The sequence below is a fragment of the Protopterus annectens genome, chromosome 8.part1, assembly GCF_019279795.1.
Source record: "Protopterus annectens isolate FY-2018-M chromosome 8.part1, PAN1.0, whole genome shotgun sequence".
NCBI lineage: Eukaryota > Metazoa > Chordata > Ceratodontiformes > Protopteridae > Protopterus > Protopterus annectens.
Genome location: NC_056742.1, coordinates 88,191,860 through 88,480,217, shown reverse-complemented (window position 1 = coordinate 88,480,217; position 288,358 = coordinate 88,191,860).

Sequence of the window (288,358 nt, the reverse complement as noted above, 5' to 3'; positions counted from 1 at the left end):
AGCCATTTTGATAATTTGTGTTTTAGGCATAGGGGCCTCTGCACATGGCCCAAGCATCGTTTTTTTTTTTTTTTACATAGAAGTTGATTTTGGCCTAGATTTTGAAGATGGCGTTGGTTTAAGATACAAATCTTTAGGCCTGAAAACACCCTCAGAAGCCAGTGCCTGCTCAGCGGCTCCGGACCCATCTAAGGTAGAGACATCCGCGGGTTCAATACTTAAAGTATCTCGCTGCATACCGGACTCCGAATGGGTCTGAGTAGAGGCCTGTGAATCAAAAGTAGCGGGTATCAGGGGCTGCAAAAGCACCTCACTGAGTACCAGCGAACCGGCAACTGGCTTAGGAGAAGCTTCGTCGTAGGTTTTGGACCTCGACGGTCTGTCTCTGTCTTTTTCTTTGCGTTTTTTGTGTATTCCGGTAGTTGGATTGCTAACTGACGACATTTCCAGATAATTAAATCTTGAGCCAAAATATTTTGAAGCAAAAATATACCGACATTTAATAGTGCGTTGATTAAATTTAGCTCAAAACCGACAGCAAGGCACATTGTGGTCAGGGCCTAGGCAAGGAATACAGTACAAATGAAAATCCTTATGAAGTATTTGCTTCCCACAAGTAATGCAATTATTAACTTATACTGACATCGATAAGGAGCAAGAAAATGTTTCCCCAACGGGGTACTTAGCTTTAGGTTGAAGACTTCGGTTCTGAAACTCGAAAACAAATATTTCAGGAGTCGTCCGACTGGCACTTGCGAACTGCTTCTGCTTCGGGCACCGCGCGGCAAGAAAGACTGATGAAAATAGCGTCGGCTGCATGTTTCATACCCCTGACGTCATGGAAGAAGGGACAGCAACAGACGCAGGACACAAGACTTTGTTAATCAGGCCGAATGAGGGCAACCTGCCAGCAGATTACCCTAATGTAATGACTGCAACAGTGAAACACGAAGAACATCGGGGCAGTAATCACTTAGCGAGATAGGAAAAACAAAGATGCTGGAGCCAATATTTGTAATAATGAGAGCTATACTAGTATGCGTTTTCTAACAGCTGGTTTGGTCTGGTAGGATTGTTTGCTACCCGTTCAAGGTTACTTAGGAATAGATTTTTTCTTCAGTTGGGTAGATTCTGTACCTGTTGTATTTACACTGAAATCACCTAACATAATAATATTGTTAGGGTAGTAATTTGGGGAGACATTCAGAGTATATTTTATAATTTTTTTTACTGAAGATGGTGGAGGAATGTTTATTGCAGAAACAATGAGGTTATGTACAATTTCCTATGGTGAGGTTAACTGTTGTACAGTTAGGAGCTCTATTGTTACTATTCTGAAATGGTGAAATTAAGAAAGCATAACGAAGACTTATTTTTCATAAGAAGCACAACACTCCCTCCTGATCTAGTATCAGGTCTACTGTTGCACAGAATATTATAGTTAGACTGCATGAATGGAACCACACTGTGCTGTACAGGTATATAACTCTGACTACAGAACAGCTAACTTAGGTTTGATTAACGGCTCATATGAGTGACAGAGCAGGACAGGAAAGGAGGGGTGGGAGTTCCCATCCTGCGAAGGGTGGTCTTTAACGGTTCTCCCCATGATTCCAGGTGGAGGCCAGGGATATGTGAGAACAGGGGCATTGTCCAACAGATGGATTTGGATGGGGTCCTTGAATGAGCTGCTGAGTAAATGGAGTGATATAGCTGCACATCATTTGGACATTACCAAGAAACTGCAGATGAGGTGGGAAACTAGGTAGGGCATAACTGAAACAATCCCACACTGCTGATTGTGAGATGGCCAGGTCCCAACCCTGGATACCTTAGGTTCTGCATTAGCTACAGCCCCTATGGAGTAAGTCTGAGAGTACTGCTGAAGGCTGGTAGACCCATCAATGAATGTGGGGCACTGGTTTGGTGTAGGGCACTATAAAATGATGTAAAGGGGAAACAAAAGAAAAAAAAAGTCAAATACAACAGAAGCAATCCCAAGGCTCAAGACAAAGATCTCGCTCAACACAAAAATAAATCCAGTAAAAAGAAAAAGGGTGAGAGCAAACAATGGCTCCAGGTTCCAGTTAAAATCCAAGAATCTTTATTGCAATACACAAGCACAGGAAATTATGTTAGAGATATTTAAATGGTGGTTTTCTAATACTGTTTTAATGTCTGAGGAAGCTGTTGTTCTTAACTGTGAAAGCGCTTACTTGGATTTTAACTGGAACCTGGAGCCATTGCTTGCTCTCACTCTTTCTTTTTACTTAAAAAAAAAAAAAAGGTTATATGACAGGGAAGGGCAGATATGGTCTTTAAGCCAGGTTTCAGTGAGTTAAAAAATTAGTGCGTTTTCAGTAAAAATCCAGTATTCCAACATAGGCCATTTGTGGTTAATGCGTACAATTTTTAGACCTCTTTTGTTTACATAGTGGTTGCATTAGTGATGGTAAAATAAATGCAAGCTGCAGTGGTTGTGGAAGGGTTGCAGTCTGCAGTGTGTGTGTGTGTGTGTGTGTGTGTGTGTGTGTGTGTGTGTGTGTATTTGTCGGAAGAAGTGGGCGGGGGTTTCAATGTATGTCACTTGATTTAAGAAGTTTGTGCCTCAGATAGTAAAGAATGTCTTAGACAGTAGAGGAAGAAAGCCAGTGCTTTCTAAACTGTTTGAAGTAGGTTGGCAGACTGGAGCAAATAAAGTTGTATTAAGTACTGATTCCTAGAAATACAGCTAAGAATCTCCTTGTAGTACTGCAGGCTACATTTTATTTCTAATATTACACGAGTCTGCTAGGTGTATGCAACTAAATCACTGACATACACAAACTAGCTACACAAAGATTGAGAAAGAAATGCTATCCACAGTGTTCATATATCGGAAATTATATGATTAAATATATGGGACACACATTAAAGTGGAGAGAGAGACCATAAACAGTTACAAACTTTCTTCAGAAAGTCATTAATGAAAGCACCTGCAAGACTGCAAAGAATGTTCTGACCAAGTACAACACAGTGAGACAATGCATTTCACTTACATGTTAACTACAGCAAGCGAGGACTGCAACACAAACTCGTATCAAATTCTGAAAACAACATTAAGGACAGCTATCAAAGATAAAGAAATGGAGTTAAGAGAAGCCAGAATGACTTGATGGCCAAATAGTGTGAAGCATTTGTATCCACTTATACAGCCCATTACTATATTTTCAGAGAAATGCTGCTGTGCATTCAAGGTCTATTGCTCAAAGGTGTTAAAGTTGTAATTTGATCATAACTGAGAAATCAAATGCTGCACAACACCTACGAGTCTCATGTGAAACCATTTAAGTATAAAGAATGTGTAAGTAATGCATTAATCTAATATGACAGTACAAACGGAGCAAATGCTACAAAAACTGTTCAATATGCAGCACACACAGAAATTACAACCAAAAAGAGGAATTGAAACCTTTGGAAATTCCAGTATAATCTTGGATAAAAAGTATAACTTATTTCAACGTAACAATCTCAATTTTGTTGTCCGTGTGCTTCAATTTAAAGTATCCAGAAGCAGTCCAACTGAAAACACAGTCTTGCACTCTAATAAATATACTTAAATCAACCTTTCCTAGACACTGAATACTTAAGCATGTAACAGACAACGACTACAAGAAGTCAAGCATTTCTCTAAAATGTAAAGGTTTCAGCATACTACTTCAAATCCAAGATATCCACTAAGTCACAATTCAAATGCATGGTCAAAAACAGTGAAAAACATTTTAATTAAAATGTTTTACATTAGAATCCTTCTCTGTTGTACAATTTTCCCTGTACTCTCCTCAATCCATGCAATCTCTGATTTTAAATGTCATGTTACTATAAATTCTACTATTCTAGTCTTGTGTGTTATGTGTCTTTTTTAAAATAAAAGCAATAAAAATATTCTGGAAAAAACAGAGAAAAGCATGACAAAGACGTGTGGCATGTCTGATCAAATGAACATTCATTTGCACTGCTGGACTACAGAAATGCACAGTTACATACTGCAGCTCTGTCATTTTCACTGTTAATGATGTTATAAGCTATGTACTCAACATAACTTGGCATCTGTGTTGTCCATTTTCATTCCTCCTCACTAATGGGTTAAGATCTGACCCGGCTGCATACACTAAACTTCGGATCCAGCTCTTGAGCTACTTTTTCTACCCATAATGCCTTATTCCATCCCCATTACCACAGATTGAGTTTGCTGCTTAATCTTCTAATTGTTTAAGAAGATAGAAACAGAAGAAAACACAGGGTTCAAATCTGGAATAGTATGGTTCCAAACCAGTCTAACAGGAACATCCAGGAGCAAAAGGGATAGGGGATGAATGGAAGGGAAGGTGAGGAAAAATGAAAATGGATAACACAAATTCCAAGTTGTGGTCAGTACATAACATAGAGATCTGATGTTGTCCTTTTCATTCTTCCTCACAGTCCCCAGCTATGTAGCCCTCAGTAGGACCTCATGGAAGGCCATACCGGAGCACTGTTGAACCAAAAGAAGCTCTGCTTCTGGAGATGATGTCCAGCTTATAATGCATAACAAAAGTATGAGTCTTTGAGGAAGCAGCTGCAGCACAAATGTCAATAGAGGTCCTTGACCAAAATGCTGTTGAAGGAGCCATGGACCGAACTGAACGAGCTTGAGGAGGTCTAGGCGAATTTAGTCCTTTTTTTGAGTAAACCAATTAAATGCAATCAGTAATCCATTTGGCTAGAGTAACTTCAGATACTGTCTGTCCTAAGGAATTGAGGGGGGAAAGGATATGAAAAGCTGATGTGACTTTCTGAATTGTTTTGTTCTGTGAAGATAAAAACGTAGTTGTCTGTGTACATTGAGGAGATGAAGCATGCATTCTCCTTTATTAGCAAACTGTGGGGAAAAAAAAACAGTAACTGAATAGACTGATTAATGTTATTTTCAGATACCACTTTAGGAAGAAAGGAGTTAGTCCATACAGAAACCCTATCTTTGTGAAAAACAATGCAAGGAAAATTATCTGAAAGAGCTTGGAGTTCAGAAATCCTTTTCGCTGAAGTTACAGCTACCAAAAAGGCCAATTTCCATGAAAGAAATTTCAAATCACCTTTATCAGATGGTTCAAAGGGCTTCTGAGTTGATCCTTGAAGAACTACAGCAAGGTCCCAAAGGAGGGGAAGGGTGTTTTATCAGGGGTCTGAGAAGAAAAATGCACTTTGTGAATGCTTTACACAATCAGGAAGAGGCCAGAGAAGTAGATTTATTTCCTGAATGAAAATTCAAAATCGTGCCAACTGAAGTTTAATTGTTGAAAAACTTGCCCCTTCTTTAAAAAGAGATGCTAGAACGAGAAGAATGGCTGAAATTGGGATTGATATTCTGGCTAGAAATTCAAACAGAAAATCTTTTCCATTTGCTTCTGCAGACTTTTTTGACAGAAGCTTTCTGGAAGGCCAAAATAATATTGCGAACTGGGGAAGAAAGCCTGGACTGCAACTATTACTGGAAGTGGAAACAGCATGCGTGGTTACTTTGAGGTCACGGAGATTGGGATGTTTGATTCCTGATGGACGATACAGGAGATCCTGAGTAGGCTTCAGTATCCACGGCAGACATCGCAAGTGAGACTGTAGGAAGGGGAACCAAACAGAGGCCAGAAGGGGGCAATGAGGATGACCATGCTCTTCAGCCTGTTTGCTTTCTGTAAGCATTGTGAAATCAATGAAAGAGGAAGATACGCCTAAAAAGAGACCCGGGGACCAATTGTGAATCTGGGCATCTCTCAGTGACTCCCACTAAGGGGGGGGTCAAGGCGAAGTACTTGCTGCACTTGTTGCGGTGGGGGGGGGGTTGCTGCAAGGTTGGCCCCAATGCCTGAAAATCATATTCGCTAATGACTGATTGAGAGACCACTAGGCATCAGAATGGATCTGCTAGCCTGTCTGCTAGTACAGTGGTTTTCCCCAGGATGTGCACTGCAATAAGAAAGCGGTCTGATGAAATTGACAATTCCCAAACCCTCATGGCCTCTCTGCACAGGAGTTAAGATCAGGTTCCTCCTTGCTTGATGACACAGACTACTGGCATGTTGTCCGTTTGAACTGCAACAGTCCCCAGAGGGACAGCATCTTGAAAGGTCTACAATGCTACAAGAACTGCTCTCATCTCTAGAACACTGATATGCAAATTGGTCTCTACAGGGGACAACATTCCTTGGACTGTCCTTCCCAAGAAATGTCCCCATCCCATTCTATTTGGGAGGTGTCTGTTGTCACTGTGGCAACTAGGGGTGAAAGAACAAAGGGTCTGCCCCTAACCAGATCATCAGATTGAATTCACCAACAAATGTGTCATTTGCAAATTGGGGTGAGCTTCATAGGAAAGGGTAGGGGTTGACAAAGAATGGACCATTTATTTCGAGAATTTGCTTAAAGAGGCATGCTAGTGAAACCAGCAGTATGGCCGCTGCCACTGACCCAAGAGCTCACAGCACTAATCTTGCTGTAGGAGAAGGTTGTGAAAGTATAGTCCAAACTTGAAGTCTCAAAGATATAACAGGGTGGCATGGTGAAGTTACCCAAGTTGTACTATTCAAGAGAGTCCCTATGGACACCAGGCTCTATACTGTGACTAATTTAGATTTGGTAAGATTTATCGAGACACCCAAGATGTTGCAAATCTAGAGGAAATAGTCCCTGGCTTGTACAATTTGATACTTGGATCGGGAGTTGAGAAGCCAATCAACTAGATATGGAAACAACTGGAAACTGGTGAGCCTCAAGTGAGATGCTACTACTGCTGCCATGCATTTGGTAAACACCCTGGGGGTTGTGGTGAGTCCAAAGGGCAGAGCTCTAAATTGATAATAACTGGATCCCAGTTGAAAGCGTAGGTATCTTCCTGGATTATCTGTCTATATTTATGTGACAGTACACATATTGGAGATCTATGAAGCACATCCGATCGTCCTTGTGCAGAAAGGGCAGGATGAACTGGACCATGACCATTCAAACTTCGCCTTCTTTACATACTGGTTCAAAGTGTTTAGATCCGAAATGGGTCTGAGTTCTCCTGTTTTGTTTGGCATTAAAAGAAGCACAAGTAAGTTCTGAATCCTATCTGGTCAGGTGGGACCTTTCGGATGACTTTTCTCTAGCAGCTTTTGTATTTCTTGTACTGCATCCTTCCTCTGACTGGGTGGAACGTTTGGAAGTTTCTTCCTTTGAGGAGGAGGGGAGGATCAAGGGAAAATGGTAAGTAGTAACCTCTGGATATTTTTCTTAGCACCCAAGAATCTTCTCTGATATCTGTCCAGGGGTCTAGATGCAAAGAGAATCAATCCCAAACTGCCTCCAGATTTGAACAGTTGGGCAGTGTTTCGGGAGTGTTGATGGGACCGGTCAGAAAAGCCTTGGTTCTGTGGAACCCGCTGCCTCTAGGACGGTGTCTACTGTTAAAGTTTCCTCCCCTGCCTCTGGAGGAATGGTCCCTGAGCGAATCCTAGAAAGATCCCAGAGACTTATGGAACCACTTCTTACTACCTTGCTGGTTTCTACAGAAAGTCCGTTGAGGGGTAGAAATCTTTATTCCCACAGCAGACAGTGTCTTTCCTTCTTGGTCACTGCAGGTAAGCGTGTCCTTGACTGATGGCCCAAATAAGGTAGTGCCATCAAATAGGGCATTAAAAAAGGATGTCTTATAAGGCTTGGTAAATTCACAGAGTCACATCCAGCCAGGTCTCTCTAAGGCTATCCCTGAACCGGCTGCTTGTGAGGTACCTTCTGCCGTATGGGAGAAAAAGCTCATCGAAGTATTTGAAATGAACAGCAGAGTGGCACGCTGACAGAAAGTCTTTCTGAACTCCTCAGCAGACATGGACTCTGAAAGAGTATTTGATAACTCCTTCATCAAATCTCAATGTAGCCTAATAAAATGTGCCAGATAATTTAGAGACCTCAGAGCTGAGGTGAAAACTCGCTTTCCATATCTGTCCAACACACTGGACTCTCTGTTCAGTGGATGGACAGAACAGCTCTGTCCTGCCAGCTCTTTCTTGGTGGCTGCCATCACCAACATAGCATCAACCGGGACACCTTTGCTCCAGTGAGGTATATCAGAAGGGGGTGGATGGGGCAAAAATTAGTCCAAGTGCTTGGGGTTGGGTTCAACAGTGTCCAGTTCCTTACATGCCCGATGGGAAAGCAAGTCAATCAGTGCATCCGCCAGGGTGGTGGTGGTGGGGGGGGGGGGTGGGTCACACAAGATGTAGACTCTTCAGGGGAAGGAGATTGGGAAGACCAACCACCTTTCCCTTTGAGGAACTTGATATAATCTCCAAAGGCGATGTCATCAGGTGGCGATCTGGAGGATCCCTCTCCCTCATCAAAGTCAATGTCTTCCTTGAGAGACTTTAATGGGGAGTCAATGAGTCTCCTCTTACACGTCCTCTTCCGAGAGACCTCCTCCAAGGCATGTTCAAGGGAGTTGTCGGAAATCAGGGGAAATTCCTCTGGGGAACAGACTGGAGACATCCTGGAACCAGCTGTTCCTATGGAATAGGTTTGACGGGCTCAGAGGTTAGAACCAAAGAGAGAAGAATGGTAGGATTAGAGACAAGAGATGAAGGCTCTCTGTGCAGAGAAAAGCCCTTTCTACCACCAGAAAAGCAGATGGACCACTGGAAGCCCTTTCCTCTTGCCCTCGGAGCCGATACCTCTGAATAAGGTAGTTCGGGGCCCCGCAGGATCAGAGTCTCAAGAGGAGAATCTGATCAGAGCTGTCCAGGGCCTAAGATCTGAAAGGGAGGGATGGATCTGACAAAACTGGAGCCAAGCCCAACCCCTCAGATCCAGCATCGACACCTCGGTTCCTAGACCCACTCTGATCCGAGGGTACTGCAACAAAACCAGTCAAGGAAACTGTTGGAATCAAGGAAGAAACTTTCCTAGGATCAAAAACCGAACCTCTCCGAGATCTTGGATCCTGGGACCCCAAAACCAAGGGTTGGATCGGACAGGAAGACAGTATGGACTTTGTAGGTGCACTCTCAGATCCAGGAGGGGATGGAGCTGGTAGGACCCCCATCTGGATATCAGCCCTGAGAAATGTCATCATCCTATCCAAATCCTCCTCTGACAAACTCCTGGCAGATGCTGTGGAAGAGTGCCTGGAATGTTTCTTTGGTGTTTGGAAAAGCTGATCTGGCAAGGAGGGAGATGCAGGCTTTACTGTATATTCTGGGGTATATCTCGAGAGAATAACTCACTCTCGGAGATGAGAACTTGGGATCTTATTAGGAAGTACACAGGGGTGCAGAGATCATGATCAGAGCTGAAGCTGTCAGATCAAAGTACTGTATGGGATTTGTAGGCAAACTTCCAGACTTAAGATTTGAGGAAGTCAGATACAAAATCTTTCTTAACATCAAAAGCAGCTCCAAGGAAGCCCTAGAGGACTTTGGAGGACTTTTTTTGTTTCTGAAGAAACTCACTTAGCTGACTTACAGGGGGGTTGAGCCCCAGAAGAAGCTGGTGGTAGTCCTTTAAGAATAAGTTTGTTTCGCCTGACAGCTAAAAGGTCAAGCATACTGCACAGACTGTATTCAAATCGCCTGGTCCTAAGCAGTAAACGCACTACTTGTGGGCAACCAAATTCTGGATCTAATGTCAATAAGACGTGCATTTTTTAAACCCTATGAGTTTCTCCAACATAGCAAAAAAACAAAGTCTACAAAACCAAGGAAAAACAAATCCAAGAGATAGACTTTAAGGGTACCAGAAATAAAGGAGAATACAAACAATGGCATTAAAAATTTACCTAAAAGGATAAAGAAATTTGCCAACAATTTTAGAGAGGAAAGAAAGTACAGTTGTGTACACGTACCATAAATGTAGATGTTCGAGTGTATTCACTGTTGCAGTCATCACACTTAGGTTATCTGCCTGTAGGTAGCCCTCAGTCGGCCCGAATACAAGAGTCTTGGGATTTCTGCATCGGATGCTGTCGCCTCATCCATGACGTCAGGTCGTCAGGGGTATAAAACATGCAGCCGACACCATTACATCAGTTTTTCTTGCCCCAGATGTCAGGAGCCCCCAAAATAAGAAGCAATCAAATGGTGTAGAACACCTCCAGTAAAAAGTAAATACCATTTCCATAAGATATGGGCAAAAAGGAGGATAGGTAGAAGAGTATAGAAAGAGAGGGGGCTGGAGGGAGGGTGACCAGGACTGCAACAGTGAATACACTCGAACATCTACATTTATGGTAAGTGTACACAACTGTACTATGTTCTTCGTGTTTCAATGTTGCAGTCATCATATTTGGGTGATTCCCAAAGCTGAGGAAGGGTGGAGGCAGTCAAGGAGGAGTAGGGCTGGCTAGCAGGCCTTGTAAGACTGCTGGGCAGATCCAGCTCTGGATTTAGAAAAGATAGGCAAGTGGTAATGCTTGGTGAAGGTGTGTACAGAACACTCCAGGTTGTAGCTTCCAGAATGTCTTTGGTAGGGACTCCCCTGAGAATGCTGTAGAGGTTCAGGTAGCCCTAGTGGAATGAGGCCCGATTCCCTGTGGGGTAGGTTTTCCATGGTGTTTGTAGCAGAAATGGATGCAGTGTACTACCCATTTAGAAATGGTTCGTTTCAAAATGGCCTTGCCGTCTGCCCCTGTAGCAAAGCTGACTAGCAGCTGGTCAGATTTTCTGAAAGGTTTAATCCTGTCAAAGTAGAACCTGAGCTGTCTGTTGCAAGCCCAAAGTGTGTAGGATCCTTTCCCCTTTATTCTGAGGATTAGGAAAAAAGGTTGGCAAATGGATGGATTGGTTTAAAGCCACACTGGATACCACCTTGGGCATAAACGATGGGTTAGTCCTGAGGGAAACCCTGTCCGCATTGAAGATAATGAAGGGTTCCACAGCCATAACGGCCTATAACTCAGGCACTCTTCTTGCTGAAGTGATGGCTAGCAGTAAGGCTGTTTTCCGAGAGGAATTTTAACTCTGCTGTAGCAGCAGGCTCAAAAGGGGGAAGCTTGAGCATGTCTAGTACAAAGTTAAGGTCCCAGGCAGGAGTGGGAATTCTCTTTGGGGGTCTTAAATTGTTAGTTCCTCTTAGGAACTGTTTGATCAGAGGATGAGAGAAGAGGGTTGGCTTAGTATTGTAAAGAGCTGAGATGGCAGAGGCATGAAAATTAATTGATGAGAAGGATAGGCCTTTGTGGAGCAGCTCTGCTAGGTAATCTAGGATTTGAGGCAAGGTGGGCACGGCTGTGTCCTTCCCTTGAGACTGGCTCCAAGAACGGTATCTATTCCACTTTTCTGAATAGGATTTCCTAGTACTGGGCCTCCTGGCCTCAAGTATAACATCCAGCACCTGGTTGCTGCGGGTTGCTGGTGACGTATTCAGGGAATAAGCCAGGCTGCCAGGTTCAGGGTTTGCAGCTGAGGATGCAAAATCTGTCCCTCCTGCTGGGACAGCAGAGAGGGGGGTCTGATGTAGGTACCAGGGTGGCACTGCTGTCAGACTGTGTAGGAGTGGGTACCGGTGCTGGTGTGGCCAGTCTCGTGCAATAAGGATTGTCTTTGGCCTGTCCTGTTTGATCATGAGGAGTACTTTTGGTAGGAGGGGCAGAGGGGGAAAGGCATAGATTGAGAGGTTTTCCTATGTGAAGGACAGGGCATCCACTTTCCAAGCTTGGCTGTGGGGAATTCTGGTGCAAAATTTGTTGAGTTGATGGTTTTGGGGGGACGCAAATAGGTCCACCTCTGGTGTCCCCCACCTGTGTATTAGAAGTTTGAATGAGTTTGGTTCCCTGTTTCCACTCGTGTGGGTCCATTAGATTTCTGCTTAAGTCGTCTGCCAGTGAATTTTGTTTGCCTGGCAGGAACTGAGCTTGCAGGTGCACTTGGTTGCTTAAGGCTGTGTTCCAGAGAGCCATGGCTATCCTGCAGAGTGGGTAGGAGTGAGTTCCCCCCTGCTTCTTTATGAACCACAAACTGTGGTGCTGTCTGTCTATCAGGAGTTGTCCTGGCAGGATAAGGTATTTGAAGGCTGTCAGTGCATTCTGTACAGCTAACATTTCTTTTTGATTGATATGCAGGTGACTTTTTCCTGGGCTCCATTTGCCTTGAATGCATCTGCCATGTGAGCCCCCCCATGCATAGTCTGATGCGTCTGTTGTCAGAGATTGGACGGGGGGGAGGTTGTGAGAAAGTGAGTCCCTTGTTGTGGTTGCAAGCCTCTGCCCACCAAAGGAACTCTGTCCTTAGGCAAGGAATAATAGGAATCACTGTTTCCAGGTCCTGGGAATGTTGACACCAGAGACTTTTTAAGTACCAATGAAGTTTCCTTATATGCAGTCATGCATATGGAATCAGTAGAATACATGAGGCCATGAACCCTATGCAAATGAAATAGCCCAAAAACAAATAAATAAATAAAACAATGGCAGGAGGAACCAAACTGAAATAAGTTAGAATCCAAACAAATAGCGTACAAGACTTTTAATCACCGCTTTCATCAACAGACTTCCTCAGAATACATTCATTCAAAAAAACAACGCCCTTAAATACAAGTTAAAAACCAATTTACAAAACGTTAACAAGTTAATTACTAATTAAAAAGGTAATGAAATCAATTTATCTAAAAAAGAAAGACAAATCATGATGTTTGTTTATAGATAGTTTACGGTGTTTTAAAAAACATTTTACATTTATTGTTTCGTTCAAACCCGGAGGTTTATCTGATGCTAACTTGATCTGCCATAAAGTCTCTCTCTGTTCCAGATAGTTTTTACTTTTTAATTAGTAATTAACTTGTTAACGTTTTGTAAACTGGTTTTTAACTTGTATTTAAGGGCGTTTTTTTTTTGACTGAATGTATTCTGAGGAAGTTTGTTGATGAAAGCGGTGATTAAAAGTCTTGTACGCTATTTGTTTGGATTCTAACTTATTTCAGTTTGGTTCCTCCTGCCATTGTTTTATCCATGAACCCTATGGCTTGCAGTATTTTTCTTGCAGATAGCTGGGTTTGGGTGACCAGTAGTTTGAAATAAGTTGTCAAATAAACCTGCTTTTCTGGAGTGAGGAATGCCATCTGGGAAGTTGTGTTCAAGCTTGGTCCCAGGAATACAATCTTTTGGCTGGGTAACAGATGTGATTTCTTTTCATTGATGGTATACCCCAGAGAAGTTAGGAGTCTCTTTACAAACGTCAGGTGCTTAAGTAGCAATTACTGACTGTCCGCTTGAATCAGGCAATCGTCCAAGTATGGGGAAATTTGAATATTTCTCTGCCTGCAGTAATCAATGGCTGGAACCAGGCACTTTGTGAATACCCTGGTCATTGTAGATAAGCCAAAGAGAAGTGCAGAGAACTGATAGCGCATACAGCCTGCCCTGAAAAATAGATATTTCCTGCAAGATTCCCTTATGGGGATGTGCAGATAAGCTTCTTTTAAGTCTAGGGTGACTAGCCAGGAGTCCTTGGCTAGCATAGGAAGGAGCTGCTGGGGTGTAAGCATTTTTAATTTTGGTACCACCAGGAAGGTGTTTAGGGATGACAGATCTAGAATAGGGTGCCAAGAGTTCTCTTTCATGGGCACCAGGAACAGCCTGGAGTAGAAGCCCTGTCCCCTTTGTTCTGTTGGCACAGGTTGAATAGCCCTGATATTGAGAAGAGAAAGTACTTGCTTTTGGGCCTCTGTCCACTGGTTTGCAGGAAAGTCTGGCAATCCGCTTGGGGTTAGCAGAGAGTGGAAATAGAATCTGTATCCCTGGGATACAATGTTTAAGACCCATCGGTCCTGGGTAATATACTCCCATTTTTTTGCATGCAGGGCAAGTTTTCCTCCTAGGGGTGCAAGTACTTGGGCATGGCTGGGAAGGATTAAGGACAAGTCATTGTGAACTTTTTCCATAGGGGGTGGCTTACCACTCCCAGTTTCTGAAGAGGGAGCACTCCATTGTTTAGATCTGTGCACAACCTGAGACTGTAGTCTTTGTGGTCTGTTGCCCCTGGGTTTGGGCTGAGAAGGTCTGGAGGGGACTGGAAAGGACCAGTTTTTTGAAGGCTAATTGCCTACTGAATCTAGGTGGCTGTACCTGTAAGAAATCTTTTGGAAAGGACCATTTTTTTGAAGGCCAATGCCTACTGAATCTAGGCGGCTGTACCTGTAAGAAATTTTTAACAGTTTGCATGTATTTAGCTTTTTCCTCCATCTTTTTAAGAACTACTTCTGCTTTAGAGCCAAACAAACATTCTTGGTTTACTGGAGCATCAAGTAATTTTGCCTTGACATAGTCTGGCAAGATTTGTTCCTTCAGCCAAGCATGCCTTCTCAGAACAGACCCAGTGACAGCAGCCCTGCAAGATGTTTCTAAGGCATCAAAACCACAATGCAAAGTATGTTTACCAACTTGGTTTGCAGAATGCATTGTCTTGTAAGTCCTTATTTTCTGCACAATCAGGAATCAACAACATTTTTTTGTTTAATTAGATCAATAATATGTTGATGGTACTTCAGTATGTGAAACTGGCAATTTAAAGCCCTGAGTTGCAGCGGTATAAAACATCTTACCCCATCTGTCTAGAGCCCTAGAATCCCTGTCCAAAGAAGTAGGGTTTTTTGGCTGTAGAAGCCTTAATACCTTTAGGTCCCTGGGAAATGGTCTCTGGATCCGCAGTGGGATTTTAATAAAGAAATTTGTGAGAGTCAGGTACTCTGTAGTATCTGTCAGGCTTTCTAACAGCAGGTGGTAAACTATCAGGGGTAAGGCTGGATTCCATGAAGACATCATCTACAATATCCAGGACAGGGGAAACAGCTAGAGGCCTATGCTGAGGCAAGTCCAAAAATTCCCCGAGTCTCTTTTTGGACTGTGGGTAGTCCTGGCATTCCCAGCGGAAATGCTCTCTTAGGGTATGCAAGGTTTCACCTAAAGAAAGGTCCTCGGGAGGGGTGGGGGGAGGCTAAGGGAATTGAATCCTCTGCATCGGAGTCCTCATAGGTAGATAAAGTTATGCCCTGGTAATCACAGGGGTCACAGTCATCAGACTCATGGTCTGAAGAATCAGAAGGAAAATCAATTCTTGGTCTTTTAGAGGGGGGAAGGGCTGGCTTCCCCGAATTAAAGTAATAAGGTCATCAGCCATTCTAAGCATTTGTTTCTGTGGCATGGGAGCTTGAGAATGCACTTTAGATGTTGGTTTCCTAGGCGTAGTGAGAACTCTGGGCTTGAGAATTTCAGTAGTTTTAGTCATTTAATGAGGTAGTCTGTTTAATACGAACATCAGAAGGTCTGAATACACCCTCAGAAGCCAGTGCCTGCACAGCGGCTCCGGACCCATCCAAGGTAGAGACATCTGCAGGTTCCATAGTTGAAGAATCATCTCGCGGCATACCGGACTCTGAATGGATCTCAGTAGAGGCCTGCGAATCTGTAGAAGCGGGTAACAGGGGCTGCAAAAGCGCCTCACTGAGTACTAGAAGACTGGCGACTAGCTTAACGGATGTGTCGTCAGCAGTTCTGGACCTATGTGGTCTGTGTCTGTCTTTACCTTTGCGTTTTTTCCGAAGATCGGTAGTCGGATGGCTTACCAAAGCCATTTCAGAATACTGAGAACGAGAGCAAAAGAATTGAGACAAAAATATCCCGACGATGAATAGTTTGGGCGTTGAACAAGGCACAAAACTGACAGTGAGGGACATCGTGGGCTGGGTCTAAACAGGTGACAAAGTAAGAATGAAAATCTCTATGAGGTATTTTCTTTCTACAGGCAAGACAATTGTTAACTTTTTCTGACATCGGTTAGAAAAAGAAAAAAGGATCTTCAATGGGGTATTTAGCATTAGAAGACTTCGGGTTTGAAACTCAAAAAATTAAAATTTGAGGTAGCTGACGACCGGCACTTGCGAACTGCTTCTGCCTCAGGCTCCCGCACGGCAAGAAAAGCTGATGAAATAGTGTTGGCTGCATGTTTTATCCCTGACGACCTGACTTCATGGATGAGGCGGACAGCATCCGACGCAGAAATCCCAAGACTCTGGTATTCGGGCCGACTGAGGGCTATCTGCAGGCAGATAACCCAAGTGTGATGACTGCAACAGTGAAACACGAAGAACATCTACAGAAGTAGGAAAGAAGAGGCAATAGTACAGAAGAAAAAAATACTAGTGCCTAACGCCCAGTGAAAAACTAAGAGGGAGTAAAGAAATTACAAAAGCAGGATGTTTAATGAATCAGATTCAGATCCAAGAATTGTATCCAAACCCATTTGAAAGGAAGGATGAAAAAGACAAAGTATTATTGTGTAAGAACTTACCATAACCTTAGATGTCCTTCTCTTCTATATGCTGCTGTATTCATGACATCAGGGAGTTTGGTCTGGTGAACTTTCGAATGTCCGGCCATTATACAAAAGTTAAATGCTACTACTAGGGTGCCCACGATGTCCTGCACCTCTTCATGACATCGGCTGTAAATGGACGTCAGAAAGTACAGCTGTGTACACTTACCATAAATGTAGATGTTTGTGTGTATTCACTATTGCAGTCATTACATTTGGGGTAATCTGCTTGCAGGTTGCTCTCAGTCGGCCTGATTAACAAAGTCTTGGGTCCTGCGTCAGTTGCTGTCCCTTCTTCCATGATGTCAGGTCGTCAGGGGGTAATAAACCTGCAGCCAACGCCATTATATCAGTTTTTCTTGCTCCAGATGTCAGGTGCCCCCCTAAAGGGGAGCAATTAAACATAAAAAACACAAAAGTATACCTCCAACAAAAAAGCAAATACACCAAAAAGGCTTTTAAGCATAGTAAATGAAAGTAGAGGTATAGCCAAAAGACATTAGGGGGAAGGAGGGGGTAACCAGGATTGCAACAGTGAATACACTCAAACAACTACGGTAAGTGTACACAACTGTAGTATCTTCTTCATGTTTCACTGTTGCAATCATTACATTTGGGTAGATTCCCAAAGCTACGGTTGGGAGGAGGAGTTTAGATAGCATTAGGAGCAGCTGTAAGGCCCTGCAAGATTGCAGTGGTAAAGCCAGCTCTGGATTTAGAGATTGGCAAATGGTAATGCTTGGTGAAAGTATGTACAGAACTCCAGGTAGCAGCTTCTAGGATGTCCCTGGTAGGAACGCCTCTGAGAAAGGCTGCAGAAGTAGATGCAGCCCTGGTGGAGTGAGGTCTGATCCCCTGGGGGATAGGTTTTTCCATGGTGCTTATAGCAGAAATGGATGCAATGGCTTAGAAATGGTTTGTTTTGAAATAGTCTTCCCCTCTGCCCCTGCAGCAAATGATACCAGCAGTTGTTCAGATTTTCTTTGAGGCTTAGTCCTGTCCAAGTAGAATCTAAGTTGTCTGTGCACATCCAAGAAATGCAGAATCCACTCCCCTTTGTTCTGTGGGTTGGGAAAGAAGGTTGGCAAATGAATGGACTGATTTAGAGCCACACTGGATACCACCTTGGGCATGAAGGATGGATTGGTCCTGAGTGCTACCATGTCTGCATGAAAGATGATGAAAGGCTCCACTGCCATAAGGGCCAGTAATTCAGATAACCTTCTAGCTAAAGTGATTGCTAAAAGGAATGCTGTTTTCCAAGAAAGAATTTTTAAGTCTGCAGTAGCAGCTGGCTCGAAAGGAGGAAGAGTGAGTTTCTCCAATACAAAGTTAAGGTCCCAGGTTGGGGTTGGAGCTCTCCTGGGTGGTCTCAAATTTTTGGCCCCTCTGAGGTACTGCTTGAGCAGTAGATGAGAGAAGAGGGGAGGTTCTGTGGTATAATGAGCTGAAATGGCAGAGGCGTGGATTTTAATGGAGGAAAAAGACAGGCCCTTGTGAAGCATCTCAGTTAAGTATTGTAAAATCTGAGGTAAATTAGGCGTTGCTATGCTCATCCCTTGAGATAGGTTCCAGGCACAGAATCTTTTCCATTTTTCAGCATAAGATTTTCTAGTACTAGGCCGCCTTGCCTCTAAGATGACATCCATCACAGGTTTGCTGAGGGATATTAAGGGAATCTAAGTAATTAGCCAGGCTGCAAGGTTCAGTGTTTGAAGCTGAGGGTGCAGAATCTGGTTCTCCTGCTGAGACAGAAGGGAAGGAGTCTGAGGCAGGTGCCATGGAGATGACCATGACACAGTGCGCAGGAAGGGGTACCAGTGTTGGAGCAGCCAGTCTGGAGCAATCAAAATCATCTTTGGTTTGTCCTGTTTGACTTTTAGTAGTACTTTGGAGAGCAGAGGCAGCGGGGTGAAGGCATAGACTGATAGGTTTTTCCATCTGAAGGACAGAGCATCCACTTTCCAGGCTCGTTTGTAGGGAGTCCTTGTGCAAAATATGTCCAATTGGTAGTTCTGCGGGGAGGCAAACAGGTCTATATCCAGCCCCCCCCCCCCATTCGCTTGTCAACATGTTGAAAATCCTTTGTTCCAGTTTCCATTTGTGTGGGTCCATAAGGTTTCTGCTTAGTCCATCTGCCAGTGTATTTAACTTTTCTGGCAGGAATGGAGCTTGTAAGTGCACTTGGTAGCTCAAGGCTGTGTTCCACAATGCCATGGCTAGTCTGCAGAGGGGTTAAGAGTGTGTACCCCCCTGTTTGTTTATGTACCACATAACTGTGGTGTTGTCCATCTTTACCATTACTTGTCCTGGAAGAATGTAGTCCTTGAAGGCTGTCAGAGCATTCTGTACAGCTAACATTTCTTTTTGATTGATATGCAGGTGCATTTGACTTGGGTTCCATTTGCCCTGAATGCACTTCCCTGCCAGGTGAGCCCCCCCATGCATATTCTGATGCATCTGTTGTTAGGGTTTGGGCACCAAGGGGTGGTGTGAAAGGTAGTCCCTTGTTTTGGTGGCAGGCTTCTGCCCACCAAAGGAACTCTATGCGTAGACAAGGTAAGACAGGAATCATTATTTCTAGGCTGTGAGAATGTTGACTCCATAGGCTTTTTAGATACCACTGTAGTTTCCTCACATGCAGTCTTGCATATGGAATTAGAAGAATGCAGGAGGCCATGAACCCCAAGGCTTGCAGTATTTGTCTTGCAGACAGCAGGGTTTTTGTGGCCACTTGTTTGAAGTAGGTTGTCAAATGAGTTTGCTTTTCTGGCATGAGGTAAGCCATCTGGGAAGTTGTATTCAAGCTTGCTCCCAGGAATGTAACTTGTTGACAGGGTACCAGTTGTGATTTCTTTTCATTTATGGTATACCCCAGACAAGTTAGAACCCTTTTTACAAATGCCAGATGATTCAAAAGTATGTCCTGGCTTTCTGCCTGAATTAAACAATCGTTCAGATATGGGTATATTTGAATACTTCTTTGCCTGCAAAATGCAATCACTGGAGCTAGGCACTTTGTGAATACCCTGGGCGCAGTAGAGAAGCCAAAGGGCAGTGCAGAGAACTGGTAGTGCAAGCAGCCTGCTTCGAAGCGTAGGTATTTTCTGCAAGATTCCCTGATTGGGATGTGCAGGTATGCTTCTTTTATATCTAGTGTTGCCAACCATGTGTCTGCCTAGCATAGGAAGTAACTGGTGAAGAGTCAACATCTTGAATCTTGGAATGTCCAGAAAGGTGTTTAGAGTAGACAGGTCCAGGATAGGATGCCATGAATTGTCTTTTCTGGGTATCAGGAAAAGTCTCGAGTAGAAACCTTGTCCCTTTTCCTCTTTTGGTACCAGATGAATAGCCCCCATGCTTAAGAGAGAAAGTACTTGTTTTTGGGCCTCTGCCTACTGATTCTGGGGTAGGTCGGGCCACTTGCTTGGAGTTGGCAACATGTGGAAGTGAAATCTGTATCCCCGAAACAGTATATTTAAAACCCATTTGTCCTGGGTAATGAGTTCCCAATTCTTTGCATGAAGACCAATCTTTCCCCCCAAAAGGGCAGTCAGTTGATGAGTGCTTGGAAATATTAAAAGGAAGTCATTGAGACAGTTTACCATAGGGGGAGTCTTATTATTCCCAGATTTGGAAGTGGAGGCCCACCACTGCTTAGTTGTGTGTGTCCCCTGGGACTGAAACCTGGGGGTTTTGCTCTGTTTGGCTTGAGAAGACCTAGAAGGGACTGGAAAGGACCAATTCTTAGAAGGCCAGTGTCTGCTAAATCTAGGAGGCTAAACTTGTAAAAAATATTTAGCAGTTTGCATAGATTTAGCTTCATCTTCCATCTTTTTAAGAACTTCTTCAGTCTTGTTGCCAAACAGGCAGTCCTGATTTAAAGGAGCATCCAACAATTTAGCTTTAACATGGTCAGGCAAAGATTGCTCCTTAAGCCAAGCATGCCTTCTAAGCACAGACCCAGTAACAGCAGCCCTGCAAGAGGCCTCTAAGGAATCAAAACCACATTGCAAAGTATGTTTTCCAACTTGTTAAGCAGAATGCATTAAATCCTGCAAGTCTTTATTTTCCACACAGTCGGGAATCAACATAATTTTCTGTTCAAGTAGTCCAATAACATGTTGCTGATATTTTAACATATGAAATTGGCAGTTTAAAGCTCTAATTGCCAAGGTTGCTGAAGTATAAACCTTTTTACCCCATCTACCCAGTGCCCTGGAGTCGCTATCAGAAGGGGTAGGATTTTTAGCAATAGAAGCCTTAATGCCCTTGGGGCCCCTGTGAAATAGTCTCTGGAGCTGCAATAGGATTTTTGAAAAGGAACTTATAGGACTCGGGGACCCTGTAGCATCTTTCAGGTTTACTGGGAGCAGGAGGCAGGGAATCAGGGGCCAAACTGGACTCCGTGAAGGCATCATCAACAATGTCTAGTACAGGAGGAATAACCAAAGGCCTATGGTGAGGTAGGAGAAGGAAATCCCTAAGCCTCTTTTTTGAATCAGAAAATTCCTGGCTTTCCCAGTGAAAATGCTCCCTCAGAGTATGTAAGGTTTCCCCAAAAGAAAAAATCCTTAGGAGGGGAAGCAGAGGGAATAGAGTCCTCTGCATCAGAATCCTCATAAGTAGGTAAGGACAAATCCAGGTCATCAGAAGAATCAGAAAAAACAGAATCCTGATCAGAAGATTCATAATCCAGCTCAGGCCTAGGCCTCTTGGGGGGGGGGGGGGGGGTTGACTACCCCCTGATAAGAGTTATTAGATCTTCAGCCATTTTATCATTTTTTGTTTAGGCATAGAGGCCCGAGCGTCGGTTTTTTTAGACATGTTCGAGATTTAGGCCTTATTAATGAAGGAGGCGTCGATTTAATATGCAAGTCCAAAGGCCTGAATACACCCTCAGAAGCCAGTGCCTGCACAGCGGCTCTGGACCCATCCAAGGTAGAGACATCCGTGGGTTCCATAAAGTACAGTTTTGTACCTACCATAAATGTAGATGTTCGAGGATCCACATTGCTGCAGTCATAACCTGCGGGTAGTCCGCTGTCCTCGGTCGGCCCGAATACCAAAGAGTTAGGCTGGCGTCGGTCATTGTCGCCCAGAGCTGACGTCAGTACGTAGTAGTACTTAAGCGCATGACCGACGCCATATCCTCAGTCTTTCTTGCCCCAGATGTCAGAAGGCCTAAAAAAGAAAGGCCAGAGCCAAAATAGTAAATACCCAACAACCACCAGTGAGGAAGTAATAAGTATCCCAAAAGGAAACACAGCAACCCCAAACTATAGAGGGGAAGGAGGGAGGGAAAATAGGACTGCAGCAATGTGGATCCTCGAACATCTACATTTATGGTAGGTACAAAACTGTACTATGTTCTTCGTCTCACATTGCTGCAGTCATAACCTGTGGGTAGAATCCCAAAGCAAAGGAAAAGGGAGGCTGGCAAACTAAAAAGCATTAGGAGCTGCTAACATGCCCTGTAAAACTGCAGTGGCAAACCCAGCCCTGGACTTGGAATAAAGAGGGAGATGGTAATGCTTAGTAAAAGTGTGTACTGAACTCCAAGTAGCTGCCTCCAAAATATCCTTAGTAGCTACCCCTCAAAAGGCAGTAGATGTGGCAGTAGCCCTAGTGGAATGAGGTCTGATCCCAGCAGGAACATTCTTCCCATGATGAGAATAACAAAAAGCAATACAATGACCAATCCACTTAGAAATAGTTTGCTTTGAAACAGCTTTCCCTTGTGAACCCAAAGCAAAAGAAATAAATAACTGTTGAGTCTGCCTGAACTCTTTAGTTCTGCTCAAATAATAGCGTAGCTGCCTGTGGATGTCCAAAGAATGCAAGACTTTTTCCCCCTTATTTTGGGGATCAGCATAAAAAGTAGGCAAATGAATAGACTGGTTCAAGGCCACATTAGAAATCACTTTAGGCATAAAAGTAGGGTTAGTACGCAAAGACACTCTATCCTTATGGAATATCAGAAAGGGTTCAACTGCCATGAGTGCCTGCAATTCAGATACCCTCCTAGCAGAAGTAATGGCCAACAAAAAAGCAGTCTTCCAAGACAAAAACTTCAACTCAGACGTAGCTGCAGGTTCAAAAGGAGGTAAAGTAAGCTTCTCCAACACAAAATTGAGATCCCAGGAAGGAGTAGGAGCTCTACGTGGGGGTCTTATATTTTTTGCCCCCCTAAGAAATTGTTTAAACAAAGGGTGAGAAAATAAAGGAGGGTCACGATCATAGTGAGCAGAAATGGCTGCAGCATGAACCTTCACAGAGGAAAATGACAAACCCTTGTCTAGTAATTCAGTAAGGTACTGTAGTGCAAAACTCAAATTAGGTACTGAGACATCAAAGCCCTTTGCTGTGCTCCAAAGAAAAAATCTCCTCCATTTATCAGCATAAACTTTCCGAGTACTAGGCCGCCTGGCTTCCAAAATGACATCTAAAACCTGTTGAGGAAGCTGAGACCCCACCGGCTCTAAAACAGAATACGCCAGGCTGTTAGATGCAGGGACTGCACCCTGACATTGAGAAAATGATTGCTTGACTGGGATAACAAGTGAGGAATCTGTGGCAAAGGCCAAGGAGGCTCCTGAATTAAACTCCTCAGCAGAGGATACCAATGCTGATGTGGCCAATCTGGTGCTATTAGAATCATGCAAGGCTTGTCCCGCCTGACTTTCAAGAGTACCTTGGGAAGAAGAGGCAGAGGGGGGAAAGCATAGATGTGAAGGTTGTTCCAACTGAAAGATAGAGCATCCACTTTCCAAGCTTTGGGTGAAACATCTTTGTGCAAAATTTTGGCAGTTGGAAATTCAGTGGAGAAGCGAACAGATCTATGTCTGGAGTTCCCCAAGCCACGGTCAACTGTTTGAATACCTGAGGATCCAATTTCCACTCGTGGGGATCCACAACTTATCTGCTCAATACATCTGCTAGGGAGTTCTGTCCTCCTGGCAGAAACCGTGCTTGAAGATTGATGTGCAAACTCTGAGCAGTCTCCCACAATATCATTGCTTGTCTGTAAAGTGGGTAAGAATGGGTTCCCCCCTGCTTGTTGATGTACCACATGACTGTTGTGTTGTCTGTTCGAATCAACACCTGTCCTGGCTGAAGTAGGTCCTTGAAGGCCATCAAGGCAAATTGGACTGCTAACATCTCCTTCATGTTGATATGCAAATGTAGTAGTTTGGGAGGCCACGTGTCTTGTATCCATTTCCCATTGAAGTGTGCTCCCCAAGCCAAGTCCGAGGCATCCGTCGTTATGATCTGACTCGCCTCTGGTCGGGTCACAGAGAGTCCCCTGTTTAGGTGACATTCCTGAGCCCACCACAAGAATTCCTTCTGGATGCAAGGTATTATCCGAATGACAGTGTCCAAACCGTGGCAGTGTTGAGTCCATACACTTTTGAGATACCATTGTAGCTTCCTCATATGCAGTTTGGCATTGGGAAGTACTAGAATGCAAGATGCCATGAACCCCAAGGCTTGAAGGACTGTCCTTGCAGTCAGCCTGGACATTACTGATAACTGCTGGAAGTATAGATGAAGAGTTCTTTGTTTGTCCGGGGTCAGAAATGCCATCTGAGAAGCTGTATTCAGTCTCACACCCAGAAAGCACATGTCCTGAGAGGGCACTAGACTGGACTTTATTTCGTTCACAGAATACCCTAGGCACCTTAAAACTGCCATTACATACTGTAGATGCTGTAGTAACTTGTCTTTGTCTTGAGCAAGAATCAGGCAATCGTCCAGATAAGGATAAATTTGTATTCCCCTCTGTCTGAAGAAAGCAATTACAGGAGCCAGAACTTTTGTGAACACCCTGGGCGCAGTAGATAAACCAAAGGGCAATGCAGAGAACTGATAATGAGAAGTACCAGCCCGAAATCTCAGGAATCTCCTGCAGCTGGGCCTGATAGGAATGTGAAGATAGGCCTCTTTGAGATCCAGGGTTACCATCCAGTGATCTTTGCCTAGCATAGGCAGAAGTTGTTGTAATGTTAACATCTTGAACTTTGGAATGTCTAGGTAGGTATTGAGAATGGACAAATCCAGAACTGGCCTCCAAGTGTTTCCTTTCTTTGGCACTAGGAATAGACGGGAATAAAATCCTAGGCCTACGTCTGACGGAGGGACCACCTGGATTGCCCCCATCTGCAAAAGCAAAGAAATTTGCTCCTGAGCCTCCAGCCTTTGCTGAGGAGGCACATCCGGCATGCCTTTGAAAGGAGGAAAAGTGTGAAAATAAAACTTGTAACCTTGATTTATTATTTCCAACACCCATTTGTCCTGGGTGACCAAATGCCAGTTTTGTTTGAAAAGTCCCAACTTTCCTCCTAGTGGAGCTGCCAGAAAAGAAGGGTCTGGCTGCTGAAGATACAGGTCATTGGGTCTGTTTACGAAAAGGCTGACCCCTGCCCTCACCAGAAGACTGTGCAGGAGAACTCCAAATCCTAGGTCTGAAAGAACCCTGAGCGTGAGCCCTGCCTCTACCACGTCTAGACCTGCCCTTAGACTGATAATCCGAAGAAGGGTAGGACCATCCTCTAGCAGGCCAATTCCTACTAAACTTAGGGGGCTGCACCTGCAAAAAATCCTTCACCGACTGCATAGACTTAGCCTGATCTTCCATCTTTTTCAAAACTGACTCCACAGGAGAACCAAAAAGAACTTCAGACTGAAGAGGAGCATCCAAAATCCGAGCTTTAACATGCTCTGACAAATTTTGATCCTTAAGCCAGGCATGTCTACGAATAACTGAACCTGTAGCAGCCACCCTGGATGAAGCCTGAAGAGCATCGAAACCACACTGCAAAGAATGTTTGCCAACTTGATCTGATGCATGAACCAACTCCTGCAACTCCTTACACTCTATACCCTCAGATAAAGCATCCACCTTAGATTTCAATTGGCCTAACAAAAAGTTCTGATAATTCAGCATATGAAACTGGCAATTTAAAGCCCTCATAGCTAACGTAGAGGAGGTGTACACTTTTTTCCCCCACCTATCTAACGCTCTAGAATCTTTATCCAAAGGAACTGGATTCTTAACCACAGAAGCCCTGACACCCTTCGGACCTTGAATAACAGTTTCCGGATCAGCTCTCGGACTCTTGTACAAATATTTATGTGCTTCTGGAACACTGTAATATCTGTCTGGCTTGACAGGGGCAGGGGACAAAGAATCAGGATTAAGGGAAGCTTCAGAAAAAACATCATGAACAACATCTAAGATGGGGAATAGCCAAGGGCCTATGTTGTGGCAAAAACAAAAATTCTCTAAGCCTTTTTCGAGAATCTGAAAAATCCTGACCTTCCCATTGAAATTTTCCCTCATGGAATGAAAAGTTTCAGAAAAGGAAAAATCCGCTGGAGGAGAAGCAGAAGGACAGGAATCCTCTGCATCCGAATCTGAATAGGGAGGGAAATCCTGAATTTCTTCAGCTGAGGACTCAGAGTAGTCTGAAGAATGCTCCATTCCCTCTAAATCTGCCTCCACCCTAGGCCTCTTCTCTGGGGGGGGGGGCATAGAACCCCAGATCAAGGTAATCAAGTCCTCTGCCATTTTCAACATATGTTTTTTAGGAACAGGGACTGGAGAGCTAGAACTATGGCCAGGGCCAGCAAGACAAGGTTTAGCCTTAGCATGGCCTTTAGCCACTGAAGTAGAAGGCCTAATAACCTTTTGTAAGGATGGAACTACAGATACCTGAGAAGCACCCTCAGCCTGGCCTAACTCCTGAGAGGCCAACTCCTGCAAAAGTAAAGGTTCCCCCTGGGATTCAGCCGAACCCTCAGCCGGATCCACAGTTTCAACCGGAGGTTCCATAGAACCGGCATCCGCAACGGACGACTCATCCGGTTTAGACCTCAAAGATTTATCTTTACGCTTTTTATCGGTAGAGGGCGTCGGAGGATCCGACGGCATGTTATAGTTACACCGTTTACCGAAAACAAGCCTGGCACAGTCTAATCTTCTTTTAATGGTGCGCTTATTAAATCTAGCACAAAAGCGACACCCGACTACGTCGTGTTCAGGCCCCAAGCAAGGAATACAGAGAGAATGATAGTCCCTATGAGGTATCTGTTTCCCACAAGAAATACAATTATTAACTTTTTCTGACATCCGGATAACTGAGGCAAGAAAAGACAAAAATTTCCCCAATGGGGTACTTAGCCCAACTTGGTCTTCGGTCTGAAACTCGAAAAATGAAAATTTCAGAACGCCGAACGGCACTTGCAAATGCTGCTTCTGCTTCGGACCACGCGGCAAGAAAGACTGAGGATATGGCGTCGGTCATGCGCTTAAGTACTACTACGTACTGACGTCAGCTCTGGGCGACAATGACCGACGCCAGCCTAACTCTTTGGTATTCGGGCAGACCGAGGACAGCGGACTACCCGCAGGTTATGACTGCAGCAATGTGAGACAAAGAACATCTGAAGTATCTTGCGGCATACCAGACTACGAATGGGTCTCAGTAGAGGCCTGTGAATCAGAAGTAGCAGATATCAGGGGCTGCAAAAGCATCTCACTGAGTACCGGCAAACTGGCGACTGGCTTAGGAGAAGCGTCGTCAGCAGTTTTGGACCTCGGTGGCCTGTCTCTGTCTATACCTTTGTGTTTTTTTTCAGAATTTCGGTAGTCTGATGGCTAATCGACGACATTTCTGGATAATTAAACAGAGAACCAAAATATTTAGAGGCAAAAATATACCGATGCCGAATAGTGCGCTGATTAAATAAAGCATAAAACCGACACTAGGTATGTCGTGGTCAGGGCCTAGGCAAGGAATACAGTACGAATGAAAATCTTTATCAGGTATTTGCTTTCCACAAGTAATGCAATTATTAACTTTTACTGACATCGGGAAGGAACAAGAAAAAGTTTCCCTAACGGGGTACTTAGCTTTTAGTTGAAGACTTTGGTTCTGAAACTCGAAAACGAAAATTTCAGGAGTCGGCCGACCGGCACTTGCGAACTGCTTTTGCTTCGGGCACCGCATGGCAAGAAAGACTGATGTAATGGCGTCGGCTACATGTTTTATACCCCTAACAACCTGACGTCATGGAAGAAGGGACAGCAACTGACGCAGGACCCAAGACTTTGTTAATCAGGCCGACTGAGGGCAACCTGCAAGCAGATACCCCAAATGTAATGACTGCAACAGTGAAACACGAAGAAAGTACAGTTTTGTACCTACCATAAATGTAGATGTCCGATAGGAATGCATCTGCAGTCCTTACAAATGGGTTGTCCTGTCGTCAGGCAGCCCTTCGGTCGGCCGGATTCCAAAGTCTGGGTCTGGCTTCGGCTGGTGTCGCACTTCACCCGACGTCATTGCGGCAGCTCTTCGGGTATAAAGGCATCAGCCGACGCCATTTTCCTCAGTGTTTCTTGCCCCAGATGCCAGGTGCCCTCTTGGATGGCTAAATTTGGATAAATGCCAAAGTTTCCAAATAGTAGAGAGCAAACACATAAAATAAAAATGTATGTACATATATACAAACAAATACACCATAATAGATCCTCCCCAAGCTAGCTGAAGGTTGGCAACTACCCTAGGAGTACCTCAAAGGGGAAGGTGGGTGGGTAATCCTGACTGCAGATGCATTGCTATCGGACATCTACATTTATGGTAGGTACAAAACTGTACTATGTCCTTCAAGGATGCATCTGCAGTCCTTACAAATGGGTAGAATACCATAGCTAAACTAGGGGAGGAGGAAATGAGTAGAGATTATGGTGTAGTTAGGATCCCTTGCAAAACAGCAGTGGCAAAACCTGCTCGGGATCTAGAGTATAGAGGTAAATTGTAATGCTTGGCAAATGTATGCACGGAGGTCCAAGTAGCAGCCTCTATAATGTCCTTGGTAGCCACTCCTCGTAAGAAAGCTGTGGTAGTGGCTGTAGCCCTTGTAGAGTGAGGCCTGATGTTCTCTGGAGTTTTCTTTCCATGGTAGGAGTAACAAAATCTAATGTAATTTCCTATCCATTTGGAGATTGTCTGCTTTGAAATTGGTTTTCCTTCCTTTCCTGTTGCATATGCTACCAGAAGCTGGTCAGTTTTTCTATTGGTTTTTGTCCTGTCCAGGTAGTAGCGTAATTGTCTATGTACATCCAAGGTATGCAAGAGTCTTTCTCCCCTGTTCTGTGGGTTGGGGAAGAATGTAGGTAGGTGGATAGCCTGATTTAAAGAGACTCTGGATACCACCTTAGGCATAAATGTAGGATTTGTTCTCATGGACACTCTATCTTGATGGAAGATCAGGAAGGGTTGCACTGCCATTAATGCCTGTAGTTCAGAGACCCTTCTTGCTGAAGTTATTGCCAGCAGGAAAGCAGTCTTCCAGGATAAGTATTGTAATTCTGCTGTTGCTGCTGGTTCAAAAGGGGGAAGTGTCAATTTTTCTAGCACAAAGTTCAAGTCCCATGCTGGCAATGGAGGTTTCCTGGGAGGTTTCACATTTTTAATTCCTCTCAGAAACTGTCTGAGCAGAGGATGAGAGAAGACAGGAGGATCCAAGCTGTATTCTGCTGAAATAGCTGATGCATGTATCTTGATGGAAGAATAGGACAGGCCTGTATGGAAGAGCTCTGCCAAGTACTCCAGGATGTTGGCTATGTTCACCAGTGTCACATCTTGCCCTTTGCAGTACTCCAAATGAGATATCTTTTCCATTTTGCTGCATAATTCTTTCTTGTTGAAGGTCTACGAGCCTCCAGGATTATGTCTTTAACCCTTTGGGATAAATTTGGGTTAATTGCCGTTATGTAATGTTCCAGGCAGTTAGCTGCAGAGTCTTCAGGTTTGGATGCAGGATGTTGTAGTTGTTCTGTGTTAACAGCAATGGGATCAGGGGGAGTGTCCATATTTGTTCCCGAGACATGCTCCTCAGCAATGGATACCAATGTTGTCTTGGCCAGTCTGGAGCTATCAGAATGATCCTCGGACGTTCCTCTTTGATCTTCAGAAGCACCTTGTGCATCAAAGGAAGTGGTGGGAATGCGATGCTGTCAGGTTTTCCAACTGAAAGATAGGGAGTCCACCTTCCAAGCAAGTGGGTGGTACGTCCTTGTGCAGAATTTCTTTAGCTGGTGATTGAGTGGGGATGCAAACAAGTCTATTTGTAGTAATCCCCATTCTCTTGTGATGGCTTTGAAGATGTCCGGATGCAGCATCCATTCGTGGGCATCTGTGGTAGTTCTGCTTAGTATGTCTGCTAGAATGTTTTCCTTCCCCGGTACAAAAATTGCTTGTAACTGAATGTTGTAGCTCAGAGCCACATCCCATAGGTCCAGTGCCAGCCGGCATAGAGGATATGAATGTGTGCCTCCCTGTTTGTTGATGTACCACATAACTGTGGTGTTGTCTATCCTTATCATCAACTGACCTTCTTGGAGAAAAGGTCTGAATGACTGGATTGCCAATTTTACTGCCATAATTTCCTTTAGATTTATGTGCAGGTGCAGCTGGTCTTGAGTCCATAGGCCTTGAATGCACTTGCCCAGCATGTGTGCCCCCCAACCGAGGTCTGAGGCATCTGTCGTGATGGTTTGTCTTGGTTGACTGTTGCAGAAGGGCAATCCTGTGTTTGATTGACAGGCCTGAGCCCACCATAGGAACTCTTGCTTCAGGCATGGGATTATTGGAATTTTGGTTTCTAGGCTGTGCTTGTGTTGGGACCACAAATTCTTTAGGTACCACTGTAGCTTTCTCATATGCAGTCTGGCATGAGGGACCAGTATTATGCAGGATGCCATGAAGCCTAGAGCTTGTAGCACTTTTCTTGCAGTTAGATGGTTCTGCTTTGTTAATGCCAAGAAAGAGAGGTAGTTGCTCTTTCTTTTCTGCAGTTAGGAATGCCATTTGTTTTGATGTGTCCAGTTCTGCACCCAGAAAGGTTATTCTTTGGGATGGAATCAGCCTTGACTTTTTCATATTGACTGTATATCCCAGGGCTTGCAGCAGGTAAATGACTCTTTGTAAGTCTTCTGTTAGCTTGCTTTTGTTGTCCGCTTGTATCAGGCAGTCGTCCAGGTAGGGATAAATTTGAATCCCCTGAAGTCTGCAATGAGCGATTACTGATGCCAGGCATTTTGTGAACACTCTGGGCGCAGTAGATAAGCCAAAGGGCAATGCTGAGAATTGATAATGCTCTGATCCTGCAAGAAATCTGAGGTATCTTCTGCAAATTGGTCGTATGGGGACGTGCAGGTATGCCTCCTTGAGATCTAGAGTTACCAGCCAAGACTCCTTGCCCAGCATGGGAAGAAGCTACTGTAGGGTCAGCATTTTGAATTTTGGAACAATGAAGAATGTGTTTAAAGCGGACAGGTCTAGAATAGGCCTCCATTTGTTTTCTTTTCTTGGTACCAGGAAGAGACTGGAGTAAAATCCCTTTCCTTGCTCCATAGATGGTACCTTTTCCACAGCTCTCATTCTTAATAATTGAGATATTTGTTTTAGAGCTTCTGTCCTTTGAGTAGGTGGTAGGTTTGGCATTCCTCTCTTTCCTGGTAGAGTATGGAAATGTAACCTGTAACCTTGGTCTATAGTTTGCAAAATCCATTTTTCTCTTGTGATGCAATGCCAGTTCTTTGAAAATAAGGTTAGCTTTCCGCCTAAGGGTGCTTCTAGTTGATCCCTGGTAGGCGGTGCCACCGCCAAGTCACTGTGATTGAGTTGTTGTAGTGGTGGTGGCTGCATCCGTGCCTCGCTGGTTGTTACCTTGCCACTGGCATCCCCTGTAGGCACCCCTGGATTGGTTTCTGCCTCTAGAGCGCCTATTCCTGCCTCTTTGTGTCTTAGAGGAGTCCGGAAAGGACCAATTCTTGGAGGGCCAGTTCCTGCTAAAACGTGGAGGTTGAACCTGTAAGAAATCTTTCACTGTTTGTACAGATTTTGCCTTCTCTTCCATCTTTTTTAGTACCTGCTGTGCAGGGGAACCAAATAAATTGACCTTGTCCATGGGTGCATCCAAAAGCTTTGATTTGACATGGTCTGGTAATGCCTGTTCTTTCAACCATGCATGCCTCCTGATAACTGTGCCAGTCATGGCTGATCTAAAGGAAGCCTCCAGTGCATCATAGCCACATTTTAAAGAATGGTTACTAACCTGCTGTATGTTATGTACCATTTCTTGAACATACTTTTTATCTAAAGATTCTTCAGAGGACAGCTTTTTAGTTAACTGGTCAAGCATAAACTCTTGATATTGAATCATATGAAATTGGCAGTTCAAAGCCCTAGCTGACAAAGTAGCAGAGGTGTAAACTTTTTTACCCCATCTCTAAGGACCTGGATTCCCTTTCAGAGGGAGGGGTTTTAGTAGAAGTAGCTGCTACAGCTTTAGGGCCCTGGGAGATAGTCTCTGGATCTGCAAAAGGAGCCTTGTATAAATGGTGATGAGTGTCCAGGACCCTGTAGAACCTATCGGGCTTAGCAGGAGCTGGAGGTAATGAATCAGGAGCAGTGCAAGCATCATTAAATGCATCATCTACAACAGAAAGAACTGGAGGTATAGCTAAAGGCCTATGTTGTGGCAAATGTAGAAAGGTCCTAAGCCTTTTTCTGGAGTCTGAGAAATATTGGCTCTGCCACTGAAATTGTTCCCTCATAGCATGCAAGGTTTCCCCAAAGGAAAATTCCTCAGGCGGAGAGGCTGAAGGGATGGACTCTTCAGCATCAGAGTCTTCATAAGGAGAATAAGGAGCCTCAGGAGGGTCTGTATGTTCTGAGTCATCAGAGGAATCATCTGTGGATACTGGCTCAGGGGGCTCTGCTCTACGCCTCTTTTCTGGAGGAGGGAGAGAGGCCCTGTCTGGATGAGGCTGGGATCCACGAATTAAAGAGATGAGATCCTCAGCCAAAGAAAGCATATGGGAGCTGGTGCTGGGCCTGTGAGAGGGTGGTTTGGCAGGCACCGTTTTTGATGCTTTGGCTGCTTTAGCCCTGGCAAAGGCCTTAATAGACATTGCTGCAGGAGGCCTAGCAGCTCCACGTGCAGGGGTTGAAATATCCAGGGGAATGGTGTCTGATAATTCCTGTGAAACCGCAACAGAAGGTTGGATTTCAGAAGCCGATTCTACCAGGTTAGAAGAGGCCTCGGTAGAAGGCATGGTTTCGGCTGAAGAAAGAACCGCTTGCTCGGTTTCGGCCAAAACCGAGACACTCGCGGTTTGCTTAACCGCGGTTTCGGCCGAAACCGCGGACCGCGAGTGTCGGTCCTTTTCTTTGCGTTTTTTGGTAATTTGCGTTGTCGGAGGATCCGACGGCATAATATAGGCAAAATCGGAGCCGAAAATCTGTTCAGCAAACTCCGACCGACGTCTAAGGGTCCGTCGGTTAAAAGAAGCACAGGCTAGACAAGCTGCTACGTCAATGTATGCAGTAGGAGTGGAAATCTTTATGAGGTATTTGTTTCCCACGAGATAAACAGTTATTCACTTTCTCTGACATCGGCTGAGGCAAGAAAGAGTCCCCAACGGGGTACTTAGCTTTTTAGAAGTCTTCGAAGTAATATTCGGTAGTAGTAATCTCTGGATCTGACCGACCGGCACTTGCGAACAGCTTCTGCTTCGGGCGCCACGCGGCAAGAAAGACTGAGGAAAATGGCGTCGGCTGATGCCTTTATACCCGAAGAACTGCCGCAATGACGTCGGGTGAAGTGCGACACCAGCCGAAGCCAGACCCAGACTTTGGAATCCGGCCGACCGAAGGGCTGCCTGACGACAGGACAACCCATTTGTAAGGACTGCAGATGCATCCTTGAAGGACATCATCACATCCACCTCAGAACTGAATGCCGCAAAAGTTGGCGACTCAGGAGTGAGTGTTCCAGAAGTCAGGAATCAGGCAAGTGTGAGGGGAAAGGTTGGTTGGGAAACTATACAGCAGCATATAGAAGAGAAGGACATCCAAGGTTATGGTAAGTTCCTACACAACAATAGTATGTCCTTCTATTCATATGCTGCTGTATTCATGACATCAGGAAAAGCGCAAAAGCTCCCGTCCTATGAAAAGGGAGGTGGACCAGAAGCACTTTCCACAAACACATGGAGGATGGCTCTGGCAAATCCTGCCCTGGCTCCAGAGACCAAGTCCAGCTTGCAGTGTGTTTTGAAAGTGTGAACACAGGACCATGTAGCTGCTTCAACGATAGCAGCAGTGTCTAATCCTTTACGGAATGCCCAAGAGGAGAACACTGCCTTGGTAGAGTAAGCCCTAACTGGGGCTGGGAGAGACTTACAATGAGTAGTGTAACAGCAAGAAATAGTTTTAGATATCCAAGAGTATATGGTTTGCTTGGAAACAGGTTGACCCAGGGCTCTTGGGTGGTAAGAGACAAAGAGCCTGTAAGATATGTGCAGGAATTTGGTTTTGGCCAAGTAAACCTGAGCTGTCTGTGAACGTCTAAAGAATGAAGTATCCTCTCTGCCTTGTTTTGTGGAGAGGGGAAAAAAATTGGCGATTTATACATGGGCATGAAAGAGGGGTTAGTGTGCAAGCATACCCTGTCCTTGTGGACGACAGTGAAGGGGGGACTGCCATAAGGACCTGGAGTTCCGAGACTCTTCTGGCTGATGTGACCGCCAACAATCCCAAAGAAAGCCTCTGCAAGTAAGGCGTCTGCAGGGTCCTAAAACACAATGTAAAACAAATATATGACCAGCAGACTGTGGAGACCAAAATAAAAATAATTAAAGTGCATCAAACAGACTGGTTTCGGCTTGTATATTACAAAGCCTTTATCAATGTGATATCAGTGTTGGCGGGAGCAGTCTTTGGCTGGTTCGAATGGTGGGAGCGTCAATTTCTCCAGGACAAAGTTGAGGGAGGGATGGATTTCCTTGGGGGTCTGAGATGAAGTGCTCCTTTCAGAAAGAGTTTGACTTCTAACCTGGAAGCTAGAGAAGGTACTAAAGGCAGACATGCAGAGATGGCAGACAAATGTATTTTAATGGAGGAAAAAGATAATCCAGATTTAATAAGGTCACGCAGATAAGACAAGACCACTGGCAGCTCTACTGTAACTGGTTGCAGATTATATTTTAGACACTACAATGAAAATCTCTTCCATTTTGACAGGCAGGATTTACTAGTAGTCAGATTTCTGGCCTCCTGGAGAACCTGGATCACGACCTGAGTACAGGTGTCTGAAGGGAATCGGCACCCTAAGTTTAGAGTGGACAGTCCTGTGTGTGTAGGTCCATCTGGTGGGGTAACTTGTGGTGATTTCCCTTGGCTAGGTGAAATAGAAGGGGGAACCAGTGCTGCCGTGGCCAATAGGGAGTCAACAGCAAGATTCAAGGCTGTTCATGCTGAATTTTCAGCAGGACTCTTTGTATGAGAGAGAAAGGGAGGAATGCATAGGCATACATAGGTTCATAGGTTCATAGGTTAGTACTAAGCTAACTGCCCTTGCGAGCCATTTCAAGCCTAGTCAATTATCCCTTGTGAGACTCAAACCCTGTACCTTGTGTCTGTAAGGCAAACACTTTAACCATTAGGCCACCCTCCCAACCCAAATAAATTCCCACTGTCAGTCTCGAACCCAGGACCTTGGTAACATTAGTCTGTATGACCTACCACTAAGCCATGCCTCCTTCCAAGAAATCGATAGAGCATCCACCTTCCATGCCTCTGGGTGAGGTACCCTGGAACAGAAAGTCGAGAACTGTCTGTTCATGGGGGAGGTGAAGAGATCCACATCTGGGATATGCCATTGATGGAGCTGGTCCAGAAACACGTCCCTGTTCAACATCCATTCGTGAGACAGGATCATGGTTCTGCTCAATGAATCTGTCGTCACATTTTCTGCCAAAGGGATATACACTGCTTGGAGAATTATTGGTTTCCTCAGTGTGATTCCCCAAGCCTGCAGTGCGAGTCTGCACAGGAGGTAGGACTCTGCCCCCCCCCCCACACCCACACTTGTTGATGTTCCACAGCACAATGGTATTGGTCTGTGCACCACCACACAACGCCTGGTAGAAAGTGGTCCTGGAAAATTTCTATGGCCAGTATAGGCGGCTCTCATTTCCTAGACATTGATGTGCTCCTTCTGTTGGGTGTGGGTCCATGTGTTCCCCATTCTCCAGTTTCCTAGGGTTGCACTCCAGCCTGTGTCTGAGGCATCCGTGAAGAGATCCTGGTTGGGAGTTATGGGCAGTAGGGGTTGGCCTGGATTCTTCTGAATCTGGGAGATCCACCATTTGAGTTCTCTGTTCAGGCATGGTAGCATGGGAATCATGAATTCCAGTGAGTGCAAGTGTTGTTTCCAGACTGAACTGAGATAACCAATGGAACTTCCTCATATGGAGCCTTGCCAGGGGGACCATGGGGATAGCTGAGGCCATAAACCCTAGGATTCTGAGGTATTCCCTGGCTGAGATGGTTTTGAGGGGGAAGAAAGAACAGTTGTGTACCTACCATAAATGTAGATGTTCGAGTGTATTCACTGTTGCAGTCATTACACTTGGGTTATCCTGCTGGCAGGCGACCCGAGTTCCAAAGTCTTGGTCCGGCGTCAGTTGCTGTCGCCTCTTCCCTGACGTCAGTGTGCCAGGGGTATAAAAGTTGCAACCAACGCCATTTTCTTCAGTTTTTCTTGCCCCAGATGTCAGGTGCCCCCAGATATGAAGGCTGAAAAGATAAAAATATGCCAAACAACCATGCATATAGTACTATGAACATTTCCTTCATCTAAAAGTAAATACACCACATAGGTTGTATAGAGTTGAGAAGTACAAAATAGTCCCAGCAAAGAGGGGGATGGTGGGTGGGTAACCAGGACTGCAACAGTGAATACACTTGAACATCTACATTTATGGTAGGTACACAACTGTACTATGTTCATCGTGTTTCACTGTTGCAGTCATTACACTTGGGTAGAATCCCAAAGCTGAGGTTGGGAGTCTAGGTCTAGATTGGATTTGGTGAGGCTAACAAGCTCTGCAGAACTGCAGTGGCAAAGCCTGCTCTGGATTTGGAGTAGAGAGGTAGGTGGTAGTGCTTGGTAAAAGTGTGCACTGAGCTCCAGGTTGCAGCTTCTAAAATGTCTTTGGTTGGTACCTCTCTGAGGAAAGCTGCTGAAGTGGCTGCTGCTCTGGTAGAATGAGGCCTAATGCCCTTAGGCACAGATTTGCCATGTTGTGCATAACAGAAGCGGATGCAGTGTCCTATCCATTTGGAGATTGTCTGCTTTGTAATAAGTTTTCCTTGTGATCCTGCAGCATATGCTACAAACAGTTGCTCAGTTTTTCTAAAAGCTTTTGTTTTGTCCAAGTAAAATCGTAGCTGCCTGTGTATATCCAAAGCGTGCAGAAGTCTTTCCCCTTTATTCTGGGGATTTGGGTAGAAAGTAGACAAATGAATGGTTTGGTTTAAGGCCACACTGGAGACCACTTTTGGCATGAATGTTGGGTTCGTCCTTAGAGAAACCCTGTCCTGGTGAAAAATGAGGAAAGGTTCCACAGCCATCAATGCCTGTAACTCTAAGACTCTTCTTGCTGAAGTTATTGATAGGAGCAGAGCAGTTTTCCATGACAATAATTTTAGATCAGCTCTGCTGGCTGGTTCAAATGGAGGCAGTGTTAGTTTTTCTAAAACAAAGTTGAGGTCCCAAGTAGGTACTGGTGCTCTCCTAAGGGGTCTTATATTCTTTGCTCCTCTGAGGTACTGTCGTAGTAGAGGATGTGAAAAAATAGGAGGATCCATATTGTAATGAGCTGAAATGGCAGATGCATGGACTTTAATAAATGAAAAAAATAGGCTTTTGTCCAACATCTCAGTCAGGTATTGCACAATCTGAGGCATATTAGGGACCAGTGGGTCAAGCCCTTGTGTCTGGTTCCAAGCACAGAATCTCTTCCATTTTTCCGCATAAGATTTCCTAGTGCTGGGTCTCCTGGCTTCCAAAATTACATCCATAACAGCTTTAGAGAGAGGTGCAGTCTGAGTGGCTACATTATCTGCCATGCTGCCAGGTTTAAGGTTCTGAGTTGACTGTGCAGAATCTGATTGTTTTGCTGTGTCAGAAGATGAGGGATTTGAGGTAGAGGCCAAGGCGGGCCTTGGGACAAACTCTTTAGGATTGGGTACCAGTGCTGGTGTGACCAGTCTGGTGCAATCAGGATCATTTTTGGCCTCTCTTGTCTGACTTTTAGAAGTACCTAGGTGAGAAGAGGCATTGGAGGGAAGGCATAGATTGTCAGGTTTTTCCAGCTGAAAGATAGAGCATCCACTTTCCATGCTTGAGAGTGATAAGTCCTTGTGCAAAATTTCTGTATTTGGCAATTGTGAGGGGAGGCAAAAAGATCTATGTCTGGGCGTCCCCATTCCCTTGTTATGTTGAACACTTGTGGATTTAGCTTCCATTCGTGAGGATCCGTGAGATTTCTGCTTAGTTCATCTGCCAGTGTATTTTTTGTTCCTGGCAGGAATTGTGCTTGCAGATGTACCTGGTAGGTCAGTGCTGTGTTCCACAAAGTCATGGCTTGTCTGTATAGAGGTAGGAATATGTGCCCCTTTGCTTATGTACCACATAACTGTGGTATTGTCCGTCTTTATTAATAACTGTCCTGGATGTATTAGGTCCTTGAAGGCTGTCAGAGCATTCTGTGCAGCTAGCATCTCTTTTTGATTGATGTGAAGATGCATTTGTTCCTTGGGCCACGTGCCCGTAATGCATTTTCCTGCCATATGTGCTCCCCAGGCATAATCCGATGCATCTGTTGTTATTGTCTGCCTGGCTGTAGGTAAGGTGAAAGGCTGTCCCTTGTTGTGGTGACAGGCCTGGGACCACCATCAAATCTCCTGTTGTAGGCAGGGAATCAAGGTTATGATTGTCTCTAGGCTGTGACAATGCTGAGTCCAAACACTCTTTAGATACCATTCAGGAGCGGCCTTAGGTCAACTGATGCCCTAGGCAAAAGGGCTCCACAGCGCCCCCACCACACCATCTGGTGCCCCCATCCGAGTCTACCTACACCAAATAAATACTGGAAAAGCTCCCCTACTAGAGTGGCGCCCTAGACGGCCGACTAGTTGGCCTATGCCTAAGGCCAGCCATGATACCATTGTAGTTTCCTCATATGCAGTTTGGCATATGGAATTAGTAGAATGCAAGATGCCATGAAACCCAGGGCCTGCAGAATTTTTCTTGCAGGGAGCTGGGTCTTTGTTGCCATAATTTGAAAGTAATGAGTCAGTTGCCTTTGTTTGTCTGGCGTGAGATAAGCCATCTGGGCAGTTGTATTTAAGCTTGCACCCAGGAATATTATCTATTGAGTGGGCACTAGTTTTGATTTCTTTTCATTTACTGTGTACCCTAGGCAAATTAGCAATCTTTTTACAAACGCCAGGTGTTTTAGAAGAATGTCCTTGCTCTCTGCTTGAATAAGGCAGTCTTCCAAGTAGGGATATATCTGAATTCCTTTTTCTCTGCAATATGCAATTACTGGTGCCAGGCATTTTGTGAAGACCCTGGGCGCAGTAGATAAGCCAAAGGGCAGTGCAGGGAATTGGTAATGCATTGAGCCCGCTACAAATCTGAGGTATCTTCTGCACGATTGTCTGATTAGGACATGCAGGTATGCCTCCTTGAGATCCAAAGTAACTAGCCAAGCCTCCTTGCCCAGCAAGGGCAGAAATTGTTGTAGTGTTAACATTTTGAATTTTGGAACATCCAGGGAAGTATTTAGGATTGACAGGTCCAGTATTGGTCTCCAGGCTTTGTCTTTTCTGGGTACTAAGAAAAGTCGTGAGTAAAATCCTTGGCCCTGTTCTTCTTGTGGAACTTTTTGAATAGCTCCCATATCCATAAGAGCAGCAATCTGTTTTTCAGCATCTGCCCATTGGTTTTGTGGCAGGTTTGGCATACCTTTTGGTTTTGAAAGCGTGTGGAAGTGGAACCTGTACCCTTGAGAAACTATATTCAACACCCATTGGTCTTGGGTGATCATGTGCCAATTTTTTGAAAAAAGTGCTAGCTTTCCCCCTAGGGGTGCTGTCAACTGGTAAGAGCTTGGCATTTGCAGAGGGAAGTCATTGTGACTGTTTCCTATAAGGTTGTGATTTGTCTTCTCCTCCTTTGGGGGCAGAAGCACCCCATTGTTTATGTCTGTAGGAGCCTTGGGGCTGAGATCTGCCTCTTGGGCGTCTTTATCTGCCACTTTGTGGCCTGTCTGACACTGGAAAGGACCAATTTTTAGAAGGCCAGTTTCTGCTAAATCTAGGTATTTGAACCTGTAAGAAATCTTTCACAGTTTGCATTGACTTTGCTTTATCCTCCATTTTCTTTAACACTTCTTCTACCTTAACACCAAACAAAGTATCATGCTGTAGTGGAGCATCCAATAATTTTACTTTAACATGGTCAGGTAAACTTTGTTCTTTCAACCAAGCATGTCTTCGAATAACTGAGCCTGTAACTGCGGCTCTACAAGAAGCCTCTAATGAATCAAAACCACATTGTAGAGTATGCTTTCCAACTTGTTCAACTGCATGCAATAAATCCTGCATTTCCTTACTGTCAGAACTTTCTATGTTTGTAACCATTTTCTGCTTTAACAATGACATGAGATACTGTTGATATTTAAGCATGTGAAACTGACAGTTTAAAGCTCTTACAGCTAAAGTAGCAGAAGTTTAAACTTTTTTCCCCCCATCTGTCCAGAGCTCTGGAATCTCTATCTGAGGGGACAGGATTTTTGGCAGTGGAAGCTTTAACCCCCTTAAGACCCTGAGAAATTGTTTCTGGGTCTGCAGCGGGGTTTTTGTAAAGAAATTCATGAGAGTCAGGGAACCCTGTAGTACCTGTCTGGCTTTACTGGTGCAGGGGGTAAAGAATCTGGAGACAGACTGGATTCAGAAAAAACATCATCTACAATATCAAGCACAGGGGGGATAGCTAGGGGCCTGTGCTGAGGCAATAAAAGGAAATCTCTGAGCCTTTTCTTGCATTCTGAGTAATCCTGGCTCTCCCAATGGAAATGCTCCCTCATGGTGTGCAGGGTTTCCCCAAAAGAGTAATCCTCAGGCGGTGAGGCTAAAGGAATGGACTCCTCAGCATCAGAGTCCTCACAGGGAGGGAGAGAATAGCCCTGGTCAGAAGAAGAATCAGAGGAAATGGAAACCTGATCAGAGGAATCATAATCAGTGTCTTGCCTAGGCCTTTTGTCAGGAGGGGGAAGGGAGCCCCTGATTAAAGTACTAAGGTCTTCGGCCATTTTAAGCATCTGTTTCTTTGGCATGGATGACTGTTCTGGAGAATGCTGCACTTGTTTCTTTGTCTTTAATGGTGTTTTTGACATTGCCTTTGCTGCTGTAGTAGCTTTAATTGTAAGCTGTGAAGGTCTGAAAACACCCTCAGAAGCTGGTGCCTGCTCAGCGGCTCCAGACCCATCTGAGGGTATAGTTTCCGTAGGCCCAATACCTTGAGTTTCCAAAGGTCTCGGTGTCTCCACGTGGCTGTCGGTTATGGCCTGTGGTTCTGAGGTAGCGGATGTCACGGGCTGCGAAAGCGCCTCACTGAGAACCGGCGACTGGCCTAGAAGAGGCTTCGTCATCGGTTTTGGACCTCGGATGCCTGTCTTGTTCTTTGTCTTTGCATTTTTTATACATTCCGGTCATTGGTTGTTGCGACGGCATTATGTAATTAAACCTTCATCCAAAATAATGTAAAGCAAAATCAAACCGACGGTTAATAGTGCATTTATTGAATCTAGCACAAAACCAACAACTAGTAACGTCATGGTCAGGGCCTAGGCAAGGAATGCAGTAAGAGTGAAAGTCCTTATGCGGTATTTGCTTCCCACAAGAAATACAATTATTAACTTTTACTGACATCGGTCTGGAGCAAGAAAAAGTTTCCCCAACAGGGTACTTAGCTTTATTGAAGACTTCGGTTCTGAAATTCAATTTTGAAAATCTCAGGAGTCGGTCGACCGGCACTTGCGAACTGCTTTTGCTTCGTTCACCGCGCGGCAAGAAAGACTGAAGAAAATGGCATCGGTTGCAACTTTTATATCCCTGGCGCACTGATGTCAGGGAAGAGACGACAGCAACCGACGCCGGACCAAGACTTTGGAACTCGGGCTGACTGCGGGTCGCCTGCCAGCAGGATAACCCAAGTGTAATGACTGCAACAGTGAAACACGATGAACATCTCCCTTGAAATAAGATGCAAGTATCACAATCTTGTTTGGAAGTAGGCAAGCCATAATTTCCCTTGTCAGAATACGACACACTAAAGAACACCTGATCTTGGGAGGGTGTCAGGGAGAATTTGCTGAGGTTTATGGTAAATCCTAGATCTGATAGCAGGGAGATGGTGAAGCTCAGGTGTTGTAGGGCTGTGGAACTTGAGGGAGCCTGGATCAGGATGTCGTCTAAGTAAAGGAAAAGCTGTATTTCTTTTTTCTGGCAAATGCCACGACTGGGGCCAAACATTTTGTAAATACCCTTGATGCTGTAGAAAGATCAAAGGGTAAGGCACAGAACTGAAAGTGTGCAGAATCCACTGGGAAGTGGAGGTACCTCCTGAAAAGTGGGTGAATGGGGATGTGTAAGTAGGCATCTTTTATGTCCAAGGACAATAGGAAACCTGAGGAAGGATCAGTGGTAGGAGAGTAAGGGGAGAGATCATTCTGAAAGAGGGGACTTTGAGGAAGGTGTTGAGGTGAGATAAATCCAGGATAGGCCTCCAGGGGCCTTCCTTTCTGGAGACCAGAAAGAGTCTTGAATAAAATCCTCTTACTTTTGCCAAGGTGGGTACCTTTTGAATGGTTCCTTGAGCAAGGAGTTCTTGCAGGATTGGGAAGAGAGGTATTTGGTCTCAGGGTGGGGTCTGGCCTCCCAGGACATGAAGTATCCATGTTTTATGATTGAATGGACCCAAGATCTTGGGTAACCTGCTTCCAATCGGGAAGGCAGAGGGAGAGGTGCATAGATAGAGGGGTGTCTGAGGGAGGAGCCTGGTAGTCACAGACTACCAGGTTTTCCCTGAAAGGGCTGTTTAGATGGAGGGGTGATAGAAGCAGACCTGAGTGGGGCCTGTTTCCTGTGTTCTTTTATGGGTTTTGTCTGAGGTCTCTTGCCAGAAGTTCTCACAAATTAAGTTTTAGTTGGGTAATTCCTTTGAAAATGAGGTACTGGAGAGACAAAGATATGTCTGAGTTCCTGCAGTTCCTTCCCTTTGGTTTGGAGGGCTTTGAAGAGATAAGCAGCTGCTGCGTCAAACAGGTGACTGTTGGCCGGAGGCGCATCTAAGAGTTTGGATTTAATGTCATCAGGGAGAGGTTGCAGTCTCAGCCTTGTGTACCTCCTGATGACGGAGCAGCTCTAGCACAGGCTTCTACACCATCATAGCTGCACTTGATAGAATGTTTTGTGACCTGGGAGCAAGAGCCCAGGAGGGAAGAGATCTTTGCCTTAGCCGGGGAATCTGTTAGTTCTTCCAACTGTTTTGTTATATCTGCCATGAGAACCAAGGCATATTTAGCCATAAAAGTGTCTGATAGTTGATGGCTCTTACAGCCAGGGTGGCAGAAGTGTAAACCTTCTTTTAAAGGTGTTCCATCATCCTCCTCTCTTTATCAGAGGGCAGAAGAGAAGTGCAGGGAGGCAACTTGGAAGTTTTGTCCTTGGTCACAGAAATGACTGCCGGATCTGCATCAGGAGCCTTGTAGAGAAAAGCTTGCTGCCTCAGGCATTTTGCAGAATCTGGATGCTTGGGGGCTGGGGGCAATGAATCAGACTTTTTAGAAGCAGCCATGAATGGATTCAGAAAAGCAGGGTATACAGGGGGCACAGCAGAAGGGCTAGGAGACTCCAATTGGAGTAACGCATATCTTTTTTGAGTCTCAGTGACTTGGCTGCTACCCCATTTAAAGAAATCTTGCATCTTCGTGACAGTCTCACCAAAAGTGAAATCTTCGCCTGGCGAATCTGTGCCATTGGACTCCTCCTCTGGGGAGGCATATCCCAGGGGAGAAGCCATTTGTGAGGAGTAGGTGAGGGATTCATCATCATCCTCTGAAGAATCCTCTTTCGCAGAGGGATTGCTCCCTTAGGGCTAGGGGCCAGAGTAGGGATTGGGCCCCTGACGTAAGGCCAGGAAACTGTGGAGCAGGCCTTGGGTAACAGCCTGCAAATCCAGGGGCTGTTCAATGCTTGGAAAAGACAGAGGTTGGGAAATATGCTTAGTCTTCTGTTTTCTCCTTCTATGAGAATCTGGTGGAGACAGTTGAGAAAAACGGTGGAGGATAGGAGGCCCTGACACCGGGCTGCACTCCACGACATCAGATTCTCTCTCTTTGTGAACTATACTCTGAGAAACCCCACAGGGTCCCTTGGAAATAACAGGCCTAGGTTCCCCCTCGGCGACCAACTCTGAGGCCCAAGTTTCCCTCCGGGACGTGACCTGGGCAATGTAATGGATTCCTCCTGGCCTTTCGCTGAAGGAAGCTCTGAGGACACCGTTTCAGACTCTGGGCCTTCACTGGCCTCAAGAGGTATGGCTGGAGTGGAGGGCACAACAGTCAGTTCACGTCTGCTCTTTTTGGCCTTCTTGACTGGGGGCTCTACTGAGGGCTCCGAAGGCGGGTCTATTTGTGTGGTTAGACATTTAAGCCTTTGGTTCTCAAGGTACAAATTAAAGGCTGCTAGACAACTTCTACTGCTTAAGCCTTTGGTTCTCAAGGTACAAATTCAAGGCTGCTAGACAACTTCTAAGGGTTTTGGGGACAGAGGTCTGACAAATACTACATGTGGTATGGCCGTGTTCTCGGCCTAGACAGAATAAGCAGAGCTCATGTGAATCCTTATGTGGAATTTGCCTTCCACACCTACACTTGCCCTTCTTACCCAACATGAAACCCAAAGCAGTAGTAAGAAGAGATTACAAAACCCCTATGGGGTACTTATCTGGAGTTGGAGTAGAAAAACGCTTCTTCCAATAACGTGATGGCAGGAGCTGGTAGTCACACCAGAGGTAGAAAAGTTCTGAGGTGGATGCGTGCTGATGTCCGCTTTACACCCGACATCCATTTACAGCAGTCAGAGAAGAGGCGTATGACTTGGTGCACACCCTAGCTGTAGCATTTAACTTTTGTACAACAGACAGATGTTCGAGAGTTTACCAGATCAAACTCTCTGATGTCATGAATACAGCAGCATATAAATAGAAGGACATCACTGGATTCTCTGTTTACTTGTAGCACAATGCAGAATCCAAGCTTTGCAGTTACTCAGGAAAAGGCAGATGGAAACCTAGCAATATTATGACACAGGTACCAGTAAAGTCATTATAACTACAGGAAGGGGAGAGTCAGAATAACAGACAATTTGAGGCACAACTCTTGCATAGAAACAAGTGCATTAGGTCATCACTAGAATCTGTTCAAGGAAGGAACATGCAGTTGTATAGAAAAAAATAAATAAAATTACAAAGATTTGTGGAAATCATCATATCAGTTATTTGTGCCAGACAATCCAATACCATAGATGTTCAAGATGTCAGTGTTTCTCAGAAAAGACTTAATGAACTGTCATGAGTTCTGTAAGTGAAGCTGCTGTCCATATCTGCCGTTGTGATAATTCCTTTTCACCAAGGCTTACTTTAATAGACACACTAGTCAAACAGATGCCCCAATTCAACGAATGCACATTATGTTGTGGACTGCTGTATGACTCACTCGCATAGTATAAAGTTAACAATCAATCAACCGTAGAAAGTGTAAAACAAATGAGCGATCCACAACAAAATAAAAATAACTAAAAAAAAAAAAAATATATATATATATATATATATATATATATATATATAAATAAATATATATATATATATATATATATATATATATATATATATATATATATATGTATATATCTATGACAGACTGTAGTACTTTTCTACGGATATATACCAACTCTGAGATCGCAATGGCAAATTCCCATTCCCTGCTATACAGTGACCTCCAGCAAGTGATTATTCAATCACTTCTTCAGGCAAAAAAAGTTCAATATTATGAACATTTGACTAAATACAGCAATAAGTATAGCTGGGTAAGCTGCACTTACCATAACAGTAGAAGTTCGAATTCCTCACTGCTGCAGTAGCCTTTGGCTACTTGAGTTTTATCCTGCCTAGGATAAAACAGTCTTCAAAAAGCTCTGGATCCCTCTCACACCTACACTATGACTGCTGATTGGCTAGCCTCTTGGTGGGAAATCAGCAGTCGAAGTGTAAATCACTTCAATACTTTCTTGCTGAACATAAAGTAAACACTTAATTGTCCTGATACTCCACAAAGTTATAAACATGTAACTTTTAATCCAACAAATAACTATATATAGTGGGGGGTGGGGTGGGGGTGGAGGGTGAGTGCTGCCACTGCAGCAGAGAGGAATTTGACCACCACCAGTTATGGTAAGTTTAACTTACACAACTGTACTATGTTCTTCATTTTCACTGCTGCAGTAGCCTTTTGCTATTTGGGTTAATTACCAAAGCTTATCCAAGCCAGAAAGAGGAAGGATCAGATCCGAAGCCCCTGGAGAATGGTTTTAGCTTGGATAAGCTTTGGTAATTAACCCAAATAGCAAAAGGCTACTGCATTACTGGACCTGGAAAAGAAATACAGTCTGTAATGCTTTGTAAAAGTATGTACAGAGGGCCATGCGTTGCCTCCAGAATGCTTCTAAAGACCCACTTCCAATATACCATCAAAGAAAACAAGATTCTGTTAGAATGTGCCTTAATCCTACCTGGAAATGTTTTACCATGGTGGGAATAACAAGAAAATATAAAAAGGAAGAACGAACTGGAATTTTCTGAATTGACACAGGCCGTCATTTTCCAGTCCCACAATAGGAATGCCGCAGCTGTATAGTTTTCCTAAATGACTTGGCATCGACAAGATAATACCAGAGTTGCAAAAGCATAACCAGAGTATATCGAATCTATTCGCCCTGTCATTCAAATTCTGAAAGAAATGAGGGGAGACAGATTATAGGTACACTCCGAAAGCAGTAAAAGCATAAATTATCTGGGAGATACCTCTCGGAGGGACTGGGGAAAGAGATGGCTCGCCTGGGATGAAGTGCCATCTCTCAGGTGGGTTCATTACAGGGAAGTCCCTATAGAAAATAAATAAAAGGCTAGACATGTTTCATCAAAAAAACATTGGTATATTCGTAACGATGATTTTTCTACCCTGGCCAGACATTTATTGCAGGCTTTCTAACCTGGACAACAGAAATAATTCCTGCGGAAAACGTCAGAACATTCTGATACTGACACACACAAAGATACAGCTTTTTCTTTGATTCTTAAGCCCAAGAGGCTGATCCATATGAACACTCCCTAGTTAATGGTGGCTGAAGGAACTACACGAGAGGGACGTACAGCAGTGTCTATTTAACCATAAATGTAGATGTTCAAGTGTCTTCACTGTTACAGTACTAACAATGTGGGCTAGCCTTGTTGTGGTAGCCCTTGGCCGGCCTGAATACCAGAGACTTTTAAACCCTCCTCCTGGGCTGGCAGCTGCCCTGCTCATGATGTCAGCACATCTGGGTATAAGGTTCAACAGCCAACACCATATTACAGGTCTTTCTTGTCCACAAAGGAGCCCCAAGTTAGAGACCCAGGCCAGATGCACAAGGCACCCAAAAAGATACCAATACACTGATGAAGAACCAGTAGCCTATAGATCTGAAAAGGAAGGTGAATTGGGAAGGGAGAAGGGAAGACAGGAAAAGGGTGCCACAAGGGATTACACAGGGGAAGGAGGGAGGGAAGACCTACTGCAACAGTGAAGACACTCAAACATCTGCATTTACAATAAGTAGACAAGTGCACTATGTTCATTGTGCTTCACTGTTGCAATAGTAACAAAGTGGGAAGATTCCCAAAGTTATAAAAAGAGGAGGTTGGACAGCAATTTAGGCTGAGGTTAAAATGCCCAACAGAACTGCAGAGGTAAAGCCAGCTCTAGTTCTAGAAAAGACAGGTAAATCGTAACATTTAGTAAAGATGTAGACAGAGGACAACACAGCAGCCTTCAAAACTTCCCTGGTGGGAATGCCTCTCAAGAAAGCATTAGCAGTAGCTGCAGTTCTGGTAGAATGAATTCTAATGTTACCTGGAGCACGTTTTCTATAATGACGGCAAAAGGCAACACAGCCAGAAATTTATTTATAAATTCTCTGTATGCTGACAGAACTTCCCAACTTCTTGTTCGCAAAAACTACTAAAAGTTGACTGACAAGACTAAGAGCTTTAGGAAAACCAAAGTAGTATGTGAGCTGCCTTTGAACATCCAATGAATGAAGGATATATTCTCCTCTCGTTTACAGCTGAGTAAAGAAGCCAGAAGAATTTACAGACTGGTTTAAAGGAAACTTCAGAGACCACCTTGGGCAAGAAAGAGGGATTAGCCCTAACAGTAACTCTGTCTTTGTGGAAGATCAGAAAGGGCTCAGTACACATGAACGCTTGCAGTTCTGAGACCTACCTATTAGAAGCAATAGCAACTAGAAACATTATTGTCCATGACAGAAATTTTATGTCAGCTTAGGCCAGAGGCTCCAAAGGAGGCAGAATAAGTTTTTTTGAAGTCCCAGGGTGGTGAGGGAGCTCTTCTATACAGTTTAAGGTGAATAATACCTTTTAAAAACTGTTTAACAAGAGGTTGGGAAATAGGAAGGCAGGCAGAAATGCATCAAGTGTGGAGCTTAATGGAAGAATAACATAAACCAGACTTAAATAAGTTGGTAAAGCAGGTACGTACCTGGGTGATCTTTGCAGACCTAGGAAATTATGCTCTTTTTGTTGTCACCACACAGAAAATATTTCCCACTTTGATATAAAACATTTTCTAGTGTTTGGTTTCCCAGCTTCGTTTAAGACATCTAGCTAAGCACATCCCTGTCCAAAGAAATTCCTTGAGGGGCAGTTACTATAGGTGGTGAGACTGTGGTGTAAGATGGTTCTCTTGCTCTGAGTTAACAGGTCCATCATTTGATGTAGCAAACAAGGCTTTTCCTTGCTCCATCTCTCATCCCCTAGAGTTTTTCCTTCATCTGGTCCACCACAGTTTATTGGAAGTTAACCATATGAGACTGGCAACAGAGAGCTCTCACGGCCAGGGTGGCAGAAGTATATACTTTATTGCAAATCTATCAAGGGTCCATCCCCCTTTGTCATTTGACAAGAGGTTTATAGAAGTGCTGCCCTTAGTTCCCTTGGGACCCTCAGTCACTATTTCGTGGTCAGCAACAGGATCCTAAATAGATTTCTGTGGGAATTCAGGACCCTATAAAAATTATCTGATTTCCTAGGAGAAGGTGGTTGGGAGTCCAGCTACATGGAAGAGTCAGTCCTAATGTCTTCCACAACTTCTAGCATTGGATGGAAGGCCAAAAGTATATGACTCATGGAGTTTTAGAAATGAGGAAAGTCCCATGTCTCCCAATAGAAAAACTTCCTCATTTTACAGACATTTTTCCCAAAGGTGAAACCTTCAGCTGGTGATGCTGAAGAAACATTATTGTCAGACTCAGAATCAGCATAAGAAGTCAGCTAAAATTTGGTCTACATATGCCAATTAATTCCAACCAGAGTCAAAAGAATCAGTGTTTTTTTTTTTTTTTTTTTTACGGTGGGGGTGGGGGTGGGGTGGGGGGGTTCCGAGTGGGAAAAAATTTAGTAGGACTGTGCTGTCTGCAACTCACAAGCTGAATGAGATCCTCAGCCAGTCTAAGTAGGTACTGCCGGTAGGTCTGTTGGGGATAGGAGCCAGAATGCCTATGCCAAGGCAAGCCAGAACAAGTCTTTTTTTGTTTTGGGCATGGGCTTAGCCGTGGCATCGGAAGAACTGGGACCAGGATGCAGGCAGGTGGCTGCAGCCTGTGAAGAGTCAACTGAATGACCCCTCAGTAGATTTAGGGATTTTGCCCCCCTATCCAAAGACCTAGCATGGGAGTTACAAGCCAGTGCCTGTGAAGTGGCCACTGACCCAACTGACAACTCATGTCGTTTGACTAGGGTGGGCATGCAGGGGAGAGAAGGCATACTGGATGCCAAAGGATACTCAGAGGCCTCTGACACACCCTTGGTCATAGCAAGGGACTGCAAGAGCACCTTCTTTCCTTTAACAATCACAAGTCTGAGTACACCGACTGATGACAAAGCTGTGTCATCTGCCACCCTGGCATGTTTTGGACACTTCTCTCTACTCTTGTGGGAGGAGCTGAAGTCAGAGGAACTGGACAATGCCATAGTGCTTGAAAATACCTGACATGCTTTTTCTTTTTTAAAGGCTGAGCTAAGGATTTGGCCACTGTTGGATGGTATGCGTATTAAAATGAGTACCGTGGGGACAGTCAAGTACATTATGCTCCAGGCCTAGGCAAAACAAGCAAAGAGAATGAAAGTCCTGATGTGGAAACTATTTTCCACAGTCAAGAAACACGATAAACTTAGTACTCATCTAACAGCAAACCAATTATAAATGACAATGAAAGGTTCTGGACAGACTGACATAGTCTACAGAAGTGGATGCCTTGAGCTCTGACAGCAAGAAAGAGATGTAACAAGGCACTGTCTGATAACCACTGTACCCAGACATCAGTAGCAGAGCATCCACCAGCCCAGCAGGAGGGTCTAAAAGTCTATGGTAATTGGGCCAGCAATGGGCTACTATACCACACATTGTTAGTATTACAACAGTGAAACACCAAGAACATCCTGGAGAAACCATTGAGTGGTCTGAGGAACAACAAATGGCTACTGCAGAGTCAACCACCAGCAGCTGAGGCACTGTGAGCCCATGGTGTAGGCAAGGGCTCCTATGACGTGTTCGTTTTTTTTTTTTTTTTTTTTTTTTAAGTAAAGTGGGAGAAGAAACAGCAGGACCCATGTAATAATCCACACTAGCTGAAGAATATGACTAACTGCTGGTAAGCATCACTGGGAAGAGTTGGTTGGAAGGTAAAATGTCAGACAAGCATTCACAAGCAGTGCACACAGACACACCTCCTGACAAAGTCCCTCAAAATTCTAAATTAGAAGCACAACTCTTAAGTCCCTTTCACAGAAAGTGCACTGAAAGAAAAAAAAAATGAAGGTAATTTGCCATGAAGTGTACACAAGCACGCTTAAATATAACACCTTCAAGCAACATATATATATATATATATATATATATATATATATATATATATATATATATATATATATACACACATACATATGTGTATATATATATATATATATATATATATATATATATATATATACATATATATACACACATATACATATACATGTGTATACAAATACATATACAATATGTAAATATAGATACAGATATATATATATATATATATATATATATATACACACACACATATACACACACACACACACACACACACACACACACACACACATGTGTATACACATCATCTTCTTCTTTCGGCTGCTCCCGTCAGGGGTCGCCACAGCAGATCAACTGTTTCCATTTCCTCCTGTCCTCTGCATCTTGCTCTGTCACACCAACCACCTGCATATCCTCTCTCATCACATCCATAAACCTTATCTTAGGCCTTCCTCATTTCCTGTTACCTGGCAGCTTCATCCTTAGCATCTTTTTCCCAATATACTCTGCATCCCTCCTCAGCACATGTCCAAACCAACGTAATCTTACCTCTCTGGCTTTGTCTCCAAACTTTCCAACCTGGGCTGACCCTCTAATATACTTATTCCTAATCCTGTCCATCCTCGTCACACCCAGTGCAAATCTTAACATCTTCAACTCTGCCACATCAAGCTCCGACTCCTGCCTTATTGTCAATGCCACTGTCTCCAAACCGTATAACATAGCTGGTCTCACTACCCTCTTGTAGACCTTCCCTTTCACTCTTACTGGTACTCGTCTGTCACAAATTACTCCTGACACTCTTCTCCATCCACTCCATCCTGCCTGTGCTCTCTTCTTCACCTCTCTTCCACACTCACCATTACTCTGAACTGTTGATCTCAAGCACTTAAACTCATTCACCTTTGCCACCTCTACTCCCTGCATCCTCACCATTCCTCTATCCTTCCTCTCATTCACACACATATATTCTGTCTTAGTCCTGCTGACCTTCATTCCTCTTCTCTCCAGAGCATATCTCCACCTCTCCAGGGTCTCTTCCACCTGTTCCCTACTCTCACTACAGATCACAATGTCATCTGCAAACATCATAGTCCACGGGGACTGTCTGATCTCGTCTGTCAACCTGTCCATCACCACTGCAAATAAGAAAGGGCTGAGAGCTGATCCTTGATGTAATCCCACCTCCACCGTAAACGCATCTGTCACTCCCACCGCAGACCTCACCGCTGTCACACTACCCTCGTACATATCTTGTACCACTCTTACATACTTCTCTGACACTCCCGACTTCCTCATACAATACCACAACTCCTCTCTAGGCACCCTGTCATATGCTTTCTCTAAATCCACAAAGACACAATGCAACTCCTTCTGACCTTCACTGTACTTCTCCATCAACACTCTCAGAGCAAACATCGCATCTGTAGTGCTCTTTCCTGGCATGAAACCATACTACTGATCACTAATCTTCACCTCCCTTCTTAACCTAGCTTCCACTACTCATTCCCATAACTTCATGATATGTGTATACACATACATACACAATATGTAAGTATAGATATACATATATATATATATATATATATATATATATATATATATACATATACAGACATATATATATATATATATATATATATATATATATATATATATATATATATATATATATATATATATATATATATATATATATATAGATACACTATTTTTTTAAACATGTTGACTTAAGCTATTACATTTTTCATCTAAAACATGGGAGTACAAACACTGGCAAAAAAGAAAACAATCACAAGATTTTTTTATGCAAGACTTTATAGCTAAAAATATTGTCATATCAAAATGTTGACATTTATAACAGCGGCATCCAAAATACAAAACTCAATACCTAAACTTAACCACAACAGAAAACACTATTTTTGTGACCAGTGCACAGTCAAAACAACGTAAAATAAAACAAAGAAAAAAAAATCCAAAGCCCTAACCATGCCAAAAGCCATGGTTTGTCTGAAGAGTGGCAGTATTAATGAAAGGGTTTTTCTAAGGAAAGGTACAGCATTATGGTTCTCATGCATCAAAAACCCTAAAAGACTAATCACTAGGTGGGTACTTCAAAGATTTATGCTGGGACCACTACTATATGGCACCTACTTCTTGGAGACCAAGGCTAATGTCAAGGGCCTTTGGCTGACAAGTTCGCAGATGACTGCAAACTGGAGGTATTATAGATTCCCCTATGACACAAACATCTTGCAAGTGGGTCTAAAACAGACAAATAACTGTTGGCAAAGTTACTGTTTAAAATTCAATGCCAACAAATGCAATACAGTACCTTTTGGAAAAACCACTACCTAAGCTAATTATTCCATCAATAAGACAACCATAACAGTTGACCTGGTAGTCGGGGATCTGAAAACAAATGTAGACAGTAATCTTGCTTTTGACCAACACGTGGCCAAGGCAGTAAGAAAATCATTCTATGTCACCCAACTTGTTAGTAAGAGCATGGCATCCAGGTCCAGGGTAAGTCATAGTGCTACTTTATTTGGCCTTTATCAACACTCACCATTGAATATAATGCCCCCTTCAGCATATACCTGACCAAGCATATGCAACAGCTAGAAAGACCACAAAGGTTCCTTAACCGAAATCAAGGTATAAAGCACACTGTCCTACACGGATCACCTTAAAACTTTGTGTGTCTATACTCTGCCAGGTTACAGACAGGTGATCTATGACTGGCATACAAGGCATCAGAACTACTACATCTAAGGATTTAAATTTTTACGACATAAGTAAGACATGTTGGTGAGACAGAGGATCCCCATGCTCTGGAACAGGCTACCCACCATATGAAACAGTCAATCCATAACCCAATTTAAGCGTAACCATGATCAATGGATGGGAAATCGGAAATTCACCTCAGGTCTGTACCCCATGTCTCTGACAGACAAAGGTAGAGTCATGCCCAAATTAACATACCACCCCCTACATAACCTCTAGAAATTTCCTAACCCTGCCCATAAATGTCCATGATACCTACGGACACAATTGGGTTGGATTGCACTGCTAGGTTTATAAAGGCTTTGGTGGTTGTTGACCTCGTATATACCTATGAACTTGTTAGTAATGTGGTACAGGAGGGCACGTTACCTTAGAAAAACCTTTTTCACAACACTTTCACTACAAAGGACAGGGTCAGACATAGACGCACAATACACACGCACAACACTAAAAGCTATACCCTTACCTAACCATAACCCACAAGCACTTGCATGAAAACATCCCCCAACCCCACTCTAACACCAACACACTTATCTGTGTCTAGACAATGAATTGCTGACATTCTGAACTGTAGGTTAAAAAAAAATAATGAAGTTACCACTGTCAACATTCTGATATATGCGTTTGTGTGTATACACAAACGCAGGAAATTGCTTGAACACACATTTGTCCAACACATAAGTCACTTAAACTTACCTAAAACACAAATGCTCGATGGCACATTTTTTGTGAAAATATTTGCTCTAAACACAATATAGCTAAAAAGTAACAACACAATAATCAAGGAGAATTGTTCAGTTTGTGAATTTGTGAAAAAAGCTAACTTCAAGTGTTTTTTTTTCTTGCAGGGGGGCAAGCCCACCCACACTCCCCAAAATTATATAAAATCAACTCTACAGTCACACCAATTCTAAGATGGGAGAAATCACTCAAAACCTGGAAAACACACTGCCAATGCACACTGAAACATTGTACCAGCAATGACTTACAATGAAAAAAATAACTTCTCTGTGTTATGTGCTGGGCAGACGTCTCTCTAGGTTGCACTACATAAAGTACTCCATTGGTGGACACACAGCATATTTCCTGACTGTATCTACCATTATCTGGCATCTGCCGTTTAAATGTGATGACACCAAATCATCATCAGCCCCCCTTTTCCCATTTTCTACATCGAAACAGGGTGTTGTGTTAATTGTTGCCATTTCTCTTGATTCAGTGCCACACTCCTGTCTGACTGTTGCAGTTCTTCTTTCACACAATCCATCCACCTTTTTGCTGGACATGCAAATCATCTCTACCAGACTGTCTTCTGCTTTCCTGCACATGTCCGACCACTGCACTCTGTTCCCTTTTATCTTTTCTGCAATTGGAGCTACTTTGGCTTCTGCTCTTATGTCCTCATTTCTTCATCTGTCCCACAGTGTGCATCTTACCACCCTTCTCAGGCACTTCTTTCCATCACCTCTAACTTCTTCACCTGCTATGTCATTACTACCCAGGTGTCTGTACCATACAGTAGTATTGGTTGCACCACTGTTTTGTACAGCTTACGTTTCAGCTTCTTTGGCATTCTTCTGTCATAGACTACACCAGACACTCTATGCCAGGTGGCTGCAGCCCCTCTGATTCTAGTTTTGACCTCTTCATTCAGACTTTCCTTCTCCTCAACAACACCTCCCAGATACTTGAAGCTATTCACCTGTTCCACTAGCTTCTCTTCCATCTCAATTCTCAGCTTCTTCTGATTTCCCCCAATTTGCTGCCATTACCACTGTCTTACCTGTGCTTAGATTCAGCCTATGTGCCTTCAGTTTTGCATTCCATTCCCCTATCCTTTGCTGAAGTTCTTGCTCATTCTCTGCATGTAATACCACATTGTCTGTGTACAGTAACTTTGTTGATCTGTTTCCTCCAACCTGTTTGCTAATGTAGTCCATTCACCTGTATGAACAACTTGGAACTCCTCTGTGAGAACGAACACTTTTCGTACTTGAGTCATTGGGTCCTTATATACAGCCTGTACTAATTCTACCAATGTTTCTGGGGCTTCGTACCACCAAAGTACTGCCCAAATCAGCTTTCTTGGGATCTTGCCATATGATTTCTCCACGTCTGGGAATGCCCAGTTGGATTCTTTCCTCATCTCTAGCTTCTTAACTATCTGCATCACTGCAAATCAGACAAATACTCTCATACAAATGTGTTTCTGGCCACTTCCATTTTAGGTCATTGTGCACGTGCGCACAGACACACACACACTGGATATAAAAAGTGTACACACCCCTGTTAAAATGTCAGGTTTTTGTGATATAAAAAATATGACCACAATAAATCATTTCAAAATTTTTTCACCTTTAATGTGACCTATAACCTGTACAATTCAATTGAAAAACAAACAAATCTGTTAGGGGAAAAATATAAAAAATAAAAAACGTAAAATACGCTGGAAGCATAAGTGTCCATATCCTTAAACTAATACTTTGTTGAAGCACCTTTTGATTTAATTACAGCATTCAGTCTTCTTGGGTAGTGGTCTATCAGCATGGCACATCTTGACTTGACAATATCTGCCCACTCTTCCTTGCAAAAGCACTCCAAATCTGTCAGATTGCGAGAGCATCGCTTGTGCACAACCCTCTTCAGGTCATCCCAAAGATTTTCTATTGGATTTAGTTTGGGCTCTGGCTGGGCCATTCCAAAACTTTAATTTTCTTCTGGTAAAGCCATTCTTTTGTTGATTTGGATGTATACTTGGGGTCATTACCGTGTTGAAAGGGGAAATTCCTGTTTTTCTTCAGCTTTCTAGCAGACACCTGAAGGTTTTGGGCCAAAAGTGACTGGTATTTGGAACTGTTCATAATTCCCTCCACCTTGACTGAAGTCCCAGTTCCAGCTGAAGAAAAGCAACCCCAAAGCATGATACTGCCACCACCATGCTTCACTGTGGGGATGGTGTTCTTTTGGTGATGCAAAGTGTTGTTTTTGTGCCAAACATACCTTTAGGGATTGTGGCCAAAAAGTTCAGCCTTGGTCTCATCAGACCATAACACATTTTCCCACATGCTTTTGAAAGACTTAATGCATTGTTTTGCAAATTTTAGCTGGGACTTGATGTTTTTCTGTATAAGAAAAGGCTTCCGTCTTGCAGCCCTATCCCATAATCAAAACATATGGAGAATATGGGAGATTGTTGTCACATTAACCAGTACTTGCCGAAATTTCTGCAGCTCCTTCAGTGTTGCTGTAGGTCTCTTGGCAGCCTCCCTGACCAGTTTTCATCTTGTCTTTTCATCAATTTTGGAGGGACATCCAGTTCTTTGCAGCGCCACTGTTATCCCATATTTTCTCCACTTTCTGATGACTGTCTTCACTGTGTTCCATGGTATATCCAATGCTGTGGACATTTTTTTGTACCCTTCTCCTGACTCATACCTTTCAACAATGAGATACATTTGATACTTTGTAAGCTGTCTGTGAACCATGGCTTTTGCTGTAGCAGGCAACTGAGTAAATGTCAGGAAAATTCTACTAGGACAGCTGAACTTTATTTGGGGTTAAATCAGAGTCTGTTTAATTGATGGCAGGTGTGTACCCAAGAAGACTGAATACTGTAATTAAATCTAAAGGTGCTTCAAAGTATTAGTTTAAGAGTGTGCGCACACAACAAAGTATTAGTTTAATGGCGTGCACAATTATACCACCAGCATATTGTACGTTTTTTATTCTTCATATTTTTCCCCCAACAGATTTGTTTTTCAATTGAATTGCATGGGTTACAGGTCACATTAAAGGTGGGAAAAGTTTTGAAATGATTTATTGTGGTCTCATTTTAAATATCACAAAAACCTGGCATTTTAACAGGGGTGTGTACACTTTTTATATCCACTGTATAAGATATATATATATATATATATATATATATATATATATATATATATATATATACACACACACATTTATATACATTTATATACATATATATATATATATATATATATATATATATATATACATTATATAAGCCGTGGTGGTACAGCGGTAGCATTGTTGCCTCACAGCAAGAGGTTCTCCTGTTCGATGTACGGCTGGAGAGCCTTCTGAGGAGTCTGCATGTCCTCTCCGCAGTCGAGTGACCTCCGAAAGACATGTGTAAATGGGTGTGCCTTCGCTGAAGGTTGGGTGACGGGCTGGCAACTCCGCACCATAAAAATCTATTACCAATCATTAGCGGACCGGAGTTCTGCTGTGGCGACCCCTAACCGGGAAAAGCCGAAAAGACAAACATATATATATATATATATACACACACACACACACACACACATATACATATATATATATATATATATATATATATATATATACATATATATATATCTACATATATATATACACACACACACACACATACACACACACACATATACATACAGCAATGTATGCAAAAACACTTGTTGCTGGTTTATTCCATGTTGGGGTAATCCCTGGAGCATGAGCAAAATGTGCAGATATTTGTGAATTTGAGGTTGTAACATCCATCCCAAGAGTGTCGGCATGGTGTACATTTGATGGGGTGCCAGACACCTATATATTACAAACACATATAAAACTGCGTACTACATACTGGTATGCAGCATTTGTTTTCATAACAAGGGTATGTAGTATGCCTTTAAGAAGGGGTTATAAGTGAGGACATGAATCATGAAACCAAAGGGTTCTGGACATTTGTAAGTAAACTGCTGAGCTCAAAGAATGTCTTTCTCATGAATCTTCACTGCTAAACATTAGAATTTGAGTCTTGTTTGGCATCTATTTCTCTGAAACCAAGACCAATGTTAAGACCCTCTGACTTGGCAAGTTTGAAAATGACTGCAAGCAGGGAGCACTCACAGAACCCTCTCTCAAAGACTCTAACATTTTGTAGGAAGGTCTAAAAGACAAAGGATTGGTACCAAAGCCACGGCTTAAAAGTCAATGACGAGAAATGCACAATGGTACATTTTGGGAAGTCTACTACCCCAGGCAGCTACCAAATCAATAAAACACCCCCTAAAAACAGACATAGTAGTCATGATTTAGGGGCTCAAGCAGATAGCAAACTTGACATTTGGCCAACAAGCAACTAAGATAGCAATAAAATCATTCTATGTCACTCAACTTGCAAGGGCATGGGCATCTAGGTCTTGGGAATTCATCATGCCATTATACTCAGCCCTCATCAGGCCAGAGTATAACGCTCCCTTTAGTATGCACTTGACCAGGAACATGCAACAAATGGAAAGATTACATGTCAAAAACGTAATGCCTTATCCCTATACCCAGTTTCCTACAAACTGCTGAGAAGCAATTTATGCAAGGTATCCTTGGATCCCAACCTAGTGGACCTTTGTAAATCTGCAAGACAAACAGTATCAAAACTACTAGATCCAAGGATATAAACTTTGCTTGTGATTTAAATGGGAGATGGAGGAAGGGGTATATATTTCAGAGAATTCCCACGCTCTGGAATATGCTTTCCATCCATGTGAGGCAGAGCCCTTCCCTAACCCTAGTAGCGCAGTAAGGTGGGGCAAAGGGGGCACATTTCCTGGGAGCTTGGGGGGGGGGGGATCAGCCATCTGATCCATTCTCGTAACTCTAAGTGTATAAGCTTTTACAAGTTGGTACTGTATTTGTGGTCAGTCCTGAGCACTGTAGTGCTCTGTGTGTGATATAAATAGTAACAACTGCTTGCTACATTTGTAGCAAGCAGTTTGCTACAATTTAAAAGTAAAAGAAATGTTGGTTTCTTTTTTTTTTTTTTTTTTTTACTTTGTTTTCCAACTAGCTCTGTATGTGGTACAAACTGTAGTGAGCAGTTTTCTACTACAGATTAAAAGAAAAAAAAAATAAACTAAAATCTGAGGAAGGGGGTCTGGGGCAAGGTGAGGAAACAGAACCGGACTGACTCCTGCATTTAAGGTTTATTTAAGAATGTATTTGATTACAGACTTTTTTTTTGCTCATCCACTGAAGAGCTGGAGAAGCAGGTTGTCATACAGAGTAGCCCCAGCCAGCTAAGCCTCTGCCTAAACCTATTCAAGTGTAACCTGGGCCAGTGGATCAGAAACTGGAAATTCACCCCTGGTCTGACACCCATCTCTGATGGACAGAAGCAGCCATTAAATCAGTAACATATACCCCTTAAAATAATCTCCAAGGCAAAACAGCCTGTGGAATACATTTGGGTTGCATAGCTAGGCTTATAAAGGCCCAGTGGTTATTAGCGTGGTATATACCTATGAATCTATGGAAGACCCTACAAACATCAATGCGCTACCGCTGCTTATGGACAATTGCATGTCATGTCTTCGTACCTTCAGACATGTGCAGAATCCAGTTAGCAAAGGAATAATTAACTACCTTCCATAATTCTTCAGATTTCTTCCACTAGTACTTAACATCTTATGAGGAAAAGGTATTGAAATTACAGACCCACCTACACAGAACTTCACAAACCTGAGAGTTTCTCTCCAAAGGAAGGATCATCCGTTGAAGGCAGCCAATGCGGACTGGATGTCTGATTTGCCTGATCTATTAATGAAGCATGATCCACAGTGCCTTTTGAAACAGGCCATAAAAACGGTTTCCACAACTGATCTACACGACATGTTTGAGGAAGGGGATATAAACTGCACAACAAAGTTCCATATCATGCAAAAATAGACAATGCCCATGGAAGTAATTTCTCACTGCTTTTGACAGACTAAGGCCAAAACTAGATGAAGAGTTGATGCACAAGCTGGTCAATGTCTTTTGAATTTCTTTCTGCAAAAACCTCTAGCTGCAAAGCATGCTTTTGGGGTTATCCTCTCTTTTGGAGTTTCTTTGAAGAAGCATACACTCCTAGCAGAGAAGCATTTTAGCGAACATTAACTTCCTCAAAAACAATTTTTATCTTTCCAGCTCCATATCTCATTATGTTTTGCTGACTCAAATTGTAGGGCATCAGCCAGTAGTATATTATGCACTGTATAGGAGACAGAGGTACAGTTTCTGGTTCAGTGTGAATGCCTCCTACACCTGACTTGTCAAGACACACTTCTTTGCTTGCAATAACAGCTGGATGCAAAAAAAATCAAATTATACTAATTTTTGTGGCATCCTACAGCACTGTGTTTTTCTATGCTCAGAATGGTTTCAGCGCTTTTTTAAGGAAATTTTACTCGCAAAAATTATCTCAATTGGAACTACTTCCATTTCAACACTGTCCTTAAGTTCTGCTACTTTTGCTGACATTTTTAATCTATGGGTAGAAGACACTACTTTTTCACCTCGAAACCTAAAAGTTCTACTACTAGGTGCACCATTTTCAGTATCTCATTTTGATTCAGTCTATATTTTTCTCCACAAACAGCACATGTGCATGCAGTCAATCAGCTGATCGAACAGTCTCTTGGGGGTGGGAGGGAGGTGAAACAATTTTTCCATTAAACCATTTTCACTGAAACCATTCAGAATGGAGAGATAACGCAGCAAGCAAAGGAGAGTAGTACTGCTGGAACTGAATTAATCCTCAAGTCTTTGAGAGTACCTTCATGAGGTTGACCCCGTTTTTCACAAAATCTCACCAAGAAAACGCTGATATATATACATATATATATATATATATATATATATATATATATATATATAGACAGTATTTTATACAGTAAACATCATGGACAGAAGTAGGTTAAAAAATAAACGAGAGCTGGGTGCGCAAGACCAAGGATAAAAAAAATGCCCAATCCTGGTACGCGCACTGATGCCAGGAGTGGAAAGAATAACACTGTAGAATGCTCACAACACAAAAATAATTCCTAAAATGAGGCTAGTCCAGGCTCACGGGGAGGATGAATCCCTGTTGTAGAAGGAAGTAGTAGTCCACAAAAACTGATGAGCCAAAAAAGAGGCATACAGATGATAGAGTAAACTACTGAGGATAAGAAAGAAAATACGTACTGCTACTATTATGCAAGAATCCCAGCATTTCCAGACAGATTATACAAAAAAATTGAGAGAAATTAGAGGAAAGTAAAATACCTGCACAAGAAAAACTGTCAGAAGCTTCAAATAAAAATTTGTTTTCATTAATACAACAGATTTATGAAAAACATTACAAAGACCAAGAAACCTTGGGCCATTTGGAAAAAAGTGACCGAGGAAGTGTGAAAACACAAAGAAGAAAATCTAGAGATTTTTGAAAGGTATAAAAAAGAAATATGGACATGGGTAAGAAAGAGATCAGATATGGTGTAATATTTATACAAAGGAGAAAGCAAAGTTAATCGATGCAAAAAAAAAGCAGCCCCAAGATATTCAAAGGGAAATACGGGAAAAGGCATCTAGACAGAATATTTCACAACACAAAAAATAAATAAAAACAGGAAAAGTAGAAAAGAGGATCATTAATGTAGAAGTTAAAGAAATAGAAACTGAGGTTATGGATTACCACTGAAGTGAAGGATTTGGTGTAGAAAATCTAACTCTGACAACATCACAGCAGGATAGAGCAAAGAATCTCCAAATTAAGGAGAAACCAATGGAGAAGGAAGCACCTGATCAGTTGTCATATGAAGATGCTTTGGAGCCTTCCACAGGAAACCAGTACAAAAGTTCAGTTGGAGTGGAACAGCAAGGGAAGGAACAGAAAACTGACAACTCTGATGCAGTCAATGTTGTAGAATACACATGATGAAACTGAAGAGAATGTGCCACTGGAAGATGCATTGGAACTTTCTGTAGAATGCCCACAGGAAATGGAGAACAAAGAATGTGTCCTCAGTTTTGAAGAAAATAATCTAAGAGAAGAGTTGCTTCAATTAATAGAGATGGACAGACATATTAAGATCAATGAAAGAAAGAGACTACAGAAAGTCAATAAAACCCTAGAAGTTTGACAAAACAAATGAACACAATAATTAGGTCTGTTCATAGACATTCACGTGATAAAAGAGAAGTAAATAGGCTATATTAGTGTGCAGCTAAATTAATAACAGATACAGTCTTACCACAAAAACACAGGCAATAAGGAAAAGGAAGGGGAGAAATCAAATGCCATCATGGAATTATCGAATACAGTAATGGAATTATCGAATACAGTAAACTATAAAGCAATTAAGACAAGAAGTGTCACTGTTAGAAGAGTATAGAAGAGGGAAGAGATCAACAAAAACACTCAAAGATAGATAAGATAAAAGGAATGTGCAGTATCAGAACAGATCATACTCAGAAAGACAGACATGATAAAAGGAATGTGCAGTATCAGAACAGATCATACTCAGAAAGACAGATATGATAAAAGGAATCCGCAGTATCAGAACAGATCACGATCTATTGTGCAGTATCGCAAATAATAAACTAAAAATATCAGCCCAGGCAGAAAAACTGAGAAGATATAAAGAAAAAGCACAAAATAAACAATTTATTGATGACTCAAAAAAGTTTTATAGAGAATTGGGAAACAAGGCAAAAAGAATTGAAACATTACCAAAAAAAGAAGAACTAGATATATTTTAGAGAAATATCTATGAAGATCTTCTGGAACATAAAGATCCTGAATGCACAGAAATAGTAAAAGAAAGAATAACAGGTTCAAAGGTACAGGATATGAAATGGGATGAAGTAACGGCCAGAGAGATTGAAACAAAGTTAAGAAAAGCTCCTAAATGGAAAACCCCAGGGTCAGACGCAGTACCTAACTTTTGGCTAAAAGTATTAACGTCCTAACATGAAGACTTAGCCAGGAGTAAGAACTATTTATATGCCCACCCCAAACAAACACCAATCTGATTAACAGGAAAAACAATACTCCTACCCAAGAGAGAACCTGCAAGCTATCCAAAAAATTACAGATCAATAACTTGCCTTCCAGCGAAGTATAAACTATACATTGTAAATGATGCTGACAGAGTTTATAGTCATTTAGAAGAATACCCAACCATGGCAAGAGAACAAAAGGGTAGCAAAACAAGTCATATGGAACAAAGGATCATGTGTTGTTAAAGTCATAATGGAGAACTGTAAAAAGGGGAAGAATCTAAATATGGCATTGACAGACTACAAAAAAGTATGTGACCGTATTCTACATTCAATGATAAGAGTGCTTAAAAATGTACAAGATAATCTCTACACTGATCAATTACATTACAGCGACCACGAAACAGTGGTAAACCACTATGCAGTTAAGCCACGATAAGGACAAATAATTATTCTAGGGATAAAAATTCAAAGAGGGATCCAAGGTGACTCTCACCGCTGCTCTTTTGTCTTGCCCTTAACCCATTAAGCGGTCTACTTAACAGATTAGGTCATAGCTACAATTTGGCTCCCAGAAAACAAAGTGTAAAGACTTATCTTCTTTTAGTGGACGATTTAAAATTGTATAGTTTATCAGATGAGGAACTGAAAGCACAACTGCAAGTGGTCAAAACTTTTTCAGATGATACAAGAATGTCATTTGGTCGTGATAAATGTACAAAAGCAACCTTTAAAGCAGGAAAGTTGTAGCACCAAGAAAACATCAGCCTGGGAAAGTAATGTGATATAAAAGATCCTGAACAAGAGGGAGTGTTATAAATATCTGAGAATCGATGAAGGATCAACAATAAAACATGAACAAATATGATAAAAACTTAGTAAGGAATACTTTGGAAAACTAAAATTAATAATGAAAACAGTATTGACATCTAGGAACAAAGTTCCAAGCTAAAAACCAGTTTGCTCTTCCTGTCCTAACATGCAGTTTTGGAGTAACTGGCTATCCCCAAAAGGTGCTAGATTGGTTGAATAGGAAACAAGAAGAATGCTTCATGCTTATCAAATGATTTATAAAAATCAGTGTATAAAAAGACTATATATTCCCTGTTCTGAAGGAGGTATGGGCCTACTTGATATTGATTACATGTACAGATCTGCAATCGTAGGACTACATACATTTCTGCTGACCTCACAAGACCCAAATGTACTGAAAGTTTTAAAACATGAGGAGAACGTCTAAGATGACTTCCCTGCCTAGTTTAGCAGAAGCATATTGGTGTGAAGCAAGAATGGAAATCAAACCAGAAGTAGATAAAAATCAGGCAGCAACTAAATGTGCCAAAAAAAACCCCAAAAGAAATAATATAATATAAGGCAAAGGATTAGATGAGAAGACAATAAATGTAGAAAATGCATAATTATACAGTGGATATAAAAAGTGTACACATCCCGGTTAAAATGCCAGGTTTTTGTGATATAAAAAAATGAGACCACACTAAATCATTTCAAAATTTTTTCCACTTTTAATGTGACCTATTATAACCTGTACAATTCAATTGTAAAACAAACAAATCTGTTTGGGGAAAAAATATTAAAAAAAAAAGTACAATAACTGGTTGCACAAGTGTGCATACCCTTAAACTAATACTTTGCTGAAGCACCTTTTCATAGGTAGGTACTAGGCTATCTGCCTTAGGGCCTATACAAGCCTAGTCAAAAAGGTACCCTAGCTTTTGCCACCCAAGAAAATTATTTTTCTGTGTCCCTGTCGAGCAGAGCCACAGAGGTGATCCCCATGGTGAATTTCCTATTTTACATACAATCATCAAGATTTTTCTTGAAGAATGCTAATGAGAAGCTTTGTTTGATATAGATAGGCAGTTTGTTCCAAGGTATGGAAAGTCTCTGGGACAGGAATCTATCCCTCCAGCATATTCTGTTTATTGTGGTGACAAGATTTAGGTCCCTAGAGTGTGTAGCTCGGAGGGATTAGGATTTCTTTAAGTGGAGCATGTCCAACAGCTCTGGGTTTGACATAGCTTTGTATGTTAGGCAGAGATCGCCTCGAAGTAGGCGATATGCAACGGAGTAAAGCTGGAGTTTTTTGAGACGGTCTGCATAGGGCATCTGTTTGAGGCTGGTAATCCTCTTTGTGAGGTATTTCTGTGGCCTTTCCAGTTGTTGTAGATGTCTTGTGAGGTACATATCAAAAGGGGCGTTGTACTCTATAATGGGTCTAATAAGTGATGTGTAGAGGGAAGCAATTACCTCTTTTTTCCAGTATGAGAAACCTTTTGTGATGAGGTGTGCCACATACAAGGATTTCCTGACTACTGTGGTGATGTGATTATCAAAGGAGAGTCTACTGTCCACCTGTGTCCCAAGGTCTCTTCTCACACTTTCGGTGTTAAGTAGACTACCACCTATGTGGCAGCTCATGGGTATAGAGTTTTTAACAAAGGGGATGACAATGCATTTTTTGGCATTGAGCTTGAGGCCATGCCTTTGACACCAGGCATCTGTCTCAGTGAGGCCCTTCTGTAGGATGTCCACATCTTTAGGAGTTTAACAACAACAAATAAGAGAGTCCAAACTTGGCCAATAAAGAATAATAATTTAATGGTAAAAGGTTAGTGCTTTTGGGTGAATACCCATCCCCAGACAGCAAACTCTAAAATAGTTTATATACATTTATAAAATCAACAAAACAATTAACATTTACATTTAACCCGCCTTTTTTTCAAGGCTGGTTTTAAAGGAACTCAGTTATTGAATACTGGTGCTGCATCAGCAGCTAAATTTAAAATCCATTTAAGCTCTGCATACTCAGTTGTATTTACAATATCACCCCCCCTTCTTCCCCTATGCATTATTTGCATTACCAAAAAGAAAAACTGTGATCTGGAACATATTTAATATGTTGGTATAATGCATTTATTTCATCTTTAAGTCTAATGGAAGACAGATGGTTTAAAATTCTAGTTTTCAATTTGCAATTTGCTTTCCTGGCAGGAATTGAGATTGAAGATGTATTTAGTAAGTCAAGGCTGTGTTTCACAAGGCCAAGGCTAGTCTGCAAAGGGGGTAGGAATGCTTGTTTATGTACCACATAACTGCGGTGTTGTCCGTCTTTATCAGTAGTTGTCCTGGATGAAGTTAAGTCCTTGAAGGCTGTCAGAGCATTCTGAACAGCTAGCATTTCTTTCTGGTTGATATGCAGATGCATTTGGTTTGGGCTCCATTTGCCCTGAATGCATCTCCCTGCCAGGTGGGCCCCCCAAGCATAGTCTGATGCATCTGTAGTTAGGGTTTGGGTGGCAGGGGGTAGAGTGAATGACAGTCCCTTGTTTTGGTGACATTTCTCTGCCCAACAAAGAAACTCCTGTTGTAGGCAGGGAATGAGAGGAATCATTGTTTCCAGGCTTTGACAATGCTGATTCCATAAACTTTTTAGGTACCATTGAATTATCCTCATATGCAGTCTCGCATATGGAATTAGTAGAATGCAGGATGCCATAAACCCCAAAGCCTGCAGAATTTGTCTTGCAGATAACTGGGATTTTGTAGCCATTTGTTTGAAGTATGTTGTCAATTGCCTTTGTTTGTCTGGTGTGAGGTAAGCCATCTGGGCAGTTGTATTAAAGCTTGCACCTAGGAATGTAATTATTTGAGAGGGTACCAGTTGTGATTTCTTTTCGTTTATGGTGTACCCTAGGCATGCTAGAAGCCTTTTTACAAACACCAGATGTTGAAGAAGAGTGTCCTTGTCCTCTGCTTGAATGAGACAATTGTCCAGATAAGGATACATTTTAATGTTTCTTTGTCTGCAGAATGCAATTACTGGTGCCAGGCACTTTATAAAGACCTTGGGCAAAGGAGATAAGCCAAAGGGCAGTGCAGAGAGTTGGTAATATAAAAAAACCTGCTCTGAAGCGGAGGTATCTTCTGCATGATTCCCTTATTGGGATATGTATCTTCTGCATGATTCCCTTATTGGGATATGCAGGTATGCCTCTTAAGTCTAGAGTTACTAACCAAGCATTCTTGCCTAGCATAGGCAGCAGCTGTTGTAAAGTCAGCATTTTGAATTTTGGAATGTCCAGGAATGTGTTCAGAATCGATAAGTCCAGTACTGGACGTCATGAATTGTCTTTTCTGGGTACCAAAAAATGTCTTGAATAAAATCCTTGTCCTTTTTCCTTTTCTGGTACCAAATGAATAGCCCCCATATCCATGAGGGACATGACTTGTTTCTGGGCGTCTGCCCACTGGTTTTGTGGCAGATCCGGCCATCCGTTTGGAATTGGCAAAGTATGGAAATGAAATCTGTACCCCTGGGATACTATGTTTAATACCCAGTTGTCCCGGGTAATTAACTGCCAGTTTTGAGCATGAAGTGCTAGTTTTCCCCCCAAGGAGGCTGCCAAAAGATAAGTGCTTGGAGATGGCAGAGGAAAGTCATTGAGACTGCTTACTGTAGAGTTGTGCTTTGTTTCCTCCAGATTTGGAGGTGGAGGCACCCCATTGCTTTGACCTGTAAGAACCCTGTGATTGATATCTGGAGCCTTTTGAGAGCATGGGTTTGCCCTGAGTGGCTCTGTTGGACACAGGAAAGGACCAGTTTTTAGTAGGCCAGTACCTACTGAACCTGGGTGGCTGCACTTGCAAGAAATCTTTTACAGTTTGCATAGATTTAGCTTTGTCTTCCATTCTCTTTAAAACCTCTTCTGCGTTATTACCTAACAGTATCATGCTGTAAAGGGGCTTCCAACAATTTAGCTTTAACATGATCTGGCAGATTTCGCTCCTTGAGCCAGGCATGCCTTCTAATCACAGATCCAGTAACGGCAGCCCTACAAGAGGCCTCCAAGGAATCAAAACCACACTGCAAAGTATGCTTTCCAACCTGTTCTGCTGAATGCAATAAATCATGTAACTTTATTTTCCACACAATCAGAAATCAACATAATTTTCTGTTTCAGTAAGCCCATAACATGCTGTTGATATTTAAGCATATGAAACTGGCAGTTTAAAACTCTGATTGCCAAGGTTGCAGACGTATAAACCTTCTTACCCCATCTATCCAGCACCCTGGAATCTCTATCAGAAGGGGTAGGATTTTTGGCTGTAGAAGCCTTAACACCCTTGGGACCCTGAGAAATAGTCTCAGGATCAGCAGCAGGATTTTTGAAAATAAATTTGTGGGAGTCAGGAATTCTGTAATATCTGTCTGGCTTACTAGGAGCCGGAGGCAGGGAATCAGGAGCCATGCTTGATTCCGAGAACACATCATCAACAATGTCTAATACAGGAGGTATTGCCAAAGGCCTATGCTGAGGAAGAAGGAGGAAATCCCTAAGCCTCTTTTTTGATTCAGAGAAGTCCTGACTCTCCCAGTGAAAATGTTCCCTTAAAGTATGCAAAGTCTCTCAAAAACAGTAATCCTCAGGAGGAGATGCAGATGGGATGGATTCCTCTGCATCAGAATACTCATAGGGTGGAACAGAAAATTCCTGATCAGAAGAGGAATCAGAAGAAATGAAAACCTGATCTGAAGATTCATAATCAGTGACTTGCCTAGGGCTCTTATCAGGGGGGTTGCGAACCCCTGATCAAGGTATTTAAATCCTCAGCCATTTTGATCATCTGTTTTTTAGGCATAGGGGCCTGAGCACATAGCTCATGCGTTGTTTTTTTTAGACATAGTAGTTGTTTTTGACCTTGGTTTTGTTGCTGGCGTTGGTTTAATATAAAAATGTTGAGGCCTGAAAACACCCTCAGAAGCCGGTGCTTGCTCAGCGGCTCCGCTCCCATCCAAAGGGGAGACATCCGCGGGTTCAATACTTTGCGAATCTCGCGGCATACTGGACTCCGAATGGGTTTCGGTAGAGGCCTGCGACTCAAAAGTAGCGGGTATCAGGGGCTGCGAAAGCACCTCATTAAGTACCAGCGAACGGCTTAGGAGAAGCTTCGTCGTCGGTTTTGGACCTCGACGGTCTGTCTCTGTCTTTTTCCTTGCATTTTTTGTGAACTCCGGTAGTTGGATTGCTAACCGACGACATTTAAGGGTAGTTAAATCTTGAACCAAAATATTTAGAAGCAAAAATATACCGACGCTTAATTGGTTGGTTAAATTTAGCACAAAACCGACAGCAAGGCACGTTGTGATTAGGGCCTAGGCAAGGAATACAGTACAAATGAAAATCCTTATGAGGTATTTGCTTCCCACAAGTAATACAATTATTAACTTTTACTGACATCGGTAAAGAGCAAGAAAAAGTTTCCCCAACGGGGTACTTAGCTTTAGTTTGAAGACTTCAGTTCTGAAACTTGAATACGAAAATTTCAGGAGTAGGCCGACCGGCACTTCCGAACTGCTGCTGCTTCGGGCACCGCGCTGCAAGAAAGACTGATTAAAATGGTGTCGGCTGCATGTTTTATACCCCTGACTACCTGACGTCATGGAAGAGGAGACAGCAACCGACGCAGGACCCAAGACTTTGTTATTCAGGCCGACTGAGTGCAGCCTGCCAGCAGATTACCCAAATGTAATGACTGCAACAGTGAAACACGAAGAACATCTTTCCATTCTTCCAGTATAGAGATGCGCCCTTTAGGGGGTGGGGGTTAAAGTTAGCACTGAACCTATCTGCCAGGATGTTCTTCCAGTCATGGGATTTTACTCTTTTTTGCAACAGTTTCTTTCTTCTGTTGTTGAGTTTATGGCAGGGGACCACCAGATTGGCTTCCTTTTCTTCTAGGATAGCATCTTGGTTCTATTAGGATAGCACGATCCATGCACTCATGTAAGTGCTTATAAAGTCCATTTGTGTAGGATTCAGCAGTCGTACCTCTACTGTCCGTCTGCATGGGTGTTGTGAAGTTTGGCACTTCTGTCTTAAGAAGCATGAAGTTGGCTTTGGAGAAATTTTTAACGGTGGTTTCCCTAATGGGGGGCGGGATGTGGATGTCTAGGCTAATTAGCTTATGGTTGGATCTGACCAACGAGGAATTGACCTCTGGTGTGGAACACCGGTCACCCATGTTGGTAATGACCAGGTCTAGGATATTGCTGCCCCTGGTGGGAGTGTGGATAAGTTGATCCAAGGCATTGGAACCAGAAAACGCTGAGCAAAATAGTTGGTACATGAGTAGTTAATGGTGGGATAGTTGAAATCGCCCCTTATTAGGGTGGTGGGTTGTACCCTAATATTTTCCAGTGTATCAAGAAATGGAGTGGAAATCCTGGGGCATGGTGGGGGATCTGTAGCAAGTTACAATTTGGATTGCGGTCTTGTCCAGAGTCAATCGCACTTGGACAATCTTGGATGCATTATGCTGAGCAACTAGCCTGGAGGTGTGGATATCCGTAATGAATATGGACACGCCTCCACCTTTAATGTTTCGGCCCATGTTAGGTGGTCAAAAGGCGTGGTATGAATAAAAGCCTGGTAATGCAGGGGTGCTCTCTGGAGCCTTGAACCATGTCTCTGTCACTGCACAGATGTTGATGTTCTCCATTTTAAGGAGTGCCTCGAGTGAATGCATTTTGAGGTTTAAGACTTCTAACACTGAGTAGCATTACACTCAGATTTTGCTTGCTTGTACCTGTTACAGTGGTGAATTTGCCATTTGAACCTTGCCTAAAAAAGGCGCTATAGGGGTGGCAAGAGCCTTAGCCAGTATCCAGAATCCCAAGGGTGACAGGTGCAGGCCATCTCTGGCAGAGCATCATGGTCTGTCAATCATGTCCATCCCAGGCAGGCAGATACTGGATCCCTTTAGAATAACAACAGAAGCTTAGCCAATTGTTGAAGTCAATCATTTTGCCCTTGTACTGTGGTATCATTCTGCATGATGGCAGGCTGCTACTCAGGGCTAGGGTCATACCTGCTTGGGCTACAAGATCAGAGAGCTCCTCCATGTCTCTTTTCATGTAGTCCAGGGAGGTACGTCTCAGGTCATTCACACCAACATGGACAATGACAGAGATTTGGATTTAGGTGTGAGCTCTGGCTGGGCCGTTCCCAAACTTTAATTTTCCTCTGGTGAAGCCATCTTTTGGTGATTTGGTTGTATGCTTGGGGTTATTGTTGAAAGGTGAAATTCCTCTTTATCTTCACCTTTCTAGCAGATGCCTGAAGGTTTTGGGCCAAAAGTGACTGGTATATGGAACTGCTCATAATTCCCCCCACCATGACTGATGCCCCACTTCCAGCTGAAGAAAAGCAACCCCAAAGCATGATACTGCCACCACCTCAACCTTGCTCTCATCAGACCATAACACATTTTCTCACATGCTTTTGAGAGGCTTAATGTATTGTTTTGCAAATTTTAGCCAGGCCTAGATGTTTTTCTGTGTAAGAAAAGGCTTTCATCTTGCAGCCCTACCCCATAATCCAGACATATGGAGAATACAAAAGATTGTTGTCACATGTAGTACACAACCAGTACAGTACAGTTGTGTACCTACCATAAATGTAGATGTTCGAGTGTATTCACTGTTGCAGTCATTACACTTGGGTTATCCTGCTGGCAGACGACCCGTAGTCGGCCCGAGTTCCAAAGTCTTGGTCCGGGATCGGTTGCTGTCACCTCTTCCCTGACGTCAGTGCATCAGGGGTATAAAAGTTGCAACCAACGCCATTTTCTTCAGTTTTTCTAGCCCCAGATGTCAGGTGTCCCCAGATATGAAGGCTGTAAAGATAAAAATATGCCAAACAACCATGCATATATCACTAAAACAATTTCTTCTTCTAAAAGCAAATACATCACATAGGTTGTATAGAGTTGAGAAGTACAGAATAGTCCCAGCAAAGAGGGGGATGGTGGGTGGGTAACCAGGACTGCAACAGTGAATACACTCAAACATCTACATTTATGGTAGGTACACAACTGTACTATGTTCATCGTGTTTCACTGTTGCAGTCATTAAACTTGGGTAGAATCCCAAAGCCTAGGTAGGGTGGCTGGGTCTAGATTGGATTTGGTGAGGCTAACAAGCCCTGCATAACTGCAGTGGCAAAGCCTGCTCTAGATTTGGAGTAGAGAGGTAGGTAGTAGCGCTTGGTAAAAGGGTGCACTGAGCTCCAGGTTGCAGCTTCTAATATGTCTTTGGTTGGTACTCCTCTGAGGAAAGCTGCTGAAGTGGCTGCTGCTCTGGTGGAGTGAGGCCTAATGCCCTTAGGCACAGATTTGCCACGTTGTGCATAACAGAAGTGGATGCAGTGTCCTATCCATTTGGAGATTGTTTGCTTTGTAATAGGTTTTCCTTGTGATCCTGCAGCATATGCTACAAACAGTTGCTCAGTTTTTCTGAAAGCATTTGTTTTGCCCAAGTAAAATCGTAGTTGCCTGTGTATATCCAAAGAGTGCAGAAGTCTTTCTCCTTTATTCTGGGGATTTGGGTAGAAAGTAGGCAAATGAATAGTTTGGTTTAAGGCCACATTGGAGACCACTTTTGGCATGAATGTTGGGTTCGTCCTTAGAGAAACCCTGTCCTGGTGAAAAATGAGGAAAGGTTCCACAGCCATCAATGCCTGTAACTCTGAAACTCTTCTTGCTGAGGTTATTGCTAGGAGCAGAGCAGTTTTCCATGACAAGAAGTTTAGATCAGCTGTGCTGGCTGGTTCAAAAGGAGGCAGTGTTACTTTTTCTAAAACAAAATTGAGGTCCCATGTAGGTACTGGTGCTCTCCTAGGTCTTATATTCTTTGCCCCTCTGAGGTACTGTCGTAGTAGAGGATCCATATTGTAATGAGCTGAAATGGCAGAGGCACGGATTTTAATAGAAGAAAAAGATAGGCCTTTGTCCAACAACTCAGTCAGGTATTGTAAAATCTGAGACATATTAGGGACCAGTGGGTCAAGCCCTTGTGCCTGGTTCCAAGCACAGAATCTATTCCATTTTTTCCGCATAAGATTTCCTAGTGCTGAGTCTCCTGGCTTCCAAAATTACACCCATAACAGCTTTAGAGAGAGGTGCAGTCTGAGTGGCTACATTATCTGGCATACTGCCAGGTTTAAGGTTCCGAGTTGACTGTGCAGAATCTGATTGTTTTGCTGTGTCAGAAGATGATGTATTTCAGGTAGAGGCCAAGGCGGGCCTTGGGACAAAATCTTTAGGATTGGGTACCAGTGCTGGCGTGGCCAGTCTGGTGCAATCAGGATCACTTTTGGCCTCTCTTGTCTGACTTTTAGAAGCACCTTGGTGAGAAGAGGCATTGGAGGGAAGGCACACACTGTCAGGTTTTTCCAGTTGAAAGATAGAGCATCCACTTTCCATGCTTGAGTGTGATAAGTCCTTGCGCAAAATTTCTGTAATTGGCAATTGTGAGGGGGGGCAAACAGATCTATGTCTGGGCGTCCCCATTCCCTTGTTATCATGTTGAACACTTGTGGATTTAGCTTCCATTCATGAGGATTCATGAGATTTCTGCTTAGTTCATCTGCCAATGTAGTTTTTGTTCCTTGCAGGAATTGTACTTGCAGATGTACCTGGTAAGTCACTGCTGTGTTCCACAAAGTCATGGCTTGTCTGCATAGGGGGTAGGAATGTGTGCTCCCTTGCTTGTTTATGTACCACATAACTGTGGTATTGTCCGTTTTTATTAATAATTGTCCTGGATGTATTAGGCCCTTGATGGCTGTCAGGGCATTCTGTACAGCTAGCATCTCTTTTTGATTGATGTGAAGATGCATTTGTTCCTTGGGCCACGTGCCCTGAATACATTTTCCTGCCATATGTGCTCCTCAGGCATAATCCGATGCAACCGTTATTGTCTGCCTGGCTGTAGGTGAGGTGAAAGGCTGTCCCTTGTTGTGGTGACAGGCCTAGGACCACCATCGAAACTCCTGTTGTAGGCAGGGAATCAAGGTTATGATTGTCTCTAGGCTGTAACAATGGCAGGGAATCAAGGTTATGATTGTCTCTAGGCTGTAACAATGCTGAGTCCAAACACTTTTTAGATACCATTGTAGTTTCCTCATATGGAGTTTGGCATATGGAATTAGTAGAATGCAAGATGCCATGAAACCCAGGGCCTGCAGAATTTTTCTTGCAGGGAGCTGGGTCTTTGTTGCCATCATTTGAAAGTAATGAGTCAGTTGCCTTTGTTTGTCTGGCATGAGATAAGCCATCTGGGTAGTTGTATTCAAGCTTGCACCCAGGAATATTATCTCTTGAGTGGGCACTAGTTTTGATTTCTTTTCGTTTACTGTGTACCCTAGGCAAATTAGTAATCTTTTTACAAACTCCAAGTGCTTTACAAGAATGTCCTTGCTCTCTGCTTGAATAAGGCAGTCGTCCAAGTAGGGATATATTTGAATTCCTTTTGGTCTTCAAAATGCAATTACTGGTACCAGGCATTTTGTGAGGACCCTGGGCACAGTAGATAAGCCAAAGGGCAGTGCAGAGAATTGATAATGCATTGAGCCTGCTATAAATCTGAGTTATCTTCTGCATGACTGTCTGACTGGGACGTGCAGGTATGCCTCCTTGAGATCCAAAGTAACTAGCCAAGCCTCTTTGCCCAGCATGGGCAAGAGTTGTTGTACTGTTAACAATTTGAATTTTGGAACATCCAGGAAAGTATTTAGGATTGACAGGTCCAGTATTGGTCTCCATTCTTTGTCCTTTCTGGGTACTAGGAAAAGTCGTGAGTAAAATCCTTGGCCCTGTTCTTCTTGTGGAACATTTTGAATAGCTCCCATATCCATAACAGCTGCAATCTGTTTTTGTGCTTCTGCCCATTGGTTTTGTGGCAGGTTTGGCATACCTTTTGGTTTTGGAAGCGTGTGAAAGTGGAACCTGTACCCTTGAGAAAATATATTCAACACCCATTGGTCTTGGGTGATCATGTGCCAATTTTTTTGAGAAAAGTGCTAGCTTTCCCCCTAGGGGTGCTGTCAACTGGTAAGAGCTTGGCATTTGCAGAGGGAAGTCATTGTGACGGTTTCCTATAAGGTTGTGATATGTCTTCTCCTCCTTTGGTCTGTAGGAGCCTTGGAGCTGAGATCTGCCTCTTGGGAGTCTGTATCTGCCTCTTTGTGGCCTGTCTGACACTGGAAAGGACCAATTTTTTGAAGGCCAGTTCCTGCTAAATCTAGGTGGCTGAACCTGTAAGAAATCTTTCACAGTTTGCACTGACTTTGCTTTATCCTCCATTTTCTTTAAAACCTCTTCTGCCTTAACACCAAACAATGTATCATGCTGCAGTGGAGCATCCAATAATTTCATTTTAACATGGTCAGGTAAACTTTGTTCTTTCAACCAAGCATGTCTTCGAATAACTGAGCCTGTAACTGCAGCTCTACAAGAAGCTTCTAATGAATCAAAACCACATTGCAGAGTATGCTTTCCCACTTGTTCAACTGCATGCAATAAATCCTGCATTTCTTTATAGTCAGGACCTTCTATATTTGTAACCATTTTTTGCTTTAACAATGACATGAGATACTGCTGATATTTAAGCATGTGAAACTGACAGTTTAAAGCTCTTATAGCTGAAGTAGCAGAAGTGTAAACGTTTTTCCCCCATCGGTCCAGAGCTCTGGAATCACTATCTGAGGGGGCAGGATTTTTGGCAGTGGAAGCTTTAACCCCTTTTGGACCCTGAGAAATAGTTTCTGGGTCCGCAGCGGGGTTTTTGTAAAGAAATTCATGAGAGTCAGGGACCCTGTAGTACCTGTCTGGCTTTACTGGTGTAGGGGGTAAAGAATCTGGAGACAGACTAGATTCAAAAAAAACATCAACAACAATATCAAGCACTGGGGGGATAGCCAACGGCCTGTGCTGAGGCAATAGAAGGAAATCTCTGAGTAATCCTGGCTCTCCCAATGGAAATGCTCCCTCATGGAGTGCAGGGTTTCCCCAAAAGAGTAATCCTCAGGCGGCGAGGCTGAAGGAATGGACTCTTCAGCATCAGAGTCCTCATAGGGAGGGAGAGAATAGCCCTGTTCAGAAGAAGAATCAGAAGAAATGGAAACCTGATCAGAGGAATCATAATCAGTGTCTTGCCTAGGCCTTTTGTCAGGTGGGGGATGGGAGCCCCTGATTAAAGTAATAAGGTCTTCGGCCATTTTAAGCATCTGTTTCTTAGGCATGGATGACTGTTCTGGAGAATGCTGCACTTGTTTCTTTGTCTTTAATGGTGTTTTTTTACTTTGCCTTTGCTGCTGTAGTAGTTTTAATTGTAAGCTGTGAAGGTCTGAAAACACTCTCTGAAGTCGGTGCCTGCTCAGCGGCTCCAGACCCATCTGAGTGAATATTTTCCATAGGCCCAATACCTTGAGTTTCCACAGGCCTTGGTGTATCCACGTGGCTGTCGGTTGCAGTCTGTGGCTCTGAGGTAGCGGGTGTCAGGGGCTGCGAAAGCGCCTTACTGAGAACCGGCGACTGGCCTAGAAGAGGCTTCGTCTTCGGTTTTGGACCTCGGATGCCTGTCTTTTTCTTTGTCTTTGCGTTTTTTGTACATTCCGGTCGTCGGTTGTTCCGACGGCATTATGTAATTAAATCTTCATCCAAAATAATGTAAAGCAAAATCAAACCGACGTTTAATAGTGCGTTTATTAAATCTAGCACAAAACCGACAACTAGTGACATCATGGTCAGGGCCTAGGCAAGGAATGCAGTAAGAGAGGAAGTCCTTATGAGGTATTTGCTTCCCACAAGAAATACAATTATTAACTTTTACTGACATTGGTCTGGAGCAAGAAAAAGTTTCCCCAACGGGGTACTTAGCTTTATTGAAGACTTCGGTTCTGAAATTCAATTTTACAAATCTCAGGAGACGGCCGATCGGCACTTGCGAACTGCTTATGCTTCGGGCACCGTGCAGCAAGAAAGACTGAAGAAAATGGCGTCAGTTGCAACTTTTCTACCCCTGACTCACTGACGTCAGGGAAGAGGTGACAGAAACCGACGCCGGACCAAGAGTTTGGAACTCGGGTCGCCTGCCAGCAGGATAAACCCAAGTGTAATGACTGCAACAGTGAAACACGAACATCTGCCAGAAATTCCTGCAGCTCCTTTAGTGTTGCTGTATGTCTCTTGGCAGCCTCCTTGACCAGTTTTCGTCTTGTCATCAATTTTGGAGTGATGTCCAGTTCTTGGCAACGTCATTGTTGCCCCATATTTTCTCCACTTTTTGATGACTGTCTTCACTGTGTTCCATGCTATATGTAATGCTGTGGAAATTTTTTGTACCCTTTTCCTGACTGATACCTTTCAACAATGAGATTCCTTTGATGCTTTGTAAGCTCTCTGCGAACCATGGCTTTTGCTGTAGCAGGCAACTGAGTAAATGTCAGGAAAATCCTACTAGGACAGCTGAACTTTATTTGGGGTTAATCAGAGTCTTTAACTGATGGCAGGTGTGTACCCAAGAAGACTGAATGTTGTAATTAAATCAAAAGGTGCTGCAACAAAGTATTAGTTTAAGGGTGTGCACGCTTATGCAACCATCTTTTGTATGTTTTTTATTTTTTTATGTTTCTTCCCCTAACATTTGTTTTTTAATTGAATTGTACAGGTTTATAGGTCACACTAAAGGTGGCAAAAGTTTTGAAATGATTTATTGTGGTCTAATTTTTTTTATCTCACAAAAAACAGGCATTTTAACAGGGGTGTGGTACACTTTTTATATCCACTGTATTTGCAAGTAATAGAAAACTACTGGAACAACCTCATGCTGATCAGGATCCAATGCAGGAATGGTTAAGGAGAGGTGAATATAAACCAAAAAACGAAAGGTTAAAATTGGCAGCCCAAGATAGTGGACTATGTACACGCTGGTTTACAAAATATACTGAATGTGTAGGGAGGAAAAAGACAAATGTAGGTTTTGTAAAACAGAACTGGAAACAGCCACACATCGTATTGCTGGTTGTGATGTACTAATGGCAGGACTGTATATGGAAAGGCATTAATAATGTGACAAGACTGTTGCACTGGGGATTGTGCAAACATTATAATACTGAAGCAGCTGAAAAACACTGGAAACATGAGCCACAAAGCATTACAGAAAAAAAAAAGGTTTATATCACATGGGATCTCCTCTTATCAACAGTTCAAAAAAAAGAAGTGAGAAAACCAAATATAGTAGTCCATGAAAAGAAGACAAAAGCAGCCCTGGATCACTGAAATTGCTACATCCAGTGATTACAGCGTCTTACATACACTGGACACAAAGTCATAAAATACTAGGATTTGCAGGCAGAAACAAGGGCAAAGTGGAAGGAGGATACCCAGACAGTTCCAATAGTAGTAGGGACAACGGGTCCTATAAAAGAGCATTTACAATTGTACTTAGGTTACCGATACATGTAAAGTACAGTTATGTACACTTACCATACATGTAGATGTTCGAGTGTATTCACTGTTGCAGTCATTACATTTGGGTTATCTGCCTGCAGGTAGCCCTCAGCCGGCCAGAATATCAAAGTCTTGGATTCCTGTGTCAGATGCTGTCTCTTCTTCCATGACGTCAGGTCGTCAGGTGTATAAAACATGCAGCCGAAGCCATTACATCAGTTTTTCTTGCCCCAGATGTCAGGTGTCCACATAATGGAAACAATTATATGTTAGGTTACACCTCCAACAAAAAGCAAATACACCAGAAAGCTTAAATATACCAAACAAGAAGGAAGGCAAAGCCAAGAGAAGTCAGGGGGCTGGAGGGAGGGTAACCAGGACTGCAACAGTGAATACACTCGAACATCTACATTTATGGTAAGTGTACACAATTGTAATATATTCTTCGTGTTTCACTATTGCAGTCATTACATTTGGGTTGATTCCCAAAGCTAAGGAAGGGAGGAGGAATTTAGAGAGCATTAGGGCCAGCTATTAAGCCCTGCAAGACTGCAGTGGCAAAACCAGCTCTGGATTTAGAAAAAATAGGCATGTGGTAATGCTTGGTGAAGGTATGTAGAGAACTCCAGGTAACAGCTTCTAGGATGTCCCTGGTAGGGACTCCTCTGAGGAAGGCTGTAGAGATAGATGCAGCCTGGTGGAATGTGATCTTATCCCCTTGTGGGGTAGTTTTTCCATGGTGCTTAGAGCAGAAATTAATGCAATGGGCTATCCATTTAGAAATGGTTTGCTTTGAAATGGCCTTCCCTCTGCCCCTGCAGCAAAGCCAACTAGCAGCTGTTCAGATTTTCTGAGAGGCTTAGTCCTGTCCAAATAAAATCTAAGTTGTCTGTGCACGTCCAAGGTAGGCAAATGAAAGGACTGATTTAGGGCCACACTAGACACCACCTTGGGCATAAAGGAAGGACTGGTCCTGAAAGAAACCCTGTCTGCATGGAAGATAATGAAGGGCTCCACTGCCATAAGGGCCTGTAATTCCGACACTCTTCTAGCTGAAGTGATGGCTAGAAGGACGGCTGTTTTCCAAGAAAGGAATTTCAACTCTGCAGTTGCAGCTAGTTCAAAAGGAGGGAGAGTGAGCTTTTCCAATACAAAGTTAAGATCCCAGGCTGGAGTAGGGGCTCGCCTGGGGGGGGGGGGGTCTTACATTTTATGCCCCTCTGAGGAACTGCTTTAAAAGTGGGTGAGAGAAGAGGGGTGGTTCAGTATAATAATGTGCTGAAATGGCAGAGGCATGAATTTTGATAGACGAAAAGGATAGGCCCTTGTGGAGCATTTCTGTTAAATACTGAAGGATATGAGGCAAGGTGGGCACCATAGTGCCCATCCCGAGTCTGTATCCAGGAACAGTATCTTTTCCACTTTTCAACATAGGATTTTCTAGTACTAGGTCTCCTTGCTTCCAGAATGACATCTAGCACCTGCTTACTGAGGGATGCTAATGGAGAGCTCAAGGAATTATCCAGGCTGCAAGGTTCAGGGTTTGAAGCTGAGGGTGCAGAATACAGCCCACCTGCTGGGACATCAGGGAAGCTGTCTGAGGTAGGTGCCATGGATCCAGCAGTATCATGCTGCACAAGAGAGGGTACCAGTGCTGGCGAGGCCAGTCTGGTGCAATCAGTATTGTCCTTGGTTTGTCCTGTTTGATCTTTAGCAGAACCTTCAAGAGGAGAGGCAGAGGGGGAAAGGCATAAACTGAAAGGCTTTCCCACGTAAAGGACAGGGCATCCACTTTCCAAGCTTGACTGTGGGGAGTCCTTGTGCAGAATTTGTCCAATTGGTAGTTCTGAGGGGAGGCAAACAGGTCTATATCTGGAGTCGCCCATTTTTTTAAGAGGTTGAATATCCTTTCCATTCGTGTAGGTCCATGAGATTTCTGCTTAGGTCGTCTGCTAGTGAATTTAGCTTGCCTGGCAGGAATTGAGCTTGTAGGTGCACTTTGTAGCTCAGGGCTGTGTTCCGCAGAGCCATGGCTAGTCTGCAGAAAGGGTACGAGTGGATTCCCCCCTGCTTGTTTATGTACCACATAACTGTGGTGTTGTCTGTCTTTACCAATAATAGTCCTGGAAGGATATGGTCTTTGAAGGCTGTCAGGGAAATCTGTACAGCTGACATTTATTTTTGGTTGATATGCAGATGCATCTGACTCGGGTTCCATTTGCCCTTAATGCACCAACCTGCCAAATGAGCCCCCCCATGCATAGTCTGATGCATCTGTAGTCAGGGTTTGGCCGGCAGTGGGTAGATTGAAAGGGAGCCCCTTGTTTAGGTGCAGGCCTCTGTCCACCAAAGGAACTCTGTCTTTATACAAGGAATGATAGGAATCATTGTCTCCAGGTCCTGAGAATATTGACACCATAGGCTTTTTAGATACCATTGTAGTTTCCTCATATGCAGTCTTGCATATGGAATTAGTAGAATGCAAGAGGCCATGAACTCCAGGGCTTGCAGGATTTTCCTTGCAGATAGCTGGGTCTTTGTGGCCAGTAGTCTGAAATAAGCTGTCAAATACACTTGTTTGTCTGGCGTGAGGTAAGTCATCTGCGAAGTTGTGTTCAAGCTTGCTCCCAGGAATACAATTTGTTGGCAGGGTACTAAATGAGATTTCTTTTCGTTTATGGTGTACCCCAGCTAGGTTAGATGTTTCTTTACAAATGCCAGATGTTTTAATAGCATGTTCTGACTTTCTGCCTGAATTAGACAATCGTCCAGGTATGGATATATTTGAATATTTCTCTGCCTGCAAAATGCAATGGCCAGAGCTAGACACTTTGTGAATACCCTGGGCGCAGTAGATAAGCCAAAGGGAAGTGCAGAGAACTGACAGTGCATGGAGCCTGCTCTGAAGCGTAGGTATTTTCTGCAAGATTGCCTTACTGGAATGTGCAGGTAAGCTTCCTTTAAGTCTAAGGTTGCCAACCAGGCATCTTTGCCTAGCATAGGAAACAGCTGTTTAAGTGTTAGCATTTTGAATTTTGTGATAACCAAAAAGGTGTTTAGAATAGAGAGGTCAAGGATGGGACGCCAGGAGCTGTCTTTTCTGGGTACCAGGAAGAGTCCTGAGTAAAAACCTTGTCCCCTTTCTTCTGCTGGGACAGGCTGAATAGCCCTGATAATTAGAAGAGAGAACCTGCTGTTGAGCCTCTGCCCACTGATTTGAGGGTAGGTCTGGCCAACTGTTTGCGGTTGTTAAGGTGTGGAAGTGGAATCTGTAGCCTTGGAAGATTATACTTAAAACCCAAGTTGTCGTGGGTAATGAGTTCCCAGTTTTTTGCATGCAGAGCAATCTTTCCCCTAAGGGAGCAGGCAGTTGAGCAGGGCTTGAAAGGTTTAAGGCTAAGTCATTGTGACATTTGTCCAAAGGGGGTGTCTTACTACTTCCTGCTTTGGAAGTGGGAGCCCCCCACTGCTTAGGCCTGTGTGTGCCTTGAGACTGTAACCTAGGTGGTCTGCTGTTCCTGGGTTTTGACTGGGAAGGCCTGGAAGAGACTGGAAAGGACCAATTCTTAGAAGATCAATGCCTACTAAATCTGGGAGGCAGTGCTTGCAGGAAATCTTTAAACGTCTGCATAAATTTAGCCTTTTCCTCCATCTTTTTAGGACCTCTTCTGCTTTGTTGCCAAACAGGCGGTCTTGGTTTATGGGAGCATCCAGTAATTTAGCTTTAACATGATCTGGCAAGCTTTGCTCCTTAAGCCAAGCATGCCTTCTAAGTACAGACCCAGTCCAGTGACAGCAGCCTTGCAAGATGCTTCTAGAGAGTCAAAACCACATTGCAAAGTATGTTTACCAATTTGTTCAGCAGAATGCATTAAATCCTGTAATTCTTTATGTTCAGCACAGTCAGGAATCAAAATCATTTTCTGTTTAAGGAGTTCCATAATATGCTGCTGATACTTTAACATATAAAACTGGCAGTTTAAGGCCCTAATGGCCAAAGTAGCAGAAGTGTATACTTTCTTACCCCATCTGTCCAAGGCCCTGGAATCTCTATGAGAGGGGGTAGGGATTTTGGCAGTAGTAGCCTTAATTCCTTTAGGTCCTTGGGAAAATGGTCTCTAGGTCCGCAGAAGGATTCTTGAAGAGGAACTTGTGAGAGTCAGGTGCTCTGTAATACCTGTCAGGTTTTCTGGGAGATGGAGGTAAAGTGTCTGGGGCCAGGCTGGATTCCAAGAAGGCATCATCTACAATGTCCAGAACAGGAGGGATAGCTAAAAGGCCTGTGTTGAGGGAGGAGTAAGAATTCCCTATGCTTCTTTTTGGAGTCAGAGTAATCCTGGCTTTCCCAGCGGAAATGCTCCCTAGAGTGTGCAAGGTTTCACCAAAAGGAAAATCTTCTGGGGGGGAAGCAGAGGGAATGGAATCCTCTGCATCAGAATCCTCATAGGTAGATAAGGGCAAATTCTGGTAATCAGAAGAAACAGAAATTTCAGAATCTTGATCAGAAGAATCGGAAGGAAAATCAGTTCTAGGTCTCTTAGAGGGGGAAGGCTGGCTTCCCCTAATTAAAGTAACAAGGTCTTCAGCCATTTCTTATCATTTGTTTTTTAGGCATATGGGCCTGACCATGCGGTATGGACGTCAGTTTTCTAGGCATGGGTCGAGTTTTAGGCCTTGAAGAAGATGGCGTCGGTTTGAAATACAAGTTTGTAGGCCTGAATACACCCTCAGAAGTCAGTGCCTGCACCGTGGCTCCGGACCCATCCAAGGTAGAGACATCCGCAGGTTCCAGAGTCAAAGAAGCATCTCGCAGCATACTGGACTCCAAATGGGTCTCAGCAAGGCCTGCAAATCTGAAGTAGAGGGTATTAGAGGCTGCGTAAGCGCCTCACTGAGTACCGGCGAACTGCCAACTAGCTTAGCGGAAGCGTCGTCGGCAGTTTTGGACCTATGCGGTCTGGCTCTGTCTTTATCTTTACGTTTTTCGGAATATCGGTAGTCGGATGGCTTACCGACGACATTTCTGGATAGTTAAACTGAGCACCAAAATAATTTGCTGCAAAAATAGACAACGAGTAATTCGGGGGTTGAATAAAGCATAAAACCAACAGAGAGGGACATCGTGGTCTGAGCCTAACACAAACTAGGTAAACCACAAAACGACACCAGTAAACAAGCGAAATGACACTATGAGAGCCGACAACTTAAACTTCTTTTCTATTTCTCTCTTGACATATTTAATTAATTTAATCAGTTTAGTAGTGACTCATATTAATTATTTTTATTAGTCTGTATGTCTAGTGGTTGTCTTAGTAGGAATGTATTGTCACAAGTTTTAATCAGACTGGTAGTTTTTGTGTTATTTAACTAACACATCTTTTTAAGGTTGCCATGGAAAACTGTAGCTCAAATGCACATTTATTTGATTGGTTATTTGATTGCTACTAAACATTTATAAATGTTTTTGGGATTAATTACTCTTGTTTGTCTGAAGAAGGCGGAGTATTATCTTCGCTGAAAGCGCTAACTTTCATTAAATACTTTTTGTTATTTTAAGTTGTCGGCTCTCATAGTGTCATTTCGCTTGTTTACTGGTGGTCGGAGCCTAAGCAAGGAATGCAGTACAAACGAAAATCTTTATGAGGTATTTGCTTTCCACAGGTAAGACAATCGTTAACTTTTATGGGTTAAGAGCAAGAAAAAGGATCCCCAGCAGGGTACTTAGCTTTTTTGAAGACTTCAGTTCTGAAACTCGAAAACGAAAATTTCAGGAGTCAGCCGACCGGCACTTGCAAACTGCTTCGGGCACCTTGTGGCAAGAAAGACTGATGTAATGGCGTCGGCTGCATGTTTTATACCCCTGATGTCATGGAAGAAGAGACAGCATCCGACGCAGGAATCCAAGACTTTGATATTCAGGCCGGCTGAGGGCTACCTGCAGGCAAATAATCCAAATGTAATGACTGCAACAGTGAAACACGAAGAACATCTCCATATGAATTACAGGAGGATTCAATACTGGTTACTGATGCATGTAACTCCATATGAATTACAGGAGGATTCAATACTGGGTACACTGTGGGTGCTGCAAAAAGCACTTCTGGTGAACATAAAAGACTAAAACAATACTAATTTCATCAACTTTAATCATACATTGGCTTAGGAATAGGGTCTATTCCCATCATGGTATTAGAAACCCAAAAGACTTGAGAAATTAAAAAGCAACAAACCATTATCAGAAAAAAAAACAACAATGAAAGCCACTTTCATTGAAAAAAAAAAAGAAGGATTTTGAAAGGGAGAGTAAACATCCTTGCACTCACCTTATTCAAGTCTACTGACTCCATGATTGGACAACTGTGAGAAAAGGGTAAACACCCAGCAAAAAAATAAATAAAATAAAAATCTTCTTGTACCACATTTGCAGCACTCTGCTGTAACAAAAAATAATTACATTCTAAACTAACTGAAGCACAAGAACAGAGATTCAAGCTCAAAATCAAACAGAACAAAGTCCAGAAAAGAAATGGAAGAGCAGGATTTATTTTTATGCCATGTCTTTTAGTGATGCTGGTTTTAATGAAACTAACTTCAGTGAGATGAGACGATTCCTTTCAGTCCATTTTTATCTTTTACCATCTTCCTCCTGGCTTTTCTTTCCTTGTATTGTAAGCCAACACCGAAGGTCTGTTTCTTGTATTTGGGTTTCCCTTTGGTCTTCTTCCAGTGATCCATGTGATATTTTTCCTTACTTCTTTTCTTTCATGTGAGCCACCATGTCTGTCCTGATCCTCTCTCTATAAATGCTATATTCTCCCTATCCTTCTTCCCTGCCATTCTCCCTTTTCCACTCTTGAAGCTGCTATTAATTGACATTTGTTGACAGGGAAAGTCCACTGGGTCATTAACCCATTTTCAGTGGAGGCCAACTGCCAACATGCCATCTCTTTCACTCCCCTTCCCATCATCTAAATTTCATTAACTTGATTTTCTGTTAAGTATTATAACCTCTACAGATTAAGTTTACTAATTTGCAATTCTCTATTATTATATAATAAAATATACAAGTATTATTCCTGTCTGGGAACAATGTAGCTGATAATCCACCTACACAGTAGCAACAAATATCTATCCTTCTCTGGTTCTTACACCTGCTTCCCTCAAGCCTCTGTTCTTTCTACTTCAATCAAGAGCAACCTCTATCTACCTCCCCCCTTTTTCATTATCATGACTCCTTTTCCCTACCTAGACCCCTTTTTATTAAATCCTACTTTTTTTATTTCACTCAGTTCGCCCCTGCCCTGTTCATGCATTTACTTTCCCCTCAGCTTTCTAATTTCCTTGTCTAGTGTATTCAAGTTTTCTAAATGTGTAACATCTCACCCCACCCTGAGCCATGCCACTGTCCCTCACCAAATATCCCTGACCACTTTTTCTCAACCTCCTCAGGTCTCCAGCTCTTCCTGCTGTTCAGAGTCTCCAGACTTGATTCACCACCCCCACTTCAACACTACTGTAGTTTCCTCCCTTTATACTTGCATGCCCACTTGCCTTCCCGTTTCATCCCATTTATTACTTTCATGCTATGACCTTTGAGTGATTAAAGCTATTTTTACTACACAGCTTTATCTCAGTTAATCTTTCATTTTTTACCATTCACCTACTGTAATGCTATAATTTTTAATGGAGTAATTTCTACTCTGTCATGCTTTGACAAAATGTTTTCCTTAAATCAAACTTTATGCATGCTGAAATATGTCCTTTTTTAATACTCGTTCACTCGTGAAAGTGCTAAGTGTTTTTATCTGTACAACTGCTTGGTTCAATAAAAGCGTTTTTACAGTCGTGGTGCTGGTTGGTTTGTTGGATTACTAGTCTAGTTGTGTGTGTATTCAACTTATGTTTACTTGTTGCGACTGACCGAAACTGCGACTGTTTTTGCACTTTCTTTTGGCCAAGAGATATGGAGCGGCTTATGATTGAATATTTAGAAACACAACATCTTTTGCATTGTATCCAGCAGAGCGCTTCCAACGATGGGTTTAGTAATGTTACCCTGACCAATTCACAAGAGGAGTTACTTATACTACACACACCTCCTGGAACCAACAATAGAAGGATGTCAGTCAGTCATTATTCGAACAATGGCACTGACACGAATGCCACTACTGGGAATGGCTATAGTTCGGGGAACGGCCTTGGTACGAACACCGGGGACATCAATCCAACAGAATTAACCAATCGTAGGCACGATAATTTTGAACAGTTACTTGCACTGCCTACATTTAGGAACAGACTGGCTCCTTTGAACAACGGAGGGGCTGGTTCACTAAATACACAGTTGCACGATTTGGATAAATTGTTTAAACAGTTCAAATCTTTACAAATGGATAACGCCTTCCTGGAGAGATCACTAGAGCTTAACCAAGTCCCTAAGGGCCTGCGGGTGTTCAAACTTCCTATGGGCATTGAGGAAAGGTCACAAGCTTATGCTGAACTAATAGCGTTATTCGATAGAGCAGGTATGGACCTTTTACGTATTATCATTAGAAACAATGTTACCACACTAGCCACATTAAAAGAACAAATTGCTACACTCAACAGTAGTATTAACAATGACTTACTATCTGATTTCAACAAAGCACGCTATGAAAAAATTCTGCATGATATGGATATTTTTGTTAGAACTGGGTTGGGGTACAGTAACAATTACGCCAACAATTCAGTTTATGCACATTTTAAAGTGAACAAGAGGGGAAACTTTAGACAAAACAGTAGGAGGGAAGAGCCAGATATTGACAATACCCACACGGCTACTAAGAGTCAGCATAGAGAGAGTGTCATGGAGATGGGTAGCAATAGTGAAAACAGAGAAGGTTTTTTAGACCAACAACCTCTGAGAAGGTCGGACCGAATACACGAGGGAAACCAAGCCCAACAACTGCAGGGCAATTACGAGGGAAGGGGGAGAGGTCAGACTTTTTATGCCAACCAAAGGTGGCAACAGGGATACAACCGGTTTCAGTAACTGAATTTTTGGACTGTAATACAGCACCATTGCACGATTTTAAGTTAAACGATCAAACAAGGGATGACCAGGTTTTTGATGATTTTTGTACTGTACTCAATGGGTATGTTTATGATGAGAATGAAGTGCCAAATGATGTATGTTTTAACAGTGAAGTTGATACTGACCACCAGAGTTTTGCTGATGACACTGGATATGTAAATGCAAACAATAACAATGGACCCCAATATTTGGGTCTAAATGGTGAATTTATTTGCAATTTAATTAAAGATGGCAGTTTTTGTATATACAATTTTGCTACACTACAATTATCAGGTAACCATTGTGAACTTTTTAAAAAAGGTTTTTCTTTTGTGCCAAGTTTTAACTATGAGATTGGAAAGATTTTGATTAATTTGAAACTTTATAGCAGACAGCTGAATAATTTTTTTTTCAACAACACTAGTCCATTATCCAACAACAAGTTCTTACTAAAAAGATCCAGTACTTTTATTCCCCCCAATAACCCTATGGTAAGTGTTTTCGAACAATTATGTGAGGCTCAGTTATGTAGATGTCTAAAAACAAAACAAGTTTTTAAAGACAATTTGACAGTAGCTGAAAGATTTTGCTTAAAAGAATTAATATCCACCAACACATACCGGGTTATGAAACCTGATAAAGGTGGGAGTTAGTTATAATGACTAACACTGACTACTCTAAAAATGGGTGACATACTAAGTGACAACACTACTTATGTTAGGGTTTCCAAATTTGAGGTATACAGAGCCTACACGAAAAAAGATTGGCAACTTTATGATTTACTGATGGAAACTTTATGATTTACTGATGGAGGGACTGATTGAGAAGATTGATTACGACTGAGGCACCTATCATTCCCTCCCTCCATCTTTTTTCCAAAAATCCACAAGAATACGAATGATCCACCTTTTCGCCCTATAGTTTCTGCAAAGGGCTCAAAGACAGAAGCTGTGGCATCATTTGTGGATTTTCATTACAAACACAAATTAAAACAGTTACCTCATGTTCTAAGGGACTCCTGGCACTGTTTGGATGCCATAAAAGATACCTTGATAGGTGATGAATATTTAATGATAACTACAGATGTTATCAATTTATTTTCTATTATCCCACATCAGGAAGGTCCGAGTATGTTTGAGAATTGTCTCATGAAATATGGTGGGATGCACACGGTCAGATGCAAACTGATGGTGGAATTAATGGAAATAGTTTTATTAAACAATTTCATCACGTTTGAAGGGGAGTTTTTTAAACAGTGCACCGGAGTGGCCATGGGGGCTAGATGTGCTCCCATTTATGCCAACCTAGTGTTGGCTGAATGGGAAACACAAACAGTGTTTAAATCCCAGTACAAGTCCAACATTGCCCTATAATTGCACTTTTTGGATGACATTCTAATTTTTTGGAAAGGGCCAGAAGTAGTTAAGAATTTTGTTGAGTACATCGAATCAACAACTTCATTTTTGAAGTTTACTAGTAAAATTTACAAAGACAAATGTGAATATTTGGACATTTTATTGTACAAGGAAAATTACACCTTGCAGTCCAACATTCACTGTAAAAAGACTTTTTCCAATTCTTTTTTTACATTTTAACAGTTGCCATCCATACTTTCAGAAGAAAAATATTATGAAAGGGCAGATGGTTAGACTCTCAAGACTAATTAGTGACTATTCTATGTACAATGTAGAAATCAAAAAAATTATTGAAATGTTTTTTGAAAGAGGATACCCTCTAGATATCCTATTGAAAATAGGTAAGGAAGTGGGGGGGAGAAACACAGTGTTTAAACCCATTTTAAAAGGAGGTCTCCCAAGAGACATTAAAGATGGTACCGATGATGGTACAACAGACAAAGCAAGGGCCATGATACTCCCCTACAATGACATGATGGGTAAAATTAAGATTATTTTAAAAGAGACTTGGCTTTGTATTTTTACAACTGAATTAAAAGGAATTATAGGTAATGAACCTGATTTTATACACAGTAGGGGAAAGAACTTGAAGGAAATATTGGAAATGGACATGGATTTGAATACATATAAGAGGTCTAGGATGAGCAACTGTGGCCTGTGTAGCATATGTAAATACATTAATGACGGACCTTATGTTACTGTACAAAGCTATGGAAGAACTATTACATGTCCAGGTTATTGCAATTGCAATACCAAAATGGTCATATACATTGCTACCTGTCTAAGCTGCTCAACATACTATATTGGTAAAACCATCAGGAAGTTAAGATCTAGGATACTTGAGCATGTTAGGGACATTAGAAAAAAAACTGTTAATGCACTTTATTCACACAGTTTGAAATTTAGAGACTTTAAAAGGTTTTTATTTTTTGTTATTGATCGTGTCCCACATAATGACAAGGGAGGGGATGACAAGACCTTACTGGAGGTTAAGGAATGTATGTGGCAGCTTAGACTGGATGCATCCAAGCCACCTGGTATAAATGAACATATTTCTATTTCCAGCATTCTAAAATATAAATCACATTTTATATGAATTTTTATTATGTAGGAATGTTCACATATTTTATACACATTTCATACAAACACTGCAATATTTATATATTTTATATTATACATTACATATAGATTATATTAAGAAGTTATGTACCTACCATAACGTTCCATGTTAGTTGTCTTCTCTCACCTTCTTTCTTGCTTGATGGGTTCGGAGCCGATCCTCGGCTCCGACTCGGCACTTGCTAAGCTCGAGAGTCACTTTTACCAGCTCGAGGCAGCCCCATATCCCATGATGCAAGGCGGTAAGTACCCAGATCTCGTTTGATGACAAAGGGCAATAGCACCAAGCATAAAAACTTCCAAAGGAAGAAAGAAAGCCTACAGGATGGAAGAAGGACCAGCTCTGAATGGTCTTCAGCATAAAATTCCTTGTAGAAAAGGTCTGTCCAGGCCTGGGGGAAGGAGGGAGGGTCGCAAGAAAGAAGGCGAGAGAAGACAACTAACATGGAACGTTATGGTAGGTACATAACTTCTTAATGTTAAGTTGTCAATCTCGCCTTCATTCTTGCTTGATGGGACCGCGTCCCTAGCACCTCTATCCTGGGTGGCTCAATGGAACAGACTCTTGAGGACTGTAGAGCCAAAACTGGCTCTGTCCCTGGAGGCCAAGTCCAATTTGTAATGGGAAACAAAAGTATGAGGAGTGGCCCAAGTGGCCGCTGCACAAATAGTGTCTAAAGGAAGTCTAGCTTGAAAGGCTGTAGAAGTAGCTAAGCTCCTAGTTGAATGTGCTTTAGGTTTTGAGCACAGCTGTTTTCCCCTGAGCAGATAAATTTCAGAGATGACAGAAGAAAGCCATCTAGATAAGGTCACTTTAGAGACAGGAAGGCCTTTCTTGTTATTCACATAGGAAACAAAGAGTTGATCGGATTTCCTAAATTGTTTAGTTCTGTCCAAATAATATCTGAGTTGGCGGTGGACATCAAGATAATGTAGTTTTTGTTCCGATCTGTTTGAATAGTTTGGAAAAAATACAGGGAGATCAATGGATTGATTCACATTAGTCTTTGAGGCGACCTTAGGCAAAAAGGTCGGATTAGTTCTCGATGATACTCTGTCTTTGTGAAAGACTAAATAGGGGGGGTTGAACCGATAGAGCATGAAGTTCAGACACCCTCCTGGCCGATGTAATAGCTACTAGGAATAATGTCTTCCAAGAAAGAAATTTTAGGGAGCAAGAAACAGCTGGCTCGAAGGGGGGAAAAATCAAGGATGTCAGCACTAAATTTAAATCCCACTGAGGAGGAGGATTCCTGATTGGAGGCTTTAGCAGGAAAATTCCTTTCAAGAAGGCTCTACAAAGCCTATGGGACATAATATTGTGATCTGCGATCCCGACATGAAAGTTTGAGATAGCAGCCAATTGAACTTTAACTGTGGAAGAAGAGGAGCCTGCATGAAAAATCTCCGCTAAGAAGTCCAAAACTGCCTGAACTGGAGCAGTGAAGGGATCAATATTCTTGGCTTTAGCCCAATAAGAGAAACGTTTCCATTTGCTTGTATAAATCCTCCTGGTAGAGGATTTTAAAGAAGCTACTATGATGTCTCTAACAGGGTTAGAGATCAAAGGAAGCCTGGCTAAGGAAGGAAGTGGAGCAACCATGCTGTGAGGTTGAGAGAAGGGATAGACCGGTGCAGCTGACCGGATTGGTGAATTAGAAGATCTGGCACTGGGTCCAGATGCCACGGCTGCACCAAAAGGTGACGATGGAGGAACGGAAACCAAATTTGTCGAGGCCAATAAGGAGCAATGAGAATCATTTTGGCTTTCAAAACGGTAACTTTCTGGATAACTTGAGGGATCAGGGGAAAAGGAGGAAAGGCATAAAGAAGTCCCTGGGGCCAATCCTGGGTCAGAGCGTCTCTGGGGGGATGGCCTGACAGAGGGAAGAGAGAGAAGAAGTCTGGGCATTTGCTGTTTTGGGGAGTAGCAAAAAGATCGCAACATGGGCGACCCCATTCCAGAAAAATCTCCTCCACTATAGATTGTTTGAGAGACCACTCGTGAGGCATGAGAATAGCTCTGCTCAATCTGTCCGCTAAAATGTTGTTTTTTCCAGGGATGTGCGTTGCTACCAGAAACCGATGAGAGGAGATCGCCCATTGCCACAGTCTGAGCGCTTCTCGACACAAGGGGTAGGACTTGGTTCCGCCCTGTTTGTTGATATACCAAACTACGACATGTTGTCTGTGTGGACTGCAATTGTTCCGACAGGAAGAAAGTCGTTGAGGGCTTGCAACGTTAAAAGCACTGCTCTCATCTCTAGGACATTTATGTGCAGGTGGTACTCGAACGGTTGCCACGTCCCATGAACCATCCTGCCCTGATAAGCCCCCCCCTCACCCGATCAGGGAGGCATCCGTGGTGACAGTGGCTACCGGGGATGGGGGTACAAAGTGTCTGCCTTGGTGAATCTGGGGAGAAGTGATCCACCAAGCAAGATGATTTTTGCAAATCTGTGTCACCAGAATTTGATGACGCATTGGAAGTTGCTGGCAAGACCACTGAGTGAACAACATCCACTGAAGAAGGCGCATGTAGAAGTGAGCCAGGGGAAGAAGAGTAATGGCCGCAGCCATGAGACCTAATACCTTTAGAACCATTCTGGCCTGCACTTTCTTGTTGGCTAGAATGATCCTGACATGACTTTGAATGTCTGAAACTCTTTGGTCTGTAAGGGTAGCTGACATCCGAACAGTGTTTAAGTTTGCGTCTATGAAAGTAATAGACTGGCAGGGCAATAAGGATGACTTTTCGAAGTTGATCGAGATGCCCAAATGAGAACAAAGATTTATTGTGTAATCCCTGGCTTGAACAAGCTGATGCCTGGTGGTGGCTGACAGGAGCCAGTCGTCGAGATATGGAAACACCTGGAATCCTTGACGTCTCAGGTGAGCCGTGACCACTGCCATGCATTTGGTGAACACTCTGGGGGCTGTGGTGAGACCAAAGGGCAGGGCTCTGAACTGGAAATGACTGGGCCCCAGCCGAAAGCGGAGAAATCTCCTGGAGCGTCTGTGAATTTTTATGTGATAGTACGCATCCTGAAGATCTATTGAGCACATCCAGTTGTCCTTCTGTAAGAAGGGCAGTATTGACTGAAGAGTGACCATTCAGAATCTTGTCTTCCTCACAGACTTGTTGAGTCTGCTGAGATCCAATATTGGTCTCCAGTCTCCCGTCTTTTTGGGACCAAAAGAACCTTGAGTAGATTCCGGGCTCTGAATGATCTGTTGTAACTGGCTGAATGGCTCTTTTTTGCAGTAGTTTTAAGACTTCTAACTCTGCAATTTCCCTTAGACCGGGTGGTACATCTGGAAGGGAATTTGAGGGATAGAAAGGACTTTCCTCGAAAGGAATTTTGTAACCCTCGGATATGATCGACTGTACCCATCTGTCTTGAGTGAGGGAACACCAGGCTTCTGGGTACAGCGATAGTCTTCCCCCGACTGCCTCCAAGGCGGGACAGCCGGGCAACATCTCAGGGATGCTGAAAGGGCTTGTCAGAGAGAGACTCCCTGTTTCCCTGGTTTTGTGGACCCCCTCTGCCTCTAGAGCGGCGTCTGTAGTTGTTACCCCCTCTGCCTCTAGGGGTAAACTGACCACGTGAATCCGGCGTGACTCCTTGGGATTTGCGGAACCACATTTTGCCACCTTCTGTCCTTTGGGATAAGGTCTAGAAGGGGTGGAAAAACGGACTCCATTTGCCATCCTGCTCACACCTGGTCAACGTTTCCTTCACTTGAGGGCCAAACAAAGCTGACCCATCAAAGGGAGAGTTTGTGAAGGACGCCTTAAAGGGATCTGCAAAATTACATAGCCGCATCCAGGCTTGGCGTCTAAGAGCCACACCTGTACCTGCGGCCCTACTCGCTCCATCAGCAGCATATGACATCAGCCGCATGGAGGAGTTTGCAATGGAGTTAAGGGTTCCTAGCTGCGAAGCAATTTTTTCCTGAGCCCCCGCAGCTGTAGGATCCTGCACAACTTCACCTAGCTCCTTAAGGATATCTCTTTGGAGTCTGGTGAAGTGACAAAGGTAGTTCAGCGAACGCATAGCAAAGGTCGCTGAAGAAAACATCCGTTTACCATATCTATCCATGGTCCTAGAGTCCTTATTAGGAGGATGGACAGGTACGGAAGGATCTGCAAGTTCCTTCTTGGTGGCAGCCGCCACCACCATGGCATCAGCGGGGACACCTTTTGTAAGGAATTGCTTGTCCGACGGGGCAGTAATAAATTTAGAAGGCCTCCTAGGGACAGGCTCTACAGAGTCAGGAGCAGCCCACGCCTTTCGAGCAATAACCTGCATAAGGGGGTCGAAAGGCGGAGACACCCAGGAGGTGGAGGGCCGAGATCCAAACGCCTCCAGGTATACTGAGTCATCCTCAGAGGGATTATTGGTGGGCCAGTTTCCCCTCTGTCTAAGGAGTTCTAGGATGTCTGAGAAGGAGACATCCTCAGAGGGGGATCTTGGGGATCCCTCTGACTCATCTAAGTCAGTATCTGAAGTGATAGACTCGGGAGTCTACGTGTTTCCTCTTACATGTCCTCTTCCATGGAGGATCCCCCGACAAATCAGGAGAATCCTCGGAAGAGGGGGATATTCCCAGTGGGGAAACCTGAGGCGGAGGATCTCTGGGTCCTGGAGCAAGAGAAGTGGCAGAGATGTCAACAGGCACTATAGAGGGAGGAGCTAAGGGAACAGACTGCTGGCTGAGACCAGTGGCCAGCACACTCTTCATCACCTCAAGGCCCCCTCCCAGGAAGGTCCGAGAGAACCCGCTCCGAAGAACTAGGAACTCCAGGACCCACCGAAAGGAGGGCTCGAGGCAGATGTCGGAGCCGAGCTCACCAAGGCCGAGGCTCCAAGGGGAAGAGCGGGCTCGGACAAGGGTCGATGCCACTCACCCTCGGAGGAGACCAGGGAAGCCCGGCCACCGAATCCCTCTAAGGAAGGTCTCGAAGAGGAGATAAGAGTAGAGGCTGAAGGAGCAGAAGGGGGTATCTGTCCCTCAGCCCTAGCAGAAGCTATTCCCGAAGACCCCAACTCCAAACTCTGAGGTAGAGTCGAAGGAGGAACTGCAACAGGGTGTGGACTAATAGTCGTCTGCTGAGACGGACTATGTAGCATTTGGGCCAGTGCCTGTGACTTCAGTAATCTGCTGACCACTCTCTCCAAATCATGGTCAGAAAGCCTGGATGACCTTGAAGATCGGCTCCGATGGCTCCGCTCCGAGAGGAGAGGCGAAGCTGGAGCCGAAAGTATCGGATCCAAGGAAGGGGACCTAGACCTCTTCCTCGAAGGAACCATCGGAGCCGATGAAACCACTGAAACTGTCGGAGCCGACAACTTATCGGCACCGACAGGTAGCTTCGATGCATCGGCTCCAGACGGAGCCGATACGGCCATAAATGTAAGGGTGTCGGAGCCGATCAGAGCCGACACCGATGCCTGGGCCACATGGTGGTCGGAACCGATCGGAGCCGACACCGAAGTGGTCGAACCAGAGTCGGCACCGATAGCCACCGGTGCCGAAGGTTTAGGTAACCAGAATCGGCTCCAGCCGAGCGATCTCGACTCTGAATGAGTCGGAGCCGAGGCCACAGGCTTGGACACAGAAGCCTGGGCCTTGGAAGACTTAGAAGTCTTAGATGGGGCCGACTTAGCCGGAGAGCCCTCCGGCTTAAGAAGGCCTCTCAAAATCAATTTATTTCTTCTTTCCTGCAGGACTCTCTGGCTGAAAGAATGACATATAGCACAGGAGTCCTGCAGGTGAAGAGGCCCCAGGCAGTAAAGGCAAGAAGTGTGACCGTCTGTCAGAGACATCTTCTGACAGCACGAGTCACACTTCTTAAAGCCTGAGACCCTTTCTTTAGACATGGTGATAAAACACACACACACAACACCAGTCCAAGAAAATAAATTAAATTTACCAAAAGGTATCAATAACAGACACACACACACCCTAACAGGGGGGGGATGGGATGGTGAAAGTCTGACTAAAAGTTATGAGGAGACAGGGAAATTTTCTGTCAGAAAGGGATTAAAACTAAGTTAAAACTAATAATTTTAAGTTTTTTTTGTAAAAAGGGGCTAAAATAGTAAAGTAACAATTCACTTACCAGGAGCTGGTAAAAGGAGGACCTCATCAGCGAAGCGGCAAACGAGATCTGGGTACTTACCGCCTTGCATCATGGGATATGGGGCTGCCTCGAGCTGGTAAAAGTGACTCTCGAGCTTAGCAAGTGCCGAGTCGGAGCCGAGGATCGGCTCCGAACCCATCAAACAAGAATGAAGGCGAGATTGACAACTTAACATTGTATATTTACATTTAATAAGTTATTTATTTATTTATATACAATTATATCCCATATAGTTTACATTTCTATATACATTTTATATACATAACAATAATTTTTAGTCTATAGACATATACTTCTGGCACGGTTATACAATTGAATGAGGTATTTTGGTCAGAATATAAAAATATATACATACATACATTTTTATAAATAATTTTTGACACAAATACTATATACAAACACAAATAAACATTGGTACACATACACCTTTTATTTAATTGAATGTTTTATTGCAACTGATGTTCTTAATTGAAGGAGGTGTGGTTTTAGATATTTATATAAAAAGGGAGTGGATTGTGTTAATTTGCACTCTGATGATGCCCAACAATGCTAGTGGGTGAAAGCGCTAAGTGTTTTTATCTGTACAACGGCTTGGTTCAATAAAGCGTTTTTACAGTCGTGGTGCTGGTCAGTTTGTTGGATTACTAGTCTATTTGTGTGTGTATTCAACTTCTGTTTCTACACAACCCTAGTGTGCGTTTTCCATTCTTTTATAGCAGCTTATCCTGTTAAAGTTTGCTACACACATTTAGAGTCTGTTTCATGTACCTTTATTTTATCAAATATACATCAATTCAAATTTGTAAAAACAAAAGAAAAATGTCCTTATTATGTTTACATTTGATCAACTTTCTTGCTGTTTATGCAAACAGTTATTTTCTGTAGCATCATCTTCCTTAATGCAACATTTCCATGTCTGCAGTGGACCAGACACAGTCTGTAACACTAAGCTTACTTTCCAGATGTCATCAGGTTCCTCCTCAACTGGACCCTTACTTTAGGAAGGGACTTTAGTTAACATAGCTTTAGGAAGCTCCCATCACAGGTTATATGAAATAAGAAAAGAACCCAGCCCAGAGACAGGCCTAAATAACTTACTGGAAGTCAAGAGAAGCTACATCTCCCCACAGTACTTTCTCTCCCATTAGTCCTGTTATCCATTCCACTGATGTTGCATGGCCCTATTTTTTTGACCTACCAATATTGCTCCTGTACCCTAATGAAAAGCCCCAGCATTCAACCTACAGACATCTTTGTTCTACCTGTTCTGATGGAATTTTGCTAACTGGTGTTTCCTTCTCATTGTGTGTTGATTTTCTTATACACTAGACAAAACAAATACCAGGTTAAGAATGCAAAACACCAAAGCCCAGTGTCTGGTCTGAATGACTTCAGCTTCCGATCACAAAAAGCAGCTTCAACTCTATTCCTTTTCTTCTCTCAGTATTGCTTTGTCTGTATGAAGTCCGGATCCCTTTCTCCATTCTGTAGCACAGTCACTGCTGTCAAGTCAAGCAGAAAATATGGAAATCCTTACAATGTTGTATGAAGTCCGGATCCCTTTCTCCATTCTGTAGCAAAGTCACTGCTGTCAAGTCAAGCAGTAAATATGGAAATCCTTACAATAGCCATATTTATGCTGTTTTGCAGAGTGGCAAACAGCAAGGAGATATCACTGTTACCTGGTATCTATCTCTTGTCCTTTGCAAATGCCTGCCAAGTTGCACAGAATTCATGCCAAAACAACAGTATTAAAACAGTTAGTTATGTACTCACCATAACGATCGATGTATGTGGTCCATCTCACCTACATTCCTTACTCACGGGTTCGGAGCCAAGAATCGGCTCTGACTCGGCCAAACTTTCTAGCACAAAGTCTCTAATTGGCTGGGCTAACCCGGTATCCCAGGGTCCACCTTGCCCTAGCCCCAGATCTTGTTTGCAATCATAACACTCATAACCCATACTCAATAAACACTGGAAGAAAATCCAGCCAGATAGGGGAACAAATCACTGACCTTGAAGGGTCCACGGAGCCAAAAATTCTTCCAATTCCTCTAGGAAGGGGGCAGGTGGGAGGGTATGTAGGAATGTAGGCGAGATGGACCACATACATCGATTGTTATGGTGAGTACATAACTAACCGATGTTATGTGGTCCTATCTCGCCTACATTCCTTACTCACGGGACAGCGTCCCCAGCACCTCTATCCTGGGAGGCTTATAAAAAGATATTCCTGAGAACCGTGGAACCAAAGGAAGCCCGGCCCCTAGAAGCCACGTCCAGCTTGTAATGAGTAATAAAAGTGTTGGGAGAAGCCCAAGTTGCCACAGCACAAATATCATTCAAGGAAAGTCTAGCATGGAAAGCTACTGACGTAGACATAGCCCTGGTAGAATGAGCCTTGACGGGAAAGGGTAAAGTTCTGTCTGCTGACGAGTAAATGAATGAAATACAGTCTCTGATCCATTTAGAAATAGTGCACTTGGAAATAGGACTACCTGTTCTGATCTCTGAAAAGGACACAAACAATTGATCAGATTTCCTAACTTGCTTCGTCCTATGTAAATAAAATCTCAGTTGTCTGTGCAAATCCATCTGATGCAACCTGAACTCTGCTTTATTGGAAAAGTTCGGAAAAAACACTGGTAGCTCAATAGATTGATGAAGATTGACCAGGGATGACACCTTCGGGAGAAAAGACGGGTTAAGCCTGAGAGAGACTCTGTCCTTGTGAAATTCCAAATATGGAGGTTTAATGGACAAGGCTTGAAGTTCTGATACCCTCCTGGCCGATGCAATGGCTATCAGAAAAGCCGTCTTCCAAGATAAGAATTTTAAGTCGCAAGTGGCAGCCGGTTCAAAGTGTGGTGACGTAATAGCTTGTAGCACAAGGTTCAGGTCCCATGGCAGTACAGGTTCAGAAACTGGGGGACGAAGTAACCAAGCACCTTTTAGAAAAGCTTTACAGAGCTTGTAGCCCATAAAAGAGGGCTCAAAGGATGTGTGAAAATTGGAAATTGCGGCCAATTGTACTTTAATGGTAGCTGGCGCGGAGCCCTGATGGAACAACATGGCTAAAAAATCCAAGACCGACGGAATAGGGGCTGTGAAGGGATCCAACCCTTGGGCCTGAGCCCAAATGGAGAATCTCCTCCATTTGCTGGAATAAATCTTCCTGGTGGAAGACTTATGAGAAGACAAGATGTGCACCACTTCAGGAGAAAAAGAATGTAGCCTGACTAGGGATGGAACTGGAGCAGCCAGGCTGGCAACCTGAGGGTTCGCAGGGATGGATGAAGTTGTCCTGACATGTGAATCAGGAGGTCCGGCACTGGGTCCAGAGTCCACGGACCGTCCAGTGCATACCGCTGAAGAAAGGGGAACCATACTTGTCGAGGCCAGTGTGGAGCAATAAGAATCATCCTGCTTCCCATGGATATGGCTTTCTGTATCACTCTTGGCAACAGAGGAAACAGAGGGAAAGCATAGACCAGACCGGGAGGCCAATCATGAGCTAGAGCGTCCCTGGGTGAATCCCCCTGTGGGGGGATCAGAGTGAAGTACTTGCTGCATTTGGCATTGAGGGGGCTGGCGAAGAGATCGCTGCAAGGCTGACCCCACTTTTTGAAGATCTGAACCGCCACTCGGTTGTTCAGGGACCACTCGTGAGGCATCAGAATAGCTCTGCTTAGCCTGTCTGCTATCACGTTGGACCTCCCCGGAATGTGCATTGCCACTAGAAACCGTTGGGAAGACACTGCCCACTGCCAGACTCGCATGGCCTCTCTGCAGAGGGAGTAAGATTTGGTTCCCCCCTGCTTGTTCAGGTACCACACCACAGACATGTTGTCCGAGAGAATTGCAATCGTTCCCAGAGGTAGAAAGTCCTGGAGTGCTCGCAACGCCAGAAACACCGCTCTCATCTCCAGAACATTGATGTGCAAGTGTACCTCGTGGTCTTGCCAGGTGCCTTGGACCGTCCTGCCTAGATAATGCCCCCCCCCACCCCATCTGGGAGGCGTCCGTGGTCACCGTGGCCACTGGAGACATAGGAACCAAGCTCCTTCCACTGTCCAGATTGGAGGAGCATAGCCATCAGAGGAGGTCCTGTTTGCATCGCTCCGTGAGAAGTATCAAGTGGGAAAGAGGAAGCTTCTGAAAGGACCACTGAACTGACAGGAGCCACTATAGGATCTGCATGTGTAACCTGGCCAGGGGTACCAGCATGATGGTGGAGGCCATGGATCCCAAGAGCTGAAGAACTAACCTGGCATGAACTTTTCTGAGGGGCAACAGTGCGTGGATCTGAGACTGCAACACCCTTATCCTGTCCTGTGGCAGAAAGGTGCGCATTTGAATAGAGTCTAGCTCTGCGCCTATAAACACAACACGCTGCGAGGGCTGCAAGGCAGACTTTTCACAGTTCAAAGTAATTCCTAGACGTTGGCAAAGTGAGATGGTCATCTCCCTGGCTTGAATGAGCAGATGCCTGGTGGGGGCGGCAAGAAGCCAGTCGTCCAGATACGGAAACACCTGGAATCCTAGACGTCTCAAGTGAGCCGTCACTACTGCCAAGCACTTGGTAAACACCCTGGGGGCTGTGGTGAGACCAAAAGGCAGGGCACGAAACTGGAAGTGACTGGCTCCTAGCTGGAAGTGTAAATGACTCCTGGATGCCTTCTCCATTTTGATGTGGTAGTAGGCATCCTTGAGATCGATGGAGCACATCCATACTCCTTTCTCCAGCAGTGGAAAAATGGACTGAAGTGTGACCATTCAGAACTTGGACTTCAGAACGTAGCGATTGAGTCGACTGAGATCCAGCATGGGTCTCAGGTCCCCTGTTCTTTTCGGCACCAAAAAGAGTCGTAAGTTCCTGATCCGACATGGTCTGAGGGGACTGGTTATATGACTCCTTTTTCTAGCAGCTTTGCCACTTCTAGTGCTGCTTGATCCCGTTGACTGGGTGGGACATCCGGGATTCTTCTGACTGGAGGGAGTGTCGACGCAAAGGGAATAGTGTAACCTCTGGTAACTATTCGAAGCACCCAACGATCCTGGGTGATGCTCTCCCAGGCTTCCGGATGCAACGAATTGCCCCGACTGGCTCCGGAATAGCACAGTCGGGCAACACCTCAGGAACGCTGGAAGGAAGAGCCGCGAAAGGAATCACGGTCTCCCAAGTTGCGGGGGCCCTCTCTGCCTCTAGGACGGCGTCTTCCAGAATAATCCCCCCCCCCCTCTGCCTCTGGAGGGGGACTCACCTTGAGCCGTGGGAAAGGACCTCTGAGACTTTTTGAACCACATTTTCCCCCCTCTCTGAGCCTTGGGATAAGGCCTAGAAGGGAGAAAAAAACGGGCCCCTACGGCAGATAGTGTATTTCCCTCCTGTTCGCATCTGGTGAGAGTCTGTTTCACTTTGGGTCCGAAGAGAGAGGACCTATCAAAGGGGCGTCAGTGAAGGAAGACTAAAGGCTTCCGCAAAATGACACAGGCGCATCCAGGCTTGCCTTCTGAAAGCTACGCCTGAGCTAGCTGCCCTACTCGCCCCTTCGGCTGCATAAGATATGAGCCTCATGGACGAGTTGACAATGGACCCTAGGGTAGACAACTGGGCGTTAACAGTCTGCTCTACCGCCTCAGGCATGTTACCCGTCAGAGTATCTCCTAGCTCCAGAAGATCTCTTTGGAGCCGAGTGAAATGACAGAGGTAATTCAATGACCGTAAGGTGAAGGTCGCCGAAGACAGGGTACGCTTCCTATACCGGTCCATACTCCTGGACTCCTTGTTAGGAGGGTGGACTGAAGAAGAAGCCTCTGCAACTTCCTGCTGAGTGGCTGCCGCCACCACCAAGGCATCTACCAAAACCCCTTTGGTAAGAAACTCTTTGCCCGGGGGAGCAGACAAGAACTTGTTTGGACGTCTGGGCACCGGTTCCACAGAATCAGGGTTCTCCCACACCCTTCGACAAATCAAGTCTAGGAGTTCGTCGAAGGGTGGAGACACCCAGGAGGTGGAGGGTTGAGCTCCGAAGGCCTTGAGGAATACAGACTCCTCCTCAGAGGGGGTCTTGAAGGGCCAGTCGCCTCTCTGTCTCAAAATCTCCAGGATGTCGGAGAAAGAGACATCGGAGGACAACTTGGGGGAACCCTCTGATTCCTCGAGGTCGGTATCAGAAGTGAGTGACTCGTCCTGGGAGTCGATGTGCTTCCTCTTGCACGACTTCTTACTGGGAGGCTTATCAGGCACCGACTCTGAGGGGCCCTCAGAAAGTACGGGACCGCTCAAGGGGGTATCCCCAGACCTTCGGGCTCTGCCATCCATGGAGGGGGGGGGCATCAGAGGCTCTAGCCAGGGTGTAAGGGGACGGAGTGACCGAACCAGGTAATGTACCTGACGACCTGGCCAGGGCACTCCTCATGGCTTCGAAGGCTGGTCCCCCTGGATCCAAGCACCGACCAGTCTCCGAGACCATGATCGGAGTCAAGATTCCCTGAGCCGAAGCACCGAAAGGGAGGCTCGGAACAGACAGGAGTCCCGAGGCATCCCCCTCGGGTCCGACTGAGGAAACCAGAGTGCCGAAAAGTACAGTTTTGTACCTACGATAAATGTAGATGTCCGATAGATATGCAACTGCAGTCATAACATATGGGTTGTCCTGCCTCAGGCAGCCCTCGGTCGGCCGGATTCCAAAGTCTGGGTCCGATGTTGGCTGATGTCGCATTTCTCTCCGACGTCAGGGCGGCTGGAGTATATAAGCATCAGCCGACGCCATCTTCTTCAGTGTTTCTTGCCCCAGATGCCTTCCAAGGAAGGCTGTAATCAAATTGGAACACAAAATAGGTTTCCAGACAACAAATAAGCAATAAACAGATACACCATAACAGATATCCCCAGCTAAGGATAACAGGGAGAGGAGTGGACCCAAGGCATAGAGGGGATGGAGGAAGGGAAAACCCGACTGCAGTTGCATATCTATCGGACATCTACATTTATGGTAGGTACAAAACTGTGCTATGTCCTTCAAGAATGCAACTGCAGTCATAACATATGGGTTGAATACCAAAGCTTAGCTGGGGGAGGTGGTATGCTCTAGGAAAGGGATGGTGTAGCTATCAGTCCCTGCAGGACTGCCGAAGCAAAGCCTGCTCTGGATCTGGAATATAGAGGGAGGTTGTAGTGCTTGGAAAATGTATGCACGGAGCTCCATGTAGCAGCTTCTAGAATGTCCTTTGTAGGCACCCCTCTTAAAAAGGCTGTAGAGGTGGCTGTAGCTCTGGTGGAGTGTGGTCTGACATTGGCTGGCACACTCTTTCCATGGAAGGAATAACAGAATCTGATGCAATGTCCAATCCATTTTGAAATTGTCTGTTTAGAAATTGCTTTTCCTTGTACTGCAGGGGCGTAAGCTACAAAAAGCTGGTCAGACTTCCTACTGGTCTTGGTTCTGTCTAGGTAGTAGCGAAGTTGTCTGTGTATGTCCAAGGTATGCAACAGTCTTTCCCCTTTGTTCTCAGGATTAGGAAAGAAGGTAGACAGGTGAATTGCTTGATTTAAGGCAACCCTAGATACCACTTTTGGCAGAAAGGTAGGGTTGGTTCGTAAGGAGACCCTGTCTCTGTGAAAGGTTATGAACGGTGGTATTGCCATTAAGGCCTGTAATTCCGAAACCCTTCTTGCTGAGGTAATGGCCAACAGGAAAGCTGTCTTCCAGGAAAGAAATTGTAAATCCACAGAAGCTGCTGGCTCAAAGAGAGATAAAGTCAATTTTTCTAGGACAAAATTGAGGTCCCAAGCTGGTACTGGTGCATTTCTTGGGGCTTTATATTCTTGATTCCTCTAAGAAATTGCCTTAACAAAGGATGTGAAAACACAGGTGGGTCAGTATTGTATCTAGCTGAGATAGCTGAAGCATGAATTTTTATGGAAGAGAATGAAAGTCCATTATGCAGCATATCTGCCAAGTATTCCAGGATGAGAGGAATGCTCAAAAATGAGGCATCATGACCCTTGTTGGTATTCCAAATGCTGAATCTCTTCCATTTGGCTGAGTAAACTTTTCTGGTGGATGGTCTGCGGGCTTCTGTTAGTATCCGCTGAACTTCCTTGGAAAGAGGTAAATCAAGGTTATTTATGGGATTTCCCAAGCTGTTAGCTGTAGCGTCTGGATGTTGGGATGAACTGTCCTGAAGTTGTGTTGAGTCAGAATGTTGGGGCCATTGTGGAAGGGCCCACGTTTTGTTGTGACATATGCTCCGTAGTAGTGGGTACCAGTGTTGTCTTGGCCAGTCTGGAGCTATTAGTATCCCCTTCGGCTTGTCTGCTTTGATCTTTAATAACACTGTGGTCATCAGTGGCAGAGGTGGAAATGCATAAATTATCAGGGTGCTCCAGTTGAATGAGAGGGCATCTATTTTCCATGCTTGTGGATGATATGTCCTTGAGCAGAACTTTTGTAAATGATGATTGAGGTGGGAGGCAAATAGGTCTACGTCCGGCCTGCCCCATGTCGAGGTGAGTCGTAGGAAGATGTCTGGATGTAGCCTCCATTCGTGGGGGTCTAGGAAATTCCTGCTTAGACTGTCCGCCAGAACATTGTCTTTGCCTGGAACAAACTGGGATTGTAATTGTATGTTTAGGCCCAGTGATTTTTCCCAAAGATTCATTGTCAGTCTGCAAAAAGGGTAAGAATGAGTGCCCCCCTGCTTGTTTATGTACCACATCACTGTGGTGTTGTCTGTCCGTATTAATAGGTGGCCTTGTTGAAGTTGTTGCCCAAAGGCCTCAATGGCATGCATTACTGCTAACATTTCTTTTTGATTGATGTGCAGATGTGTTTCCTTTGGAGACCATTGTCCTTGAATACATCTGCCTTCCATGTGCGCCCCCCCATCCAAGGTCTGAGGTGTCTGTGGTCATGGTCTGTGTTATCTGAGGTTTTTTGAATGACATACCTATGTTTGACTGGCTTGCTGAGGCCCACCATAGAAATTCCTTTTGAAGGCATGGAATGAGTGGGATATTTGCTTCTAGGTTGTTGCTGTGTTGAGACCATAAGCTTTTTAAGTACCATTGAAGCTTTCTCATGTGTAGTCTTGCTAGTGGAACCAGGAGGATGCAGGATGCCATGTAACCCAGGGCCTGTAGGAAACTCCTTGCAGTCATCTGGGTGAGCTTTGCTAAACTTTTGAAGTAATGGGTTAACTTCTTTTGCTTGTCTTCTGTCAGGTAAGCCATTTGAGAGGCTGTGTCTAGTTTGGCTCCTAAAACAGTTATTTGCTGGGATGGCTGAAGTCTTGACTTTTGAAAGTTGACTGTGTATCCCAGAGCCTGTAGCAAGTGTACGACATAATTCAAGTTTTTTGTCAAAGTTAGTTTGTTGTCCGCTTGTATGAGGCAATCGTCCAGGTACGGGTAGATTTGAATCCCCTGGAGCCTGCAATGAGCAATTACTGATGCCAGGCATTTCGTGAATACTCTGGGCGCAGTAGATAAGCCAAATGGCAATGCTGAGAATTGATAATGCTCTGGGGCCCTGCAAGAAATCTGACGTATCTTCTGCAGCTGTGTCTGATAGGGACATGCAGGTATGCCTCCTTGAGGTCCAGAGTAATCAGCCAAGACCCCTTGTCCAGCATGGGAAGGAGTTGCTGTAGAGTCAGCATTTTGAACTTTGGTACTATGAGGAAAGTGTTTAAAGCGGACAAGTCCAGTATTGGTCTCCATTGACTTTCTTTTCTTGGAACAAGGAACAGTCTTGAATAAAACCCCTGGCCTTGTTCTTGTTGTGGAACTTTTTCTATTGCTTTGATCTGTGCAAGCAGAGAAATTTGCTTTATAGCCTCTGCCCTCTGATTTTGTGGAAGGTTTGGCATGCCTTGTTTTATTGGCAAAGTGTGGAAGTGGAACCTGTAACCGTGGGTCTATAATGTTCAAAATCCATTTGTCTGTTGTCAGTTTGTGCCAATTATTTGAAAACAGAGATAACTTTCCACCCAAAGGAGCCTCTATTTGCTCCTTGGTTAGCGGAACTAGAGGAAAGTCATTAAGATTGTCCCTGCGGGGCAGGAGAAACCCCTGCGTCACTTCTTTGGTTTGTTGGTTGCCATTGACGTCCCCTGTAGGATCCTCTGTATTGGCCTCTTCCTCGGCCACGCCTGTTTTTGCCCCTTTGTGATCTTTCAGGATTAGGAAAGGACCAGTTTTTAGAAGGCCAGTTCCTGCTGAATCTGGGCGGCTGAACCTGAAGGAAATCTTTTACTGTCTGAACTGACTTGGCTTTTTCCTCAATGGACTTTAACACATCTTTAGCATTAGCACCAAAAAGCTTGTTCTTTTCCAAGGGTGCGTCAAGAAGTTTTGCCTTAACATGATCTGGTAAGGGTTGTTCTTTCAACCATGCATGTCTACAAATGACCGCCCCTGTCATAGCTGCCCTACATGAAGCCTCCAATGCATCATATCCACACTGTAGAAAGTGATTGCTAACCTGTTGAGCATTATGCACAGTCTCCTGCAAAGACTTCCTATCTAAGGGTTCAGGGGAGGCCAATGTTTTCTGTAAATCATCTAACAGGAAATCCTGATATTGAAACATGTGAAAGAGACAATTGAGAGCACTCATAGATAAAGTAGTGGAGGTGTAAACCTTCTTCCCCCATCTCTCTAAGGACCTTGCTTCCCTGTTAGAAGGCAAAGGATTTTTGGAGGTGGTAGCTGAAACCCCTTTAGGCCCCTGGGAAATTGTTTCTAAATCAACAGCATGGGCCTTAAAGAAATGAGAATGGGTTTCTGGAACCCTATAGTATCTGTCAGGCTTGGCAGGGGCAGGAGGAAGAGTATCAGGGGTGACACTGGAGTCAGAATACAAATCATCCAAAACATCAAGCACAGGAGGTATAGCTAAGGGTCTGTGCTGGGGCTTAAGGAAGGTTCGAAGGCGCTTTCTGGAATCAGAATATTCCTGGCCTTGCCACTTGAAATGCTCCCTCATGGAATGCAGAACTTCCCCAAAAGAAATATCCTCAGGAGGGGAGGCTGAGGGAATGGAGTCCTCTGCATCTGAATCCTCATAGGTCTGGAAGGGCTCTTCCTGGCTTTCGGAGTGAACAGAGTCCTCAGAATCTTCATCTGAAGGAAGAGGGTCAGAGGGTTCAACCCTGGGCCTTTTGTCAGGAGGAGGCTGGGATCCTCTCTCAGGATGGGCCTGGGAACCTCTGATCAGGGAAATTAAATCTGCTGCCATAGACATGATTTGTGTTTCAGGAGTAGGCTGAGGTAAGGTGTTAGCAGTAAGATGCTTGGACTTGCTGGCTGCCTTAGCACGTGTGTAGGCCTTGATAGACATGGACATGGGAGGCCTAGCTGCTCCACGTGCAGGAGTGACCTTATCAACAGCAATGGTCTCGGGCATTTCCTCGGTTTCGGTATCCGGAGGAAAATCAATAACTGGTGTCGGAGTGGCCTCTGGTATCGGAGGTATTGGTAAAGCGGTGTCTTCGGTTCAGAGCGGTGGAATAACCGACTCAGAGGGAACCGGGGCACTCGCGGTTAGTTTTGTCGTGGTGTCGGTGGAAGATGCGGGCCGAGGATGTCGGTCCCGGTCTTTTCGTTTCTTAGGAGTCTGCGTTGTCGGTTGTTCGGACGGCATTGTATAATGAAATTTGTCGCTGAAGAAGTCTTCTGCGAACTCCGCCCGGCGCCTGAGAGTGCGCTTATTGAAGCGAGCACAGGCGACACATGCCGAGACGTCGTGGTCTGGGCCAAGGCAAGGGAGGCAGTAAGAGTGGAAATCCTTATGAGGTATTTGTTTACCACAAGACAAACAATTATTTACTTTTTCAGTAATTTCTGACATCGGCTGAGGCAAGAAAAGGTCCCCAACGGGGTACTTAGCTTTTTTGATGACTTCAGTTTCGAAGAATACAGGAGCTGACCGACCGGCACTTGCGAACTGCTTCTGCTTCGGGCACCGCGCGGCAAGAAAGACTGAAGAAGATGGCGTCGGCTGATGCTTATATACTCCAGCCGCCCTGACGTCGGAGAGAAATGCGACATCAGCCGACGTCGGACCCAGACTTTGGAATCCGGCCGACCGAGGGCTGCCTGAGGCAGGACAACCCATATGTCATGACTGCAGTTGCATTCTTGAAGGACATCCAGAGGACGGAGCCGACCTGGTAGGAGCCAAAGCCGGCTCCAATAGACTCACCTGGGGTATCAGAGCCAACACCAGAACATCACTTGGTGCGGGGCCCTCCGGCTCCGACGACACATGGGTGTTCGGAGGAGGAATCATCGAAACAAGCATGGGAACCGGCTCCGGAGCCGACTGGGTCAGAGCCGAAAACAATTTTGCTAACACTGGCGACTGTAGGAGCCTCTGAACCACCCTATCCACATCTAAATCAGACAGCCTAGAGAATTTGGAAGAAATAGAGGGAGATCTAGATCTCCCGACTGGAGACTCATGCCTGACACTGGGTGACCTGCTCCGAAGAGGTTCCAATAATATCGGAGCCAAGGTCGACCCCAGTATAACAGACACCTCCTGCGGCCCCGAGGACAATGGAGCCGAGGAGGTAGTATCCATATCAGAGTCCTTCTCCGGCCCCAAGGGCAATGGAGCCGAGAATGTAGTGTCCATTTCCGAGACCTTCTCCTTTGGCCCCGAGGATGGAGGAGCCGAGGAGGAAGTATCCAATTTACAAACCTTCTCCGATGCTCCGAAGAAGCAGACGGAGCCAGAGATCTTTTCTTGGCCTTAGGAGGCTTAGACTTGGTACTACAAGGCGGGGACTACTCCAAGGCCTCTTCAAAGGAGGGCTTGATCAGACCCTTCAAATCAGTTTGTTTCTATGTTCCTGCAGTACCCTAGGGCTAAACACATGACAGAAACTGCAGGACTCTTGCAAGTGAATAGCACCAAGACAATACACACAGATAGAGTGCCCATCTGTGATGGACATTTTATGGCCACATTTAGTACACTTCTTAAACCCAGAGAGTTTATGTTCCTTCAGTTCTTTTGACATGGCAAGAACCGCGCCACACACAACCAATAGAGTCAAACACTAAGGGAGAGCGGGAAGACCGACAAACACTTAACAAGACAAGGAAACTCTAGCTTAAAAGCTTCCTAAAACAAATTGTAAACCACTAACACAACAGCAAATCACAACCAGGAGGACACAGGAGAGGACTAGGTCCTCTAAGTTAAACGGGCCTAGCCCGTGAAACAGTAGGGACACCACAAACAACTAAACTCCCAACCTCACGCAACAACTAATCAAGCACGAAAATTAGCTATGAAAATAGCTTTTGACAAAGGGAGACTGCTAAAATACTAAAAGTATTTTAAAGGTATTTAAAAAGGTACTTAGCCACAGCCAAGAGCGACCACGTCCTAACTCTATGAGCGGCAAACGAGATCTGGGGCTTGGGCGAGGTGCACCCTGGGATACCGGGTTAGCCCAGCCAATTAGAGACTTTGTGCTAGAAGGTTTGGCCGAGTCAGAGCCTATTCTCGGCTCCGAACCCATGAGTAAGGAATGTAGGCGAGATAGGACCACATAACATACCTAGTTTTGTGAGTGACTTGGCTGACTTCAGTTCCCAGTTAGTAAATGCTTTCCCCATACAGTATTATACTACCCTGTCAGTCCAGTTTTCTGCCCAGCCACAGCATTATGTACTCTCTTTCCTTGATCCTAAAATGCTGCTTTGCACCCCCAGCAAGAAGTTCAGTGTTAGACAAGTTTAGTAACATGGCTGAGAATTTTTCATGTAATCAAAAACAACTTGACAACCTATTTTAACTACTACCCATTCGTACACTGACAACTGTCTGAATTTTAATGTTTAGTAATGTGCAAACGTTTTCTCTGAATTACTGCAGCCTCTTGTCCTTCAGTTTGTGGAGTAAACTATCGACCTGTCTCTCCTCACTTTATGAAAACCTACACATCTTTCATGCCCACCTCCTTCTGCAATGCCTCTAAAACGTTATCAAATTTATCAACCAATGGTGTTGTAATACTTGTTATAAATTCTATATGTCATTTCACTCTCATGCTTTTCCTGGGATGAATCATTCATGCTATTAACTTGGTTGCAGGAAAGACTGTCACAAACAGGTCTCAACTAGAGAATAGCAGTGCAAACTAAAGCCTCCGCAAGTACGGCAGGTGCAACGGGCCAATCAAAATTAAAGTACAATTTGGTCAGCTCTACAAAGTGGAGCCCAATCCTCTAATGAAAAAAATTCAGATAGCACATACAATAATAAAATAAATTATTCTGGCCAGTTTCGGCATACAAGCCTTTATCAATGAATACTTAACATACGTATAGCATGCATTTTATAGTTTCCCTGCACCCAAAGCTTCATTATGATTGGAAGTTTACAGATGCTCATTAAGTCCTGGAGTAAATAGTCCACCTAGTCTAATGATCCAACAATTTTCCACCTTATTCAATATATTATACCAACCAATTTTATTTCTCCCGTCTCCCCTCAATTTTGTCAATAACGACAAACCTAAACTTTGCCATGGGATGCTTAATGGTATGTTTATAAAGAGCACTGGACAATCTCTGATTTATGATATCACTAATATGCTCAGAAATACGCATTCTGAGGGGATGAGAGGTTTGTACCACATACAATGCAGAGCAAGTACATGTTGCTAAATAAATAACCCAGTCAGTGGTGCAATTTTCCAAAAGCCGGATATCATAAACCTCAGACGTATTCTTACTGGTAAACTGTTTGGATTTGACAACATACTCGCAAAAAGAACAATGATCACATGGGCCACAACCCATATATTACCCACCATCAATCCTGGTCTGGTACATATGTCGAAGGCCAACTTTATTATTTTTATACTGGTTGAAGAAACCCCCCAGTGTACTGCCCCTACGGAATAAAAAAAGGCATCTGGAGGTGAGAATATCACGCAACCTGTCATCCAAAAGCAAAATATCCCAATGATTTTGTATAACATCAAAGAAATCAGAAGTATTGTGATCATAACTGGTAGTAAGCCTGATGGTCTGGCTCATACGTTGATTCCTTTGTTGATAAGTCAGCAAAGATGACCTGTCCTAACCTGAAGCCCAGATCTAGTTTTCATAGTATGCTCCTTATTGTACCATAATTCTCAAAACCTGTTAATCAAATCCTTTTGTTGAGATTCAAATGTTTGATCAGAAGAACAAATCCTACATATTTGCAGGACTTCTGACTTAGGAAAATTCCAAATAATATGCTTCAGATGAAAACTGGATGCATAAAACAAAGTATTAAATTGTGAACATTTTCGATGAACACTACAGTCTAAAGTACCATCACTATTACGGGAAATCTGAACATCCAAAAATAAGAAGTTATGTACTTACCATAACGTTCTATGTTTTGTTGTCCATCTCCCTACATTATTGCAGGTTGGGTTTGGAGCCATTCACGGCTCCGACTCTGCCGAATACTAAAGGTAGAGAGCTTCCACTGGCTCGAGGCTAACCCTTTTCCCATGATGCTCTGGGCCACATCCCCAGATCTTGTTTGTAAGCGAAAGAATAGACTAATCCAAAAAACAGAGCAGAAAATATATTTATATCTAAGTACAGATGTCTGGTATGAGACAAAAACCCAGAGACTCCAAATCATCAAAACTATGTACATAAGAATAGAGCTGTCCACTAGTTCCTCCAGGAACACAGGATGGCGGTAGGAGGGTGGGACGGTCACGCAAGAATGTAGGGGAGATGGACAACAAAAATAGAATGCTATGGTAAACACATAACTTCTTAATGTTATGCTGTCCTATTTTGCCGTAATTCTTTCAGGTTGGGACAGCATCCCTAGCACCTTAATCCCAGTGTAGCTCAGGAGAAAATACACAGTGGATCCAAAGGAAGACCTGTTCCGGAAGGCCATATCTAATTTGTAATGAGTGATAAAGGTATGAGGTCTCACATGTGGCAGCTGCACAAATAGAGTCTATAGGAAGTTTGTCCCTTTATCTTCCCAAGCAGTTGTTTGCATTTCTTTCTCTTACAGTAAGAATAATAGTCAGTCAGCCATTTTGACAATGTTACTTTGGAAACTGGTAACCCTTTCTTTTTGTCAGAAAAGGACACAAAAAGCTGGTCGGATTTCCTGAGGCCTTTTCTTCTATGCAGGTAAAAAAGTAGCTGCCTATGCACATCCAATTGGTGCAATCTATATTCTGCCTTGTCGCTGTAACTTGGAAAAAACACAGGCAATTCAATGGATTGATTTATATTATTCTCTGAACAGACTTTTGGAAGGAACAATGGATTAGTTCTCAAGGATACCCTACCTTTGTGGAAAATGATATAAGGGAAACGAATAAAAAGAGCTTGTAGTTCCGATACCCGTCTGGCAGAGGTTATGGCTACTAAAAAGAGAGTCTTCCATGACAAAAGCTTCAGATCACAAGATTATGCGGGTTCAGAGAGTGGTGAAATCAATGATTTTAGAACAAGACTTAGGTCCCAAGGGGCTGGGGGCTCTTTGATCAGGGGTCTGAGTAAAAAAGTGTCTTTAAGGAAAGCTTTACATAACCTATGAGACATAATGGAAGCTCCCATTTCCCCAGTATGGAAATTAGAAATGGCTTCCAACTGAACTCTGTCGTCGCTGCAGCTCCTTCGTCAAAGAGTTTGGGGAGAAATTCCAGGACAGCGGTAACAGGAGCTGTAAAATGTTCTATGTTCTGTCCCACAGCCCAGCATGAAAATCTTCCTCTTACTGGAATACAGTCTCCTCGTGGATGGTTTATGGGAAGAGATAAGAATATGACTCACTGCATGGGAAAAAGAGTAACACCTGGCTAAGCGTGGAATTGGAGCAAACATGCTGTTAAGCTTGAGGGTTTGTATGGATGGATGGATGGAACACTCCCAATGCGTGCGTCAAAAGGTCTGGAACTGGGTCCAGAATCCACGGTTCCTCCAGCAAATGGGTCCAGAGAAAGGGGAACCAAACTTGTATTGGCCAGTAAGGTGCAATGAGAATCATCTTGCTTTTCAACATGCTGGCTTTCTGAAGTATTTGGGGTATTAAGGGGAATGGGGGAAAGGCATAGAGTAGTCCCGGGGGCCAATCGTGAACCAGTGCATCCCTTGGTGACTTTCCCGGAGGAGGAATGAGGGCAAAGTAGTTGCTGCATTTAGCATTCATGGCAGTGGCAAAAAGGTCGCAGCAAGGCTGGCCACATTTTTGGAAGATCTCTTCCACAATCTGTTTTCAGGGACCACTCATGAGGCAACAGAATTGCTCTGCTGAGTTTGTCCGCAATCACGTTGGATTTCCCCGGGATGTGCATTGCTATTAGAAAATGTTGAGAAGCAATTGGCTATTGCCGAATTCATTGTGCCTCCCAACACAGTGGGTATGATTTGGTTTCTCCCTGGTTGTTTATGTACCACACTAATGACATGCTGTCTGTCTGAATTACAACCATCCCTGTTGGTAGAGAGTCCTGAAATGCCTGCAACGCATAGAGCACCGCTCTAATCTCCAGAACGTTGATGTGCAAGTGGCTTTCGTATTCTTGCCATAGATAATGTCCCCCCACCTGATCTGGGAAGCGTCCGTGGTCAGTACTGCATTGGGTTGAGGAAGGACAAGGGGTCTTCCCTGACCCAACTGGTCCATCTGCAGCCACCAAAGGAGATCTTTTCTGCACAAATCCGTGATGATAATATGATGTGAAAGATGAAGACCTTGCACTGACCAAATAGCAACCACTGCAGAACCCTCATATGTAGTCGTGCTAGGGGAACTAGAAGAATAGCTGCTGCCATGGTACCCAGAACTTGCAGCACATATCTGGCCTGAGCTTTCTTCTTTAGACATCAAAATCCTGATTTGCTGATGAAGGGACTGTATTCTGTCTGGGGTAAGTTTTGCAGTCATATTTCTTGAATCCAGCTCTGCACCTAAGAAGGTAATATGCTTGCACGGCAACAAGGCAGATTTTTTTTAAGTTTACTGTGATGCCTAGTCTGGCGCAAAGTGACATTGTTTCATCTCTCACTCGTAGTAGATGCTTGGTGGTGGCAGACAGGAGCCAGTCGTCTAGATATGAAAACACATGGGATCCCTGGCGTCTCAAGTGAGCAGTGACCACTGCCATGCATTTGGTGAACACTCTGGGGGCTGTAGTGAGACCAAAGGGCAGGACTTGAAATTGGTAATGACTGCCTCCCAGCTGAAAGTGCAAGTGCCTCCTGGATTGCCTGCTCATCTTTATATGGTAGTAAGCATCTTGGAGATCTATTGAGAACATCCAGTTGTCTTTCCCAATAAACGGGAATACTGACTTGCAGGGTTACCATCCAGAGGGTTACCATCCAGAACTTTGACTTCTTCACTGCTTTGTTTAGCTTGCTGAGATCTAGAATGGACCTCCAGTCCCCTGTCTTTTTTGGAACTAAAAAGAATCTTAAGTAAGTTCCGGGTCCCATTTGGTCTGTGGGGACCTCTTGGATAATTCTTTTTCTAGCAACGAGAACATCTCTTGTGTTGCATAGTCCTTTTGACTAGGTGGAATGTCTGGTAAGGAGTTTTTACCTGAGGGGGAATGGAAAATGGTATGCAATAGCCTCTGGATAGAATTGTCTGTACTCATTTGTCTTGGGAGATTTCTTGCCAGGCATTTGGGTACAGTGATAATAGACTCCCGACTGCCTCCAGAGAAAAGCAGGCAGGCCTCCTTTCAGGAGAGCTGGAAGGGCCTGTCAGAGAAAGTACAGCTGTGTACACTTACCATAAGTGTAGATGTTCGAGTGTATTCACTGTTACAGTCATCACACTTTGGTATCTGCCTGCAGGTAGCCCTCAGTCGGCCCGAATACCAGAGTCTTGGGATTTCCACGTCAGATGCTGTCGCCTCTTCCATAACGTCAGGTTGTCAGGGGTATAAAACATGCAGCCGATGCCATTACATTAGTTTTTCTTTCCCCAGATGTCAGTAGCCCCCAAAATAGGAAGCAATTACTTGGTGTGGAACACCTCCAGTAAAAAGTAAATACTATTGCCATAAGATATGGCCAAAAAGAGGACAGGTAGGAAGAATAGAAAAGTCAGGGGGGGGTTGGAGGGAGGGTAACCAGGACTGCAAAAGTGAATACACCCAAACATCAACATTTATGATAAGTGTACACCACTGTAATATGTTATTCGTGTTTCACTGTAGCAGTCATCACACCAGAGATGATTCCCAAAGCTGAGGAAGGGTGGAGGCAGTTGAAGTATTCGAGTTGGCTATTAGGCCTTGTAAGACTGCTGTGGCAAATCCAGCTCTGGATTTTGAAAAACATAGGTAAGTGGTAATGCTTGGTAAAGGTGTGTACAGAACTCCAGGATGCAGCTTCCAGGATGTCCCTGGTAGGGACTCCCCTGAAAAAATGCTGTAGAGGTTGAGGTAGCCTTAGTGGAATGAGTTCTGATCCCCTGTCAGCTAGGTTTTCCATGGAGTTTGTAGCAGAAATGGATGCAGTGTGCTATCCATTTGGAAATGGTTTGCTTTGAAATGGCTTTGCCCTCTGCCTCTGTAGCAAAGCTGACTAGCAGTTGGTCAAACTTTCTGAAAGGTGTAGTTCTATTAAGGTAGAACCTGAGCTGTCTGTGCACGTCCAAAGAGTGCAGAATCCTTTTCTCTTTATTCTGTGGATTAGGGAAAAAGGTTGGTAAATGGATGGATTGGTTTAAAGCCACACTGGATACCACCTTGGGACATAAATGATGGGTTAGTCCTGACGGAAACCCTGTCCGCATGGAAAATAATGAAGGGTTCCACAGCCATTAGTGCCTGCAACTCAGACACTTTTCTTGCTGAAGCGATGGCTAGAAGTAAGGCTGTTTTTCAAGAGAGAACTTTTACCTCTGCTGCAGCAGCAGGCACAAAAGGGGGAAGCGTGAGCTTCTCTAGTGCAAAGTTAAGGTCCCAGGCAGGGGTGGATGCTCTCCTTGGGGGCCTTAAATTGTTAGCTCCTCTCAGGAATTGTTTGATGAGAGGGTGAGAAGATAGAAGTGGCTCAGTATTGTAATGAGCTGAGATGGCAGAGCCATGAACTGTAATAGATGAGAATGACAGGCCTTTGTGGAGTAGCTCTGTTAGGTAATCCAGGATTTGAGGTAAAGTGGGCACAGCTGTGTCCTTTCCTTGAGACTGGCTCCAAGAACAAGATCTTTTCCACTTTTCTGAAAAGGATTTCCTAGTACTAGGCCTTCTGGTCTCAAGGATGGCATCCATCACCTGTTTGCTGAGGGTTGCTGGTGGTGTATTCACGGGATATGCCAGGCTGCAAGGTTCAGGGTTTGCAGCTGTGGATACAAAATCTGTCCCTCCTGCTGGGACAGCAGGGAGGGGGGTCTGATGTAGGTGCCAGGGTGGCACTGTTGTCAGACTGCATAGGAGTGGGTACCAGTGCTGGCATAGTCAGTCTGGGGCAATAAGGAGTGTCCTTGGCCTGTCCTGTTTGATTGTGAGTAGTACTTTTGAGATGAGGGGCAGAGAGGGAAAGGCATAAATTGAGAGGTTTTTCCATGTAAAAGATAAGGCATCCGCTTTCCACGCTTGGTGTGGGGATTTCAGGTGCACAATTTGCTCAATTGATAGTTTTGGGGGTAGGCAAAGAGGTCCACCTTTGGAGTCCCCCACCTGTGGATTAGAAGTTTGAATGAGTTGGGCTGCAGCTTCCACTCATGTGGGTCCAGTAGATTTCTGCTCAAGTCTGCCAGTGAATTTTGCTTGCCTGTCAGGAATTGAGCTTGCAGGTGCACTTGGTTGCTCAAGCCTGTGTTCCACAGGGCCACGACTAACCTGCAGAGTGGATAGGAATGAGTTCCCCCCTGCTTGTTTATGCACCGCATAAATGTGGTGTTGTCTGTCTTTATCAGGAGTTGTCCTGGAAGGATAAGGTATTTGAAGGCTGTCAGAGCATTCTGTACAGCTAATGTTTCTTTTTGATTCATATGCAGGGGAATTTGTCCTGGGCTCCATTTGCCTTGAATGCATTTGCCTGCCATGTGAGCCCCCCACGCATAGTTTGATGCATCTGTTGTCAGGGTTTGGGCAGCGAGGGGTTGAGTGAAAGGGAGTCCCTTGTTGTGGTTGCATGCCTCTGCCCACCAAAGGAACTTTGCCCTTAGACAAGGAATGATAAGAATCGGTGTTTCCAGGTCCTGAGAATGTTGACACCAGAGACTTTTAAAGTACCACTGAAGTTTCCTTATATGCAGTCTTGTATACGGAATTAGTAGAATGCATGAGGCCATCAACCCTAGGGCTTGCAGCATTTTTCTTGCAGATAGCTGGGTTTTGGTAGCCATCAGTTTGAAGTAGTTTGTCAAATAAACCTGTTTTTCTGTTGTTAGGGATGCCATCTGGGAAGTTGTGTTCAAGCTTGCTCCCAGGAATACAATCTTTTGGCTGGGCACCAGTTGTGATTTATTTTCGTTGATGGTGTACCCCAGAGAAGTTAGAAGTCTCTTTACAAATGCCAGGTGCTGAAGTAGCAATTCCTGACTGTCCGCCTGAATCAGGCAATTGTCCAAGTATGGGTAAATTTGAATATTTCTCTGCTTGCAGTATGCAACTGCTGGAGCCAGGCATTTTGTGAATACTCTGGGCTTAGTAGATAAGCCAACGGGTAAGTGCAGAGAATGGATAATGCATAGAGCCTGCCCTGAAATGGAAGAAGCTGTTGCAGAATCAACATTTTGAATTTTGAGACCACTAAGAAGGTGTTGAGAATTGAAAGATCTAGGATAGGGTGCCAAGAGCTCTCTTTTCTGGGCACCAGGAACAGTCTGGAGTAGAAACCCTGTTCCCTTTGCTCTATTAGCACAGGTTGAATAGCCCTGATACTGAGAAGAGAAAGTACTTGCTTTTGAGCCTCTGCCCACTGGTTTGGGGGAGAGTCTGGCAACCCGCTTGGGGTTGGCAGTGAGTGGAAGTGGAATCTGTATCCCTGGGATACAATGTTTAGGACCCATTGGTCCTGGGTAATGGACATCCAGTGTTTTGCATGCAGTGCGAGTTCTCCTCCTAGGGGTGCAAGTACTTGGGCCTTGCTGGGAAGCAAGATAGACAAGTCATTGTGAACTTTTTCCATAAGGGGATGGCTTACCACTCCCTGTTTTAGAGGAGAAAGTACTCCATTGTTTAGATCTCTGCATACCCTGAGACTGTAGTCTTGGAAGCCTGTTGACCCTGGGTTTAGACTGAGAATGCCTGGGAGGGACTGGAAAGGACCAGTTTTTTAGAAGGCCAATGCCTACTGCATCTAGGTGGCTGTACCTGTACGAAATCTTTAACACTTTACATAGATTTAGCTTTTTCCTCCATCTTTTTAAGAACAACTTCTGCTTTTGCCCCAAACAAACTTTCCTGGTTTAATGGAGCGTCTGGTAATTTTGCTTTGACATGGTCTGGTAAGACTTGCTCCTTCAGCCAAGAATGCCTTCTCAGTACAGACCCAGTGACAGCAGCCCTGCAAGATGCTTCTAAGGCATCAAAACCACACTGCAAAGTATGTTTACTAACCTGGTTTGCAGAATGTATGAACTCTTGTAAATCTTTATTTTCTGTACAATCTGGAAGCAACAACATTTTTTGTTTAATTAGTTCCATAATATGTTGCTGGTACATCATCATGTGAAACTGGCAATTCAAAGCCCTGATGGCAAGAGTTGCAGAGGTATATACCTTCTTACCCCATCTGTCTAAAGTTCTAGAATCCCTGTCCGAAGGGGAAGAGTTTTTGGGTGTAGCAGCCTTAATGCCTTTAGGTCCCTGGGAAATGGTCTCTGGATCCGCAGCGGGATTCTTAAAGAGAAATTTGTGAGAGTCAGGTACTCTGTAGTACCTGTCCGGCTTTCTAGGAGCTGGTGGTAAAGTATCAGAATTAAGACTGGATTCCATGAAGACGTCATCTACAATGTCCAGGACAAGGGGTATAGCTAGAGGCTTATGCTGAGGCAAGTCTAAAAATTCTCTGAGTCTCTTTCTGGACTGAGGGTAGTCCTGGCATTCCTAGTGGAAATTCTCTCAAAGTATGCAAGGTTTCACCAAAAGAAAAGTCTTCTGGAGGGGAGGCAGAATGTATGGAATCCTCTGCATCTGAATCCTCATAGGTAGATAAGGATATGCCCTGGCAATCACAAGGATCAGAGTCATCAGACTCATGGTCTGTAGAATCACAAGGAAAATCTATTCTTTGTCTTTTAGAGAGGGAAGGCTGGCTTCCCCTAATTAAAGATATAAGGTCTACAGCAATTCTAAGGTATTTGTTTCTGTGGCAAGGGGTCTTGAGCATATGCTTTGGTAGTCTGTTTTCTAAGCATAGTGTGAACTCTGGGACTGAGAAACTCAGTAGTTTTAGTCAAAAACGAAGCTGTCAGTTTAAATGCGACCATCAGAAGGTCAGAATGCACCCGCAGAAGCCGGTGCCTGCATAGCGGCTCCAGACCCATCCAAGGTAAAGACAGCCGCAGGTTCCATAGTCAAAGAAGCATCTCACGGCATACTGGACTCCGAATGGGTCTCAGCAGGTTCTTGCAAATCTGTAGAAGTGGGTATCAGGGGCTGCAAAAGCGCCTCACTGAGTACCGGCGGACTGGCAACTAGTTTAACGGAAGTGTCGTTGGCAGTTTTGGACCTATGCAGTCTGACTGTCTTTATCCTTACATTTATTCGGAAAATCGGTAGTCGGATGGCTTATCGAAACCATTTCGGAATACGGAGAATGACAGCGAAAGAATTTAGCAACAAAGATAGCCCAACGACAAATAATTCTGGTGTTAAACAAGGCCCAAAACCTACAGCGAGAAACGTCGTGGTCTGGGACTAAACAGATGACGCAGTAAGAATGAAAATCTCTGTGAGGTATTTGCTTTCCACAGGCAAGACAATTGTTAACTTTTTCTGACATCGGTTAGAGCAAGAAAAAAGGATCCCAAACAGGGTACTTGGCTTTAGAAGACTTCAGGTCTGAAACTGGTGTAATGGCGTTGGCTGCATGTTTTATACCCCTGACGACATGGAAGAGGCCAGAGCATCTGACGCAGAAATCCCAAGACTGCTCGCACCACGTCAAAGTTTCTTTCACCTTTGGTCCAAAAAGGGATGAACCATCAAAGGGGGGCATCGGTGAAGGAAGACTTGAAGGCCTTGGTAAAGTTGCAAAGACGCATCCAGGAATGCCTCCTCAGGGAAATTCCTGTCGCTGCTGCTCTAATCCATCAATGGCATATGAAATCAGTCTCATGGAGGAGTTAACTATGGAACTGAGCGTGAAGAGCTGTGAGGATACTTTGTCCGTAGACCCTTGAGCAATAGCACCCTGAAGTGTATCTAAAAGCTCTTTCAGGAGATCCCTTTGAAGCCTCATAACGTGGGTAAGGTAATTCAACGACTGTAAGGTGAAGGCCGCTGAAGAAAAGGCGTGCTTTCCATATCTGTCCATGGTCCTAGACTCCTTGTTAGGAGGATGGACAGAGGAGGAGGTCTCCGATAGCTCCTTCTTAGTGGCAGCCGCCACCATCGCATCTACAGGGACACCTTTGGTCAGGAACTCCCTGTCTGAGGGGGCAGTAATAAATTTGTTAGGCTTCCTCGGAACGGCCTCCACTGTATCAGGTAATTCCAGGCCTTACGAGAAATGACACCCAATAGTTGGTCAAATGGGGGAGTCACCTAGAAGGTGGTAGGGCAAGACTCAAAAGCCTCCACATATACAGATTCGTCCTCTGAAGGGTTAGTGGACTTCCAGCCACCCCTCTATTTCAGGATCTCAAGGATGCTGGAGAAAGAGACATCCACAGAGGGGGACCGTGGGGACCCCTGAGAGTCATCCAAATCGGTATCAAAAGTGAAAAACTCAGGGAAGTCTATGTGTTTCCTCTTGCACAGTCTCTTCCTAGGGAAGTTTTCGGAGTACTCCAGAAAAGTTTCAGAAGAGACACCTGCAGGGGCCTCCTGAGGCTCTGGGTCTCTACGCTTAGAAGGGGGCAGTAGTGAAGTGATCGACACTGGTACCTGGAAGGGACAAAAGGTTGGCTCCGAGAGCGGGGCTGTCTGGGGACACAGCATCCTCTCCATCAGTTTGAAAGTCTCCCCGCTCCACTCCGAAGAGACTCTCCACTCCGAAGAGACAGAAGGTCGACTCCGAGGCGGAGCTGGTGGCTCCGAAACTGAGGAAGGAGCAAAGTTCAAAGTAGCCGATGCACCAAGAGGTAGAGTTGGATTGGACTGTCCACGCCGACTCTCGTCCCCGGACCCAAGGAGATCGGATGAAGTAGGAACCGAAGATTCCAAAGGTGGTCTTGGTGCAGATGGTTCCACTACTATCGGGTCCAATCTCTCTGGCTCCGAAGACTTCAGGGTGATCGTAGGAAGAATCAAAATGACAGGAGCCTAAGGGTGTGGCTCGATTCCTTTGGGACCGGAGACATCAAAATTTTAGCCAGGGACAGTGTTCGGAGCAATCTCTTCACCATCCACTCCACGTCATCATCAGATAAACTCTTCGAAGAATAGGTGGACAAGAAAGGAGATCTGCCTTTCTCCAATATAGGAAATCTCAGTGTTGGAGATATCGGCTCCAATAAAGGAGACCAACTCCTTGATATCTCTATCGGTTTTCTTGGACACTGTAGGCGCCGAAGAGGATTCCTTGGTTCTGGACTTGTCAAAATTGAGAGCCCTCTGTTCTGATAAAAGCAATTTCTTTGGTAGCTCCAAAACCCGAGCTGTAGAGGCGGGTCTTTTCGGTGATTTAGTGTGGGATTAAGAAGGGGAGGATGATTTAGAACTCTGGGTATCTAAAGCTTCCTGAAAGTACCCTTTCAATAATCCCCTTGCCATTAACTTACTCCTTCTCTCATGGAGCACCCTGCTACTGAAAGTGTGACAAATGGTGCAGGGGTCCTGTAAATGAATGGCACCGAGGCAGTAAACACAACTTGTGTGCCCATCCGTGAGAGACATCTTTTGGATGCATTTAACGCACTTCTTGGACCCTGACTGCTTATGCTCCCTGGGTTCCTTCTCCTTATCTTTAGACATCTTGTCTAACTCTACAGCCAAGCAAATTAACTAACTGACTGACTAGCTACAAGATAAAGGCTATATCTGGGAAAAAAACACACCACAAACTAACTACCACTATAAATCACAGACAAAAAGGATACAGATACAAATATAAACATACTTTTTTTTTTTTTTTTTTTTAAAGGAGGCGAAGCAGCAAGAAAGAAGGGAAAGGTACAAGAATCCTCTAAAACAGATTATAAACCTAGGGGAAAGTGGCCCTCTAACTTAAACAGGCCGCGAGAGCCCTCTAAGTTAAACGGAACTCTCACTAGTAGTTGGGAAGGGAAAAACTAAGTACTATAAGACATGACGCAGAAAAAAACACGAAAACTAACTATCAGGAAGAAAAATAGCAAAGAGAGAAACCTTAGACAACAGAATTAAAAAAAACCCTATACTTAGCTAACGAGCCAGCAGAAAGTACAGTTCTGTACACTTACATAAATGTGGATGTTCAAGTGTATTCACTGTTGCAGTCCTCACATATGGGTTATCCGGTTCCCGGTAGCCCTTAGTCGGCCTGAATACCAGAGTCCTTGGTATATGATGTCGGCTGCCGCCACTTGTAAAACTGATGTCAGAACGTCAGTTATAAAGGGAGGCAGCCAACACCATTTCCTCAGTTTTTCTAGCCTTAATTGTCAGGAGCCCCCAAAAGAAGGCTAACCAAGGAAGGTAGCACCCTGGACAGGTCATACAAAAAATAAAAATGTATATAATCTGTGCCTTAGGAAAAAAGGGGGAATGGAGGGTGGGAAACCAGGACTGCAACAGTGAATACACTCGAACATCTACAGTTATGGTAAGTGTACACAACTGTACTATGTTCTTCGTGTTTCACTGTTGCAGTCCTCACATATGGGTTGATTTCCAAAGTCCAGGAAAAAGACAAAGGGTGGAGGAAGGATCACAGATTAAGCGTTGGTAAGAAGGCCCTGCAAAACTGCAGAGGCAAAATCAGCCCTGGATTTAGAAAACAAAGGTAGATTGTAATGCTTTGTGAAAGTATGGACAGAAGACCAAGTAGCTGCTTCTAGAATGTCTTTAGTAGGCACACCTCTCAAAAGGGCTGCAGAGGTAGAGGCTGCTCTAGTAGAATGGCTTCTAATACCCTAGGGGGGAACCTTCTCATGCTGCAGGTAACAAAAGTGAATACAATGAGCAATCCATTTGGAGATGGTTTGTTTTGAAATAGCTTTACCCTGAGCCCCAGGAGCAAAACTAACCAACAACTTTTCAGATTTTCGAAAGGAGTTTGTCCTAAGTAAAATCTCAGCTGCCTATGCACATCAAGAGAATGCAGAATCCTTTTCCCTTTATTTTGGGGATTGTTGAAAAATGTAGGCAGGTGAATAGACTGGTTAAGGGTTAAACTGGAAACTACCTTAGGCATGAAGTAGGTATTGGTTCTCAGAGAAACTCTATCTGAATGAAAATAATGAAAGGTTCTACTGACATTAAGGCTTGCAGCTCAGATACCATTCTAGCTGAAGAAATAGCTAAAAGGAAAGCAGTCTTCCAGTACAGAAACTTAAAATCTGCAGAGGCAGCTAGTTCAACGGGAGGCAGAGTAAGTTTTTCCAGGACTAAATTAAGATCCCAAGCAGGAGTAGGAGCTCTTCTGGGAGGTCTAAGATTACTAGCTCCCCTCAGGAACTGCTTCATCAAGGGGTGAGAAAAAAATGGGTTGCTCAAGAGAAAGTACAGTTGTGTACACTTACCATAAATGTAGATGTTTGAGTGTATTCACTGTTGCAGTCATCACTTTTGGGTTATCTGCTTGCAGTAGCCCTCAGTCGGCCTGATTAACAAAGTCTTGGGCCCTGCGTCGGTTGCTGTTCCTTCTTCCATAAATATATGTATAAAACATGCAGCCGACGCCATTACATCAGTTTTTCTTGCCCCAGATGTCAGGTGACCCCTTAATAGGAAGCAATTAAATCTATAAATATACAAGGTTATACCTCCAACAAAAAAACAAATACACCAAAAAGCTTTTGAAGACAGCAAAGGAAAGTAGAGCTATATCCAAAAAAAGAAGGGGGCTGGAGGGAGGGTAACCAGGACTGCAACAGTGAATACACTCAAACGTCTACATTTATGGTAAGTGTACACAACCGTACTATGTTCTTCTTGTTTCACTGTTGCAGTCATCACTTTTGGGTAAATTCCCATGCTAAGGATAGGAGGAGGAATTTAAATAGAATTAGGACCAGCTAAAAGTCCCTGCAAGACTGCAGTGGCAAAGCCAGCTCTGGATTTAGAGAAAATTGGCAGATGGTAATGTCTGGTAAGTATGTACAGAACTCCAGGTAGCAGCTTCTAGGATGTCCCTGGTAGGGACGCCTCCAAGAAAGGCTGTAGAGGTAGATGCAGCCCTGGTAGAGTGGGGTATGATCCCTGCGGGATAGGTTTTCCCTGGTGTCTGTAGCAGAAAAGAATGCAATGGGCTATCCATCTGGAAATGGTTTGCTTTGAAATAGCCTTCCCCTCTGCCCCTGCAGCAAATTCCACCAGCAGTTGATCAGATTTCCTTTGAGGTTTAGTTCTGTCCAAGTAGAATCCAAGTTGTCTGTGCACATCTAAGGAGTGCAGTATCCATTCCCCTTTGTTCTGTGGATTAGGAAAGAAGGCTGGCAAATGTATGGACTGATTAAGGGCCACACTGGATACCACCTTGGGCATGAAGGAGGGATTGGTCCTGAGGGACACCCTGTCCGTATGAAAGATGATGAAAGGCTCCACTGTGATGAGGGCCTGTAAATCAGATACCCTTCTTGCTGAAGTGATTGCTAAAAGGAAAGCATTTTTTCAAGAAAGGAAATTTTAAGTCCACAGTGGCAGCTAGCTCAAAAGGAGGAAGAGTGAGCTTTTCCAATACAAAGTTTAGGTCCCAGGCTGGAGTTGGAGCTCTCCTAGGTGGTTGTAGATTTTTGGCTCCTCTGAGGAACTGCTTAAGCAGTGGATGAGAGAAGAGGGCTGATTCTGTGTTATAATGAGGCTGAGACAGCTGAGGCATGAATTTTGGAGAAAGACAGGCCCTTATGAAGCATCTCAGTTAAGTATTGTAAAATCTGAGGTAAATTGGGCACTGTTGTGCTCATCCTTTGAGATTGGTTCCAAGCACAGAATCTTTTCCATTTTTCAGTGTAAGACTTTCTGGTACTACGCCTCCTTGCCTCTAAAATGATATCCATCACTGTTTTACTGAGGGATGGTAAAGATGAAATTATGTAATTAGCCAGGCTGCTAGATTCAGTGTTTGAAGTTGAGGGTGCAGAATTTGGTTCTCCTGCTGAGACAACAGAGTAGGAGTCTGAGACAGGTGCCATGAGGCTCACAGTGACACACTGCGCAAGAGGGGGTACACCAGTGTTGGCGTGGCCAGTCTGGTGCAATCAAAATAGTCCTTGGTTTGTCTTGTTTGATTTTTAGTAGTACTTTGGAGAGCAGAAGAGGAAAGGCATAAACTGATGGATTTTTCCAGCTGAAGGATACAGCATCCACTTTCCAAGCTTGTTTGTGGGGAGTCCTTGTACAGAATTTGTCCAAATGATAGTTTTGGGGGGAGGTAAACAGGTCTATATCTGGGCTCCCCCATTTGCTTGTCAACATGTTGAAAATCCTTGGTTCCAGTTTCCACACGTGTGGGTCCATGAGGTTTCTGCTTAGTTCGTCTGCCAGTGTATTTAGTTTGCCTGGCAGGAATTGAGCTTGTAAATGTACTTGACAGCTCAGGGCTGTGTTTCACAATGCCATGGCTAGTCTGCAGAGGGGGCAAGAATGTGTACCCCCGCTTATGTACCATACAACAGTGGTGTTGTCACTCTTGATCGTTAACTGCCCTGGAAAAATGTGGTCCTTGAAGGCTGTCCAAGCATTCTGTACTGCTAACATTTCGTTTTGATTGATATGCAGGTGCATTTGACTTGGGTTCCATTTGCCCTGAATACACTTCCCTTCCAGGTGGAGCCACCATGCATAGTCTGATGCGTCTGTTAAGGTTTGGGCAGCGGGGGGTAGTGTGAATAGTAGTCCCCTGTTTTGGTGGCAGGCCTCTGCCCACCAAAGGAACTCTAGGCGTAGACAAGGTATGATAGGAATCATTGCTTCTAGATCCTGAGAATGTTGACACCATAGGCTTTTGAGATACCATTGCAATTTCCTCATATGCAGCCTTGCATATGGAATTATAAGAATGCAGGAGGCCATGAACCTCAAGGCTTGCAGTATTTGCCTTGCAGGTAACTGGGTTTTTGTGGCCACTTGACTGAAGTAGGTTGTCAAATGAATCCATTTCTCTAGTGTGAGGAAAGCCATCTGGGAAGTTGTATTCAAGCTTGCTCCCAGGAATATAATTTATTGACAGAGTACCAGGTGTGATTTCTTTTCATTTATGGTGTACCCCAGACAAGTCAGTACCCTTTGAACAAAAGGTCAGATGATTCAAAAGTATGCCCTGGCTTTCTGCCTGAATCAGACAATCGTCCATATGTGGGTATATTTGAATACTTCTTTGCCTGCAAAATGCAATCACTTGAGCTAGGCACTTTGTGAATACCCTGGGTGCAGTAGATAAACCAAAGGGCAGTGCATGTAGCCTGCTTTGAAGCGTAGGTATTTTCTGCAAGACTCCCTGATAGGGATGTGCAGGTATGCTCCTTTTAAGTCTAGTGTTGCCAGCCATGCATCTTTGCCTAGCATAGGCAGCAGCTGGTGAAGAGTCAACATCTTGAATTTTGGAATCACCAGAAAGGTATTTAGAGTAGAAAAGTCCAGGATAGGACACCATGTATTGCCTTTTCTGGGTACCAGGAAAAGTCTCAAATAGAACCCTTGTCCCTTTTCCTCTTCTGGTACCAACTGAATAGCCTCCATGCTTAAGAGAGAGAGAACTTGATTTTGGGCCTCTGCCCACAAATTTGGGAGTAGAACTGGCCACCTGCTTGGTGTTGGTAAGGTGAGGAAGTGAAATCTGTATCCTTGGGACACTATTTAAAAATCATTTGTCCTGGGTAATGAGTTTCCAGTTTTTGGCCTGCAGACCAATCTTTCCGCCTAAAGCAGCATTCAGTTGGGAAGTGCTTGGAAGTTTTAGAAGCAAGTCACTGAGATGTTTCCATAGGGGGGAGTCTTACTACTCCCTGATTTGGGTGTGGAAACCCCCCACTGCTTAGTCTTGTGTGTCCCCTGGGACTGAAACCTAGTGTTTCTGCTATGTCTAGGTTTGGCTTGAGAAGACCTTGAAGAGGCTGGAAAGGACCAATTCTTAGAGGGCCAGTACGTACTAAATCTGGGAGGCTGAACTTGTAAGAAATCTTAAAGCTAAATCTATGCAAACTGTTAATCTTCCATCTTTTTAAGAATTTCCTCATCCTTGTTGCCAAACAGGCGGTCCTGACTTAAGGGAGCATCCAACAATTTAGCTTTAACATGATCAGGTAAAAGTTGCTCCTTAAGCCAAGCATGCCTTCTGAGCAAAGAACCAGTAACAGCAGCCCTGCAAGAGGCCTCTAAAGAATCAAATCCACATTGCAAAGTATGTTTTCCAACCTGTTCAGCAGAATGCATTAAATCCTGTAATTGTTTATTTTCCGCACAGTCAGGAATCAACATCATTTTCTGTTTAAGCAATCCAATAACATGTTGTTGATACTTTAACATATGAAACTAGCAGTTTAAAGCCCTAATGGCCAAGGTTGCAGAAGTGTAAACCTTCTTACCCCATCTGTCCAGTGCTCTGGAGTCCCCAACAGAAGGGGTAGGATTTTTAGCTGTAGGAGCATTAATGCCCTTGGGTCCCTGTGAAATAGTCTCTGGATCCGCAATAGGATTTTTAAAAAGGAACTTGTGTGAATCAGGAACCCTGTAATATCGGTCAGGTTTTCTGGGAGCAAGGAATCAGGGGCCAAACTATATTCTGAAAAAGCATCAACAATGTCCAGTACTGGAGGAATAGCTAAAGGCCTATGCTGAGGCAGGAGTAAGAAAACCCTAAGCCTCTTTTTTGAATCAGAAAAATCATGGCTTTCCCAGTGGAAATGCTCCCTTAGAGTATGTAAGGTTTCACCAAAAGAAAAATCCTCTGGAGGGGAAGCAGAGGGAATAGAGTCCTCTGCATCAGAATCCTCATAAGTAGATAAGGGCAAATCCAGATAATCAGAAGAATCAGAAAAATCAGAATCCTGGTCAGAAGATTCATAAACAACTTTAGTCCTAGGTCTCTTAGAAGGGGGAGGCTGGCTTCCCCTGATTAGAGTTATAAGATCTTCAGCAATTCTTAACATTTGTTTTTTAGGCATACAGGCCTGAGCATGCAGCCTGGATGTCATTTTTTTAGGCATGGTTCGAGATTTAGGCCTAAAAGAAGGAGGAGATGTTGATTTAATATGCAAGTCCGTAGGCCTGAATACACCCGCAGAAGCCGGTGCCTGCACAGTGGCTCCGGACCCATCCAAGGTAGAGATATCCGCAGGTTCCATAGTTGAAGCATCTCACAGCATACCGGACTCCGAATGGGTCTCAGTAGAGGCCTGTGAATCAAAAGTAGCGGGTATCAGGGGCTGCAAAAGCGCCTCACTGAGTTCCGGCGAACTGGCGACTGGCTTAGGAGAAGCGTCATCGGCAGTTTTGGACCTCGGCGGCCTGTCCCTGTCTTTATCCTTGCTTTTTTTCGGAATCCCAGTAGTCGGGATGGCTAAACGACGACGTTTCTGGATAATTAAACCGAGAACTGAAATATTTTGAGGCGAAAATATACCGACGATGGATAGTGCGCTAATTAAATAAAGCACAAAACCGACAGCAAGGTACGTTGTGATCAGGGCCTAGGCAAGGAATATAGTACGAATGAAAATCTTTATGAGGTATTTGCTTTCCAAAAGTAATGCAATTATTAACTTTTACTGATATTGGTAAGGAGCAAGAAAAAGTTTCAACGGGGTACTTAGCTTCAGTTGAAGACTTCGGTTCTGAAACGCGAAAATGAAAATTTCAGGAGTCGGACGACCGGCACTTGCGAACTGCTTCTGCTTCGGGCACCGCACGGCAAGAAAGACTGAAGTAATGGTGTCGGCTGCATGTTTTATACCCCTGACAACCTGACTTCATGGAAGAAGGGACAGCAACCGACGCAGGATCCAAGACTTTGTTAATCAGGCCGAATGAGGGCTACTACAAGCAGATAACCCAAAAGTGATGACTGCAACAGTGAAACACGAAGAAAATCAATGAGCCGAAATTGCTGAAGCGTGAATTTTGATTGAAAAAAAGGAAAGTCTGCCATTAAGCAGTCCTGCTAGGTAGTCAAGAATGAGGGAAAGAGAAGGATGAGAGGCGTCTTCTCCTTTAGCCAGCATCAAAGAGCAAAATCTCTTCCATTTAATCTGCATAAGATTTTCTGATGCTAGGCCTCCTGGCCTCATGAAGAACTTCAACCACCTGTTGGGAAAGATTTAAAGTATTAGCCAGGCAGTGAAATGCAGAGTTTGAAGAGGAGGATGAAGGAACTTTCCCCCTCCCTGAACCAACAGATCTGGTACCAGGGGAAGATGCCAAGGCTGAACCTGTGAAAGGCTGTGAAGATGGGGATACCACTGCTGCCTGGGCCAATCTGGAGCTATCAGAATAGCCTTTGGTTTTTCATCCCTTATCTTTAGCAGCACTCTGGGAAGAGGAGGCAGAGGAGGGAATGCATAAACTGAGAGATGTGTCCATGGGAAGGACAACACGTCCACCCTCCAAACTTTGTTGTGATACTCCCTGGGGCAGAAGGTTGGAAGGAGATGATTGGTGTGAGAGGAGGAAAGATCCACTTGTGGAGTGCCCCAATGATGAGTGATGCGATGGAAAATGTCCTTGTTCAATTGCTATTCGTGAGGATCCAGAACATGTCTGCTCAAATGATCCGCCAAGGAGTTTAGCCTCCCTGGGAGATACTGGGCTATTAGATGTAAGCCCATGGATGCTGCTATGAACCATAGTCTCATGCTTTGTCTGCACATGGGGTAAGAGTGAGCACCCCCCTTGCTTGCTGATGTACCACATGACTGTGGTACTGTCTGTCCTGATCAGCAGAGTCCCAGGTAGAGTAGGTCCTTGAAAGCCAGCAAGGCCTGCTGCACTGCCATCAATTCTTTTAAGTTTATGTGCAGATGAATCTGCTGGTTGCTCCAAGTCCCCTGTATGCCCCTGCCTGCCATATGAGCCCCCCATGCAACATCTGAGGCGTTGCGAGAGTCTGGTTGACAGGTGATGGGCGGAAAGGCAGACCCTTATTCTGAGAACAGGCTGTCGCCCACCACAGGAACTCCATTTGTAGACAGGGAATCGGGATGAATCAAGTCTAAGTCCTGTGTGTGTTGACACCAAAGATTCTTGAGGTACCATTGAAGTTTTCTCATATACAGCCTTGCATATGGGATCATCAAAATACATGAAGCCATGAATCCCAGTGCTTGCAGGAATTGCCTTGCAGAGAGCCTTGCATATGGGATCATCAAAATACATGAAGCCATGAATCCCAGTGCTTGCAGGAATTGCCTTGCAGAGAGAGCTGGGTTATGCTTGCCAAGCTCATGAAGTAAGCCAAAAGATGATCTTGCTTCTGTTGAGGGAGGAATACCATATGGGTGGCTGTATTCAGACTCACTCCCAGGAAAACAATCTCCCTTGTAGGAACAAACTTTGACTTCTTTTCATTGAGAGTGTAACCCAAAGAGGTGACAGTGTTAGTCACAAAATCCAAATCCTTTTCTAGTTGTTCTGGGGAGTTTGCTTGAATGAGACAGTTGTCCAGGTAAGGATAAATTTGAAGGATTCTCTGCCTGCAAAAAGCAATGGCTGGAGCCAGGCACTTGGTAAAAACTCTGGGAGCAGTAGATAAGCCAAACAGCAATTCTGAGAATTGAAAGTGTTGTTTCCCAGCCCTGAAGTGAAGGAACTGCCTGCAAATTTCCCTTATTGGGATGTGCAGATAAGCCTCCTTTTGATCCAAAGTTACCAGCCATGAATCCTTGCCCAGCATTGGTAGTAACTGTTGAAGGGTGAGCAGCTTGAATTTGAGAATCACCAGAAAAGTGTTTAGAATAGAGAGACCCAGAATAGGGTGCCAGATGCCCCCTTTCTTGGGTACCAGAAAAAGTCTTGAATAAAAACCTAGGCCTGCCTGATTTGCACTAACTGGCTCTATAGCCCCCCATAGTCAGTAAAGAAGAAATTTAAGTTTCTACCTCTGCCCTGAGAGTTCTGGGTATGTCTGGGTACCCCTGTAAAAGACAGAAGGTGTGAAAGTAAAACCTGTAACCTTGGTTTACTATACTGAGCACCCATTTGTCATCTGTGATGGTAGACCATACCTCTGCGAACCTGGCTAACCTTCCCCCCACAGGAAACCCTGGGCTTGCAGAGGTAGGCACAAGAAGGCCGGAGTCATTGAGAATGTTTACTTTGGGGAGCTGGCTTAGAACTCCCCGATTTAGCAGAAGAAGAATGCCATTGTTTAACCCTTTGAGAGGCAGAAGGCTGCCCTCTGGAAGATCTAAAACCCCTAGGCCTACAGCGACCCTACCCTGCTTGCCAGTATCAGGGAAAGACCAATTCTTGGAAAGATAATGCCTACTAAACAGAGGAGGCTGAACCTGAAGGAAATCTTTTACAGCTGGCATAGATTTTGCCTTATCCTCCAACTTCTTCAGTACCTCCTCAGCCTTATTACCAAAAAGATTGTCCTTGTGCAAAGGAACATCCAGCAATTTAGACTTAACAGGTTCAGAAAGAGGCTGCTCCCTGAACCAAGCATGCCTTCTAATTACAGAACCAGTGGGTGCTACTCTGCAGGAAGCCTTCAAAATGTCAAAACCACAATGAAGTGAATGCTTATTAACTAAAGTGGCATAATTCACTAAGTCTTTTAAATCTTTGTTCTCCGTCATGGAAAGAATATCTCCAAGTTTAGCCTTAATACCCTCCCAAAGTATGCTGCTGATACTTAAGCATGTGAAAAAGACAATTCATGGATCTAATGGTAAGAGTTGCAGAGGTATAAACTTTTTTACCCCACCTGTCCAAGGCCCTAGACTCCTTATCAGAAGGCACAGTATTTTTAGCAATAGTAGCCTTAACACCCTTGGGGCCTTGAGAAATAATTTCTGGATCAGCAGTAGGATTTTTAAAAAGGAATTGATGAGATTCAGGAACCCTATAATACCTATCCGGTGTTCTGGAGGCAGGAGGAACAGAGGTAGGAGTTAAAGAATTTTCCATGAAAACATCATCCACAACTTCCAAAACTGGAAGTATAGCCAGAGGCTTATGCTGAGGCAAATCCAAAAATTCCCTGATTTTTTTCTTAGACTGTGGAAAATCCTGATATTCCCATTTAAAATGCTCCCCAATGGTATTCAAAGTATCCCCAAAGGAAAATCTTCTGGAGGGGAGGCAGAATGGACAGAGTCCTCAGCATCAGAATCTTCAAAGCCAGAAAAAAGTTGAAAATGTCCTTCACCAGCAGACATACAGGAAATCTCAGAATCTGAGACAGACAAAACATCAGGAGATAATTCTTTAGCCCTCTTTGAAGGGGGGGGGGGGGATGACAGCCCCTAATCAGGGAAAGAAGACCACCAGCCATTTTTACTAACTGGGACTGAGGCACAGGAGGGGAGGCCGACGCCTGCTTGTGAGTAGGTTTGCGGCTGGAAGGTTTACTAGCAATCCGGAGGGACTCGGGAGGCTTAGCAACTGCAGAAGTCTGAACTAAGGTAGTTGGTCTGGTTCTGGTCTCATGTCGAAAAGAAGAGGCGTCAGAAGCTGGTGCCTACAAAGTGGCTCCAGACCCATCTGAGGCAGCAACAGGCGGAGGGTCTGAATACAAAATAGCAGCCTGCGGCATGGAGGACTCCGTAAAGGTATCGCCAGTGGCTTGCAGCTGAAAATCTGCAGACTGCAAGGGCTGCAAAAGCGTATCACTGACTACCGCTGTGCTGACAACCAATTTCACCGGTGCGCTGTCGGCAGATTTAACCCTAGGCCTGTCGTGGTCCTTGTCTTTGTGTTTCCTTGGTATATCCAAAGTCGGGAGACCAGAAGACGCCATACCAACGAACTTAGGCCAGACTCCGAAATGCTTATACAAAATCTTAGCTCTACGGCGTAAGGTACATGGGTTAAAGGAAGCACAGAGATCGCAGTTAGGGATGTTGTGCTCAAGGCCCAAACAAGTTATACAATAGGAATGGAAATCACGGTGCGGAATCTGTTTTCCACAGGCAAGACAGTTATTAACTTTATCTGACATTCGTTAAAGCAAGAAAAGAGGATCCCCAACGGGGTACTTACCTGAAGGCGTCTTCAACTTGGTAGTTGGAAAGCAAAACGAAAGTAAACGGCCGACCGGCACTAGTGCGAATTGCATCTGCTTCGGGATCTGTGGCAAGAAAGACTGAGTAAATGGCGTCAGCTGCCTCCCTTTATCCCTGACGTTCTGACATCAGTTTTACAACTGGCGGCAGCCGATGTTATATACCAAGCACTCTGGTATTCGGGCCGATTGATGGCTACCGGGAACCGGATAACCTATACATGAGGACTGCAACAGTGAAACACAAAGAACATCACTTCTCGATAGCTTGAGTGGCAAATGAGATCTGGGGATGTGGCCCAGAGCATCATGGGAAAAGGTTAGCCTCAAGCCAGTGGAAGCTCTCAAGCTTTAGTATTCGTCCGAGTTGGAGCCGAACTCAACCTGCTAGAATTACGGCAAGATAGGACACATAACATTGTAATGTTATTAACATCATAAAGTAAAGAAAAATTAATGCCCAATTTGTTGTCATTTAAGTATTCAACAAATTCATTTAAATAAGCAATGTCAGACCTCCACACCATCCAGCAATTGTCCAAATACCTGCACCAGATATGTTTCATCCAAAAACAAATTATGGGTGACATCATATATTATTTGTTCTTCCAAATAATCCATGAAAAGATCCGCATAGATGGGTGCAAAATAGGCACCCATCGCTCTCCTTTTAACCTGCCAATAGCATTCGCCACTGAAGTAAAACACATTCTTTGTTAGAACATGTTCCGTAAGACACAAAAGAAATGTGTTGAACCCAGTGCTGTACAATGGGACCAGATTTAACCAATAATCCAAGGCCATCAGGCCTGCCCAATGCAGGATATTAGTATATAGGGTCGCTACATCCAAAGTGCACATAACCCATCCCGGTTTTGTAGTGTCTTGGATCCTAGCTTTAACTGTCCATAAAAAAGGTTTAAGATACTTTTTTGAGGAAAGCTGATAGGGGTTCCTAAGAGACCCATTGCTAGAAACAATGGGCCTACCTGGGGGTTTATGCAGATCTTTGTGTATCTTGGGCAGTAAGTACAAATATTAAGGTTGGGGGTCAGGTATGGTTAAATGAAACAAATGTCTGAATAATAATACCCTCATCCAGAGTTAGCTGAAGAAACAGATCTATTTGAAATGTAGATCTTTGAGAACTCATTGCTGGAAGGTGGCCACATGTTTATTCATAGGAGGCATAAATTTAGACTTATGAAATCTAAAATCTGTAAAAGACTCAAAGGAGGAATCATTACCAAAATGTAGCCTTATGTTTAACAAACGAAAGAATGAAATAACATCATTTACAAACATATCCTCCGACGCAAAAAAAAATAGGCACAAAGTTTAATCCCTTATTCAGTAACTGTACTTCCACATCAGACAATACTACATAAGAGATGTCATGTACAGTACAGTGATAACAATAGATCTACATTTCAGGGGGGCAGGTTTAGGTGTTTCTAGAAATAATCTAACCCCTCTAGTGCTGCAAGCATTGACAAAAATTACAAAAGAACACGAATTTGGTTATTGTTCCTGCCGATAAGGGAGGTATAACTGTTGTGATGCACTGGTCTATGTACCTTGAAGAAGCTGAGAAACAACTATCAGATTGCAGGTTCTATATAAAAATGTTTATGGACACTACTTATAAACATAAGAAAGAAATAGATCTGTTTCTTCAGCTCACTCTGGATGAGGTTATTATTAGTCAGACAGTTGTGTTTCATTTAACCATACCTGACCCAACAGAATTTTTGATTATTATATCTGAGATGAAATTAGAACCGGGATGGGTTATGTGCACTTTGGATGTAACGGCCCTATATGCTAATATCCCACACTGGGCAAGCCTGATGGCCTTGAATTACTGGTTAAATTGGGTCCCATTGTACAGCCCTGGGTTCAACACATTTCTTGTGCGTCTTACGGAACATGTTCATAGGTTCATTGGTAGGTACTTGGCTATCGGCCCTGGGGCCTATATAAGCCTAGCCAAAAAGGTTCCCTGGCTTTCGACACCCAAGACAATTATTTTCCTGTGCCCCTGTCAAGCAGTGCCACAGAAGTGACTTCCGAGGTGAATTTTCTATTTCCCATCCAGTCCAGTGAGGAGCTTTGCTTGACATGAATGGGTAGTTTGTTTCAGAGTATGGGAAGTCTCTGGGACAGGAATCTATCCCTCCAGCATGTTCTGTTTATTGTGGTGACAAGGTTTAGGTCCCCAGAGTGTGTGGTTCGGTGAGATTGGGATTTCAAGTGTAGCATGTCCAACAGCTCTGGGTTTGACATAGCTTTGTATGTTAGGCAGAAATCGCCTCTGAGTACGCGATATGCGACGGAGTGGAGCTAGAGTTTTTTAAGACGGTCAGCGTATGGCATCTGTTTGAGGCCGGTAAGCCTCTTAGTGAGGTATTTCTGTGGCCTTTCCAATTGTTGTAGGTGTCTTGTGAGATACATGCCAAATGGGGAATTGTACTCTATAATGGATCTGATGAGGGAGTAGAGAGGAACAATGACCTCCTTTTTTCTAGAGGAGAATCCTTTTGTGATTTAGGTGTGCCATGTGGTAGGATTTCCTGACTACTGTGGCGATGTGGCTATCAAACGAGAGAGTACTGTCCACCTGTGTCCCAAAGTCTCTTATCACACTTCGTGTTTAGTGTGCTACCGCCTATGTGGTAGTTCATGGGTACCAAGTTTTTCCCAAAGGGGATGACAATGCACTTCTTGGCATTGAGCTTGAGGCTAGGACTTTGACACCAAGCATCTGTCTCTGTGAGACCCCTTTGTAGAATGTCTACATCATTAGGTGATTCTATTATGGCTCCCAGTTTGCAGTCATCTGTGAACTTTGTTAGCCAAAGACCTTCTGTGTTGGCCTGCACTTCAGAGAAGTAGATGCTGAACAGGAGAGGACCCAGGACCGAACCCTGTGGTACTCCACTCATCACTGGTCTGAAGTCGGACTTGGAGTCAGCTACTTTTACTGTGTGGGTTCTGTCAGTGAGCCAGTTGGCACTATCTTGCCTTCGTCTACGGCACTAGTGACTGCTTCAAAGAAGTCAATCAGGTTTAGTAGACATGCTCTACCTTTTAAAAACCCAAACTGAGTGGGGTCCATGGTTTGGAGGTTACCTATGTCTTTGTTTATAAGCCCCAAGATGTTACGTTCCATGGCCTTGCAGAGCAGGCTTGTCAGGCTAATGGGGCAGTAGTTTTCCGGGTCCATGGTGGCACCACTTTTGTGGAGTGGGATAACCATCGCTGTGCACCATTCAGTAGGCACATAGCCTGAGGTGAGGCTATGATTGAACATGGTACTTAGGTAGGGTGTCAGTTTGTTCTGTAGTTCATGCAGTATGCAGCCTCGGATGTTGTCTGGTCCCACGGATGCTGTGTTCTTGGGCTTTGGAGAGTGTGGTCTTTACTTGTTCATATGTGATCACAGGGGCTTTGCTTTCTTCCGGTATTAAGATGGACCCTTTAGAGGGTGAGAGGGGGGGTAAAGTTAGCACTGAACCTAACTGCCAGGATGTTGGCAATACCGGTTGGTTCTGTATATTTAGTGCCATTGTGCTGTAACACAGAGCACATCTGAGAGTTGCCATTGAGATTCTTGGCATAGCTGTAGAATGCTTTGTGGTTGTCTTTGGAATTAGTGTTGATTTTATTTTCATAACTGGCTTCGGAGGATTTTATGAGGGATTTCAGCTTCTTGCTGAGGATGACCAGGGAGTTCCTCCAATCTTGCGATTTTACTTTATTTGGCAACACCTTCTTCCTTCTGTTGTAGAGCTTGTTTCTGACAGGGGACCACAAGATTGGCTTCCTTTTTTTTGAAGGATAGCATCTCGGTTGTGTTGGGGATGGCACGATCCATGCACTCGTGCATGTGCTTATACAGTGCATTTGTGTAAGATTCAGCAGTCATACCTCTATTTTCCATCTGCATGGGTGTCGTGAAGTTTGTCACTTCTGTCTTAAGCATGAATTTTGCTTTGGAGTAGTTTTTGACGGTGGTTTCCTTAATGGGGGGTGGGGGTGGAATATGGATGTCTAGGGTGATTAACTTGTAGTGGGATCTGACCAGTGAGGAGTTGACCTCTGGTGTGGAACATCGGTTACTCATACTGGTAATGACCAGGTCCATGATATATCTGCCCCTGGTGGGGGTATGGAAAAGCTGATCCAAGCCAATGGAATTTATGAATTCCAGAAAACGTTGAGCGAATGAGTTGGTACATGAGTAGTTTTTCCAGCTGATGGTGGGGTAGTTGAAATCACCCATAATTAAGGTATTGGGTTGTACCTTAATATTTTCCAGTATCTTAAGAAATGAAGAGTGGGAATCCTGGGGCATGGTGGGGGATCTGTAACAAGCTACAACAACAAAGAATTTTTTTTTACTTCAATGGGGAATGCTATTGGTAGGTTAAATGGATCAAACATTTGAATCTCAACAAAAGGATTTGATTAAGAGGTTTTGTGAACATGGGTACAATAAGGAACACATTATGAAAACTATTACCTGGGCTTCAGGTCAGGACAGGTCATCTTTGCTGACATATCAACAAAGGGACAAACATATGAGCCAGACCATCAGGCTTACTACCAGTTATGGTCGCAACCCTTCTGATTTCTTTGATGTTCTACAGAAACATTGGGATATTTTGCTTTCAGATGACAGGTTGTGTGATATTCTCACATCCAGATGCCTTTTTTTATTCCGCAGGGGCAAAATACTGGGGGGTTTCTTCAACCATTATAAAAATATGAATAAAGTTGGCCTTCGACATATGTACCAGACCAGGATTGATGGTAGGTTACTTATGGGTTGTGGCTCATGTGATCATTGTTCTTTTTAGAAGTATGTTGTCAAATCCAAACAGTTTACCAGTAAGAATACATCTAAGGTTTATGATATCCAGCTTTTTGGAAATTGCAAGAAAAACAATTGGTTGGCATAATATATTGAATAAGAAAGAAAATTGTTGGATCATTAAACTAGGTGGACTATTTACTCCAGGGCTTAATGAGCATCTGTAACCTTCCAATCATAATGAAGCTTTGGGTGCAGAGAGACTATAAAATGCAAGCTATACGTGTTAATTATTCACTGATGAAGGCTTGTATGCTGCAACCAGTCTGAATAATGTATTTTATTACTGTATGTGCTACCTGAATTGTTTTCATTAAAGGATTGGGCTCCATTTTGTAGTGCTGGCCGAACTGTACTTTATTGTCAACTAGAGAATACCCAATGCTCTTAGTTTCTTAGAGATTTAAAAGCAACAAGTGGCCACAACATACTGCTGCCAATTATGTCTAAATGTCATGATTATACTGGCTATATTACATGTCATGTCTTCATACTAGATACAGACTATGTCCAGGGTATGTCTTTTACAGCAATACCTGCTCTTTATACTCTAACCTGTTTTCAGCTTCCTAATACTAGCCTAGTACAGATGAGTGGGAAGCACTGACTTTGTAGCACAGCAGCATTGCTTCCCAGCTACGTAGATGACATTATGAGCTATATTAAGCCTAATCACATTGCAGCTGCTCTTTGTCACCACACTATTAGAATATTTAGAGAACAAGGTCAGACAGAACTGAAATCATCTGTAGTATGACACCAGGGCATGGAAGATGAAGACAGCAAGGCAAGACAGTTTCAAACCCTGGTGGGCTTAATTTAAGCTGAAGGACTAATTTGTTCGAATGTGAGAATACAGTAACAGGTACTTCACAATAAAGACCAAACAAACAAAATATATGAAGCTTGCTCAGTGCATGTATTTATTTATTTAAGTTTGTTTACCAAGGTAAGAACACTGATCACTACAGACCATTTGCAGGCATAGCCTGGGTACATAACGTTTTGAACAGATAACGTTTAAGCATTCTCCTGTCATTCACTGTTTACATATATTTAAAAATGTTCTTAAGCATGTTTCCCAGTGAGCATCTATGGGTAATCACCACTTATCCATCCACTAGTTAAATTCTGTCATTGCTCTCTCAGCACTCCCCCTCCCCCACCCCACTAGATTCTCTCTTCTAGTATGACAGTAGGAAGGAAAGTTCATCCCAGCACAGGTGTGTCACTCTTGCAGATACTCATGGTATGACCAAATGTGGGAACACAGACAGTAAACAGGGTCTCCTCAAGCAAGTAGATGTCACCTTTGCACAACTTCTTCTAGCCTCAGCAAATGTAAGCATATGTACTACATTGCATTGTCACAATCACCACCATAAAACAGTGAAACAGCAGCAAACTAGTCCCCAGTCTGAAGAACAGAAGGGTGTAAGTTTTGTGCTGATCTCTATTCCTTTCATGTTTGTTGTGCTGTATTCACAGTGCCTTTTCTAAACGCAAAATATCATGGCAGCAATCCTCAATACCAAAGGTTCACATATGCAAGATAATTCTTTTTTTTTTTTTTCCTGTGCAGCTGACCATCAGCTGTCACAGCTAATCTCCTCATTCACCAGGTCTAACAGACCTGGCTTGGCCTCTCCAGGCTCAGATCAACCCTACTCTGGCACCAGTGAGGAAGTCAAGGATGCTGGCGTAGGCATCATGATGGATGCCAGAATGTGTTGTCTGAACTCTTGTTCTCTCACTACAGCCTTGGCAGATCTGCCATTGCTGCCCTTGGAAGAGAAGTGCACAATTCCATGCATGCAAAATCTCCTGATAACTTGCTTGCTGCTGATGTAACACTGAACTAGCCAGATCAGTATGTTGGCATACTGCAGTGAGCCTTTAAGCTGCCTCCCTTACTTCCAGGGTGGGTGAGCCATCACCAGCTGCTCACTCTCATTGTTGCCTGTGGCCCCTCTACTGCCAGTGCTGCTGATCAAACATAGGCCACCTGGGGTGTAGTAAGTATTTTACCTCTACGTGCCTCAGAGGCATTTATGCAAGAATTAACTATTAAAAAAAAAGAAATTATGTACTGACCATAATGTTCTGTTTGTGTTGTCCATCTCGGCTTCATTCATAGCAGGTTGGGCTTGGATCCAATCCTCGGATACGACTCAGCCTTATACACCAGCTCAAGGTCTTTCACTAGCTCATGGCTATCTCCTACCCCATCATGCACTAGGAGAGTTCCCCAGATCTTGTTTGCAGCTATATAAAGGAATTCCAAAACTAAAAATAGCTTAATACTTAACAGAGCAATCAAGAAGGTCAGAGAACACTAGTAGCCAATTGTATCAACTTGGTCTTCCAGGACCAAAAGGCTGGGGGAAGGAGATTGGGATGTAAGAATGAAGGCGAGATAGACAACACAATGTAATGATGTCCTGTCTCGCCTTCATTCTTAGCAGGCTGGGACAGTGTCCCTAGCACCATCTTTCTTGAGTTGCTCAATGGAGAATATTCTTCAGAACTGTGGAACAAAAAGAGGCCCTGCTCCTGGAGGCCAAATCAACTTTGTAATGAGTGATAAAGGTATGTGGCCTTGCCCATGTTGCTGCAGCACAAATGGCATCAATAGGTGGTCTAGCCCAAAAGGTGGAAGAGGCTGCAATGGCTCTTGCAGAATGACTTTTTACTTTATGGGACAAACTTTTGTTTTGAGATTTATAAACAACGGGACAGCCATTTTGAAAGTGTCACTTTAGAAAATAAAGCACCTTTCCTCGAATCTGAAAAAGATACAAATAATTGGTCAGATTTTCTGAAGTTCCTTGTCCTATGTAAGTAGAAATCTAAGAGTCTATGTACCTCCAGTTGGTGCAACATATATTCTGTCTTATTCTCATAGTTGGGGAAAAAACTGTCAGTTCTATGGATTGGTTCAAATTAGATTATGAACATACTTTGGGTAGAAAGGAAGGATTTGTTCATAAGGATACGGTCTCTGTGGAAAGGCATGTAGGGGGGCTTTATTGACAACGCCTGCAGCTCTGACACTCTTCTAGCAGAAGTAATAGCAATCAAAATAATTGTTTTCCAAGTCTGATATTTGAGATTGCAGGTTGATGCAAGCTCGAATGGGGGAAGAATTAAACAAGATAAGACAAAATTCAAGTCCCATGGTGCTGGAGGGTCTCTAATAGCAGGTTTTAATAAAAAAAGGTACCTTTAAGGAAGGCTCTGCATAGTTTGTGGGACATCACATTGAGGCCTGATTCACCTAAATGGAAATTAGACATTGCTACAACTGAACTCTAATAGTAGCTGCAGCTGTGCCTTCAATGAATAGTTTTGTGAAGAATTGAAGAATGGAAGCTGCTGGGGCAGAAAAAGGGTTGACATGATTACTTAAGGCCCGTAAAGAAAATCTTTTCCATTTGCTTCTATAAATCTTTCTTGCTGCCTTATGGGATGAAATCAGGATATGTTTTACTGAAGGAGAAAGGTTAGGAAGCCTGGCTATGTCTGGAATTGGAGCAGTCAAGCTCTCAATTAGAGAGTTTGAAGGGAGGGGTGGAGCGTCCCTGATGCACAAATCAGGAGGTCTGGAACTGGGTCCAGAATCCAAGGCTCCTCCTGGAGATGAGGCCACATGAAGGGGAACCAGTTTTGATGATGACAGTATGGGGTGACGAGTATCAAGTTCCTTCCCAAGTAACTGATTTTCTGAAGAACTTTGGGTATCAATGGAAATGGAGGAAAAGCGTACAGGAGACCCGAGGTCCAATCATGAACAAGTGTAGCCCTTGGTAAATCCCCCAGAAGGAGGATTAGAGCAAAGTAGCTGCAGCATTTGGTGTTTATGGATGTTGCAAAAAGATCTCAGCAAGGCTAGTCCCATCTGCGGAAAATCTTTTCTGCCACTTCCTGTTTCAGGGACCACTAGTGAGGCATCAGAATTGCTCTGTTGAGTTTGTCTGCAAATCACACTGGATGTGCTCTGCTATAAGAAATTGTTGAGAGGAGATTGCCCAGTGACATAATCTCAGGGCTTCTCAACAAAGGTGTGTGTGTGTGTGGGGGGGGGGGGGTAAGATCTGGTTCCTCCTTGCTTGTTTACATACCATATAACTGACACGTTGTCTGTCTGTATCACAATAGTCTCTAGCAGAACAAAGTCCTGGAATGCTTGCAACACTAAAAGCACTGCTCTCATCTCTAGGACAATGATGTGCAAATGGGCCTCATGATCCTGCTAAGTGCCTTGGACTGTCTTTTCCAGATAATGCCCTTCCCACCCCATCTGAAAAGCATTCGTGGTCACTGTGGCTAATGGCTGGGGAAGTAGAAATGGTCAACCTAACGTCACGACTGGAGTCTAGCCACCAGCGAAGATCTTTTCTGCAAGATTCGGCATCAATATCTTGTGGGACATGGGCAGTTCTTGCATCGACCACTGAGTGGAAAGTAGCCACTGGAGAATTCTCATGTGCAGACGTGCTAGGGGAATCAAGGTTACTGCTGCCGCCATGGTCCCCAAGACTCTTAGAACTGTCTTTGCCTGTACATTTTTCTTGGGAAGGAGATTCAAGACCTGATGTCGAAGAACTTGCACCTTTCTGGAGGAAGTTTGGCCATCACTTTTGTTGTAAAAAACAAAAAGGTCCAGCACAAAGAGGGTGGTCACTTAAAAATCCTTTATTATGGTAGTTCCAAAAGCAAACCGCATACCGGTTTCGGCAACAGCCTTCCTCAGTGCTTAATAACAGCAAAAATTAAACCCTTAAATCAAGAACATCATTAGCATTCAAGAATATCATTGGTTGGTTAAAAAACTATAACAACTCATTGAGGCCAGGTTTAAACAAACCCCCCCAGCCGTATAATCCAACCAGATTATTATTTAGTAAAGTGTGCCAACCAACTTTAGAGAAACATTGGCCCTGGACCTTATCAATAACCGTAAATGTGAACTTGGCCGTTTTGTGAACCGAAGTGTGCTTATGCTAAGCATTTGTGGCTCTCCTGTTCCTGATCTCACTGAGGTGTTCGGAAATCTGAAGCCTCAATGACCTGGACGTTTGTCCTACATAAAACGCCGAACAAGAACAGGTAGCCAAATACACAATCCATTCAGTACTACAGTTGCCATAACATAAGATGTCATAGACCTCAGGGGTGTTAGAGCTGGTAAAGGTCTTAGTTTTAAATATATGGGGGCATGCAGAACAATATCCACAAGGTACACAGCCCCTAACCTTGTTCCCAAATAAAGTGGATTGTTGTAATGAAGTTGGGACCTTACGTTTATAATAACTAAGATGCGACCCCAAAGTGGGTCCCCTACGAAAAGAGAAAGAGCATGTAGAGGGAAGAATTTCATTAAGCTTGGCACTGGCTTTTAAAATGTCCCAGTGATGGTTAATAATGTGTTTAAAGGTTTGAATGTTTCGTCCAAAGGTCGTAACCAATCACACAGGATGTTGTATATTTTTGTCCACACCAGACTGTTTATATTGTAACAAGTCAAATCTGGATTGTTGCCTAGCAAAGTCCCTAGCCTCACAGATGTCATCATCACTGTACCCCTCTGGATAAATCGGGTATGTAGATCCTGTTCATAACGGGCATAAGAGTCATGTGAGGAACAAATGCGACACATTCGTAGAAATTGTGACTTGGGTATACTGCGGACGATGTGTTGGGGGTGATGACTGTGAGCATGCAGGAGAGTGTTATACTGAGAATATTTTCGAAAAACCTCAGTTTTTAATGTATGGTCTGTATCTCTAGTGATAACAACATCTAGGAAAGTAATGGAATCCTTGAGAGCACTCAAAGTAAATTGAATGCCCCATTTATTCTGATTTAAATATTCCACAAAATTCCTGCCAAAAAACAGTATCCCCCTCTCCACACCATCCAGCAATCATTCAAGTAGCATCACCAAATGTCAATTTCCCCAAGAAATAAATTATGTGACGCATCATAAATTAACTGGTGTTCAATGTAGCCCATGAAAAGAAACGCATAAATGGGGGCAAAGGATGCCCCCATGGCCATACCCTTCACTTGCCAAAAACATTTACCAAAGAAATAAAAAATATTCTTGGTCAACACATGTTCAGTTAAACAAACTAAAAAAGTGTTAAATCCAGGGGGATAAATACTGGCTTGATCCAACCAAAACTGTAAAGCTCAAGCCCAGCCCAGTGGGGAATGTTGGTGTATAGTGAGAACACATCCAGGGTACAAACGAGCCAATCCGGCTCTAATTGTATGTTTTCAATAATTTGTAAAAAAAAAAGTAGTGGTATCCTGAATCCTGGCCCAAACTAAAGGCAACAAAGGCTGTAGATATTTTGTCAAGAAGGCAGACAATGGTTCAGTTAATGAACCACGGCCCAAGACAACTGGTCTCCGTGGGGAGTTGGACTTTATGAATCTTGGGTAGTAGGTACAGATATTGTGAATGAAGGTCAGAAACTGTCAAATGATAGACAGTTTTCTTGTTGATAATGCCCTCTTCCAAAGCTAGATTCAAAAAGCTATCAATCTCCTTTTTGAACTGTAACGTTGGATCTAATGACATACACACACAAATTGTGTATCCTACAATTGTCTCTTAGCCAAATATTTGGCCCAGTCCATAATCACTATTGCCCCACCCTTATCCGCTGGTAGGATTATTAAGTCTTGTTGTGCCGTCAACTGGTGCAGCTCTTGTTGCTCCGAAATGGTTAAATTATGATTGATATTTGGAAATAAGGATTTACTAAAGTGAAGGTCTTTCAACACACAATCCATGAAAATACCCACATGCTTATTAACTGGAGGAATAAAGTTGGACTTATGAAACTGAAAATCAGTAGATCTTTGGATATTGTCATTTTCCCAAACAGGAACAAAATTCAAGCCTCTATTAAGTAGCTTTAATTCACTCTCCGAAAGAATATAACTGGAAATGTTATGCACATTATTACTCAAACTTACTGAGGTATTTTTAAATCCATTATTGCCCCTATGTTTCCTCCCGTCCCTGCGTCTGCTCCCCTTAAAGGGTCACTGCTAGGGCATCTCTTTGCAATGGGAGACTCGGAAGAAGGGGTGACGTCAATGTCGGTGGCCGAAGAAGACTCATCACCTGAGGTTACCCTGGGCTCCGGGTAAGAATACAACCATGGGTTAAGCATGATGGATGATGTTTTGCTGGAAGATTGGGCTTAAGCCCAACATAAGTCTTCAATGATGTTAGTGGATGCTCTTATTCCACATTATGAAAGGACCATTGACAAATTTAGTGTTGAGGTACGCTCTAGTTATGAGAAGGTCAAACAATTTGAGGGGGAGCCATTTCTTGTTAAGTATTTCAACCAACTAGCCAAGGATTTATTAGTCCTTAAACAACAATTTAAAAACAAAAACATACACAAGTTTAATAGGGATGTCATGGAATACGAAAGGGGTAAGCCCTTTGGGGCTCAACAGAAAAAGGTTAGATTTGCTGATTCTGATAGGAAGAAATCGGGGCCTAATAGGAAAAGACCACACTCCATACCTAAAAAGGGCCATCATGGGCCCAGCAGCACCTCAGGTAAAATATTTCTAAGTTACCATCCTCTTTGTGCTAGACCTTATTGTTTTTTTTCAGTTATTGCCTTTGGTTTGGTCCGTGCACGTCCGTACATGCGGGTGCTTGTGTTTGCATCACTTTTGTTGTACCTAGTTCTATAAAAATTATACACTGAGATGGCAGCAAGGCAGATTTGTCATAGTTTACTGTGATCCCTAAGTGAGAGCAAGGTGGTGTATCTCGCTTGTGTTAGATGCTTGTTGGTAGCGGTTAGGAGCCAGTCATCTAGGTATGGAAACACTCAGAATCCTAGGCATCTCAAGTGAGCCGCTACTACTGTCATACACTTGGTGAACACTCTGGAGGCTGTAGTGAGGCTAAAGGGCAGAGCTTGAAACTGGTAGTGGTTGGCTCCCAGCCGAAAGCACAGGTGTCTCCTGGATCGCCTGTCCATTTTTATATGGTAGTATGCATCCTGGAGGTCTACCGAGCACATCCAATTGTCTTGTCCCAGAAATGGGAGTATAGATTGCAGTGTTACCATCCGGAACTTTGATTTTTTTTTTTTTTTTTTACAGATTTTTTAGGTTGCTGAAATTCCAGGATTAGTCTCTAGTCTCCAGTTTCCAGTTTTTTACTGGAACTAAAAAGAACCTTGAGTAAGTTCCGAATCCTATTTGGTATGCGGGGATTGTTTGGATGACTGTTTCTCTAGCAATTTTTGAATTTCTAGAGTTGCCTGTTCCCTTTGATTGGGTGGAATGTCTGATATCTTTTTTATGCTTGGGGGGGGGGTATGGAGTAACCTCTGGATATGACGCTTTGTACCCACTTGTCTTTTGTTATCATCAGCCAGGCTTTTGGGTACAAAGATCAGCTCATCACTGACATTCTTGCCTTATATAAGTGGTACATTTTGAGTTATCTCTGCTTACTATCAGAGCTTTGGCCATCTAACATCTACCTGAAATCAGCTGGATGTATAAGTGAATTTAAGTACACTTTTATCTGCTCTTTTGCTTATAGTACTGTATTTAATTTATTTGTGTTTTTCACTGAATATTAACTCAACTGAAGTTGTGGCTGTCTCTCTACAGAGTACTTTTTAGACTTTCTGTGTTGCCACTGATAGCAGTGGGGGTAGTTTCAGCTCATCACTGACATTCTTGCCTTATATAAGTGGTACATTTTGAGTTATCTCTGCTTAATATCAGAGCTTTGGCCGGCTAACATCTACCTGAAATCAGCTGGACGTATAAGTGAATTTAAGTACGCTTTCATCTGCTCTTTTGCTTATAGTACTGTATTTAATTTATTTATTTGTGTTTTTCACTGAATATTAACTCAACTGAAGTTGTGGCTGTCTCTCTACAGTTAGTTCTCCACCCACCCTCCCTGTTCTTGTTTTGGTGTTAATGTTGGTGGCTCTGAAAATGCCCGCCCCTCTTGTAGATTTGTATTTGGAAACTCCTTCTGGGCCCATCTCATTTGCTCACTCAACTTAGTGCAGCAAGATCATATTCTGATTTCAGGCACTCCTACTGTGTACAAAGAGAGCATTTGGGAAGGACAACCCCTGTAGCATCTTAATCCTGCTCTGTTCCCTCTCTCTCTCTCTCAAAAAAAAAGATATATATATATATATATATATATATATATATATATATATATATATATATATATATACACAATATTCAGCTTCTCTTACTGTAACTGTCTTAGTTGCTCTTCTGCATGCTACCTGTTCAGTCGCTCTTACTCTGCATTTATTACTGCTTGTTAGTAGCCTTCTAATTTACTGCCATCTGCACTTGCTTTTTACTCATTTGTTAATTTAATTGCAATTATTTGAACTGTATTTGCTGTAGTGTTGCTACACACTCGGGTGTGCTGGCCTGCACTACAATTTGAATTGAATTTACTGCTGTTTTAGCTGCTTTTCTAACAAAAAAAAAAATTCTAAGCTTGTTTCCTGCCTTTCCTGTAACTAGTCAAGTCCAGATACAGACTTGCTGTATCCAGGACTGTTGGTAAGCTTCCGAGTCAACCAAGCCTTTCTGCGTTGCAGGGAAGCCTTCTAGCTTATCAGTGGGAGTGATAAGCACTAGGTAGCCTATCCACCACGGGAAGAGTGGGTTTTGACCCTGAAATTGTAGTTAACTGGCCATTTGAGCAGTTTTTCCATCTCTTTCTACTTTCTGGTTAAAAGCCTGTTTTGTGTTTGGTCCCTGCCTTTCCTATAACTAGTGTAGTCCAGGTACAGATTTGCTGTATCCAGGACTGTTGGAAAGCTTCTGAGCCCCCCCCCCCCAAGCCCTTCTGTATTGGTGAGAAGCCTTCTAGCTTATCAGTGGGAGTGGTAAGCACTAGGTAACCTATCTACCACAGGAGGAGTAGTTTCTGGCCCAGACATTATAGTTTATTGGCCGTTCGGGAAGCTTTTCCATCTCTTTCAACCTTCTGATTTAAAAGTCTGTGTTTGCGCTCGTTTCCTGCCTTTCCTGTTGCTAGTCTAGCCCAGGTACAGATTTGCTGTATCCAGGAATCTTTGTAAGCTTCTGAGCCCCTCAAGCCTTTCCTTGTTGGAGGGAAGCCTTCTAGCTTATCAGTGGGAGTGGTAAGCATCAGGTATCTGCCACAAGAGAAGTGGTCCTTGGCCCAGAAATTGTAGATATTGGCTGTTTGAGCAGTTTTTTCCATCTCTTTCAACTTTCTGGTTTGAAAGCCGCACTTGTGCCTGTTTCCCGCCTTTCCTATAACTAGCCTAGTCCGGTTACAGAGTTGCAGTATCCAGGGTTGTTAGTAAGCTTCTGAGCCCCCCAAGCCTTTCTGTGTTGAAGGGAAGCTTTCTAGCTTATCAGTGGGGGTGGTAAGCACTAGGTAGCCTGTCCGCCACAGGAAGAGTGAGTTTTGGCCCAGAAATTGTAGTTTATTTGGCTGTTTGGGCAGGTTTCCATCTCTTTCAACTTGCTGGCTTAAAAGTCTAAGTTTGTACTTGTTCTCCAACTTTCCTGTAACTAGTCTAGTCCAGGTACAGATCTGCTGTATCCAGGACTCTTTGCAAGCTTCTGAGCCCCCCAAACCTTTCTGTGTTGGAGGGAAGCATTCTAGCTTATCAGTGGGAGTGGTAAGCATTAGGTAGCCTATCTACCACAAGAGGAGTGGTTCCTGGACCAGAAATTGTAGCTATTGGCCGTTTGGGCAGTTTTTTTCCATCTCTTTCAACGTTCTGGTTTAAAAGACACACTTGCGCTCGTTTCCCACCTTTCCTGTAACTAGCCTAGTCCAGATACAGAGTTGCTGTATCCAGGACTGTTGGTAAGCTTCTGAGCCCCGCAAGCCTTTCTGTGTTGGAAGAAAGCCTTCTAGCTTATCAGTGGGAGTGGTAAGCATTAGGTAGCCTGTCTACCACGAGAGGAGAGGTTCTTGGCCCAGAAATTGTAGTTTATTGACCATTTGGACAGTTTGTCAGTCTCTTTCAACTTTTTGGCTTAAAAGACCACATCTGCGCTTGTTTCTCATCTTTCTTGCAACTAACCTACTGGGTAGAACTAGAAAGCCTTAAACTGATACAAGCCTTCTAGCTTAGAAGAGAGACTTTGGAGTGATTAAATATCAGTATTCTGCACTTTCTTGCTGTACTTAACTGTTTTCCGCCTAAACGCAGATTTTCTAGCATTTATTGTGATTTAAAAGCTTGTTTTTTTCACATATTGTACTTATTTGACTGCCTGCACTTTTAAAAAGTTGTTTTTTGTTTAAATAATTTAACTGTTGTAGGTTACACACTAAAGTGTGATAGCCTTTTCTGGTCGTTTGTAGTCGTTTAAAGCTGTTTTAAGTGTATTTTTTTTTTTTTACTGTTTTTGCCTTATCTTTTCAAAAAACAAAAAAAAATCCTTGTTTCCCACCTTTCTAAGCTAGTATAGTCCAGTTGGCAGGCTAGTGCTGAATTCAGGGCTGTGATGCTAGTTTCTGAGTTGCCCATACCTTACTTGGATAGAAGGAAGTTTCTCTGTTCACCTGTGAGAGAGGGGAGCTTTGAGCAACCTATCTGTCCCTGCAGGAGTGGTTCCAGCCCAGAAGTTAGTAGTTTATTGGCTATTTTGGGCTAATTTCTATCTCTTTCATTTCCCTACTATAAAAAACGCATTTGCACAGTTCTGCGCACCAGGCAGTGCTGGTTAGCTACGGTTAAATTATTCCCGGCTCCACTAAGTCTCCTCTTCAGTTTTTCCCTTGAAACTAGTCTAACTCTCAACCTAAGCACTCAAAAAGCATCTTACAGCTCAGCACTTGCTCAGACCTAATAGCAAGCACTAATATACCCTGACACTGATTGCCCAGCAGGATAAGGCTCTTTATTCACCCCTCACCAACCAAGCAACTAAGCAGCTCACCCTACTATTCAGACATGACCAAAGGGCAACTTCAAGTGTACTCTCCAGTCCAGCTGGTGAATCTGGGTATCCTGAGACAATGTTTACAACTGCCTCATGTACACAGACAACCCTCTTCTCCTACCCCAAAACACTAACATATGCGAGAGATGCAATTATACAGCCAAACTGCAAGCTAAGCTGTCTCCACCCAAAACTGGAGCAGACAGTCAAGAAGAGAAGGTTAACACTTGCACCACACCTCCAGCCACACACAGACCTACTAAAACAGCACTGGCAAAAAATACACATAAATACACAAAATCATACTCGGAGGCTCTAAATAAAAACATGCAAAAGCATCAGAAACATCCAAAGCAGACACCTAAACAACCTGCACTTCCCGTCACAAACTAGACAACACATAAAACACAAAATCAGTGTGCCGCACAATCACAGCCCTCAAGGCGAAATAACATACCTAACACACTAGTAATAGGTGAGACTATACTCAGGCACACTGACGTCCCACTCACTAGGCTGGACAAGCAGAAGGTTACTGTTAGCTGCCTGTCGGGAGCCAGAATCCGCCACATAACACAAGCACTCAGGTCACTCCAGAACAAGTACAAATATGACTCTGTCATTGTTCATGCTGGTGTGAATGACCTGAGATGTACCTCCCTGAACTACACGAAAAGAGACATGGAAGAGCTCTCTGATCATGCAGCCCAGGCTGGCATGACCCTGAGTAGCATCCTGCCCTCACCAAGAATGAAACCTTGGTATAAAGAAAAAAATATCAATTTCAACAACTGGCTAAGCTTCTGGTGTCATTCAAAGGAGATCCAGTGTCTGTCAGCCTGGGACGACATGCTCGACAAGCCGCGTTGCTTCGCAAGAGACGACTTGCACCTGTCACCCCTAGGCTTTCGAATACTGGCCAAGGCTCTTGCTGCCCCCATAGTGCCTTTTTTAGGCAAGGCTCAAAAGTCAAACCCACCTCCGTAAACAGAGCAACTGACAAAAAACTGAGGGTTATGCTACTAAACGCCGGGAGTTTAAATCTCAAAATGCACGCCCTCGAAGCACTCCTCAGTATGGAGAACGTCATCTGTGCAGTAACTAAAACCTGGTTCAAGGCTCCAGAGAGCACCCCGGCACTAACGAGCTACAACTCATACCACACATTTCAGCCACAGATCACGGACCGAAACACAAAAGGAGGGGGTGTATCCTTATTCATCAAGGATACCTACACTTCCAGGTTAGTGGCACAGCATGATACCTCTGAGATCATCCATGTGCAACTAACATCGAGCAAATCTGCAATGCAAATTGTGGCCTGCTACAGATCACCCTCCATGACCAAGGACAACCACTCCCACCTTTCTGGAGACACTGGAAAACATGAAGGTCCTACTGAACACCCTGATATTGGGCGATTTCAATTACCCCACCATTCACTGGGAAAACTACTTGAGTACAAATTCCCAGGCCCAGCGCTTCCTGGAATTCATCAACTCATACCCTGGATCATCTGGTAAACTCCCCTACCAGAGGTGAAAACATATTGGACCTGGTCATCACCAACATGGGCGACAGGTGTTCCACACCGGTCAACCCGTCACTGGTTAGATCAGACCACAAACTAATCACTCTGGATGTCCACACCCCACCACCACCCCCAACTAAGGAAACTACAGTAAAAAAACTTCTCTAAAGCAAACTTCACCTTACTTAAGACAGAGGTGGTAAGTTTCATAGCACCCACGCTAAAGGATAACGCTGCCCAAGATGCAGAAACCTTTACAAATGCACTCTATGAGCACCTACAAGGATGCATGGATCGTGCCATCCCTAGCAAAACAAAGACTCACTCCTCTAAGAGAAGGAAGCCAGTTTGGTAGACTCCTGCAATAAACGGGCTATACAACAGGAGGAGGAAACTAGTTCAGAAAAAAAACAAATCCCAAGAAGGAAAGACATCCCTGATCAGTATCAGTAAGAAACTAAGGTCCCTCATGAAATCATCCAAGGCTAACTTCGAAAGAAAAATAGCCAAGGATTCAAAAGATAACCACAAAGCCTTCTTTAGCTATGTTAAGAATCTAAGTGGCAACTCGCAGATATGCAATGAACTAGTGCAAAATAGCACAAAATATACTGAACCTTCTGATATTGCCAACATCCTGGCAGATAGATTCAGTGCAAACTTCACCACCCTCTCACCTCCAAAAGGGCCCACAACAATACTGGAAAAGTGTAGTGCTCCAGAAATCACAGACACACAGGTGAAAACAGCCCTTTCAAAAGCCAAAAACATAGCATCAATGGGACCAGATTGTGTCCCAGGCTGCATCTGACACGAACTACAGAATGAACTAACCCCCCACCTAAACACGCTGTTCAACCTCAGCCTCTCCACAGGCTACATGCCCATAGAATGGCGTACAGCAATGGTTATTCCTCTCCACAAAGGAGGGGCCACAACTGACCCTGGTAACTATCACCCCATAAGCCTGACTAGCCTGGTCTGCAAGGCTATGGAGCGCATCCTCATGGAACTCATTAACAAAGACATTGGGAGCCTCCAAACACTTGACCCAACCCAGTTCGGCTTTGTTAAGGGCAGATCATGTCTACTAAACCTGGTTGACTTCTTCGAGACAGTCACCAAGGCCATAGACGAGGGAAAGTTGGTTCACACAGCCTACCTTGACCTTGCCAAGGCTTTTGACACCATTCCCACTCGGGTATTACAGAAAAACTCACCAGCCTGAACATAAACCCCTACATCACGAGATGGGTTGTCAACTGGCTTACAGACAGAACTCACACGGTAAGAATAGCAGGGTCCAGGTCCGACTCTAAAACCAGTCATAAGTGGTGTCCTGCAAGGCTCGGTCCTGGGACCCCTACTGTTGGGCATATACTTCTCAGAAGTACGGGCAAACACAGGATGACTACGGCTAATCAAGTTCGCCGATGACTGCAAACTGGGAGCCATAATCGACTCTCCGGCTGACATGGACATCCTCCAAAAGGGCCTTACTGAGACGGACACCTGGTGTCAAAGTCATGGCCTCAAGTTAAATGCCAAAAAATGCATAGTCATCCCATATGGGAAAAACAAAACACCTACGAATTACCACATAGGTGGCAGCCGCCTTAATACAGAAGAGGTAATAAGAGATCTGGGGACCCAGGTAGATAGTAATCTCTCCTTTGACAGTCATATTGCCAAAGTAGTTTGGAAATCCTTCTATGTGGCCCATCTAATTACTAAAGGGTTCGCATCAAGAAATAAAGAGGTTATAGTGCCCCTCTACTCGTCACTCATTAGACCCATCATAGAGTACAATGCCTCATTTGGGATGTACCTCACAAGACACTTCCAAAAGCTGGAAAGACCACAAAAGTACCTCACCAAGAGGATTACAGGCCTCAAACATATGTCCTATGCAGCCCGACTGAAAAAACTCCAGCTGTACTCAGTGGCATATCGCTAACTCAGAGGTGATCTCTGCCTGACTTACAAAGCCATGTCCAACTCAGAATTGATGGACATGCTCCACCTAAAGAAATCCAATTCACTGCGAGCCATGCGCTCTAGTGAGCTAAACCTCGCCACAACAATAAATAGAACATGCTGGAGGGATAGATTCCGGTCAGAGACTCCCCATGCTTTGGAACAAAATTCCAAATTACATCAAGCAGAGCCCCTCACTGACACTCTTCAAGAGAAACCTTGACGAGTGGATGGGTAACAGAAAATACACCCCTGGGATCACTTCATTGGCTCTGTTTGACAGAGGATCAGTTAATCAATGGGGCGGCGAAAGCCTTCAAGTAGACAGATTCCTCCGCTGAAGGGCTGGAGGACTTACAGCTGCCTCTCTGTTTAAGTATTTCCAAGATGTCTTCACAGGACACATCATCAGGAGGTGACCGTGGGGACCCTTCGGCATCACTGAGGTCAGTATCAGAAGTGGCGGACTCCTCTGGGGAGTCTAAATACTTCCTCTTGCATAGCCTCTTTTGAGGGACCTCTGGAGAGGTTATGGAAGAGAGGGGGAACCCTGTGGAGCATCCTGAGGCTTAGGATCTCCGCGTCCCTGTGGCTGCAAGGGTAGAGAGACAGACACTGGTGCCTTAGGGGGAAGAATGTCCAGACCTGAGAGTGAAGCTGCCTTTGGAGACCGCACTCTCCTCATCACCTCAAAGGCCTCCCACCTCTGATCCGAGGAACCACAGGGAATCCCCGGAACCAAGGGGGGCAGCTTTGAGGCTGATGCAGGAGCCGAGCTCACCCAAGTCGATGCCCCGACAGATGTCCGATCCGACTCCCCTCCCCAGACCCGACTGGAGAACGTTGGCTCCTAGACTCCTCGAGTTCCAATGGAACTAAGGACATTGGAGCAATGTTTGGATCTGATGAGCCTGTGATAGGTCTCCTTTCGAACAGTTCCACCAAGATCAGCTCTGAACATTCCAGGTCTGAAGTTGGCTCACAGGAGGAAGTGGTATAGAAGGTGAGGTTTTGTTCAGATCCGAAGCCCTCAGGGTTGGATCTGATAGCAGTTTGGTGAGCACCACTGTGCTTAAGAGTCTCTGCACCACCTGATCCATGTCACCAGACAGACTCCAGGAAGAGTGAGTCGAGGGGGCAGGTTTTAAACTTTCACCAATATTATAGTCAATTTATGACTTTTTATATCCCCTGGAACCAAGTTCTTATTTAAACCTATCCATGTCGTGATCAAATTTTTCTCATCATTGTTATTTAATCTAGAGATATGCATACTTTGACCTCTCATTATGTTTTTAAAAATATAATGTGGATGCATACTATCACATTGTAGCAATGTGTTTACGTGACAGTATGCATCCACATTATATTTTTAAAAACATAATGAGAGGTCAAAGTATGCGTACCTCTAGATAAATAACAATGATGAGAAAGTTTAAAACAAAGACAAGTGAGGGGTAGGGCCTATTTTAATGAATGCCCTATACAGAATGTTTCTCAAACAACAGTACCCCGAGAAAGATATGTACCTTTGTCTATACATTATATGAGCAATGTCTCAGGAATTTTGAATATTGTTAGATCAAACTGGTCTATTTTACATACAGATGATGATATTAAGACAGTAGTGGGGGTGCAGCCAAATGTTGTTTTTAAGAATAAGAAGTCATTAAAAAGGCAATTGTGCTACAAAGAGAATAAAAACAAATATGCTGAGTCATCAAACATGGGCTATGGTACACAGATGCAATAGTTGCAACTTTTGTACTTTGGTTAATAGTCTATCAGTATTTAGACATCCGGTCACAAATTATGAGTACAGATTTAATTTACGGGCCACTTGTAGAACGAGGAATTTAATTTATTTGGCTTGTTGTTGTGCCTGTACTTGTTTTTATATTGGTAAAACTAATAGGTCCCTGATGGAGAGAATGAGGGAACACTCATATTGTATGAATGTAGGAGACTTGCGTAGTGCACTTGCCAAGCACTTTATTGAAATGGGAACTTCACTTCACATATCTTTACATTTATGGTAATAGATTTGATTCAAGTAAATAACAGGGGTGGTGAAATACGAAATTTTACTGAAAGTAAGGAATTACACAGGATAATAAATATGCAGACTGATAAATTTCCAGGCTTGAATGGAAACGTCTCCATCAAGCCTGTTTTAAAAGCACGTAGTCTCTTTAAATAGAGCTTTTAAATCAAGTATTTTTAATGAAGTGCAATTAATGATGTCATTGATTGTTTTACTAGCTTTTGAAATTGTATATAATGTGCTGTTTCTTGTTTATTTTTTGGTCTGAAGAAGCACAACTGTATGTGTGAAAGCGCTTGCCTATCATTGATCAAAATACTTCTGAATACTTCTACGTGTATTGGCAGTCATGCATCTGTGCTTTTGTACTTTTAATATTGTATCCTGACTTCTTAAGCACAGTTTATTCCTTGGAGTGTATTGACTTTGTAATTCTAAGAGAAGGTAGAGGATGGCGCAGCCCTCCAACTTAAATGGGCTATGCCCTGAGGAGTGAGAAAAAGGGAGGGGGAACCCTCTAACTTAGAGAACTACCTAGACCCATTTAAGTTAAATGAACTAACCTGTAAGAACCACAAACGGGGAAAGGAAAAGCTCTCTAACTAAAAACGGGCTGTTTAATTTTTTTATTTTAAGCCGGAATAGGGGAAAGAAGGCCTTACGGAAGAACGACAGTCAACAGTAGTTTAACACAAATCAGCACAAAAAAAAAAAAAAGTAAATTCAAGTCATTATTAGTAGGAAAAAAAACACCCTAGAACAAATACAGTAAAGGAAACACAACCCCCCCCCCCAAAAAAAAAAAAAGAATAAGAAATTGTAATTAGCTAGAACCAGTGAGTAGTGCACCCAATCTGTTTTAGTGGCAAACGAGATCTGTGGAACTCTCCCAGTGCATGATGGGACATGGGATAGGCGATAGCCATGAGCTAGTGAAAGACCTTGAGCTGGTGTATAAGGTCGAGTCGGATCAGAGGATTGGATCCAAACTCAACATGCTAAGAATGAAGGCGAGACAGGACAACATCATATCATTACTTTCCTTGCTACCATGACAGCTGTTTTATTTCCTAGCTGTCTGTACTATTTATTTTTTCTGACTTATTTGCTTCCACTTTAACTGTGGCAATCCATAGACTACAAAGGACCAACTTCAGACACTGCCTATGTGCACTGCCCAGAATAAACACAAAATGTTATCAAATCTACTTACATACAAACTAGTCTGTATACCCATTTACACAGATAATCAATCATTTTAACAATTTGTTTGTTACAAAGGTGGAGGAAGGTTCCCATACTTCTGGTCCTTAAACAGACACAGTGGTCACTACAATCCAGTATATTTAAGGGCCTTCTGAGTGAAGGGCCATTATTTAGAAGTGAACAAAAATTACAGGTTTAGTGGACTCTGATGTGTGTTCCTATATTCCACAATTTTTTCAGCTTCTGGTCAAAATGCAGAAACTAACTAAAAAGAAAAAAGAAGTTATGTACTCAGCATAACATTCCATCTGAGTTATTGTTCTTCATTTGTCTTCCACCTTTGGGTTCCGGGATCCGGCACGCCCACATATTCTGCATTTGATCTGAGCTCAAAGCTCCATCCCTACCCACAATGCCCCTGTCTCCCTCCTCCCTTCAGATAGTTTGCTGCCCAACTTAGCATCCACACCCAACCAGACACCTTGTCCCATACTAAATGTCTGCATAAGCAAAAAAGGAAGAGTAAAAAACATCCTGGAGGTGACCACATCCTGAACTTGCCAGACCACCACATAGTCTGTGCAAGGTGGGGGGGGGGGGGCAGGTGAAGACAAAATAACAACTCAGATGGAACGTTATGGTGCGTATGTAACTTCTTTATCTGAAGTTGTTGTCTTCATCTGATCTGCAACCTGTGGGACAGAGTCCCTAACTACTAAACACCTGGGAGGCCCTCATGGAAGGATATTGCGGAGCACGGCAAAGCCAAACAATGCCCTACTCCTGGATATGATGTCCAACTTATAATGCAAAATGAAGGTGTGAGATGACTCTGGACCAAAAGGTTGCTGAAGCAGCCATAATCTGGAGGAATGTGCCTTCACATGACCTGGTGGGGATAAACCCCTAACAGAATACGCCTGAATAATACACTGGGAAATCAAACAGGCAATGGTGACCTTAGATACTGGTTTCCCCAAAAAGGATTTAGAGTAGAAAATGAAGAACTGGTCAGACTTGCGAAAGGATTTACTCCTGTGCAGGTAAAAACGTAATTATCTCTGCACATCCAGCAAGTGCAACTTATATTCTTCATTGTTTTGAGAATTTGAGAAAAAGAAAACAGGAGATTAACTACCTGATTAATATTGGACTCCAAAGCTACCTTAGAGAGAAAGGACAGGTTAGTATGCAAGGATACCCTTATCCTTATGAAAAATCATACAAGGGGGTCTAACAACTTTTGCAGCTCCAAAACCCTCCTGGCAGAAGTAATAGCAACCAAGAAGGCTGTCTTCCAGGACAGAAACTGCAGATCCACAGAGGTTGCAGGCTCAAAGGGAGATGAAACTAAAGCTTGTAGACTAACGCAAGATCCCACGGCGGCGTTGGGTCCTTCACCAGGGGCCAAATAAGAAAGGTGCCTTTTAGGAAGGCTTTGAAAACCTTAGAGGATGCTAAGGAATTATCATTATCTACTTGAAAATTAGAAATCGCTGGAAGTTGGACCGTGACTGAAGAAGAACTGGCACCTTGCTGAAAAATACCAGCCAAAATTTCCAAATCAGCAGAAACCAGGACAGTGAAGGGATCTAGGGAGCTCTGCGAAGCCCAGATAGAAAAACATTTCCATTTGCTGGAGTACACCTTTCTGGTGGAAGACCTATGAGCTACCATCAGGATCTTTTTGACAGGGGAAGATAAACTGGGAGCCCTCACTATCATGGGAACTGGAGTAGCTAAGCAGTGAGCTTCAGACTGCCCAGGTCTGGGTGGGAAATCCCTGACGGATGAGAAATAAGATCCGGAACTGGATTCAACGTCCATGGTAGAGCCACCAGAGGAGACCACAGACACAGGAACCAGACCTGACGAGGCCAGAATGGGGCAATGAGGATAACTAAGCTCCCGACCTGCGAGCTTTCTGAAGGAATTTTGAAATCAATGGAAGAGGAGGCTAAGCATACAAAAGGGGGGGGCAAGCATGAATCGGAGCATCTCTGGGGGCTTTCCACGGTGGAGGGGGTACAGCAAAGAAATCGCTGCATTTCGTGTTGGAAGGAGAGGTGAACAGATCGCTACTAAACGATTCAGAGACCACTTGTAAGGCATCAGAACAGATCTGCTGAGCCTGTCCACTAAAATGCTGGACTTCCCTGGAATGTGTATTGTCACCAGAAACTGGCCGGTGGAGACTGCCCACTCCCACACTCTCATGGCTTTGTAACATAGAGTGTAAGACCTGGCTCCCCCTGTTTGCTGATGTACCAGACCACAGACATACTGTCTGTCTGGAAAGCAATCTTCCCCGAGGGAAGATGGGCATGGAGTGCCTGCAATGCTAGAAGCACTGCCCTCATCTACAGGACATTGATATGCAATCTGGTCTCTTAGGGGGACAACATGCCTTGGACTGTCCTTCCCAAGCAGTGCCCCCCCCCCCACTCTAGTAGGGAGGCATCCGTAGTCACAGTGGCACAGGGGAAAGACGCAAGAAAAAAGTGATCCCAATCCAGGTCCGGGGAATGAACCCACCACAGAAAAGAGTCCTTGCACACTCGAGAGAGACTAACAAGATGAGAGAAGGGGAGATCTACTATGGACCATTGGACGGCGAGGGTCCATTGAAGAACCCGCATATAAAAACATGCCAAAGGCAAGATACTGATCATGGCCGCCATGGACCCCAATACCCTTAGCACCACCTTTGCTGTTGGTGGCTGAGATTGAAGAATGCAAAGGACATATAGCTTCAGAGACTGAATCTTCTCTGAGGTAAGAAAGACTTAGGTTTGAATAGGGTCCAATCGAGCCCCAGTGAAATCTAACACTTTTACCAGGGCCAGTGATGACTTGTTGAGACTGATGGTAATGTCCAACCGCTGGGGAAAGAGAAGAAAGGCTTGACTGAGCTGATGCCTGGAAGGGGCGGAACCTCTGAGAGCACCTGTACATTTTGATATGGTAGTACGCATCCTGAATGTCGCTCGAGCACATCCAATCATTCTCCTGTAGGAAGGGCAGGATAGATGTATGGGTGACCATCCAGAATTTCTTCTTGGCCACAGACAGGTTCAAGGTGGCGAGATCCAGAATGGATCTTAAGTCCCCTGTCATCTTTGGCACCAAAAATAACCTGGAATAAATGCCTAACCTGGACTGGTCTGGGGGGACAGGTTGGATTACTCACTTTTCTAGCAGCTTTGCAATTTCCAGTGCTGCATCTTCCCTTTGCATGGGTGGAACATCCAGGTGGTGTCTGGGTGGAAGAGGTGGCATGAGAAAGGGGGCTGAATAGCCTCTGGATATAATTTGTAACACCCAATGATCTTCCATGATGGGCTCCCACACTGTTAGGTGAAACGATAATCGACCCTCAACTGCCCCCAGAGATGAGCAGCCAGGCAACTCTTCAAGGTTGGTGCTCGGGTCTCGCTGAGAAAGGCTCACAAGACCCTTGATTTCCTGGACACCATCTGCCTCCAGGGTGGTGTCTATCAAATCCCCCTCTGCTCCTGAGGGAAGAAGAGTCCTGAGTGTCCCGGGAATGGCTCTGAGAATATAGGATAAACATCTTATTGGCCCCTCACTGATTCCTTGAGAAGGTTCATTGATAGGCTGAAAACTGGACCTCGACGGCAGACATAGTCTTCCCTTCCTTTTCACTCTGAACTAAAATGTCACGTACTGACTTCCCAAAAAGGGAGGAACCGTCATATGGGGCATTCGTGAAAGACACCTTAAAGGGATCCAAAAAGGCACAGAGTCGGAGCCAGGTGTGTCGCCTAATGTCAACGCCTGTACCGGCCGCTCTAGTGGCGCCCTCAGTTGCATGGGAGAGCAGATGCATACAGGTGTTAGTAATAGATATCAGGGTGGCCATCCGAGAGAACACTTTCTTGTCCTCTACCAACATGGACCCCGTGGTAGACTCAGCGACCTGCTTGACCAGGTCTTGCTGCAGCCTAACCATGTGTGCCATATAATTCAGTGCACGCACAGAAAAAGTCGCTGAAGCATAAGTCCGCTTCCCAAAATGGTCCACTCTCATGGACTGTCGGTCAGGAGGGTGGACCATGGAGCTCTCCTGAGTGAGCTCCTTTTTAGTGGCGGCTGCCACGACCATGGCATCAGCAGAGGATCCCTTAGTCCAATGGGTCCTTTCCGAACGGTGACTCAAAACCTTGTCCGGGCGTTTGGGGATGGGCTCCACCATGCCCAGTTCCTTCCACACCCAAGATGTGATAAGATCCACCAAGGGATCTGCGGAAGGAGACACCCAAAAAGTAGAGGGTCCTGCTCCAAATGCCTCCAGGAAAGTACAGTTTTGTACCTACCATAAATGTAGATGTTCGAGTGTTCACCCTGCTGCAGTCATCACACTTGGGTTATCCTGCCATCAGGCAGTCCCGCAGTGGCCAGAGTTCCAAAGTCTTGGTCCGGCGTCGGTTGCTGTCGCTTCTTCCCTGACGTCAGTGCGCCAGGGGTATATAAGAGGCATCCAATGCCATTTTCTTCAGTTTTTCTTGCCCCAGATGTCAGGTGCCTCCAACAGGTAGACAATACATATAGATATATATATATATATATATATATATATATATATATATATATATATATATATATATATATATATATATATATATATATATATATATATAGCTATATAAAAAATACATATAAAAATAAAACAATACCTTCAAGCAAAAGCAAATACACCACAGAGGTTGTATAGGACAGAATGGTATGGATAAGTCCAGCTAGTTCAGAGGGGATGGAGGGAGGGTAACCTGGACTGCAGCAGGGTGAACACTCGAACATCTACATTTATGGTAGGTACAAAACTGTACTATGTTCATCGTGTTACCCTGCTGCAGTCATCACACTTGGGTTGAATCCCAAAGCTAAGGATGGGTGGTGACGTTAAACAGAGTTAGAAGAAGCTAGTAGGTCCTGCAAGACTGCAGTGGCAAAACCAGCTCTAGTCTTAGAATATAGAGGTAAGGGATGGTGTCTGGTGAAGGTGTGCACTGAACTCCAAGTTGCAGCTTCCAGAATATCCTTGGTTGGCACCCCCCTGAGAAAGGCTGCTGATGTAGCTGTAGCCCTGATGGAGTGGGACCTAATGTTAGCAGGTACCGGTTTCCCATGATGCGTGTAGCAGAAATGTATGCAATGTCCTATCCATTTTGAAATGGTCTGTTTTGAGACAGCTTTTCCTTGAGATCCTGCAGCATAGGCTACAAAGAGCTGGTCAGATTTTCTGAAAGCCTTAGTTTTATCCAAGTAGTAACGTAATTGCCTGTGAATGTCTTTTGTTCTGGGGATTTGGGAAAAAGGTGGGCAAATGAATGGTTTGGTTTAGAGCCACACTGGATACCACCTTTGGCATAAAGGAAGGGTTAGTTCGTAGAGAGACTCTGTCTTGATGAAAAATGAGGAAGGGCTCCACTGCCATTAGTGCCTGTAGCTCTGAGACTCTTCTAGCTGAAGTTATTGCTAGTAGCAGAGCAGTTTTCCATGAAATACATTTTAAATCAGCTGAAAAAGCTGGTTCAAAGGGCGGCAGTGTAAGCTTTTCCAGAACAAAGTTGAGATCCCAAGTAGGTGTTGGTGCTCTCCTGGGCGGTCTTATGTTCTTAGCCCCTCTGAGGTACTGTCTTAGGAGTGGATGTGAAAATAAAGGAGGATCCGTGTTGTAATGAGCTGAAATTGCTGAGGCGTGGATCTTAATAGATGAAAAGGAAAATCCTTTGTGCAACATCTCAGTTAAATACTGTAGAATCTGAGGAATGTTTGGATCAAGGGGATTTTGGCCTTTAGCCTGGTTCCAGGCGCAAAATCTTTTCCATTTGGCTGAATAGGTTTTCCTGGTGCTGGGCCTCCTGGCCTCCAGAATGACATCCATAACAGCTATGGATAGAGGTGTTGGCTGGTTGTTTAGGTAATTTGCCATGCAGCCAGGTTTAAAGTCTTGAGCTGGCTGTGCAGAATCTGATTGTCTCGCTGGGTGAGCAGGTGTGAAATTTGTGGTAAAATCCATGGTGGGCCGTGGGCCATGTTCCTTAGAATTGGATACCAGTGCTGGCGTGGCCAGTCTGGTGCAATGAGTATCATTTGTGGCCTCTCTAATCTGACTTTCAGCAGTACCTTTGCTAGAAGAGGCAGTGGAGGAAAGTCATACACTGTTAATGTTTTCCAACGGAATGAGAGGGCGTCTACTTTCCAAGCTTGTGGATGGAATGTCCTTGTGCAAAATTTTTGAAGTTGGTAGTTTTGGGGGTTGGCAAACAGATCTATGTCTGGGCTATCATTGCAAATACTTGTGGATCTAGTTTCCACTCGTGGGAATCCATGATGTTTCTGCTTAGGTCGTCTGCCAATGTGTTTTTGTTTCCTGGCAGGAATTGCGCTTGTATTTGAACTTGGTAAGACAGTGCTGTGTTCCACAAGGTCATTGCTTGCCTGCATAGAGGGTAGGAATGTGTGCCCCCTTGCTTGTTTATGTACCACACATTACTGTGGTATTGTCCGTCTTTATTATTAGTTGTCCTGGGTGTAAGAGGTCCTTGAAAGCTGTTAGGGCATTCTGTACTGCTAGCATTTCTTTTTGATGGATATGCAGATGTCTTTGATCTGTAGTCCATTTGCCCTGAATGCACTGTCCTGCCATGTGTGCTCCCCAGGCATAGTCTGATGCATCTGTTGTCATAGTTTGCCTGGCTGTGGGTAAGGTGAAAGGCTGTCCCTTGTTGAGGTGACATGCCTGTGCCCACCATAGAAACTCCTGTTGGAGGCAGGGAATGAGTGGTATCATTGTTTCCAAGCTGTGGCTGCGCTGAGTCCATACGCTTTTCAGGTACCATTGTAATTTCCTCATATGCAGTTTTGCAAATGGTATTAGTAGTATGCAAGATGCCATGAAACCCAAGGCCTGCAGAATTTTTCTTGCAGGGAGTTGCGTCTTTGTTGCCATTGTTTTGAAGTACTGAGTCAGCTGTTGTTGCTTGTCTGGTGTGAGATAAGCCATCTGGGCCATTGTATTCAAGCTGGCACCCAGGAATATTATGTTTTGTAAGGGCACTAGTTTTGATTTCTTTACGTTTACTGTGTACTCTAGGCAACTTAGAAGGTGTTTGACAAATGCCAGATGCTTTAAAAGAACGTCCTTGCTTTCTGCTTGAATAAGGCAGTTGTCCAGGTATGGGTATATTTGAATTCCTCTTTGTCTGCAGTATGCAATTACTGGTGCCAGGCATTTTGTGAAGACCCTGGGTGCAGTAGATAAGCCAAAGGGCAGTGCAGAGAATTGATAGTGGGTTGAACCTGCAATGAAGCAGATGAATCTTCTGCAATTTTGTCTGACAGGGACATGCAGGTATGCCTCCTTGAGGTCCAACGTTACTAGCCAAGCATTCTTGCCCAGCATGGGAAGAAGCTGCTGTAGTGTTAGCATCTTGAATTTTGGTAGTTGTAGATAGGTGTTCAGAATTGAAACATCCAGAATGGGTCTCCATGCTTTGTCTTTTCTTGGGACTAGAAATCCTTGTCCTTGCTCCTGTGTAGGTACCTGTTGAGTGTCTCTCATGTCCATGAGAGCTGTAATTTGTTTTTGTGCCTCTGCCCATTGATTTGGTGGCAGGTTTGGCATTCCTTTTATCTTTGGCAAGGTATGAAAGTGAAATCTGTATCCTTGTGAGACAATGTTTAGGACCCATTTGTCTTTTGTGATGATGTGCCAGTTGCCTGCAAAAAGTGCTAATTTTCCTCCCAAGGGAGCTGCCAAGAGAGATTTGCTTGGTAGTTTGAGGATTGAGTCATTGTGTTTGTCTTCTGCTAGCTTGGGGCCTGTCTTCTCCTCCTTTCTGGGTAGCAGTACCCCATTGGCGAGGTTTGTTAAGGGCCTTGTGACTGACCTCTGCCCCTTGGGCGTCTGTTATTTGCCCCTCTGTGATCTGTCCGAAGCTGGAAAGGACCAGTTTTTTGTTGGCCAATTTCTGCTGAAACGAGGGGGTTGTACCTGTAAAAAATCCTTGACCGTCTGCATAGACTTTGCCTTATCCTCCAGTTTCTTTAGAACCTGTTCTACTTTGACACCAAATAATACATCCTGCTGTAAAGGTGCATCCAATAATTTTGCTTTAACATGATCAGGCAGGGTTTCTTCTTTTAACCAAGCATGTCTACGTATAACAGAGCCAGTAACAGCTGCTCTACAGGAGGCTTCCAATGAATCAAATCCACATTGTAAAGTATGTTTGCCCACCTGTTCAGCTGCATGCAACAGATCCTGCATTTCCTTGAATTCAGACTGTTCAGAATGTGTGCTCATTTTTTGTTTTAATTGAGACATTAGGAATTGCTGATATTTCAGCATGTGAAACTGACAATTTTATGCTCTCATAACCAGAGTAGCTGAGGTGTATATCTTCTTACGCCATCTATCTAGGGCTCTGGAATTCCTTTCAGAGGGTACAGGATTTTTAGCCATAGAAGCTTTAGCCCCTTTGGGACCCTGGGAAATTGTTTCTGGGTCAGCCACAAGGCTTTTATAAAGGAATTTGTGTGAGTCAGGTACTCTGTAGTACCTGCCTGGTTTGGCTGGAGCTAGAGGTAGAGAGTCTGGATTTAGACTAGACTCCAAGTAAACATCATCCACAATGTCTAAAACTGGAGGGATAGCAAGTGGTCTGTGCTGGGGTAGTAAAAGGAACTCTCGGAGCCTTTTCTTAGAATCAGAGTAGTCCTGGCCTTCCCAGTGGAAATGTTCCCTCATGGTATGTATAGTTTCCCCAAAGGAGTAGTCTTCAGGGGGAGATGCTGAGGGAATAGAGTCTTCAGCATCAGAGTCTTCATAAGGGGGAAAAGTGTAATCCTGTTCCTCAGAAGAATCCAAGGAAATTGAAACCTGGTCAGAGGAAGCATAATCCTCCTCTTGCCTTGGTCTTTTATCTGGAGGGGGATGGGAACTCCTGATTAGGGTAATCAAATCTTCAGCCATCTTAAGCATCTGTTTCTTAGGCATGGGGCCTTGAACTGTAGACTGATGTACAGTCTCTTTTGGCTTTAATGGAGTTTTAAGCTTAGCATAAGATTTAATGGCGAGTGTAGTCTGTCTGAAGACACCTTCTGCAACCGAAGGTGTTTCTACTGCACCGGGATCTCTTTCTGCTCCGGCGTCGGAAGGGCCTAAAGAAGATGGCTGCGACGGCCTATTACACACCGCTTGAGAATCCACAGCTGTCTGGGGTTCCAATTCTGCAGTCGTCAGGGGCTGCGTAAGTGCCTCACTGAAAACCGGAGAACCGGCGACAGGCCCAGCAGAGGCCTCTGAATCTGGCTTGTTTCTAGGCTGCCTGTCCTTATCCTTGCGTTTTTTTTATGCATGCCGGTCATCAGCTGCTCCGAAGGCATGATATAACTAAATTTTCTACCAAAATAATGTCGTGCAAAGTCAAAATGGTGTTTGATAGTTCGTTTATTAAACCTAGCACAAAACTGACAACCTGTGACATCGTGGTCTGGGCCTAGGCAAGGAATACAATAAGAATGGAAGTCCTTATGAGGTATTTGCTTCTCATAAGAAATGCAATTGTTAACTTTTTCTGACATCGGACTGAGGCAAGAAAAGGTTCCCCAATGGGGTACTTAGCTTTATTGAAGACTTCGGACTGAAATTCAATTTGAAAATCTCAGGTGTTGGCCGACCGGCACTTGCGAACTGCTTCTGCTTTGGGCACTGCGCGGCAAGAAAGACTGAAGAAAATGGCGTCGGATGCCTCTTATATACCCCTGGCGCACTGACGTCAGGGAAGAAACGACAACAACTGACACTGGACCAAGGCTTTGGAACTCAGGCCGACTGCGGGACCGCCTGACGGCAGGATAACCCAAATATGATGACTACAGCAGGGTAACACGATGAACATCACCAATTCGTCTGAGTTAGGTTTTTGGGCAGACCACCCCCTACTCTGGCATAGGATTCCCATGATGTCTCCAAAGGAGAACTCCTCAGGGGGATGACTGGAGGGAACCTTCCCCTTCCTCCAAATCTGTGTCTTCCTTGAGGAGCTCCAGTGGGGAGTCCAAGTACCTGCTTTTGCACATACACTTGCAAGGAACCTTCTCAGCGGGGAGATTTGGGGAGGACTCTCCAACATCCCGCTGCTCCCAAGAGGGAGCACCCTGGGAAAACAGACAGCAGACTGTCCCTGAGATGGTAGGATGGCCTTATCAGCGCCAGAAAAGTACAGTTTTGTACCTACCATAAATGTAGATGTTCGAGGATTCCATTGCTGCAGTCCTTACTATTGGGTATAGTCCGCATCCAGTCGGCCCGAATACCAGAGTATAAGGCTGACGTCGGTCAGGGCGCATTAGACTGACGTCAGTACGTCAGGGTACTAATGCGCATGACCGGCGTCATATCCTCAGTCTTTTCTTGCCCCAGATGTCAGAAGACCCTAAAAAGACAAGGCCCAAAATACCTGCACCAAAACATGAACAATATATACAAAAATATAAGCAGGTAAACTCACCTACACAACCACCCCTAAACACAGAGGGGAAGGAGGGAGGGTAATTTGGACTGCAGCAATGGAATCCTCGAACATCTACATTTATGGTAGGTACAAAACTGTACTATGTTCTTCGTTTTCCATTGCTGCAGTCCTTACTATTGGGTAGAATCCCAAAGCAGAGGTAAGGGAGGCTGGCAAATCATAAAGAAGCAGGAGCTGACAACATGCCTTGCAAAACAGCTGTGGCAAAACCAGCCCTAGACTTAGAGTAGATAGGAAGGTGATAATGCTTAGAGAAAGTATGCACTGAACTCCAAGTAGCTGCTTCCAAAATATCCTTAGTTGCCACCCCGTAGAAATGCTGTTGAAGTGGCAGTAGCCCTAGTGGAATGAGGCCTAATCCCAGCTGGAACCTCCTTGCCATGATGGGAATAACAAAATGCAATGCAAAAGCCAAGCCACCTAGAAATAGTTTGTTTTGACACAGGCTTGCCCTGCGAACTCAAAGCAAAAGAAACAAACAACTGCTGAGACTGCCTAAAATCCTTAGTCCTGCTTAAGTAATAACGCAATTGCCTGTGTACATCTAAAGTATGCAAAATCTTTTCCCCTTTATTTTGGGGGTCTGCATAAAAAGTAGGCAAATGAATAGTTTGGTTTAAAGCCACACTAGAAACCACCTTAGGCATAAAGGAAGGATTAGTACGTAATGATACCCTATCCTTATGGAAAATCAAAAGGGCTCGACTGCCATAAGGGCCTGCAACTCAGACACCCTTCTTGCAGAAGTAATAGCCAACAAAAAGCAGTCTTCCATGACAAATATTTCAATTCAGCAGTAGCCGCAGGCTCAAAAGGTTGTAGAGTAAGTTTTTCCAACACAAAATTGAGATCCCAAGCAGGAGTAGGAGCTCTACGTGGGGGTCTTATATTTTTGCCCCTCTAAGAAACTGCTTGAACAAAGGATGCGAAAACAATGGTGGGTCACAATCATAGTGAGCTGAGATTGCTGCAGCATGAATCTTAATGGAAGAGAAGGACAGACCCTTGTCCAGTAACTCAGTAAGATATTGAAGAGCCATACTCAAATTAGGCTCAGAAATCTCCAAATTCTTTGCTTTACTCCAAAATAAAAATCTCTTCCATTTTGCTGCGTACACTTTCCTTGTACTAGGTCTTCTAGCTTCCATAATCACATTTAAAACTTGTTGAGGAAGTTGAGACCTGCTGTGTTTCAACACAGAATATGCCAGGCTGTCAGATGAAGAGAGTGAAGCTTGACATTGAGCAGATGACCGTCCTGCTGGGATAACAGATGTGGAATCAAAGGTTAAGGCCATGGAGGCTTCTTTACCAGACTCCGTAGTAGAGGGTACCAGTGTTGCCGAGGCCAATCTGGAGCTATCAAAATCATCCTTGGCCTGTCCTGTCTGACCTTTAACAGTACCTTTGGAAGAAGAGGCAGAGGTGGAAAGGCATACACATGAAGGTTTGTCCAACTGAAAGACAGAGCATCCACTTTCCAAGCTGTGTGATGAAACCCCTTTGTGCAAAACTGTGGCAGCTGGTGGTTTAGTGGAGAAGCGAACAGATCTATGTCTGGAGTTCCCCATGACACTGTCAATTTCTGAAATACATGAAGATCCAGTTTCCACTTGTGGGGATCCATGATTTGTCTGCTTAACACATCTGCTAAGGAGTTCTGTGCTCCTGGCAGAAACCTTGCCTGAAGAGTTAGGTGCAGGCGTAGCGCAGTCTCCCATAAAATCATTGCTTGCCTGCATAGAGGATAAGAATGTGTTCCCTCTTGTTTGTTGAAGTACCACATGACAGTTGTGTTGTCTGTTAGAATCAACACCTGCCCTGGAAGAAGTAACTCCTTGAAAGCCAGTAATGCGAACTGGACTGCTAACATCTCCTTCATGTTGATATGTAGATGCTGTAGTCTGGCAGGCCACTTGTCTTGTATCCACTTTCCATTTGGATGAGCTCCCCAAGCAATGTCCGAGGCATCTGTCGGTAAAATCTGACTCGCCTCTGGCCGGGTCACAGAGAGTCCCTTGTTTAGGTGACATTCCTGAGCCCACCACAAAAAATCTCTTTGAAGGCAAGGTATTATTTGAATGACAGTGTCTAAATCCTGGCAGTGCTGTGTCCATACATTTTTGAGATACCATTGTAACTTCCTCACATGCAGTTTGGCATTGGGAAGCACCAGAATACAAGATGCCATGAACCCTAATGCTTGAAGGACTGTCTCTGCAGTCAGCACGGACTGATGAGATAGTTGATGGAAGTAAAGTGATAGACTCTTTTGTTTGTCCGGGGTTAAAAAGGCCATCTGGGCTGCTGTATTCAGTCTCACACCCAGAAAGCACATGTCTTGAGAGGGTACTAGACTGGACTTTATTTCGTTCACAGAATACCCTAGGCATCTTAGCACTGCTATAAGAAATTCCAGATGCTGTAGAAGGTCTTCCTTTTCTTGAGCCAGAATCAGGCAGTCGTCTAAATAAGGATAGATTTGAAGTCCTTGTAGCCTGAAGTAAGCTATCACTGGAGCCAGAACCTTTGTGAATACTCTGGGCAGTAGATAAGCCAAAGGGCAATGCAGAGAACTGATAATGAGAATCTCCAGCTCGAAACCGCAGATACGTCCTGTAACTTAGCCTGATAGGCACATGAAGGTAAGCTTCCTTGAGATCTAAAGTTACCATCCAGTGATCTTTGCCCAGCAGGGGTAAAAGCTGTTGTAACGTCAACATCTTGAACTTGGGAATGTCCAGATAAGTGTTGAGGAGAGATAAATCCAAAAGCAGTCTCCACGTGTTCCCCTTCTTTGGTACTAGGAACATGCGAGAATAAAATCCTAGGCCCCTTTCTGATACAGGGACTGGCTGAATGGCCCCCATTTGGAGTAACTGAGAAACTTGCTTGTGAATGATGTCCAACACCCATCTGACTTGAGTAATTAAATCCCAATTTTCTTTGAAAAGAGACAGTCGTCCTTCCAAAGGAGCTGCCAGACGAGAATCTACTGGCAGCTGAAAAGGCAGGTCATTGGGTCTGTGTACGAAAAGACTGACCCCTGCCCTCACCAGAAGTCTGAGCAGGTGAACTCCTTGTTCTAGGCCTAAAAGAACCTTGAGCCCTGCCCCTACCACGTCTAGACCTACCCCTAGACTGGGAATCATAAGCAGGATATGTCCACCCCTTAGCAGGCCAATTTCTACTAAACTTCGGTGGCTGTACCTGCAAAAAATCTTTAACAGTTTGCATAGACTTAGCTTTGTCCTCCATTTTCTTTAAAACTGCTTCCACAGGTGAACCAAACAACACATCAGACTGTAAAGGAGCATCCAAAATCCTTGTCTTAACATGCTCAGCCAAATTTTGAGTCCTCAACCAGGCATGCCTGCGAAGAACAGAACTAGTGGCAGCCACCCTCGAGGAGGCCTGCACAGCATCAAAACCACATTGCAAAGAATGCTTGCCCACTTGTTCAGACACATAAACTAAATCCAGCAAGTCTTTACAATCAATACCTTCCGCCAAAGCATCCACCTTAGATTTCAATTGTGAAAGGAGATAATTTTGATATTTCAGCATGTGAAACTGACAATTCAACGCTCTCATGGCTAGAGTGGAAGAAGTATACACTTTCTTACCCCACCTATCTAACGCCCTTGCCTCTTTGTCAGTGGGAACAGGATTTTTAACCACAGAGGCCTTAACACCTTTAGGCCCCTGAGAAACAGTTTCTGGGTCCGCCCTAGGACTCTTAAACAAATACTTATGAGCTTCGGGCACCCTATAGTACCTATCAGGTTTAACAGGAGCAGGAGGCAAAGAATCAGGGTTCAGGGAAGCCTCTGCAAAAACATCTTCCACCACATTCAACACAGGAGGTATAGCTAAGGGCCTATGCTGGGGTAAAACAAGAATTCCCTAAGCCTCTTCCTGGAATCAGAGTAATCCTGGCCTTCCCATTTAAAGTGCTCCCTCATGGAATGCAGAGTCTCTGAAAATGAAAAATCCTCAGGAGGAGAAGCCGAAGGAGTGGCATCATCCACATCAGAATCAGAATAATGAGGATACTCCTGCAAATCTTGACTCAGAAGCCCCTGAACCCTGTTCAAAACTGTCAAACTCTGGTTCCACCCTAGGCCTCTTATCAGGAGGGCCCATAGAACCGCTAATCATAGTAATCAAATCTTCTGCCATTTTAAGCATATGTTTCTTAGGTACAGAACCCGAAAGGCTAGGAGAAGCCCCTACTGAAGCTGAAGTTGGCCTACCTCTAAAAGAAGTTTTGGCAACAGAAGGAGAGGCTCTAACTACTTTGGGAAGAGAGGGAAGAATAGTTACCTGAGAAGCCCCCTCAGCCTGGCCTGCCTCCTGAGAGGGTACATCCTGTAACAGTAAAGATTCTGCCTGAGACTCCATAGAAACTCCTGGCAAAACCTCTGGCTCCACTGAGCCACCTAAAGAACCGACGTCCGGGACTGCGGTTCATCAACCCTAGGCTTCGCTGTTTTGTCCTTGCGCTTCTGACGAAGCGGGCGTCGGAGCATCCGACGGCATTTTATAATTGCAACGCTTCCCAAACACTAATCTGGCACAGTCTAACCTCCTCTTAATAGTGCGTTTGTTAAACCTAGCACAAGAGCGGCAACCAACAACGTCGTGCTCAGGCCCTAAACAAGGTATACACAATGTATGGTAATCCCTATGAGGTATTTGTTTCCCACAAGAAATACAGTTATTCACTTTTTCTGACATCCGGTTAAATACTGAGGCAAGAAAAACCAAAATGTTCCCAACGGGTACTTAGCCAACTCTGATTCGGTCTGAAACTCCGGTTTCGGAAATATTTCAGAACGCCAACCTGCACTCGCAAAACTGCTTCTGCATCGGACCACGCGGCAAAAAAGACTGAGGATATGACGCCGGTCATGCGCATTAGTACCCTGACGTACTGACGTCAGTCTAATGCGCCCTGACCGACGTCAGCCTTATACTCTGGTATTCGGGCCGACTGGATGCGGACTATACCCAATAGTAAGGACTGCAGCAATGGAAAACGAAGAACATCAGGGGGAGCCAGGATGGACTCCGAAGACGAGATCATCAAGGGTCTTAAAGGGATCAAGAGGACCTTCTCCACCACATCAAAGGCCAAAGGGGAAAGGACCTGCTGAGAAGGAACAAGGGTCAGAGCTGTAAACCTCTGACCCAATGGGGGGAGCCAGAGCCGAACCTCCAGGCACCGATATACCAAGGGGCAGGCTCTGCTCCGAGAAGCTCGGAGCTGACACCCTGCCCTCAGATCCACTGTCGAGGCAACGGCTCCAACAGCCGGACGGCTCTGACCTTCTCAAGGCCATGGCTGGCATTGAGGTACAAGCTACCATCGGAGCCGACCCCTTGACACAGAGTGTCCTCGGATCAGAGAGCGAGTAATAGGTACGAACATGGATTGCATGCCCCAATACGGAGGGAGAGGGTCAGGTAGGACTCCCAACCATATATAGGTGCGGATAAACTTCCGCATGATCCTATCCATCTCCGCTTCAGGAAGACTGCAGGTGGAGTGAGAAGAGGAGGCCACCGACACAGGCCTAGAGGGGTAGTGAGGGGGAAGCCTGAGCCGGTGACTGGGTCTGAAGCTCCTCCGGCTCTGGAGAGAATAGACGGGAGGGGAGCCAGGAAGACTCTGTTCACTGAGCCAACCTAATCTTGGTCGGAGGGTCCACCGAAGAATAGCAATCCAGGGATCACTCCATGGCCCTGTCCTTGGTTGTTTTGTCTCTGTCCCCGGACCTCTTTGCAGGAGGTCGAGTCCCAGAGGATGGGGCGGAGACCTAAGCTGAAGCTGGGGCAGAAGAGGCCTGTAGCCCAGTGGTAAGAGGGGGGAAGAAGGCCCTTCAAAATTAACTTATTTCTCCTGTCCATCAGTGCCCGGGGATTAAACCCAACACAGATGGAACAGAAGGTATCTAAATGGGCTGCCCCAAGACATTTAACATATAGAGTGTGGCTATCAGCTGGAAAGAGCTTATGGCCACACACTGTGCATTTACAGAAGCCTGGTTTGGGGGTTTCAGACATACTCCCAACCACACGGCCTAACGCACTCATTCACACAAAGAGAGACACACATACGAGCAGACAGAAGAGATAGAGTTTTTTTTTTTTCTAACCGACGCAGAGAGCATGAGGGGAGACAGAGCAACAGAAAAAAGGGGGGAAGTATATTCGAAAAAGTCACTTACCAAAAAGTTCAGCAGAGAGCACAGATTGCGATGCAGACATGAGCACAGCAAACGAGATCTGAAGGGAGAAAGGGGCATTATGGGTAGGAGCGGAGCTTTGAGCTTGGATCAAATGCTGGATATGCAGCCGTGTCGGATCAGTGCTGGATCCGGGAACCCACAGGTTGAAGATCAAATGCAGACAACTTCAGATCTACTTTTTTAAGTAGATGGTAGCAGTATGTCAAAAAGCAATCTCGCAAGGTCTAGGGACCTCAACCTCACCTGCAACACAAATGAGACATGCTGGAGAGACAGGTATGTGTCAGACTGCACCTTCTGTGGAACAGGCACCCCATTCATATGGAACAAAGTTCTTCCCTAGACCAATTTAAGTGCAACCTAGATTAGTGGCAGGACAATCATAACTTTACCCCCTAGCCTGGAACCTATGTCTCTATTAGAAAGGGGCAGCATGTAAATGCTCAAACACCCACTCCTACATTACATATACCCTACACAAAACCTATGAGATCCAAAGTGGTCCACTAACATTTGGGTAGCATGGGTAGGCTTAAAACGGTTATTCTAGTGATCCTATTATCCTAGTAAAAGGAGTCTACAGGATATGGAAAAAGGCAACAGAATTCCTACAATTTTTCCCATCCAAGTTTTCCTAATTTGCAAATCAGTGTTGGAACAATCAAAGAAGTGAAAGGTTTATAATCTGTTCCTGGAGCAAGTTACCCAGAAATATCTGCATTCTCCTAAATTCATTCCCTTAAAAGTCTGATAATGGAAATGTGGCGATTCTACCTAGACACTGCATTTAAATAAAATACTATTACTACTCACTCTTCATCATACAATGAAATACTGCTGTCAAAACATTTCAGAATAGAAAAAGGAATTGCTTTCCACTGAAAATCAAGTCACTGCAAGTTTGTTTTCACTAAAAGTGTTATATTGCAGTCAGAATTTCTTTGGTAAACTAACTAGATTTTTAATTATACTGTTACGACTACTATACATTGCCACACTACACTAGTTATTACATGGTTTTACAGACATCAAATTTTCTGCAGGTTTTTTGGCCAACAAACAATAGACTTGAAAAAGCTGCATAGCATGGGATCAATGATGGTGCTTCCAAAAAAAAAACAAGAGGTTTCACACTAAGAAAAACTTGGCACCCCCTGTGCAGTCAGGGTAAAAGTAGGCAAGAGGGGCCAAGAATTTACAGCAGAAAACTGGCAAAGGAACCAATACACTGAGAGTAAATAATTTAATAGGGAAAGGTAATATAGTGGGATAAGGATAAGCAGAAATGTGGACTGCAGTTCCCCTATCAGGGATTGATATTACAGTTTAGGAAATGAAAAGGGGATAAGGCCGTACTGAGTGAAGGATCATTTCTAGTAGAGTTTTTAGCTGAGCCTAGAACATAAATAGCTATTTAAAATGGATAATCAGTAAGGAGTATAAGATATTGCATGATAACAATAAGAAGCAATCAGAGACTATTAGAAATGATTAGGAAAGGAAAATGTAAAGGCAGTTTACAAAGGAACAATGGGAAGTAATTTGTAAGGCTTTCCAGTATGCAAAAAACCCAGAAGGCTTAGGATATTTACATGGAAGTATTTACATAGGTCTTTTTACACCCCAAGTAGACTTCACAGGATTTTTTCCTCAGGTAAAATAAAATTTTGCAGATGTAATAGGTAATTAGGGACTTTTTTTCTGGAATCTAATAATCTGAAAATGAAAAAAAAAAAAAAAACCCTAGAGTACTTTGACAGAAATGGTGGGGCAACAAATGGTTTTAACTAAGGAAATGATTCTTTTGAACTGGAATACAGAGGATCTAACTTTCTGAGATACAGAAAGGCCTTGTTAAGTTTAATGTTATTCACTGCCAAAAAGAGCTATTACAAGAAAATGAAGTCCACAATCTTCTATCAACGTAAAACAGATAGAAAAACCTGCAGGTGGGTGTCTATAGAAAAATGAAGGATCAGAATTTCTGGGAACAATACATGCAAAAGATGTTAAGCAGAGAAATGAGGTTTAAGGGAGGGTAGGAACTAAGCAAGTTATGTAATGTTGGAAGGAAAATAGTTAAAAAAAAAAAAAAAAAAAAAACGTATTTCAAGGCAAACCAAAAGGAAATTGTTAAAGTAACAAAAGCATCAACAATTGAATATTTATAGACCAGCAAAAATATCACAACCATCAGCTCTTCAAAAGAACTGGTTTATGGTCAATAACAATAATTAAAATATTCACTCAAACTAGGGGGTGCATAACAGCTAAACATTTTTGCCATCTCATTTCTTGACTCATTCATTTTAAATTGCCTCAATACCTAGCCACAGATAGTAGCAGAGCAATGAAACTTCAGAAATGCTTATTCTTACCATTTTAGATGTTTGTTAACCCTTTTAACCTTCTCTAAGTTTTCTCAACATAGCAGCAGCTACATCAACATCTGACAAAGTATACAATAGAATCATCTCTGCTGAGGTGTTTAAATGTCCATTATCCAGTTTTGATACTTACACGTGTCTAATTTTCTTTACTGTTCTCACCTAAGATGTCAGCATTTTTCATTACGTGTTAAAATATCCAATTGTTTTTAGAAAAAAAATGCATAACAGCAAAGAAATGGAACTGCAGCAGTGATTCCAGTATTTAAACATCTGCTGCTAAAGTAAGCTGTTACTCGACTGCACTACATTCATCCTAAGGATTTTATTTATTTATACTCTGTTGACCAGGTTAGTCCCACTAAGCCAGTGTCCTCTTTTCAAGGGAGAGCCAAGGTGGCATCCATATTGACTAGGGGAAATTTAGCCAGGGCACCAAGAACTTTCCCTATTCTTTTCGAGAAGTACTGTGTGATCTTTTACATCAACCTGAGTTAACACCAACTCAAGCAGTTCAGACCTTGTTTTAATGCCTTATCTGATGGACAGCACACACACAAGTGCAACATCCCACTTAGGCTGCACTGCAGTGTCAGCACTGGACAAATTAATCCAAGCACCTAATGTGGGAATAGAAAACACAGTCTTCTGATCTACTAGCACCAAAGGAGTATTTGATAACCCTGAATCACTACTGCAATATTATTCACAAAAAATGGGTTGTAATGTTCAGAAAATGTAAGACTGGAGAGTGAGGTACTTGCCTCACATATGCTCTGGACACAGACACATTTCTCAAGAAAGTAGTAACAGTAGCTATTATACCAGAAAGACTGCACACTAACCTACCTCTGCAAGGTACTTCCATGATAATCATAACAGAAGACAATTCACTTGCTAGCAATTCGGCTAGTATCCAAATACTGGTCTGTCTTGCTTTTCTAAATTGAAAGAGATTATAAAACTGATTTTCTCCACTCTTGGGTACTAAACTAACTAATGCATGCATGTCCAGAAATGTAGGGGCTATGACAGACATCACAAATTGTGCAAATCCCCCACACACACACACACACACAAGAATGTATTTTTAACCCCCCCCCCCCATGTAGACTGTTGAAAGTAATGTCAACCTTTTGTGATCACCCTTAAAGGTGTCAATGACATAACGGCTTTAGATCGATCATGGAGCTGTTAAATTAATGAGAAGGAAGTAGTAGCTTCGTACTTAAACATGCTGAAATGGCAGACAAACAAACCTTTACCAGAGCTAGTCCCAAGTTAAACAAAGTGCACAGGAATTTAAGGACCCACTGATAACACAAGGAAAAGGTGGTAAGAAATCCACCACACAGAAAACAACTTCCACTTACCCAAACAGGTCATTGTGCTAGTAGTTTTTCAGGTTTCCTCAAGAACAGACAGCACTTCCAAGGACAAACTTTCTCATTTGGGAATCAGGGTCAGTCAATCAAAAACTGCTGAACCTGGGGTGTACCAAGGCACATCTGTGCATGTCAGCTAAGTGCAACATAAATGTAAGGAAAACGTTTCTCACCTTTCAACTGCAGAAGCAGGGACCAAGTTTACCTTAGCCAAAAGAGTACTATTAGCATGAGGATGGCTTTTTCCAGAACCCCTAACAGGAAGGGGATGGGAGGGAAGGTGCACAGACAACCCTCCAGTTGACAGAGACGGTTTTGGCTACCCAAGTTTGTTTGCAAGAAATGCAAGAGCAGAACTTCCCAACACGACAGTTCTGTGCAGATGCAGAGATGTCCAAGTGTAAAGAATCCCCCATCACTGTGCAAATGTGACAATCTAGATACAGCCCCCACTTGTAAGAAAGTACAGTTGGGTAAAGTCTTGCCACAATTGTAGATGTCCTTTGCTTCACTGTTGCAGTACTCTTTACAATAGGGATCCCCGGCCAAGGGTGGCCCAACGTCCGGCCAGTATACCAAATGATTGGGTAGATTATAAGTGATATATAATGTTTGCAACTGAGTGTGTATCAGTATGGTTTGTGATGTAAAATGCTTACAACTAGGATTGTTTTCATCTACATAAATGTACGACTGCCTACGTCATAAATGATGACTTAAAGATGTTTCTTGTTTAAGAAAAAAAGGGGCGGAAACTGAATAGTTTATGTAATGTTGCTTAGGTTATATGACATATAGCAATATATATGAAGTATAACGTTTGCAAATGTGAACTTGTTAATACAGTTCAACAGTTTTTATATAAATGTAAATTTGCCTATGTCACAAGTGATAATTCAATAAAGGTGTTTAAAAAAAAAAAAGCCTTTGGGTTGATAAGGGGTGCAACGTACGTCCTTTGTATAGTGTAGGGCATAAAAGTGACGTCCAGACATACCATCCTCAGAAGTGAGAGCCCCAGTAGGAACGCCAGTCTATCCTTGATTGTTCGCTATTCATTCGTAGACTTCATCAGAAACACTTGCTTCGAGTGTTTCTGATGAAGTCTAAGGATGCATACTGAACAATACACGATTAACTGTGCTAATGTGGTGTTCTCTAATCTGTGCGTTCCAGTGCTCCTGTTATTTATTTGTTTTTTTATACTGTTATTTGGGATTATAGTTGTTTTTTGTTTTGGTAGGAATGCCAGTCTAAGGATTAGAGAGGTACCAGGCACATTCAGAAGGCAAAAGAACCAGAGGGAGGAGGGAGAGAGTAAATACTGCAACACTGAAGAGGAAGATATCTACTGTTATGCTAAGATTTTACACAACTGTACTACATCCTTCCACTGCACTGCTGTATTCTTTACAATAGGGAGAGTGCAAAAGCTCATGAAGAAGAGAGGGAGGAGGAAGGACCAGCAGAGCCCTCTAGGAAACCACGAAGGATGGCTCTAGCAAAACTAGCTCTATCCCTGGATATCACATCCAACTTAGAGTGCTTGGTAAAAGCATGCACAGAAGTTCAGGTAGCTGCCTCAAGAATAGAATTAGTACCTAAACCCTTGAAAAAACACACCAGAAGAAGCCACAGCCTTAACAGAATGAGCCTTAATCAAAAAAGGAAGGCTCTTGCCACAAAAAGAACAAAAAGAAATGGCTTTAGATATCCAAGAAGAAATAGTTTGCTTGGAAACAGCCAATCCCAAACACCTGGGATGAAAGGAAACAAAAAGCTGATCAGATTGCAAAACCTGAATACCAAAGGGTCTTTATCCAAATAAAATCTGAGTTGTCAATGCACATCCAAACTGTGCAGAACCTTCTCATTAGCAGACTGAGGAGATGGGAAAAAGTGGGCAAATTAAGAGACAACTCATTCACCACTTTACTCATTCCTCACTTTGGGCTTAAAAGAAGGATGAGTATGAAGGGACACCCTGTATTTATGGAAAACTAAACCACCCATCTTACAGAATTAAGGGCCAACAAAAGAACAGTCTACCAAGAATAATGTTGCAAGGAGGCTGAAGCCACAGGCTCAAAGCAGCCTGAGTCAGTTTCTCCAAAACAAAATTCAGGTCCCAGGAAAGACGGACCAGGCTTCCTAGGTGGTCTAAAATGAAGGGTGCCTTTAAGAAACTGTTTAGATTCAAATCTAAAGACTAAAAGGGGTGCTAGAGGCAGACAAGCAGAAATAGCTGACAAGTGGACTTTAACAGAAGAATATGCCAACATAGCATTGAGCAATTCACACAGTTGAGAGAAACCACAAGAACATCCACAGAAAGTGGATCCAATTTACGAGAAAAATACCAAACAGAAAACCTCTTCCATTTGGATAAGTAGGCTTTCCTAGCCTCCTGCAGGACCATAAACACGTCCTCAGAAAATAGGTGTCTATATGGAATCAAAATCCTATCACCCACAGTATCAAGTTGAAGAGATGACAGGCAGGGATGGAAGAGAGATCCCTTGCCTTGTGTGAGTAGGTCAACCCTGTGAGGTAACTTGTGATGATTGCTCCTGGCTAAGTTCAGAAGCAGAGGGAACCAATGCTGTCTGAGCCAAAAGGGAGTCATCAGAAAGATATTTGGCATCACCCTGTTTTAACAGGATTTTGGAATGAAAGGAAGGGACGGGAAGTCAAAGCAAACATCCCATACCAGGAAAAAGAGAGGGCATCCAACTTCCAGACCAAAGGACATGGTGCTCTGGCAGAAAAAGAGAGGAAGTTGTCTATTCAGAGGGGAGACAAACAGATCTACTTGAGGAGTACCCCACTGGTGGACAATGTCCAGAAACACATCCCTGTGAAGAATCCACTCGTCGGACTGCGATATGGACCTGCTCAGAGAGTCCGACCTGAGGGAATGTAAACTGCCTGTAGTGTCACTTGATACTGGATAGCTAGCTCCCACACTTGAAGTGTTAACCTGCACAGGAGATAAAATCCTGTCCCTCCTGACTTGTTGACATACCACATTAACTATGGTATTGTCTGTCAGTATCTTGAGGGGTCCTGGAATGAAAAGAGGATTAAATGCTTGAAGAGCCAACAGAAGTGCTCAAATCTCTTTGACATTTATGTTTTTTTTTCCTTAGCTGAAGCGACCAGAAGCCTTGCACTTTTAGAGAGTCAAAGTATGCCCCCATCCCATATCTGAAGCATTTGTGAACAGCTCCTGAGAGGGGAGAGGAGGTTGAAAAGGGTGCCCTGGATTGAAGGACAACTGCTGAATTCACCACTGAATTTCCAGCTTGGGGCATGGAAGAAGAGTGTCTGAAATCCAGAGGATGAGAGTGCTGAAGCCAAACTGATTTCAGAAACTACTGAAACTTTCACATGTGGAATTTGGCAAGAGGGAGCACAGGAATGGTGGAGGCCATAAAAACCAGAGCTCTTAGAAATTCTCTGGCTGTAACTGAAGTCAGAGGAAGAAGGGTTTGAAAAAAGGCAATGACAGTTGAGGACTATGGAGGAGGCAAGGATGCCATTATTGGAACAGTTTGGATCCTGCATCCAAGAAAAAAGAAATAATGAAGTCACCATAATGTTCCATCTGTGTTATCCATTTTCATTCATCCTTAGCAAATGGGTTTGGCTCTGACTCGGCCACATTTTGCAACTCGTGGCTACTGGAACTGTAGACCTCCTCCCTTCCTCATGATGCTCTAGTCCCCCAACATCCCTCAGATCTTGTTTGCTGGCTTTATAGCTTCAAAGGAATATTAGAACACTAGTATGAGAAACCATTACCTGGAGCTCAAAAGAAGGAACACTGGTTCCCTTATAACCTTCTCATTCTTCCAGAAGTCATAAACTAAATGGTAGGGGGGTTGGTGGGAGGGGAGGTGAGGAAGAATGAAAATGGACAATACAGATGGAACATTACAGTGAGTACATAATTTTTTTAATCTGATGTTGCCAATTTCCATTCATTCCTCAACAAATGGGACAGAGACCCTAGCTACCTAAATCCCTGGGAGGACTCTAAAGAAGGATATTGTTGAGCACTGTTGAGTCAAAGGCTGCTCTTCCCTTTGAGACAAGATCCAATTTGTAATGAGTAATAAATGAATGAGGATTACCCACACTGCAGTTGCACAGACACAGTCCATGTCAGACCTGGATAAAAATACTGATAATGTTGCCATGGACCTGGTTGAATGCCCTCTCAAAGGTTTTGGCAAAGACAAGCCCAATTTGTTACAAACAAAGGATATGCAATCAGTCAACTGTTTGGCTAAAATTACTTTGGCAACTGGCTTGCCTAATTATGGTTCCACAATAGAAACAACTGATCTCTATTTCTGAAATGCTTTGACCTATACAAATAGAAACGTAACTGTCTGTGAACGTCCAACAAATGTAGCATACATTCACCCTTGTTTGTGAAATTTGGAAAAAAAACTGGAAGATTAATGAACTGGCTGATGTTGTATTCTGACACCACCTTAGAAAGAAAGGACGGGTTGATTCGTAAGTGCTACCCTATCTCTATGGAATATCAAATAAGGAGGCTTAGAAGACAAGGATTGGAAGTTCAGAAATTCTTTGAGCAGATAAATAGTTTTCCAGGTTAAAAATTTTAGTTCACATTTTACTGCTGGTTCAAAGGGAAACAGAGTCAAAGCTTGTAACTCTAAAATTAAATATCATGGTGGTGTTGGATCTTTAAAAGGTGGTCTCTGAAGAAGGGTACCCCCTATAAAGGCTTTATAACATTCTGAGGAAGCTAAAATGGAATTGTTAACTCCTACATGAAAATTAGAAATGGCCTACTTGTACTTTAACCGTTGAGGAACTAGCCCCTTCATTAAAGACAGTAGCCAGAAACTCAAGAACTTTATGTATTGGAGCTGAAAAAGGGTCAATGCCTTTATTCCATGGCAAAAAAAAAATCTTTTCATTTACTACTGTAAATCTTCCTAGTGGAAGCTTTATGGGAAGATAGAAGTATATGACAAATGGGGAGGAAAGTCTAGGCTGTCTGGCTATCAGTGGAAGGGAGAAACCATGCAGTCAGCTTTAGGCCTGAAATGTTTGGGTGAATCATATCGGTGGGTAAGACATGAGATCTAGAATCCATGGAGGGTAAACTAGATGAGGATAAAAAAAATGGGAAACAAATCTGACGAGGCCAATAAGGGGCAATGAAAATGACTTTGCTCTTCAATCACACTGTTTCTGGAGAAATTTGGGATTAAGGGGGTTGGGGGATATGCAAAGAGACTGGGGGTCAAATTGTGGAGGAGAGCATCTCTCAGTGATTCCCCCAGTGGGTGATAAGGGCAAGGAGCCTGCTGCACTTGTTGAGTGAAGATGCACAGAGGTTGCAGCAAGTTTGGCTGCATTGCCAAAATATCTTTTCCACATGTTGAGAGACCACTCATGAGGTAACAAAAAGGACCTGCTTAACTTGTCTGCTATCACATTGGATTTCCCCAAAATATGCATTATCAGAAATTGATTGGATGAAACTGCCCATTGCCACACACTGGGTTTTTCAACACAAGGGGTAAGATCTGGTCCCTCCTTGTTTGTTGATGTACCATACCAGTGACATATTGTCCGTTTGAAACGTACATAGTCTTGAAAGGCCTGCAATGCTAGGAGTACTGCTCTCATTTCTAGAATACTAATATGCGTTTCGGCCTCTTCAGAGGACTAAATGCCTTGGACTGTCCCTAGAAATGCCCTCACACCCAATTTGTGAAGGGTCCATGGTAACTAAGGACTTGGGCTGAGAAAGAATGAAGGGATGACCTTGCACAATCTGATCTGAGTGAATTCACCGCAAGAGATGTTTTTTGCATGTCTGAGTTATTCTGATCTGGGTGGACATTGGTTGATGTAGAATGGACCACTGAGTTGCTTAGGTCCACTGAAGAATTCTCATATGGCATCCTGTTACTGGAACTAGAACTTTTGAAGCAGTCATTGACCCCAAAGCTTGTAGAATTAATCGATCTGATAAAGAAAAATTCTGAATTATATTTTATACTTGAAACAGAATAGTTTGTACCCTTGGGAAGGGAGGCTGTTACTGATAGTGTGTTGAACAAGGCCACTGTGGACTCAAATGTCTGAGATGGTTCTAGCTGAGATTTGTTGTGGTTGATGGTAATCCCCCCTAGATGAAAGCAAATCTGGAGTACAGTCTTGTGCTTTTATCAGAAAATGCCTGGTTGGAGCAGTTATTAGCCACTCATCCAAGTATGGAAACACCCGGAATCGCTGCAGTCTCAAGTGAGCTGCTACTACTGCCATGCATTTGGTGAACACCTTGGGGACTGTTTTAAGGCCAAGGGGCAGTGTTCTGAATTGGTAATGACTGGCTCCCAGCCAGGAGCATAAGTATCTCCTGGGTCGTCTGTTTATTTTTATGTAATAGTACACATCCTGAAGACCTTTTGAGCACATCCAGTTGACCTTGTGCAGGAAAGGCAAAATAGTCTGAACCACGACCAGCAGGAACTTTATATACTGAACAGATTTGTTCAGATTGCTCAGATCCAAAATTGGTCTCCAGTCCCCTGTTTTCTTTGGCACTAAAAAGAATCTCGAGTAGTTCTGAACCCGGACCTCTTGGATGACTCTTTTCTAGCAGTTTTTTTATTTCTACAGCTGCTGCTTTCCTCTGACTGGGTGGAACATGGGGAATTTTGATTATTGTCAAAAGAGGGGGTAAGAAAAAGGAGTTATATAACCTCTGAAAATAATCCTCTGCACCCATGTATCTTTTGTAATGTTTAGCCAGTCTCTCTGGTACAGGGATACATGAACCCCAACTGCCTCCAGATGTGGACAATTGGGCCTCCTTTCTGGAGCACTGATAGCATCTGTGAAAAAAGGAATCTCTAGAACCCTGGTTCTGTGGACCTCCTCTGTCATGCAGGCAGTGTCTTATTTTAGAGTTTCCCCCTCTGCCCCTGGTGGAACTATCTCCACATGGATCTTGGAAAGGACCTTCGGACTTTCCGAACCACATTTCTGATCATCTCGTTGATTCCTAGCAAAGGTTCTTTGAGGGGTCGAAAAAAGTACACCCACTGCTCCCACTTACCATCTTGCTCACACCCAGTGTGTCCTTTACCTTAGGACCAAATACTTCCGTTAAATGGTGCATTAATGAAGTAGGACTTGAAGGGCTCTGCAAAATTACACAAGCGCATTAAGGCATGCCACCTAATAGAAATGCCTGAACCTGCCACCCTTGAGGTACTTTCAGCTGCATGTGAAATGAGCCTCATAGACAAATTTGTGAATGATTGTAGAGTAGCCAAATGTGAGGCAATAGAGCTCTGTGCCTCGGAAATACTGGTCTTAGACAGGGATTTGGAGAGTTCTTTAATCAAATTCCTCTGCAATCTAGTGAAGCATGCCAGATAATTCAGCCACCTGAGTGCAAAGGTTTCTGAAGCATATACACGCTTCCCAAATCTGTCCAAAACCCGGGACTCCCTGTCAGGGTGATGAAGAGATAAACTCTGTCCCGTAAGTTCTTTCTTTATGGATGCCGCTACAGCCATGGCATCTACTGGTACTCCCTTGCTCCAAAACATTTTTCCATTCGGTGGTGCCAGGATCCTGTCTGGTCTCTTAGGGATCAGCTCAACAGAGTCTGGTTCCTTCCACGCCTGCCTAGAGATCAAATCAATGATCTCAATGTCAAGCAGAGTCACCCAGGAGGTAGATGGACCAGATCCAAAAGCTTCCAGGAATACCAATTTCTCTTAGGAAGGGTCATCGATAGACCAACCACTTCTTTACCTGAAGATTTCCAGGATGTCTCCAAAGCAGAAGTCATCACGTGATGATCTTGGAGACCCTTCCTCCTCATCAAAATTAATATTCTTCAGTGACTGACTCTTGAGGAGAGTCTAAGTGCCTTCTCTTGCACTTTCTCTTCCTAGGATCTTCTTCAGTGGGTTGTTCTGGAGAAGTATCAGAAGAAATAAGTATACCCTAGCCTAGAGACTTTGGCTGGCTGTCTCTGTGAAATAGGGTGATGAGGCCCAATGCATAAAAACATGGGATCCACAGGGCAGGTCTGAGGGGAGTGGAACCATCCATACCTCCAGAAGCAGAGAACACTCTCTCCACCACCTCAAAGGCACAGCGTTCTGGGGAGGAGGAGGCCAATGAAGACCATCGGCTCCCTCTGACCTAAAGACAATCCACACAAGGCAGAAGTTTGGGTCGAGCTGTCCAATGCCGAGTCTCTGAGAGGCAGAGATGGCTTGGACAACTTTGGAGTCGACTCTAACATCTTGGATCAGGCAACGAAGCTTCGGCTCAGAGAGTCGTCTGGTTCAGACACGCTTGAATCCAGTGCACTCAGAAAATGTATCGGAGCCAAAGACAGGACAATTTTCAGATCTGGCAAAGACAAGGGCTCCAAAACCATGGGTTGGAGATTGGAGAAGGAGCCCAGATGGGTAGTGTAGTACTAGTAAAGGTTTCCACACCCAAAAGGGTAGGAGCCGGGAAAACTCCCATCTGAATCTGTGCCAAGAGAAACTTCCACATCATCCTATTCACATCAGCTTCTGTCAGGCTCCTGGAAGAGTGAGATGATGAGGCCACAGAAGGGGACCTGGAATGTCAGTGCCTCTCCAAAAAAGGGAATGGCACTCAGAAAGGGACCAGGTCCAAAAAGGACTCATACCTAGCATGAGGTAAATGTTTCAGATCCAAGGCTATAGGATCCGATGAAGCAGATCGGACACCAAACATCAACAGATCCGAAGACTTAGTCTTTGGATCCACCCTTTTTGGAACTTTGTGAGCAGGTTCGATGGTCAGATCAGAGGACTGAGTGGAGGATCCAGACAGCCTTTTTCTGTGCTCTTTTTTTTGTCAGGCTTGGAGGGTTGAGCTCCAGATAGTGATTCCAACATGGTCATAAGGAGAAGACCTTTCAGAATGAGTTTATTCTTGTGGTCTCAAAGTCTACTATTAAATGAGCAGGGCCCAAGCAATAGACACACAAATCATGCACATCAGAAAGTGGAATCTTGTACCCACACTGCTTGCACTTTTTAAAGCCTGAAGGCTTTTCAGCAATCTTAACAAGATATCTAATACAGGTTAAAGAAGAAACTTTTTTTTTTTTTTTTTTTTGGAAAAGAAAGAAAGAAAGGGGAGATGAAATTACCAACTGCAGCAACTGAGTGAAAGGGGAAAACAATGGTAGTTTAGATGCACACCAAAACAGTGTAGGATAACGGAGGACATATAGCATGAAATCAGCAAAAGGCAAAGACAGAAAAATAAAAAGTAATGAAGTCACTTAACTAACACTCGAGAGCTCACAGCGACCACGTCCAATGTGAAGAGAGCAAATGAGATCTGAGGTATGTTAGTAGACTACAGCATTATGGGTAAGGGAGGAGCTGAAGAGCTCCAGTAGCCAAAAGCTGTAAAAGTGGCCAAATCGGATCAGAGGCTCAGATATGAACCCATTTGTTGAAGAATTAATAAAAATTGACAATATCAGATCATATGACCCTGTGAAGGAGTCGGGAAAGACTTCTGGAAATTTACAGCGAATCCTAGACTTTGTAAGAGGGAAATGGCAAAGTGAAGATGCTGCAGTAGAATCTCTGGAGAGGTTGCCTGAAAAAGTAGGTTGTCTAAGTAGGGAAAGACCTGTAATCCCTTTAGTATGCAAAAGGCAATCATATGAGCAAGGCATCTGGTGAATACCCTTGGGGTAAGTAGAAAGGCCAAGGGGCAAAGCAGAGAACTGAAAATGCCAAGAAGCAACAGAGAAATGTAAAAACTTCCAGAAAAGGGGATGAATAGGGATATGAAGATCAGCATCCTTGAGGTACAGAGAAACTAGAAAAGCATGAGAAAGCAGTACAGGAAACAAAGTCTGAAGGGACAACATCTGAAAGGAAGGGACCCTTCAGAAAGGTGTTTAGATGAGACATATCCAAAATGGGTTTCCAAATGCCCTCTTTTCTGGGGACCAAGAATAGTCTGGAATACAGCCCCTTCTCCCTTTGAGAAATTGGAACTTCCTGAATAGCTCCACAAGTCAAGAAAAGTACAGTTGTGTACCTACCATAAATGCAGATGTTCGAGTGTATTCACTGTTGCAGTCATTACACTTGGGTTATCCTGCTGGCAGGTGACCCGCTGTCGGCCCGAGTTCCAAAGTCTAGGTCCGGCGTCAGTTGCTGTTGCTTCTTCCCTGACGTCAGTGCGCCAGGGGTATAAAAGATGCAGCCGACGCCATTTTCTTCAGTTTTTCTTGCCCCAGATGTCAGGTGCCCCCAAAAAGGAAGGCTGGAAAAAATTATGCCAAAAAACATGCATGTACCAAAATAACATTTCCTTCATCTACAAGCAAATACATCACACAGGTTGTAGAGAGTTGAGAAGTACAAAAAGGACCCAGCAATGCGAAAGGGGGATGGTGGGTGGGTAACCTGGCCTGCAACAGTGAATACACTCGAACATCTACATTTATGGTAGGTACACAACTGTACTATGTTCATTGTGTTTCACTGTTGCAGTCATTACACTTGGGTTGAATCCCAAAGCTGAGGTTGGGTGGCTGGGTCTAAATAGAATTAGGAGAGGCTACCAGTCCCTGCAGAACTGCAGTGGCAAAGCCTGCTCTGGATTTAGAGTAGAGAGGTAAGTGGTAGTGCTTAGTGAAAGTGTGCACTGAACTCCAGGTTGCAGCTTCTAAAATGTCTTTTGTTGGTACACCTCTGAGAAAGGCTGCTGAAGTGGCTGCTGCTCTGGTATAATGTGGCCTTATGCCCTTAGGCACTGATTTGCCATGTTGAGCATAGCAGAAGCGAATGCAGTGTCCTATCCATTTTGAAATTGTCTGTTTTGTGATAGGCTTTCCTTGTGATCCTGCAGCATAAGCTACAAACAGTTGCTCAGTTTTTCTGAAAGCTTTTGTTTTGTCCAAGTAGAATCATAGCTGTCTGTGTATATCCAAAGTATGCAGAAGTCTCTCCCCTTTATTCTGGGGATTTGGATAGAAAGTTGGCAAATGAATGGTTTGGTTAAGAGCCACACTGGAAACCACCTTTGGCATAAATGTTGGGTTCGTCCTTATAGAGACCCTGTCCTGATGAAAAATGATGAAAGGTTCCACTGCCATTAATGCCTGTAACTCTGAGAATCTTCTTGCTGAAGTTATTGCCAGGAGCAGAGCAGTTTTCCATGATAAGAATTTTATATCAGCTGTGTTGGCTGGCTCAAAAGGAGGCAGGGTGAGCTTTTCTAATACAAAATTGAGGTCCCAAGTAGGAATTGGTGCTCTCCTTGGGGGGTCTTAGGTTTCTTGCCTCTCTGAGGTACTCCCTTAGCAGTGTATGTGAAAAAATAGGAGGTTCCATATTGTAATGAGCTGAAATGGCAGAGGCATGGATTTTAATAGATGAAAAGGAGAGGCCTTTGTCCAGCACCTCAGTTAGGTATTGTAAAATCTGAGGTATATTTGGAACAAGCGGTTCGAGTCCTTGTGCCTGGTTCCAAGCACATAATCTCTTCCATTTTTCTGCATAAGATTTCCTGGTGCTGGGCCTCCTGGCTTCTAGAATGACATCCATAACAGCTTTAGAGAGATGTGGTCTGAGTGGCTAAATTATTTGCCATGCAGCCAGATTTAAGGTTCTGAGTTGACTGTGTAGAATCTGATTGTTTTGTTGCATCAGAAGATGAGGAATTTGAGGTAAAGGCCAGGCTGGTCCTCGAGACAAGCTCTTTAGGATTGGGTACCAGTGCTGGCGTGGCCAGTCTGGGGCAATCAGAATCATTTTTGGCTTCTCTTGTCTGGCTTTTAGGAGTACCTTGGGAAGAAGAGGTAGTGGAGGGAAGGCATAAACTGTCAGGGTTTTCCAACTGAATGAAAGAGCATCCACTTTCCATGCTTGTGAGTGATAAGTTCTTGTGCAGAATTTCTGTAGTTGGCAGTTGTGAGGGGAGGCAAAAAGATCCATGTCCGGGCGCCCCCATTTCCTTGTTATCATGCTGAAGACCTGTGGATTTAGTTTACATTCGTGCGGATCCATGAGATTTCTGCTTAGTTCATCTGCCAGTGTATTTTTCTTTCCTGGCAGGAATTGTGCCTGCAGATGTACTTGATAGGTCAGTGCTGTGCTCCACAAACTCATGGCTTGCCTGCAGAGGGGTAGGAATGTGTGTCCCCCTGCTTATGTACCACATAACTGTGGTGTTGTCTGTCTTTAGTAGTAGTTGCCCTAGATGTAGTAGATCCTTGAAGGCTGTCAGGGCATTCTGTACAGCTAGCATTTCTTTTTGATTGATGTGAAGATGCATTTGTTCCTTGGGCCACGTGCCCTGAATACATTTTCCTGCCATATGTGCCCCCAGGCATAATCCGATGCATCTGTTGTTATTGTCTGCCTGGCAGTGGGTAAGGTGAAGGGCTGTCCCTTGTTGTGGTGATAGGCCCTGGACCACCATCGAGACTCCTGTTGTAGACAGGGAATTATAGTCACTATTGTTTCCAGGCTGTGGCAATGTTGAGTTCAAACACTTTTTAGGTACCATTGTAGTTTCCTCATATGCAGTCTTGCATATGGAATGAGTAGAATGCAGGAAGCTATGAAGCCCAGGGCCTGCAGAATTTTTCTTGCAGGGAGCTGGGTCTTTGTTGCCATCATTTGAAAGTAATGAGTCAGTTGCCTTTGTTTGTCTGGTGTGAGATAAGCCATCTGGGCTGTTGTATTTAAGCTTGCACCCAGGAATATTATCTCTTGAGAGGGCACTAGTTTTGATTTCTTTTCGTTTACAGTGTACCCTAGGTAAATTAATAATCTTTTTACAACACCAGATGCTTTAGTAGAATGTCCTTGCTCTCTGCTTGAATAAGGCAGTCGTCCAAGTAGGGATATATCAGAATTCCTCTGTCTGCAAAATGCAATTACTCGTGCCAGGAATTTTGTGAAGACCCTGGGCACAGTAGATAAGCCAAAGGGCAATGCAGAGAATTGGTAATGCATTGAGCCAGCTATGAATCTGAGGTATCTTCTGCAAGACTGTCTGATTGGGACATGCAGGTATGCCTCTCTGAGGTCCAAAGTAACTAGCCAAGCCTTCTTGCCCAGCATGGGTAGAAGTTGCTGTAGTGTTAACATTTTGAATTTTGGGACAGCCAGGAAAGTATTTAAGATTGACAAGTCCAGTATTGGTCTCCAGGCTTTGTCCTTTCTGGGAACCAAGAAGAGTCTTGAGTAAAATCCTTGTCCCTGTTCTTGTTGTGGTACTCTTTGAATAGCTCCCATGTCCATGAGAGCAGCAATTTCCTTTTGTGCCTCTGCCCATTGATTTTGTGGCAGGTCCGGTATACCTTTTGATTTTGGAAGAGTGTGAAAGTGGGACCTGTAACCCTGAGAAATTATATTCAGTACCCATTTGTCCTGGGTGATTATGTGCCAATTTTGTGCGAAAAGTGCTAGCTTTCCCCCTAGGGGTGCTGCCAAAAGGTAAGTGTTTGGCTTTTGTAGAGGGAAGTCATTGGGACTGTTTCCTATAAGGTTGTGATTTGTCTTCTCCTCCTTTAGGGGCAGAAGCACCCCATTGTTTGGGTCTGTAGGAGCCTTGTGGTTGAGATCTGCCTCTTGGGCGTCTGTATCTGCCTCTTTTTGGCCTGTCTGACACCTGAAAGGACCAATTTTTTGAAGGCCAGTTTCTACTAAACCTAGGTGGCTGAACCTGTAAGAAATCCTTTACTGTCTGCATAGATTTTGCTTTATCCTCCATTTTCTTTAACACCTCTTCTGCCTTAACACCAAACAAAATATCATGTTGTAAAGGAGCATCCAATAATTTTACTTTAACATGTTCAGGTAAACTTTGTTCTTTCAACCAAGCATGCCTTCAAATGACAGAGCCTGTAACTGCGGCTCTGCAAGAAGCCTCCAATGAATCAAAACCACATTGCAGAGTATGCTTTCCCACTTGTTCTGCTGCATGCAGTAATTCCTGCATTTCCTTATTGTCAGGATTCTATGAATTAGTAAGCATTTTCTGTTTTAACAAAGACAAGAGGTACTGCTTATATTTAAGCATGTGAAACTGGCAGTTTAAAGCCCTTACAGCTAAAGCAGCAGAAGTGTAAACTTTTTCCCCCCATCTATCCAGAGCTCTAGAATCCCTATCAGAGGGAACAGGGTTTTTTGCAGTGGAAGCCTTAACCCCTTTGGGACCCTGAGAAATTGTTTCAGGGTCAGCAGCAGGGCTTTTATAAAGAAATTTATAAGAGTCAGGGACCTGTAATACCGGTCTGACTTGACTGTTGCAGGGGGTAAAGAATCAGGAGACAGACTGGATTCAGAGAAAACCTCATCAGCTATATCAAGCACAGGGGGGATAGCCAGGGGCCTGTGTTGAGGCAGTAAAAGAAAATCTCTGAGCCTTTCCTTGGATTCTGAATAATCTTGGCTCTCCCAGTGGAAATGTTCCCTCATGGTGTGCAGAGTTTCCCCAAAGGAGTAATCCTCAGGTTTAGGGGCTGAAGGTATAGATTCTTCAGCATCAGAGTCCTCATAGGGAGGAAGAGAATAGCCCTGATCTAAAGAGGAATCAGAGGATACAGAAACCTGGTCAGAGGCATCATAGTCAGTGTCTTGCCTAGGCCTTTTATCAGGAGGGGGATGGGAACCCCTGATCAAAGTAATTAACTTTTCGGCCATTTTAAGCATCTGTTTCTTTGGCATGGTTGACTGTCCAGGAGAATGCTGTACTTGTTTCTGTCTTTAATGGTGTCTTTGACTGTACTTTGGCTGCTGCAGAGGATTTAATAAGCTGTGAAGGTCTGAAAACACCCTCAGAAGCAGATGCCTGCTCAGCAGCTCCGGACCCATCTGAGGGAATATTTTCCGTAGGCCCAATACCTTGAGTATCCAGAGGCCTAGTTGTCTCCATGTGGGAGTCGGATACGGCCTGCGGCTCTGAGGTAGCGGGTGTCAGGGGCTGCGAAAGCGCCTCACTGAGAACTGGCAAACCGGCGACTGGCCTAGAAGAGGCTTTGTCATCGGTTTTGGATCTTGGATGCCTGTCCTTTTCCTTGTCTTTGCATTTTTTATGAATTCCGGTCGGTTGTTCCGACGGCATTATATAGTTAAACCTTCGGTCAAAGTAATGAAATGCAAAATCAAACCGACGTTTAATAGTGCATTTGTTGAATCTATCAGGGTCTAGGCAAGGAATACAGTAAGAGTGAAAATCCTTATGAAGTATTTGCTTCCCACAAGAAATACAACTGTTAACTTTTACTGACATCAGTCTGGAGCAAGAAAAAGTTTCCCCAACGGGATACTTAGCTTTAATGAAGACTTTGGTTCTGAAACTTTATTTAAAAAATCTCAGGAGTTGGCCGACCGGCACTTGCGAACTGCTTCTGCTTCGGGCACCGTGCGGCAAGAAAGACTGAAGAAAATGGCGTCGGCTGCATCTTTTATACCCCTAGCGCACTGACGTCAGGGAAGAAGCGACAGCAACTGACGCCAGACCTAGACTTTGGAACTCGAGCCGACTGCGGGTCGTCTACCAGCAGGATAACCCAAGTGTAATGACTGCAACAGTGAAACACGATGAACATCCTTGAAGCAACTCCGGAAAAAGGCTAATTGTTCCTGAGGGGGCTGAGGAATGCCCATGAAAGGGGGAAGAGATTTCCGTACCATGAAATATCCTTGGAGAATGACAGAAAGAACTCAGTAATCTTTAACCAAACAGCAAGAGACAGGGAAAGACAGAGATACAGGAATGTGATTGTGAAGTACATGATAGTCGAACAGCTCCTGGTTTGTCAGGAAAAGGAGATTTCTGAGCTACAGGAGCCTGGGTAGCATTAGCAGGAGAATCCCTTCTACCATACCTCTTACCTTTTGGGGGAAGGTGAGACTGCCTACGAACAAAGGCCAGCTTATAGCTTATTAGGGTAATTCCTTTGGAATTTAGGTACAGGAGAAACAAAGATATGTTTTAAATCGTGTAAAGTCTTACGCTCTTCCTGTAGACACTTTAACAAGTCAGCAGCAGCAGCACCAAACAAATGCTCGTTATTCAGAGGAGCATCCATCAACTTAGCCTTAATATCATCAAGCAAAGGTTGAAGCCAAAGCCAGGAATATTTCCTTGGCACACAGCCAAAAGCAGCTGCCCTAGATGAAGCATCTGCTGCATTATAACTGCATTTAATAGAGTGGTGAGCCACCTTACAAGAAGTCCCTAACAAGGGGAGAGGATAAGTCTTCCTCTCTGAGTCAGAAAGGCTGGAAATAACCTGACAAACCTGAGATGAAAGGGACAAAATATATCTCGCCATATGGGTCTGATAATTGACGGGCTTAAAGCATGGGTAGCAGAAGTATAAACCTTCTTACCCAGTCTTTCTATAGTTTGACTGTCTTTATCAAAAGGAAGCAATTTTTGTAGAAGGCAGCAACTTAGATGGCTTGTCAGGTGCCATAGACACCACAGAGGGGTCAGGTGATGGGCAACTTATAAAGGAACTTGCAATCATCAGGCACCTTATAAAAGCTCATCATTTTTGGGGGGAAGAAGGGGGCTGAGAATCACGATTCTGAGATGTGGTAGCATCCAAACAAGGCAAACAGGACAGCAGGAACAGCAGAAGATCTAGAGAGTCCATTTGCAAAAGCCTGTAACACCTGAAAAACAATCTCATTTGAAAAATTCCATCATTCTAGGAACTGTATCCTCAAACGGAGAGTCAGGACTAGTGGACTTCTCTGCCTCTGAACCACAGTCTAAGGAACAAAGAATCTCGGAAGACTAGGCAAGGGATTCCTCACCTGAATCCTCCTCCTCTACAGAGGAATCTTTCCGCCTAGGCCTCTTAAGAGGAGTAGATGACCAGCTGGGGTGGCTGAAACAAACTCCTTGAGGAGGCGACAAAACCATAAGGGCAATAAACAAATCTTGACTTGAAGTTCTGCTATTCACTCTGAGGATCTTTAGGAGCAGGAAAAACATGTTTTTTTTTTTTGTTTCTTCTTTAAAGGGACGTTAGCCTTGCAAAACTTAGAAAGCTCAGACCTCATATGTCACACTAATTGTAGATGGTACAACCTCCCTACCAAAATCTGAGAAACACCCCTAGGCCCTTCAGTAATAATCAGTAATGTTCCCCCTGAAAATCAGAAGTGAACATCTGCAAGGCCTCCAGGGATGTGTGTAAAGCTGGATCCATGCGAGCCTCCTAAGTGGTCGCAGCAGAGAATCCAACCCAGGAGCTGGGCAATCTTCCCGACTTTCACTCGTCTTGAGAGAGATGTCTGGTGGAGGCAGCACAGCTGAAGAATCAGACCTAGCTTTCTTGGACTTCTTTGCGGATGGCTGACTTTTGGAGCGGGAAGTTCCTTCCACAGCATCTTTTGCCAAAAACATAAGATGTTGACTTTCTAAACAAATGGCCAAAGAGGTAAGCCGACTATGCAGGGACTTTGGAACAAAAGCCTGGCAAACAGAACAGGACAGATGGACAAGGGAAGCATCTAGACAAAATAAACACTGCTCATGACGCTCTTTATAGGGGAATCTGTCTCCTGCACTGACACTTAATCTTTCTGGATGCCATGAACCGCACAAGCAACAAAAACAAAAGGAAAAATATAAGAACAAAACATTAATGGGGGTACTTATCTGAAAAACAGCTTGGTGAACCAGGAAGCAAAGCAAAAATTCAGACTGGTGACTGAAGATGGTGCTCAGACTGGCGGCAAAGAAGTTCTGAGGTTGGTACATCCGTAAGTCACCTTTATGCCGTACTCTATACATGGGAAAAGTACAGTTGTGTACACTTACCATAAACGTAGATTTTCGAGTGTATTCACTGTTGCAGTCATTACATTTGGGTTATCTGCCTGCAGGTAGCCTCAGCCGGCCCGAATACCAGAGTCTTGGATTCCTGCGTCAGACGCTGTCTCTTCTTCCATGACATCAGGTTGTCAGGGATATAAAACATGCAGTCGACACCATTACATCAGTTTTTCTTGACCCAGATGTCAGGTGCCCCCATAATGGGAAGCAATAATATGTTATGTTACACCTCCAACAAAAAGCAAATAGACCAGAAATCTCAAATACACCAAACAAGAAGGGAAGGTAGAGCCAAGAGAAGTCGGGGATGGAGGAAGGGTAATCAGGACTGCAACAGTGAATACACTCGAACATCTACATTTATGGTAAGTGTACACAACTGTACTATGTTCTTCGTGTTTCACTGTTGCAGTCATCACATTTGGGTTGATTCCCAAAGCTAAGGAAGGGAGGAGGAAGTTAAAGAGCATTAGGGCCAGCTATTAAGCCCTGCAAGACTGCAGTGGCAAATCCAGCTCTGGATTTAGAAAACATAGGCATGTGGTAATGCTTGGTGAAGTTATGTACAGATTTCCAGGTAGCAGCTTCTAGGATGTCCCTGGTAGGGACTCCTCTGAGAAATGACGCAGAGGTAGATGCAGCCCTGGTGGAATGTGATCTTATCCCCTGTGGGGTAGGTTTTCCATGGTGCTTGTAGTAGAATGCAATGGGCTATCCATCGGGAAATGGTTTGCTTTGAAACAGCCTTCCCCTCTGCCCCTGCAGCAAAGCTAACCAGCAGTTGTTCAGATTTTCTGATAGGCTTAGTCTTGTCCAAATAGAATCTAAGTTGTCTGTGCACGTCCAGAGAGTGCAGTATTAGTTCCCCTTTGTGTTGTGGATTAGGGAAAAAAGTAGGCAAATGAATGGACTGATTTAGAGCTACAGTAGACACCACTTTGGGCATAAAGGAAGGATTAGTCCTGAGGGAAACCCTGTCCACATGGAAGATAATGAAAGGTTCCACTGCCATGATGGCCTGTAATTCAGACACACTTCTTGCTGAAGTGATGGCTAGAAGGAAGGCTGTTTTCCAAGAAAGGAATTTCAACTCTGCTGTAGCAGCTGGCTCAAAGGGTGAAGAGTGAGCTTTTCCAATACAAAGTTAAGGTCCCAGGCTGGAGTGGGTGGTCTCCTAGGGGGGTCTTAAATTTTTGGCCCCTCTAAGGAATTGCTTTAGCAAGGGGTGAGAGAAGAGGGGTGGCTCAGTATTATAATGTGCTGAAATGGCAGATGCATGAATTTTAATTGACAAGAGGGATAGGCCATTGTGGAGCATTTCTGTTAAGTACTGTAGAATATGAGGTAAGCTGGGCACCGTAGTGCCCATCCCCTGAACGTGGCTCCAGGAACAGTATCTTTTCCACTTTTCAGCATAGGATTTTCTTGTACTAGGCCTCCTTGCCTCCAGAATGACATCCGGTACCCGCTTACTGAGGGATGCTAGAGGAGAGCTCAAGGAATTAGCCAGGCTGCAAGGTTCAGGGTTTGAAGTTGAGGGTGCAGAATCTGGACCGCCTGCTGGGACAGCAGGGAAGGGGTCTGAGGCAGGTGCCATGGTTGTAGCAGTGTCATACTGTGCAAGAGGGGGTACCGGTGCTAGCATGGCCAGTCTGGTGCAATCAGTATTGTCCTTGGCTTGTCCTGTTTGATCTTTATTAGAACCTTCGAGAGGAGAGGCAGAGGGGGAAAGGCATAAACCGAGAGGCTTTCCCAGGTAAAGGACAGAACATCCACTTTTCAAGCTTGACTGTGGGGAGTTCTTGTGCAGAATTTGTTCAATTGGTAGTTCTGAGGGGAGACAAAGAGGTCTACCTCTGGAGTCCCCTATTTGTTCCTCAAGAGGTTGAATATTTTGGGTTCTAGTTTCCATTCGTGTTGGCGCAGGAGATTTCTGTTTAAGTCGTCTGCCAGTAAATTTAGTTTGCCTGGCAGGAATTGTGCTTGTAGGGGTACATGGTAGCTCAAGGCCGTGTCCCACAGAGCCATGGCTAGTCTGCAGAGAGGATACGAGTGGGTTCCCCCCTGCTTGTTTATGTACCACATAACTGTGGTGTTGTCTGTCTTTACCAATAGTTGTCCTGGAAGAATACGGTCTTTGAAGGCTGTCAGAGCATTCTGCACAGCTAACATTTCTTTTTGATTGATATGCAGGTGCATCTGTCTTGGGTTCCATTTGCCCTGAATGCACTGCCCTGCCATACGAGCTTCCCATGCATAGTCTGATGCATCTGTCATAAGGGTTTGGGCGGCAGGGCGTAGAGTGAAAGGGAGTCCCTTGTTGTGGTAGCAGGCCTCTGCCCACCAGAGGAACTCTGTCTTTATACAAGGAATGATAGAAATCATTATTTCCAGGTCCTGAAAATGTTGATACCATTGGAGTTTCCTCATATGCAGTCTTGCATATGGAATTAGTAGAATGCAAGAGGCCATGAACTCCAGAGCTTGCAGTATTTTCCTTGCAAATAGCTGGGGTTTTGTGGCCAATAGTTTGAAGTAGGTTGTCAAATAATAAACTTGTTTCTCCGGAGTGAGGAATGTCATCTGGGAAGCTGTGGTCAAGCTTGCTCTCAGGAATACAATCGGTTGGCAGGGTACTAGTTGAGATTTCTTTTTGCTGATGGTGTACCCCAGTGAGGTTAGAAATTTCTTTACAAATGCCAGGTGTTGTAATAGCAAGTCCTGGCTTTCTGCCTGAATCAGACAATCGTCCAAGTATGGGTAAATTTGAACACCCTGGGCGCAGTAGATAAGCCAAAGGGAAGTGCAGAGAACTGAAAGTGCAAGGAGCCCGCCCTGAAATGTAGGTACTGTCTGCAGGATCATCTTATTGAGATGTGCAGGTAAGCTTTCCTTAAGTCCAGGGTTGCCAGCCAGGCATCCTTGGCTAGCATAGAGAGAATTTGTTGAAGAGTTAGCATTTTGAATTTTGGAACCACCAGAAAGGTGCTGAGAATAGAGAGGTCCAGGATAGGACGCCAGAAATTGTCTTTTCTGGATACCAGGAAAAAGTCTTGAATAAAAACCTTGCCCCCTTTGTTCTGCTGGGACAGGTTGAATAGCACTGATACTGAGAAGAGAGAGACCTTGGGCTTCCACCCATTGATTTGGGGGTATGTCTGGCCCACCATTAAAGTGTCCGGGGTAAGGCTAGATTCCAAGAAAGCATCATCTACAATGTCCAGAACAGGAGGGATAGCTAAAGCCCTGTGCTGAGGGAGGAGTAAGAATTCCCTAAGTCTCTTTTTGGACTCAGAGTAATCCTGGCTTTCCCAGCGAAAATGCTCCCTAAGAGTATGCAAGGTTTCACCAAAAGAAAAATCTTCTGGAGGGGAAGCAGAGGGAATGGAATCCTCTGCATCAGAATCCTCATAAGTAGATAAGGTCAAATCCTGGTAATCAAAAGGAGCAGAAAAATCAGATTCCTGACCAGAACGATCAGAAAAAAAAAATCAGTTCTAGGTCTCTTAGAGGGGGAAGGGTGGCTTCCCCTAATTAAGGTAATAAGGTCTTCAGCCATTCTAAGCATTTGCTTTTGAGGCATATGGGCCTGAGCCTGCGGTTTGGTCTTCGGTTTTCTAGGTGTAGTGCGAGTTTTCAGCCTGGATGAAAATGATGGTGTTGGTTTAATATGAATGTCTGTAGGCCCGAATACACCCTCAGAAGCCGGTGCCTGCACAGCGGCTCCGGATCCATCCAAGGTAGAGACATCCGCAGGTTCCACAGTCGAAGAAGCATCTCGCGGCATACCGGACTCCGAATGGGTCTCAGTAGAGGCCTGCAAATCTGATGTAGTGGGTATCAGGGGCTGCGAAAGAGCCTCACTGAGTACCGGCGGACTGGCGACTAGCTTAACAGAAGCATCGTTGGCAGTTTTGGACATATGGGGTCTGTCTCTGTCTTTATCATTACGTTTTTTTGGAAGATCGATAGTCGGATGGCTAAACGAAGCCATTTCAGTGTACACAAATAGAGTATGAACGTAATTGGCTGCAAAAATAGCCAGACGAATAGTTTGGGCATTGAACAAGACACAAAACTGACAGCAAGGGACATCTTGGTCTGGGCCTAAACAGGAGATGCAGTAAAAATGAAAATCTCTATGAGGCATTAGCTTTCCACAGGTAAGACAATTGTTAACTTTTACTGACATCGGTTAGAGCAAGAAAAAGGATGCCAATGGGGTACTTATCTTTTTTGAAGACTTTGGGTCTGAAACTCGAAAACGAAAATTCAGGAGTCGGCCAACCGGCACTTGCAAACTGCTTCTGCTTCGGGCACTGCACGGCAGGAAAGGCTGAAGGTGTTGGCTGCATGTTTTATACCCCTAATGACCTGATGTCAAGGAAGAAGCAACAGCATCCGACGCAGAAATCCGAAGACTCTGGTATTCAGGCCGGCTGAGGGCTACCTGCAGGCAGATAACCCAAATGTGATGACTGCAACAGTGAAACACGAAGAACATCTAAAGGTGGAAGAGTCTCAGTCTATATTAAAACCAATCTCACATAAAGTAAGACCCACTGGAACTCATACATGTGCAACTCACCATAAACAGGGTCTCGTACCATATCCTTGCAACTTACAGGTCCCCCTCCATGTCCCAGGAAAGCCATACTACCTACCTCAATGTACTACAGTCCCTCACTGTTCAACCAAATACAATATTCATGAGGGATCTTAACTACCCCTCTATAGATTGGGAATCCCACACCACTTCTACTGCACAAACCCAGTGATTCCTAAACTTTAAAACCAACGTATTGGAACAGTTGGTCCACTCTCCTATCAGAGGTACAAACAACCTTAACTTTGTAATCACAAACATGAGACTGACAATATTCCTCACCCAACGTAACATCTTCACTCATCAGATCTGACCATAAGGTAGTATGAATTGAAATAAAATTAAATATCGGCATCTAGCAAAACCAAAAACCTTTAGGAACTATTCCAAAGCTAAATTTTCTCTACTAAGCGACACCTTGGCTAAATTTCAAGCACCCTCAAACCCAGTAAAAGTACAGTTTTGTACCTACCATAAATGTAGATGTTCGAGTGCTAATACAGCTGCAGTCATAACAGATGGGTTCTCCTGCCATCAGGCAGGTCCTCGGTCTGCCGAATTCCGAAGTGTAGGTCCGGCGTCGGTTGTCGTCGCTTCTTCCCTGACATCAGTGCGCCAGGGGTATAAAACAACCAGCCGACTCCATTTTCTTCAGGTTTTTTCTTGCCCCAGATGTCAGGTGCCCCCAGAAGGAAGGCAATACATAAATTTGTGTAATAAAGCAATGCAATACAATCAAAATACAGTAGTTGCAAGCAAATACACCATAAAAGAATACCCCAATCAGGTTGTATGAGGAGGTGTTAGCCAATAGTCCTGTCCCAAGAGGGGAAGGAGGGAGGGAAACCTGGACTGCAGCTGTATTAGCACTCGAACATCTACATTTATGGTAGGTACAAAACTGTACTATGTTCATCGTGCATACAGCTGCAGTCATAACAGATGGGTAGAATCCCAAAGCTAAGAAAGGGGTGGTAGGCACTAGGTGGAACTAGGAGGAGCCAGAATGCCCTGCAAGACTGCAGTGGCAAAGCCTGCTCTAGTTCTGGAGTATAATGGTAGGTGGCAGTGCTTGGAGAAGGTATGCACAGAACTCCAAGTGGCTGCTTCCAAAATATCTTTGGTAGGAACTCCTCTGAGGAAGGCTGCAGAGGTAGCTGTGGCCCTTGTGGAGTGAGATCTGATGCCTGCAGGTACAGTTTTACCATGAAAAAAGTAACAAAAGCGTATGCAGTGGGCTATCCATTTTGAGATTGTCTGTTTGGAAATTGGCCTCCCTTGAGCTCCTATAGCATAGGACACAAAGAGCTGTTCTGATTTTCTGAAAGGCTTTGTTCTGTCCAAATAATAACGCAGCTGTCTGTGGATGTCCAAGGAATGTAGTAGCCTCTCCCCTTTGTTTTGAGGATTATGGTAGAAGGTAGGTAAGTGTATAGCCCGATTCAAAGCTACCCTCGATACCACCCTGGGCATAAAGGACGGGTTGGTTCATAAGGAAACTCTGTCCTGATGGAAGATGATAAAAGGCTGCACAGCCATGAGGACTTGTAGTTCCGATACCCTACGAGCTGAGGTGATAGCCAGAAGGAAAGCTGTTTTCCAGGACAAATATTGCAAATCTGTTGAGGCAGCTGGCTCAAAATTGTTGTCCAACTGAAAGAGAGAGCGTCCACTCTCCAGGCCTGTGGATGAAAAGTCCTTGAGCAGAATTTTGTCAATTGGTGATTTTTGTGGGAGGCAAAGAGATCTATATCTGACCTTCCCCATGCTTGAATTATCTCTGTAAAAACTTGAGGATGCAACTTCCATTCGTGTGGATCTGTCATATTTCTGCTTAGGTTGTCTGCCAGTGTGTTTTCCTTGCCTGGCAAGTACTGTGCTTTAAGTTCGATTTGTAATTCCAGAGCCATGTTTCAAAGTGACATGGCCAGCCTGCATAGGGGGTATGAATTGGTTCCTCCCTGTTTGTTTATGTACCACATTACTGTGGTGTTGTCTGTCCTTATCAATAGTTGACCTGGATGCAGAAGGTCTTTGAAAGCTATAATAGCATTTATTACTGCTAGCATTTCCTTTTGATTGATGTGAAGGTGCTTTTCTTTTTGGGACCGTTTGCCCTGAATGCACCGATCTGTCATGTGCGCCCCCCAGGCGTAGTCCGAGGCGTCTGTTGTGATGACTTGATTTGCTTGAGGCTTGCAGAAAGGGAGACCTGTGTTTGTTTGGCATGCTTGAGCCCACCACAGAAATTCCTTTTGAAGACATGGAATTAGTGGTATTATTGTTTCCAAACTGTGGCTGTGTTGAGACCATACGTTTTTCAGGTACCACTGAAGTTTCCTCATATGCAGCTTTGCACATGGGATTAGTAGGATGCAAGATGCCATGAATCCCAGAGCCTGCAGGATTGTCCTTGCAGTCAGCCTGGTGAAATTTGCTACTGTTCTGAAGTATTGAGTTAGTTGCCCCTGCTTCTCTGGTGTGAGGTAGGCCATCTGGGTGTTTGTGTCCAAGTTGGCACCCAGGAAAATTATTTTCTGAGAGGGTATTAGCCTTGATTTCTTTTTGTTGACTGTGTATCCCAGAGAATTCAACAACATTATTACAAAAGCCAGATGTTTCAGAAGTATGTGCTTGCTGTCCGCTTGGATCAGGTCGTCCAAATATGGGTATATTTGTATCCCTTGAAGTCTGCAGTAGGCAATTACTGATGCCAGGCATTTCGTGAATACTCTGGGCGCAGTAGATAAGCCAAAGGGCAATGCAGAGAATTGATAATGGGTTGAACCTGCAAGAAATCTGAGGTATCTTCTGCAATTTTGTCTGACTGGGACATGCAGGTATGCCTCCTTGAGGTCCAGTGTTACCAGCCAAGACTCCTTGCCCAGCATGGGAAGAAGCTGCTGTAATGTGAGCATCTTGAATTTTGGTACGAGTAAAAATGTGTTTAGGATGGATAGGTCCAAAATAGGTCTCCAATCTTTTCCCTTCCTTGGTACCAGGAATAGTCTGGAATAAAAACCTTGACCTTGTTTGTGAGTAGGTACCTCTTGAATAGCTTTCATGTCCATGAGATCTGAAATTTGTCTTTGTGCCTCTGCCCTTTGATTGTGTGGCAGGTTTGGCATGCCTCTCATTTTTGGAAGGGTGTGAAAATGAAATCTGTAGCCTCTGTTTATAATGTCCAGGACCCATTTGTCTTTTGTGACAATATGCCAATTTTTCGAAAATAATGCCAGTTTTCCGCCTAAGGGTGCTGCCATTTGAGCCTTGCTTGGCATGCAAAGGGGAAAGTCATTGGGCTTGCTTTCTGAATGGCTGCGAACTATCCTCACCACCTCTTTGTGTAGGAGCTTGCCATTGTCTGCCTCTAAACGATCCTTGAGATTGCCCTCTGCCCCTCGAGCGCCTGTATCTACCTCTTTGGGGTCTGTCAGTGGCTGGAAAGGACCAATTTTTGGAAGGCCAATTTCTACTGAAGCGTGGAGGTTGTACCTGTAGAAAATCTTTCACTGTTTGCATTGATTTAGCCTTTTCCTCCATTTTCTTTAATACCTCCTCAGCTTTAACACCAAATAATACATCCTTTTGTAGAGGGGCATCTAGTAATTTAGCTTTGACATGATCTGGTAAGGTTTGCTCCTTGAGCCAGTCATGTCTACGTATGACTGATCCTGTAACAGCAGCTCTACATGAGGCCTCTAGAGCATCAAAACCACATTGCAAGGTATGTTTACCCACTTGTTCTGCACTATGCATCAAATCCTGCAACTCCTTCAAGTCTAGTTGTTCAGGTTGTGACATTTTACTTCTCAACTGTGATAACAGAAACTGTTGGTACTTTAGCATATGGAACTGACAGTTTAATGCCCTCATGGTTAAGGTGGCCGAGGTGTATACCTTTTTTCCCCACCTTTCTAAGGATCTGGAATCTCTCTCGGAAGGTAATGGGTTTTTAGCAGTGGAGGCCTTAATTCCCTTGGGGCCCTGTGAGATAGTTTCTGGGTCAGCCGCATGACTTTTGTATAAAAACTGGTGTGAGTCAGGAACCCGGTAGTACCTGCCAGGCTTGACTGGGGCTGGAGGTAAAGAATCCGGGTTAAGGCAGGCCTCCAAGTACACATCATCTAGTATTGTCAAAGACAGGAGGTAGAGCCAGAGGCCTGTGCTGGGGTAGCAAGAGAAAATCCCTAAGCCTTTTCTTGGAATCTGAGTACTCTTGGCCTTCCCAGTGGAAGTGTTCCCTTAAGGTATGCAAGATTTCCCCAAATGAGTAATCCTCTGGGGGGGGGGGGACAGAGGGAATGGACTCCTCAGCATCAGAATCTTCAAAAGGGGAGTAAAAATGTTACTGTTCATCAGAGTGCTCTGAAATAATGGAGGCCTGGTCAGAGGAGGGGGATTCTTCCTCCAATCTGGGCCTTTTGTCCGGGGGGGGGGGGGTTTGAGAACCCCTGATAAGAGTAATCAAATCCTCAGCCATTTTAAGCATCTGTTTTTTAGGGATGGGGCCTGGAGAAGGGCCCTGTGGAGCTTGTCTCTTAGAATGCATGGCTGCTTTAGACTTAGTGAAAGCCTTGATAGAAAAAGAAGAGGAAGGTCTGAAGACACCTTGAGAGGAGGCAGACCTGTCTACATTTTGAGATTCACCACCAAGAGTGGCTTCGGTATCTGTAGTCGGGGTGTGGGCTGAGGAGCCTGTGACCTCGGGCACATAAGACACCGCCAATGAAGTGTCGTAGATAGGCAGGGGCTGCTTAGGCGCCTCGCTGAGAACCAGACCACCTGTAGTCGGCTTTGGCGTGGTGTCGGTAGAGGCCGCGGACCTCGTGTGTCGGTCCCTATCTTTGCGTTTTTTAGACAAAACTGGAGTCGGAGTATCCGACGACATAATGTAGTTAAATTTTTTGCCAAAATAGTGCTGGGCGAACTCTGCCCGACGCTTAATGGTGCGTTTGTTGAATGTAGCACAAAAACGAGAGACCGAGACGTCGTGGTCTGGGCCTAAGCAAGGAATGCAGAGGGAAGGAAAATCCTTATGCGGTATTTGCTTCCCACAAGAAATACAATTATTAACTTTGTCTGACATCGGTCTGAGGCAAGAAAAGTTTCCCCACCGGAGTACTTAGCTTTCAAGAAGACTTCGGTTGCAAAATTTTCATAATTTCAGGAGCTGGCTGACCGGCACTTGCGAACTGCTTCTGCTTCGGGCACCGCGCGGCAAGAAAGACGGAAGAAAATGGTGTCGGCTGGTTCTTTTATACCCCTGGTGCACTGACGTCAGGGAAGAAGCAACGACAACTGACGCTGGACCTAGACTTTGGAATTCGGCCGACCGAGGACCCGCCTGACGGCAGGAGAACCCATCTGTTATGACTGCAGCTGTATGCACGATGAACATCACCATAGCATATGCTGAGTTATTTACAAAATCTCTGTAAAGCAATTTTGATAGCTGTATAGAGCAAGCTATGTCCATTTGTATTAAAAATAAGAAACTCAAAAGACAAGCCACCCTTGTAGAATCACAATATCATTCGGTTATACAACAAAAGAAAAAAAATCTTGGCCAAGTGTAGCAGGAAAGAATAATTGTGTAAAAACTTAACCAAATGTGTCCTTCTCTTTCATGTTGCAGTATTCTAGTTGTGGGATTTCCTGCCCTCAGGCAACTCGTACATCCGTTCCTATACAAAAGCTTCAGCTTGGCTGTTGCAATGTGCGTGGGACGTCAGATGTAAGGCCATAAACCAGGGGCCTTAAATGTGACGTCTGCACTCATAGGTTCGTAGGTCCACACTAGGCTATCTGCCCTAGGGCATTTATAAGCCTAGCCAGAATGTGTTTGGCTTTCGCCACCCATTTTAAATTTATTTTGCTATGCCCTTTTTCAAGGTTAGTATACTGTGCCTCTGTCTAACAGTGACACAGAAGTGATACCCGGGGTAAACCTACGATCTCCCATCCACTCATCAAGATTCCTCTTGAAGAGAGTCAATGAGGGACTCTGCCTAACCTGGACTGGGATTTTATTCCAGAGTGAAGGGAGCCTCTGGGTTATGAATCTGTCCCTCCAGCATGTCCTATTTATTTCAGTGCTGAGGTTCAAGTCTCTCGAGCGCGTAGCTCGATGGGATTTGGATTTTCTGAGGTGCAGCATGTCCATTAATTCCGGGTTGGACAAGGCTTTATACGTCAGGCACAGATCGCCTCTGAACAGGCGGTATGCCACTGAGTAGAGCTGGGGTTTCTTTAACCGGGCAGCATATGGCATCTGTTTGAGCCCTTGATCCTCTTGGTGAGGTACTTTTGGGGTCTTTCCAGTTGCTGCAGGTGTCTGGTAAGGTACATCCCAAAAGGGGCATTGTACTCAATTATGGGCCTGATGAGGGATGAGTAAAGAGGCACAATGACCTCCCCTGATCTAGATCCTCAGATCCTCAGAACTTGAAAGCCAGCAGGTAGAGAAGGCGGCCCAGCAGGAGGAATGCCAGTGGGGACAGGTGTGTGGCCTTGGTGTCATTCAGTAGCTTAATTAGATCCAGGACTTAGTTGGGACTAAAGGAGAATGTTTACGGGGTAATGGTGGGTGGGAAGGAATACTGCAACATGGAAGAGAAGGACATCTATGGTTATGGTAAGATTTTACACAACTATTCTATGTCCTTCTATTCCTATGTTGCAGTATTCTAGTTGTGGGAGAGTACCACAGCTTAGATGCATGAAAGGGAGGTAGATGCTGAAGAGGATTCTGCAAAGCCCTGTAGGATGGCCCTGGCAAATCCTGCCCTAGCTATGGAAACTTGGTCCAGTTTGTAATGTTTAGTGAAAGTATGGATAGTGGACCAAGTGGCTGCTACCATGACGGATGCTGCATCCAGACCTTTCATGAATGCCTTGGAGGCGGCCACCACTTTAGTGGAATGGACATTTATGCCCACTGGAGGGTTTTTTCCATGGTGAGAGTAACAGAGAGAAATAGTTTTCCTGATCCAGCAAGTGATGGTTTGTTTGGACAATGTCTTGCCCAGGGCTTTGAGGTGAAAGGAGACAAAGAGCTGTTTAGATTTCCTAATGGTTCTGGCTTTGTCCAGATGGAATCTAAGTTGCCTGCGCACATCCAAGGAGTGCAGTAGCCTCTCCCCTTCATTAGAGGGGAAGGGAAAGAAAGTGGGTAAGTGGATAGATTGGTTTAGAGACAAGTCCTTGGGCATAAAGCAGGGATTGATTCGCAGGGTGACTCTGTCTTTGTGGAAGGTGGTGCAGGGAGGGCAGGCCATTAAGGCTTGAAACTCTGAGACCCTTTTGGCTGAAGTGACAGCCACCTACAGGACAGTTTTCCAAGTACACATCTGTAAGGAAGAAGACCCAGCTGGTTTGAAAGGGTGCTGGGTTAGTCTTTCCAGGATGTAATTGAGGTCCCAGGGCGAGGGACAGGTTTCTTTGGTGGCCTCATGTGTAAGACCCCTTTAAGGAAGAGCTTTACGTCAAGCCTGGCTAGCAAGGGAGGATCCAGGGGCAAGCAGGCTAATATAGTGGAAAGGTGTACTTTCACTGAAGAGTATGAAAGTCCGCTTTTAATCAGCTGACACACACAAGTGAGAACAAGGGGGGCATCTGTGAAACAAGGCTCCTTTCCCTTGTCCAGACACCACTTAGCAAATCTTTCCCACTTAGCTAGGTAAGATTTTCTGGTGGTAAGTTTCCTTGCCTCCCTCAGGACTGAAAGCACATCCTCTGAGTGGTGGTGTCTGAAGGGGATCAAAAGTTTATCACCTACAGAGTCAGGGATAACATCTGCAAATGTGGAAGAAAGAGAGTTCCTTTGTCTTGTGTCAGCACGTCCACCTTGTACGGTAACTTGTAGTGATTGCCATTGGCTAGATTGAGAAGTAGGGGAAACCAGTGCTCCTTGGCCAGTAGGGTGTCACTAACAAGATTTCTGGTTTGTCCTTCTGTATTTTCAGGAGGACTTTCTGGATCACTGGAAAGGGGGGGGGGGCATAAAGAAACTTCCCCTCCCAAGAGATGCTGAAAGCGTCCACTCTCCATGCTAGAGTGGAGTGTGTCTTTGAGAGAAGGTCTGCAGTTGCCTGTTCTAGGGAGGAGGCAAACAGGTCTATTTGTGGAGTACCCCACCGATGAACTATGTCTAGGAAGATCACCTGTCTAGCATCCATTGGCGCTGTCTTGAGGAGGCCCTGCTTAGGAGGTCTGCTTGCTTGTTGTCCTGCGAGGGGATGTAGGTCGCTTGCAGGACCAGGTTGTGGCGAAAGGCTAGGTCCCATATCAGCAGGGTCAGCCTGCACAGCTGGTAGGCCTTTGTTCCTTCCTATTTGTTGAGATACCACATAACCGTGATGTTGTCGGTCACTATTCGGAGCACCCCTGAGACCAGAAGGGGAATAAAGGTCTTTAAGTCTAGGAAGACAGCTGTCATTTCCCTGATATTGATGTGCTTCCTCTGTAGAGGAGGGTGCCAGTTTTCCTGGACCCTGTAGGATGCCAGACTTGCATCCCAACCTGAATCTGAGGCATCTGTATGCATTGTTGGGTTTGAGTGGGTGGTTGCAGTAAAGTCCCGGGTTTAGATGGACTTACTGGATCCACCAGCTGATTTCTTTCTTCAGACAGGGAAGGAGGGGAATATCCTATTCTAAGTGATGTAGACCAAATGTTTTTGAGGTACCATTGTAGCTTGCGCATATGCATTCTGGCCAGTGGTAGCATAGGGATGGTTGCTGCCATTAAGCCCAGGAGGCACAGGAATTGCCTTGCCTTCACCTTCTGGGAATGGAGGGTTTCCTGGAAGTGGGAAGTCATGGATAGAACCTTGTCCTGTGGGATAAAGGCCTTCATTTTGTCTATTCTGATTCTGAAGCCTAGGAAAATCTTGCCCTGGCCTGGGTTCAAGGAGGACTTTGGGAGTTTGATGGTAAACCCTAGATTTTGCACAAGGGACATGGTGACGTGCAGATGCCTTGAAAGGGCATCTTTGGTCTCTGCCTGTATTAAGATGTCATCCAGATAAGGGCAAATCTGGATTTCCTGCATTCTGCAGAAGGAAATGACTGGGGCTAGGCACTTTGTAAAGACTCGAGGGGCAGTGGATAAACCAAAGGGCAAGGCAGTAAATTGGAAAGGAGAGGATGGTCCAGAGAAACGTAGAAACTGTCTGTGGGAAGTCCTGATGGGTATGCGAAGGCAGGCTTCCTTTAGGTCCAGGGTGGCCATGAAGGCCTTGGCTGGAATAAGAGGCAGCAGAGTGGGTAGCGACAGCATCTTGAAGGAGGGTACCTGAACGTGTAGGTTTAGAAATGAGAGATCTAAAATGAGTCTCTAGGGGCCATCTTTTTTGGGGACCAAGAAGAGACGAGAGTAGAATCCCTTTCCTTCCTGTCCTGAGGGGACAGGTTCTATGGTGCCTAGCTTTAGAAGTTCTGACAAGACTTGTGGTAGGAGATGAATTTGGTTTATGGGGGGAAAACAAATACTTCTCCAGGGTGTTCTTTCTTTCCAGGATAGGAAGTACCCTTTTTGGATAATGGATAAGACCCATTGGGTCTGTGGTGATGGCTTGCCAGAGGGGGAGACAGTGCGGAAGGTGTGCAGAGAGTGGTAGTTGGGCCAGGCAGTCACTCATTATTGGGCCCTCCTCTATCTTGAAAGGGTTGCCTGGGTTGAGGAGGTGGTGCATTTGGTCTGGATGAAGTAGGTCTTCTTGCCTCTCTTCTAGATCTGGAAGAGGAGGCAGCTGCCTGAAGAGGGTTGCATCTTACAAAAGTGGTTTTAGCAGGGTAGCTCCTGTAATATTTGGGAATGGGGGACACCAGCAAATGCTTGATGTCCTGTAATTCTTTACTTTTTTTCCTGCAGATTCTCGAAGAGATCTGCAGATTGTTTTCCAAAGAGAAAGTTGTGATCCAGGGGGGGCGTCCAAGATTTTGGACTTGAAGTCTTCAGGTAGATTCTGGGGTCTTAGCCGGGAGTATCTCCTGAGGACAGAAGCAGATGCTGTAGAGCAGGCAGATGCTTCTGCAGCATCGTTGCTGCATCTGACTGAGTGCCTGGCTACTTGCTGAGCCAAGGACAGTTTGGAGGCCATGTCAGCCTTAGTGGGATTGTCAGGCATAAAAGCCAGCATGGCAGAGGCTGGAGATACTAAGGCTAGGGCATATTTAGTCATGTGGGTCTGATAATTTATGGTTCTGAATGCCAAAGTGGAGGATGTGTATACTTTCTTGCCCATCCTATCTATATATTTGCTATCTTTATCAGTGGGTAGGAGGGAGGGGGAAGGCAGCAGTCTAGACTATTTATCAGGAGCAGTGATAACAGCTGGGTCGGCCAAGGGAGGTTTAACTAGGAATTTCTGCTCCTCTGGCACTTTATACAAGCGGTCAAGGTGCTTGGGGGCCGAAGGCTGGGAGTCTGGGGCCTTAGAAGCTGAATTAAAGGCATCCAAGTAAGCAGGAAGTACTGGAGGGACCGCTGACGGGGAGGGTGATTCCACCTGAAGTAGCTCAAAGTACCTGTTTTGGGTGTTAGTCATTTGGGAAGTATCCCATTTGAAGTGATCTTTCATCTTGGTGATGGTCTCACCAAAGGTAGTATCACAGGAGAAACCCCTTCGACAGATTCTTCATCAGGAGAACAACACTCCTGGGGAGAAGCCATCTGAGAAGTATATGAAATGGAGTCCTCTGAGGAAGAAAAGGAAGATTCATGCTCTTCCTCCCTAACTTGAGAAGTCATGGGTGGGAGGGAAGAGGCAGAAGTAGGCCTAGGGCTTAATAAAGGCAGAGTACTGGGGGCTGAGGCTGAAGGCCTAAGGGCCATGAAGGCCTGCATTAGTGAGGAAGTGAAAGCCTGCCAATCTGGTATGGTTTCTGGAGAAGAGGAGGTATGCTAGTTTTTTTTTGTTTCTTTTTGGCGCTGGTGGAGGTAGGCACCGGCTTGGCGTCAGACTTTGAACACATTTCCGAAGGCTGAATCCTGGTCAGAGGTACCACAGAAACTGGCTCCCCCTTGACAACGAAGGTAGTCGGTGTCTGGGCAAGATCTGAGGACATGCCGGTCGTCGACTGTGTGACGGGTTTCTCAAGGGTCATTGTTTAAGTCGACAGAGCCACAGAGCACTTAACTCCTAGATCGGCAGTTGGCGGGGTGTCGGGAAGTGGAGTGGCAGACGAGGAAGGCCTAGGAATCTTGGCCTTCTTTCGCTGAGGCTCGTGTTCGGCCTCTGATGCAGGATCCATTGTAAGAGCTAACCATTTTAGGCGCTGTTTTTCTAGGTTAATGTTAAAAGTGGCCAGACAGCTGTGCATGGTCTTCGGCACAAATGATTAACAAATTGAGCAGGAGGAATGGTCGTGCTCCCGGCCTAAGCAAAAACACACCTATCATGGGCATTTTTATGGCGTATCTGGCGGCAACACTGGTACTTTCACTTTTTACCTGACATCAGCTAAAGGCTACAACAACCAAGCCTAAGCAATAACAATTAGCAAAACAAGAAAAATATAAACCCAACGGGTTACTTAGCTTTATTGATGCAACGTCTGTGAAGGAGCGATCGTACAATGCATAGGTGGTCTGCAGCTGAAAAGTTCTGAGGATTGCGTGTGCAGACGTCACATTTAAGGCCCCTGGTTTATGGCCTTATGTCTGACGTCTCACGCATGCTACAACAGCCAAGCTGAAGCTTTTGTATAGGAACCGACGTACGAGTCACCTGAGGGCAGGAAATCCCACAACTAGAATATTGCAACATAGGAATAGAAGGACATCAAAACCATACATACTAAAAGCCACCTGACCAACCTAAACTGGCAGTTAAGAGGGTTTATTTATACTTCAAAGGCTAAACTTGAAGAAAAAAAAACAGCTTCTCAGGTAAAGAACAACCACTAAGTTTTCTACAGCCATGACCGTAATCTCAAGGGAAATACACAACAATGCACAGTAGTTACTGTAAAAGGCATCACCCACACTGAACTAGAGGCCACTATCAACCTTTTGGCTGACAGGTTTAGCTTAAATTTCTCCCCTACTCCCCCCGGCCCCAATAGTCCAAAGGAAACACCACATGCCATAATCCCCCAACCATTACTAGGGAATAGATCAATGCACTTTCCAAGGCCAAAAACACTGCATCAGTGGTACCCAATAACATCCTGGGATGTTTAATAAATAGCATGAAGCATGACTTCTCCGGTCCACTTGAATCACTTTTCAACTGGAGCCTACAGTCAGGTTTTGTGCCCAAGGAATAGAGATGATTACAGTCATTCCCTGCACAAAGGAGGTCCAACCACTGATCCAGGTAACTACATGCCCATTAAGTCTAAGGTCATGGAAAGAATCATTGTGGATATGATAAATGAGGACATAGGTAACCTGTAAATGCTGAATTAATCACAGTTTGACTTTGCTAAAGGAAGGTCATGCATATTAAATCTGGTGGACTTTTTTTGAGAGGGTCACCAAAGCACTGGATGAAGGTAAGACTGTGCACACAGCTTACCTGGACCTGGCCAAAGCTTTTGATACAATACTCCATTCAGGCATTATAGACAAACTCACTAATTCAGGTATAAACCCTTTTATCACCCGATAGACAGCTAACTGGCTTACTGATAGGACCCAGGAGGTCAAAATAGGTGAGGCCATGTTTACCAATAGGTCAGTCACTAGCAGAGTCCCCCCCCCCCCCATGTCTCTGTACTGGACCCTCTCCTTTTTTCTATTTATCTCAAATGGAACAAAATGCTGAAGGTTTATGGCTGACTGAGTTTGGAGATGATTGCAAGCTGGGGTAATCACAGACTGCTCTGCAGACACTAGCATTCTTCAAGGTCTACCGCTGACTAATAAATGGTGCCAAAGCCATGGTCTTAAACTAAATGCTAAGAAATGATAACTGCTTTGGAATGTCAGTCATCCAGACTTAATTACCATGTTGATAATACACCCCAAGAGATGACTCAGTGGTCAGGCATCTGGATATGCCTGTAGACAATAGCCTTACCATGGAACACATGGCGAAATGGTGAGGAAATTCTTTATGTTGCGCAACTTAAGTAAGGACATGGCATCTACGCCAAAGATGTAATTATCCCACTGTATTTCACCCTTATTAGACCAATCAGAGTATAATACTCCCTTCAGTATGTACCTGCCAGGCATATGCAGCAACAAGAGCAACCTCAGAGGTTCCTTACAAAAAGAATACAAGGTGTAACAAACTTGCCTTTTGCAGATCACCTTAAAGTCCTTTTCCTCTACTCAGTCTCCTATAGACTGCTGAGGGACAGTCCATGCCTGGCTTACAAGGTCTCTGCAAACCGCACACTTACAACTCTCCTGCATACACGTAAGAGTACCAGAAATACAAGGTTTAGGGACCGGAATTTTGTCTGACTTAAACAGAACATGCTGGAGAGACAGATGTGTGTCCCAGATGCTACCCCTCCTGTGGAGCAGGCTTCCCATCCATGTGAAGCTGAGTTTATCCATTACCCAGTTTAAGCTCAACCTAGACCAGTGGCTGGGTAACAGAAATTTTACATCAGGTCTGGCACCTATGTCCCTTATGGACATAGGTAGCTTACAAATGCCTGGCCTTCAATGTCCTGTGGAGATACAGGACATAATTTTTTCTTTCAGGAAAACTTGTCTGAGCTTAGAAAGGCATCCCAGTTCATTAGCCCAGTATCTACTACAAGCCAGCAACCTGTGTAACACTTCAATGCAGCAACAGTCACATATTCATACAGCAATCACTATCAGCTGGATAACAAGCAGATTTACACTGAAGGACAAACTTCTCAACAATGAAGGGCATAGGGTATTTTGGATGTTGAAACACCTTGCAACTAAACAATCTTTGCCATGTAACGTTGTTTACTTAGAAATTATATGTCATGTGTTGAACGTTTAGGAAGAATGCCTCACTAACAAGTAGAACAATACAGCAAACTATAACATAAGCTCAGGGAAAGAAAAGATAATTCTGAACGTATTTGTAAACCCAGCTTAAGACATAATATGCAAAAAAGAAAAAGTAAACAAATGTTACATTCGAAGTTAGTCAAACAAAATAAATAAAAGTAATCATGGGCAGTCATACAAAAACAGCAAACTGTTACTGCAAGCTACCAAGCACCATTCACCAAGACAACACTGGTGAAGCTCATCAGTGCTTTACTAAGCTACCTGTCACTCGTTTACTGTAACTTGGTTAAAATAAATTAATTAATTAAAAAAAAAAAAAAAAAAAAAAAAGGCCTTTTCTTACAGCATAAAAAACACTTTTTCGACTACTCTCTTTCAGATTTCAAATGCTTACATATCAGACAGGTTTATTTCTGCAACATCTGTTCATTTTTGGGATCCTGACCCATGCCATATAGATAGTCATTCATCTTCACCTTTCCTCTTGGGTGTACCATTAAACATGCCGTTTTTCCATCTTGCTGGACTTCAGAATGAAAATAATCTGAGTATGCAAAAAGTCAAAATAAAAAAAAAAAGACTGAGATGATTGTGTCACCTCTGGAATTAATGGGATGAGATTGATCTTAAAATGGCAGAAGAGAAAAAGCTTTGCGAAGCAAAGCTTAACCTTAAATAACAAAGACATATACAATGTTGGACACCATCACTGAATTCTCAAAGCTTTAGATCTCCATATGGTACTTGTGGCTTATTACACATAGTAGGATCACTTGCTATTTTAACAGCAGTCTGTGATACTCAAAGCAATGACAAATGGTGCACCAGCCCACCTCCTGGAGGCCTGGGATCTGCTGCTGCTGCCTCAATTCTCCTCTGAAAAAGGACAGGATATCATCTTAATCAGTAATTGCTACACCAAATGAGTTTACCAAATCTTGCTCAACGGTTCTTCCATTTTTTCATATTTTCAAAGTTTTCACAGCTACTTATTTACAAGCAACTGTTAAAAAGTTATAAGTGAGGGCACTAAAGTGGTATGAAGGACTTAAACTTAAAATGTGATCCTCATTCATCTGAGGAATTGTAACAAATGGCTGCCTGCCATAAATATCTATCATTCAACGTAGTTACAGATATAAAAAGCAGCAGGAAGACTGCATTACTTTACTGCCTTCATAAATAAGTACTACTACATTTTTCTACATAAAAAAGCAGACAATGCAGTGGTATTGCAATGTAGGCTTTGGTACCCATCTCTATACGAATGTGATCAAGAAAGTTCAAGTCCATGAGAAAGGTCACAGTCAAAAAAAGAACACAATGTCTGCGATTATCTGAACACTCATTTCCAAACAGATAACAGCATATACACCTCCTCTAAAGTTTTCTCTTCCATTCCTAAAAGCTACGAAATGCACACTAAAGATGTAACTACCAGCCTTGTATCTGTTTCAGATCACTGAACCATGCTATTTTGTGATTCTCTCTAAAAGTGCAACAGTGCAGCTACACATACTGTAACAGTCTCAAAAATGTGTTATGCAAGGGCCTGTCAACACTGCAAGTGTTTCATACAACAAAAGTCAGACACAGTTTTTCCCTTAACTGCTTCACTTCATCTGCATGTGAAAAAAAGTCTTCAGTTGCATTACAGCAATTATGTCAGTAACAAGCATATCTAAAATCACATCCAACTATCCTGTTCTCGGTGCGAATCATTTCTACTAATGAATAAACTACGTATATATATATATATATATATATATATATATATATATATATATATATATATATATATATATATATATATATATATATATATACATATATATATCTATATACACACACATATACATATATACATATATATATATATACATATATATATATATATATATATATACATACATATATAAATATATATACATATATATACATATATATATATATATATACATATATATATAGATATATATATATATATATATACATATATGTGTGTGTGTTTATATATATATATATACATACATACACACACACACGCACATATACATGCATATTCACACACACACACACACACACACACAGTGATAATCTGTACTACTAATGGACAAAGGCAACTCTTAAATGCTTCATCCGAAGCAAAAGTCCATTCAAATTATCTATGGTATGATCCCAGTTATTCTCATTAGAGATGATATATCAGTATAACAATGGAATGGGTAAGGCCAATCTCTAACCAAATGGGATAGGTTTACTCAAGCATAAAAAGGGAAACTGGCTAGACTTAAAATGACCCGCAAAGGCAGACTATTTCTCACCCCCTCAATCTGCTGTAGAATATGTCTTCTATCATGCTGCAATGGAAAAAATGTTAACAATGGAAGCTATATAAAATGGCGCTCAATACAAACGTTAACACATGTAGTTTGGGTATAAAGATTCTACATAAAGTCTACAGTTGAACAGGCAAATATGAAGGGAAAAAAATATTTTTTATTAAATAACCTGTTAGTCCATGTCAAGGATAATCCCACCACATTAATTCTTTGAATTCCTGCTTTATTCAATTCAGTGTGGTGGGGTTTGGGGGGACTGATCTTATACTGGTACTCAGTGGAATCTAATCCTGGACAAGATTGCACTTTGCACATGGTATGCACATCTATGGGTAATCACTTTGCTGCCCCTGTTACAAAAACTTCATCAAAACAGTTGAACGGCTTCAGTAACTGGTTCTAACAGCAATAAACAGCTTCAAGATCAGTTAACCAGACTTTTTAAACTGTTAAAAGTATGGATGGAAAATGTCCAATCCCATTAATTTAAAAAAATTCAGAACCAATACTGGTTACATTTATTCAATTACATAGACAACTTCAGACATCCCAAAAAATCCACTCAACTACCCTAAAACAATAAGAATGTTAAGGAGCGAGTTAAAACTTTTCAAGACAGGGCCAAACTGACTAGAAAGGATGAGGAAGTGAGCAAATTTCTAAACACAGGCCAAGTCAAAAATGTGACATATATTCCCACCCATTAAACCTAGTACAGATGGCAATTTCTGTTTGTAACTGCAAAAAAAAGTTACAGTGGGTGGGTGGTGTCAGGACAAACAAGTAAGATTGCTTTTGTTGCCCAAAAATAATTTAGACATTACAGACAGTTATCTGACTTATTTCAGCACTAAATCTCTCAATGTACACTGAATGAGTCAAAATCTGGAGAAATGCAGAAAAGCATGCAGAATGGCAGTGAGGGAACCTGCTACAGTTTCTGACTGATGTATGGAGATACATTAGCAGAGTGCCACACTTTGGACCAAATAATGCCAACTTTATTAAGAAAGTTCATATATTTTAAAAAGGTGGATATTTGGATCAGATAATTTATTTACATGCTGTTTTCAATTAAGGCTATACATCAGATAAGCATTTGCTATGGACTCTGTCCAATTTTACCTGCTTTAATTCTTCAGGTTTTGCTAGAAAGTGGTAAACTGTGCAAAACTACCTTACTGTGAAAGTACAGCTGCATGCTCAGAGTAACATGGCTCTCAATGCATTTCAGAACATTTCTATGCTTCAGGCAGATAGCTTCAGAGAGAGGGAGGGGTACATTAATAGCTGCCTGAATGAGCATCAAGCAGGAAGGAACAGTTGTGTAAATTCGTACCATAACCATATATGCCCTTCTCTTCTATATGCTGCAGTATTCATTACTTGAGGGAGTTTGCCTCTGGCTGACTCGTATGTCCGGCCAGTATACCAAAGTCTTAAGGTACATGCGCAGTCGCAAAGCATCCAACGTATGTCAGATATAAAGAAGACCTCAGCATGCACCAACCTCAGAACTGAATGCCGTCAAGCAACAGCCTGGGCTAAAGTGAAAGAACATGCTACCAGGGAAAATGGCAAATATCAGAGGGAAGGTGGGGGTGGAGTAATACTGCAGCATATAGAAGAGAAGGACATCTATGGTTATGGTAAGATTTTGCACAACTATTTTATGTCATTCCATTCATATGCTGCAGTACTCATTACATGAGGGAGAATGCCAAAGCTCATGTATAGAAAAGATTGGGTGGAGGACCAGAAACATTTTCTACGAAGCCATGCAGAATAGCTCTGGCAAATCCAACACTGGACCTGGAGATGACATCCAATTTATAGTGTTTAGTGAAGGTATGTACCAAGGAACAGGTAGTGGCCTGCAGGATGAAACTAGCGTCCAAGCATTTAAAGAAGGCTCACAATGAGGACACAGCCCTAGTAGAGTGTGCCTTCACAGGGGAAAAAAGGCTCTTTCCACTGGAAGAATAACAAAAAGAAATGGCTTTAGGGATCCAAGAGGAAACAGGTTGACTCAGGGCCCTTCGGTGGTAAGAAACAGGCACTCAGATTTGCGGACAAATTTGGTTTTATCTAGGTAGTATCCAAGTTGCCTGTGTACATCCAAAGTGTACAGAATCCTCTCAATGAGGGACTGAAGAGAAGGAGAAAAGGTGGGAAAGTTGACACCCTGAATGAGGGATAATTTGTTAACCATCTTGGGCATAAAAGAGGGATTAGTGTGTAGAGGGGATACCCTATCTCTGTGGAAGACTGTAAAGGGGGGGGGATTAGACAACAAAGCCTGCAACCCCTCTGACGGAAATAATGGAAAGCTGTTCTTTTAGTGGCCAAGTGCAGTGTTGTAGGGAAGAGTAAAGTACAGTTGTGTACACTTACCATAAATGTAGATGTTCGAGTGTATTCACTGTTGCACTCATCACACTTGGGTTATCTACCTGCAGGTAGTCCTCAGTCGGCCCGAATACCAGAGTATTGGAATTTCTGCATCAGATGCTGTCGCCTCTTCCATGATGTCAGGTCGTCAAGGGTATAAAACATGCAGCCGACGCCATTACATCAGTTTTTCTTGCCCCAGATGTCAGGAGCCCCCAAAATAGGAAGCAATTACATGGTGTGGAACACCTCCAGTAAAAAGTAAATACCATAGCCATAAGATATGGCAAAAAGAGGATAGGTAGAAAGCATAGAAGAGTCAGGGGGCTGGAGGGAGGGCAAAGTACAGTTGTGTACACTTACCATAAATGTAGATGTTTGAGTGTATTCACTGTTGCAGTCATTACATTTGGGTAATCTGCTGGCAGGTTGCCCTCAGTCGGCCTGATTAACAAAGTCTTGGGTCCTGAGTCAGTTGCTGTCCCTTCTTCCATGACGTCTGGTCGTCAGGGGTATAAAACATGCAGCCGACACCATTACATCAGTTTTACTTGTCCCAGATGTCAGATGCCCCCCAAATGGGGAGCCAAATATTTAAGTAATTTAAAAACACAAAAATATACCTCCAAACAAAAGCAAATACACCAAAAAGGCTTTTAAGCATAGTAAAGGAAAGTAGAGGTATAGTAAGAGTAAAAACAGGGAGTTTAGAGGGAGGGTAACCAGGACTGCAACAGTGAATACACTCTATCATCTACATTTATGGTAAGTGTACACAACTGTACTATGTTCTTCATGTTTCACTGTTGCAGTCATTATATTTGGGAAGATTTCCAAAGCTATGGTTGGGAGGATGGATTTCTACAGCATTAGGACCAGCTATAAGGCCCTGCAGGACAGCAGAGGCAAAGCCAGCTCTGGATTTAGAGAAGAAAGGTAAATGGTAATGTTTGGTGAACGTATGAACTGAGCTCCAGGTAGCAGATTCTAGAATGCCTCTGGTAGGAACACCTCTGAGAAAGGCTGTAGAAGTAGATGCAGCTCTGGAGGAATGGGATCTGATCCCCTGGGGATATATTTACCATGGTGCATATAGCAGAAACGAATACAATGGCTTATCCATTTGGAAATAGTCTGTTTTGAAATGGCCATTCCCTCTGCCCCTGCAGCAAATGCCACCAGTAGTTGTTCAGATTTCTTTGAGATTTTGTCCTGTTTAAGTGAAATCTAAGTTGTCTGTGTACATCCAATGAATGCAGATTCTGTTCCCCCTTGTTCTGTGGATTGGGAAAGAAAGTTGACAAATGAATCGTCTGATTAAGAGCCACAATGGATACCACCTTAGGCATGAAGGATGGATTGGTCCTGAGAGACACCCTTGTCCGCATGAAAAATAAAGAAAGGCACCACTGCCACAAGAGCCTATAAATTGAAAATCCTTCTAGCCGAAGTGACTGCTAAAAGGAAAGCTGTTTTCCAGGAGAGAAATTAAGTCTGCAGTAGAAGCTGGCTCGAAAGGAGGAAGAGTGAGTTTTTCCAATACAAAAATTGAGATCCCCGGCAGGGGTTGGAGCTCTCTTGGGTGGTCTTAGGTTTTTGGCCCCTCTGAGATACTGCTTTAGGAGAGGATGAGAGAAGAGGGGAGGTTCTGTGTTGTAATGAGCTGAAATGGCTGAGGCATGGATTTTTATGGAAGAAAAGGACAGGCCCTTGTGAAGCATCTCAGTTAAATATTGTAAAATCTGAGGAATATTGGGCACTGTTGTGCTTATCGCTTGTGATTGATTCCAGGCACAGAATCTTTTCCATTTGTCAGCATAAGATTTTCTAGTACTAGGCCTTCTTGCCTCCAAAATGACATCCATCACAGGATTGCTGAGGGATGCCAAGGGTGAATTTAGATGATTAGCCACGCTGCAAGATTCAAAGTTTGGAGGTGAGTGTGCATAATTTGGTAGTTCTGCTGAGACAGTAAGTAAGGTGTGTGAGGCAGGTGCCACGGTGGTATGTGTGGCACATTGTGCAGGAGTGGGTACCAGTGTTGTTGAGGCCAGTCTGGAGCAATCAAAATTATTTTTGGTTTGTCCTGTTTGACTTTTAGTAGAACCTTGGAAAGCAGAGGCAGAGGGGGAAAGGCATAGACTGATAAGTTTTTCCAGCTGAATGATAGTGCATCCACTTTCCATGCTTTTTTGTGATGAGTTCTTCTGCAAAACATGTCCAACTGATAGTTCTGGGGTGAGGCAAAAAGATCTATGTCTGGACTCCCCCATTGGCTTGCCAACATGTTGAAAATCCATGGTTCCAGTTTCCATTTGTGTGGGTCCATAAGATTTCGGCTTAGTCCGTCTGCCAGAGTATTCAGCTTTCCTGGCAGGAATTGAGCTTGTAGCTGAATTTGATAGGTCAAAGCCGTGTTCCACAATGCCATGGCTAGTCTGCAAAGGGGGTAGGAGTGTGCACCCCCCCTGCTTGTTTATACATAACTGTGGTGTTGTCCGTCTTTATCATTAATTGTCGTGGATGAAGGTAGTCCTTGAAGGCCGTCAGTGCACTCTGTACAGCTAGCAACTCTTTTTAATTGATATGAAGATGCATTTGATTTGGGCTCCATTTGCCCTGAATGGACTTCCCTGCCAGATGAGCCCCCCACACATAGTCTGATGCATCTGTAGTTAGGGTTTGGGCAGCAGGGGGTGGAGTGAAGCCAGTCCCTTGTTTTGATGGCAGGCCTCGGCCCACCATAGGAACTCTAGTTGCAGGCAAGGTAAGATAGGAATCATTGTTTCCACGCTGTGACAATGCTGACTCCATAAACTCTAAGTACCACTGAAGTTTCCTCATATGCAGTCTTGCATATGGAATTAGAAGAATGCAGGAGGCCATGAACCCCAAGGCTTGCAGAATTTGTCTTGCAGATAGCAGGGTTTTTGTGGCCACCAGTTTGAAATAAGTCACCAAATGAATTTGCTTTTCTGGCGTAAGGTAAAACATCTGGGCAGTTGTATTCAAGCTTGCACCCAGGAAAGTAATTTTTTGAGAGGGTACCAGTTGTGATTTCTTTTCGTTTATGGTGTACCCTAGACAAGTTAGAACCTTTTTTTTTACAAACGCCAGATGTTTTTGAAGAATGTCCTTGTTTTCTGCTTGAATTAGGCAATCATCCAGGTATGGATATATTTGAATATTTCTTTGCCTGCAAAATGCAATTACTGTAGCCAAGCACTTTGTGAAGACCCTGGGTGCAGTAGATAAGCCAAAGGGCAGTGCAGAGAACTAGTAATGCAAATAGCCTGCTTTGAAGCGGAGGTATCTTCTGCAAGATTCCTTGATTGGGATATGCAGGTAAGCCTCTTTTAAGTCTAGAGTTACCAACCAGGCATCTTTGCCTAGCATAGGAAGTAACTGTTGAAGAGTCAGCATCCTGAATTTTGGAATGTTCAGAAATGTGTTTAGAGTAGATAAGTCCAAAATTGGACGCCATGATTCGTCTTTTCTGGGTACCAGTTAAAGTCTTGAATCGAAACCTTGTCCCTTTTCCTCTTCTAGGACTGGTTGAATAGCTCCCATGTTCATGAGAGACAGTACTTGTTTCTGGGCCTCTGCCCACTGATTTGGGGGCAGGTCTGGCCATCCGTTTGGTATTGGCAACGTGTGGAAACGAAATCTGCACCCCTAGGATACTATATTTAAAACCCATTTGTCCTGGGTTATAAGTTGCCAGTTTCTTACATGAAGTGCCAGTTTTCTGCCCAAAGGGGAGGCTGAAAGGTAAGTGCTTGGTAAGTGTAGAGGGAAGTCATTGAGACTGCTTATCACAGGGAGGTGTCTTGTTGCTTCCAGATTTGGAGGAGGAGGCACCCCATTGTTTTGATCTAAAAGTCCCTTGTGACTGAAACCTGGAGTCTTTGGAATGTCTGGGTTTGACTTGAGTGGCCTTCAAAGGAACTGGAAAGGACCAGTACTTAGTAGGCCAGTGCCTACAAAATCTTGGAGGTTGCACTTGTAAGAAATCTTTCACAGTTTACATAGATTTAGCTTTATCTTCCATCTTTTTTAAAACTTCTTCAGCCTTATTACCAAAGAGACAGTCCTGTTGTAAAGGAGCATCCAACAATTTTGCTTTAACATAATCAGGCAGAGTTTGATCTTTGAGCCAAGCATGCCTTCTTAGCACAGAGCCAGTCACAGCAGCCCTGCAAGAGGCCTCCAAAGAATCAAAACCACACTGCAAAGTACGTTTACCAACTTGTTCAACTGAATGCAATAAATCCTGTAAATCTTTAATTTCCACACAGTCAGAAATTGACATCATTTTCTGTTTAAGCAGTCCCATGATATGCTGCTGGTATTTAAGCATATGAAACTGACAGTTTAAAGCCCTGATTGCCAAGGTTGCAGAAATATAAACCTTCTTACCCCATCTATCCAACGCCCTGGAATCTCTATCAGAAGGGGTATCATTTTTAGCAGTAGAGGGCTTAATGCCGTTGGGACCCTGAGAAATGGTTTCAGGATCTGCAATAGGATTTTTGAAAAGGAATTTGTGGGAGTCAGGAACCCTGTAGTATCTGTCTGGCTTACAAGGAGCCGGAGGCAGAGAATCTGGAGCCATACTAGACTCTGAAAAAACATCATCAACAATGTCTAGGACAGGAGGTATAGCCAAAAGCCTATGTTGAGGAATAAGAAGAAAATCCCTAAGTCTCTTTTTAGATTCAGAGAAATCCTGACTTTCCCAGTGGAAATGGTCCCGTAAGGTATGTAAAGTTTCCCCAAAAGAAAAATCCTCAGAGGGAGAAGCAGAAGGAATGGAGTCTTCTGTATCAGAGTCCTCATAAGTAGGTATAGTCAAATCCTGATCATTAGAAGAGACAGAAGAAATAGAATCCTGTTCAGAGGAATCATAATCAAGTCTTGCCTAGGCCTCTTAGAAGAGGGGGGTGGGTAGGCTACCTCTGATCAGAGTAATTAAATCTTCAGCCATTTTGATCATTTGTTTTTTAGGCATACGGGCCTGCACACGTGGCCCAAGCGTTGTTTTTTTGGACATAGATGTAGATTTCCGCCTTAGTTTTGAAGATGGAGTTGGTTTAATATACAAATCTGTAGGCCTGAAATCACCCTCAGAAGCCGGTGCCTGCACAGTGGCTCCGGACCCATCTAAGATAGAGACATCCGCGGGTTCAATAATTGAAGCATCTCGTGGCATACCGGATTCCGAATGGGTCTCAGTAGAGGCCTGCGAATAAAAAGTAGCGGGTAGCTGCGAAAGCACCTCACTGAGTACCAGCTAACTAGTGACTGGCATAGGAGAAGCATCGTCAGTTTTAGACCTCGACGGTCTGTCTCTGTCTTTTTCTTTGCGCTTTTTAAATATTCCGATAGTCGGACTGCTAACCGACGACATTTCTGGATAGTTAAATCGTGAGCCAAAACATTTAGAAGCAAAAATATACCAACGTTTAATAGTGTGTTGATTAAATTTAGCACAAAACGGACAGCAAAGCATGTTGTGATCACGGCCTAGGCAAGGAATACAGTACAAATGAAAATCCTTATGAGGTATTTGCTTCCTACAAGTAATGCAATTATTAACTTTTACTGACATCGGTAAGGAGCAAGAAAAAGTTTCCCCAGCAGGGTACTTAGCTTTTTAGTTGAAGACCGGCACTTGCAAACTGCTTCGGGCACCGCACAGCAAGAAAGACTGATGTAATGGTGTCAGCTGCATGTTTTATACCCCTGACAACCTGACATCATGGAAGAAGGGATAGCAACTGACGCAGGACTCAAGACTTTGTTAATCAGGCTGACCGAGGGCAACCTGCCAGCAGATAACCCAAACGTAATGACTGCAACAGTGAAACACAAAGAACATCCAGGACTGCAACAGTGAATACCCTCGAACATCTACATTTATGGTAAGTGTACACAACTGTACTATGTTCTTCGTGTTTCATTGCTGCAATCATCACACTTGGACTGATTCCCAAAGCTGAGGAAGGGTAGAGGCAGTCAGGTAATAGTAGGGCTGGCTAGCAGGCCTTGTAAGACTGCTGTGGCAAATCCAGCTCTGGATTTAGAAAAGACAGGCAAGTGGTAATGCTTGGTGAAGGTGTGTACAGAACTCCAGGATGTCCCTATTAGAGATTGAGGTAGCCCTAGTGGAATGAGTTCTGATCCCCTGTGGGGTAGGTGTTTGTAGCAGAAATGGATGCAGTGTGCTATCCATTTGGAAATGGTTTGCTTTGAAATGGCCTTGCCCTCTGCCCCTGCAGCAAAGCTGACTAGCAGCTGGTCAGATTTTCTGAAAGGCTTAGTCCTGTCAAGGTAGAAACTGAGTTGTCTGTGTATGTCCAAAGAGTGCAGGATCCTTTCCCCTTTATTCTGAGGATTAGGGAAAAAGGTTGGTAAATGGATGGATTGGTTTAAAGCCACACTGGATACCACCTTAGGCATAAAAGATGGTTTAGTCCTGAGGAAACCCTGTCAGCATGGAAAATAATGAAGGGTTCTACAGCCATTAGTGCCTGTAACTCAGATACTCTTCTTGCTGAAGTGATGGCTAGAAGTAAAGCTGGTTTCCAAGAGAGGAATTTTAACTGTTTTGTAGCAGCAGGCTCAAAAGGGGGAAGCGTGAGCTTCTCTAGTACAAAGTTAAGGTCCCAGGCAGGGGTGGGAGCTCTCCTCGGGGATCTTAAATTGTTAGCTCCTCTCAGGAACTGTTTGACCAGAGGGTGAGAAAAGAGAGGTGGCTCAGTATTATAATGAGCTGAGATGGCAGAGGCATGAATCTTAATAGAAGAGAAGGATAGGCCTTTGTGAAGCAGCTCTGCTAGGTAATCTAGGATTTGAGGTAAGGTGGGCACAGCTGTGACCTTTCCTTGAGACTGGCTCCAAGAACAGTATCTTTTCCATTTTTCTGAAAAGGATTTCCTAGTACTAGGCCTTCTGGCCTCAAGTAGGACGTCAAGCACCTGTTTGCTGAGGGTTGCTGGGGGTGTATTCAGGGAATAAGCTAGGCTGCAAGGTTCAGGGTTTGCAGCTGAGGATTCAAAATCTGTCCCTCCTGCTGGGACAGCAGGGAGGGGGTCTGATGAAGGTGCTAGGGTGTCACTGCTGCCAGACTGCATAGGAGTGGGTACCAGTGCTGGCGGGGCCAGTCCGGTGCAATAAGGATTGTCCTTGGTTTGTCCTGTTTGATCTTGAGTAGCACTTTTGAGAGGAGGGGCAGAGGGAGAAAGGCATAAATTGAGAGGTTTTCCTATGTAAAGGATAGGACATCCACTTTCCATGCTTGACTGTGGGGATTTCTGGTGCAAAATTTGCTCAATTGATGGCTTTGGGGGGAGGCAAAGAGGTCCCCCACCTGTGGGTTAGAAGTTTGAATGAGTTGGGATCCAGTTTCCACTCGTGTGGGTCCAGTAGATTTCTGCTTAAGTCGTCTGCCAGTGAATTTTGTTTGCCTGGCAGGAATTGAGCTTGCAGGTGCACTTGGTTGCTCAAGGCTGTGTTCCACAGGGCCATGGCTAACCTGCAGAGTGGGTAGGAATGAGTCCCCCCCCTGCTTGTTTATGTACTAAATAACTGTGGTGTTGTCTGTCTTTATCAAGAGTTGTCCTGGAAGGATAAGGTATTTGAAGGTTGTAAGAGCATTCCGTACAGCTAACATTTCTTTTTGATTGATATATAGGTGAATTTGTCCTGGGCTTCATTTGCCTTGAATGCATTTGCCAGCTGTGTGAGCTCCCCCCCCCCCCAATGCTTAGTCTGATGTGTCTGTTGTCAGGGTTTGGCCGGTGAGGGTTTGAGTGAAAAGGGAGTCCCTTGTTGTGCTTGCAAGCCTCTGCCCACCAAAGGAACTCTGCCCTTAGACAAGGAATGATAGGAATAATTGTTTCAAGGTCCTGATAATGTTGGCACCAAAGACTTTTTAAGTACCACTGAAGTACCCTCATATGCAGTCTTGCATATGGAATCAGTAGAATGCATGAGGCCATGAACCCTAGGGCTTGCAGTATCTTTCTTGCAGACAGCTGGGTTCTGACACCCATTAGTTTGTAGTAGTTTGTCAAATAAACCTGCTTTTCTGGAGTAAGGAATGACATCTGGGAAGTTGTGTTCAAGCTTGCTCCCAGGAATACAATCTGTTGGCTGGGTACCAGATTTGATTTCTTTTCGTTGATGGTGTACCCCAGAGAAGTTAGAAGTCTCTTTACAAATGCCAGGTGCTGAAGTAGAAATCCCCGACTGTCCGCCTGAATCAGGCAATCATCCAAGTATGGACAAATTTGAATTTTTCTCTGCCTGCAGTATGCAATGGCTGGAGCCAGGTACTTTGTGAATACCCTGGGTGCAGTACATAAGCCAAAGGGAAGTGCAGAGAACTGACAGTGCATAGAGCCTGCCCTGAAACGTAGATATTTCCTGCAAGATTCCCCTTATGGGGGATGTGCAGATAAACTTCTTTTAGGTCTGGGGTGACTAGCCAGGAGTCCTTGGCTAGCATAGGACGCAGCTGTTGTAGTGCAAGCATTTTGAATTTTGGGACCACCAGGAAGGTGCTGAGAATGGACAGGTCCAGGATAGGGTGTCAAGAGCCCTCTTTTCTGGGCACCAGGAACAGTCTGGAGTAGAAACCCTGTCCTCTCTGCTCTACTGGAACAGGTTGAATAGCCCTGATACTAAGAAGAGAAAGTACCTGCTTTTGAGCCTCTGTCCACTAGTTTGGAGGATGGTCTGGCAACCCGCTTGGGGTTGGCAGTGAGTGGAAGTAGAATCGGTAACCCTGGGATACAATGTTTAGGACCCATCGGTCCTGGGTAATGGACATCCAGTTTTTTGCATGCAGGGCGAGTTTTCCTCCTAACGGTGCAAGTACTTGGACATGGCTGGGAAGGATGATAAGACAAGTCATTGTGAATTTTTTCCATAAGGGGGTGGCTTACCACTCCCTGTTTTGAGGGGGAAGCCCTCCATTGTTCAGATCTGTGTGTACCCTGAGACTGTAAGCCTTGGTGGTCTGTTGTCCCTGGGTTTGAGCTGAGAAGACCTGGTAGGGACTGGAAAGGACCAGTTTTTTGAAGGCCAATGCCTACTGAATCTAGGTGGCTGTACCTGTAAGAAATCTTTAACAGTTTGCATAGATTTAGCTTTTTCCTCCATCTTTGTAAGAACCTCTTCTGCTTTTGTGCCAAACAAACGTTCCTGGTTTAATGGAGCATCTAGTAATTTTGCTTTGACATGATCTGGCAAGATTTGTTCCTTCAGCCAGGCATGCCTTCTCAGTATAGACCCAGTGACAGCAGCCCTGCAAGATGCTTCTAAGGCATCAAAACCACACTGCAAAGTATGTTTACTGACTTGGTTTGCAGATTGCATTAACTCTTGTAAATGTTTATTTTCTGCAAAATCTGGAAGCAATAACATTTTTTGTTTAATTAGTTACATACTATGCTGCTGGTACTTCAACATGTGAAACTGGCTTTAAAGTCCTGATGGCAAGAGTTGCAGACGTATATACCTTCTTGCCCCATCTGTCCAAAGACCTCAAATCCCTGTCCGAAGGGGTAGGATTTTTGTCTGTAGTAGCCTTAATACCTTTAGGTCCCTAGGAAATGGTCTCTGGATCCGCAGTGGGATTCTTAAAGAGAAATTTGTGAGAGTCAGGTACCTTGTAGTACCTGTCAGGCTTTCTAGAAGCTGGTGGTAAAGTATCAGGAGTAAGACTGGATTCCATGAAATCATCATCTACAATACCCAGGACAAGGGGTATAGCAAAAGGCTTGTGCTGAGGCAAGTCTAAAAATTCTCTGAGTCTCTTTTTGGACTGTGGGTAGTCTTGGCATTCCCAGCGGAAATGCTCTCTTAAGGTATGCAAGGTTTCATCAAAAGAAAAGTCCTCTGGAGTGGAGGCAGAGGAACTGGAATCCTCTGCATTTGAATCCTCATAGGTCGATAAGGGTATGTCCTGTCATCGGACTCATGATCTGTTGAATCAGAAGGGAAATCAATTCTTTGTCTTTTAGACGGGGAAGGCTGACTTCCCCTAATTAGAGTTATAAGGACTTCAGTCACTCTAAGCATTTGTTTCTGTGGCATGGGAGCTTGAGCATGTGCTTTGGTCGTCGGTTTTCTAGGCGTAGTGCAAACTCTGGGCCTGAAAAACTCGGTCGTTTTAGTCTGAAACGAAGTAGTTGGTTTAATACGAACATCAGAATGTTGGAATACACCCTCACAAGTCGGTGCCTGCACAGCGGCTCTGGACCCATCCAAGCAGCGACATCTACAGGTTCCATAATCAAAGAAGCATCTAGCGGCATACTGGACTTCGAATGGGTCTCAGCAGAGGCTTGCGAATCTGCAGAAACAGGTATCATAGGCTGTGAAAGCACCTCACTGAGTACCGGCAGACTGGCGACTAGCTTAACAGAAGCGGTGTCGACAGTTTTGGACCCATGCGGTCTGTCTCTGTCTTTATCCTTACATTTTTTTCAGAAGATCGGTAGCTGGATGGCTTACCGAAGCCATTTCGGAATACGGAGAACGAGAGCGAAAGAATTTAGTAACAAAGATAGCCCGACAATGAATAGTTTGGGCATTTAGGCACAAAACCGACAGCGAGGGACGTTGTGGTCTGGGCCTAAACAGGTGACGCAGTAAGAATGAAAATCTCTGTGAGGTATTTACTTTCCACAAGCAATACAATTGTTAACTTTTTCTGACATCGGTTAGAGCAAGAAAAAAAATCCCCAACGGGATACTTAGCTTTAGAAGACCTCAGGTTTGAAACTCGAAAAACGAAAATTTCAGGTAGCGGCCGACTGGCACTTGCGAACTGCTTCTGCTTCGGGATCCCGCACAGCAAGTAAAGCTGATGTAATGGCGTCAGCTGCATGTTTTATATCCGACAACCTGACATCATGGAAGAGGCGACAGCATCCGACGCAGAAATCCCAGGACTCTGGTATTCGGGCCAACTCTAGGCTACCTGCAGGCAGATAACCTAAGTGTGATGACTGCAACAGTGTAACATGAACATCTTGCCAGCTCAAATGGGGCCAGGGTAAGTCTCCAAAACAAAGTTGAGATCCCAGAGAGGAAGAACTGGTTTCCTTGGTGGTCTGATGTGAAGGATGCCTTTAAGGAACAGATAGACTTCCAACCTAGAAGCTAAAGGAGGTGACATAGGCAGACAAGGTGAAATAACTGAGAGGTGGGCTTTCACAGAAGAAGACAGCCCACTCTCCATCAACTCACACAGATAGGACAAAACCACTGGGACATCCACTAACAGTGGTTGTAAATCCCTTCTAAGACATCAGATGGAAAACCTCTTCCATTTGCAAATGTAGGATTTCCTAGTAGTGGGTTTTCTGGCCTCCTGCAGAACTTGTAGCACGTCCTCTGAGAAAAGCTGTCTGAAGGGAATTAGAACTCATCACCAACAGGGTCAGGTTCAGAGTTCACAGCTGTGGAGGCACTACAGTCCCCTTGTCCTGTTTGAGCAGATCCATCTTGTGAGGTTACTTGTAGTGATTGTGTCTTGGCCAAAAAGGGGCCACCAGCAAATTTTTTGGTTGATTCTGCTGAATCTTCAGTAAGACCTTCTGGATAAGTGGGAAGGGGGAATGCATACAGAAACATCCCCTACCAAGAGAAAGATACAGCGTCCACCTTCCATGCCAGGGGATATGGAACCTGGTACAAAATTTGGGAAGTTGTCTATTCAAGAGGGAGGCAAAGAGATCCATCTAAGATGTACCCCATCGATGGACCTGGTCCAGAAACACATTCCAGTGTAACATCCATTTGTGAGACTGAGTCATTGACCTGCTTAAAGTGTCTGCCAACACATTTTGGGCTGAAGGAAGATAAGCAGCCTGAAGAGAGAGAGAGAGTTGCCTTTGTAAGGCTAACTCCCAGGCCTGAAGGGCTAGTCTGCATAGGCGATAAGACTTCGTCCCTTCTTGTTTGTTAATGTACCAGAGGACCATGGTGTTGTCTGTGAAGCACCTTAGCACTCCTGTGGAAAGCATAGGTTTGAAAATTTGAACCATGGTTCATGACTAATCTGGTGAGTGAACATCTGGATCAGGGGATCAGACAGCCCGCAGAAAAGTTCTGAGGTTGGCACGTGCTGATGTCCGCTTTATACCCAATGTCTCTCTATGACCGACGTTTGTTGGATGATGTGCAGTGTCGCATGTACCTTGCAGTAGCATTAAGACATGGGTATACTGGCAGGACGTATGAGTCAGCCAGAAGCAAACTCCCTCATGTAATGAATACTGCAGCATATGAATAGAAGGGCATCTATTTTATATGCCACTAACTGGGAATGGACAAGAAAGGAAACCACTGCACATCCAGTTTAACTTTGATTACCAAGAAGAGACCACTGCGTTTACACTACTGAGTTGAGGTTTACTCAAGTAGCAACAAAGACTGCAACAGTGCATATGTGTGTTTAAGTTAATTGTCAAGCCATGATAGTGACACTGTTGGTAGAAAGGTTTTTGTCAAGCTTTATTCCAAGGAGTACAGCAACATCTCTGAAAAGTTAATGGACTAATTACAATGGAAACATCTGGTTTTGTTTAATGTTCAGGAAAGTTTTCAACCTTAAACCATTACTATGTTTTGTATTTTTTTCTGACAAGACAGGCAAAAAAAGATAAAAAAATGCTACTTCATGCAAATTCCTGCTTTATACTGTACTTTTGACTTTCTCAGTTATACTTTTGCTTTTACCATCTCGTTATATGCTTATTTTATACTATACTTTTGACTGCATCTCTTACACTTGAGGTTTTGTTACCATCTCAACATCTGCTTATTTCTGTTAACTATCAAGGGGTACATCTGATGCACAGATCAAAAGGTTGGGAAAATGATCTGAAACAAAACACGGAACATCTAAACACCAGAACTAGCAAATAACTTCAAGAAACAATTTCTTGTACCAAAGTCCCTTTTTCAGTCTTACAGTTTTTGATTTATCAGTTTACTGCTTTATAGCACTAACAGATCTGCTTAGTAAATGCAAATTACATTTTATAATCAGTTATTTTGGACTAAATTTCTATCACTGATGATTTATGTTAACTAATTGCATCATTTAAATATTTTTTGTATTGGCACTATTTGTTTCCACCAATGTCCCTTAATTCTGTGGTATACAGGACCCCCACACACACACACACACACACACACATACATACACATGCAGAAACTGTCCTGTGCATGTTCATGGCAGCTACTGTAATTACTTAACAATACCGCATTTAAGAAGGGGTACAACAAAGCCAAAAATGGTTGAACATTACCCCGTAAAGTTTCATCTGGCCACGTACTTCCGCTGAGACCAAAATTTTCTATAAAACAGGTTTCAGTCAAAAAACATTGCAAAAGAAATGACTGAGATGAATATGCAGCTGCACTCAACTAAGGTAAAGCATGTTTGTCCAGAAACGTGTTAAGGTCATCAGAAAAACTGAACTAGAGTCTTAAACTGCATCAGGTCCTCAAAATAAGCATCCAGATCGGAACAGGACATTAAAACCTCATCTATAAATTTTAATCAAATTGTTAACAGACATTCAAAAAAGTGTTTAGGCCGTAAGAAACCTTTAGCATTCAAACAGTGCAATTTACTTAATAAACATTTACCTTGCTGATACTGATGCATTACATTTCAGACCATTCTACACATTAAGCTTACTGCCTACAGTCCTATCTATGGACTACAGAATAGTTCAAACTACATAACAAGGACTACTATCTACCGCAGATTCCATAAGTAATACACAATACGCACATATTCTTCTTAACAAAATTTGCAGTTTTATTTTTCTAGACGCTTTTTACTGCTATTCCTCTTCCAAGTCCTTGCACAGAACACTGAAAGCTACTTTCTAAAAGATAGCCAGATACTTACTAGCGACATTACACTCCTATACCTGCACATGGTACACTGCCCTCCACTTACAGATTCATATATGACTGCTAGGCTAATAACTACAGAGGGACTTTTTGAAGCCTAGCCATGCTTTCCCAGGTAAGAATTAAACCCTGTACTTTGGACCTGTGAAGTCAACACTTTAACCATTATGCCAACCCAAACAGAAATCTTTCCTTCCATCTCTATATAAGGCACATGGGTCCCCTTACTGCTGCTGGCTATCCTTGCAACTCCTAAACACTCCCATTATTACTTTTTATTCATTTGTTAACCAAGTGGAACTGTCCTTTTCTGCTTCTGAAGCAATACCTTTCTATTCCAGATCAGAGGCTGGAATTCAGAGTATGCCTTCTATTTCCACTTTTATTTCCTCTATGAAGACATTTATCGTTTTATAGTAAATCAGCAATGTTGCTCATGCTCAGAATTAATCACTTAGGCCCTCCTAGCTTGCTGCAGCCTGGGAAAAGTCTTCTTTTCCTTTAACCACTGTAAATGGTGGTGCTATATGCACAACAGTAAGTGTATTACTTTATTTCTACTATATATAGTAATTATTCCATGATATACAATGAAACACCACTAGCGAATCTCCTTATCACCGTCTTATTTACGATAATTACAAACTGGGTAAATTAAGGCCCTTGCATCAACTCCACTTACCTGCTAATAAAAAAAAAATAAAAGCATAATGTTCTGCTTTGGTTATTCTCCCTTAGAAGCTTCATGTTTTACTCAGAGTATTAATTTGTGTGATTTTACACTGCAGGCAGTAGTAACCAAGCTTTCATTTCCACAGTGGAGAAAAATACAGCACTGCCTTGCATTCAGGAAGTCATCGTATAAAAACATATTAAAGTGAGTTTCAATGCTAGCATACAAAGTGGAGTAAATTCATGACTAATCACCAAGTGGTGCAAACCAATGATGTGTGTGCACAAGGACAAGAATCAAGTCCATAATGTGTACTATTTTTTACTTTTAAGTGTACAGCACAGAAGGCCTTCCTACTCAAGCAGGATGAAAAACTAAACTAAATACTGCTACTTTCAGATAACAAGGGTAATATTTTATGTTATTTACGAACATATTGACAACAGAACCACAACAACTATTTTTTGCAGCCATGATCTAGTTACAACAGTACAGCAAAACCAAAGGAACACAAAGTCAGTAAAGTGTATTACACTCAGAAGGATTTAACGCATTGTAAATGACATTGTTATAAAGTTCCACCATAACATTTCAAGACCATTTAAAACATAGTTAAAAATGGAACTAGCATCATAATATTCAAAACAGTAATCACGATTATGTATGAATGACCTAGCAACAATGAGATATCGGTTGAGGATAAAGTCCTGACTACAACCCAAATGACTTGGATTGGATTAGCTAACCAGATGCTGGGTGAGAAGACATGGAAGGGTAGGCATGAGCTGCTCACCATCCTGTGAAGTATGTAGTGACAGTCCAGTCTACTATACAACTTACAAAGAAGCAAGAGGACAGCTTGCAGATAGCAACTGCAGACATGTGGTTGCCTCTACCAAGCTGCAGTAGCCTTCCTGGGGATGCAAGTCTGGAAGCATGCATAGTGAATGCATGCACTGGAGGGAGAAGGAAAAACATGGCCATTTGCACTGTGAGCAATTGTCAGTCATCAGGAAAATGACTTGGCCTCTAAAGGTAGAAAACTCTGACGGATGCCTGGATGAAGGCCTCCCACAATCAGCTTCCGGACTGCAGGATGGCTGATGGCTGGCAAGTAGTAGGAATAAAAAGTTCAGATTTTACATTCTAAGATGAAATATGTTCTAAATGAAACTCAAGTGTTCTAAACTCAAATGCATAAACCTAACAGTCTGAATACACAAAGCACCTACATCCATTTTCTCAAAGTTCAACTACTTTTGAGTAACCGCAGCCAGCAAACATCAAAACAAGAACTTCTTGCTGAGACAAGCACCCCCCCCCCATCACAAATTCCCACGTCTACAGTTTCACTCTAAGCTCAGTGCAACTGAAAGAAAGAGTGATCATTAAGTACAGTTGTGTACACTTAACATAAATGTAGATGTTCAACTGTACTCACTGTTGCAGTCATCACTTGTGGGTTATCCCTGCTGGGTAGCCCTCGGTCAGCCTGAATACCAGAGTAGAGAGTATCCCCTCCTGCATTGGCTGCACTTCACCTGAGACTGACGTCAGGTCTATAAAGGGAGGCAGCCGATGCCATTACATCAGTTTTTCTTGCCCCCAACCTATAGGAGCCCTGGCCAGAAGGCCTGAGGAAGGCCAACCTGGGGTAAGTTATTAGGTATACTTAGATATGAAGGAACAAAAAAAGAGGGAAGGAAGGAGGGAAACAGGACTGCAACAGTGAATACACTCGAACATCTACATTTATGGTAAGTGTACACAACTGTAATATGTTCTTCATGTTTCATTGTTGCAGTCAACACTTGTGGGAAGATTTCCAAAGCTGAAAAAGAGGATGGAAGGAAGGGAAGGAGTCCTAGAAAAGGCTTGCATTGCTCTAAGTGGAAGCCACTATGCCCTGCAGGACTGCTGAATCAAAGCCTGCCTGTGATTTGGAGTAAAGAGGCAGTTGGTAGTGTTTTGTGAAGGTGTGAACAGATGTCCAAGTGGCAGCTTCTAGAATATCCTTGGTAGGGACGCCTCTGGTGAAGGCAGTGAAGTATGATGCTGCTCTAGTGGAATGGCTTCGGACAGGATTGGGAGGCATTTTCCCATGGAGGAGCAGCAGAAATGGATGCAGTGAGATATCCATTTAGAAATGGTCTGTTTGAATATCGGTTTCCCCTCTGACCTTGGGGCAAAGCTGACCAGCAACTGAACTTGGGTCCTACCCAGATAGTATCTAAACTGTCTGTGTCCATCTAATGTATGTAGGATCCTTTTCCCCCTATTTTGTGGGTTTGGAAAGAAGGTAGGGAGATGGATAGCCTGATTAAGCGTCACGTCGGATACCACCTTAAGCATGAATGACAGGCTGATTCTAAGAGACACCCTGTCTGCATGGAAGACGATGAAAGTTTCAATGGCCATTAGGGCCTGCAGCTCTGAAACCCTCCTGGCTGAGGTTATGGCCAGCTGGAAGGTTGTCCTTCCAAGAGAGGTGCTTCACTTCTGCTGAAGCAGCTGGTTCAAAAGGAGGTAAGGTCAATTTCTCCAGTACATGGTTCAGGTCCCACGCAGGAGTGGATGGCTTTCTAGATGGTCTGATGTGTGACACCCCTCTAAGGAAATGCTTTAATAGGGGGTGGGAGAATATAGGCTGTTCTGTAGGGGAATGAGCAAAGATAGCTGAGGCATGAATTTTGATTGAAGAGTATGATAATCCCCTTTGCAACAGCTCTTCCAGGTAATCTAAAACCAAGGTGAGCATGGCATAGGAGCTGCTTGTACCCTTGGATTGGCACCAGGCAGCAAGTCTTTTCCATTTTGTGGAGTAGGATCTCCGGGTGCTGGGCCTCCTGGGCTCCTTAATGTTATCTAGAACCTACTTGCTTAAAGGTGGCCTGATATCTGCCTCTGGGGTATAAGCCAAGAGGATATGCTGAGTGTTTGAAGATTTGGATGCAGCACTGACCCTTTTACTTGGGTTAGCAGTTTTTTGGTGAGAGGCAGGCTCATGGGTAGCTCCTTGGTCAGGCTGAGGAGCAAGGAGTACCAGTGTTGCCTGGGCCAGTTCTGGGCAATGAGGACAGCTCTTGGCCCTTCCTCCCTGATCTTTAGAAGTACCCTAGGAATCATTAGCAAGGGAGGGAAGGTGTATACAAACATGTTGCTCCAGTGGAAGGAGATAGCATCCACCTTCCAAGCTCGTGGGTGGAACTCCCTGGTGCAGAACCTGGTCAACGGTTTGTTTTGTATGAATGCAGAGAGGTCTACCTCTGGTGTCTCCCAGAGGCGAATGATTGTGAGGAAGGTTTCATTTTGTAGCTACCATTTGTGGGGGTCCAGTACACTTCTGCTGAGATGGTCTGCTAGGGCATTGTGTTCCCCTGGGATGTACTGGGCTATCAGATGTAGTCCCAACAATGAGGCCATTTGCCAGATTAGCATGGCTAGATGACAAAGGGTGTAGGAGTGAGTTCCCCCCTGCTTGTTGATATACTACATGACTGTGGTGCTGTCTGTTTTGATCAAGAGCACTCCTAGTCTGAGGTGGGACTTGAAAGCTGTTATAGCCCTGTGCACCATCATCATTTCTTTCAAGTTGATGTAGAGGGCTAGCTCCCTCTGAACCCAGGTGTTCTGGGTGCACATGCCCCCTAAGTGAGCCCCCTAGGCCGTGTCTAAGGCATCTGTGGTGATGGTTTGGCCTTGGGGAACGGTGATAAATGGTAGACCCCTGTTCAGGATACAGACTTCTGCCCACCATAGGAGTTCCCTCCTTAAAGTAGGGAATCAGAAGTAGCTCCAGTTCCAGTGACTGAGAATGTTGGCACCATGGGTTTCTTAGGTACCACTGCATCTTCCTCATGTGTAGCCTGTCCAAGGGCACCAACAAAATGCAGGATGCCATGTACCCTAGTGCTTGCAGGAACTTCCTGGCTGTGAGGTGCGTCTTGTGAGCTAACTGGGACAAGTAGAGGTGGAGAAACCTTGGCTTTTCTGGAGAGATGAAGACTCTTTGGGTGGATGTGTCCAGGAGAGCTCCCAAGAAGGTTATTTGTCTTGTGGGCCTGAATTGGGATTTTTCCTTGTTGATGGTAAATCCCAGAGAGGTTAGAAGGGCTTGGACAAAAGGGAAGGGAAATCCTGCAGGAGTTTCTCCCTGCTGTCTGCCTGGATGAGGCAGTCATCTAGATAAGGGTAAATTTGTATATTCTTCCACCTGCAAAAGGCAATGACAGGAGCCAGGCATTTGGTGAAGACTCTGGGAGCAGTAGATAAGCCAAAGGACAGAGCAGAGAATTGAAAGTGCTCTGAGCCTGCTCAGAAGCATAGGAAACTCCTGCAGGATTCCCTTATAGGGATATGGCGGTAGGCATATTTTAAATCTAGGGTCACTAGCCAAGCATTTGTTGTAAGCATTGGCAAGAGTTCTTGGAGTGTTAGTATCTTGAATTTTGGCACCAGGAGGGACAGGTTTAATGTGGATAGGGCGCTAGGTGACCTTTTTTCTGGGTACTAGGAATAACCTCAAATAAAATCCTTTTCCTGCTTTGTTCCTCTGGTACTGGCTCCACTGCTCCTTGAGCACAGAGTTTTTCAATTTTGCAGAGGGCTTCTGTCCTCTAATTTGCTGGTATATCGGAATAACCTGATAAACTTGGGCTCTCTTTGAAAGAGAATCTGTATCCTGGGGAAATGATTTTTAGGACCCACTGATCTGTTGTGATAGTTTGCCACATGTCTAAGAATAGGGATAACCTTCCTCCTAGCCTGGGGGGTGAGGGGTGGGGAGCAGAGAGGGGAGTCATTATGTGTCCTTGAGTAGAGCATGGACTTAGAACTCCCTTGCCTAGGAGGGGTGAAGGTCCACTGTCTAGGCCTCTGCTGGCTTTGGTGCTGTTGCCTGTAAGGTCTATCTCTGCGTCCCTTTCTTTGCACAGGTTTGGGCAGGAAAGGACCAGTGTTTGGAGGGAAAGTTCCTACTAAATCTGGGGGGGGGGGGGGTTGCACCTGTAGGAAGTCTGAATGCACTTGGCCTTATCCTCCATTTTCTTGTTCACCTCCTCTGCTTTAGGGCCGAACAATTGTTCCCTCTCCAAAGGGGTGTCCAGAAGGTTTGATTTTATGTGATCAGACAAAGGTTGCTCTCTCAACCATGCATGTCTCCTGATGACTGATCCAGAAACAGCAACCCTGTTACAGGCTTCTAGAGCATCAAATCCGAAATGCAGGGAATGTTTTTGTCACTTGAGAGCTGGGGTGTATCAGTTCTTTGGCAGTAGCACTGTCTGGTAAGGAGGAAATGTAATGTGTTTTAATAAATTCAGCATGTTCTGTTGATACTTTTGCATATGAAACTGGCAGTTGAGAGCTCTAATGGCTAGGGTTGCTGAAGTGTATACCTTTTTGCCCCATCGGTCCAAGGCCCTGCTCTCCTTGTCAGAGGGATTTGAGGTTTTGGAGGAACTGGCCCTAGCCCCCTTGGGTCCCTGAGTGATGACCTCTGGGTCAGCCGCAGGGTTCTTAAATAAATACTTACAGGTATCTGGTACCCTATAATATCTATCAGGCTTTCTGGGTGCAGGAGGGAGGGCATCAAGTGCGAGGCCAGACTCCAGGAAGACATCCTCCACCACATCCAGAATGGGAGGGATGGCTAAGGGTTTGTGCTGTGGTACGTCCAGGGGCTCTCAATCTTTTCTTCAATTGGGCATAGTCCTGAGCCTCCTAATGGAAATACTCTCTAAGGGTATTTAAGGTCTCCCCAAAAGAGAGGTCCTCAGGAGAGGATGCAGAAAGAATGGATTCCTCAGCATCAGAATCCTCAAAGACTGTCAGGGGCTGTTGTTCAGTGTCTGAGTCCAGAAATTCTGAGTCATCAGACTCTGGTTCTGAAAGCACCTCTGGAGAAAGGTCCCTTTTTCTCTTGGCTGGAGAAGCCTGAGTAGACTGGTTCCCTCTGATCAGAGTGATTAAATCCTCGGCCAACCTAAGTAACTGGTGTGACTGAGCAGGTTGGGTGGGAGGTAGTGGTTGACTGAGCATAGAAGCATGAGTTTTTCCTAGGAATGGTCTTGCTTTTAGGTCTTAGAGATTCAATGGGCCTGGGTGCGGTCTTGGCCGGTGGCATGGCAGTCGTTTTTTGTCTGGCGCCAGTCATCTGAAAGGCCTCCTCAGAAGCCGGTGACTGCAAAGTGGCTCTGGAGCCAACCGCAGGGCTGGCAACCAACATTTCGGAAGGAGAAGTCTGATCCGACGGCATAGTGGACTCCAAAAGGGTCTCGGTAGAGGCCTGTGGTGGCTGTACAGCTATCATGAGGAGCTGCACAGGCACCTCACTGTGTTCTGCTGTGCTAGTGGATGGTAGGCTGTCTGACTTCAGGTTTGTGTCATCTGTGGGCCTAAACTTCTGTGGTCTATCCATTTTCTTCTCTTTTTAGAGGTTACTACCGTAGACGGACCGACGGACGCCATTTCGGGCTGGTAACTAATCTCCCTGTAATGCCCGGCTACAAATTCAGTTCTTCTACGGATGTCCTAGCGCTAAAAAAAGAACAGAACCGACATCCGGGGAGGCCACAGTCTGGACCTAAACAAGTCACACACAGATTACGGCAGTCTCGGTGTGGTATTTTTTTTTTCACAGCGGAGACAATTATTTACTTTTTCGGACATCGGTTAAGTGCAAAAAAAGATCCCCAATGGGGCACTTAGCTTTAGTAGTTTTTCTTCCTCAGTCTGGCAATGGCCGACTGACACACTCGCAAACTACTTATGCTCCAGGCTTCATGGCAAGAAAGACTGATGTAATGGCATTGGCTGCCTCCCTTTATAGCCCTGACGACCTGACATCAGTCTCAGGTGACCTGCAGCCAACGCAGGAGGGATACTCTTTACTCTGATATTCGGGCCGGCCGAGGGCTACCCAGCAGGACTAACCCACAAGTGATGACTGCAACAGTGAAACACGAAGAACATCGGTCTCACCCCCCCCCCCAAAACACTACAATTTCAGAGCACATAATACAACTTTGTGTCTATACATATCTCCCAAACATGGAGTGCGGACAAGCAATGAAGCTTAAGTAAATACAAATTAATAATGTGGTATTAAGCAGACGAAGGAAACTAAGAAAATACAATACAATAAAACACTGCTATTGTCACATCTGATAGCCATAAATTTTGTACAGGTTATTTTTTTCTGTTTATGATCACAGCAATATTACAGTACAAGAATCACCAAGATTATGGTCTGAATTTAGGAATTCAACTTTAAGCACCTTTCTGACATAACAAAGGGCTTAAAGTTTAAGCACCTTTCAACTGCCACCACAGAACAATGTTGGGAAGCTCAAACAGCTTTAAAAGCTGTAGTCACTTTAGGCGGTCAGACATCTTTTACTTCTCTCCTGTTTATGTAAATTTTTGACATCCATTTCCTAGCGTACACCATGGTTAATGCTCTATATTTCAAATAAATTTGACCAAGTTAAACTAGATTAATCATGGGCAGTGACTGCAATGAGCCAGTGTGTCAAAATTTAGTTTCAGTGAATATAAATGTGTATATATTTTGGAAAGCCCCAATATCAAGTGGCATGAAGTCCCATTTTTAAGACCTTACACTGAAGAAGTCTTAATGATGGGTGTTTCTGCTGAAAGGCCTCTTGAAATAACTTAATGGAAACAATGGTCTTTATTTATTACACAATGTAAAGATAAAGGTTTTGCAGAAAAATGGTGCAGATCTGGAATATTAAAACTTCTCATCAGTTTATTTTGATTTAAAGGTATGTACAAAAGAATTGCAGACAACTGCATGAAAAAGACACTTCAGTTTTATACAAGCTGACATTAACTCCCTTTTTAGAAGACCTCTTGACACTGATACTAACAGCCATGCAGTTTTAGCTGTGTGAATGGCATGCTCTTGAAAGCACTGCCCAAGAGACTCAGCTGCAGTTGCTGTGTATTTAAAATCTGTTCCAGACTATAAAAAGCAGTGTTAACACACATACGTTACCCTCTTATTCTCGAACAGTCACGTCCTCTGAAATTCCAGTTTTGCTATTCAGGGAAGATTATGCAATCATTTTAAGGACTACAAAAATATTAAAACTTTTTTCTTCTGCCTAAAATGCCCACTTTACATTTACAACCCCATGAGTGTTGCAGGACACAGCCCTAGCTGCAATGCTTTTGCTGCCTTTATAGCAATGAACAGCCTTTATTACTGGTTTACTAATAAAAGCTTGCCAAGATGTTTTAACTTCATACATACTCTTCTTAATTTCCTTACCTTGCCTACATCTGATTACATTAAGTATGTTAAGACTAACAAAAGAGATAATTTCCAGTTATCTGCATATGTTTATAGTTGTGTGACCTTAGTCATGTCTGAAAAGGTCACATATGATTAGCACTCCCATTGGGTTACCAAAGGGAATAAACAAAATAAAAATGCACATTAAGGTATCAGAAGCTTACTTACATCAGCTATTTACAGTAAGCTAAAATTTTAAGTCACTACATGGTGCAATCCCAACAAGTACAACAGAAAAGTATTTTCCATGCATTGTACACTGCTTTTTGTAACTACCCAGTGGTGTACCTCACTACAGCAATAAGTTTTATTCAGCAGTTTCAGTCAATCAAGAAGGTTGTCCAAACAGGCCACTGTTCAGCAGCTTCAGTGGGTCTAAAAATAGTTACAAGCCTCTGAAATCTCCCCTTTTGATAGCGAACTACTTTCTCTAAAGGAATTTCTGACCTTAAAACTTGATTAGTAGTAATGGGGAAAAGTAAATTAATTCTGAGAGGACATCATAAACCAACTTTCAATAATGTCATGCCACAAAGACTATCCAGTGACAAATGTCTGGACTCTTCACCCCTGAAAAGGAAAGGAGGGTCAAAATGTAAAAATCATAATCTTGCCTCATTCCAGAACCAATAGTAAAAGGAAAACTAAGATGTAATAAAATACACAGAGCCTACTGGCTTACTGAAAGAAGTTAAACACTTCTCAAACAGGTTTACCACTGGTTTCATGGAAATAAAGATTATCAGTGCTTGCCCTCAGATGCCAGGGCTCCGAATAGTCCAAAACAAAGGAAAAAGGGAGTGAACCAAACCCATGGCATCCAGGATTTCAAGAAGCATGAAACCACACCAAGTCCAAGGCCAATGTGCATTCACTCTATATGGAATAATTAATTCACTTGGGAGTCTGCCAGGGAAATTTTATTAATTTGCCTTTGATTATCAGGAAACTTCAACAAGGCAAAGTCCCTTTTCAGTGAAAGCCTAGGAAGAAAGTTCCATATTACATACATTTACATGAACAAAAGTAAAAATGCATTACGTAATAAAGGGTGATTGGACAGTTCAGTCGTGTCCATTGTAAATTAAGCATATCCTAACAGAATGAAATCTGGCTGCTGAATTCTTGAGCTGCCAGACTTTCTACTAGGATATGTTCCTATTAGTACTGCAAAGGAGCTTTTTAAGTGGGACATGGCAAATATATGAATATTAGGGAGATTCTGCAAAAGTTTGGACAGTTGAGACGTAAGGTTACCATCAGTATTTATTTTTTATTTCATATGTTAACTGGGAAAGCCCACTGGGCCTGAAAAGAGCACATTTTCAGTGGTGGCTCGTGGAGAAAAACACCACAAAGTTGCATAAAAAGACAATATAATCACAAACAGAAGAGACATACAGTACAATTACAATGCATAAAAATGGAAATAGAATAAACTAGTAAAAAAGAAGTTATGCACTCACCATAATGTTCCATCTGAGTAGTTGTGCTTCATTTGTCTTCAACCTGTGGGTTACAGATCCGTATCAGATCTGAGCCGGCAAATTTTACTAGCATCTGCTCCGAGCTCCAAAATCCTCCTCTTACCCATAATACACTTCCACTGCCTTCCATCCCCAGATCGAGTTTGCTGAATCTTATACTGATAACCCAACCTGAAAAAATTACTTGTGACCTATACTGCAGCCTGTAGGCTGATCACATGCCAAGGTCCAGGGGAAGGAGGGAGAGACGGTTGAAGACAAATGAAATACTACTCAAGATGGAACATTATGGTGAGCACATAACTTCTTTATCTGTAACCTGTGGGGCAGAGTCCCCAGCTACTAAACTCCTGGGAGGCCCTCATGGAAGGATATTCCACAGCACCGTGGAACCAAAGGAGGCTCTCCTTCTTGAAGTCAAATCCAATTTGTAGTGAGAAATAAATATATGAGATGAGGACCAAGTAGCTGCAGGACACTCTAGACCAAAAGGCCGCAGACGTAGCCATGGACCTAGTGGAATGAGCTTTCACCTGACCTGGAAGAGTCATGCCTCTGTCCTTATAGACCTGAAGGATGCATGAAGAACTCCATCTAGCAACAGTGACCTTGGAGATAGGTTTCCCCAAAAAGGGTTTATAGAAGGATACAAACAATTGATCAGATTTATGAAAATTCTTTGTCCTGTGTAAACAGAATCATAACGGTCTATGAACATACAATAGGTGGAGTTTGTATTCCATCTTGTTAGTAAAATTAGGAAAAAACACAGGCAAACTGATGGTCTGATTGATATTGACTGATGTTGCCACCTTAGGAAGAAATGATAGATTGGTTCAACGGGAAACCCTATCTTTGTGAAAAATCATTTAAGGAACTTTGATGGACAAGGCCTGTAATTCTGAAACCCTTTTGGCAGAGGTAATAGCTACCAGAAAAGCTGTTTTCCAAGATAAATATTTCAGATCTGCAGTTACAGCAGGCTCGAAAGGCGGAGCGACCAAAGCTTGAAGAACCACAGTAAGGTCCCATAGGGGGACAGGATCTTTGACCGGGGGACGTAACAAAAAGGTGCCTTTAATAAAGGCTTTACACAGTCTGGAAGAGGCTAAAGAGGCAGAATTCTTGCCCACATGAAAATGAGAGATGGCAGCCAACTGAACCTTGACAATAGAAGAACTAGCTCCATGTTGAAAAACATCAGCTAGAAAATCAAGACTGGCGGAAATAGGAGCCGTGAAAGGGTCTAAACTCCTTTGAGAGGCCCAAAAGGAAAAACTTGCTGCGATAAACCTTCCTGGTCGAAGACTTTTGAGCAGCCACCAAAATAGATCTAACTGAGGAGGATAGTCCAGGAGTCCTAGCAATCACGGGAACTGGAGCAACCAAGCTGTGAGCTTCAAACTGTCCAGATTCGGATGAGGCATCCCCGAAGGGTGTGAAATTAGATCCTGAATGGGATCCACGATCCAAGGCGGAGCCAGAAGGTGAGACCAAAAAAAGGGAAACCATGCCTGGCGAAGCCAGAATGGGGCAATGAAGATCATTTTGCTCCCCAGTCGAGCTTTCTGTAGAACCCTCGGAATAAGAGGTACTGGCAATTAAGCATACAGAAGACTGGGAAGCCAAGTATGAACTAGAGCGTCTCTGACGGACTCCCCCGGCAGGGGGCTCAGAGCGAAAAACTCACTGTACTTCGCGTTGGAAGGAGATGCAAAGAGATTGCAGCAAGGTTGACCCCACTAGCTGAAGATCTGTTCTGCTACTGACAGATTCAGAGACCACTCGTAAGGTATCAGAATGGTCCAGACTTCACCTGTCTGATAGGATGTTGGACCTTCCCAGAATGTGCATTGTGTTGAGAAAGCGACCGGTGGAGATTGCCCATTCCCACACTCTCATGGCCTCGCGACAAAGGGGGTAAGATCTGGTTCCTCCCTGTTTGTTGATATACCAGACCACTGACATGTTGTCTGACTGAACTGCAATCATTCCCAGAGGAAGAAAGGCATGAAGGGCCTGCAACACTAGAAGGACCGCCATCATCTCTAGGACAAGTTGGTCTCTACGGGGGACCATAGGTCTTGGACTGTCCTGTCCTGCCCAAACAATGCCCCCCCCACCCAAGTTGGGAGGCATCCATGGTCACTGTGGTTTGGGCCGGGGCTGAAACAAAGGGTCATCCCTCCAAAATGTCCAGAGAGCACATCTACCATATGAGGGATGACCGACAGACTCGACTGAGGCGAACTGGTGATGCCAATGGCAGTTCCAACAGGGACCATTATACAGCTGGAGTCCACTGTAGAATTCTCATGTGTAACCGGGCACACGGGAAGAGAGTTATGGTCGCCGCCATTGAGCCTAAGGCCCTCAACACCGACTCCGCCGTTGGGAGATGAGAGTGGTAGATCAGAGAAACATGCATCCTCAGGTTTTGAACTCTCTCCGAGGTCAGGAAGATTTTGCACTGAAGAGTATCTATCCTGACACCAATGTAGTCTATCAGCTGTACAGGATCTAAGAGAGATTTGGATGCACTGATTGTGATCCCCAAACACAGGGCAAGAGTCAGGAAATAATCCTTGGTTTGGGAGAGTAGACACCTGGTGGGTGCAGTGAGGAGCCAATCGTCCAGGTACGGATAGACCTGAAGCCTCAGGTGAGCCGCTACCACTGCCATCACTTTGGTAAATATCCTGGGAGCTGTAGTGAGACCAAAGGGCAGGGCTCAAAATTGGTAATGATAGACTCTTAGCTGGAAGTGGTGGAACCTCCTGGAGCTTCTGTGCATTTTTATGTGATAAAAGCATCCTGGAGGTCTAACAAGAACATCCACTCGCTCTCTTGCATGTAAGGCATGATGGACTGTAATGTGACCATCCGGAACTTCTCTTTAGCAACTGACAGGTTCAGGGTAAAGAGGCCGAGAATGGGCCTTAAGTCCCCCGTTTTCTTTGGCACCAAAAAGAACCTGGAGTAGAAGCCCGATCTAGACTGATACGGGGGGGACAGTTTCGATGGCTCGTTTTTCTAGAAGCTTGGAAATTACCTGTGCTGCTGCCTCCCTTTGCATGGGTGGTACATCCGGGACGTGTCTGGGAGACTTGGTGGAATCCACGAAGGGGATAGAATATCCTCTGGATATGATCTGAAGCACCCACCGGTCTGTTATGGACTCCCATACCGCTAGGTGCAAGGACAATCGTCATCCAACTGCCTCCAGAGTAGAGCAGTCGGGCAACCCCTCAGGGTTGCTGCCAGGGTCTGTCCGAGAAAGGTTCTCGAGACCCAAAATTCCTCTGACCCCCTCTGCTTCTGGGCCGGCGTCCATTCTGTCCCGCTCTGCCTCTGGGGGAAGAAGAGCCCTGAGTGCCCCAGTCATACTGTGACTTCCAGAATCACATCTTCTTTTGCCCTCTTTAGTTCCAGGAAAAGGACTTTTGAAGGTTTGAGAAGTGGATCACGATGGCAGACAGTGTCTTCCCATTCTTCTCACTCTGGACTAATGTCTCTGACTGCCTTACCAAAAAGAGTAGAGCCATCAAAGGGCACTGGCAAAGGACACCTTGAAGGGTTCCGAAAACTGACATAACCTGAGCCAGGAGTTGCACCTCATGGACACACCGGACCCAGCCACCCTAGCCGCTCCTTCCATAGCATGTGAAAGGATTCGCATGCATGTGTTTGAGATTGCTTTTAAAGTGGCCATCCTCGTGGAGAATGAAGCCTTGTCCTCCTGTGACATGGACTTGCGGGGGGGGGGGGGACTCCTCCAGGTCCTTTACTAGGTCATGTTGGAATCTGGTGACATGGGCCAGGTAGTTCAGCGCCCTAATTGAAAAGGTAGCTAAAGCGTAAACACGCTTCCCTAGGCGGTCCATAATCCGTGACTCTCGGTCAGGAGGATGAACCAAGGAACTCTCCTGAGTAAGTTCCTTCTTTGTGGCTGCTGCTATAGCGTCTACAGGGGAGCCCTTGTTCCATGCTGGTCTATCTATGCGAGGGCTTAAAATTTTGTCGAGTCTTTTTGCAATTGGTTCTATGGTGTCCGGTTCCTCCCATGCTCGTGAGGTGACCAGATCCACCAAAGGATCCGTGAGAGGTGACAACCAGGAAGTAGGTGGGCCCGTGCCGAAAGCCTCCAGGAACACGGACTCGTCAGAAGAAGGTTTGGGGGCAGACCAACCTCCCCGTTGGTGCAGGATTTCCATGATCTCTCCAAAGGAGACATCCTCGGGAGGTGACCTAGGGGAATCTTCTCCATCATCCAAGTCTGTTTCCTCGGTGAGGAATTCGGGGGGAGTCCAAGTGCCTCCTCTTGCACGTCTACTTGAGAGGTAACTCTCCAGTGGGGCTCTCCGGAGGGAACTTGCAAGCCACTTGTTCCTCAGGGGGAACAGTCTAGGGCTCTTCGGGGCTGTCCCTCTGGTAAAATGATGGGGACCGTAGACAGAGCCGAGGGGATTTGGGTGGAGTCCAAGGGGGCAGTCAGGGGTCTCGAACCCGCAGAGAGAACCCTACCACGTTCAACGCCGAAGGATTGCAAACCTCCTGAGAAACCAATAAGGAGGCCAGTCTGCCTGGGTCAGACAAGACAATCAGAGCCGGGCCCGAAGTGGACGGAGCTTCGAGGGAGGGAACTTGGCCCGACAAAGGCGGAGCCCATGTAAAAAGTTCCACTTCCTCAGATCTGACACCCAGGCTCTGAGAGTGGCTCGGATCCGAGCTGGTTGGATCCGACACGCTCCAGGCAGCTGTCGGCGTCGAGGAAGCAGGTACTGTCGGCACCGACCCCCTGACCAAAGCCATCCTCGGATCCGAATACTCCGAACTCGAAGGTTGGATCGGAGAAGGAGATATCGGCTGGAAAAAGGGAAGCGAGCTCCACCCTCCTGAGGGGGAGGGGGCTGGCAAGACCCCCATCTGGATCCGAGTAAGGATAAACTTCCTCATCATTTTATCCATAACAACCTTAGACAAAGACCGGGTGGACCTCGACGAGGCCATGAACTCCGACCTGGCAGGTCAGGTCACTGAGGCCATAGAAGCTGAACGTGTCTCCTCCAGCTCCGGGGAGAACCTCGGAGATCGGAGCCAAGGGGAGTCACGGATCCGTAGCATTTTCACTGGTGAAGGGAGATCCGGAGACCTCTTTCGCTTTTCCCTCACCTTGACACTCTCTCCTTCTCTCTGCCCCTTTTCCGCTCCGCTTCCTCAGGCTTTTGTACAGGAGGTTGAGGTCCCAGCCTAGGAGGGAGGAGAAGCCAGGGGAAGAGAGGAAGGAGAGGCAGTCACAGCAGCCACTGTGATTGAAGCCGGAGACAAGGAAACAGTCTCTGAAGGGGGAAGAAGACCTTTGTGGGCCAACTTGGCCTTCCTATCCTTAATGGCGCTAGGGTTGAAGCCCAGACAAATAGTGCAGTCCACACTCAGGCCATGCCCAAGCACATAACACGGTGTGGCCATCCGCAGGGGATAATTTATGCCACACTCAGTGCAACATTTGAAAATAGACTTGTCAGCCATACTATCAGTAGAAAGAAAACTGAAGAAAAAAAGTTTCTTTCTTTCTGACCCACACACACCCACTCACCACACTCGTATACAGAAAACACTGAGTGGGGGGAGGGGAAGCAACAATTAACACAGCAATATAAGCTACTCTAACTACCCTAAAACACTAACTCAACGCACCAAGCGAGGAGTGGAGAAAGGGGAACCTATACTAACACTAACTAACGATTTTGAAAGAAAAAAAGATATTCAAAAGGTTTTTACCCACTTGAAAAATTTGCAGCTCAAGAGATCATGATGCATAAGCTATTAGCAGCAAACGAGATCTGGGGATGGAAGGCAGTGGAGGTGTATTATGGGTAAGGGGAGGAATTTGGAGCTCGAAGCACATGCTAGTAAAAGTTGCCGGCTCGGATTCGATATGGATCTGTAACCCACAGGTTGAAGACCAAATTAGGTAAACTACTTCAGATTGATATTTACAATGGAGCATAGCGTGTACTCTAGTATACGTGAAAGTAATACATCTGTAGGAGCAACTGTGAGAATAAATACAGAGTAGAGTACAATCGATTGTACTGCGGGTAACCATACAGTTCAACTGTAGCTTTGCAGAATATTATGGATTTTCCTAATTTTTCCTCGGTTCCTCATAAAACTATTGATTTTCTGGTAAACCCCTAGGTATTTCTACCAGTCAACAATGAAAGACAGAGTTTTCCATTTCCTACAGTTTTGAAAACACATGTTGTACAATAGTAATAATTCACTCCTGTGTGGGGGTATCACATGATTTGACAATAGTTGGCCTTGATTAATCACTTAAGACTTCACCCACGTGATCAAATGTACAGTTTTGTACCTACCATAAATGTAGATGGTCGAGTGCTAATACAGCTGCAGTCATAACAGATGGGTTCTCCTGCTGTCAGGCGGGTCCTCGGTCGGCCGAATTCCAAAGTCTAGGTCCGGCGTCGGTTGTCGTCGCTTCTTCTCTGACGTCAGTACGACAGGGGTATAAAAGAACCAGCAGACGCCATTTTCTTCAGTTTTTCTTGCCCCAGATGCCATATAATCAAAATACAGTAGTTGCAAGCAAATACACCATAAATGAATGCCCCAATCAGGTTGTATGAGGAGGTGTTAGCCAAAAGGCCTGTCCCAAGCGGGGAAGGAGGGAGGGAAACCTGGACTGCAGCTGTATTAGCACTCGAACATCTACATTTATGGTAGGTACAAAACTGTACTATGTTCATCATGCATACAGCTGCAGTCATAACAGATGGGTAGAATCCCAAAGCTAAGATAGGGGTGGTAGGCACTAGGTGGAACTAGGGAGGAGCCAGGATGCCCTGCAAGACTGCAGTGGCAAAGCCTGCTCTAGTTTTGGAGTATAATGGTAGGTGGTAGTGCTTGGAGAAGGTATGCACAGAACTCCAAGTGGCTGCTTCCAAAATATCTTTGGTAGGAACTCCTCTGAGGAAAGCTGCAGAGGTAGCTGTGGCCCTTGTGGAGTGAGATCTGATGCCTGCAGGTACAGTTTTACCATGAAAAGAGTAACAAAAGCGTATGCAGTGGGCTATCCATTTTGAAATTGTCTGTTTGGAAATTGGCTTCCCTTGAGCTCCTATAGCATAGGACACAAAGAGCTGTTCTGATTTTCTGAAAGGCTTTGTTCTGTCCAAATAATAAAGCAGCTGTCTGTGGATGTCCAAGGAATGTAGTAGTCTCTCCCCTTTGTTTTGAGGATTAGGGTAAAAGGTAGGTAAGTGTATAGCCTGATTCAAAGCTACCCTGGATACCACCTTCGGCATAAAGCACGGGTTGGTTCGTAAGGAAACTCTGTCCTGATGGAAGATGATAAAAGGCTGCACAGCCATGAGGGCTTGTAGTTCCGATACCCTACGAGCTGAGGTGATAGCCAGAAGGAAAGCTGTTTTCCAGGACAAATATTGCAAATCTGTTGAGGCAGCTGGCTCAAAAGGAGGCAAGGTCAGCTTTTCTAGAATGAAATTGAGGTCCCAAGCAGGTATTGGTTGTTTCCTTGGGGGTTTTATATTCTTAGCCCCTCTGAGGAACTGTCTTAAGAGGGGGTGAGAGAATAAAGGTGGATCAGTGTTGTATTCTGCAGAAATGGCTGAGGCATGGATTTTGATGGAGGAGAATGAAAGTCCACTGCTTAGCAGCTCAGCTAGATACTGTAATATTTGAGGTAAATTCAGTTTTCCAGGATTCTGGCCCTTTTTCTCATTCCAGGCACAAAACCGTTTCCATTTTGCAGAGTAAGCTTTTCTAGTAGATGGCCTTCTGGCCTCCAAAATGACATCCTGCACCTCCTTGGAGAGTAGGGTCTGTTGTGATGTTAAGGAATCTTCCATGCGGCTAGATTGAGCGTTTTCAGCTGACTGTGAAGAGTTTTGAAGCTGTGCTGAGTCAGAAGAAGAGGCATTAGAGGTAGGGTTCATGGAGGGGAATGCGTCAGGCTCCTCAGGAATGGGTACCAGTGCTGTCTTGGCCAGTCTGGAGCAATGAGAATCATCTTTGGTCTGTCTGCTCTGGTTTTTAATAGAACTTTGGGCAGCAGAGGAAGAGGTGGAAAGGCATAAACTGTCATAGTTGTCCAACTTAAAGAGAGAGCGCCCACTCTCCACGCCTTTGGATGAAAAGTCCTTGAGCAAAATTTTGTCAATTGGTGATTTTTGTGGGAGGCAAAGAGATCTATGTCTGGCCTTCCCCATGCTTGAATTATCTCTGTAAAAACTTGAGGATGCAACTTCCATTCATGTGGATCTGTCATATTTCTGCTTAGGTTGTCTGCCAGCATGTTTTCATTGCCTGGCAAATACTGTGCTTAAAGTTCGATTTGTAATTCCAGAGCCATGTTCCAAAGTGACATGGCCAGCCTGCATAGGGGGTAGGAATGGGTTCCTCCCTGTTTGTTTATGTACCACATTACTGTGGTGTTGTCTGTCCTTATCAATAGTTGACCTGGATGCAGAAGGTCTTTGAAAGCTATAATAGCATTTATTACTGCTAGCATTTCCTTTTGATTTATGTGAAGGTGCTTTTCTTTTTGGGACCATTTGCCCTGAATGCATCGATCTGTCATGTGCGCCCCCCAGGCGTAGTCCGAGGCGTCTGTTGTGATGACTTGATTTGCTTGAGGCTTGCAGAATGGGAGACCTGTGTTTGTTTGGCATGCTTGAGCCTACCACAGAAATTCCTTTCGAAGACATGGAATTAGTGGTATTATTGTTTCCAAACTGTGGCTGTGTTGAAACCATAGGTTTTTCAGGTACCACTGAAGTTTCCTCATATGCAGCTTTGCACATGGGATTAGTAAGATGCAAGATGCCATGAATCCCAGAGCCTGCAGGATTTTCCTTGCAGTCAGCCTGGTGAAGTTTGCTAGTGTTCTGAAGTATTGAGTTAGTTGCCCCTGCTTCTCTGGCGTGAGGTAGGCCATCTGGGTGTTTGTGTCCAAGTTGGCACCCAGGAAAATTATTTTCTGAGAGGGTATTAGCCTTGATTTCTTTTTGTTGACTGTGTATCCCAGAGAATTTAACAACATTATTACAAAAGCCAGATGTTTCAGAAGTATGTGCTTGCTGTCCGCTTGGATCAGGCAGTCGTCCAAATATGGGTATATTTGTATCCCTTGAAGTCTGCAGTAGGCAATTACTGATGCCAGGCATTTCGTGAATACTCTGGGAGCAGTAGATAAGCCAAAGGGCAATGCAGAGAATTGATAATGGGTTGAACCTGCAAGAAATCTAAGGTATCTTCTGCAATTTTGTCTGATTGGGACATGCAGGTATGCCTCCTTGAGGTCCAGTGTTACCAGCCAAGACTCCTTGCCCAGCATGGGAAGAAGCTGCTGTAATGTGAGCATCTTGAATTTTGGTACGAGTAAAAATGTGTTTAGGATGGATAGGTCCAAAACAGGTCTCCAATCTTTTCCCTTCCTTGGTACCAGGAATAGTCTGGAATAAAAACCTTGACATTGTTCGTGAGTAGGTACCTCTTGAATAGCTTTCATGTCCATGAGATCTGAAATTTGTCTTTGTGCCTCTGCCCTTTGATTGTGTGGCAGGTTTGGCATGCCTCTCATTTTTGGAGGGGTGTGAAAATGGAGTCTGTAGCCTCTATTTATAATGTCCAGGATCCATTTGTCTTTTGTGACAATATGCCAATTTTTTGAAAATAATGCCAGTTTTCCACCTAAGGGTGCTGCCATTTGAGCCTTGCTTGGCATGCAAAGGGGAAAGTCATTGGGCTTGCTTTCTGAATGGCTGCGAACTATCCTCACCATCTCTTTGTGTAGGAGCTTGCCATTGTCTGCCTCTAAATGATCCTTGAGATTGCCCTCTGCCCCTCGGGCGCCTGTATCTACCTCTTTGGGGTCTGTCCGTGGCTGGAATGGACCAATTTTTGGAAGGCCAATTTCTACAAAAACGTGGAGATTGTACCTGTAGAAAATCTTTCACTGTTTGCATTGATTTAGCCTTTTCCTCCATTTTCTTTAATGCCTCCTCAGCTTTAACACCAAATAATACATCCTTTTGTAGAGGGGCATCTAGTAATTTAGCTTTGACATGATCTGGTAAGGTTTGCTCCTTGAGCCAGGCATGTCTACGTATGACTGATCCTGTAACAGCAGCTCTACATGAGGCCTCTAGAGCATCAAAACCACATTGTAAGGTATGTTTACCCACTTGTTCTGCACTATGCATCAAATCCTGCTACTCCTTCAAGTCTGGTTGTTCAGGTTGTGACATTTTACTTCTCAACTGTGATAACAGAAACTGTTGGTACTTCAGCATATGGAACTTGCAGTTTAATGCCCTCATGGTTAAGGTGGCCGAGGTGTATACTTTTTTCCCCACCTTTCTAAGGATCTGGAATCTCTCTCGGAAGGTAATGGATTTTTAGCAGTGGAGGCCTTAATTCCCTTGGGGCCCTGTGAGATAGTTTCTGAGTCAGCCGCATGGCTTTTATATAAAAATTGGTGTGAGTCAGGAACCCGGTAGTACCTGTCAGGCTTGACAGGGGCTGGAGGTAAGGAATCCGGGTTAAGGCAGGCCTCCGAGTACACATCATCTAGTATGTCTAAGACAGGAGGTATAGCCAGCGGCCTGTGCTGAGGTAGCAAGAGAAAATCCCTAAGCCTTTTCTTGGAATCTGAGTACTCTTGGCCTTCCCAGTGGAAGTGTTCCCTTAAAGTATGCAAGGTTTCCCCAAATGAGTAATCCTCTGGGGGGGGGGGGACAGAGGGAATGGACTCCTCTGCATCAGAATCTTCAAAAGGGGAGTAAGAATGTTCCCATTCATCAGAGTGCTCTGAAATAATGGAGGCCTGGTCAGAGGAGGGGGATTCTTCCTCCACTCTGGGCCTTCTGTCCGGGGGGGGGGGTTGAGAACCCCTGATAAGAGTAATTAAATCCTCAGCCATTTTAAGCATCTGTTTTTTAGGCATGGGGCCTGGAGAAGGGCCCTGTGTAGCTTGTCTCTTAGAATGCATGGCTGCTTTAGACTTAGTGAAAGCCTAGATGGAAAAAGAAGAGGAAGGTCTGAAGACACCTTGAGAGGAGGCAGACCTGTCTGCATTTTGAGATTCACCACCAAGAGTGGCTTCGGTATCTGTAGTCAGGGTGTGGGCCGAGGAGCCTGCAACCTCGGGCACAGAAGACACCGCCAATGAAGTGTCGTCGGTAGGCAGGGGCTGCGTAGGTGCCTCACTGAGAACCGGACCACCTGTAGTCGGCTTTGGCGTGGTGTCGGTAGAGGCCGCGGACCTCATGTGTCGGTCTTTATCTTTGCATTTTTTAGACAAAACTGGAGTCGGAGTATCCGACGACATAATATAGTTACATTTTTTGCCAAAATAGTGCTGCGCGAACTCCGCCCGACGCTTAATGGTGCGTTTGTTGAATGTAGCACAAAAACGACAGACCGTGACGTCGTGGTCTGGGCCTAAGCAAGGAATGCAAAGGGAATGAAAATCCTTATGCTGCATTTGCTTCCCACATGAAATACAATTATTAACTTTGTCTGACATCGGTCTGAGGCAAGAAAAGTTTCCCCAATGGGGTACTTAGCTTTCAAGAAGACTTCGGTTGCAAAATTTTCGTAATTTCAGGAGCTGGCCAACCGGCACTTGTGAACTGCTTCTGCTTCGGGCATTGCGCAGCAAGAAAGACTGAAGAAAATGGCGTCGGCTGGTTCTTTTATACCCCTGTCGCACTGATGTCAGGGAAGAAGCGACGACAACCGACGCCGGACCATGACTTTGGAATTCGGCCGACCGAGGACCTGCCTGACGGCAGGAGAACCCATCTGTTATGACTGCAGCTGTATGCACGATGAACATCCGTGTCAAGTGTAAATAAATCGGAGATACCTACACTCACTCATGGATTACTGCTCAACTAGATACACTCAGGATTATAAAACGTAACTGGTAACACTGTGTTATCTACACTATTACAGCACCTTCAGCAAGTTAAGTACACACACATCAATAGAATATTTATCACGATTTCACAGTGCATGTATTCATTCCCACTGTCATTTCAGAACACTGACACCAAATGAATCATATGCATGTTTTATCCAAACAGTTAAAAATTCAACTGACATCTGCAATCAGAAGGTTGCTATAGTGAAAGTATGAGAATTTTTTGAAGTCTGTTTGACATGACTGCATGAGGAGGGGACTTAGTAATGGGTTGATACAAAAGCAGGACCATTTTGTTAAGAGGTATGTTTTCAATGAAGTTTTAAAATGCAGAGGGGATATGAAATCTGGGTCTCTACTACATATCCGAATGCTTAAATGTTTGAATCGCTGAAGATCGACCTTTAGCGATCAAACATTTAAATGTTCGAATATGAATAAAAATTAAACAAAAACAAAAGGAAAAAAAAAACTCAAGGGTGTAAGCAGGAGGGCAAGCCCCCCAGCACCCCCCCACACCCCCGTTACTTAAATATACCAACTCCAAAACCCTTTCTTTTTTTTTTTTTTATTTTATTTTATTACATATTCGAATATTTGAATGTTCGATCGCTAAAGGTCGATCTTTAGCGATTCAAACATTTAAGAGTTTGGATATGTAATATGGACCCTGAAATTTCTGATATTTGCTAGGACTGGGGTCCACATTTTAGCAACATATACAAAGTGTCAACAAACATCATGATTTTATATTTTTCAGTGAGTATTAGGTGTTGGGTTTAGTCAGTACAGTTTTCTGTGAAGTGTGCACCAGTTTAATAACTTGCTCTGGTGGGACATTATCTGCAGTATAAAGGATAACATGGGCAGTATTAATGTGAGTGTAGGCTGGTAGATTAGACAGCCCCAGACAATTAAGGGGCTGCAGTCCCACACAGTGAGGTGCTCGCTTGAGTTAGTTACATGTAAACAAGGCAATTTATTATAAGACTGCTCTGGTTTGGTTAGCTGAGTCTGTAGGTTAGTGACAACTGATAAAATTGCTAAGGTATATAAAAGATTATGGAGTAGACTGGTCTGAGCTATGGTCTTACCTGTGCAGTGTGTTAAAAAAGTTTCACTTTATAAACAACTCCGAGATTATTGTAAGTTTTGTTGAACTGTAAATTGAACATCATGAATGAATCTTAATCTATGGTTAATTATAATGCCCATTAGTTTTGTTTTTGTACTAGGTCAGTTATATTATTATTGACTGATACTATTTTTAAGTCATAACACTTTGATTGTTCCACTGAAGATGGAAATACCATTAGTTTAGTTTTATTTGCAGACAAACGTTTTAGCCAGTTTTCATTTTCTGTAAAAGAATGCTGTTGGAATCCCAGGAGATGCTTAACTGCCGAAATACGCAGCTAATACTGTTGTCTCTTCTGCATGATAGATTTGATTTCTGTCTGCATACTGGATTAGATTTTCTGAGTGATAGATTAATATATTTCTAAATAAAATAAATGCAAACAGTAAAGATCCTAATACTGAATCTTGTGGCATACCAAATTTTACTTGCTAAAGAGATGACAGCTCATCTACCCAATGTACACAGTGTGTTCAGTGACTAGGGTAACCTTTAAATCAAATGACTGCATTGTTTATGAAACCCATTTACTTGAGTCTACTAACAGTATGGAGTGTGAAACTGTGACAAATGCTTTCGAAAGGTCTAAACATAGGGATGCAACTATTTCACCCTGATTTCATCTGTCACTAATATAGTTTGTAAAAGAGAAGTAATACTTTTTCTATATTACGGTCTGGTCTAAATCCTTCATGAGTTATGGAAGTTAACGTTCTCCATCGAGACTCAGTTCACCTATTGTTGAGCAATGTTTTTCAAACATTTAAAATAGAGGGGACAGGATGGCTAAAGATGTCTGGTTTGTCAGTTGAAGCAATTTGCCACATTCATATAAGAGAACAAAGGACTGTTTCCAGAGTCTTGTGAATTAAGCTTCTTGGAGAAACCTGCAATCCAAGCTTCTGCTAGGCCTTATCACACTCTATTACCTTTCCCTATCTAGTTATTTGCTTCCAATACCTTGGTATCTTTGCAATTTTCCTCCAGTAAATTACATCACTCCTTGGTTATTTTCTATAGACATACTTACAGTAATCCCTACTGGGGAAATTTCCAGTCTCCATTCCTGTGTTGCCTTTGTTCTTAGTGTATTTTCAGCTACATTATAAATAAAATGTGTGTACTCTGCAATGATCTGCATCCAAAATCCTACTCAACTAATTATTGAACTTCTCCTGTTTCATCACCACCCCTTTCTATTCTGATTTGTAACATTCTGCTTGTCTTTTATTTATTTACTGCATTTATTTATTGACCGGGAAAGTCCACTGGGCCTAGGAAAAGCCCATTTTCAGTGGAGGCCCGGGGAGAAAAGCTCCTCAATATTGCATACAAAACAATTAAAAACAAAGTAGATCCACTGAAAAATTGAATACAAAGTTGAAATGTAAAAATACACAAATATAACAGTGATATCATACATTAATTACAAACAAATGTCTTAGTCTGAGAGAAAAAGGTTAATACATAGAGGAAACAATGTGGGAGGTTATTATCAGTTGGAAGAGAGTGACAGTAGAAGAGTGTACAACCGTGATAGTAGAAATGGCAAAGTGTATAGAAAATCGATTGTGAACAGGAAGGAAGGATGCAGAAGCGTATCAGCTGAGAGCATTAGTATAGGTATATTCAAGTGTAGAGTTAGAGGATGAGAAGTATAGATATCAGGGTGCAAAAAGCAAGTGAAAAGAATGAGTTGGAGATATGAAGCAGGTGGCAGAAAGAGACAGGAGGCGGAAGAAAAGAACGGTGTAGAGTTTTATAAATAATGATATAGATAGGGGTCTAGAGTGGGAAGTCAGGTGTTTGTTTTTTTTTTTTTTTTGGTGGGGTACAGGAGCATAGCCCATGAGAGAGAAGATGCACTTATAGGGATTTTTTTAAAGGATGCAGAATTACTGATAGTTCTGAGAGATGGAGGCAGATTGTTGTTTTGCCAGCTGAGAGTTTAGGTTTCTCTATAGACAACATCATTTTGTTTTATGACCTGAGATGGCGATTGGGGTGGTACGCCGTTAGTATGGATGAAAGGGAAGGGCAGCTTTCTTTCTGGAAGATTATCTTATGGGCTGTGGTTAAACGTGTGCAAGTAAGATGATGGGGAGATTCAAGCCAATTGAGTTGATGCAGTGAGGAGCAGTGGTAATATTTTACGTTTATAGCAAATTTGGCGATTTTATTGTAGCAGAAGTCAAGTTTGCTTTTTAGGGAGGATCGTAGGTTGGAGAGGATGGGAGCACCATAAAGCAGAGTAGAAAGTAGAAATGATGAGGCTAGGGCCTTTTTTGTGGAGAGACTGAGGTAGTAATTGTGTTTGTATAAGGCACCAAGCTTTTGATGTGTCTTTTTGATCTTACTATGGGTATGAAGATCAAAGGTTAATTCGTCATCGATGATGACACCTAGCAGTTTTGTACTAGAGACAACTTCTAAGATGGTGTTGTTTTGGGAAGTGACAGTAAATAGAGATTTGTTGATAGGGCTTGATTTTGTGGGGGGTAAATAATAGGAGTTTAGTTTTTTTGGGGGGGTTTAGGGCGAGGTGATTCAGGGACATCCAATGCTCAGTACAGCTGAATGCTTCTTGGGTGAGATACTGTAATTCGGTGAGAGATTTTGAGGTGCAGATTAGTGATGAGTCATCTGCATATTGGATGACAGAACTATGTGTTAGAGTTAGATGAAAGTTATTGACAAATATGCTAAAGAGGAGGGGACCCAGTACTGAACCTTGGGGAACACCTGTATTAATTGGAGTAAAAGGGGAACACCTGCATTAACTGGAGTAAAAGGGGAGGAGGGGTGCTGCCATTTGGTGGATTGCTGCCTGTTATTGAGGTAGCCGATAAACCATTGTAGGGCGGGGAGGGGGCATAATCTAAGGTTAGAGAGTATGGTAAGCAGTAGTGAGTGTGAAATGGTGTTGAATGCTTTTGAAAGATCGAGAAAGAGTGCAGAATCTATAGAGTCTGCATCACGAGCTCTATTTACTGTATCTAAAAAAGAAATAAGGGCAGTGATTGTGCTATGCCCTGGCCTAAAGCGATGTCGAGTGGGGGAAAGCAGATTGTATTTCACTAAATAATTTAGGAGTGGTGTTTGGAAGAAGTATGATAAGGGGAGGTAGGGCCTGGATTTGGGTGTATATCACCACAAAGGGTTAAGTTATAGAGACTAGGGAAGTAGCTAGGGAGAGTCTTCTTTTTTGTGTTGATGAAGTGTTTGTGATCTTGGTGATGAATAGTGGTATGTTGAGTGGGGAGCAGGATAATTTTCTTTTGTAGGATAGGATTAGTTGGGTACAGGCTAGAACAAATTGCTGTGTAGCTAGGCAGGGTGTGATAGACAGTAGATACAGTGGGAGAGGGTGGGGAAGGAGGATGGGTTGTGTGAAATGATGTTACTGTAAGGAGAGAGAGGTGGAGAAAGAGTGTGAGGAGAAAGATGCTAAACACAAGAGACATGGCTTGGTAGTGTGTAAATATAGTAGGCTAAAAGTGGAATTTGAAGTGTGTGTGGGTGAGATAGGGTGGATTGGTATGGTAATGGAGTTAATGGCCGTGCTGGATGTCTGACTGTATAAAGGAGTAAGTTAAATCCTGAAAGTTGGTAGTGTATGTTTTTTAAGGGGTGGGGTGAAAAAAAAAGAGATGAAGTAGAGTTAGGAAATGTGGGTGTGCCAGCTAGTGGGGGGTTTGTAGGGGGAGGGGTCTAGTAGAGTGGTAATGTAGCTTGGAGGAAGGGGTATGGGGAGGAGTGAGAGTTGGTAATTAGGAGGGGAATAATTAGGATAGGGGAAATTAGAGAAGTATGGAAGGTGTTGTGAGGTGGAGGAGTTTGATTGGTGTAGAAGGGTTAAGTACAAATGTAATAGATATGTGGGTGGGTGGGAAAAGGGGTAATAGTGTGTACAGGATATAGAATAAGGGGAGAGTGAAAAAGAGAAGGTGGTTGGAAGATAAGGAGGGTGGGTGAATGTGTAATAGGAAGGGGGAGGTGTTCAGTGGCTAGGTGTAAAGGAAATGATATGGTGGCGGGGTGGGAATGGGGTTGGGAGGGGAGCGAAGTGATATGAATGTAAACAAAATACCATCATACTGGGAGACTTCAACTACCCAAACATAGATTGGGTACATTATTCTAGCCCTAACACCCTAGCCCAAAGGTTCCTGGAATTCATAAATTCAAATGCACTGGAACAACTAGTCACCTCTTCCACTAGGGGAGATAATATACTAGACCTGATCATCATAAACATGGGGACAAAATGCTCCACACCGGAGGTATACCCCTCACTAGTGAGATCTGACCACAAACTAATCACCCTGGATATACATATCCCACCTCCACCCCGAGCACAAAAGACCACATTCTCAAAAGCAGACTTCACTCTTCTTAAGACTGAGATGGTATCCTTTAAGCCCACTGGGCCAGTGGATACCACATCCCACAATGCCGAATCCTTCACAAATGCTTTCTATGGACATCTCCAAGAATGCATGGATCATGCAATCCCAAATAAATCCAAGTCCCTCTCCACCAAAGGCAAGCGTCCTGTCTGGTGGACCTCAGCCATTAACAAATTATATAACAAAAGAAGGAAGCTACTGCACGACAGAGCAAAATCCCATAAAGGGAAGACATCTATTATCAACATTAGCAGAAAACTACGTTCTCTCATAAAAACATCCAAGGCCAGCTTTGAGAGAAAAATCGCTAAGGACACTAAAGATAACCACAAAGCCTTCTTCAGCTATGTTAGAAACCTGGGCGGAAACCCTCAGATATGCTCAGAGTTAGTTCACAACAACAAAATATACACTGAACCCACAGATATTGCCAACATTCTGGCTGACAGGTTCAGTGCAAATTTCTCCCCTCCCTCACCCCCAAAAGAAGAAATACTTATCCCAGCTGAATGTAATCTCCCTGTCATCTCAGATGTCCAAGTGAGAACCGCCCTCAACAAAGCTAAAAACACAGCATCAATGGGACCTGATGGTATCCCGGGTTGCGTGCTACGTGAACTCCAAGAGGAGCTAAACCCGCACATAAAAATGCTATTTAACCTTAGCCTTACTACAGAATATGTACCTGAACACTGGCGTACAGCAACAGTGGTCCCACTCCACAAAGGGGGTACCTCTACAGACCCTGGGAACTACCGCCTCATAAACTTAACCAGCCTGGTCTGCAAAGCTATGGAAAGAATCATTATGGAACTCATAAACAGAGACATAGGGGACCTACAGACACTTGACCCCACCCAGTTCGGCTTTGTAAAGGGCAGATCCTGCCTTTTGAACCAGGTTGACTTTTCCGAGACAGTCACTAGAGCCATTGATGCGGGTAAAGCAGTCCATACAGCCTACCTGGACTTGGCTAAGGCCTTCGACACAATACCCCACTCAGGCATCAGAGATAAGCTCAACAGCTTAAACGTAAACCCTTATGTCACTAGATGGGTTGCAAACTGGCTAAAGGACAGAACCCATAAAGTTAAAATCGCTGGAGCAATGTCAGACTCAAAGCCAGTCACAAGTGGTGTCCCACAGGGATCTGTCCTGGGACCCCTCTTGTTCGGCATTTATTTCTCAGATGTTAAAGCAAACATGGGAGGGTTGTGGCTGACAAAGTTCGCAGATGACTGCAAACTAGGCGCCATAGTCGATACACCAGCGGACACATACATCCTACAAAAAGGCCTCACAGAAACGGACAACTGGTGCCGGAGTCATGGCCTTAAACTAAATGCCAAAAAATGTATAGTCATCCCCTTTGGGAAAAACAAAGTACCCACAAATTATCACAGACAGCAACCCACTGAGTACGGAAAAAGTAATCAGAGACCTAGGGACCCAAGTCGACAGCGACCTCTCATTTGACACCCACGTTGCCAAAGTGGTTAGAAAAACATTCTACCTTGCACACCTTATCATGAAGGGATTCACATCCAGATCCAAGGATGTCATTGTACCCCTATACTCCTCCTTCATCAGAACAATGGTTGAGTACAATGCCCCATTTGGTATGTACCTCACCCGGCATTTGCAACAGCTGGAGAGACCACAAAAGTACCTCACCAACAGGATCAAGGGTCTCCAACATATGTTTTATTCTGCCAGGCTAAAGAAACTCCAGCTCTATTCAGTAGCATACTGCCTGCTCAGAGGTGATCTCTGCCTGACGTACAAGGCCATGTCCAATCAGGAACTGATGGACATGCTCCACCTCAAAAAATCCAAATCCATCAGGACCACGAGAGCTAAAGACTTAAACCTCGGCACAAGTATGAATAGGGCATGCTGGAGGGATAGATTCATAACCCAGAGGCTTCCCATGCTTTGGAACAAGATCCCAGTTCATGTTAGGCAGAGCCCCTCACTGACTCTCTTCAAGAGAAATCTTGATGAGTGGATGGGAGATCGTAAGTTTACCCCAGGGGTCACATCTGTGTCACTACTAGACAGGGGCACAGTAAACTAATTCTATTATATAAGGGGACCTTCATTGTGTCACTACTAGACAGATGCACAGTATTCTAAATCTATTCTGTGCATTTTTGTACCATTTCATGGGGTGGCGAAAGCCACATCACTATGGCTAGGTTTACAAATGCCCCAGGGCAGATAGCCTAGTACTAAACTATGAAACTATGAGCCCGTGCGTAGCGAGGGCGAATGGAGCGGGGCACTACCTGGAGCAGAGGATTTTGCAAAAACAATCAGCTATTTTACAATTAGAAATTCACACTGTCTAGCTAGTTTTAGCAGCTAAGGAGTGTAGGAACAAAATGAACAACACTTCCTAGTTCAGGGCAGGATTAGCAAAATTATGATAAAGGAGCCCATATGTAAACGTTTTAGGGAGGGGGACAATGCAGGTCCAGAGTATTTTGCTGGCTCGCTAGATACCGTGCTCACCCAGGAATTTACACTTCATTTAGGTTAAGCTGTTAATACTTTAACTATAAACAGTGCAATTAAACAAACATACGTTGTTTTGCTAGTCTCTGATGGTGGAAGAGGCTCTTTGTATTTAGAGTTTTCTTCTCTATTATAGAGAGGGTGAGTCCCGTTCCGTTGCCAGGGTTAGCAGAGTACTGAAGTGTACTTGGGGGGGGGGCTGGATTTAGAGAGAGGAAAGACAGGGTAAGTTTGTATAAATTATACTAGTAAACAGGAGTATACCATTTCAACAACACTCTGTCTAGGCTTATAAATGCCCTAGGGCAGATAGCCTAGTATCAACCTATGAACCTATGCCATTTCAAAAGTCAGTTAATACATTTCCCTGGCAGTTTAAATAAAGTGCAGTGTATGCTGTTTTTAATAAATATGATTATTTAACAGCTACAGTGTAACAAGTTCTAACCTAGATGCACTTACATACAGTATAAGCATTCTTGCAATGTTTTGACTTCAGCGGAATGAAATAAAGCACTTAGACAGACTAGCATTCCAATACTTGTTACTTTGTTGCTGCAGGAAGTCGCAACACTTTGGTTCAACTGTTATCACCACTACAGTAATCTAGACAAGAACACAACACAAGACACTATCTGGGTTAAACCATCTATTTAGTAGACAGTTTCTATAGTTCTGTGCTCCAATTACAGAATATCTTATTGCAGGGAGTTAAGTAAACTATAGTTGCTTTATTCTGTTACAACGAGCCTATATGCTCCGCCCAAAACAACACTACTTTGGCACATATAATTAGTTCAGAGTCATAGATCCAATTAGCATGTCTGTTTGCCTGGCTTCTTAGACCAAAGGAAAATATAGTCTAACCTCTTTGCATAAAAAAAAATAAACTACATTAGGCTCGGCTTTACAGACAGAGTTAACTTGGTAAGGAAAAGGCCAGGAATGCTAGCAGTTAAAGGTTATATACATATCAACACGTGTAAGTTGTCAGGAGATAACACAGCGTCATTACTAAAAGCAGACCACTGTAATCAACTACGTTTTGTTTCTACATTGCAAGTCTAAATGAATTATTCATCCATTTAGTTATGCAAGTACAACAGTGTAATATCTTTCAGTTAGCTAGAGTGAAGCAATTCTGGTTACCTAGTGAGCACGCTATCACTGCAACTCGCACAGCGCGGCGTAGGAGTATGGGCATTAGGAATTTCAAAAATGGCGTCTTGTGTTCCCAAGCACAGATAATACCCGGGCCTGGATATGAGGTACAGATGAGGAGGGAGGAATGTACTGTACCAGGAGCAAAGGATTTTGCAAAAACAATCAGCTATTTTACAATTAGAAATTCACACTGTCTAGCTAGTTTTAGCAGCTAAGGAGTCTAGGAACAAAATTAACAACACTTCTAGTTCAGGGTAGGATTAGCAAAATTATGATAAAGGAGCCCATACGTAGAGGTTTTAGGGAGGGGAACAATGCAGGTCCAGTGTGTTTTGCTGGCTCGCATGATACCGTGCTCACCCAGGGATTTACATTTCATTTAGGTTAAGCTGTTAATACTTATCTGCAAAGAGTCTTAATTGCATAGTTCTAGAATATCCATTCAAATTGGATACTCCTAAAACACCTTGTTCTATGGGGACGATCAACTTACTCCACTTAACTCTTGCTCTCTTCCTCTCCCAAATAAATTCCTTCAGTTTTTTATTAATTGCCATCCAAACGTTTCATCTGATTGACAAAAGACTCACCTGTACATAAAACAAGGACTAAACTTTTTCACTGTCTATATCCATAATCAAGAACTTACAGTTTTTCTATTATCTTCTGTTTAGTGTCTTTGCACATATCCTTAGCTGCCATAATAGTATCTTTTTTAATTCATACACCTAAACACCCTAAATACTTCATCTTATGGTGTCTTCATAAAAATGGATATTGATGAACCAATTCATGCATGGGTACATAGTCTTTATCTTCATTAATTTTCCATCCCCAAAAGACTTGAAACAGTCTCAAAATGTTCTGCAACACCAAAATGCCCTTTTCCAAATTTGTCAAACACAAAATAATATCTGCAAATAAGGCCAACTTTTCTCGATAACAATACCAGTTACAGAGACCCCATATTTTCCTTTGCCAGTGTAAAGCAAATAAAGCAGAAAGAGGGTAGCCCTGCCAATATCTTCTGTTCAAACAACTCGTTTGAAAATAAGTCCTCCTGCCTTACTTCTTGCCTCAGAGTCTTCCATATTTTCCTAATTAAACCTATTTACTCTATCAGGGGATGCAAATACTTCCATAATTCAACTCTCTGCATCAACACCCACCAACAGCAGCAGCAGTACGTTCCTAGAGTTTGCTTCCCACTGGGTCATCATTATTCAATTACTGTTGTCAAATTCTGTTTGCTTCCCCTCCACAAAACCACACATTTGTCATTCTCTTGGCTAGTACAGATGTAAACACTGTATAATCATGCTTGAAAAAAACTGGACAGGGTTTTCACAAACCTGGGTCTCAAGGGGTTGTTTTTACCTTCTTTGGGCAATACAGCCACAACAGCTTTCCTCCAGGATGCTGGTGCTTCTCATTCTTTTAAAGTACTATTAAACAAAACTTGCCAGACCTTTAACACCTCCTGGAGACTTCTCTGTTGACTGAATAACCATCATTTTTCTCTCATATCTTCCTATCTGAACTATTAATTGGTGAGCCTCATCTTCTGATAATTAAGCCTTCCAAAAATCTTCTATTTTTGCCTTTCACATTCTTCTGCTTTTACAAATGCTCATACCATTTCCAAAATACTTCAATACCTGTACCGTATCTCTGCTTATTTTTCTTGTCAAAAACTCCCAGAGTTTGGCAACAACTCTCTACTTTCTGTTGCCTAAGCTGTTATATTAAAAGTTTTTGTGCTTTGCAGTTATTACCAAAAATAGCTGCTTAACAGCAACCCTTCTGAACCCAAGCATATTATCTAAATACTCTCTTTAACTTTAGCAGTCTACTGCTGTCATGCTTCTTGTTCTGTGGGATTATATTTATTTTGCAGTAATTTAACCTTTGTCATCCCCTCTAAATAAATGCAATTACTTACTTCCCATGGAGTCACAGATACTTACTAGATTATTGATCTGTGAGAAAATCTTAAGTTGTCTAGCCCTGCATTTCCATTGTGATTGTCATCTTATATTCTGCAATATGAATCTCTGAAGACAGGCCACACAAGTACACGGTTACTTAAATGTTTCCCCTGTTCATAACAGCCTCTGGGGCTAAATGATGGGTGAATACATGGTTGCCTACCCAACTGTCCAAGTCAGGGGGAAGCCAGATCCACAGAAGTAGTGTTCTCTATGATACATACCAAGCCCTCCGTGAGCATGAGCTGTTAATAATGCAAAGGAGATTGAGATCCCTTGAGTGGGTGCTTCTGATATCACTGGACGTACGGATGTGTAATAGGTGTAACAGAAAGTACAGCTGTGTACACTTAGCATAAATGTAGATGTTTGAGTGTATTCACTGTTGTAGTCATCACATTTGGGTTATCCTGCCAGGGGTAGCCCTCAGTCTGCCCGAATACCAGAGGCTTAGTATTTCTGCATCGGTTGCTGTTGCTCCAAGACTGACGTCAGGTCGTCAGTGGTATAAAATCAGGCAACCGACGCCATTACATCAGTTTTTCTTGCCCTGTCAGGAGCCCCCAACAGGGAGCTAGATTATGGTGGAAGAACACCACCACTAGAAAGCAAATACAAATACAAATTTCCTGAAAGGAGAGAGGAAGAGAGAGAGAGAGAGAGAGAGACAAGGGGGATGGAGGGGGACGACGACCAGGACTGCAACAGTGAATACACTCGAACATTTACATTTATGTAAGTGTCCACAACTGTACTATGTTCTTCATGTTTCACTGTTGCAGTCATCACATTTGGGTTGATTCCCAAAGCTGAAGAAAAGGGTGGAGGCAGTCAAGAAGACTGAGGGCTGGCTAGGATGCTCTGCAAGACTGTGGTGGCAAAGCCTGCCCTGGATTTGGAGAAGACAGGTAGGTGGTAATGCTTGGTGAAGGTACGAACAGATGTCCATGTTGCAGCCTCCAGGATGTCCCTGGTGAGGACCCCTCTGAGAAAAGCTGCAGAGGTGGAGGTTGCCCTGGTGGAATGTGTCCTGACCTCCTTTGGGGGCAGTTTCCCATGCTGTTTGTAGCAGAAATGGATGCAGTGTGCTATCCATTTGGAGATTGTTTCTTTGGATATGGCTTTGCCCTCTGCCCCTGATGCGAAGCTGACTAGCAATTGATCAGTTTTTCTAAAAGATTTAGTCCTGTCCAGATAGAATCTGAGCTGTCTCTGCACATCTAGAGAGTGCAGAATCCTTTCCCCCTTGTTTTGTGGGTTAAGGAAAAAGGTGGGCAAATGTATGGATTGGTTAAGAGCCACACTGGACACCACTTTAGGCATGAAGGATGGGTTAGTCCTGAAGGAGACTCTGTCAGCATGGAAAATGATGAAGGGCTCTACAGCCATGAGAGCTTGTAGCTCTGATACTCTTCTAGCTGAAGTGATGGCCAGAAGCAAGGCGGTCTTCCAAGAGAGGAATTGTAACTCTGCTGAAGCTGCAAGTTCAAAGGGGGCAGGGTGAGCTTTTCCAAGACAAAGTTAAGGTCCCAAGTTGGGGTAGGATCTCTTCTGGGTGGCCTTAAGTTGTTAGCCCCTCTTAGAAACTGTTTCATGAGAGGGTGTGAGAAGAGAGGTGGCTCTGTGCTGCAATCAGCAGAGATGGCAGAAGCATGAATTTTAACAGAAGAGAAGGCTAGACCCCTGTATAGTAGAGGTCTGCTAGATAACTCAGGGTGAGAGGTAGGGAGGGCTGTGCCATTCCGGCTCCCTTAGCCTGGATCCATGTGAAAAACCTTTTCCACTTGTCAGCACAGGATTTTCTGGTGCTGGGGAGCCTCATGTATAACATCTAGGACTTGTTAGGCTGGCAGGGAGGAGTTTGCTGGGCTGGCTTGAGGAGAGATCAGGGAATAAGCCAGGCTGCCGGGTTATAAGGGTGAAGGTTCTGTGGTCTAGCTGCCACACGTGTGGGTCTAGCAGATTTCTGCTTAAGTTGCCTGCCAGAAAGTTTAGGGAGCCTGGCAGGAATTGTGCTAGTAGGTGCAGTTACATGGCAGAGGCCATGTGCCAAAGGGTCATGGCGAGCCTGCAGAGAGGGTAAGAGCGAGTCCCTCCCTGCTCGTTGATATACCGTATCACTGTGGTGTTTGTCTGCTTTGATCAGTAGAGGCCCTGGGAAGAGTAGGGGTCTGAAAGCTGTCAGGGCGTGCTGAACAGTTAGTATCTCTTTTTGGTGTGCAGATGCATTTGATTTGGGCTCCAATGGCCATGAATGCACCTGCCATCCAGATGTGCAATAGTCTGATGCATCTGTAGTGACGATCTGGGGGCCGTGGGGTTGTGAGAAGGGAAGTCCTTTATTGTGGTTGCATGCTGCTGCCCACCAAAGAAATCTTTCCTTAGACAAGGTATCATTGGTATGATAGTTTCCAGGTCTTGACAGCACTGACACCAAAGACTTTTTAGGTACCACTGTATTTTCCTCATATGCAGTCTGGCATATGGAATGAGTAGAATGTAGGAGGCCATGAACCATAGAGCTTGCAGGATTTTCCTTGCAGATAACTGGGTTCTGGTGGCTAGTTGAGAGAAATAGCCTGTCAGGTAGACTTGTTTTTCTGAAGTAAGGAATGCCATCTGGGATGCTGTGTCCAGGCTTGCTCCCAGGAATACAATTTTGTGCGTGGGGGCTAGTTTTGATTTCTTTTCATTGATAGTGTACCCCAGGGAGGTCAGTAGGTCCTTTACAAAGATCAGGTGCTGTAACAGCTTTTCCTGACTGTCTGTCTGAATCAGGCAATCGTCTCTAAGTAGGGATAAAATTGAATATTTCTTTGTCTGCAAAAAGCAATGGCTGGACCTAGGCATTTTGTGAAAACTCTTGGAGCAGTGGATAAGCCAAAGGGAAGCGCAGAGAACAGAAAGTGCATAGATCCTGCCATGAAATGTAGATATTTCCTGCAAGATTCCCTGATTGGGATGTGTAGGTAGGCCTCTTTTAGGTCTAGGGTGGCTAACCAAGCATCCTTGGAAAGCATGAGAAGAAGCTGTTGGAGGGTGAGCATTTTGAATTTTGGTATCACCAAAAAGGTGTTTAGAATGGATAGATAGAGGATTGGGTGCCAGTTGCCCTCTTTTCTGGGTACCACAAAGAGTCTGGAATAGAAACCTTGGCATATCTGTTCAGCAGGAACATGCTATATTGCCCTCATGGAGAGCAGGGAAAGGACTTGCTTTTTGGCCTCTGCCCACTGGTTTGGAGGAAGATCTGGGAACCCTTTTGGGGTTGGCAGAGTGTGGAAATAAAATTTGTATCCCTGGGACACTATGTTGAGGACCCATCAGTCATTGGTAATAGAGGCCCAGTTGCTTGCATGGTAGGAGAGTTTTCCTCCTAGGGGCACAAGCAGGTGGGCAGAGGTAAGGGGTGAAGGTGTGTAGTCATTGTGAGTTCTTAACATAAGGGGGTGGCTTTGCGCTCCTTGTTATTGAAGAGGAGGAACTCCATTGCTTAGATCTCTGTATTCCCTGGAGCTGCTGTCTGGGGGGACTACTTCCCCTGGGTCTGGGCTGAGCTGGCCTGGAGGGGGCAGGAAAGGACCAATGCTTAGAGGGGCAATGCCTACTGAACCTCGGAGGCATGAACTGTAAGAAGTCTTTAACTGTCTGCATGGTTTAGCTTTTTCTTCCATCTTTTTTAAGACCACTTCTGCCTTGGTGCCAAATAAGTTGTCTTTGTTCAGTGGTGCGTCCAATAACTTGGATTTGACATGGTCTGGCAAGGTCTGTTCTTTAGGCCAGGCATTTCTTCTAAGGACAGAACCAGTGTCTGCTGCCCTGCAAAATGCTTCTAGGGTGTCAAAGCCACATTGCAAGGTATGCTTAGTAACTTGACTTGCAGAATACATTAGCTCTTGTAATTCTTTATTTTCTGCACAAGCAGGAAAGGAAGATATTTTTTCTTTGAGGAGTTCCATGGTACGCTGCTGATATTTCAGCATGTGGAACTGACAATTTAATGCTCTAATAACAAGAGTAGCAGAGTTGTATACTTTTTTAACCCATCTGTCTAAAGCTCAGGAATCCCTGTCTGAGGGGCTGGGATTCTTAGCTGAGGTTGCTTTAATTCCTTTAGGTCCTTGGGAGATTATCTCTGGGTCAGCAGTAGGATTTTTGAAAAGGAATTTGTGAGAGTCAGGGACTCTATAGTAACTGTCAGGTTTCCTGGGAGCAGGAGGAAGGGTGTCAGGAGTCAAACTGTATTCCATAAAAAACATCATCCACAACATCCAGGACAGGAGAAATGTCCAAAGGTCTGTGCGCTGAGGTAAATCTAAGAATTCCCCGAGTCTCTTTTTTGACTGAGGATAGTCTTGACATGCCCATTGGAAATGTTCCCTTAAAAGTATGAAGGGTTTCCCCAAACAAAAAATCTTTGGGTGGAGAGGCAGAAGGAACGGATTCCTCTGCATCAGAATCCTCATAAGCAGAGAGGGGTTGCATGTCTTCATATTCAGAAGCATCACAGTCATCGGACTCTTGTTCAGATAAGACTACTGGGGACAAGTCTCTTTCTTTTGGAAGGTGTAGCCTGGCTTCCCCTGATAAGTATAATAAGGTCTTCTGCCATTTTAAGCATTTGAGAATGAGGCAAGGAAACAGGTGCCTGAGCATGGGTCTTCGTTTATTTGGGCATAGTTTGAACCATGGGAATTAGAAACTCAGTAGTTTTAGGAAGAACTGAAGACGCGAAAAGTTGTCGGTCTGTGTCGAGTATCAGTAATGCAAAGTACTTCCTCAGAAACCGGTGCCTGCTCAGCGGCTCCGGACCCATATAAGGTAGAGACATCCACAGTATCCTTAGTCGAAGAAAAGTCTCGTGGCATACCAGACTCTGAAAGGGTCTCGGTAGCAGTCTGCGAATCCACAGAAGCGGGCATCAGGGGCTGCGAAAGCGCCTTACTGAGGATCGGAGAATTGACAACTAGCTTAACGGAAGTGTCGTCGGCAGTTTTGGACCTGTGCGGTCTTGTCTCTGTCTTTATCTTTGCGTTTTTTTCAGAAGATTGGTAGTCAGATAGCTTACCAAAACCATATCGGAATTCAAGAACTGAGAGCGAAAATATCTAGCTACAATAAGGGCCCGATGACATACAGTTCTGGTGTTGAACAAAGCACAAAAGCGACAGTGAGGGATGTCGTGGTCTAGGCCTAAACAGGTGACGCAGTAAGAATGGAAGTCTCTGTGTGGTATTTGCTTTCCATAGGCGAGACAATTGTTAACTTTTTCTGATATCGGTTAGAGAAAGAAAAAAGGATCTCCAGTGGGGTACTTAACTTTAGAAGACTTCAACTTCAATTCGGAAATGAAAACTCAAGTAGCGGCCAACCTGCAGTCGTGCGAACTGCTTCTACTTCGGGCTCCTCGGCAAGAAAGACTGATGTAATGGCGTCGGCTGCCTGATTTTATACCACTGACGACCTGAGGTCAGTTCTGGATTGACAGCAACCAACACAGAAATACTAAGCCTCTGGTATTCGGGCCGACTGAGGGCTACCCCTGGCAGGATAACCCAGATGTGATGGCTGCAACAGTGAAACACGAAGAACATCAGTATTTGTTGAGGCTTTATGGGAGAGGGAAAGATCTCCTTGCAGAAACCTGAATGATACCTGGAAGAGAGATGAGGCTTTGAGATTGTCTATGTAGTTTTTTTTTTTATTATTATTATTATGATTAAGGCCTTTGATTTTTTTTCAGTGAGGAAGTTTTATAGTTGTTCCAGCTGTGGCAATAGCTCTTTCATTTCTACCCTATTTTTAAACTCTATTTTCACTGTAGCCCACTCACTAGCTATTGCTTCTAATGAAAATTTGTATCTTCCTTAATAACTCTTGAATAATTTCCACCATCCATTCCATAAAGGAGAACCGCACCCACAGACTCAAAAAAAGTACAGTTTTGTACCTACCATAAATGTAGATGCTCGAGTGTTCACCCTGCTGCAGTCATCACACTTGGGTTATCCTGCCATCAGGCAGTCCCGCAGTCGTCCCGAATTCCAAAGTCTTGGTCCAGCGTCGGTTGCTGTCGCTTCTTCCCTGACGTCAGTGCGTCAGGGGTATACAAGAGGCATCAGACGCCATTTTCTTCAGGTTTTTCTTGCCCAAGATGTCAGGTGCCCCCAAAAGGTAGGCAAAATATATATATATATATATATATATATATATATATATATATATATATATATATAGATATACACATATACATATGGCTATATAAAAATAAAACAAAACTCTTAGGTACAAGCAAATACACCACAGAGGTAGTATAGGATACAGTGGTAGAGATAAGTTCAGCTAGTTTAGAGGGGATGGAGGGAGGGTAACCTGGACTGCAGCAGGGTGAACATTTGAACATCTACATTTATGGTAGGTACAAAACTGTACTATGTTCATCGTGTTACCCTGCTGCAGTCATCACACTTGGGTTGAATCCCAAAGCTAAGGAGGGGAGGTGGAGTCAAACAGGGTTAGAAGAGGCTAGTAGGCCCTGCAAAACTGCAGTGGCAAAACCAGCTCTAGTCTTAGAGTAAAGAGGTAAGTGATAGTGTTTGGTGAAAGTGTGCATTGAACTCCAAGTAGCAGCTTCCAGAATATCCTTGGCTGGCACTCCCCTGAGAAAGGCTGCTGATGTAGCTGTAGCCCTGGTGGAGTGGGACCTAATGTTAGCAGGTACTGGTTTCCCATGATGTGTGTGGCAGAAACGTATGCAATGTCCTATCCATTTAGAAATGGTCTGTTTTGAGATAGCTTTCCCTTGTGATCCTGTAGCATAGGCTACAAAGAGCTGGTCAGTTTTTCTGAAAGCCTTAGTTTTATCCAAGTAGTAAAGTAATTGCCTGTGAATGTCCAAAGAGTGCAGGAGTCTTTCTCCTTTGTTCTGGGGATTTGGGAAGAAGGTGGGCAAGTGAATGGTTTGGTTTAGGGCCATACTGGATACCACCTTTGGCATAAAGGAAGGATTAGTTCATAGAGAAACTCTGTCTTGATGAAAAATGAGGAAAGTTTCCACTGCCATTAGTGCCTGTAGCTCTGAGACTCTTCTAGCTGAGGTTATTGCTAGTAGTAGGGCAATTTTCCATGAAAGAAATTTTAAATCAGATGAAAAAGCTGGTTCAAAGGGCGGCAGTGTAAGCTTTTCCAGGACAAAGTTGAGATCCCAAGTAGGTGTTGGAGCTCTCCTTGGCGGTCTTAAGTTCTTAGCCCCTCTGAAGTACTGTCTTAGGACCGGATGTGAAAATAAAGGAGGATCCGTGCTGTAATGAGCTGAAATTGCTGAGGCGTGGATCTTAATAGATGAAATGGAAAGTCCTTTGTGTAGCATCTCAATTAAATATTGTAGAATCTGAGGAATGTTCGGCTCCAGGGGATTTAGGCCTTTAGCCTGGTTCCAGGAGCAAAATCTTTTCCATTTGTCTGAATAGGTTTTCCTAGTGCTGGGCCTCCTGGCCTCCAGAATGACATCCATAACAGCTTTGGATAAAGGTGTTGGCTGGTTGTTTAGATAATGTGCCATGCAGCCAGGTTTAAAATCTTGAGCTGGCTGTATAGAATCAGACTGTCTTGCTGGGTGAGCAGGTGAGGAATTTGAGGCAAAATCCATGGTGGGCCCTGGGCCATGGTCCTTAAAATTGGATACCAATGTTGGCGTGGCCAATCTGGTGCAACGAGAATCATTTGTGGCCTCTCTAATCTGACTTTCAGCAGTACCTTTGCCAGAAGAGGCAGTGGAGGGAAGGCATACACTGTTAATGTTTTCCAACTGAATGAGAGCGCGTCCACTTTCCAAGCTAGTGGATGGAAGGTCCTTGTGCAAAATTTTTTAAGTTGGTGGTTGTGGGGGCTTGCAAACAGATCTATGTCTGGGCTTCCCCATTTTTGAGCTATCATTGCAAATACTTGTGGATCTAGTTTCCATTCGTGTGGATCCATGATGTTTCTGCTTAGGTCGTCTGCCAATGTGTTTTTCTTTCCTGGCAGGAATTGTGCTTGTAATTGAACCTGGTAAGACGGTGCAGTGTTCCACAAGGTCATTGCTTGCCTGCACAGAGGGTAGGAATGTGTGCCCCCTTGCTTGTTTATGTACCACATAACTGTGGCGTTGTCTATCCTTATTAGTAGTTGTCCTGGGTGTAGAAGGTCCTTGAAAGCTGTTAGGGCAATCTGCACTGCTAGCATTTCTTTTTGATTGATATGCAGGTGTCTCTGATCTGTAGTCCATTTGCCCTGAATGCACTGTCCTGCCATGTGCGCTCCCCAGGCATAGTCCGATGCATCTGCTGTCATAGTTTGCCTGGCTGTGGGTAAGGTGAAAGGCTGACCCTCGTTGAGGTGACATGCCTGTGCCCACCATAGAAACTCCTGTTGAAGGCAGGGAATGAGTGGAATCATTGTTTCCAAACTGTGGCTGTGCTGAGTCCATACACTTTTCAGGTACCATTGTAATTTCCTCATATGCAGTTTTGCAAATGGTATTAGTAGAATGTAAGATGCCATGAATCCCAAGGCCTGCAGAATTTTTCTTGCAGAGAGCTGGGTCTTTGTTGCCATTATTTTGAAATATTGAAACAGTTGTCGTTGTTTGTCTGGTGTGAGGTAAGCTATCTGGGTTGTTGTATTCAAGCTGGCACCCAGAAATGTTATGTTTTGTGAGGGCACTAGTTTTGATTTCTTTTCGTTTACTGTGTACCCTAGGCAACTTAGAAGGTGTTTGACAAATGCCAGATGCTGTAAAAGAATGTTCTTGCTTTCTGCTTGAATAAGAAAGTCGTCCAGGTACGGGTATATTTGAATTCCTCTTTGTCTGCAGTATGCAATTACTGGTGCCAGGCATTTTGTAAAGACCCTGGGCGCAGTAGATAAGCCAAAGGGCGGTGCAGAGAATTGATAATGCGTTGAACCTGCAATGAAGCGGAGGCATCTTCTGCAATTTTGTCTGATAGGGACATGCAGGTTTGCCTCCTTGAGGTTCAAAGTGACTAGCCAAGCATTCTTGCCCAGCATGGGAAGAAGCTGCTGTAGTGTTAGCATCTTGAAATTTGGCACTTGCAGATAGGTGTTCAGAATTGAAAGATCCAGAATGGGTCTCCATGCTTTGTCCTTTCAGGGAACTAGGAAGAGTCTTGAGTAAAATCCTTGTCCCTGTTCCTGTGTAGGTACCTGTTGAATGGCTCTCATGTTCATGAGAGCTGTAATTTGTTTTTGTGCCTCTGCCCATTGATTTGGTGGCAGGTTTGGCATTCCTTTGATCCTTGGTAAGGTATGAAAGTGGAATCTGTATCCTTGAGAGACAATGTTTAGAACCCATTTGTCTTTTGTGATGATGTGCCAGTTGTCTGCAAAAAATGCTAGTTTTCCTCCCAATGGTCTTGCCAGGAGAGATTTGCTTGGTAGTTTGAGGATAGAGTCATTGTGTCTGCCTTCTGCTAGCTTGGGGCCTTGTCTTCTCCTCCTTTCTGGGTAGCAGAACCCCATTGGCGAGGTTTGTAAGGGTCGTGTGACTGACCTCGCCCCTTAGGCATTTGTATTTGCCCCTCTGCGATCTGTCTGAAGCTGGAAAGGACCAATTTTTGGTTGGCCAATTTCTGCTGAAGCGAGGGGGTTGTACCTGCAAGAAATCCTTGACAGTTTGCATAGATTTAGCCTTATCCTCCATTTTCTTTAAAACCTCTTCTGCTTTGACACCAAATAATACATCCTGTTGTAAAGGTGCATCTAATAATTTTGCTTTAACATGGTCAGGGAGGGTTTGCTCTTTTAACCAAGCATGTCTACGAATGACTGAGCCAGTAACAGCTGCTCTACAGGAAGCTTCCAGTGAATCAAATCCACATTGTAAAGTATGCTTGCCCACCTGTTCAGCTGCATGCAACAGATCCTGCATTTCCTTGAACTCGGGCTGTTCTGAGTGTGTGCTCATTTTTTGTTTTAACTGAGACATCAGGAATTGTTGATATTTCAACATGTGAAACTGGCAATTTAATGCTCTCATAGCCAGAGTTGCAGAGGTGTATATTTTCTTTCCCCATCTATCTAGGGCTCTGGAATCTCTTTCAGAGGGCACAGGATTTTTAGCCATAGAAGCTTTTGCTCCCTTAGGACCCTGGGAAATGGTTTCTGGGTCAGCTACAGGGCTTTTATAAAGGAATTTGTGTGAGTCAGGTACTATGTAGTATCTGTCTGGTTTGGCTGGAGCAGGAGGTAGAGAGTCTGGATTTAAACTAGACTCCAAGTAGACATCATCCACAATATCTAAAACAGGAGGAATAGCAAGAGGTCTGTGCTGGGGTAATAGAAGGAACTCTCGGAGCCTTTTCTTAGAATCTGAGTAATCCTGGCCTTCCCAGTGGAAATGTTCCCTCATGGTATGTAATGTTTCCCCAAAGGAGTAGTCTTCAGGGGGAGATGCTGAGGGAATAAAGTCTTCAGCATCAGAATCCTCATAAGGTGGAAATGTGTAATCCTGTTCCTCAGAAGAATCTGAGGAGAGAGAAACCTGGTTAGAGGATGCATAATCCTCCTCTTGTGTTGGTCTTTTATCAGGAGGGGGATGGGAACCCCTGATAAGGGTAATTAAATCTTCAGCCATCTTAAGCATCTGTTTATTAGGCATGGGGCCTTGACCTGTAGACTGATGAACAGTTTTCTTAGGTTTTAAAGGAGTTTTAAGTTTAGCATAAGATTTAATGGTGAGTGTAGTCGGTCTGAAGACACCTTCTGCAACCAAAGGTGTTTCCTCTGCACCGGTGTCTAAATCTGCTCCGGTGTCGGTAGATGGCTGTGTCAGCCTAGTAGACTCCGTGTGGGAGTCGGCAGCTGTCTGGGGTTCCAGCTCTGCGGTCGTCAGGGGCTGCGTAGGCGCCTCACTGAAAACCGGAGAACCGGCGACAGGCGCAGCTGAGGCCTCGGGGTCTGGCTTATTCCTAGGCTGTCTGTCCTTATCCTTGCGTTTTTTATGAATTGCGGTCGTCAGCTGCTCCGATGGCATGATATAATTGAATTTCCTACCAAAGTAATGCTGTGCGAAGTCAAAATGGCATTTGATAGTGTGTTTATTAAACCTAGTGCAAAACCAACAACCTGTGACGTCGTGGTCTGGGCCTAGGCAAGGAATACAATAGGAATGGAAGTCCTTATGAGGTATTTGCTTCCCATAAGAAATGCAATTGTTAACTTTTTCTGACATTGGACAGAGGCAAGAAAATGTTCCCCAACGGGGTACTTAGCTTTATTGAAGACTTCGGACTGAAATTCAAATCGAAAATCGCAGGTGTCGGCCAACCGGCACTTGCGAACTGCTTCTGCTTCGGGCACCACACGGCAAGAAAGACTGAAGATAATGGCTTCTTATATAAGCTCTTATATACCCCTGACGCACTGACGTCAGGGAAGAAGCGACAGCAACAGACGCCGGACCAAGACTTTGGAATTCGGGCAGACTGCGGGACTGCCTGACGGCAGGATAACCCAAGTGTGATGACTGCAGCAGGGTAACAAGATGAACATCATGCTTATTTCATCATGGTTTGGTGATTCCTACATTTTAACACCACTGTGGGACCATTTACAGGTTTTTAATATTTGTATACATAAGTTCTGAGTCTGACCACATGGGGTCTGGCATCTTGAAGTAATTCTGACTGTTTAGTCTGCCTCTAGTTATCCCATAATGCAGTGTTTGTCTGTAAAAAAATTACATCACACAGGCCTCTTTCTTCCTAAAGTTCCTGTCACTGCATTGATTTTACATGCATACACTGTGGTCTTTCAGTCAGTTTTAAGTAACATTTCATGCCATTCAATAACTACTTAAAACACAAACAGTGCAAATGCCACAGTACAGACTTTCAAAGTGCTTTTTACTGCTGCTTGTTTTTAGAATGGCTAAACTGCAGTTTATTTTTTTTGTGAAGAATGAATTGTGCTACTTTGACTCATCTCCCATCTCCTGTCACACCTAACTTCCCTAGCTGTCAAAGTGCTAAGGGTAATTTGAGCTGTTATCTGCGGTGACAGCTCACAGCAGGAGACTTGACTTGTGTACTGTTTCCTTGTTCTAGCCTTTACTTTCTGCATGGGTAGGGGAAGGACCAGGGAGCTGTGACATCACAGCATGGGTGGGTTTTTAAGACAGTCATGATGATGTCAGTTTGGGGATGGAATTGGACAGAAAACTACCTGTATTCAGTGGCCTTGATGACATCAATGAACTGTGAGACTTTTTCAGAGTGAAATAAAAGTTTTTTGAAAGTGAAGTCACCACAGTACAGTAAGGTAGTGTTCTAGTGGAGAGAAACAATTTACAACATTTTAAATGCTGTGTTGTTGTTTATTCACACCAGGAACAATAAACAGGGAGAAAAAGGACAAAGAATTTGCATGTTTAATAATAGAATCATGTTGCTGTCCTTTAAATTCTTCTCTTTTAACAGGTATGTGGAAAGCTTCAGTGTCTTATTTTTGCTTCATTACACTCCATCCTTATTTCAGATTTTATCAGTTCATGAACCGAAACAGTTACTGGATGTGTCAGGCCTTTCAATTAAATACACATACTACTTTCTATCCAGTCTAGCCCAGTTACTGTACAAATATTCTCAAAACTGTCTGCATAAATCTACCTTCTTTAGTTAAATTTTCTCTATGTTCCCAGTACATCCTCACTATTGCATATCAAGTTCCAGTACATACTCATAAATTGTACTTACCGCTGGGAAGCCAAGCTTTTCTCCCAAATGTTTCTTAAGCTCCAAAGCAGCAGTTTTTGGTAGAACAAATACATGCCAGTGTAATCCTTCTCCCTTACCAAAAGCCTCTTACTACCACAAATCTACCATTGTCTTTTACTCTTCTATCACTACTGGAGTCACTCTAGCATTCAGTATTATTGCTCCCCATTTTCCTTTGTCTCTGATATTTTTTTGAATGTCTATCCTACATTCTTTGTCAAATTCATGCTATATTTCTTAACATAATTCAATATTCTTTGCTTTTTGTCTGCATCTGTTAGGCAATTTACATTTCAATATAAAAAGGATGGAATAGCCATTATGATAAAAAAAAGATATACACCTATCATACATGAAAGTTGTTTTTGAATGCATATTAACAACTTTTGCCTTACACGCAGACACTACTGTTTTGCAGGCTGATGTTTTATACAGTTTCTTCTCATCTCCATTTGAACCTATGCCACATTTTAAGATTTGTTTGCTTTAATAAAAAACTCCAAAAAGAAAAAAAATTAAGTACATTTTCAGAATACCTCATGCCTATTAACAGGGAACACACACACACACACACACACACACACACACACACACACACACACACACAAAACTATATCAAGTTTCAACAAACCTTCCAGATGGAAACAATGGCTCCAAATTGACAGCTGCATCCAAAGGCATTACTTAACTAAAATTAAGGTTATCCATGCTAAACTGCACATCACAGTCTGTGTTCCCACTTAGCCTTGTTGCTGTCTGTTCTTTTTTCAATTTCCCTCCCAGCTGTGAAAACAGTGTGTATATTTTCAGAAATCATTAATTTTATCAGTAACAAAAAAGTGCACTGGCTACCTTTAAATAAAACTAAATGATGCACACTTCCATTAAATACATTAAAGCTGATTGGGGGGGTACCTTTTTTCACTTCCCATACTTTCATAAGTTATTTTCCACTGAAGAGCTTGCCAATGTACCTCTAAATTTTGCATTTACCTCGACAAAGAATGCTCAGAACTCTCAAGATTAACTGTCTGTGCCTGCAGACAACAAGGTTGTGAGCAATGAGAAAAAACAGCTAACAATTTTAACAGATGCATGAAGGAATCTGTAAATTTCACTCATAACAAAATGAGCTGAAATGCCTAGGCCAAGTGCCTCAAATTTAAAGCATTCGCTAATGGGGAAAAAGCATTTTGCAGATGTAAGCAGCAGCCTTTTTTAATAGCTTTCATCACTTTCTCTTACAATTCAAGCCTATTTGCTTTATAAAAAACTTGCTTAAAGTATAGGAGGACATTATTCTAGATATCCTCTCTTGTAAAAGGGGAATTCTCTCAATTCCACATATAATACAATTAGCACTCTTTTACACCCCATCAGCCCAAAATCACATCGTATTAACCTGCTTCTGTCCAGGCTTTCTTCTCTTCATTTGTTATACTGTAAAGCTTATATTTCTTACAAGTAAAAGAACTTGTTAACTTTAAGATGTTTAACACATGAAACAGTCACTGAAAAGACTCCATCCTCACATTTAAAATACCCATAACTGCACACTATACAAAACAGCTTTAAAGTACAACATGCAGTTTACATCATGAAATGTTTTATACAAATACTACTAAAACAATCCTTTTTTTATATACACTTAACATTCCCCTTTAGTGTCCTTCTAAGCATTAATGTCATAATATGGGATATATGCTTTATAGTCCACCCACAAGTTTAACAAAGTCAACAAAAGACCAGACTTTTCTCAGCCACTTTCTTCCAAAACCATGTTTCACTGCACCAGTATTCCACAGCAGGAATTGCTAAATGAAAGGACACACACTGTGTATGCTCCGAACCTGACCATGAGAAAGCAGCCAAAACCTGCATTAGCAAAGATGCAATCACACTAGCTGAAAAAAGTTGATATTGACAAATGTGGCAGAAGGGGAAAGTATTAAAAACTGGAGACATTTAGGGCATTTGTGGAAAATAATTATCACTGTACACCAGAGGGAAAAGAAATATATCCCAGCAATCGTGGAATGTCGAGAGGCAGGTGAGAGCTTCAAGTTGTTGCATCCAGCTATCTTCAAAATATTTTTTCCTGGAAGATCAAAGTCATTTTTTGATACAGAACAGTCTAAGGAGGAAATATAAAAGTCTGCCCAACAAAAAGTGAGCTAACAAACAGACGGACACTTTGAGAAATACAAAGCACAAAACCGAATAAACCAAGTAAATAAAGTCACGGTCTGGATGTGAGATGACAAACACAATGGTAATAGCGTAGTCAATAGTTTAATATCCGCTTTCGTCACTGGACTTCATCAGAATACAACAAAACCACAGTTCTAAGCATTTAAATACACAAACAATTTGCATATAATTAGTCAATTAAAAATCAATCAATTAAATGGTAAAAACCTAATAAAAAAAACAAATTCGTTTTAACTAAAAAACTCAAGAGAATCAGATCCCTTGTTAACTTGTAATTTCCTATATTTTAAAAAAAATTTGATGTTAATGTAATCGTTTAGACCAGGAAACTTGTCAGCATTAAGTTTTATTTGCCACATGGTTTCACGTTGTTCTAAAAAATTCTTGTAATCACCTGCTCTAAGGTCAGGGTACACAACTTCTAAAATAGAAAATAGGAATTTTTTGTGTGTGCTGCAAACTTTGGTGTGTTTGTAAAGGGCATTATTTTCGTCCTTGGTCTTAATACTATAAATGTGCTCCCTGATTCTGGTGTTTAAACAACGGGTGGTCATACCAATGTAAAAGGCTAAACATCCTGAACATTGACTAATGTAGACCACCCCCTTTGTTTTACAATCGACATACCCAGGAACCTTAAAGGTGTTATCTATAGTATCAATTTTGATGTATGGTCCCTCTGATATGAATCGGCACATGTTGCAACTATGGCAACAGTGCATCCCTGACTTGTTCGTCTTTGTTTTTGATGCAACAATGGTCTTACCTTCCAAGATCCCTTTTAAATTGTAATGGTTCCTAAAAACAAACGAGGGACCCCCACCCAATGTCCTTCTAATCTCTTCGTTCCCATTGATGATTTTCCAATTATCAAGTATTACCTGTCTGATTAGTGGACCATCAGAACTAGTCTCAAGGGAACACATAATGTGTGTATTAACCCCATCATCCTTGTCTCCCTCTTTAACATTTTCAGTGATCGAAATGGGAAAGTCCATAATTGGTCTAAAAATGCTAGGACGTTTCCGTAAAACCTCATCCCTGGTTAAATTGAGTTGAGATGGACACTTTGCTTCTCATTCTTCTCCTAATAAAGCTCACAGGGAGACTTTACCAGGGAAACCTTTTCCAGTTTTCCAATGAAAAATGCTTCAGAGAAAAAAAAAGGAAAGGAGTTAATTAAAAGAATCAGGACTTTCTTGGACTTCAGAGTCTGGGATTGGGAGTTACAGATGAACAAGACCAGCAACACAGAAATTAGTGAATAGATGTGAGATTAGAAAGTACCAATCACATTTGTGAAATATGGCTTTGCAAGAAAAAAGGGTAACGATTGGACTTTGACTTTGTTAAAACTTGTGGGGAACTGAAAAGTTTATATCTTACTTCATGTCATTTATGTTTGGAAGAAAGAAAATGGAAATAAAGAACTGGAAGTAAAAAGAATAGTTATGTAAAATCTTACCATAACCATAGATGTTCATGTTGCAGTATTCATAACATGAGCGAATCCTGCCTAGGCGACCCAAATGTCCAGCCAGAACACCAAAGACATAAGCTATTGCTAGGTACATCCGACTTTGCACATAGGATGCAGCTGACATAGGCCATAAAAGTGACGTCTGCACGTACCATCCTCAGAACTTCTCAGCCGCCAGTCTGAACGCCAGGTTCTACCATTCATCTGATCGCCAAAGTGTTTTCTTCTTTCAGTTAAGTGCCCCCACTGGGGAACATTTATTTGTACTTTTGCTACTTCATGTTTGTTCAAGGTTAATGTCATCCAAGAAAGGCAACTGCCATTGTGAAAGACAGATTCCACACAAAGACGATCACAATCAGTGTCTTTTCTGCCTGCAGTTCGCTCATGGCTATAAGGCATACCCCATTTGTCAGGTGTTTGTTGCAAAGATACTCTGCAGTCATCTTTCTGCCCTTAATATCTACCTTGAGAACCAGAGACTAAAGTGACAAGCACTTGCTATGTTAGGTACGTCGGGTCCATCGGGTGAGCCTCCAAAGAAGAAGGTGAAAAAGGTAAGGCTAGAATCTTCGGCTGCTCCTCTGATCCTGGAGGTCCCTCTTGAGGCCAGTGAATGCTTGGAGGTCCATACAGTGCCTGGTCCTCTTCCTACTGCGGGAATTGATTTAGATGTCAATTGGGAGAGTTCCTTCAGCACATCTGCCGAGGTCTGGCAGGCGTCCATTTTGGATTGTAAAAGGGAACCATGGCTTGCTCCTGTAGACACACCTCACGATACCTCTCCTGGGCTAATGACTGAGGACTTGCCAACGTTGTTGCAGGAGTCTAGTCCTACGTCAGTCCAACCATCCCAGCCAAAGTTAGATCCTCCACTTATAAAGAAACAAAAACATGTTTCTCCACAAAGAATCCTTCCCTAGACTGGAAGCCTTTTCACAGGGAATCTTAAATGCCTTTTTGACACGTAGGCCTTCTTCTGTTCAGCATCCTACTCCTGCATCATACCCCTTTACCCATGAGTGCTACTGTGGAACAAGAAACATCTGACGAAGATACTTCCATCTTCAGATACACTTCCCTGAAGTTATTTGCTCTTAACAGTATTTGTATAAAACATTTCATGAAGAGGAAAGCATCATCACTTATTGCTGTGTGTGATAAAAATATTAAAGTAACCATGTGCCCTTTTTTAGTTTTAAGAAATCTTAGCACTACAATGTAAAAAGAGAAGAAAGGCTGGACAAAAGCATACTTGAGTTAATATACTGCAATCTTGAGTCGCTGAGGTGGGGTGGGGTGGGGTTTAACAGTGCACAGATTACAATACATCTATAGCTGATATGTTTTCCCTTACTTTTGCACAGGCAAATGTGTTGATTAAGGCTCTTGGCTTAATCTAATAATTTTTTTGCGTAAGCTAGAAAATAAGAGAACACAGAGTGTAATTAAATTTTTCATTTAACAAACAAATGTTTAGTTTGAGAAGACTGTAGCTGAGAGCAGATGTACATTTTATTTTTAGGTTTCCGTGGAGATAAGCTACAATAAAAGCCAGGGCACATTTGTAAGGCTAAAATTTAATGTTTGAAAACATACAAGCTGTTTTTTCCAGATGTGAAAAACAGCTTGTATGTTTTCAAGCATTAACTTTTAGCCTTACAAAAGTTAATGTTTGAAAATATACAAGCTGTTTTTCACATCTGGGAGTGGAATAAATATAACACAAGAACAGACAGCAATTAATGTAAGGAGGAGCTCAGGCTGTAAAATGCTTCTTACCTTAGATAACCTTAACTTTAGGTTAGGTTTTGCACAATTGATTAGAGGCAATCCTTTCTATCAGGAAAGTTAAACTTTATTATTTAAAGATGTACATAGTTTGTGTATTTGTTTTACGTTAATGGGTTATGTGGGTGTTCTATTTCTTTTTCTGTTTGAGGGTTTTCATTAAAAGAAAAAAGTAAAACATACCAGTCTGCCAAACACTAGTGGGTGCATGGGACAAAAAAGCTGGAAACAGACATTTAAAAAAGGTGACATATATAACAGGAATAATAACATTATCCTAATGGCTACATTAAACATATTACATTGGAATGTGAATGGCCTCACAGGTAGAGATGAAAAGGAAAGATTATTGAATTATTTTAAGAACTGCAGAGTGCAAAAAGCAATGCTACTGGAGATACACTAGGAAAAAATTAGCATGTGAAGCTGATGAAGGATTTCAGGAAGGATAGTCAGAGTATCAGGGACAAAGAAAAAACAACAGAGTACTTAAAATGATTGCTAGAGGAGCTCAAATAGTGACAGAAGAGGGGAAAAGATAATCATATATTTATGGTACTAAGACACTGATGGCGAACCTTTTGGGTTCGGTGTGTCAAAACTTCGTAAAATGCCTAACTTTACTCTGCTTGCGTGTCACCCCCCCCCCACCCCCCAAAAATAAATAAATAAAACAGCATGGCTCTCTCAATACATCAGGGATAAATCTCAACAGAATCAGGGTCAAATCTAGAAGTAAGAGACATGGATAGTTTTAAAGTACTATTAATCTGAGACACTGGCAGAAAACAATGAACATAAATTAATATAAATTTTCTGAAGTAAAATTAGTCTGTAAATCTAATTATTGTCATTAAGTGTAAACAGTTGCCACTTTTAGGAGGGATTATGAGGGACAGTTGAGACAAATGTAAAACAACACTCATCTATTAATGCAAACTATCTGCCCTTTGCAGATGTGTAACCACAAAGAGAAAACAATGTCAGCACAGCCCTTTGCAGATTCTATCAAGCAGTAAACCGAAATAGTCTTTGAGGTTAAAAACTTACTTACCTCTGCAGCAGTGGTGTTGAACTGGCTCCTGACGCAAAATAATTCAATGCACTCCACACAAGCAACAAAATTCAAAAGCAGTTTCTTAGGTAACCCTGGTGTTTGTGAATGCTGGTGTGTCACCCATTTGCCATCACTGTACGAAGAGGCTACTGGCAAGGGAGGAGGATTACTCTGGCATGTATTTATATTCCACCTAGAACTGCTACTATGGAGCTTAAGAAAATTTTGGGAGAACTCACAGCAAGAGGTTCTCTGGTTCAATTCTCAGCTGGGGTACCTTCTGTGTAGAGTCTATATGTCCTCTCTGAGTGGGTTTCCTTCAGGTGCTCTGATTTCCTCCCACATTCCAAAGCTATGCAGTAGGTGGATTCGATAATCTAAATTGGCCATAGGTGTGTGTGTGTGTTTGTGGTGTGGAAAAACTACCAAGGCAGGGCTAGCCACCAGTCGGTGAAAACTTTGGCTTTAGATGAGTGCCAATTTGAAGTGACACCCTGACCCCATGTGCCCAAAAATGGGAAAAGGGGTTGTGGATGGATGGAATCAGCTTTCAGCAGAAAATATTACTTATAGGTAGGTGCTGGAATTTGATTTGCAAAAGTGAGGATGTATATTGAGAACCTAGAAGAAACAAATGAAAACATTTGGTATGGAAGATGTGAATTCAGCATTAGGAACTCAAACAGAATTGACATATTATTACCCAAGGTACAATAGCTGGGCTAGACTAGACCGGAATTGTATTTCACAGGAACATGTGCATTAAACTGAAAGTTTCAACATGCATCCCATAACTATTTCATATTATGCACTGATAACAATGAAGTAAAAATGAGACACTGGTGCTTTTCCACCTACCTGTTAAAACAGAGGAATTTAAGGAATGGGTAGTGGAAATTATTCAAGAATTATTAGGGATGGCAGAAATTTCTTAAACAGGTATAGCTAATGAATGAGATAAAATGAAACTGAAGAGTAAGAATAGTGTAGATATAAAAGAGAGATACAGTTAAGAAATAACAGGAATTATTTAGAGGGGCTGACAAAGGTTAAAGTATTAAGTACTGCAGAAGAAGAATCTCACAGAAGAGGAGGCACAACTGCAGAGTGCTAAAGAAAAATAAGGGAGTATCTGGACAAATATACAGGACTTTAGAAATAATTTTCTAAGCAACTGTTTTTTGATAACTCCTGAGCAGAAAAAAATTTAGGATAACGACTCAAGCACCAGAAAGTGGAAATCGTTCCTGCCAAATGTAGGGAGCCTATAACAAGAAAAATAACCAGAGATCCTGTATTACAGCCATTTCATAAATGTTATTAAAATAGGTATAAAGCACAGAACTCTGGAAATCAAGTAAGATTACAAATGGAAATATTTATGGAAGACTTAAGTATGCCAAAGTTAGAGACAGATGAGGCTCAACAATTAACAGTTAAGATAGGAGGAGAAGAGATCAAAACTGATGTATAAGCAACCTGCAGGAAAGTCTCCAGGAATACATGATATTACTATGGAAATTTAGAAGCTAGGGGGGAAGAAAGTGATAAATATCGGAATGGTTTTGTTAATTAAAATTTATGTATTCACCATAACTATGCATCTGTGTTGTCCATTTTCATTCCTCCTCACTGAATGACTTACAGATCCGATCCTAGGATCTGACTCGGCTGTATACTTCAGACTCTGGATCCAACTCTCAAGTTCCTCCCTCTATCCATAATGCCTTAATCCACCCCCAGCACCTTAGATTGAGTTTGTTGCCATAAACTCTAAATTAAGTAGTTAAAGGAAAGGATAGGTAACAGAATATGGTTCAAACCCGAAACTACAAGTTCCAACAAGAAAACTATCAGGCAATCCCAGAAGATTACAGGAAGAGGGGAGGCGAAATTGAAGAATAATGAAAATGGACAACACAGATGCGTATTTATGGTGAGTACGTAACTTAAATCCGATGATGTCCTTCTCATTTTTTTATCAACGAATAGGAAACAGTCCCCACCTACATGAAATTTGTGTGGCTCTCACAGAAGGATATTCCGGAGAACAGGTGAACCAAAAGCAGCTCCCCTACTGGAGATCAAGTCCAGTTTCCAATGAGTAACAAAGATACGAGCACTGGACCATGTGGCTGCTGCACAAATATCATCGATGGAAGTTCGTGATCAAAAGGCAGATGAAGCAGCCATGGATCTTGCTGAGTGGACTTTAGGCAGAGAAATGCCTTGTTGGGAACAGATTTTATTTATTATTTATTTATTTCCAGTTTGATTACCGGGGGGGGGGGGTCCACTGTGCCCATAGGACCCGTTTTCAGTGGAGGCCCAGGGAAAAAAGCTCCGAAAATACAAATTACAGAACTAACAAAAGTATAAAAGATACATTGTGGAGAACAGTTTACAC